The sequence below is a fragment of the Cynocephalus volans genome, chromosome 3, assembly GCF_027409185.1.
Source record: "Cynocephalus volans isolate mCynVol1 chromosome 3, mCynVol1.pri, whole genome shotgun sequence".
Lineage (NCBI taxonomy): Eukaryota > Metazoa > Chordata > Mammalia > Dermoptera > Cynocephalidae > Cynocephalus > Cynocephalus volans.
In genome coordinates, this window is record NC_084462.1 from 122,023,308 (window position 1) to 122,311,665 (window position 288,358).

Genomic DNA, 288,358 nt, shown 5'->3' on the forward strand with positions numbered 1-288,358 from the left:
TCTCAGACAAACAAAAACTGCGGGAATTCACTACCACACGACCACCCTTACAAGAAATCCTCAAGGGAGTACTGGGTTTGGTTCCTGAAAAATAACTACCACTGCCATAAAAACCCAAGAAAAATCAATACCCACTAGTATAATAAAAATGGCATTCATGAAGAGAAAACAAGCAAACAAAAACGCTATCTACAACCTAAGGAACCAACAAACACAGAAACCAAACAGTAAATCAGAAAGCAAGGAACAAAAGACACCTAAGACAACCAAACAACCAATAAAATGCTAGGAATAAATCAACACCTTTCAATAACAACTCTGAATGTAAAAGGCTTAAATTCCCCAATCAAAAGACACAGACTGGCTGACTGGATCAAAAAGGAGGACCGAACTATATGCTACCTACAAGAGACCCACCTCACCCATAAAGATTCACACAGACTAAGAGTGAAAGGATGGAAAAAGATTTACCATGCAAACAGAAAAGAAAAACGAGCTGGAGTAGCTATTCTTATATCTGACAAAATAGACTTTAAACTAAAAACCATAAAAAGAGACAATGAGGGACACTACTTAATGATAAAAGGACTGATCCATCAAGAAGACATAACAATCATAAATATGTACGCACCCAATGTTGGAGCAGCCAGATTTATAAAACAAACTCTATTAGACCTAAAGAAGGAAATAGACACTAATACCATAATAGCAGGGGACCTGAACACCCCACTGTCAATATTAGACAGATCATCTAGGCAAAGAATCAGTAGAGAAACACAAGATCTAAACAAGACTCTAGACCAATTGGAATTGGCAGATATCTACAGAACATTCCAGCCAACAACCTCAGAATATTCATTCTTCTCATCAGCACATGGATCATTCTCCAGGATAGATCACATATTAGGTCACAAGTCGAGTCTCAATAAATTCAAAAAAATTGGAATTATCCCATGTATCTTCTCAGACCACAATGGATTAAAACTATAAATTAATAACAAACGAAACTCTGGAAACTATACAAACACATTGAAATTAAACAGCATTCTACTTAATAACATATGGGTCCAAGAAGAAATCAAGCAGGAAATCAAAAAATTTATTGAAACTAATGAAAACAATGATACATCATACCAAAACCTGTGGGATACTGCAAAAGCAGTATTGAGGGGGAAATTTATTGCATTAAATGCTCACCTCAGAAGAATGGAAAGATGGCAAGTGAACAACCTAACACTTCACCTTAAAGAACTAGAAAAACAAGAACAATCCAAACCTAAAGTTAGCAGACGGAAAGAAATCATTAAGATCAGAGCAGAACTGAATGAAATTGAAAACCAAAAAACAATTCAAAAGATCAACGAATCAAAAAGTTGGTATTTTGAAAAGATAAATAAAATTGACAAACCATTAGCATGGCTAACAAAAAAAAGAAGAGAGAAGACTCAAATAACAAAAATTAGAAATGAAAAAGGCGATATTACAACTGATTCATCTGAAATACAAGGAATCATTCGAAACTACTATAAACAACGATACGCCAACAAATTTGAAAATCTGGAGGAAATGGATAAATTTCTGGACACACACAAGCTCCCAAAGAACCATGAAGACGTAGAAAATTTGAACAGACCAATAAGAATAAAGGAGATTGAAGCTGTTATCAGAAGGCTCCCAACAAAGAAAAGCCCAGGACCAGATGGATTCACAGCAGAATTTTACCAAACATTCAAAGAGGAATTGACACCGATTCTTTACACACTATTCCAAAAGATTGAAACGGACGCAAATCTCCCAAACTCATTCTATGAAGCAAGCATCATCCTGATACCAAAACCAGGTAAAGATATAACCAAAAAAGAAAACTACAGGCTGATATCCTTGATGAATATAGATGCAAAAATCCTCACTAAAATACTAGCAAACAGAATACAGCAACACATATGAAAAATTATTCATCACGATCAAGTGGGATTCATCCCAGGGATGCAAGGTTGGTTCAACATACGCAAATCAATAAATGTGATACACCATATTAATAAACTCAAACACAAGGACCATATGATCATCTCTATAGATGCTGAAAAAGCATTTGATAAAGTTCAGCACTCATTCATGACAAAGACCCTCTATAAGTTAGGTATAGAGGGAAAGTATCTCAACATAATTAAAGCCATATATGCCAAACCCACTGCCAATATCATCCTGAATGGGCAAAAGCTGAAAGCTTTTCCTTTAAGAACAGGAACTAGACAAGGATGCCCACTCTCACCACTCCTATTCACCATAGTGTTGGAAGTACTAGCCAGAGCAATCAGAGAAGAGAAGGAAATAAAGGGCATCCAGATTGGAAAAGATGAAGTCAAACTGTCCCTGTTTGCAGATGACATGATCCTATATATCGAACAGCCTAAAACCTCTACAAAAAAACTGTTGGAATTGATAAATGATTTCAGCACAGTAGCAGGATACAAAATTAACACACAAAAATCAGTAGCATTTCTTTTCTCCAATAGTGAACATACAGAATGAGAAATCAAGAAAGCCTGCCTATTTACAATAGCCACTAAAAAAATAAAATACTTAGGAATTGAGTTAACCAAGGAGGTGAAAAATCTCTATAATGAGAACTACAAACTACTGCTGAGAGAAATTAGAGAGGATACAAGAAGATGGAAAGATATTCCATGCTCTTGGATTGGAAGAATCAACATAGTGAAAATGTCCATACTACCCAAAGTGATATACAAATTCAATGCAATCCCCATCAAAATTCCAAAGACATTTTTCTCAGAAATGGAAAAAACTATCCAGACATTTATATGGAACGATAAAAGACCACGCATAGCCAAAGCAATGCTGAGCAAAAAAAATAAAGCTGGAGGCATAACACTTCCTAACTTTAAGCTATACTACAAAGCTATAATAACCAAAACAGTATCGTACTGGCATAAAAACAGACACACTGACCAATGGACTAGAATAGAGAATCCAGAAATCAATCCACACACTTACTACCATCTGATCTTTGACAAAGGCACCAAGCCTATTCACTGGGGAAGGGACTGCCTCTTCAGCAAATGGTGCTGGGATAACTGGATATCCATATGCAGGAGAATGAAACTAGATCCATACCTCTCACCATATACTAAAACCAACTCAAAATGGATTAAGGATTTAAATATACACCCTGAAACAATAAAACTTCTTAAAGAAAACATAGGAGAAACACTTCAGGAAATAGGACTGGGCACAGACTTCATGAATACGACCCCAAAAGCACGGGCAACCAAAGGAAAAATAAACAGATGGGATTATATCAAACTAAAAAGCTTCTGCACAGCAAAAGAAACAATTAACAGAGTTAAAAGATAACCAACAGAGTGGGAGAAAATATTTGCAAAATATACATGTGACAAAGGATTAATATCCAGAATATATAAGGAACTCAAACAACTTTACAAGAAGAAAACAAGCAACCCAATTAAAAAATGGGCAAAATAGCTAAGTAGGCATTTCCCTAAGGAAGATATACAGATGGCCAACAGACATATGAAAAAATGCTCAACATCACTCAGCATCCGGGAAATGCAAATCAAAACCACATTGAGATACCATCTAACCCCAGTTAGGATGGCTAAAATCCAAAAGACTCTGAATGATAAATGCTGGCGAGGTTGCGGAGAAAAAGGAACTCTCATACATTGTTGGTGGGACTTCAAAATGGTGCAGCCTCTATGGAAAATGGTATGGAGGTTCCTCAAACAATTACAGATAGATCTACCATACGACCCAGCTATGCCACTGTTGGGAATATACCCAGAGGAATGGAAATCATCAAGTCGAAAGTATACCTGTTCCCCAATGTTCATCGCAGCACTCTTTACAATAGCCAAGAGTTGGAACTAGCCCAAATGTCCATCATCAGATGAGTGGATACGGAAAATGTGGTACATCTACACAATGGAATACTACTCAGCTATAAAAACGAATGAAATACTGCCATTTGCAACAACATGGATGGACCTTGAGAGAATTATATTAAGTGAAACAAGTCAGGCACAGAAAGAGAAATACCACATGTTCTCACTTATTGGTGGGAGCTAAAAATTAATATATAAATTCACACACACACACACACACACACACACACACACACACACAAAAAAAAAAAAAAAAAAACCGGGGGGGAGGGGGAGAAGATATAACAACCACAATTACTTGAAGTTGATAGGACAAGCAAACAGAAAGGACATTGTTGGGGGGGAGGGGGAGGGAGAAGGGAGGGAGGTTTTGGTGATGGGGAGCAATAATCAGCCACAATGTATATCGACAAAATAAAATTTAAAAAAAAGCAACTTTCCTAGTAAGAACTCATGGGAATATACTGAGAAGTGTTAAACAATGAACAGTTGTTAAATTGCGATAGCAAACCAAGTGCCTGGGAGAAGTTGGGAAGGGCATCCAAAGCAGGAACTAAGAAATAAAAAGGTAGTAAAGTTGGGACAGCCAAGTCAGATTCTCATCAGGTATTCAAGTGCTTCTGGCCTGTGCTCTGTTCCAGTTACTACCTTTCAGCCTTTTGCCGGAAGAAATGCAGATGGTGTCGGTAAGAACATATTACCACCTGTGCAAACAATATCAGCCAAAATACTGTGAGGAGGATTATATAGCATTTTTAAAATAAGGAAACTTCCTTCAGGGCTTTAGAAATCATTTCTAATATAATATAATGTAGTAATGTTCGTATACTATGGCCTGGACAACAGGCAACAGATCATTATTTTCACTTTTTGATATGAACACTTGGTATGGATAGAATTGAATTGTCCAAGGTCTAGTCAGTCGTGGAGCTGGGTAAAGGAAAAAAAAACCTATTAATTCCCAAATGAGAGCTTTATCATGTAGCTGGGGCTTCAGTTTGAGAATCAGCAGTTCACATGTTAGAAATTAAAAGCACTATGACTATATTTGGAGGATAAATAAGATATTTTCTTCATACTGCCCAAACTACATGATAAATGAAGAATTCTAATTGTAAAGATAACTTATGAATTCATAGGAGTCCAGCCGAGCAATGTGGATAATGATAAAGAAATGAAAAGTAAAATAAAAAAATATTTTCCACATTTAAGTTTTAAATCCATATGGATTTATTTTGGTGCATGGTATGAAATGAGGTGTAATTTTCTTCCCAAATGGTCAACCAGTTGCCTTAGCACAATTTATTGAACAATTCTTCCTTTTATCACCAATTTAATGCTGCCTTTATCATATGTCATATTATTCTGAATTTTTCTTTTTTTTTTGAAACATAATTAATTAACCATATTTGTGGAGTACCTTAATTCTTTTCCTTACTCTCTCAGCCTATCTGTTGATTCCAGCAGCAGTATTTCAGTTCTGGTTCTTCTATCTGTATAAGTTTTAATTGTCTGGTGGCTCCCTTATTTATTTTTTTCATATTTTTGGCTAATCTATGCTATTTATTATTTCAAATGAATTCAGAATTACTTTCAAAGTTCAAAATATCATTTTTAGATTTTTGTGGTGGCATTAAACCAATACAGTAATTTGTGAAGACCTCATGTAATTAAAATATTTGGTCTTCCCACCAAGGAACACTAACTCTCTATTTAGTTGATTCTTTCTCTTATGTCCTTCAGTAAACTTTACAGACATTTTATTCATGTAGTTTTAGTACATTTATTGTTATGTTTATGCCTAGATACTTACTCTTTAAAAAAAATTATAAATGAAAGTTTGCCATTATATTTCTGATTGGACCATTTTGGTATAAAGGAAGGTATTGGTTTTTGTATAATTTTTTTTTTCAATTCAAATCCCTTTCAGAACTTTATTATAGTTCTAAATAGTTCTTTAGTGCCTGGGTTTTCTAGGTAGACAATCATATCTGCCAATAATGATGATATTCCAGAGATGTTTCTGCTTTATTTATTTATTTATTTATTTAAAAAGCTTGTCCTTGGGTTTTCTTTAAAAAAAAAAATTACTGTTTTTCTAATTCATTATTTTCTCTTTTTATTTTCATTATTTTACCCCTATTTCTTAAACTCTCCTCTTCTTGGCTTCTGTGGAACTCCATTCTCATTTTCCTCTCTGATTGCTCTTGTTCCTCCCACCTTCCAAAGGTAAGTGTGACACAGAATCTGTCATTGACCTCTACTCTGTATTTCCTGTTAGCCAGCTTTGGTAACAATCTCAGCATTTTCAAGATCTCAGAATCCACTTTATGATCATGAATAGCTGGCCTTGCTGAATAAGTTTTTTTTTTTAATTGTGTGATAAAATACACATAATATAAAATTTACCTCAACCATTTTGAAGTGTACAGTTCAATAAATAATAGAAATTTTATTATGTATTTGGTTATGATCAAGACTTCATCAAGGTGATTCAAAGTCCCTATTTTATAAAGGAGCTTTAATTGCTCTTATTTATTCCTAATCAATGGACAGGTCCTGTCAGTCTTACCTGTTGTGTCTCTATTTTCTCTGCTCCATTACCAAGGTCAGGTCTCAGGCTCAAGCTACCAAGACTCTTATTTGCCCTTCCTGCCTTTATTCTTTCTTCCACTCAATATTAATATCCCTCAAGCACCAGATTCTATCAAGACACTTTTCTGCTAAAGATTTTGAGTGGTTTCCGGTATCTCGCAGAAAAAGTACAAACACCTGGCATTCAAGGACTCATAATCTGGCTGTCCACTTCTCTCTTCCTACACTCTGCTGTAGCTCAGGTGACACACTGAAGGAAGTGGGCTGGGTAAGGGAGGGACACCTGGGACCAGCTGGAGAAAGAGGGGACAGGAGCTATCTAGCAACAGAGCAGGAATTTGGATCTTGCATTAGCAGATCCTTCACTTTTTTTTTCCTCCAGAGAAACCGCAAGTCTGGAGTTTTATGTGAAAATCTCCCAATTTAAAATTGTTGACTATGATTTAATGTTTCTGAAAAACATGTTTGTGGGCTGGATACAGTTAGTTGGTGACTTCTATTTTCTCTTAGCAGGGCTACTTTAGATTTTTTGTGCCTATGCCCCATGTAGTCTCTCATGCCTGGAAGTGGGACACCACCTCATAGTCTAAAGAAATGTTAAAATAAGTGCAGTAGGGGTTTGAGCAACCTCCACTGAAATAAAGTACTGCTTTTGAGGTTTCTCTTGGTTCTTGTGAAAAGGCCAATCAATGGATATGAAATTATCCACTAATTTTACCCACTTGTGCCTCAGGAAGCACCGTGAGGGTCTATCATGAGAAGCTTTGATGAGCTGGAATTTTATTTATCGATAGAAGTTTTGTTCTAAACACACACACACCCATATATATTTGGTTATTTTACAGGTCTAATTTGTCAAGATGTCCACTATTCCGAAGCACTTTGGACTGAAACACAAAGAAGAATCGTACGTGTTTAAAGAGCTTGAGAAGGTTCGCCAGGAGACTAGAAAGGATTTTCTCCGATTCAAGCAGAAGTTGGCCTCCACGCCGGCTGTAGATGAAGGCCCAGTCCATGGCCTCCAGGCCCCCCGCCTTGGGGGGAAGGAGTGCGTTTTCTCCTCTGGACCCCGAACGTCCAAAAGGTCCCCTCCGACTAAAGGCCCAGCGACCCTCCCTGCGGCCCTCGGGCAGGAGGCGCCCCCAGGCCTGGGAGAGGCGGTGGCTCCCGGGAAGACCCGGCCGTTTTGCCCCCAGGACTTTTACTTGCGGAGCTCTGCGTTCCTACGGCTGCGTCCCCAGAAGAGGCCACCGGTCATCGCCTCGGGGGTCGGCACGTCCAAACCTGTCGTCCTGCTGCCGCCGCCCGTGCCGCCGGCGAAGCCCAGAGCGCGCCGGGAGAGCCCGAGCCCCGCAGCCGCCGGGCGGGTCCTCGGCCCGGGCCGCAGGCGCCAAGCGAGCGGAGACGCAGACCCGCGCGCAGACGCCCGCAAGGCCAAGGAGAGGAAGGCCGGCTCCATCAGCGAGGACAGCGACGCGGAGGCGGCCAGCCGGCGGAGGAGGCTGAGGATCCGCACCCACTTCGTACGCCAGAGCTCGACCGTCGACGCGCGAAAACCGTCTGGCTCCGTCTCCAAAGCAGAGCGGGAGAGCGGCCCTCCGGGCGACACGCGACAGGCCGCACAACTGCCGGCCCTGCTGCCCGCCCGAGCCACCCCCAGGTCCATCGAGGACATCATCACTTCGCAGCAGTCCGAGGCCCAGCTGGCCTCCGACCAGACCTTCAGAGAGCTCATAGAGAGCGTCCTCGGCCAGAACTACGACATCAGCATGCAAGTAGGTGAACCAGAACGACAGTAAGAGTTCTTCTGGGTGAACGTAACTGTAAGATATGTCATATATAATGTTATATAATATTTCATTGTATGTGATTTGTTACAACACAAAACACTGTGGTGGTGTGCAGCTTTGCATTTTGTTTCGATTTTGAATATGAATTTTTGAATTTTTCCGTCGAGGGTGTGTATCCTCTTTTAAAAGTGAAAGAAATTGAGAAGTTATTCCAAAAATGGTTCAAAGAACATCAGCTGAAGACCTGAGTAATACTTCAACAAGTAGCCTTCCCTTTAAAATGCTTTGTGATATTAGGAGTGAGATAATAGAACAAGCATTTTATATGAAAAACTCGATAGTGAATTATGGTAAAAGTGAATTTATATTCTGCGAAGATCAGTCCATTACTATTAAGAAGATTAATTTATAAGAATCTATAATATTTTCAGTGAGAACCATTCTCTTGAAACTTTTTATAAAAACTTATTTTCTAAGCCTTCCTAGTTATAGGGACTCATAAGTGCTTCTTGTATGCCAAGCACAATGGTATATACTTTATGTCCATTTTTGTCCCAACAACAACCCCATCAGGCAGATAGATACCATAAAAGTCCTATTTTATGTAGGCTTTCTAGCTTTAAAGAGGTTAAAGGATTGGCCCAGTGTTTTGCAAGTAATGCATGGTGAGCTGGGGTTTCACACCAGGCAGTCTCACCCAGAGACTGAACTGGAATCTTGCCCTGGATGGTCCATTTGTTGACTATGCTATGTCCCCAGCAGGAAACAAAGCTAGTTAGGGTCATATTTTAGTTTAAGATATTTTGTCCATTATATAGAATTTGTTTTGGCAGAGACATTCAAAGCAAAAATAGTAACAAGGAAACTTGAGCCCTACACCTAAAGAAAGGAAGAAAAAAACCCAAACAAAACATTTTTTTTTTTCTTGAGAATGACAATGAGATTGACAGTAAGAGGGAAGAAGATTCTATTACTGTTCTTGGCTGAGGCTCCACATCTCTTGTTAGTACACAGAATACTGCTGCCACATTAAGTCTTTAAAATAGTTTTAGCCCCAGAATACACGCTTGGCTGTGATTTAAGGAATGTGATCATAAAGGGAAACAAAAACATGTATGAACAAGAGCCCCCAATGTCATCTTTGACCTAATGTTTGTGGGCAGGCACAAATGTTCTGAATTAAGACCCACCCCTCCCCATGGTTACTGAACAAGATCACTGTGACTGCTTGGGCTGTTTCAAAATGGCTATTTCTAATTAGATTTTCTGTGAATCTAATAGAAAAAGGAATCAGTGATGCCCATTCAAGAGCCTTAGCAAAGAGAAGAAAGGCCTTGGTGCCCTTGTGCGATGGGCCCCACACCCTATCCTATGGCATAGTCAAGTAATTTGACATGATGAGGGACCCATATTAGAAACTGGCTGAGAGGTCCTATACATTTGAGGAAAGTGATACTTCAGAGCAGGGGCCCATAAGAAAGAGTACACTTTAAAGAGCTCAAATGGAATTAGGGGTATATGAAGGGAGTATTAAGTGGATAATGAACATCAGGACAGTGAATTCTGTTCTTCTACCAGAAGTATTCATTAGTCTTGTGTATCCTTTTTTGGTTCTTTAGTTACCTGAACTGTTTTATGTAGGAGGGTGGCATGGATTATGGAGAATTAGAATCAGGATCCAGAGGCTCTAGCTGTGTGTTATAGGACTTGGACAGTGTCAGATGTCTCACTCTCATTCCTGCCTTCCATTATCTTGATTTTTTTTTTTAAAGCGGACTGGATTTTGTTCTTGGTTTTTAAATTTTGTTTCCTCCCACTCCCAACAATTCTATAAGATTGAGCTTGCATTATTTTGAGTAAAAATGGTTTCCAAAGTTTTATTAGAATGAAAAAGGAACAATGGGGAATTTGTAGAAATGGCATTGGGTGGTTAAGTGAGAGGTAGCAATAAAAACACAAGTGTAAAAGGGGTGTCTAAATTATGATTTTTAAAGTTCTTAAAAATATTAAAATAAGGACATTTGTTTTAAACATTTAAAGTTTATGTAAACCATATTCTCTCCAGGAAAAGCAATAGATATTTCACTTTAGAAATCTTAACTTGGAGCCACACAGCAGTCCCTAGAGGGAACACCAAAGGGCAAGACAGTCTTGGCAGGCTGTATGGTCTCTGTTTAAAGCTCGGGCAAAACCATTCCAGAACTTGACTGTCAATTGTAGGTCCTACATCTAAACCAGGGTTCCTCAACCTTGGCATACTTGAGTTTTCAGCCAGATAATTCTTCATTGTGTGTAGCTGTCCTACAAATTGCAGGATGTTTTGAAGCATCTCTGGCCTCTACCCACTAGATGCCAGTAGCACTTCCCAAGTCATGACAATAAAAAATGTCTCTAGATGTTGCCAAATGAGCCCTTGGGGAGAGGGGCAAAATCGCCCCACCCCGCCTCCATCAACATGAGAACCATTGACCTAAACAGTATGTATACACCATGGCAGGAGAGGTAGGGATGTTATAAATGTTTATTTTACTGAGGAGTTCAATATTATCACTCATGAAATACATTCTTATTATGAGGCCTGAGTTCAGAGACCACCTTCCAGGTACTAATTGAGGATGGAGGAGCCCGGCTGTCCTTGCTTCTGTCATGTGTAGTTGTTTTTGTTCATACAGCTCAAAAAGAAAATAGCTTAGCATGATCTAGGTAAGATAGAATACATGTTCCAAGGTCTCCTATAAGCAAATAATGTATAGTCCACATGAAAATGTTATATCATAAAACTTATGCCTATTTCTGCTTCAGGGAAGATGAAATAGATACACTTTTCCCTATTCCTCCTGCTAAATACAACTAAGTACAAACTCTGAACATTATATATATAAAAAAAAAAATGAGACGACTCCAAAAGGTGGATAACAGAAGACAGACCAGCTATGGATATTGGGACACAAGGAATTACATGGTGATGAGTTCTCTGCATTTTCTTTTTGCCTATTATCTCCCAGACTTGGAGCTAAAGAAGCTGGTAACCCTAGGAATGCCAGTTGGTACAGATAGAGAAAGCCTCCTCTCTTTAGCCAAAGGATCAGGAAAGGGGCAGACTAGCAAGACAGAAAACTTTTAAGCAATAACTGTGCAGCTCTAAACAAACACTGCAGAAAAACCTGTAGCCCCATCCCACTCCATCAGCCAAAGCTGGACTTCCAGTCTCAGCAGGCTGTAGCAAGGTGCCTCCTCACCTTCCCACTGGGGTGGTATCAGTGGAGAGTCCAGACTTGCAACACTATCCAGCAGTAAAGATGTCACTTTCTCCCCACTCCCTGTGGTATGGAGAATAGCAATGAGACATTCCTATTCCTTCCAACTGGGATAGTGTCAGCAGAAGCCTGTGTGGAGCCTGAACACCTTCTCCCACCCAGCAGTAACAAGGTGGTCTCCACTTCTGGTGCCAGTGGAGGTTGAGTGGAGAACCTGTTCTTCTACTCCTAGCTGGCAGTAATGAGGCAGTGCCTGCCCTCCCCGCATTGCCTCTGTTAAAGTAGTGTCAGAGGAAGCCAGCTAAAACAAAAAGTTTAAATAAAATCCAGACTCTCATACTACCCCAAAATATCCAGGTTTCAGTAGAAAATAACTTGTCACGCCAAGAACCAGAAACATCTCAACTTGGAAGAAGAAATGACAATCAGTAGATGCCAACATTGAAATGACAGAGATGTTAGAATTATCTGACAAACATCTTAAGGCAGCCCTCAAGAAAATGCTTCAATGAGCAATTATGAATATACATGAAATAAATGAAAAAATAGAAATCTTAGCAGAGAAGTAGAAAGTCTCGATAAATTAACAGATGATATAAAGAAAAACCAAAGGAAATTTTTACAGCTGAAAAATAAAATAACTGAAATAAAAATTCAGTAGATGGGCTCAACAGCTGAATGGAGAGGACAGGGGATAGAATCAGTTATATTGAAGAAAGAACAATATAACTTACCCATGCTGAACATCAGAAAGACAATAGGTTGAGGGAAAAAATGACAGAGCCTCAAGGAGCTATGGGACTATAACAAAATATGTAACCTTTATGTCATCACAATGTGTGATGGTCAAATCAGGGTAGTTAGCATATTCATCATTGCAAAAATTTATCATTCCATGTGATGAGAACATTTGAGCTTTTCTAGATATTTGAGAATATACAATAAATTATTGTTAACTATAGATGTCTAGCACTACTGTATACCACTAGAATTTATTTTTCCTATCTAGCTGTAATTTTGTTCATCAACCAACCTCTCACTATCCCTCTTCCCTTTTTCTTTCCTAGTCTCTAGTAACCATGACTCTACTTTCTCCTTCTGAAAGTTCAATGTCTTATTATTATCATTATATGCTTCCAAATATGAGTGAGGACATGCAGTATTTATTTTTCTGTGCCTGACTCATTTTACTTAACATAATGTCTTCCAGGCTCATCCATGTTGCCACAAATGACAGGACTTTATTCTTTTTCATGGATGAGTAGTATTTCATTTTATATATACCACATTTTCTTTATCTATTCATCTGTCGATGGGCACCTCGGATGATTCCATATGTTGGCTAAAAGACATACAAATTAGAAAAGAGGAATTCAAATTTTTCCTCTTGTAGATGACATGACCTTATACATAGAAAAACCTAAATAATTCACTAAAAACTCTTAGAACTGATAAACGAATTCAGTAAAGTCGTAGGACACAAAAATACAAAAATCTACACAACAACCAACTAGCTGAGAAAGAAATCAAGAAAACAAGCCCATTTACAATAGCTACCAAAAAATAAAGTACCTAGGAATAAATTTAACCAAGAAGGTGAGAGATCTGTACAGTGAAACCTACAAAACACTGATGAAAGAAATTTAAAAAAGACACAAAAAATAGAAAGACATTCCATGTTCATGGTTGAAAGAATTAATATTGTCAAAATGACCATACTACCAAAAGCAATCTATAGATTCATTGCAATTCTTATCTCAATACCAATGCCATTCTTCACAGAAATAGAAAAAAAAAAAAAGCCCTAAAATTTATATGGAACCACAAAAGACTTTGAATAGCCAAAGTAATCCTGAGCAAAAGGGACAAAGCTGGAGGCATTACACTACCTGTCTTCAAAATATACTACAAAGCTATGGTAATCAAATCAACATGCTACTGGCATAAAAACAGACACATGGATGAATGGAACAGGATAGAGAGCCTAGAAAGAAATCCACGTATCTATAGCCAACTGATCTTTGAAAAAGGCACAGAGAACATACCATGCGGAAAGGATAACTTCTTCAATAAATGGTGCTGGGAAAACTGGATATCCATATACAGAAAAAAGAAATTAGGACCCTCTCTCTCACCATATACCAAAATCAACTCAGAATGGATTAAAGACTTAAATGTGAGACCCAAAACTATAAAACTACTGGAAGAAAGCATAGGGGCAACACTCCAAGACATTGCTCTGGACAAATATTTTATAGAGAAGACTTCTAAAGCACAGGCAACAAAAGCAAAAATAGCCAAATGGGATTACATAAAACTAAAAAGCTTCTGCACAGCAAAGGAAATAATCAACAGAGCAAAGAGGCAACCATCAGAATGGGAGAAAATACTTGCATACAATTTATCTGACAAGGGATTAATATCCAGAGTGTACAAGGAACTTAAACAACTCAATAGCAAAACAAATAATCTGATTAAAAAATGGGCAAAGGAGTTGAATAGACATTTCTCAGAAGACATACAAACGGCCAGCAGGTATATGAAAAAATGCTCAGCATCACTAATCATCAGGGAAATGCAAGTCAAAACCACATTGAGATATCATCTCACCCCAGTTAGAATGGCTATTGCTAAAAAGACAAAAGCAATGAATGCTGGTGAGGATGTCCAGAAAAGAGAACTCATATGCTGTTGGTGGAAATGTAAATTAGTACAGCCATTATGGAAAACTGTATGGAGGTTCCTCAAAAGCTAAAAATTGAACATCATGTGATCCAGCAATCCCACTGCTGGATATTTATCCAAAGGAAAGGAAATCAGCACACCAAAAAAATGTCTGCACCCCCATGTTTATTGCAGTGCTATTCATAGTAGTTACACTTCTGAAAACTAAAGTCAAAGAAAAAATCTTGAAAGCAGTGAGAGAGAAATAACTTATTACTTATAGGGGAAAATAATTTGAACGATGGTAGACTTCTCATCAGAAATCATGGAGGTCAGAAGGAATTGGCACAACATTTTTTAAGTGCTGAAAGAAAATAACTGTCTACCCAGAATTCTATTTCCAGTGAAATTATTCCTCAGAAATGAAGAGAAAATCAAGACTTTCTCAGACAAAGGAAAACTAAGAGAATTTGTCACAAGCACTCCTACTCTAAAATGATGGCTAATGGAAGTTCTCTAAACAGAGAGGAAAAGATTATAAAAAAAGAATTTCTGGAGCACTAGGAAGGAAGAAAGAACACAATAAACAAAAATATGGCTAGATACAATAGACTTTCCTTCTCTTGAGTTTTCTAGATTATGTTTGATGGTTGATGCTAGAATTATGACACTGTCTGATGTGGTTCTAAATGTATGTAGAGGAAATTTTAAAGAAAATTATAGATAGGGGAGGATAAATGAACATAAAGGGAGGTAAGGTTTCTATGTGTCACTCTAATTGTAAAGTGACCATACCAGTAGACTGTGGTAAGTTATATATATAATAATATATATAATACATATAAGCTTTATATATATATATTACTTATCACAGTCTACTGTCTGTGTGTGTATATATGCGTATATATATAGAAAGAGCAATGACTAAAACTATACAAAGAAATTCCTTCAAAAAACACTACAGATAAATAAAAATAGAATTTAAAAATGTTAAGTAACCAATAGGAAGGTAGATAAAATAAACAGAGAACAAAAAGAAAACAAAAAATAAAATGTCAGACTTAAACCCTAACATATTAGTAGCTGTATTAAGTATAAATGGTCTAAATACACCAGTTGAAAGATAGCGATTGGCAGGTTGATTAAATATATGACCCAAACTGTACATTATATACAAGAAACTTATTTCCAATATGATGATATAGCCAGGTTGAAATTAAAGGATAAAAAATATATATCATGCACACATTAATCAAGAGAAAGCAGGAGTGGCTATATTAATATCAAGTAAAGTAGACTTCAGAACAAAGAAAATTACCAAAGATACCGAGGACTTTATAATATGATAAAAGGGTCAATTCACCAAGAAGACAAAGCAGTCCTACATATGTATGTACCAAATAGTGGAGCTACAAAATATGTGAAGTAAAAAGCTGAAAGGAGAAATAGACAAATCCAAAATTACCATTGAAGACTTGAGCACACCTCTTCCAACAACTGCTAGAAAAACTAAACCAAAAATCCCCAAGGATATAGAAGAACTCAACAACACCATCAGCTACCATATCTAATCTACATTTTTAGAATACTGCACCCAACAACAGCAGAATAGATATTCCTGTCAACTGCCCATGGATCATATACTAAGATGGGCCATATTCTGGTATACACAATGAACCTCAGTAAGAATTAAGTCATGCAGAGTATGTTCTTGGAGCATAATGGAATCAAACTAGAAATCAGTAACAGAATGATAATAGGAAAATTTCCAAACACTTGGAAACTAAACAGTACAATATAATTCTGAATAATCTGTGTGTCAAATAGGAAGTCTTAGGGAAATAAAAAAATACATTTAACTGAATTAAAATGAAAATACAGTAATGTGTCAAAATTTGTGGGCCACAGCTAAAGTAATGATGGGAGGGGGATTTTATAGCACTAAATGTATACATTTAGGAAAGAGGAAACATATCAGATCAATAATCTAAGTTCTCACCTGATGTTATAATGGCTGGGTTACTGAAATAAATAATATATCCAGCAAAGGACTGATGTCTGGAATTTATAAAGAACTCTGAAAATTCAACAGTGAAAAATAGAATTAGAAAATGAACAAAAGACACAAACAGACATTTTACCAAAGAGCATATAAGGATGGCAAATTAGCACATGAAAAGATGTTCAACATCATTCCCCATTAGGAAAATGCAAATTAAAACCACAATGAGATATCACTGCACACCTATCAGAATGCCTAAAATAAAAAATAGTGACAACACCAAATGCTAGCAAGGATGCTGAGTTACTGGGTCACTCATACAGTGTTGGTGGGAATATAAAATGGTACAGACATTCTGGAAAATAGTTTGGCAGTTTCTTAAAAAAGTAAGCATGCTACTGCCATGGTGACCCAGCAATCGTACTCCTGGACATTTATCACAGAGAAAGGAAAATTTATGTTCATGCAAAAATCCGAGACAAATGTTTATAGCAGCCTTATTCATGATAACCACAAACTGGAAACAACCCAGATGTCCTTCAAGGGGTAAATGGATATATTACTTAGCCATAAAAAGAAAAGAAATATCGATACCTGCAACAACTTGGATGCATCTCCAGAGAATTATGGTGAGGCAAAAAAGCCAATCTCTAAAAGTTAGATACTATATGATTCCATTTATACAATACTCTTGAAGTGACAAAATTACAGGAATGGAGAACAGAGTTGTGGGTGCCAAGAGTTAAGGGTGGTCTTGCTCTAGGGAAGGCTGGGAGGGAAGTGTGTGTGGCTTTAAAAGGGCAACATGAGAAACCCATGTGGTGATGGAAATGTATATCGCCTGTATCAGTGTTGATATCCTGGTTGTGCTATTGTATTATAGTTTTGCACGATATTACCATTGGAGAAAGCTGGGTAAAGTACACATGAGATCTCTCTGTATTATTTCTTACAAATGAATATGAATCTACAGTTGTCTCAAAATAACAACTTTAAAGATGTTAGATTCTTTATAAAAGCGTATGCTGCTTTTAACAAGTTATAAGAAGATACATAAAGAAATAATAATGTATTCTCTTCTAAGCCCTCCTTAACTCTCTATACTAACCAATACTTATTGTTTATCTTCTACACTTATCTCAATTCTTAGTACACATGTGTACACACATATATAGGGTATTTTTTCTTTATAACAATATGACCATACTATGCATATTATTCTGCAACTTACTTTTTGACACATATCAATGGACATACATCAATATGTATAAGTCATAATGTATTCTTTTAAAGAGTTGCATATTATTTCATAGTACTTAAACATTTTCTTGGCTCTGTGCCTTTAAAATTTCATCTTTTCCTACCTTAGGAATACATTTTTGCTCGTCAGAGATATAAACCAGAGAACCAACCATGATCTGGCCAGAGAAAAGCAATCTGTATCGTTTGAATGGCAGCAGTACAATTGGGAGGGACTAGTTTGGGCATATCTTTTCTATTCAGAATTACAAATTTATTACCCTTTTCTCTTAAACATTCCCTTTGAGCAGTGCTTTATTGTCCTGCTAGACATAACAGATTATGCTAGGACAAATGATGTAATGATTAAGAAGTTTCCTGATTATTGCCAAATCAATTTACAATTTTTTTATTCTGCCAAGTTTTAAAATCTCTCAGATAATGTTTGGATACTTTCAGTAAATACAAAATGCTTTTGTATTTAATTTTTGTTCATTTTTTTAAAAACGGAAAATAAGATATTTATATTAGTTCTTGAAGGAAAATTCCTATTCCTTTAGTGGTTTGATTGTAGCAATGATTTTGAACAAAGCTAGAAGTTCTTCCTTCAAAATAAACTTACTCTTTGTTGGATACAAGTGCAGTTTATTTTCCATGAAGATTTTTTTTTTTCAAAATTGGAGTATAGAGTTACTTTAAAAATTAAATGTTAATTTATTGTAGAATTCAGATGTATTTTTTTTTTTTTTTTCCTATTTCTTAGTACATATGCTACCCGGCAATGATTTTTTTCTTGTTGCTTGTTTGTATAATTTAGTCCTTTAATTTAGACTATAAAGGACAAAGGCCCAGGTGCATTTGAATCTTGAAAGTGATCCATTTTACACATATCAAGTTTTAAGCAAGATCTGCACATGTGAGAGAAAGTGAAGAATTTAAAAATGTTGTTAAAAATAATTGCTTTTTCTGAATATTTCAGGTGTAAGTATTCGGATATTTGGGATAAAAGCATCTCCCTCCCACCCCCGGTGGATTGTTATTTTAATACATAACTCAGCTTCAACTTTGATTTCCTAATGTAGACCTTTTTAGTGCTTTTAAATGTTAAGGACTGGTCCAAGGCCTTAGAATCTCCTTGAGTGGGAGGTGAGGTGGGACACTAGCTGGTAAGCTGCATAGTTATAAATCCAGCATTAATTGCCATCTTAACCTTGTACAGTGTTAGTTCACTTTAAGGGTAATGTTTATGATACCCTCAAGTTATGATTTTCGTTTATTTTGTGTAAAACTAAAGGAAAGAGCTTATACGATTTAAAACAGTTTTTTAGCATGTAAAGTTGATATTAGGGCTTAAAATAATATGGCCACCTTGACAGCAAATTGAATCAATTCATTATCCCAGTTAGGTTATACATTGACTTATTGTTCATGGGAGGCCATTTATTTTTTATTACTGAAAAGTACAGTATTTGATTGCGATTGAAGTCAGCCATTCTGTAGCTGTAATCAGCCTGAAGCTAGGCAGCTGTATTCTTTACAGTGTTTGTTTTAAAGCAGAATAGGTAAACATGTGGGTTTTAAGGATGGGTAGATAAACAGTTTTGACAGTAAAATAAAAATCTTGAGAACGAGCCAACCACAATCATGTTTAAGCATCTCTTATCCGAAATGAAAACAGTCTAATAGACTACAGCATGTTTTCTAGTTGTGTTGGATACATGTTTCATTTTAGGGGGAATATTCCTTTATAAATAGCTGGTTTTCTTAGTCCATTGCAGTTTGCCGAATCTTGGTCTCACCATAGTGGAGAGGGATGGCTTGAGAAAATTAGCCATGCTTATTACCTTTATGAATTTTTATGAGTACGGTAGGAAAAAGATTAAATTTTTTGTCTGCATTGAAACTAAAAATAATAATGTTCTCATTTAATACATTCTCTTTGACATACTTTATCTTTGTGTTCTCATTATATGGAAAAGAACTTTCAGAGTCCTTGTAATAAATTTCTCCATCGTGTTTCCTTACTCTCATTTTTTGATAAAATAGTGTGTAGAGCTGGAAGGTAACCTGATTAACTTATATCATAGATTAACAAAACTGAGACCCAATGAGGGAAAGTGACTTGCAATTCCATACAGCTAATAAGCATAGGTGGGACTAGAACTATTTAGTTCTTCTGACACCTAGTCCAGAATTGTTTTTATTTGTATTACATCACACTGATGGCACTTTCTTTTCTCTCTTTTCTTTCATCTTCTCTTCCTTTCTTACCTCACTTCCTCAAGTCCTAGAACCCAGGTATCCAAAATTATTTCTTATTGTGACTTCTCCTCTCTCAGATCTCTGCATAGTGGGAGGGCCCTTGCACTCTGCTGTGCTGGGATGGTCCCATCGCTTCTTGCTAGTAGCTTCTGAGCCCAGCACTCCTGGGCCTGGGGAAGATCACTAGAAACCAAGGATTTGCTCACAGAGCCCCATGGCATTGATAAAGATGGTGGATGTGGGACGGGACTCAAGCTAGGGACGTGGTATCATACGTTGTCATCAAAGCGAAAGGATGAAGGTGGGACAAGTTACAGACAGTTGTGACATTAGTATTTGTTTATATGGTCACTAATCAGCTACATAAAGTCAAAAACCTCTGATTCTGCCAATTTACATTGATGTTAATATGAATAGAAGATAAAATATTTATCTGCCATCTCTCATGTCAAATAGAAGAAGAGTAACAGACTGAACTATTTTTTTTTTTTTTTGTCTTTTTTTCGTGACCGGCACTCAGCCAGTGAGTGCACCAGCCATTCCTATATAGGATCCGAACCCGCAGCGGGAGCGTTGCCGTGCTCCCGAGTGCGCCACAGGCTCGGCCCCAGACTGAACTATTTTTACTTAATCTTACTAGCTTCATTATTTTTGAAACCTTTGAGCTATTCTCAAAATGAATACCCATAAGTACTTTGTATTCTTGGCCCAATGGGTATAGGTTACTAGTCCCCATCTTTTTTTGGAGGAGCTACTTTGACATACTCGAAACCTTAGTATCTGTGGTGAGTTAGGGCCTTGCTGAGAATTCCCAGCATGAGAGAATGGGATGTGTCAGTGGCCTTATGAGGAATTCCCAAAAGCCAGGAGGAAGAGCCAATGCTTTGTTTATTATTTAGGTAGGGCTACAGGATTGCCATGATCACATGATTAACTGTTAAATGGCATACTGGTCATCAAATTTATTTAGTCTTGGTAACAAGTAAAATTTCCTGCACCCTCTACCTCTTCCCCACCTTTTAAAGAGGTAGTCTATCTTCTCTTTAGACCTCACAGATAATACAATAAATAAATTTCCTGTCCTTTGCTTGGCTTTCTACAAATTTATTAGGCACACAGGAGTAGATTATAATAAAGCCAGACCTCATATTTCAGCTAGATTTTCCCTCAAGAACATCTCTAGTCTCAAGCTCTTCATCTCTTAATCATTGGAAATAGGGTTATGATGAAATGAAAGATTGAGACAGCTGAGACACTTTTCATTGTTCTGATTTCATTATACTGTTGAGACTTGCCTAGTTGTATAGTCTTTGACAATCAATTATTACTCTGGAAAGTGATTATTAAACAGTTTACTGAATTATGGCTTTTTATGCATGACTCTGTTCTGTTGCTCTTTAGGGTTAAGTGAAAAGCCTTATTACATATCCATTTACAATGGAATCTTTGAAAATACAAAATGGAATGCATAATTCATATAGGCTGTCAGTAGTACGAAGCCAAATCAGTTTAGCCAAATATCAAGTTACAGGAAAATAGGGAGTAAGTGGCAGTCCTAATCAAACTAGTACTGGGTAGCTAATGGGCCCAGATAATCAGAAAACCAAAAGTAATAGTGGCTTAGACAAAATGGAAGGTCATGTAAAAAGGTAATATACGACTGACATGGTGTTCCACGGGGTCAGGGATCCAGAGTTCTGCTATCTGATTGCTCCATGGACTATGGTCCTCGTTCCTAAACTCATTGCAAGGTCCATAATGGCTGCATCAGCTATTAAATCTGCATTCCAGCCAGCAGGAAGGTGTTAAGCAAGACAAGCATGTGCCTGAGGTTGCCCATCAATTCTGCTTATATTTAATTAGCCAGAATTTAGCTGCATGACTACATCTAGCTACAAAAGAGGATGAAAAATGAAGTCACTGTCCTGGGCAGCCATGTTCACATTCTATCACTATGAAAGAGGGTAGAAAAGATATTGGGGCAGTTTCTGTCGTGGTTTCTATGGGTGATGTACGTTCTGTAGAGACCCTCATGGATCTAAGAGTTACTCGTTCTTCCAACAAAGGTTTCTGGGATGGTGAAGACCAAGGATGGGCCGAGTTTTGGGGCTGATTTTGGACATTTAAGTTTGAGGTGCCTAGTATACTTCCAAGTGGAGATGTCTAATAAGCAACCAGTTGTAATTCTAGGGGTCAGGTAGGAGGTTAGTGAGAGAGGTGGGGAATCATCAGTGATCAGATGGTATTTGAATTCATGAAACTGGAAGAGATGACCAAGGGAATAAGTGTGGCTATGAAGGAGAAGAGACCTAAGGACTGAGAGCCCAGGGGCATGCCATTGTTTAGAGGTAGAGAGAAGAGGTGGAATAAAAGAAACAGAAGGAGAGCTTGGTATAGGAGGAAAACCAGGAGAATGTGTATGGTGTCTTAGAAACGAAGTGAAGGAAGTATTTCAAGACAAATGCAGTAACTGTGTCAAATACTGCTAACTCAAGTAAGATGAAGACTTAAGTCAGCTTTAACCATAGTGTTACAGCTCTAACACTTAACTGTACACACACACACCCCTACCCATCTTATAGGTTTTATTGCTCTTGTTAATGGGATGTCTTCTCTGCTTACATTTTCAAATTGCTTATTACCATATTGGTTTTAATATGCTGCTTGTGTACCCAGTAACCTTTCTGAACTCTTTAATTGTTCCAATAGTTTGCCTGTAGAATTTCTTGTTTAATAAAATTGGTGTTAAATGAAAATGGTGATAGTGGCCATTCTTGTTTTATTCTTGACTTTAAAACAAAGGCTTCTAGAATTTTACCAAGTATGTTATTTTTTACAGCTTCTTGATAGATATTCTTTATTAGCTTCACTTCTTTTTTCAGCTTCCTAATAATTTTTATCATGAATAAATGTTGAATTTTGTTGAATACTTTTTCTCTTTAATCTGTTCTGATATATTAGTCAATCTGAACTATCTTTGCATTCTGGGAAAAATGCTCTTGGTTATGTTACAGTACACTGATGATTTCTATTAGGGTTGTTGCATTTGTGTTCATAAATGAGTTTGGTATATCCTTTTTTTCTTATACTGCCTTTGTCCATATTTGATATCAGGGTTGTGCTAACCCCGTAAATTGAATGCTTGCTTTCTTTTTCTGTTCTCCAAAAACAGTTTGTATAAGAAAGGGATTATTTGTTCCTTGAAACTTTGATAATTTTCACCTGTAATGTTGCCTGGGCTGATGTCTTGGGTAAAGAGAGATTTTTAAAAAATTATTGTTATTTTAGTTTTTTTAATGATTATTAATTTTTCAGGCTTTCAACTCTTTCCCTCTCACCCTGGGCCGATTTTGTGACTCATGTATTTCTAGACAATTATTCTTTTTATCCAGTTTCCCTACATTTATTGTCATAAAGTTATTAATAGATTCTTATTCTGTGGCTTGGCTTTTTGATTTTAGAGCTGTGGACAGTGTCTCAGCACTAGAGGGTATGAATCTAAGTTTGCAAACACAGATGTGCAAGAACTCACTTTAGTCTTTATTTGAAGCTCCCATTTCATCAGGACCACAGAAACTTGGTCTCTGACAATTTGGGGTTCCCCTCCCCATTCTTGGGATATTTACAGAGTTTCTTAAGGTCACATGCCATGCTGAGCACCTTTGTTGAGACAACCATGGTCCCAGCATTGTCGGTCTACATAGGGGCCTTCCAGGGCTCCTTCAATTTCCCGTGCTCTCCCATCCGTGTTTGCCACTCCTGGGTACACAGAAGTCATTATGCTGTTCTCAAGCCATGCTGCGGCCTGGTAAAACTCTTGGGATTATATAATGCTCCATCTGCCTTGACACTCCACGTGGCCATTTCCTCTCTGGGATCTTGATGCTTCTTGGAGTCTCAATGGGAAGTGGTCCCAGGTTTGTCTTGTTCTCCATCCCCACAAACACATTTCCCTCTTGTTTCCTTTGGGCTTACCCCTGGGGGGCTGAGTGTGAGCCACTATCCCAGGGACCCAGCAGCTTCTATGTTTTCATCACCTCCCAGCCAACCTCCTCTGGCCTAGGAATTCAATTCTTTTCTAGCTGCAGAGGGAGGAAATATTACTCAAACAAATTCATCTTCTTTTCTCCCAAATCAATTGTCACTGTCCTATATGTACTTTCTATTCTACCAGGTTCCAAGGTGTTTGAAACCTGAAAGCCAGAAAGAGGCTATTTTATCACTTCATGTTCTGTGTCAGAGCCCTTTACCTTAGGCCATGGACCCACGATGGCTAGTCTGGGTAAAGGGAGAATATCAGGTGTGTGGGTTGGAGGAATACATCAGTGGATACTTCTCAACTACCTCTTTACCCTCTTCATTTGGCAGATGAGGAAACAGTCTTAGAGAAGTGGCTGATTTGCCAGGGCCACATATAGTTAGTGGTGGAGAAGAGACCAGACTCCAGATACCCAACTACTACTTCTGTATTCTTTGATGTTATATATCGCTGAACCATTATTTGGAACCCTTATGGAGTTTAGGTTCTACAACCCAATGTATATTTCAACTAGATTTTAAATACATTGTAACTGCTATCATGGGAGTCCCTTAGCAAATGAATAATGTTAGATGCTGAGTCTTCTGGATAATTAAGGGTTGAGTTCTTTAAGGTCAAATATGCCTTCTTTTATGCTTACTCTTTCAGTAAAAACAATTCCTAAGATCAGTTGTACTCTTTCTCCTCTGTTATAGCAGATGTGACTTGTTTTTCCTTGCATTCCCTTTACTTAGTGCAGGTGTGCCCCATTTTGGACATTGATTCTTTATGCTATGCTATAACATAGTGATGCCCCAAGGTCTTACTGGGCAAATGAAGTGTTTGCCCCACACCCCGTATTCAGCCGTGCTCTGAGTTCTTTTGTTTTCTTTTTATAATTTTTGTTTCCTACTTCCCCTTAGGCTGACAGCTGTCTCTGTTTTACAGTCAGTATTTCAGTGTGCTATGAGTAGCCCCTCTCCCACAGCTCTCTTCCTAATACTTTGTTTCTATTCTGCCATAGGCTTAGAAACTAGATAAATAAGCCTGGTAATATTGTTTGTAAAGTGAGAGTAAATAGCCTCTAAGGGAGGACCTCAAAAGCCTTCTTGTGGGAAAGTGTATGAGCTTCATTTGCACAGGTCTTTGCTGACATCTTTTTTGCCTGCTCTGTTGCCTTTTTCGCTTACATCCTGCTTCCTGTCTCTGCTAGATCCGTGAGGTTGTTGGATGTCTGCACAGTGAATAGGTAAGGAATAACTGCCTTTCTTTTTCTTTTTTTTTTCTTATTGATTCAGAGATACTGTATTAATATTTTTGCATTTGAATAAGCCATATCCTTAGCATAGAGATATTAACTAGATCCCTTGCAAATCAGAATAAAAAATAACAGCCATAGAACCACAGAGTACCTTTGGGCGATTTGATTATTTAAGATGCAAACTGTAACGCTGAACTTGTGGTTTTTGAACCACAGCTGTCAGTTTAAACAAAACTCCAACCCTAATTAAACTTTTGTTGGATAGGGTGCTAGTTTGAGAACTGGTTGGACAGCTTTTAAAACTTAATGACGCAGTTCTTCACCAGAAAACAAATAGAAGTATTAATACTTAGTACATATACTCTAAGGCTAACTTTTTTCACTGTTTGGAAAATGGAGAACAATTTTCTGCACACAGATTAATTGTAATGTTTATGAATTTTCTTCACTTAGTTGTTACATTGTAAAATTGAGGTGAAGCTATTTTCCCTATATTCTTCCCCTGTGCTCCCTTCCCTGGTCCTCTTTTCTTCTTTCTCTAATTCTTTCCTTCTCTCTCTCTCTCTATTTGTCAATACAATTTATAAGTTGCTCTTATTTCTTATCATTATCCATTTGAACATTTAAATAAGCATAGCTTTTTCAATTTTCACTCCTTGCTTAGAGGAAATTAAATATATAAAATGTGCGTGCGTGCATGCATGTGTGTATTTATCTGTGACTCATTTTTGGGTCATTTATGAAAATATTGGATTTTCCTTTCATAAGTATTTATCAGTTGCCTTCAAGGTGTCAAATCTATATGAGATATCCCATATATATATTTTAACATATAAAAATAAAAAGCATTTCTGCATGTAAGTTGTTTGGTATGACTCAAGTACAGATGCAGGGTTGAGGTCAAGCCAGGGTGGGGTGCAGAGCCTGTGGGGAGGTGAAGCAGGAGAGGCAGGCAGTGGTCAACCTGTGGCCATGGAACGGAGTTTAGGTTTGATTCTGATGGCACTGAGAGGCCGCTAAAGGGTTTGAAGCAGGGGAGAGACGTGACAAAATAAATGTTTTAGAAATTTTATTCTCCATGCAGTGCCAATGTGGACTGGTGGGAAGCAAGAGTTAGAAGCTAAAGACTTCATGTAAAAAGAAATGAAGAATGTCTCGAATTAAGGCAGGGGCAGTGTGGCTGGAGAGCAAGGAGACAAACAGACAACAGGAGATATTCAAGAGATAGACTCAGAATTTGGTGGTGGTGATGACAGTAAGTCGTTAGGTTGAACCATGTAAAATTGTCGTTTTTATAAGATAAAAAGTGACCAAATCAGCAATTTCATATGGTTCAGTTTAATTCATTACAGTATTGAGGAGTTATGGTGAGGACTGGATCAGAGAATAGTTTGCAGTGAGATTGGCTATGATAAAGAGAAAAGATATTGGAGTATAGCTGGAAGAGGTTACTTAAGGATTTTCTTTTAAAAGATATTTATATGCCGCCGAGAAAGACTTGCGGCAAGAATTGGAGGAGAGATTGAAGATAGAAGAAGAGGAAGTAGAGTTTTTTTTGGTTTTTTTTTTTTGGTTGTTATTTTCTTGCTTTATTTTTCGTTATATTTTAATTTTTATTTTGGTCAAGTAATACATAAATGTGGTTTAAAAAGTCATATGGTACTACTAGGCTTATGATAGCAGTTTCTTGTCAAACTTTTCCACACCTCTCATTCTTACTCCCCGCAGACAACTACTTCCAGGCTTTTAGCTATTTCATCTTATATATACTTTTATATTTCTAATCAAATTTTAATGCTGCTAGTTTCTGATCTCTGCCTCCCCCCCCCATATTTGACAGCACCTATTGGTTTCCCGTTATGGAATAGGACAATTTATTGCTTTTACTTCTTTCCACCCACTCCTTCCCCATGGTACATACACTTCCCTATCTTCCCAGTATAGTTGATCATAATTTTTGGTATTTGCATTTAAGTAGATATCACAGGCAAAATTTCCTTTTTCAAGTAACTACTTTTTCCTAAAGTTAATGATTGTAATCAATAACTTAGTTTTCTATGTGTACATCACTAATTTATACCTAAACTCTTTATACAAGTATAAATATCTTCTTACTACATTCAGACACATTAGGCAATCTCTCCTAATCTTTTTTTGAGACACTCCTCCTGGAGCCATTTGAGCTTCCGATATAATTAGGATTAATTGCTGTCTGGGCCTGCTACTTAATTAATTGCTCTGTGGCCCTGGCATTTACCTGCATCTGTTGATTGGATCCCATGTTGTCTTCTTTTTTGATTTACTAATTACCAAGAAAGGGGACATGAGAAGTTTTTTTTTTTTTTTTCATATCTTGTACCTCTGAAAATTTCATTGTTTTACCTCCCTTTAAATAGTAGTTTGGCTGATAGTAGAATTCTTAACTGGAAATAATTTTACTTAGAATTTTGGAAGTGTTCCATCTTCTAACATCTGTGGTTGCAGGCTAGAAATCCAATGATGTTCTCATTTCTGTTTCTTTTTAGTGACATTTTTCCTCCTCTCTTAAAACTTTTTTTACTCCAAGTTTTCTGAAATTTCACAATGATATGACTTGATGTGTTTCCTTTTTTCATTCATTTGTGATGGACCCTCAGTGGCTCTTTTATCCTAATAACTCATATCTTTCAATTCTGAGAAATTTCCTTTTATTATTTTCTGAAAAATATCTTGCCCTCTGTTTTCTTAATTCTCTCTTTCTGAAATTGCTGTTATTTAGATGTTGGTGTCTAGAATGATTCTCTTATTTTTGTATATTTCTCTCCTATTTTCCTCCTTTGTTTTCTCTTTTTTTCTGGGAGAATTTTCTCAATTTTAGCTTCTTACTTATTGAAGTATTCATTTCTGCTAGTATATTTTATTTAACACTTGCTGTCTTCTGCTTTGGTGTGGAAGAGATATAGGTTGGGTGAAGAAGGGGGATCTAGGGAGGTTGTTTTCAGTCTCCTCTTGCACCCTCCCTTTTGGAGATTGATGCCTCCAATTCCTAAATCTTTCTAAGTTTCTTTAGTATGACTTGTTTTGCTCCCGGGCTTTCAACTTTGTAAAATGTGGTTACATTTCATAGAGAGTTGTTGATAAAATAATAAGAAAATATTTACAAGACATTCTCTTGTCAACTTATCTATGTTTGTTGTTTTTTATGTGCACCTTTACTTATTTATTTATACACTGGCAACTTACTACATGCATTAAAATAGTAAGTCACAAGAATAAATAACTGTCACATAGAATACATTTTGAGATTCTTATTCTCCCTGAAGTCATGTCCAAAGTAAACTTACTTTAATATATTTGTTCCCAATTAGGAGAGTGTTTATTTAAAACAATACCTCCTTATACTTAAAGCTTGTCTAAGATAGTTGTTTCTATAGGTGCTTTTTAGAAATCCTCTTTTTATTGAGAAGATATTAAACATGGCTTTAAGAAAATAGAAATTGGAACAGATAGAATTGTCACTCAGAGGGTAAAGCAATTCAGGGATAAATAATTTTTCTCCTTTTTTATTTAGTCTTTTGATTTTAAGAGAAAATACAGAGTTGGTGTGATATTGTGAAATATATATTTGGTTTTCATCCTTGTTTCTTGACATACAACTCCTAAAATTCTTGAAATCTTCAAAATCATGTATCTTTTTGTATGCCAATGAGTTGAGTGAGGGCTGTTCCCAGCTAAGTAGCTTCAGGATGGGGGCTGGTCAGAGAAAGACCAAGGAAGTCCCATTTCCCAACCTCCGGAGAGGGGAGAGGCGCCAGTGGCCAATGATTTAATCAATTATGCCTGTGTAATGAAGTTTCCATAAAAACCCAAAAGGACTGGATTGGGGGTATTTCCAGATAGCTGAACACGTGGAGGTTCCCTGAATGTGGTGTGCTGGGGAGGGCACGTAAGCTGCTGTGCCCCTTTCCCCATACCTTGCCTTATGCATCTCTTCAATGGTATCCTTTGTAATATCCTTTATAGCAAACAGGTAGATGTAAGTAAGTGTTTCCCTGAGTTCTGTGAGCCACTCTAGCAAATTAGTCAAACCCAAGGAGGAAGTTATGGATACCTGGGGTTTGCAGTTGGCATGGAAGATAGGCTTAATCTTGTGGAGTGAGTCCTCAACCTGTGGGATCTGATACTATATCCAGGTAGATAGTGTCAGAATTGAATTGAATTAGAGGAATTCAATTTGTGTTTGCTGAGAAATTAATCTGCCTGCTTGCTGGTGGGGAGAAATCCTCACATATATGGTGTCAAAAGCCTGTTGTGAGAGTAGGGGAGAAACTGAGTTTGTGTTTTCCAACTCAGTTGATATCCGGACAGAATTCAAATTAGCTTAAATGCAGTTGCTCCTAGAAATATGGGTAAGTTAGATACTTGAGTCACTGAAAATTTTTGTTTTCTAATTCACAAGGAATAATGTTAGATTTTATAGTTGACTGTAACATACTAATATTAATCTGGAGGTTATGCTTTTCCACTTATCAACCTGTTCCTTAATTTCTAAATTCATACTAAGTGTGTGATTTCATTACCCTGTGAATGTGTTTGAGAATGTTGTGAGTGAGTTGTTTGGCTGCTCGCAGGGGGAGAGTTACAGTTACTGCCACTGGTAGCCCTGTCCCCTGGCCCCGCTGTTAAATTACTTGCTTGTCCAGTGTAGCAGGCCCAGAGGTTTTGACACAAAGACTGGAAAAGCAAGAATCATGGCCAAATACCACCCTTTAGTTTTAATACTGTAAAGATAAATATTTATGATAAAATGTAAATTGATAAATATATTTATTTAAATAGAGAAGCTGAATGATCCAGAAGAGCAGAAACAAAAGAACATAAAATTTTAAGTACAAAATGGACAGTTTCTCATATCAAGTCTTCTATTTTTACTTTAACTTTCTGCATTTTAAACCATTTCCAGCTGTTTTAAAATAAAACCTCATGTTTTAATTTCTATATTGTTACTTTGCTACCATGCTGTTAATGAGTCATGATATCTTGAATTTATGGGGTATGAACAGCCAAGCAGGTTTAGTCATTCCTTTCAGAGCTGCCTTTGTGTCAGTTTGAGGTAACCTTCCTTTCTCTTGAACTTTCTGCCATATCTGTAATGAAGGTATGTGATATCCCTGTTCTAGATTTTTATTTCCCTAACATCTCCTCCCAGGCTTATTCAGCATGACTCAGCAGCTGGAGGGGCCCCGAATACTTTGAACAGGAGCCAACAGAGAATAATGAAGACTGTGGATTCTCAAGAAATACAAAGACATTCCGAACATTAATCTGACACTACCACTACCCAATATTTCATTCATGGGTACTAATCAAGGATTTTGCTACAAAATTCATTTCTTTTTGTAGTCACAGTGAGTTGAACTATCTCTTTTAACTTCACTGTTTTTTTTTTTTTTTAAATCTATGAAGTTGGAATAGTAATAGCAACTACCATATAGGTTTGTTGTGAGAACTAAATGAAATAAAGTAAAGTGTTCACCTGTGCCTGCCATCTGTAAGTACTCAATAATTGTTAGCTCTCATAGCCCACAGTGCATTCTTTTGCTTATCTCTTGTTAAGTATCTAGCTTTTGGGGGCTGGGTTAGATTTGTTGGAAACAACTAAATGTCACTTAGAGTGAGGTCTTACAAATAAAATGGGTGAACACTTTGGAGTGAAACCACCTTGGTTCCATAATCCAGGTGTAGCAATGAAGAAGATAGATGTTTTTTTGTGTGTGGATGGCAAACTGTCTCTAAAAGCAATTTCAAAAGACTCCAAAAATTACAGAAGTAGGTATGGAGCATCTAAAATGGACTCCTTGAAAGTAGTTGGCAACTTTGGGGATGCAACAAAAACTAAGATATTGCCCTGCATTAATCCACCCATGAAACATCTTTGAGCAGCTGCTGTATGCCAGGCACTGTGGACTAGTCCCTGTCCTTATGATCTTATGGGAGAGAAAGGCTTTAAACTCTGAACAGTTTTGCAAGCTGCATCGTGTTGTTATAGCCTATGCTGTGGGTAGTTAACCTAGTAAAGGATGTCACTGTGTGTGTGTGTGTTTGCGTGTGCGAGTGTGTATTGATCAGAGTTTGATTTGAGAGGATTGCCCTGACTGTAGTGTGAGATCCCCCATATATGTTATACTGTAACTTAGCAAGAGCATTTATTTCTGGTATCCCAGACAGTCCTTGGGGTCTGTGGAGGGGTGAGGGCAGGAATGAGTGGGCAGGGCTCTGGTTCTTCCAGCATGCTCCACAGCCCTCACCTAACTGTAACATTCCCCATTGATCTGCTTTATACATGGGCCTCCAAGTATGAGTTTGTTTGACAAATGTGTCCTGCTGCCTAAAAAAAAAGGCTAAAATCAACTACATTGTATATTGATAAAATAAAATTAAATTAAAAAAAAAAGTGAAAGCCACTGATTTAAAATATAGTGCTAGTAGTCTTAATTCTCCATTGGCTATAACCACACATAGCAGTTTCCTGGCGCAATGCAGGCAGAGCGCCTGCTCAGGCCATTGGGGAGATTTCCTGCTTCTCTCAAGACAGTTGTTTTCTTGTCACACTGCTCTTGGGATGCCTTGTCAGTGGGCAGAGGCTCCCTTAGGAGAGAGGAGATAGGAAGTTAGAAAACATCCTCAAAACCTGTTTTCTTTCAATCTGCTAAATCCACTACCCCCTTTGTAATTTACTACCCATATCCTCTGAGGTGGGGGGCGAACTATTGCCCAGCCCTATCCTGGTGGTGTTTCCCATGGTTCAGGGCTCTCAGGATTCCAAAGTTACTCTGTGGGTTGGGGCCAGGGCTGCATTTTGACTTTTGTGGGCCCTAGGCACTTTTGCCTTTGGGGGCCCCTTCCACCATGAAAAATATAAAAAAATTGACAACTGTGTTGGTATAAAGATAAATATAATCCAGGCTGGATTCATTATTACATGTTCATTATTATTATATTTATTTTTTCTTCTGATTTTAAAATAAATTACAATTAAAACATTTTTGTGGATCTTTTTTTTTTTTTTTTTTTTTTTTTTTTTTTTAAAAGATGACCGGTAAGGGGATCTTAACCCTTGACTTGGTGTTGTCAGCACCACGCTCAGCCAGTGAGCGAACCGGCCATCCGTATATGGGATCCGAACCCGGGGCCTTGGAGTTATCAGCACCGCACTCTCCCGAGTGAGCCACGGGCCGGCCCTTTTTGTGGATCTTTAAACTATCACGGATCCTAGGCACTGTGCCTACTGAGTCTACTGGATACGTCAGCCCTGGATAGGGCAGAGGGATTGGGAGGAGAACTCTTCTTCATCTCGTAGCAGGACAGTGTTAAATTAATCAACTCTCTCATCGTTTACTTACAGCACCTTTATGCTCATTTTCTGGTACACTCCCCAACCCCCAGCATATACCTACTATGAGATAGACCTACTATGAATCAGTCCCAAGGAGATAAATCTGAGAGGTAGAATTGCCCCCTTTCTCAGAAGACCAAGGCTTTCTTAAGGGGTTCTTCTTTTCATGCCTAGATCTTTCTAGGATCTATGTTTTCCCAAGTGACTCTATACTCATGCAAATGAGACTTGGGAAGTCTGTCCCATCTAACTTTGCCCGACATACACAAATATATCTGAATCCCTTTTAGACTCAAGATGGGGTTCCCCTATATTTCAAAAACTTGAGGATTATTTTAATAATCTTTTCCTTTGATCTGTAAAAATATCCTTAAGGAGTGGGGAATGAGAATTAATAAAGACTATTCTTTTAAGCCATCTCCTTATTTCCACTGTCTGTGTCTTAAATTAGGCCCTCATCAGCTTTCTCCTGGATCCTTACGTCTTCAGAATGAACTTTCAATTCTTACCCCCAATAAAATTTATTCACCAGACACTGCTATTAATTTATTTTTTAACTAAAAACTTAACTAGATCCCTACTGACCACAGGATAGAGACCAACTCCAAACTATGGTTAGCATAGAGGAGTGTTAATAATTTGACCTTACTTGCCTCATTTTTTTTTTTTTTTTTTTTGCCTTTCACTGTCATTCAGTAGTTGTATCAGTCAGCTAATCCTGTATAACAAAATGACTCTCCAAACTCAGTGGCTTAATAACAATATTATTATAGCTCTCACATCTGTGGATTGACTGAAGTCAACCAATCTAGGCTGGTATTGCCCATGTGTCTGTGGATCATTTGGCTCATTCTTGAGTCAGTGGATCAGGTGAGGACTCTGATCTGGTGGGAGACTAGCTGGGTCAGCTCTGTTCCATGTGTCTCCCTTCTGGGACCTACATCTAGACCAGGCACATCCATGCATGTTTTCTTCCTGGAATCAATGGTTTGACCAGGCATGTGCTTCTCATAGTGACAGCAGAAGTTCAAGAGAGGAACATGCAAGACCTCTTGAGTCCTAGACTTGAAATTGGCCCATCCTTACTTCTGCCTCATTTTATTGGCTAAAGCAAGTCACATGGATGAATCCAGAGTCAGGAGGCAGGAGAATAAACTTTGCCTCTTGTTGGGAAAACTGCAAAGTCACATGGCAAAAGGTATGGATAGAGTGAGAGGTGAAGAATTGGGGCCATTAATGCAATTTACTACCCTAGACATCACTGGACTTTTAAATTTCAGGAACACACAATGTCTATTAATGAAAGGAACAATAAAGATTCATTCTGGGCTGTTGTGTCCTGAGGAAGCCCGGCAAGTCCTTTTTTGCTAAAAGACTGTTGCAATGCTTCCTGCTTCTTGGTCCTATGACTTCTTGGGTCCTCTCCCACTGATTCCTGACAGCTATTCAGTGCCTCCTACATGACTGTAGTCTGTTTGATTTTATAGTCTGAGTCAGTTTCTGATGCTCCCAATAAAGAACCTTGACTGAATTCTTTGATAACTTGAATAAGCTCACTGCTTCTGCCCAGAGATTAGTTTTCTTACTTCAGAAATTAGCAAGATGGGAGGAAGGGAATTAAAGGTGTAGGTAATGTGGTGTAAGTTTTCATAACTTCATATAAACCAAATGAATACATTGATTTCCCTTTTGAATTAGAATCTGGCTTTCAGCAAAACCATCTTAGAGAACCGAGTAAACAGATGCAACCATAAGGTTTATCACCATCCCTTGGAAGTGGAGCTAGGGGTAGGAAGTTGGGAAGCCAATGTGAAGATACCTTCCATCCTCAGCCTGCTTGACTGCAGTAAGCGTCATATGTGCACCTGCCCCAGGGGAACAGAAGGTTCCTGAAAACTGGCCCAAGGAGTCTGTCTCTACTTGGAATGCCCTTTGTATACACTGGACACATTTAGTTCCTACCTTTCTCTTAAGAACCATTTTAAGGAAGTGCTTCCTTCTACTCTAAATCTATTTAATCTGTCCCCTCCTCACTGCAATTCCTTGGTACAAATTTACTTTGTGCCTATTTTATGCCATGTGTTATTTTTATTTATCTATACATCAGTATATGCGTTCGTCTAGGCTGTGACTACCTAAGTGATCAGAATTGAGTCTTATTTGTCCTTCTGTTTTTAGTAGCATGGATCAAATGAATGCTGAATTTATTTTATAAGACCATAAACAATCTGGAGTCAAGATTATTTATCTTTTGCCTTTTTTATCTTTTGAATCATCTCACATAATTCTTTGGACTTAGTAGTCACTCTATAAATAAATATTTGTTGAATGATGTAAACAAAAATATGCTTACTCTTGGAGCTCTGAATTTTATTATTGAAGTATTTATTTATGTTATTAAATCATATGTGAGATTAGGAGGCTTAAGAGAATATTTTTATGGATTCTTCCAAAAATTTGTCATTTCTTCTCCAAGACCCATTTGAGAAAAGTTTAAGAAGAGGGAATTTAGTATAGAGAAGAGATAACTGAAGGCTGATTATTAATGCTTTTTTATAGATGATATTAATCACTAATTCTTCATCTTAACTAAGGAAGGTGTATACATTGTGTAGAATATAAACATAGGTTAGATGTTGTTATATATAGATTTGTGTTTCTGAGAGGACTTACAGAATTTCTTTTATTGGCTTTGTTTTAAAATAAGACAAAGAATCATGTTCTTGTGTGGGCTTATGGCAGGTCTTGTTTCTAGTAAGCTCTTTAAATCTCTGTGATTCCATAGTTTTCACAAATACTGTAGCAATGGTGCATACAATGTGCCTTTTAAAGTTGCTGACAAATGTAATGAAATGTTAGATGATAATATTTCATGATGTATGGGATAATTATGTGGGACCAAGGAGGATGCGTATTAAGTATCACCCAGTGTATATTGATAGCACAAATACTTTTTGTTTTGCTTAAGGATCTAGCACAAACTACTTCATTTTTTAATGGATTTTCCAAAGTAATATGTATCTTTTAAAAAGGCTAAGAATAATTGTGCAATAATAGGTAAAAAGGAAAAAAACACGTACCAAAAAATAAAAATTGTTATGGGATTTTGAGATCTTCGGTTCTCTAGGAAATGCCAGGAAAAATCTGAAGAGCTAGAATTTTACTTTTAGAGCCTTTTTTAGTTAGTGCAACAAATCACTCCAAAATTTGGCAGCTTAAAACAATGAACATTTATTATTTCACACAGTTTCTGTGAGTTGGGAGTCCAGGAGCAGCTTAGCTGTATAATTCTGGCTCTAGGTGTCTCACGTGGTCAGAATCTTCTCTGGGGCTGAAGGATCTGCTTCCAGGATGCCTCAGTAACAAGACTGGCAATTTGGTACTGGTTGTTAGCATGAAACCTCCAGTTCCTCACCATGTGGACCTGTCCACAGGACTGCTTGAGTGTCCTCATGACATGGCAGATGGCTTCCCCCAGAGCTAGTGATCTAAGAGAGAGTAAAGTGGAAGTTGTTATATGTTTTATGACATCGCCACATAGATATAGGAATTTCTGCTATATGTATTGACTACACAGGTCATCCATATTCACTGAGGAAGTGACTGGATACCATCTTGGACGATGGCTACTGGAGCGTTTTTGTAATAAGATTTGCAAGTGGTACTACAAATGTTTGTGTTGAAGATCAGAATAGGTTAGCTGTGCATTAGCTTGTTGATTTTTATTTTAGTTAGCATTTTTGAATGGTTTGACAGGAAAAAACATTTAGAAAATGAATTGAGTTTACTATTTGATTCAGGAACAGCAAAAAACAGAGAGTTTTTTAGGTTTAGTGTCATTTGAGAAAGCACAACAAATATGTTTTCATCCTTCCTCAGTTTGTGTCTTGAGAATTTTAGTTTTATAGAATCCTGTTGACTAAATAAACAAAAGAGGTATACAAACTTTCAAAATTTATCGATGCAGATGCACAGTTATTTTCAGGTGGTCCTATATTAAGATATTATGCTATGAAATAAGAACTATGTTCCCCCTTCCCTCCACCTCCCCACTCCAAGGACCCAACTCTTCCCCAAATTTATTTTTCAATGGCATAATTGGAGATGGTGCATTTTATGATATTTCTACTCTTATTCTCATCTCTCTGGATTCCTATGGAGCTTTGAGCCTGTACATGACAATTATGCTTGGCTAAATATACTGATCTGAATTTTGAAAATATTATTTCTACTCTTATTTTCATCTCTCTAATGAGATTGTAAACTTCTTGAGGGAAAGAATCTTGCCTTCCATTTGTCTTGGATTCCTAGCACTGAGATGCACAGTGCTGCTCACATAGCTCGTCATAACTCACTAAATAGTTGGTGCTTAATTCAAAAGACTATCATACCTGACTTAGATACTATAAATTAGATGCAGGCACATTAACTCCAATTTCTATATATGTTTCTGAAAGGAAAAGCCTAGATTTTGTGTTCTTTTCTCCAGTATGAATGTCAAGGAGTAAAGAATGTGCATTGCTCCAATATAGGCTTGATCAGGTTCTGGAAATATATTTCTGATTCCATCTGTGTTAGATGACCTGGTTTAAACGAGCTTCTCACGAATACCTCAATTTTTTATTTTTCTAAAAACAGTGTATTGTTCTGTGGTATAGAGAAGTGATACTATAAAAAGTGGGAATCTTACTTGAAACACAATAATTCTGTGTGTCTGGAATTATTGTATTTCTTGAACAGGCTTAAGAAATAGACTATATTCTGTTAGGACTTTGTGGAAAGGGTGCCATACATACTTAGTTACAGATAGTGCCTGTAGCAATTTTGATGTTTAAATTTATATGGCAGCCATTCAAGTTCTGTTTTTTTTTTTTTCCAAATCACATTTTTCAGAACTGACAGTTCTACTGAATACAGGGTCCAGCCATCCAGAACAGTCAAATAAAATGTTTAATTAAAAAAAAAAGTCAAAGGTAGCACAAACGAATGCAAAACAGCCCTGACACATTCTTGTGCTGATAATCAGGATTTTACAGGGCAGTGCCATCAGAGTTTTGCCTGTAGGAAGCAGAGAAAGTCAATGCAAATCACAGCAGTTTCTCAAGATAGTAACCCGTGTGGACAGGTATTTGTTTAGGGCCATAAAATGTCTTCTTTCCTTGTTTCTGAAATTTGAACTTCACAGTAAGTTATTTAAAGACAGTGCACCTTGAATAAATGCTAAAGAAACCGTCAAAGGGGATATGTTAGAAATGCTCTTTCGGCCTGTGTCATAATGGCTAGTGTCATTTGGGGAGAACCTGGACTGCATGATAACGAGTTGGTGGGGGGAGTTGCTCTCCTCCCTTTTCTTAATGATGACTGAAAACATACTGGGCCTGCCTCACAGGCAGAGAACACTGCTGCTTCTGTTGCTGGTCCATCTGCTTTAAGCAGTTTAGGGGAAAGACCATGTGCTCTGTTTGTTTTGAATACTACATGGCACCCTTTGGGGCTCAAAGCTGTGGTTTCAGTGTCTGTGAAATTTGGGCTTCCTTCAGATTTTGTTGATCTTTCAAGTTCCTTCCAGCTCTGACATTTTGTATTCTAAGTTTGATGCCACAGGTGGAAACTGCTTTGGGAAACACATAAAAAAATGTACCAGGATGGTGAGGCTGGGCTGCTCCCAGCGTTTTACATACACTTTCAATTATTTATGGTATTTTAAAAATTTGTTAAGCACTTTGCTAGACCCGGTGGAAGATGTAGAAATATACTGCTAGTTATAGTTTGTGACTCAGGAAGACAAGATAGATTTTAATGCATGTTAGACAAAATGCTAATTGTATTTCTTGAAAAAGTGCTCTTTGATTTTCTTCTTAGTATCAGATCCAAGATTTCTGATTCATGTCAATTTTTGTGTCTTGGTAAATTTTTGAAGTTTTCCTCACATTTCTTAAGGCACTGTAGTTTATATATTTTGTTGCTGTAGTGGTTTTGTCACTTTTCTCATTTTGTGAATCAGTATTCTTTCTGAATGGCCTTGTTTCTAATAATTTTCTGTTGATTATTTTGGGGTTTCTGGGCTTAAATAGTAATTACTCAAAGAACAGTAATGTGGTTAATTCATTTCTTCTTATATGTTTCATTTCTAGAGTTTCCAGTATAGTGTCAAATTATGATTGTTACAATAGGCATCCTCATTTTACTTTTTGTTTTAATGTGAATAATAATAGCTATTATTATGTATGACATTTTCTTTTTCATGTATTATCTCATTTAATTCTAACAACAAACATATGAGGTATGTACTATTTTTATCCCCACTTTACAAAACTGAGGCCCACAGAGATTGAATAACTTGCTCAAGACTACCCTCAAGAGACTGAGTCAAGATTTGAAACCAAAAGCGGAGCATATGTGTTCAACCACTTTATCATACTGTCTTTTGTGTGATTTTCACTTGAGACTACCATGAAGATGATTATGTTTTTTCATTTGACTTACAAATTAATGGATTTCCTAATGTTGAACTAAGTACATTTTTTAAACTCTCACCTGTTATCTCCACATGTGTGTTTGCTGCTAAAATTTAGGTTTAACAGTAACAAAATTATTATTGTCAATAAATCATTATTTTTTACATTACTTGTCTTTTAAAAATGTCAAACGTAAATTTTATTTCTCTGGCTTTATTAGACTACAGACAGAAAAAAATCCTTTTGTCATTGGACAATGTATTATAGTTACCAAGTATAAATTTTATTGCTATGCTAATTAAAAATGTCTAAGGAGCAAAGAAATGACATTTGTTGCATACCTAGTATTTCCAAGTGCTCATCACAGCCAATCACTTGTTTTTTTACACTGAGGTGAAATTCACATAACATAAAATTAACCATCTTCAAGTGCACAATGCAGTGGTATCAACATTCACGGTGCTGAGCAACCATCACCATCTAGTTCCAAAACCCTTTAATCACCCCAAAAGGATGCCCTATACACATTAAACAGTCACTCCCTTTTCCCGTCTCCCCAGCCCCTGGCAACAACTAGTCAGCCTTCTGTTTCTATGGATTTACATATTCTGGATGTTTCATATAAATGGAGTCATACAATATATGACCTTTGGTGACTGGTTTCTTTCACTTAGCATAATATTTTCAAGGTTCATCCACATTGTAGCACATATCAGTATTTCATTTTTTTTTTGGTTGAATGATATTCCATTGTATGGATGTACCACATTGTGTTTATCCATTCATCAATTGATGGACATTTGGATTGTTTCCACATTTTAGCTATTGTGAACAGTATTGCTATGAACATTGATGTACAGTTATTTGAATACCTGCTTTCAATTCTTTTAGGCATATTCTAAAAAATTGAATTGCTGGGTCATACAATAACTGTATGTTTAAATTTGGGGGAGGGACCACCAAACTTTTCCACAGTGGCTACATCATTTTACATTTTTACCAACAGTGTAAGAGGATTCCAATTTCTCCACATCCTTGCCAACTCTTGTCATTTTCTTTCTTTCTTTCTTTCTTTCTTAAATTATAGCCATCCTAGTAGGTGTGAAGTGGTGTCTCATTATGATTTTGTTTTGTGGTTCCCTAATTACTAAAGGTGTTGGACATTTTTCATGTGCATGTTGGCTTTTGTATATCTTGTTTGGAGAAATATCTATATCAATCCTTTGACCATTTTTTTTTTCCTATATAGAAATGCATCTTTATTGTGCATTTTCTTTCCTGTGATTCTTTCTCACTTTTACCAAATAAATCATAGGGTTTTCTAAAGTAGAGAGTGAGTGCTGCAACTTCTAGAATATTTTTTTTCATGTTAGTGTTAAGACTGTGCCAAAGGGCAAAATACTAGACAATTCTCTGTTGCATGGTGATAATAATGAGCGCAAGTGATTCTGAGAGGAAAAACTTGCTTTTGTGTGAGAAGTGCTTGTATGAGAAATGCTGAGGTCACTAACAATAAAGAATAATTAGTAAGAGGACTAAGCTCAGAGAGAGTAGGGTGCTAGGACAGTTACAACAGGTAGGAAGCGGGAGGGAGGGAAATTATTAAGCTGATAATCAGGGTACTTGCTTTGGAACCTTTTTCTGTGTTATCGCCAAAGAGTGCTACTAACTTCAAAGCCAGGAATCTGCCCATTTTTAATTTTGTTGTCTTTTTGTTGAGTTCTAAGAGTTCTTTATATTCAAGTGTACTTCAAAAAGTTCATGGAAAGATTTGTATTATCTTTTAATTATATTTTCTGCAAACTTTTCAAAGTATCCTTGTATTCTTAATATTAGATCCTTAACAGATAAATGATTTGCAAATATTTTCTTTCATTCTGTATGATGTGTTTTCACTTTCTAAATAGTGTCCTTTGATGAACAGAAATTTAAAATTTTGATGAAGTACAATTTATTTTTTCCTTTTTTGCTTATGCTTTTGTTGTCATTTCTAAGAATCTATTGCCAAATCCAAGGTCATGAAGATTTACTTTTATAGTGTATAGTTTATACTTCTTACACTTAGGTATTTGATCCATTTTGAGTTAAATTTTTGTATCACATTAAATAGGGGTCCAATTTTATTCTTTTGTGTGTTGATATCCAGTTGTCCCAGCACTACTTGAAGAGACTATTTGTTCCCCATTGAATGGTCTTGGAACCCTTATCAAAGATCAATTAACCACATAGTTTGATAGGTTTATTTCTGGATTCTCAATTTTGTTCCATTGATCTAGATGTTTATCTTTAGGCTGGTACCACACTGTTATGACTACTAGCTTGATAATAATTTTTGAAATAGGGAAATGTGACTCCTCTAATCTTATTTTTCTTTTTCAAGATTGTTTTGCCTATTCAGGGTCCCTTTCAATTCCATATGAATTTTAGAATCAGCTTTTCTATTTCTGCAAAAAATGCCCTTAGGATTTTGATAGGGATTGCATAGAATCTATGGATTGCTTTGGGGAGTCTTCTCATCTTGACAATATTAAGTCTTCCAATCCATGATTTTTCTTTCATTTAGGTCATCTTTAATTTCTCTCAGCAAGTGATTGGACAAGTCTGTGCCTCCTTGGTTAAATTTATTCCCAAGTTGAACTTTGAAAAGGAGAGAACAGAACTGAGGCTAACAGATGTGGGAAAGGTGGGGGAAGAGGGGATAGTGAGAAATTGGTAAAGGGCCACAAAAAATAATTACATTGTGTAATGCTGAATATACCAATTATCCTGATTTGAGCATCACATATTGCACACAGGTATTTATATTGTACCCCACAAATATGTGCAATTAGTTATGTTTCAATAAAAAAAAATTATTCCTAAGTATTTTATTCTGATTGATGCTATTGTATATGAAATTTTCTTAATTTCATTTTCAGAATGTTCATTGTTAGTGTATAGAAATACAACTGATTTTTATATATTTATCTTGTACCCTGCAACTTTGAAATTGTTTATTAGCTCTATTAATTTTTTGTTGTTGTTGCTTTTTGGTGTTCTTGATGATTTTTCTCTACATATGATCATATATTTGCAAATAAAGATAATTTTACTTCTTCCTGTCCAATTTGGATGCTCATGCTCTCCTTCCTTTCTTCTTTCCTTCCTTCCTTTCTCCTTTTCTTTTTCCCTTTCTCTCTTTAGCCTTATTGCTCTGAGTAGAACTTCCAGTACTGTGTTGAATAGAGATGGTGAAATCAAGCACCCTTGTCTTTTTCTTGTTATTAGGGAAAATGCTTTCACCATTGAGTATATTAGCTCTGCAGTTTTCATAAATGTTCTTTAAATCAGGTTGGGGAAGTTTCCTGCTATTCCTAGTTCTTCTTGTTTGTTTGTTTGTTTTTGTTTTTTGCAGCTGGCCCCATATGGGGATCTGCTATACCCAGTTTTTTTTAGTGTTTTTTTCCTTCAGATCATAAAAGGGTTTTGGATTTTCTTATATCCTTTTTCTGCATCAATAAAGGTGATCATATGTTGTCACTGTTTTTCCCTTCATTCTATTAATGTGGTATATTACATTGATGGACTTTTGTATGTTGAACCATCCTTGCATTCCTGGGCTAAAGCCCATTGGCTGTGTTTTATAATCATAATTTGCTGCTGGTTCAGTTTGCTAATATTTTGAGTTTGAGAAGGAGTGATATTAATTCTTCTTTAAAAGTTTAGTAGAATTCACGAGTGAAGCCATCTGGGTCCTGGGATTTTCTTTGTTGGGAGATTTTTGATTACTGATTAAATCTCTTTACTTGTTTTACGTACGATCAAATTTTCAGTTTCTTCTTGGATCAGTTTTAGATGTCTTTTTAAGTGTAATTCCTGACATTTGCATTGACTTTTGTGAGCCATTTAAAAATTATTTAGACTATTACTTATGTTTAAGTGGTTTCATTGCATATGACCCTTACTTATTTATTATACTTTAACTTCTATTTTTGAGCCCTTCATTGCCTCTTCAAATAATTTTTCTGGAAGGTTAATTGATGTTTCTTGAATTTTCTGAGCTGAGTATATCTGTGATCCTCACTGCAGAGGAGACATACGGAGCCAAGTGTGTAGGATGTCCCTGTTCTCTGCTTGGTGTGGGCTCATTGTCAAGAGGTTCTTTTTGTGGCTCCTGACCTCATGGAGTCACATACAAAAAGTGTTCCACAGCTCTTAGTTTCTGAGACAGATTTCACTATCTTCCTAATTGACTCCACAACTCCAGTGCTGCCTAGCTGAAACTTTCTCTGCATTTTCTGCCCCAGTTGAATATTGAGAGCTCTACCCACCAAGTAATCATTTGCATTTTGCATATCGGAATGTCAGAACACCTTTTGTGAGGCATGAACTTAGACAACTGGTATATCTCTAATTAAATATTTTACAGAGTGTGTAATTTCACTTTTTGCTTGCTGAGTTTTACTTTGAGTTTTGAAAGTTTTTTTTGCTGAATATTGAAGTTGATGTTGACAATTCTTTTTTTCAGTATAGGTACTTTAAATATGTTGCTTCATTGTCTTCTGGCTTGCACAGTTTTGACAAGAAATCTGTGGTATTACTTTGTGGTAATTAGCCTCTGATAATTCTTTGTTTCTTTGTACTTAATGTTTCTTTTTTCACTGGATGTTTATAAGAATTTTTATTACTGGTTTTCATTATGTTGATTATAATGTACTTAGTGCAGTGTTCTTTGTATGCTTCTACATTGGAATTCATTCAGCTTCTTGCATCAGGAGGTTTATAGTTGTCATGAAATTTGGAAAAATTTTGGCCATTTTTTGTGCAAATATTTCTGTTTCTCGTCACCACCCTTTCTGAGATTCCAATCAAATATTGGTTAGACTGAGTATTTGTTCATTTTATTTCAGTTTTATTTCCTTCTATGATTTATTTTGCATGGTTTCTATTGATATGTCTTTAAGTTAAATTGATATTTTCTTCTGCAGTGTCTTTTCTGCTTTTAATACCACTCAGTGAATTTTTATTTCAGATTATATATATTTTGCCTATAGATGTTCCATTTGATTCTTTTTTCAATCTCATATTTGTTCTTCATTATGTTACATTTTTATTTCACTTTGAACATTTATAATCTTTATATTAGAAGCTTAAGATCCTCATCCTCATCTGCTAATGCCAACATCTCTGTCATTTCTGGGTCTTTTTCTACTGATTTTTTGCCTGGATGTGTATCATATATTGTGTTGCTTCATATGACCAATAACTTTTTTTTTTTTTTTTTTTTTTGTGGCTGATCAGTATGGGGATCTGAACCCTTGACCTTGATGTTATAACACCTGACCACTAACTTTTAACTGGATGCTGGACATTGTGAATTTTACATTATAGAGTACTGGATTTTGTTGACTTCCTTTAAAAAATGTGGGAGTTTGTTATGATAGGCAGTTAAGTTACTTGAAGAGCAGCTTTACCTTTTCAAGCATAGTTTTAAAGCATTTTAAAGTCCAGAAAAGCCTTACCCTAGGGCTAATTTAGCATTACTACTAATGTATGATCTTTTGGGGGGTTATAATGAATATGCCATGTATTCAGCATGTCTGGTGGGAGATCTAATAACACCCGGCCTTGTGCGAGCTTTGGGAATTGTGGCTTATAGCTCCTTGGTAATTGTTTTCTTCCCTGGCAGTTTTTCTTTGTCTAGTCTCATGGGCTTCACCGTTGCATAGCAGATTAGCATTGAGCCAGAGACTCAAAGACCCTATCGAGGTTTCTGGAGCTCTTTATGCAGTGCCCTCATCTCTATGCCGTGCCTTACAAATTCCGGCATCTTTGTCTTCTCCTCCTCTGATTTCTGTCTCTTCAACTTAGTGAGATACCTGGGCTCTGGTTGGTTTCTCCCTTAATGTGCCACAGTCTGGAGACTGTGTCAGGCAGAAATCTGGGGTAATTGTGGCTCTTACCTTGTTTGCTTCCATTCTTTCAGTCGTTGCAGTTCTGCACTGCTTGTCATCCAGTTCTAAAAGAGTTGTTCTTATATTTTGTCCAGTTTTATAGCTATTTCTAATGAGAAGGCAGAAGTAGAAGCCAATGGCCTGAGTCCGATCCTTCTGATAAAGCAAAGAAAAAGTAGAAAAACAAGAGTTTTAAAGCACAATGGCTGTTCACATCTGGCTATTGACATCACTAAAAGGATAGAGGAGAAAAGGCCTTAAAAAGTTATGTAGTTAAATGTCAGGTTTAAGAATGATAAAGGTGACTTGAAGGGAGGCACAATAACTTGCTTATTGACGCCTGATCTGTGGCCTCACAATTTGCACAGAACCTGCGTCTCTTTATTCCTGGTTCAGTGTTAGTCATTGTAGTGTATGTCTTCTTGCCACTTCAGCTGGGTAGAGAGTGTATCATTGCAATTGGCGTTAATTGTAAAAATGACACTAACAGTTATACCCCGTGAAATTTTAAGTATATTCACATTCCTTCTTGCTCTTGGTTGGATTAAATTTTAGTTTGTATTTTACTTTACTTGTGTGGTGTTTTACAGTATCTGATTTAATAGCAATGTCTTATAGTATTTGATTTAATATCACCTAATTGTTTTATTATATCTAATGATATATATAGAGACCAAAAATTATAATTTAAAAAGCCATGAGTTAGAAAGAAAAAACAAAAATATTTTCATTGTGTCTTTTTTCTGTATTCCTCATTTATTGTATATTATAGACTAGCTTATATTTTCTTATATATTTCTCATTTACAGCATAATTGTCTAGCATTTTGTTATTTTGAATAATATGCCTCAGTGATTGTTAAAATTGGCACTACTTTAATTGTCTCCTTTTCCCCTCTTCAAGGATATTCCTTTAATTGGAAAAATGTACCTCAAAACACCTCAGATGCAAGCAGAAACATCTCAGACTCAAGCAGAGCAAGGATTACAGATAAATGTTGAGGAACCTCAAATGGTAAAGTCTTTAATAAAAATCCTTCTTGCCTATATCAAAGTAATAGTCTGCCTCCTGTTGCTCGAATGTTTATAGAGAGAGTTTTTAAAAAATTCCTTCTGATTTGTTTTAGAGGTGTGTTTAACTGTAAGTATATCTAATCCAACAGCACATTGGGAGTGCTGGCTGTTTTGGCTCAGTGCTTCTGGCTATCGTAGACCTCTGAGTTAAGGCACAAAACACTTTTCAGGAGGGAAAGATTTTAACAACTCTTCTGGTTTAGAGACATTTAGATCTAGAAGAAGGTAGTTGGAGAATTAATTAAAAGTTATTAGCTTCTAAGAAAGCATCACTCTAATTGTTAAAAGCATGAACAAGGGGAAAATTTTGTTGAAAAATATGGACAATTGGTGACAAAAGTTTGTTTCAGAAATGAAGCTTCTTTTTTTATCTATTATTGGCAAAATAATTGTGGGATTTAAAGTAATCTGGAACATATTCCCTGTGAATGGGAAATTTCTCCCATGTATGTACAGAAATTCACATTTACATAAAAAAGTGAAGGCATGAATGATCAGTTCCTTTACAAAGGATTCATAAAATCATACATTAAATAGTAAGCTCCTTAGGTTTCTGGGAATATGACCTTATATACATAAAAATTAAGATCATACTTCATTTTTAGGATAACATATCATGTTCAGAAAGCATATGGAGTCTTTTCTTTTCACACAAGCCATGGATCTTGTAGTGTCAGAGTTACCACAAATGGTAGAACTTCTAGAGTTTGAGATGCTTCAAGTTGCGACCATGTTTTTTTCCCCTTTGTATTCTCATCACCAGCCTCAGGACCCAGTATATGGTGACATTAGTAGCCACTTGTTAATGGTATGTGGATAAATCAATTGTGAAGTCTTACCACACATGCTATGGACTTAAGACTGACCTGTAGGGTAGCTGCCTCTAGGTGACACCATTTACAGATACATATCAAAGCTTCTGACCTTTAAGCCTCTAATTGGTACAGTAAACTGAAAGTACATGATCAGATAGGCTTAGCAAAATAGAAATCTTCATAAACAGAATAAGCTTAGTATTATTCACTGCATTCATGTAAAGTGTAATGAAGAAAACTATGAAAAAAGCTATTAGGTATGCAGCTTAGACATCTTGATTATTTTAAATAAAGATTTAAACAAAAATATTGACTTCTGTGGGAACCATTTCCTCAGCTTTGACATTTACTAGCAATCTCTGGACCTCTTCTGGCCATTGGGTTTTTTATGAGGAAATTTACTGCTGCTTTAGAGATAGAATACTTCTTAACTTGATACCTGGCCATGGTAGAAAGGCTCCCTCCTGGTTTCTTTCATTCCTGACACATTTTTTCGGGTGCCTACCCTGTGACAGATGGCAGAACCCTGTCTATCATCCTATCTGTCCCTTAGACTGCCCTAGAAGCTTCCCCTGGTAGTTACTGGGCTGAAGTTTGGCTGGGCAGCACTGGGCGGCCTGCTCCCATCCCAGAAGGGCCTGCTCTGACAAAGTGGTGCCCAGCACCCTACCCTCAGAACATGGTGGCCTCACTCGTGAGCATCCCAAGGCCACAGGCCAGAGCTCTCTTAGTTATTTGGTGAAACGTTCTTCTTTTTGAAGAGGATCTTTCCTAATGGAATACCTTTTCCTTTTAACTACCCACCATTTTGAATGTAACAGTTTTCGAGCTATCATAGTGAATGATTTCCTCATATACTCACCAAAAAAAAAAGCTGGAGTTTATTCATTCATTTCTTACCCTATTATGTGCCAGGCATTGTTCTGAACACAGGTGATGCAAAGATGGAAAAGACAGTTATTGCCCTGAAGGAACTCATTTAGGGAGTAGACTGATGAATAAATAGAGTACACTATTTAATGATTATTCTTATAGAGACTAATTACATAGTAGAGAAAAAAACTGAAATAGCTTTATTTATTTATTCATTTACTTATTCAAAAATAATTGCAGAGTGTTCATAATGCACTAAATGCTTGAAATATAAAAGGTAAGTTAGACATATTTCTTGTTTAAGGAGTTCTCAAATTTTAAAGTTTTGTAATACTCTAACTTTTTAGTCTCAGGATGACTTTACTCTCTTAAAAATTATTTTAAGGATCCAAAGGAATTTTTTTGTTTTTTTTTTGGGCAACTGGCCGGTACACAGATCTGAATCCTTGAGAATTTTTGTTTATGTGGATTATATCAACCAAATATTTACCCTATTAGAAATTAAAACAGGGGCCGAGCCCGTGGCACACTCAGGAGAGTGCGGCGCTGGGAGCGCGGCGGCGCTCCCGCCGTGGGTTCAGATCCTATATAGGAATGGCCGGTGCACTCACTGGCTGAGTACCGGTCACGAAATAGACAAAAAAAAAAAAAATTAAAACAGAAAAATTTGAAATATTTATTTATTTATTTAAAATAACAATAATAAGCCAGTTGCATATTAACATAAAGACTTTTTTTTAGGAAAATATGTTTTTCAAAACAAAAAAGTTTGAGAAGAGTAGGATTGCTGTATTTTTTTTTTTTTTTTTGCAAATCTAATGTCTGGTTTAATAGAGGGCTTGATTCTCATACCTGTGCTTCAGCATTCAGTGTGTTGTAAAATGTGCTTTTGGTCAAAGTATATTAAGTAAATCTGGTCTCATATAGATTGGAAAGGGAGTCATATTTTAATAGCTTTTTTTACATAATTATGAATGCTTTTTTTTTTTTTGTTAATGCACCAGAACTTCACATGTGGTAGTTTCTTAAAGATTAGTTGCAATGTGGAATCTGAAATCAGATGTATGAACTTATTGCATAATCATTACATTAAAATCCATTGATCTACCTTGCTCTTTGAATGAATCTTTTACCCTGCATCATTTGGTAATCTCATGTGTTAATCATTTGAAAAGAATTGGTTCACTGTTTTGCCCACACTGCTTTTCTGTCATCAGTGTAAATTTCAACACAGTGAAAAAGGTAAATAATTCTTAATATTATTATGGAGATAGTTTTGACATTTCAGACATCCTAAAAAGGTCTCAAAGACTGTCAGGAGTCTGTGGACCCCACTTTGAGAACCACTGGTCTATTGGATGAAGGGGAAAAACGGGTTAAGAGAGTACATTTGGGAATCAGGTTGCCTAGGTTCAAACAAAGCTTTGATATTTACTGAAAATATGACCTTGGGCAAGTTACATACCTTCTCTAAGCCTCAGTTTCTTTATCTGTAAAATGGGGTTTCAAACATTTCCTACTTCGTAGAGTTGTGGTAAATATTAAAATCAGATAAGATAATGCTCATATACGTTGGCTATAAAGATGATGATGATGATGATGATGATTTAGACAATTGTAATATGGTGTGACACATGCTAAAATAGAGGCAGGGCACAGGGGAGAGGTAGGATCAGGAAAGGCCTCTCTGGAGGAGGTGAGGCTGGGCAGAGTCCTGAAGAAGGTGAGTTGCAGCTGGAAGACTATGGTTGCCCTTTCTCAGGCTTTTCTTCCTCCGTTTTCCATTTTGATGAGTGGTACTGTCAGGTATTCACTCTCCCAAAACAGAACCCTGGCAAAATGTGTTGAGGAAGCCAGGAGTGGAAAACTTCCAAAGAAAGAGAATGATCAACGGTGCAAAAGCTATGGAACATAAAATGAATGAGTTTATCACAGGTAGACAGTATAGGAGAAGGGCCCATAACACATATTACCCCAGTGTATCTACTTTGCCATTTTATGAAAAGAGTTTTATTAACCTCTTTTTACCAATGAGGAAAATGAGGCCGAAAAAGTTTAAATAACTTGACCAAGATCAAATATCTATTAATTTACATATCCAGGATTTAAATTCATTCCCATCTGGTTACAAAAATCTTAATCTTTCCACTATACCACTGTAGCTTTACGAATACATGAGCTCAAGATTAAAATCTCATTTTACAAAATTAAATTTCTTGGTCCAAGCTATCCCTTCTTGCCTGGTAAAGAAATTTGTATAGTATTTGGCTCTGTTTGCCATCTTTTACCCTTTATTTTACTTATTAGCAAATGAAGTGTATCAAAGAACAAAATGAAATAATTGCATTTAAAAGTCATTCTATATAATTCAGACTTTTATGTAAACCAGACTAGTTTTGTCATTTGTTAATTTGAGGCAGTGAAGTTTTAACTGCCAGTGCTCCATAATCCCAAATAATCTTGGTTTAAAATTGGGTAATACCCAAATATGACTATAAAGATACTTTTCCTCAAGTCTTGGTGAGATACAAATGTAAGTCAGTGTGATGTTTTTAAGGAGCACAAAACAGGCACAGGAGTGATATTTTGTGAGAATTTTTCATTTGGATCCAGGATGGAGCTGGGTGTATATGGTGGACTTCCTGAGGCCTCTGGGTCAGCTCTTCCCCGAGCAACTGAAGTCAGGCGTCTGGAATAGCAACTGGCCATCAGGAAATCCCATTTCTCAGGCCTGAGGAACCTCTGGCAGTGCTGCAATGTTCCAGTGGACTGAAGGCCAACCTAAGAGCCGGTGGGCTAGTGGAAGGGAGAACCAGCAGTAGCTTTTTGTTGAATGTGCACCAGCCCTGACTGTGTGTGAGTGTGGGGTGGTGTCAGGATGAGACTGGAGTCTTGTGATTTCCTCAGAGTTTGTACATAACCAGGGTAGCTAGTTTTCTGAGGCAAGAGCAGAGGAAAAATAATTTGCCCGCCTTCACATTTTTTAAGTCAATTTGAGTGTCTCTTTCTAAATCTTCAAAGGAAACTTACTACCTCTGCTTAATTTCAAACAGATGTTTTCCTGTTCATTTTGTTGTCAGACAGACAGTGTTGCATAACTGAAAACACTGGAAGGACCAATAAAAAGAACATTCTTGGACGTTCGTTTTTTCCCGCAGAGTATGCTTCCTGAAGCTGCGTCGAGTGTTTTCCAGATTGAACAGGAGGATGTAATAGAACGGGAAGTCTCAGATGCAGACAGCGTTGCGTTTAAATCTCAGGAAATTTCACAAGTTCAGCCCACACAGGAATCAAGATGGGCATCTTTGAAAGGTGGACAGCCTGCAACCGATCCAGCTAAGCAGTCATCTTTAAAGGTAAACAAACATTTATGTTGGAAACCGAGTCACGAGAGTTGAGGGTGTGCGGGTGGGAAGGAGTAGCCCAGGCAGGGATTAAGGTATGGGGTGGGGGTTTCCCCTTGAAAAGGCGGCCTCAGAAGTGCAAATTACCCATGTAGAAAAAACGAACATGTGTTTTTTGAGGGCTTTTAGTCTCAACCCTAACTGCAGCTCTGGGGAGAGACGACTGATTTCAAGGAGGGAAGGAACCTCAGTACTTTCAGAAATTGACCAAGAGTCTTCCATTTACCATCTTGAGGGAGCCAGGAATTGTAGTCCAGGGACCAAGACTGGGTGAACTTTGTAGCTTTTATAACTTTGCCCCATTTAGGCTTATCCTAACTCCCGAGTCTTTTTCTATTGTGAGAATGTATCCAGATTCATTTTATTTATGTATCATTTTCATAATTTTTACCATATTTACATATCATTTATTTATTTAATACTTTGAGTCAGTCACTTTTTGACAAAGAAATTTATTTAAAAATAGGTATATTGTTACTAGGGTTAAAAATACTTGGTCCCTTTTCCCTGAACGTACCATCCTGCATACCATCTTGATTATCACCCAGGGATCCCTCTCCCTAACTGGTTCAGATGGATGCCTCTTCTTGGGTAAACAGCCTTACTAGCCAATTTCTCTCGTTCTGGGCCCCCCTCAGCTCACCAGTGGTTATGTTCCTACTATGCTTCACCGAAATCAACTGGTCATTACTGGCATTTCAGTTTTTGTCCAAGACTCCTAACTCTGAAACCTGGGATTTATCTGTGACCTTTCCCCCTTCTTGCCTTTTACATATAATCAGTCTCCAAGGCCTAGATTTTTCCCAAACATTTTTGCTTGTATATTTTTTCATCTCTTTTCCAGTTGCCCCCATTCTAGTCTGGGTCCTGGTGACCTTATATTTAGATTAGAGCAGTTATCTTATGGTTTTTCTTCATGTCTCAAACCCTACTCTCTTCAGTTCATCCTGCATGACACTAGCCCATTGATCTTCCAGGAATAATAGGTAATAAGGAAGATCCACAAGCAGTAGTTGACTAGAGAAAATCCACCAGTGCTTTCAGGGAGAAGGAACTTAACCTGTGTTTGGTAACTGACCCCATCAGCAATCACGCTGTCTTTCTGAAGCATGCACTCGGGGTATGAAGTGAAACTTGCCAAGGCTAAGTGAAGCCACTCACTCTTACCTACTGTATGTGAGTGCGCTATGTGAGCGCACCGGCCATCCCTATATAGGATCCAAAACCGCAGCCTCGGTGCTACCAGTGCCACACTCTCCCGAGTGAGCCACGGGGCCAGCCCCTTCCTGGGCATCTTTAAAGACTGTGTCATATTGATGAAAGGTGTTAGACCTGTGGGCACAGAGCTAGTGTTTTCATTTATTATTCTACCTCAACACTGGGACTTTGGAAATAAAACATGGGCATGAGAGGCAAATGGTTAGCTTCTAGGTGTGTCAAATAATGAAATGGGTTTTCTGGACAGTGGTTTAACCACCATGGCCTGTAGGACTTTAAATCCCTCCTTAGAAAAGTCCTGTAATGTTAATCCTTCTGGCTTGCTGTGGCTGCTATTAAATATTACGCAAAATTATTATTTTTTGTTTCAAAGTGTCAATCCTTTCCTAAGGTAACTAGAATTTGAGTGTTTACCATGTGCCAGCCCTTTTGCTGAATGTTTTAAATATATTATCTTACTTTTTCCTAATAACAGCACTGTTATTACTCTCATTTTTCAGTTGAAAAAACTGAGTCAGAGAGAAGATAAGTAACTTACCCAAGTACAAACATCTAGTTAAATTGTAGAAGCAGGACTTGACCTGAGGTTTTCTAATTCTGAAATCTTCATTCTTTACCATATTGCAACATTGCCCTTCATAACAGCAAACAGATGTGTGGTTAAGTACAAGAACACAGACTCTCAGCTGCAAAAATGACTAGGGATAGAGTGTTCATTGCAAAACCAGGAAGAATGGTTTGGCCAGAGAGACTTGGAGAATGGATTAAGAGGACTCAACTGAAACTAGAAGTGTTCCAAAGGGAGGAGAAGAGAAAGTCTAATAAGATTTTATGGGTTATTGTTGTGGGATATAGTGGGGCACAATATCAGAAATGCCATAAAAAATAGCACTGGAAGTATTCCTGTGACTCATCACAGCACACCAAGTCTTCACCCAAAATCTTCTATTTAATTATTTGTGTTAACATCTTAAGGTCAATTATTATTCATGAATTTTACCCTGTACATGGACATCTGAGGCCATAGCATCTCTGGCACAGGAATGAGGACCATTATACTCCAGCAAGCCAGGCCAGATTGGAGGGATGAGAGGACCTTTTCTGACACACCTAATAAATAGAACTAGCACAGAGTTGTGATAAAGGAGCAATGTGGACTTCAACTGCTCAGATATATGCCAGAAGGTCTCGTTCAGCAAAAAAAGTAGACAATTTGATCAATCTTTACCTTTCTAGCCATTTTTACTCTTGGAAGCTCATTAGTGTAATAAAGGTCATCAGTACTGTGGTCTAAGTCATGGCCACCACCAACAGCAAAAAGGTTAGATAGAAATAATAAAGACCTTGTGAAGAAATGACTGATGCAGTAAACTGTGATAAGATTGCTGAGCATTTTAGGAGGAAAAATGTCAGTAAAAGTCTGTAAAAAAATATGGATTTGATCATATTACCTAAGATTCTAAATGGAAGAAAGTTTAAGAGATATGGGCTGCCCTAAATCCTCCCAAGTTCTCATAAAACAATTATGAATGATCTCTTGCATTCAGAGTTTTAATAATATACAAAATATAAATGAAGAAATATATATCCATAGATATACATAAAAGTGGCATATGGCTATAACAATTATACACCAAGAAGGCTGAGATCCAGAATGGGTTGAGGCACGTGGATAATGCTAAGAACAAACACGTATTTTTTGTGTTAGTTTTGGAGCAAAGAGAGGGAAGAAAAAAGGAAGATAGCCCTGTCATTATGGATGAATAGTGTGATGACAACAGATGACAGAGCTGCCTTAATTTATTTTGAAAAAACGTTGAGGTTTTAAATAAACAGAAATATGACAAAGAGAAAAGGAAGCAGGTAAACTCGTACTTTGCTTCTCTTAAATCTGACAAGAAGAATGATCTTTAGTTTAGAAAGAAGAGAAGAAGAATTGATAAAAGAAACTTGAAGCCCCAGATTTGTAAAAGATTTTGAGTTAACCTAGGTGCCGGAGCCTGTTGACTTGGGTAGATAGGTTTAAGCCTGTTGTGCCTCTGTCAGCAGCAGCTTTTGAGGAGCTGCTGCAGTGGGAGAGGTGCTCGAAGCCTGGAGACTGGCAACTGCAACTCTAATTTTTATTTTTTTTAAGATTTAGAGTTGTGCTTTATGCAATTTACGCATTGATCTTGGACAAAAGTCTAGAATGATTAAATGATTTTATTAAAAGAATTGTGTTTGAGCGCTTGTAGGAGAAAGAAGTAATCATTGGAGCATGGGTTCCAAGCATTAGCATTCTTTTAAGCTTATAACTACCAGTCACGCCAAACTTTAAGAAACTAAGGGTAAGTTCTATTAAGATACCAATCAAGAAGAGTAGATTTATGGAGAGAAAAATCTTATATTTCTTCTTTAATAATTTTAAGGTAATAAATGAAAAATATTGTAAATAAATATGGTGCTAATATTTTATTGCTATGAAGGTATATACATGTTAAAATTTAGGAATGGATTTAGAGGAAAATATCAACTCACCTTTAAGATTTATATTCTGTTATAAAATATACATAAAAATCAGGAGTTTAAATGTGAGATGGATCATTAAGTACAAGAGAAAAACCTAACCCTCACATTACAATGTCCCTTAACAGCACTCTTTATATTTCTTTTCAAGGTGAAATCATCAAAATTCTTGCAAATCAAAGGAGAAGAAGTTAAACGAATACAAAAAAGTAAACTAGGAGTTCCGCCACAGAGACCAACAAAGTCTTTAAAACTCCCTCGGGATCAAAAACTACCTAAAAAGTAACTTTCTTAAATTTACAAATTTTACTGTCTGAAGAGAAGTTATTCAGTAGCACTGATACATGAAAATGCAAAGGAAAACTAAATATTTTAAGAATTCATATATGAGATCTGAGTTAAACTATCTCACAGGAAAAGTTGGTTACAGATTTTATAGTTAGGATGTATGTGTTCTATTCTGTGCTTCTTTCTGTTGGTGTTTTGACCAATGTACTTACTTTAATGATGTAACAATAGCTAGAATAAAAATAGCTCTTTGTGAAACTAAAGAAAATTAAACGTAAGCATGTTAGATTTTGTGTTTTTTGGTCACTGTAATGACTGATTTGGATTAACTGCTTATTATATTGGTTAATTTTTTATATAAAATAAAAAACAACCCCCCACAAATGTCCATAGGTCAATCAATTTTGTAATTTACATGGCTTTATTTTTCTCTGCTATCGTTCCATGTTTCATCCCACCACACATATTTTTAATGGAGTTTATGTCACAGAATGCAACCACAATTCTGAATAATAGTGTGGAAATGCAATTTAGATTATGACTTACCTTTTGCCATTCACCTTGTTGAAACTCTGGTTTTCTTCCTACTTTACCACTAGGTTTTTATGGGTTGGTTTATTCTAGATTATTCTTTATTTAACTGTTTATAGGGCTTTAAAGAAGCTTTAATTATTAGCTTTTGTTGTTGCTTAGGGCACTGAAAGGTGTGCTAGACACGGAAGACAGCCTTTTTATGGCCAGCCTAAACTTTGTAAATGGATATTACTCACAATTTAGTAGCTGAGAATAGACTCATAGGAAAAGAATTCCAAAGTTTATGAAACAGTCAAATTGGCACTTAAGTGACCCTGTACATGCCATTGCTTATCTGCATTGCTTTAAGCTCATTTAGTTAGAAAGATTATGTATTAAAACAAATAGTGACAGCAGACAACAAGTATTTTACCTTCAATAAATAGTTACTGTCATATTATCAATGAAGCAGAAACTTGATTTTTTTTTTTTTTGAAACTTTGCATTTAGTGCATTAAGCGAAGAAGAGTGGCCACACACAGAGGCAGTCTTTTCTTTTTTATGTCTTAGTATTTCAAAGAATGACAAATAGTCCTGTTTAAGGAGAATGTGCTATAAAAACACACAGCTTTTCTTGAGCATGCCAAAAATATTTGTAGATATTATAGAGACGTATAGTACTATTTTAATTCCTTAAAACCAAAATTAGAAATTTCCATTAGAGAGAAATAAGAATGGGGTGCAGAGGAATAAAAATCTGTTATTTGGAAAATTTATATAATGAAAGAGAATCTTGAAACAATGTTTCTGAAAGTCTTTTATTCACTGCTCCTTTTTCTTTAATCAATTTTTTAACTAACTTTTCTCACCAGGGACTAGCCCCCAAATTAAATTGTTTTCTTGGGAATTCAGCCATCTATTGCAGCATATTGTTATTTAGATCAATAACCAAGGGAGGTTCATTTGCTGATTAATGTTGTTAGATTATAATGGGAGCATAGGAATCCAGATTGGTTGGGATGCTTTTTTCTAGAAAAAAAAAAAATTAGTAATATAATCTCAAGGACATTCCACTAGCCAGGACCTGTCCCAGGCAGAGGGATGGTGTAGGTGTGCTTGACATCTAGAGCCCACCTTTTTCTCCTCTCTCTCTTTCTCTCTCTGTCTCTCTCGATCTCTCTCCCTCTTTTTAAGCCCCTTCTTAGGAGTGCCTGGGAGCCCTAGCTTCCTGGACACTCCTTTTCATTCCTCCAGTTTGGTCTCTTTGTCTCAGGCATTTCCAAATGCTTTAGATTTACCTCTCTTTTCCTCCCCCACATGAACACGTACAGATTGCATGTCCTGTTCTTGTTTGGCCCTATGCTGTTTTGGAAATGCCGTAAACCACTCTCTGTTAATAACTCAATAATGTACATATTATGCCTTGTAATGGGTTAGGTACTGTGCAAATTAGTAGCAACAATAAAAATAAAACCAGCATTTCTGGAGCGACTTCCACAGGCTGAGAATGATATATCTGTTATTTTTTATCAGTTCTTACAAAGGTGAGAGTTAGGGATTTTTATTCTCATTTTTTAGAAGACTTTCAGAGAAGCTGGTAATACAGTTTGCAAATGTTAGAACTGAGATTCTGATCCAGGCCTAGCCAGTTCCAAAGTCTATATTGTCAGTCCCAGACATTTGGAACAGTCAGTTACAGCCCAGCATGAACCCATTAGATAAAGGATCAAAATGCGTGGCAAAAGACTAGGGCAACATATGAAAAGAAACATTTGTAAAAAAGAAAAAAAAAGAGGTAAATTTTGCAGAGAAGTCTATCCTTGAGTTATTGTTTGAAGGGTGTTTAGACATGGACAAAAGGGCAGGCAGCATTCTGTATATAACCAAAGGAACTGACTGGCCTAGCCCTGTGATTTGTTCTGCAAACTGATGATGATAGTTAATATCTGCTTTGTGAGAGACACTGTTCTAAAAGCATTCAATCTTCTTTTTTTAAAGCAACTTTATCCAGGATGCACTCATGTTGTTATTTACAACTAAGCATGGTATAGAGAAATTAATTGATTTGCTTATGACCAAGTGAGTCTTTTAAACAGGATTTGAACCCAGGCAGTCTGACTCCAGAATCTACAGTCTGAACCATTATGCTAGAATTAAGACCAGATGCTAGGAGCCTTGAAACTTAGAGAAGGAAGTTAGACAGACGCAGTAAGCAACAGAACCATAAAGAAGGTCAGTCTGGTAGAATTTTGCAGAGGGGAAGAGGCAGAGGATGTAGTATTCAATCCAGCTGGCAAACCCTTGGCTGTGCAGGCTGAGTTGATGAGGCCCTTGACTAGGGTGTGCTGGCGGTAAGGATGGAGAAGGCGCACACCTGAGCAACCCTGTGCAGGCACTGGAGATGCAGGAGAAGGAGAGAGGAGTCAAAGATGTTTTATATCTTGAACATGAGGAATCTAGGTGAGGTAGTGATACTGGAGATGAGATTTGGGAGCTCTCAGCACAGAGAAAATACCTGAAACACTGAAAACAATTTTTCATATAGAAAGAGAAGTTCAAACCTTAGACGTTACACCCAGTTTGGAAGCTGGAGAAGGAAGATCCAGTGACTAGGTGAAATAGTGATGAATTTGAGAGGCAGATGGAAAGCCGGGATAGTGCAGGCTTAAAGAAAAGCTCATGGAGAAAGAGCAATTTAAATAAGAGTCATCAATATTGTCAGCTGTGGCTTGGAGGTCATAAGAGAACGTGACCTGAAGATCTAAAGTTCATTTCATTTGATTTGATGAAAAGAAGGTCATTTGGCTAATGTAAGAGTATTGCTTTAGTAAGGAGGTGGGAATGGAGTTTAGTAAGGAGGTGGGAATGGAGTAGTACTGGATAAGGGCCAATTACACTCAGGAGTCATTAATATACATTAATAGGAAAGAAATATGGCTTAGAGCCAGCAACGTTGTCTTTGGACTCCAGTAGTTGCTCACTAATTTTGTGACCTATCCACAATAAAAGACTGCTCCAAAAATAAGGATAGTAATACCTCCAATATAGGTTAATTGTGGGAGTTAGAATGTGTGTAAAGCATCCAGCACAGAGCCTGGCACATAATAGGTGCTCAGTAAGCATTTGTTGATAGGATGGTAAGTGGCATTGAGGAGTAAGAAAGCAGATCTTCATGCCCTCTTCCCTACCTCAGAAAGGCAGGAGAGAGGCAAGTTTCAGCAGAGTGGGAAGGGAAAGACCCAGAGTTCCATCCGTGCTAGTTAATGGATAATGTACTATATTGTTCCACTTTTGTAGGGACAGTAGCATTTGAGCAGAATAGCAAAGGAGTAATGTGTGATGGCTAGAAATGGTTGTCACTGGACTGAGTTACAGAATTCAGGGGAGATGAGATTAGAGATGGAATGATAATGAGTTTGCTTTTAGACCTGTTGATTCTGAGGTGTCTGTAACATATACAGGCTGAGATATTCAGCAGGCAGTCAGATATGAGTTTGAAGCTCTGGACAATGGCCTGAGATTGTGATGTTAAATTTGTTATAAACCATTATTATAGTTTTAAATCCGATCTCCTACATTTAGGTATCCTTTTTAGAGCCTGACTTACCTGTCAGTGTAAATGTATTTTATTATTTTAAGACCACAAAATAAGAGCAGCTCACTTTCTCTTCTCTGTTGCAGAATTCCAGAAGGCTGCTCCACCACTCTTCACCTTCATCATCTGTGCACCACCATCCCAGCCCAGGAGCTGCCTGTTGACCTGCACCTGGCTTCTCGAGTGTATCACACTGCCGACAAGCAAGGCCACGATACCCTGCTTGGAACAGTTGGAACATCTTTCTTAGATGGTTGCTTTACAAATGAAGAACAAAGAGATAGGTAAGAGTTTCACTGGTAGTTTTGTTTTAAACTAGATTTAAACTGTCAAAGAAATTCTGCGCTTGAGGTTTAGATTTTAAAGACTCGATTCTGTTCCATTGTTTTCCTACTACCTGCACAGTCTAGGTCAGTGTCTCCACTTCCTGACAGTATTAACGAGAACCATACATACCCTATCATAAGGTAACTTTAGTAGTCTAGTTCCCAAAGAGTGTTACATACACTATCTCATTTGTTCTTTCTCTCAGCCCTGGAATATAGATGTGGAAATTGAGGATCAAAAAAGTTAAGCAATTTAATTACATTTATACGATTTTTAAAAATGACAGATTTGATGCTCGAACCTAGTCCTTTTGAACTAGTGTTCACCATCATTGGGCATACTTGAGTTCAGGGGTCATGAACAAAAGTCATTGCCTCTTCGAGTTCATTCCTTTTCTCTTTGTCTCACTCTCCTTTGGAATTTACGTATTCTTTTGTGGAGAGTGTATGATTTACAGCATCCTCAAAAGAGAGAAGAAAAGGGAAGGAAGCTAACATTTATTTAGCAGTAACCATATTCCGAGCACTGTGCTGTGAGCTTTGCATGTATTCCCTGTTTAAATCTTTGATTGTAAGAGAGAAGTCATAATTTCCATTTTATTCATGAAGAAACTTAGGCTTCTTGATATTCGGTTACTTATTAAGAATCCAGGTTTGTCTAGCTCAGTTTTTTTCAACTTTTTAAAAACTTTCACACCCTTAAGGAGACTTTTAAGACTTTTTTTCACCCTCCTGATTAAATTTTAATACCCAAGATATACTGTATCTGTTTATGGTACTGTATGTATGTCTTTCAGTTTTAATTTATCAAGTCAATGTTTGCTAAAAAATTTTTGAAAAATTTATATGTGAAGAATTTTGAAAATTTCAAAACTGCTCCAATGTCTCTGGTAGAAAATAACAGTTCAGCCTGACATTCTTTGGAATGTTTTTTAAATGCATCAAGCTGGCAGTAGAAAGTAAAGAAATAAACTCCTAGTAGTCATGAAATTCTACTATTTTGAGTCATTTCCATTAGCAGTCTGCACACCCAGCATCATTTTGAGGACCTAACAGCTTCTATTATTCATGCAGAGTGTTAAAAATGCTGGTTTCTTTTCAATTCTAAAAATTTTCACTTCAAGTAGACCTCACTTGCTTTTTCCAAGAGAGTCAATAAATGTTCTATTTGATGATGATAATTCTTGGCAATTTGTTCCTAAGTACCAAATAAGAAGTTAATTTAAGTATTGAATATTTAATTCTCTAGCATCCATCTCTTGAGGATTACCTTGCTAAACATGGCTTAACCTTTTCAAAATATATCTGTCTGCTGAGCTTACAAGTTCGGAGAAATGTATAATTTTTTCTGCACTAATAAGTGTTCTCAAGAAAGGTAATTGTAAACACAGAATGCATACTCTTTGATTTGGTGGCTTTTTGCTTTTCCTGTGCAATGAAAAATTAACTCCAAAGCATAATAATACTTTCGTCTATATAGTTTTAATGTTTTCCTAATTCTGCTTGTGGTAATTGTTATTTGTGCATACACCAAGGATATTTTACTGGACCAGTAAGGGTATACGCTTAAGTTTATTTGAAATAGCAATGTACTGTTCAAACTTATGTCTATTTTACTAAACAGCAGTTTTGAAGAGAACTATAAAAATACTTCATATTGACCATATTTTTGCTTTTAAAAATGATTTGTATATTGTATAGAGAAGTTTATAGATAGAAATCTTGGTATGAGATTTTGGATTTGAGGTTTTAAAGTAAGAGAAATCATTAAAAGCGTTTAAACGCTCACTGTTGATAGTTTGGTGAACAGCCTTCTAGTCATCTCTTGTGTATGTACATGTTTAGGCTATATATGGCATTCTATAGCCTGAACTTTTTCACTCAAAGTTGTGTGTGAACATTTAAATTATCTCATGATAGTCACTAATCTAACCAAGTCTTTGTGACACAGTTTGTATACAATTTATGACACTGTTGATTTCCTTATAATCTTGCCAAACTACCAATTGTCAGTCTTTTTGATTTTTTTGTAAGTGGGTGAGGGAAAAACATCTTTTTATTATTTCTATTTATTTCTGGTAAGATTGAGCATATTTTTAGATATATCCTGCTATGTGTTGTTCTCCTCCTGAGAATTATCCACTCATATTCTGTGGAGTTATCATTCATCTCTTTCTTTTTAATTTATAAATGATCTTTTTATTTTAAAGACTTTAATTATTTGTCAAATATGTTGTGGAATTTTTTTTCAATTTGATTTTTTCCTTTCAGTTTTATTTATGGTTTTTAATGCTATACAGAAGTTTTAATTTAAAAAATTATATATTTATTTATTTTATTTTATTTTTTTCATTGTATATGTGTATGGGGTACAGTTTTGTTTCAATATATGCATATATTGTATAATGATCGAATCAGAGTAGTTGACATTATCGTTTCTTTGTGGTTATAACATTCAAGATTCTCTTTTCTGGCTATCCTGAAATACACAAAACAATATTGTTAGCTATTGTCACACTAGGGCACCAGGGCTTATTCTTCCTATCTAACTGTAACTTTGTAACTTTGTACCACTCTACCAACTTCTCCCTAGACACCTTCCCCTGGCCCTTTCCCTGCCTCTTGTAACCACTATTCTACTCTCTATTTCTCTCTCTCTCTTTTTTTTCCTCTTTTTAATTTGTTTTTCTTAATTGACCCATGATAACTGTATATATTTATGGAGTCCAGTATAATATTTGTGTACATTCATACTGTATGCAATGATCATGTTCTTGGTATATACATCACCTCCAACATTTTTTATTTCATTGTGTTAGGAATACTCAACATCATCTCAACTAGCTGTTAAAGATATACAGTACTTTGTTGTTAACTGTTTTCTCCCTGTATTACCATAGAACACTAGGTCCCATTCTTCCTTTCTCTCTACTATTTTGTATCCACTGACCACCCTTTCCCCATCCCCCTCCCCTCTTCCCCCCACCAATTTCTAGTAACCACTCTTCTACTCTCTACTTCTATGAGATCAACTTTTTTAGTTTTCACACATGAGTGAGAACATGTGGCATTTCTATTTTTGTGCCTGGCTTATTTCACTTAACATAATTTTCTCCATGTTCAACCATGTTGCTGCAAATGGCAGAATTTCATTTTTTTTAATGGCTAGGTAGTATTCCATTGTGTATGTATACCACATTTTCTTTATCTAATTATCTGTTGATGGACATTTAGGTTGGTTCTAACTCTTGGTTATTGTGAATAGAGCCATGATAAACAGGTATACCCAGTAGTGGGATTGCTGGATTGTATGGTAGTTCCTTTTTTAAAAAAATATTATTTTTTATAAGCTTATTTATTACAAATTGTGATTTTTCTTTATGCCCTTTACCCAACCTATCCCTCCCCAAACCTCCCCACCACATCTGCCTCTTCCCAATCCCTAGTATTCTGAAAGTTCAAGGAATTGTTTAGGTCCTTCCTTCCTTCCTTCCTTCCTCTCTCCCTCCCTCCCTCCCTTCCTCCCTCCCTCCTAGTTATAAGTGAGAACATGCAATATTTCTCTTTCCTTGTTTGGCTTATTTCACTTAACATAATTTTTTCCACACTCATCCATGTTGCTGCAAATGGCAAAATTTCATTCTTTTTTATGGCTGAGTAGTATTCCACTGTGTATACCTACCACATTTTTCTTATCCAGTCATCCATCAATGGACACTTAGGTTGGTTACATATTTTGGCTATTGCAAATAGAGCTGCAATGAACATGGGAGCTCAGGTATCCCTTCCACATGATGATTTCCATTCCTTGGGATATATACCCAGTAGTGGGATTGCTGGATCATATGGTAGCTCTATCTGTAATTGTTTCAGGAACCTCCATACTGTTTTCCATGGTGGCTGTATTAATGTACAGTCTCACCAACAGTGTAGAAGAGTTCCCTTTTCTCCACATCCTTGCCAGCATTTGTTGTTCTTGTTCTTTTAATAATGGCCATTCTAAGTGGGGTGAGATGATATCTTGTGGTTGTTTTAATTTGCATTTCCTTGATGAATAGTGATGTTGAGCATTTTTTCATATACCCGTTGGCCATATGTATGTCTTTTTTGGAAAAATGTCTATTCAGTTCCTTTGCCCATGTTTTAATTGGATTATTTGTTTTATTTTACTATTGAGTGGTTTGAGTTCTTTGTATATTGTGGACATTAATTCCTTGTCAGATGCATAATTTGCAAATATTTTCTCCCATTCTGCAGGTTGTCTTTTCACTGTTAATTGTTTCCTTTGCTGTGCAGAAGTTTTTTAGCTTGACATAATCTCATTTGTTAATGGGATTGCTTTTGTTCCCTGTGCTTCTGAAGTAGAATTTGTAAAGTCTTTGCCCAGACCAATGTCCTGAAGTGTTTTCACTATGTTTTCTTCTAGAAGTTCTATAGTTTCCAGTCTTACATTTAATTCTTTCATCCATTTTGAGTTGATTTTGATGTATGGCAAGAGGTGCAGGTCTAGTTTCATTCTTCTGCATGTGGATATCAATTTTCCCAGCACCATTTATTGAAGACACTGTCCTTTTCTCAGTGTGTGTTCTTGGCTCCTTTGTCAAAAATCAGTTGGCTGTAGGTAGTGGATTTATTTCTGAATTCTCTATTCTGTTCCACTGGTCTATGTATCTGTTTTTGTGTTTTGATTACTGTAGCTCTGTAGTACATTTTGCTGTTTTGATTACTATAGCTCTGTAGTACATTTTGAAGTCAGGGAGATCAGAAGTTTTAATTTTTATGTAGTAAAAACTAACAATTGTTTCCTTTAAGTGTTTTAGTCTTGGTGTCTTTCTTAGAAAGGCTATTTCCACACTTAAATTTAAATGTATTCTCTCGTATTTTCTTCTAGTAATTTTAGGCTTCTTTTGAAAAAAATTAAATCTTTGATCCATCTGTAATTTATTTTTGTGAGAAAAATAGCATTATTGTTTTTCCCCCAAACAACTAGCCAATTGCACAATATGATTTATTCAATAAATCCTTTTTTCCTCATTGATTTAAAATGCCAACTTTTCATACCTTAAATTCTGGCATTTAAGTTTGACTAAAGTTTTTGAGTCTTCTTGTGGACTTATGTTCTATTTTATCAATGTCTATGTAAAACTGCCTGTGTATTTTGTTTATCCACCATAAATAAAGAAAGAATAGTTTGCAAAAATGTTGTTCTACAAATATTGGGTGACCTCAAGCCAGGTACTCTTTATAGCCAGTTTCCTGGTGGTGAGAGTTGCTTATGTTTAGATACCGGACTTCACCTTCATCTCGGCTTCAAATTACAGAAGAAATTCCTAATCAATTTTTGAAAAATGTGGACAGACCATTAGTTCTATGCATTCCAACAGCTGCAACAAGTGGAAAACCAAAGGTTAGTGTCCGAATTAAATATTTAATTTCATTTTTTATTTTGTCACAAAAAATAATAAAGATATTTTAGCAAGTATGCAAAGAAATGCAAAAGAAGAAAAACAATTACTCAAAATCTTGCTATCCAGATATAATACTATTAACATCTTTAAATATAGGATTTTTCCATATGCAAATAAATAATATAGAACAAAACTGAGATAATGCTATATATATACTGTTTTGTAACCTGATTTTTAAAAACTCATTATTATGTAAACATCTTTTCAAGTCAAGAAATACAGATCTGAATAATCACTTAAATTAATTAGCAAATATTTCTTGTGTACTACTGTGTGGCAGGTATAGAGATAGCCATGAGGGCAGCATAATCCCTGCTGGCAGGGAACCCGGAGACTTGAAAAAAGAAAGGTGATGAATTAATTACTGCGAATGTAACGTGGAGATGTGCGGAGTGCTATGGAATCATGTAGGAAGAATCCCTGATTATCTGGGGAGGTTTGAGGAAATGATACTTAAATTGAAACTGAAGAATGGAAGATAGCCACAAGGAGGGGAAAGAATGTTTTAGATCCACAGACTAGCGGCATCAGCACCACCTGGGAACTTGTTAGAAATGCAGGTGATTTGTATGTACATTGGCATTTGAGAGTCCCTGCTGTGGGCAATTGGAACTCATCTGAGAATTGGGAAGAAGTCCAGAACAGGAAGAGTAGTGTTACAATTGCCCGCGCGCACGTGCGTGCGTGCGTGCGTGCGTGCGTGCGTGCGCGCGCGTGTGTGTGTGTGTGTGTGTGTGTGTGTGTGTGTGTGTGTGTGTCTGTGCTCGTGCGCACTTGGGGGAGGTATTCTTATTCACAGTGCATTACAAAAAACGATAGGGTTTTTGAGGAAGACTGACATGATCAGATTTGCTTTAAAATATCACAAACGTCTTGACCTTTCAGTAGTATTTGACACAGTTGACCACTAACCCTTTCTTAAATCACTTTTATTTCTTGCCTTGGGAACCACACTCTCTCTTGCTTCTCATCTCTTGACATCTCAGCATTAGAGTGCCCAGGGCTCATTCTGGGACCTCTGTTGTCCCCTACCTATACTCTCAAGGTGATCTCATTCAGGGTTGTGGCTTTAAATGCCATTTATATGCTGATGACTATCAATTACTAAGATAAATGCACAGGATGTTCATCATGTCACTTTTTATAACAACTAAAAACTGGAAGCAACTGAAACGTCCATCAGTGGAAGACTTTTTACGGTGCATCCAATAATGGGATGCATTGCAACCATGCTGAAGCATGAAGTAGAGCTCCGTATGCTGAAAGGAAGTAGAACTACATATAGAAACGTGTGATTATAGAAAACAAACTTTTTTGTGTGAAAGAAATTTAAGAGACTGTTAGCTGTGATCCTTCTGTTTTCATTGTAGATTATACACTAAATCTATAAAAAGTGAAACTCTACTCTCTTGGGTTTTTTGCTTTATTTATGTGATATATATTTACCCTTTCTTCCATTTTAATCTTTCTTAATTGTGTCCCTTGTGAACTGCATACACTCGAATATTTTTAAGCTAATCAGAAATTTGTTTTCTTATAATAGATTGGATCACCCCGTATTCATTTATTGTCATATCAGATGTACTTTGTATTATTGTTCTTATTTTAAATTCTCTCTCATTTTTTGCTTCTTTGCTATTTCCTGTAATCTGTCACATTTGCCAACATTTGTCTGTGTATTTTGTTTGTTTGTATTGTTATGTGATATCTAATGTTGTGAAATAGAAATCTGAAGCCAGGCTGTTTTTATTTGTAAGTAATCTGTTTTTCCTCCGTTTCTCTTAGATGCTTATAAAATTTTAAATTTTGCTTTAAATTAAACAATTTCACTAGCATATATTTGGGAGTGGGTTGCTTTCTAGTTATTTTTTCCTAATACATGGAAAGCCCTTCTGATATGCAAATATAGCTCTTCAGTTTAGGACTTTTTCTGTTTTATTTTAAATAACAATTTATTCTATTCATCCAGTGCATTTCTTCAGGAAAATCAATTAACCATATTTTTGATTTTCATTATCTACACTGAACATTTATCATATCTTTGCTTTCATTTATCTCTCAAACCTTTTTTCATCAGTGGTTTCATTTTCTGAAGGGTAAATTTTAAAAATTCCTTTCAGTTCCTATTTTCATACTGCTATGGCATTATTTTTCTTAATTCTGTTAATCTCTTAAGAAAAATCTGTGTTTTGTTTTATCTGAGCTTTTGTTACCTGTTTTATGAAAACACTTAAAAAATTTCCTTGAGAACACAAAGCAAAAACTTTCTGAAATATTTTTGTTTACTTTAATAAATCTTTTCAAAAGGATGTTCTTCATTTAGCTCTGTGAATGCTATATTTCTTTCTTACTACACATTGCAGGTGCTCTGCATAAAACTCACATTGGGTTTTTCAGTGTACTCACCTTTGAATGAAGGTAGGTCATTTCTGGCTACCCAAAGTTAATATCGGATAGATTTACTTGGTATTTCTTGACTGATCATTTTGGAGGCATTAGAATACTACTTTCAGCTCTTAAGTAGGAGAATCAGAGATGTAGGTTTATTCTGCTGGTTCAGTCATTCCGGAAAGGTGTTGGGAGTGGGATGGAGCACGATCTGAAAATTTTGCCTGTGCAGTTTTTCTCTGAGATTGTTAAAACCATTGCAATAAGGGTGACATTTTCCTATTGGTAAAGATTATAGGCTTTTTTCTGCATATTTTTAAAATGTGTATTATGTATACATATGTTTTACAAAAAAATGACACCATATGTTATTTTGACAGCTTATATTCCTTTGAGGGTGTATATATATACATATATAATATATATTTTATAAAACATAAATTTGTATATATATATATGTAAAAATACGTAAAGACAGGTATATGAATAATTATTTTGCCTCACTATCTCTGCTACTTATAGCTTACAAATCAACTATATAAGATGTGTTCCCATTTCAAAGATTTTATCCAAACCCTCCAGATAGGGTGGTGGTATCTGATAAGAAAACAGAAAATTATCTAACATAAAATGCATTGAGGTACACTGCATTTATTATATAATTTTGTGTTAACATCAACTCTATGTGATAGATAAAGTCATTTCATTTCCCAAATGAAAAAAATGCAGCATAGTGATTAAGTAACTAGTCCATATTCATATAGCTGGTAAAAGATAGGATTCAAATCCAGGTCCACCTGATTTTAAATGTGGTTTCTATTATATCTCGGTGCTTTGCAAATTAGTGAAAGATCCTCTCCTTTTTTCTCTTTATGCTTCCTGTTGAATCCTCATTCTCTTCCTGTTTTCAGGACCAATCCTGACCTAAACTAGGAAGAATCTGAGGAGCTCTAGCTGGATAATCTGGAAGAAGCATATTTTACTCACCCATGGTGGTTTGTATTTGATCCACTGTGACCTAATTTTGAAAGCAGGGCTTCTGCTTACATTTGGGTAGTGATTCTATCTTGCTATTTATTCTATCCTACTATTCTTAGGAATTCAAAATCCTGCTTCAGAGTCTAAGCCAGGGATGGGGACTTGTTAACTGTGGGAGACTTCCTTGATGTTAGTTCCTTAACTACTGAAAGCTTTGGAGTCTCTGAATACTCCCTGGTTTTGAGTTCTCCATCATTGCTGCCCCCACTAGAATGTGCTATCATCTCATGCTAAACCTCTTGATGCCAGCTGTAGTGCACCATCATCCGGGGTCTGTCACATTTCACTTATAACCTTGTGTTCTTCTTTTGCTCTTTATTTCCTTCCAACGTGGGCATCTGGAACTCACCTTCCCCACCCATCCCCCATTTCCCACATTGTCTGCCTCCCCTCAGTCCTCAGGTCTTATCCTGGCTCCACTCCCATCCCTTACTTGGCCTTGCTGCATAATCCAGGCATGACCTAAGGTATTATACCACAAAGCATAAGACTTAATCCCTGTTTGAGGTCTAGCTGGTGCTGTGTCACAGAAGTACATATGCCAGAGCTGTAAGAGATCTCAGCATTCCCCTAGCCTAAACCTTTCGAATTATGGGATAAGGAACTGAGGTAAAGTTTTGCACCTTAAATAATAGTTGGTGGCAGAGTTAGAGCTTGAGTCAATAGTCATCTTAATTAGATTTCTATATATCTGCTTTGAACAAATAGCCCTATCAGTCATTTCATTAAGCACCTTCAATGTTTGATGAGATATTGGACTTGTGTGTTTCTGTTTTTATATGAAAATACCAAAAAAGAAAGTATTTGAAAATTTGTCTATTTCTGTAACTGACAATATGTGAAAACTGAAATTTTTTTAAAGTAAAGCAATGTCATTCCACCAGATGTCACTGTCTGCATGTAGCAATGAAGTTACAATCATTAAAAACACTACAATTCCCCCCTCCCTAATCATATTTTGTAAAAAAAAAAAAAAAATTCTATGTAGTTATATACTTAACTACTCAGTAGACTCATTTTATCAAGACCATATTCCCTACTTTTTTTTTTAAAGCATACAAAGTATTCATATGCCTCTGCTGCAGATTTTAAAGAAAAAAATTATACAAGGCTAAAGAAAATTATTTATGGGTTGGCATGTCCAAGAAGATGAACAAGTAAGGTTTTTTTCCCAGACTAAAGATTCTGCTTGTTAAACAACATTCCCTATAAGTTAATGTTTTCTGCATTGTGGATTGCGACCCATTAAGTGGGTTGTAGAAATTAATTTAATGGTTTGCTATAAGCACCTTAAAAAAATGGTGTCTAGACTAAACACTCCATTGCATGTAAGTATTACTTTGGTGAAACTTTTGTGTGTGAACACTCTTAAAATTTCCCTGTACACATCTTCTGAGTTACCTAAAAGTGACTGTGAGCTCTGTCCTGTGAAGCCTCCCTCAGGCTTTTGGATACCAAGGAGCAAGATAAATTTGCTAAGGAAGAGTGAGTGAAGCTGTGGTGGGGGAACTTCTCTTAGTCATACCTGGAGGGGGGGCCCCGGAGGGAGAACCCTTCTTCAGGCTCACAGGATGTAGCTCACAGTCGCTTTTATGTAACTCACAGAAGATGTGTGCAGAGATATTATAAGAGTACTCATGGCTTGGAGCAAATGTTTTCCAAACCTCTTTGACAGCCACCTACAATAAGAAATACATTGTATATCTCTGGCCTCATGGAAGAGCCTTGTTGACTTGGAAGGAGGTTTAACTTTCACTCTGACAGAGGTAGGCTTGTTTCCTACATTCATCCCCCTCCATGATAATAACAATAATTATTATAATATCAACCACTTACTGAGCATGTACTGTGTGCCGAGCTGTTCACATTTACTTATTTTGGTGGCTGGCAGGCACGGGGGTCGAACCCAGACCTTGGTGTTATAAGTATCACGCTCTAACCAACTGAGCTAACTGGCCAGTCCTAGTTCTAAGCATTAGACTCTTGATGACCCAGTCACTGTTGCCGTTCATAGGTGGGGAAACTGAGACCTAGGAAGGAAAATTTAATGGCTTTTGATAATGTCCTAACACTTTAATGGCCACACACACAATACACACAGGGACATTAAATGTCCTACCCGACATAGCACAGTAAGTGGCCCAAATGGGGCTTAAATCCTGCTTTTAACCTTATTCCAAAGGCTCACTCTTCCCACTATATCAGTGATTTTAGACTTCTGAGGATAAAGTCCATCTGGAGTGTTTAATAAATATAGAAATTCTTCACTCTATCCCAAACCTACTGAATTAGAATCTCCAGAGGAGGGGCTGGGAAGCTGTAGATTTGACAAGTATCCCAGGATGTTCTTATGATCAGGCTGTTTTAGGATAGACTGCAGTAAATCAGTGGTTCTTGAACTTTAGAGTTCATCAGAACCACTGGCAGGGCTGGGCCCCACCCTCTGAGTTTTTGAGTTTTCATTAGGTCTGTGGTGGGGCTCAATAATTTCTATTTCTAACAAGTTCTTATGTGATGCTGATGACACTGGTTATGTGATGCTGATGACACTGGTTAAAGAACACACCCTGAGAATGGCTTTAGTATCTCATGCTGACCCATGATTCTCTGTTCTGCAGGGCAGGGTCTGGGGCTGGCTTTGGCTGTGAGACTTTGCTCACTCAGCCCAAATTCAACAATATTTATTCAATACCTACTACATTCAAATCCTTGAGGGATGAGAAATGAATAAGTACTACTTCCTCCCCCCATAATCTATTATGACAAAGATATATAGAATAGAAAGAAGTATATTCTATAATGAAAGAGCAGATAAATGCAGCTTGAGAACTAGGGAGGCAGAGATGAATTTTGGCTGCGCTGAGGGAGTGTGTAAAGGTCATCTGGAGGAGTTGAGGTCTGACTGCATTGCCCTTGTCATTTTCATTGCCACGTTGGGCTACTATGATTGTTCATCAGTTTTCCCGTCATCCCTACTGCCATTGTAGTAATTATAGCCAATGTAGGTTGGGCAGTGGGGGAAGGGGGGTGAAGGAAGTAGGGTTGGCAAGGTAGATGGTGCCTAGACTGTGGAGGACCCTGACTGCCAGCCTCAGGAGCTTGGGTGTATTGTGTGTGTGGCCATTAAAATGTTTGGAGAGAGGCAACTGATGACAACTCTGGCAGGAGTATGTAGCAAGGATTGGAGGAGAGAGAGCCTGGAGATAAGGGAACAGCAAGGTGATATCACAGGACTCAGATGAGAGAAGGGGCAATGGGCAGGTGAAACACCCTGGAGGGAGAATGACTGGGATAAGTGGTTACTGTTGGGAAAGAGCAAGAGGTTGCAGATGGAGAGATTTTCAGTCTGAACCACTGAGATGGTGGTTTCCGAAGGGGAGAACTCTAGAAAGGGTTGGTTCTGTTCTGTGGAAAGAAAGAAGGAAGCAGGGAAAATCTGGAGAAAAATTTTCATATAAGTGACTCTTCTTTGAAATACAGGAGCAGTTGCTAACCTTGGGCAGCCTTTCTGCTATGGTCCTCCGTTCGTGTCTCCCAAAGCTGTGCACTCTAGAAGGCCCAGTGACTTCTTCCGCTTTCCTTCCGACATTTCTGGCCAACATTTCTCTCACTTTAGTGTGCTTTTGGAATGTGAAAGGGCAAAAGACACTAAGATGTAAATGACTTTTACTACCCCACTTGGGTTTAAAGCCAGATCAAAATACAGCAGTGCCTCAAGGTAGCTTCTTAGGTCACCCCTCTCCTCACTACCAACCCCCTACCAAATTTACAAATTCTTACTGTTCTTAATGCATGTGCTCTATTGGCTCATTCTCTTTGTCCCTAAACCATACATACCCTGTTCTTTTGTTTTTCTGGATATAGGAGCCAGGATTTAGTTGCAGAAAACAGAAACATCTTTAGCTATTTTAAGCAAAAAAGGATTTAGAAATGGGAAATTGGTGCTTAAAAGTCAATGGAAGGGTTGGAAAAATGGGTGTTAAGCAGGGAGGGCTTCCAGAGATGACTCATACCGCATGTTTAACTGGTTGCAAAGGTAGCTACTCCTTCTGGTACAGGCAGAAAGGTGGGGAATCTGGAAGCCAACACTGGCAGCATACCAGCTTAGCTGAGATCCAGGGATCAAGTGGCCTCTACTGTCATAGCTTTTGACTCTGGAGCCACACTGTGTCTGTTTGATATGCTCACTGGCAGAAAAAAAAAAAAAAAAAAGACAACTCACAAAAGAAGTAACTGGAACACTGCTACAGAAGAACTTGACATTGTCATGACTGTGCTTGCCAAGTGAAACATCAGAACCTTGTGCCTTCTAACCTGTATGTGAGTGCATCTGGTTAGTGGATCCTAAATCACATCTGGAACACTGGCTGTAGGAGTGTTTTTACTGCCACATCCTTGACAGTTCAGGAAAGCACTAAAGAAGGATGGAATGGGTGTTGAGTGGCAGTGGTATTCACCTTGCTGGGAGTTGACCTTCAGCTTCTCTTTTAATTCAGATATCTGAGTAGGTGAGATAGGAAGCTTTTTTTGGTGACTCTGTTTTGGCAAAGCCTTATCTTCTCCAGCCTGACTCTTGGCGGGTCTACTTCTTAAGAGCTGGTATGATGCGATTTGAGGGTTTCAGCATATTATTAAGGAAATAAGGTCAGTTGGGTTTGTGTATGGTTAGTCTTCAGATTTGGTGACTCATAAGGTGATTGTCTGTTCACATAATAGTATATCAAAAAGTTAGAGGGCACAGTACCTGTAAATACTTCCTTGTGAAATTGATATTGCTGTAGTCTGTATAGGCCTACTTTATATTCATTTTATATTTATTTTACAGTAAGTGTTGCAGTACAAAAATGTGTTTTCAAGCAGTCTATAGACACATTTTTATGACACATTTTTGATTTATCTCATCTCTTTTGTTTAATTAAAGCTTTTTTTGATAAGTTTTGTAACTCTATATGAGTATATATTCTTGTGTATATGTAGCTTGTAGCCTAGAAGGGAAGATCTGATGCCAAAACAGTTTTCTGTTCACCCCACCAAGATATGAATCAAGAAGGGAAAACCATAATGTGAGAAAGCAATTTTGCTTAGGGTGATGCTTTGCCCCAGTCTGAAAAACAAAATCATTTTTTGTGAGCTTGGAGTGAGGAGCAGGTTAGAGATCAGAAGGTAGAGAACTTTTTTACCTGTTTCATAATCAGGCTTTCATAAGATGAATTTATTGTTCCAATATAGTGAAATAAAACCATCACAGAGGTTGCTATTAAAATGTATATGGCTCACTCTGGAGAGTGCAGTGCTTAGCACTGAGGCCGCGGGTTTGGATCCTCTATAGGGATGGCTGGTGCACTCACTGGCTGAGTGTGGTGCAGACAGCACTGTGCCGAGGGTTGCAATCCCTTTACCAGTCAAAAAAGAAAAAAAAATGTATTCAGAACCAAACATAAATTATTTTTGGATTATTTCTCATTTTGGATGCTCTGACTTCTACACAATCTCTGCTTAGTACAGATGTCAAATGACAGTCAATGTTTTTATGTTAGTAGAGGTATGATGAGAGCAAACGCCTTTTGCTTTATCAGTGACTTAAAAAGAAATTTATTGTTTTTATCACATTGTAGATTACTGTATGGAATTCCTGTTATGGGAAACAACCAAGAATATGCTGAGGTTCCTCCAGCACCCTCAGGGATACCACCTGAATTGGCACAAAGAACTAAACAGCGTGTTCACAAACCACACCTGCAACTCCTGGGAGAGGAGGTAAGAACTTTCTTTAATATTAGTTTTCTCTATCTCACAGGTTCTCAAAATTTTTGGTTTCAGCATCCTTTTTTGGCTCTCAAAAATTATTGAGTAGCTCAGTAATTGTTTATGTGAGTTGTATCTATTGATGTTTATAATGCTAGACATTAAAACTGAGAAAGTGCTAAAATATTTGTTAAAATAGCAGCAATAAAATCATATGTGCTCCTGTAATATGCATTTTTATGAAAAATAATTATATATTTTCTAACAAAAGTTACTGGATTATTTTAGAGATTTTTTGACGAAAGTTACCGGATTATTTTAAAGATTTTTTCATTTTTTTGCAAATCTTTGAAATGCCTGCCTTCATAGAAGACAGCTGGATTCTCATCTGTTTCTGCATTCAATTTTGTGGTAGTTTGATTTGGTGGAACTATATGGGAAAAATGCTGGCCTCACACAGATGTAGTTAAAAAAGGAAAATCATTTTAATAGGCTTTTTTTCCCCCCATAATTGTGGATATTCTCCTATAATACACCAAAACCTAACAAATGATAGTTTCTTGAAAGTTAGTTGTGAGATGTCCACTTCTGGGGAGGGTGGAGTAGAAGTACTTTTCCCTATTCTTCCTGCTAAATACAACTAAAAACCATGCACATTACAAACAAAAGAAGACTCTGAAAGTTGGAGAGAAGGAGGAACAGTAGCTAGGAACTTCAGGACCCAAGGAATGGCATAGTGGTGAGTTAGCTCCCTGGGTTTTCTATTTTGCTGCATATATTCTACACTTGACTTGAAAAAGCCGGTAGTCTGAAAACACTAACAGGTAAAGACAAAAAAAAAAAAAAAAGTCTCAACAAAAGCCTGCTATCTCTAGCCAAACAACCAGGAAAAGGGTCGCCTATCAAGACACAAAATTTTTAGACAAATACCTGCTCTACTATAGCAAATCTACACCTCAATGAGATATCACTACAGAGTGGTTAAAATAAAATAATGGTGACAACGCCAAATGCTAGTAAAGATGTGGAGAAACTGGTTCTCTCATATATTGTTGGTGGGAATGTAAAATTGTATAGCCCTCTGGAAACAGTTTGGCAGTTTAAAAAAATAACAAACCAAACATGCAACTTGCATACAACCCAGCAACTGCATGCTTGGGTATTTTTACTAGAGGAATGAAAATTTATGATCACGTCATAGCTTGTACCCAAATATTTATAGCGTTTTATTCATAAAAACCAAACTGTCAACACCCTGGATGTGCTTCAATGGGCTAAGAAAACTGTGGTACATCTATACCATGGAATCTACTCAGCAATAAAAAGGAATGAACTGTTGATACATGTGACAACAATGGTGAATATTCAAAGAATTATGCTGAAAAAGCCAATTCTAAATGATTACATATCGTATGATTTTCATCAAATGAAATAATATAATATTCATCAAATGACAAAATTATAGAAATGGAGAACAGCTTAGTGGTTTCCAGGGTTTTAGAAAGGGGGTTGGGGGTGAGTATGGCTTTAGAGGACAACATGAGGGATTCTGACGATGATGGAAATGTTCTGTATCTTGATTGTATTGATGTCACTATTTTATGACATTGATTATACTTTTGTAAGATATTAACTTTGGGGTAAACTGGGTAAAGGGTAGGTGGGATCTCTTTATTATTTCTTAAAACTGCATGTGAATCTGTAATTTTCTCAAAGTAAAAAGCTTAATATAAAAAATGTGGTCAGTAAAAAAAAGAAAAAACAAAAATCCAGTTTAGTTAAAAAGAGAATGTATTACATGATAATTTGTACAACTAAAAAAAAGTTTGTTGCCATTGAAATCTGAAACCATATTAATGACTTTTTAATACCTCACTACATTAAAATCTATTGGTTTATCTTGTCGTTTGTATGGATCTTTTACCCACGCATGATTTTGTAACATCTTGCATTTGGTCATTCAGAAAATACCGTTCATCAAGTTATGTAGTTCTTCAAATGCTGACACATTTCACTATATATACAATATCAATGTAACTTATTTTTAATATCGTCAGAAAAGTGTTTAGCATTGGGAACCTGGCAAGCTTATGATGATGGACACAAATTTTCTAAAATTCTAATTTTTCTCAAAAGCTCAATTTTTTTCATCGGCACAAATATTCTCAAGTGTTTTATTTGAGAAGACAGGTTTGCTTCATTCCTTTTCAAGAAAATGTTTGCCGCATACCCAAGTCTCAATAACCATGGTTGATGTTTGTCCTCTCAAATAAAAATGGTGGCTAGTGCAGTTCACAGCTCAAACAACAGCACACATGTTTTTCCTCAAAGCCACCGTTATACTTCATCGTAGCCACAGGTGCATTTTGTGTGTACTTCTCATTTAATCACACTGAATATTAAAAAGATGTGTACTTAAAGGTTGATATTTAATAAAGTTAACAATTTTTCCTGCTTTCTGGCAGGCATTTTAAAGGTGCTGCTGCCTTGATTCATGCAAAGGCACTGTCAGCTTATCATATATATGCATATATGTATACATACACATACACAGACAACTTTCATCATCAGTGCAAATGTAAGCACGGTAAAAAAAGCCAAATAACCTTCTGTAGGGTTTTAGACAATGTTTTGAAAACTGGTGTTCTGCCCTATGTCTCATTTATATGAAATTTAAGTTACCTCTGAAACTAGTTTGCATGTCTCTCTCCTTTAGTGATCAGAATATTCTGACCTTGGGTTGTCAGTATGAACATGAGTTATTGTACATTGTAATCCTTAACACTAAGTTAACTTAGGAGGCTTTATAGTTAGTAATTTAGTTTGCTACCTGGTCTGTACCCTCCTTTCAAGTTCTAACAGCCAACCGCCCTGCTGTTTCTAATCATTTTCCTAGAACACTTCTTAGAAAGCTCTGAGCATTTCTGGGGAAACCAATTTGCCATGATTCATCTTTCTTTACTAGTTTAATTTGGTAAATTCTCTCTCGAAGGTGCATCTGTACTTTTGCTTGAGAGCAAATTACTGTTGTGCAGTGATAGAGCTCTCCTCCCTTCCCACTTAGAGGCTTGTATCCTGCTTCTTTCTAGGGCAATAATTTTATTCTGGGTGCTTAAGCTACTGGAAGTCTATCTACTACATGAGGGGAACTACCGTATTGTATGGAACATATCATTTAAATACCTGAAATCCTCTTAATTTCTAGGCGATCTTTGGAAGAAGAGTTGTCAGCTGATTTGGGAAGAGTTTGTTCATCTTTTAGCAAGTATTTCCTGGCTCTGGGTCTGAACAGCATCAAGTGATGCAGTGTGCCCAGCAAAACAAAGGACAAGTGAGACTGAAAATTACTTTGAATTCCAGTGGTGGATAAATTACTTGGCAACTGCAAAATCTGCCTTTCTCTAAATACTCTATTAGGAGGCAGGAAACATGTGATCAGGTACATGGAGTGGTTGAGGGATGTCTCTGACTAGAAATAAAAGCATTCAAGATTCAGTGTTATCATACAATTGTGGATCTTTATTTTACTGGGTTTGGGTCCTCAAATATTTCTCTAGAAAGTCTGTAATGTCCTCACTCCAGGAGATGTCACTGTTAAGAGTTCATAGTTAATGCTAGAGTAATGCTTGCAAGTTGATGCTTTAAAATCATTTGAGCTCATTTTCTGGTGGTGAAAGACAAATCTTTTGGGGGGAAAATGTGTGGTCCAATTAAGTATTTTTAAAAGCCAATAAAACTTTAAAGAAAACGTAATTACCAATAATACCATGGATTCAAGCAGCTGTTATTTTAAAATCTTACCATATTTTCTTCAAGATCTTGTCATAAATGCCTGATTAATTTTTTTGCTAGCAGCTATTTAAAAAATTTATTTTATTATTTTATTATTACTATGATTGTTCTGTTGCTAGTTTAAGACTTAAAGAAAACTTGCAAAGACAGTATTGAGGTTTCTCTTGTGTCCCAGACCTTGTTTCCCAAATTATTAACATAGCAATAGTGGGTCATCAAAAGATATGTTCAAGTCCTAACCCACAGTACCTGTAAATGTTAACTGATGTAGAAATAGGGTCTTTGCAGATGTAATTAAGTTAAAGATCTTATGATGAAATCATCCTGGATGTAGGGTGGACCTTAAATCCAATATGACACACAGATATATAGGGGAAAAGGCCATGGGACAATGGAGGCAGAGATTGGAATGATGCAGCTGCAAGTGAAGGCATGCCAAGGACTGCTGGCAACCATTAGAAGCTAGGAAGAGGCAAGGAAAAATTCTTCCCTAGAGTCTGCAGAGGGAGGATGGTCCTCCCTACACTTAATTTCAGAACTGTGAGAGAATAAATTTCCATTGTTTTAAGCCATGCAGTGGTAATTTGTTACGGTAGTCCTAAGAAACCTATGCAACATCTTACAAATGTGGTACATTTGTTAAAATTAATGAACCAATGTTGATACATTATTAACTAAGGTCCATACTTTGTTCAGATTTCCTTAGTTTTAATATAATGTTCTTTTTCTGTTCCAGGATCCCATCAGGATCCCATATTACATTTAGTTGGTTATGTCTCCTTGGGCTCCTCTTGGCTGTGACAATTTCTTAGACATTTTTTGGTTTTTGATGATACTGACAGTTTAAGAGTACTGGTCAGGTATTTTGTAGAATGTCTCTCAATTGGGATTTGCCTGATGTATTTCTGATTGAATTGTGTTATGTGATTTTGGGAGGAAGACTACTGAGGTAAAGTGTCATTTTCATCATATCATATCGAGGGTTCATACTATCAACATGATTTATCAATGTTGATATTAACCTTGATCCCCTGACTAGGTAGGGTTTACCAGATTTCTTCATTGTGAAGTTTCTCTTCTTTCCACATTTCCATGTTGTACTCTTTAGAAGGAAGTCACTACACATAGCCACATGTAAGGAGTAGGGAGTTATACTCCAACTTCTTGAATCCACAAAAATTAATTAGAATTCTTCTGTAGAGGAAGTTTGTCTATTTCTCTCTTTTATTTGTTTACCATTATTACTTTATTATTTATTTATTTATTTGCTAGAATTGTTTGAGCCATTAGGATAACTCCTTCAGTTGCCTTCTGTGTCCCTTTTTACATACCCCATCCATCAGTAGGATTTTTTTTTTTTTTTAGCACTTTCTTAACTGTTAGCAGTACAAGATGTTCCAGGTTCATTTTTTGTATTTCCTGCCTTAGTCATAGAATTTGTTGCTTCTGCAAGGATCCCCAGTTTCCTTTACTGAAGAATGTAATCAGAAACCAAGATCTGGGCAATTAGGTATGCTTGTTGCTACTGGAGCATTGTTGCTTATAACCCCTATCAGCTGACAAAGCAAGGAAATATTTATGTGTATACTAACTTGTATAAATACACGTATCTGTAAGTATTTCTATATGTAAACATGTGTCTATATTTAGCTAAACATGAGTTTATACTGTTGTCTTCAATTCTAATTCATTACCAAATGGCTCAGTCCAACTTGTAACCTTGCTTATTTTATTTTTTTAACGATCATATTATTTTTCTTTATTAGCCTGTCAATATGGTGGATTACAGCAGTTGGTTTTTGTATGTTGAACCTGCCCTGATTACGTGGAATAAATTCTACTTGGTTGATACGTATAATTCTTTTTATACATTCTTGGATTCAAATTTTATTGAGGATTTTCATATCTATATTCATGAAAAATACTGGTCTGTAGTTTTCTTATAATGTCTTTTTCTGGTTTTGGAATGAAGATAGTGCTGGCCTCACAGAATGAGTTAGGAGAGTTCCCTCTGCTCCTATGATCTGGAAGAGACTTGAAGAACTAGTATGATTTCTTTTCTAAATGTTTGTAGTATTTACCAATAAAGCTACCTGCACCTGATGTTTTCTTGGTTTTGGAAGATTCTTAATTATTGATTAATTTTTAATACATGGAGGGCAATCAAAGTTATCTATTTCTCTTGTGTGAGTTTTGGTAGTTTGTGTGTTTCAAGGAATTGGTCCATTTCATCTAAATTATCAATGGTGGCTGTAGAGCTGTTCATAATATTCCTTTACTATGCATTAATGTCCATGGGATGAGTAGTGGTAGCCCATCTGTAATTTCTGATATTGGCAATTTGTGACTTCTCCCTTTTTCTATTCCCACATCAACAGTGACAAACTTGGCTCCCACCATCCTGCATCAATTTACTTATATTCAATTCCGGTATACATGTAAAGGAAAATCAGAATTGTTAATCCGTATTCCCGTGGGACACAACTTTATCAGCTAAAGTACAGTGCTGTATGTACAGGGTTTTTTTTTTGCCTTTAACTGTATGTAGTCCACTCATTTACAATGTTAGTAAGGCCAGTAACTTCCCTCCCGCCCTCTTTGGTAAGGTTGTTTCATACATTTGTAACACAGATTGTTTTGTTACATTCTGCATTCCATCCTGGGATTCCTCCTGACCTCCGAAATGATATTTTTTAAAAAAAAATTTGCGTTATGTTAAAATGTGCTCTTTGTATTGTAAAGTTCAGTGGGTTTTGACAAATGCATTATGTTATCTAGCCACAATTCCAGTATCATACAGAATAGTTTTACCTGCTTAAAAAATCCTGTCTGCCTGATTAATTTTTATTTGGAAAAACTTTAAGATACAAAGAAATACAGAAACCAAAATAGCAAATACCTGAAGACATGTTATCAAGAATTTGTAAATGTTAACATTTTGTTGTATTTGTTTCAGATTTTTTAAAATGAAAGAAATTTTAAAAATTATTAAGTTAAGTCCTTTTATACTTCTTCCTAATTCCATTTCTTTTCCTCCCTACTCAAGGGCAGTTGCTGTTAGAACTGTGGCCTTTCCTATTGATGAGTTTATACTTTACTAGATGTATGTGTGACCCTAAACAGTAAATAATATACTTTTGTGTGTTCTAAATACTTTTATATAAATGACACAATTTTGTATGCATCTTTCTAAAACTTGCTTATTCTGCTCTCAGTACTATGCTTCTAAGATCCAAACTAATTTTAAGATCATAATTTTTGTGTTCTAGGGACCTGATAGTGCTTAATTATATGAAGATGCCACATTTATTCATCTGTTTCTCTATTAATAGACATTTAGATTAGGCTTTGCTTTTTGCTATTTCTCATGATCTATAAATATCCTGCACCTATTTCTCCATGCATGTGTGTAGGAATTTACCTAAAGTATATAGCTGGAAATGCAATTGCTGGAGTACGTGGCATGTACATTTTTCTATTTTGCTAGAAATGGCCAATTTGCCTCAAGTGTGGTTCTGTGAATTCCCCACATCCTTAGCATCACTTGGTATTGCTGACTTTATGTTTTTGCTAATCTGATGGGTATGAAAATTTGTCTTTCCTAAACTTTCAGAGGTGTGGAGCTAATCAGGTCACTTTCTTAGCGACTGGAAGCAATTTTGACAAGAACTTGGGTTTTTACCCAAGGCACCATTTGTTACTGTTTCTAATAACCTTTTATGTTATTTTTGAAGATGTCTGCTTATCCAGGATTTACAAAGTTGTTTTGGAATCCAGCTGCACCCAAATTCTCTGTTCCAGAATCTGTCATGAGGGAAACTGTATATCCAAAGTATGAGGTAAAATACCGAATGAGTTTTCTCTATTGTTGTTGTTATTTAATAATTAAATTGTATAATTGACTGTGACATTAAATTTTACTGGAAAGTTGTTATGTAAATTATCAGTCAACTATTGCCATAATCAGGATTGATTGATAGTACAATAGAAATTATTTATACATGGAAATAATTGTTATATGTATGTATCATTATATGTGTATATATACCTATATACTCATAAAATTATTTTAGATATTCACAAAATGTATGGCTGTAATTTTATATAATATATACATATTTCTTAGAAATGTTACACATATCCATGTTACTTTAGCCAATCAAGAAAAATATTCCACTTTCTTTTTGAAAGGATATTTTATTTGATTGAGGATTCAAGATATAAAGCCACTTAGGTTGTTTAGAGGATCTTCATGGTATTTTCATTTGCTTTTAAAAGGGCATTTTTAGTTAAATTAATGTTAAAAAGAGTTTAACATACCCAGATACAATTGTTAATCTTGTTTCTTCTTCCCTTAAAGAATGTTTGCTTGCTTTCATTTTATGTTACACTGCTTATTTTAAAAACTAGAAAAATCAAGAGAAAAAACCCCAAATCATCTATTATTCTTCTCTCTTAGGCAATTACTGCCCATTTTGTGGTCCATTTTCTTTCATTTGTAATTCTTCTCCTCCTGTCTCTTTCTCTTCTTTTCTTCTTTTTCCTTATTTTCTTCTTCCCTCTTTTTTTCCTCCTTAAAATAATTCAGTGATGAGCATCATTGTACCTAAATTTTTAATGGCATTTAGTATTTGTGCAGTATTTTGGGCAGCTTACTAAAACACAGATGTCAGAAAAGTATAAAACAAAAAAGTTAAAGAAATCATGGGGAAAGCATAACAAGAGCAATAGCATAATAAAGGCAGAGGTAAGATTAATACAAAGAAATTCAGTCCATATACGCTGTTGCTTGAAATGTGGTCACGAATTTACCTCTCAGTTTCCCTGCAACCAAAGTGGGGATGGACTCATGTTTGTATTTAACCTATTGATACTACATGTTTAGAATGATAATGTTGAAATATCTTCACATTTCTTGGATTACTTGGTCATGGTACATTATTCTTAAATATTATTTTGAATTGTTAGGTCATATGTTTTTATTTTTAATATATACTCATGGGTGAAATATGTGTGTAGTGTATTGTTTCCTTTGTTGGAATTTGCTCTCAGAGGTATTTTTGCTTCTTAATTTGGATAGCATTTCATCTTGTTTATTATTCTGGAATTGATATAGCATAGGAATAATCTTATTGAAATTTGGAAGAATTCACTGTCTGAACTTACATGAACAATTTGGGAAGGTAATTGTTTGATAACTAAAAATTTTTCTTTTGTAATTTTTGGCTTATACATGTCTACTATATTTTATTAATTGGTAACATATTCTTACAGAAAGCCATCTATTCAGTTGAGGTTTATCACCTCTCCCAGGGTGATGGAGATGCAAAGGATTACTCAAAGCCTATTTCTCCAGAGCAATGAGAGGCCCAAAGGGGTTAATCCCAGGAGGAATTCCCTCAAGAGAGAAGGATCCCTAGGAATAGCCCCAAATCAGGTGTTCTCTCAGTTTTTATTGTCCAGGCAAGAAAGTTACAGAGAAGAACACAGGTGGTTAATCAGTCATAGTGTAAGCAATTTACTATCTAAGGAGTCAAAAAAACTAAGCAATGTGAAGTACAAAAAGGAACAATGAGATAATCGTCATGGCAACACTTAGTTCCGCAAGAAACTTAAAGGAACAGCTGAAGGCAAGATGTGGAACACCCCCCAACCATTAACCTTGAAGCTTTTAGCTCACATACTTTCCCATCATTAGGCTTAGCTGCACCAAGGATGACTGCCCTTAGAGCAGTCACTTTCGCTGTATTACAGTTTTTCTTTTATCTGCAACAGAGACTTTAGACCTGTGAAAGTTTTCTGTTTTTCCTAATCTTAGCATTTCTATGTGTAATTCCAAAAAGTTAAGCTGTTCCTTAAACACAGGGCTTTGGCCCTGCTAAAACTAAGGACTGTGTCCCTACTAAGCTACTACCTATGCTAAGGGCTTTGGCCCTTCTAAAAACTAAGGACTGTGGTCCTATTAAGCTACTACCTATGCTAAGGGCTTTGGCCCTTCTAAAAACTAAGGACTGTGGTCCTACTAAGCTAAAGATTAAGGCCCTGTGAAGTACATGTGCTTTATTAATGTTAGTATTTACTGTAAATTAAAGATGCCTAGCACTACTGTAGATATCATGGCCAGTCAGCCAGGAAAACAAATGAATTCAACCCATCGTCTTTGACAAAAAACTTTTAGATTAATTATTAATTCAATTTTTGCCCCTCTGAACTTTTGCTACATCTCTCTTTTAAAATTCTTTGGTTATTGTCTTACTTTCCATATAATGTTGACATTCTATTTGGGCATTTTTCTAATTTCTTGTGTTGAAAATTTTATTAATTCTTTGTCTTTTTCTTTTTAAGTAATGTAAGTAATTTACAAGTTTTTTGTGTGTGTAGGGCTTTGACCATATATCATAAAATTTTATTTATAGTATCTTCATTTATTTTCTAAATAATTTCTATTGTAGTTTTCATTTTCTTTTATTAAATTAAAAAACATTTTTAAAGTTTATTAAAATTATTATTTTTTTTTACATTCTATAATGTTGTTGCAGAGCAGTTGAGGGGACGGGGAGAGGGGAAAGGGGAAGGAAATAGGGTGGCAGAAGGAAGAAGGAAGAAGGGCAGGGTTGAGGCCTGTGGCATCGCCCTCATTCCTGCATGGGAGACAAGGGGGCTGCCAGTGGTGGCTTGGTCATTGCTGTGCTGGGTGCAGATGTTAGCCACACCCCCCCACCACCCCAGCTCAGGAGCCCAGGGCACTTCCTGTGGTAGCTCAGTGGTCATCACTGTGCTGTGCTGATTGTGGGTGTCAGGGGTGTGTGGCTGAGGCCCTTGAACCCTTACTGCCCTGGCTTGGGAGAGCCCAGGGTGCTTTCTGTGGTTTCTTGGTGGTCGTCACTGGGTTGGTTGCAGGTGTCAGGGGGTATAGTGGAGGTCCTCAGCCCCCCCACCTTGGGACTGGTTGTGGGTGTTGGGGGGCATTGGTGAGGCCCCCCAGCACTTCCCCCTCCCTGGCTTGGTAGCCCAGGGGATTTCCGGTCCTTCTAGGTTTTATAGGTGTTCTTTGGTGGTGTGAGAACTTTACAAGTTAATATCAAACTTTGTCTCTGGTCTGTGATTATTTTGTTTTTTCTTTCACTTCTGTGTTGGATTATTTGCTGTTCCTACCACTTAAACTCTGCACTGGGACTAATTTGTTGTCCTTTGTTTACTTCTAAAATGGGGGAACTTCCTATAGGGACCAGTACTTGAGCTGTGTGGTTTAGCTAAATTGTTGCTTTGCTGCTGATTCCCTGGGGAAGGCTTTTTGTGCAGATCAGGTATTAATGGTTGATTTTATAGGTATTTCCTGGTCTTGTGAGATCTGGTACACCTGGGTTGTGTAGAAACTCTGGTCTGGACCTGAGTGTTTTCAGCAAACTGCACCCCCTGCAGTTCTGTATTCCTCATCAGTCTCCTCTGAGTGGTCCTACACTGATTGGGGGGCAGATCAGCTGTCCTTGCTATGCCCCAGTGTTCTCCCAGTGGGCCTGTTGCCCCTACTGCCTGTGCTCCAGACACCTTGCATGGGATGGGCTGTGCACTGTTCCCTTGTGATGACTCACCAGCCTCTGAATGGCTCCTTTTTTTCAGTTGTTGTGGCTCCTTGCTCCTGTATAGGTCCATAGACACCCTATTAGTAGTATTGCTGGCCTGGGGAGCACCAAGGCCCTCTTTGCCCCTGCCGCCTCCAAGCAACTTCATCCAAAAGGTACAGCTGTGGCTTTTGCCAGCTGCCACTCCATGTGCTCAGCAGCTCCAGCCTTGAAGCAGCCAGGACTCAAAAGGGTCAGAGTGGTTCTTTCTTTCTCTCCTCCTGCCTTTGTGCACTCCGTAGGTCTCTCCTCCTGTTCCCCTGAGCTCTAGCAGCCCCAGCTTGGCTGTCATTGCTTTTTAATAGTTGTAAATTGGTTGATTAGTGGGAGAGAGTGATGCTGGAGGTCTATTCCACTATCTCCATGGCAAGTCTTCATTTTCTTTTTGATACGCCATTTATGTGAGAAAGTGTTTAAATTTTTTTTTTTAACTTATTGGAATTATTTTGTTTAAATTTTTTTCTTAATCCTTACTAAAGTAAAAAGTATATTCTTGAGAAAGCCAGTTTCTTGGAATTTTTTGATGTTTGCTTTGTAGTATCCTAGATATTCCAATATCTATATATTAGCTCAATGGTATTTTATATAGTTACCATTTTTACATTGTGGCAGGACTAAGCAGACACAGGTTTGGAATCAAACAGTCTTGAATATGAATCCCACTTACTTCTTGGGCAACCTTGTTTATACTTTTAATCTTTGAAATGTCAGTTTTGTTTTTGTTTTTGTATGTAAAGTGGGTGTTTTCAAGATTTAATGAGACTATATTGTATTGCCTGATAAATATAAGTGCTCAGTTAATAATAGATCTAGTGTCATTTCATTTTTATGGGGCATTTTCTTTCATTTGATCCACTAAAGACTTTGATTAATTGGGGGTTTTCAGTGAAGTTGTGTTTTGTCCATTTCTCCATGTGTTACTAACAGTTTTTACTATATGTTATTAGAAGCTATTTTATCTTTATTATGAATTTAGCAATGTTTTATCTTGATTTTGAATTTTGTCATATCGATTTTAAACTCCATGTGTCCTATTTAATGCTTGAATTCTACTCTAGTATATCCAGCCCTGTGTGTTCAGGAATATTTTTATTTTACTATTTTCTTTGTTTTTGTTTTGTTTTAGATGTGTCATATTAATAGCATATGGTTAATTTGGTCTTACTGGTATTATTTTATTTTGTGGTTTCTGTCTTTTAAAAATTTTCTTTCTGTTCTGTCTTTTGTTAAACCACCATTATTTTCTTTAGCAATATGTGTATTTTCAGAATGGCAAGGCCTATTAAAATCATGTAGGAAATTGGACAAGTAACAGATGAATGTTATCTTGCAGTAAAAATTCAAACAATAAAGATGTATATAGCATCAAAGACATTCCCCACCTTTAATGCTATCATTCCTCAGTTCCCCTCTCCTTAAGTTAACCATTGTTAAATGAATTTCGTGTGTCCATTCAGACATTTTCATTGTCATTTATGTAATACAAGTGTATGCAAATTAATTTTTACATATGTGAAAGCATAATTTATATTGTTCTGCCTCTTGACTTTTTCGTTTAAAACATACTTAAACATATATCTTTGCATACATATGTGTATTTTTCAATTTTGGATTCCTGATCAAAGTGTGTATGTGTTTCATATCTTGGAAGATTATTGTGTATATTTGCATTTTCTGGTTTTTTTAGTGCAGTCTAACTTTTTCATTTACTTAACAAAATAATACTTTTATGTTTTTTTGAAAAATATGCCATGAACTAAAAAGAGGTTAATATAAAGTACATAAAAAGATTGCCTTAATGCAAAAGATTGGTAAGTATTAATTTGCATAAGTAGTTGCGGCATCCATGGAAATGTGATGCTTACATCTCCTTCAAGAGAATCTGCTGAAGGAACATACTTGACTGCCAGCCTCCAGCTGCTGTCCTGTAGATCTATCATGGCATTCACTCCAAGAGCATGCCAGTGACTAGGCACAAGGTGGTTGCAAGAGCTGACCCACTCCTGCTTGCTGTGGGATTGCTTCAATGGGGACCTTCCATCTGCCTGGCTGAATCTTTCTCAGAACTGCTCTGTGGTCTGAAGCTCCTCCTACCCCATCCTCCTCTCTCATCCCCTTTCACAGATGTCAGACCTGCATCACGGTCTGAAGGTTCCACCTGACTACTCCAGCATCCTCTCTTTTTATTCTTTACTGGTGGCATCTGCTTCTACTTGAACTGACACATTTGGGGAGTTTGTAATATGAGTAAAATGTTTTTTAAACTACATGTTTGTGTATAAAGTATGATTTTACTTTTTCATGCTTATTTAAAAAAATTTAAAATGTATTTAAGCACTTCAGGAGTTAATCAGAATCTATATCCTTCTTCCCATAAAGGACAAAGGCTTTAAAATATTTCACTTTAACTTCTGCCTGCCATCTGCCACATTTAAGGCCATTAAATATTCTAATTCCTGATAGATTACAATTTTCACCATATGTATCAATAATTACTCAGATTTACCTATAAGTTTTACTGATTTATTTTCTTACTACTGTTTCTTCTATCTTACATCATTCCATTTCTTCTAATCATTTTTGTTTTACTTATATTTTTTGACAAATTCTTTCTGAAAAGGTCAGTGGGTGATAAATATATCCTTGTATTCATGAATATATTTTTATTTTGCACTGCCTTTTGCATTTCAATTTGACTTGGCATAAAATTTTATTTTTCTAATTATTTGTCAGGCAGCATCCATTGCTGGTAATAAGTAGTTAAGCACTGTAATTCTTATTTATCCCACTTGGCACTAAATGGGCTTGTTTACACTGAAGGCTTGCATCTTTTTACATTTCATTGGTTCATTCATTCATTCATTCATCAGATGAATACTTGCTGATCACCTTATATGTCCAAGCCACTGTTCCAGAGGCTGGAGATGCAGGAATAAAAAACCAAAGATGCTGCTTTCTTGGAACTTACATTTGAGTGTGAGGGACAGATACAATAAACGTGCAGTTGATTCTTGTTATTGTGGTAGTTATGCCACTGCAGGCACTGAATTAGAAAATACTGAACTGCTGCTCCTAGGGGCAGTACAGAGTTAGGGTCCTGTGAGCCTTTAGTTTTCATCAACTTATCAATACATAACTTCGTCTAATGAGTTTGTCTATTTAAAGACACCTTATTTAGTACATACTATTATCTCATAACCAATGAACTCATGGCCAACAGCACTGTAATTCATGCCTGAAAGCAGCCCATCCAACACATTCATTTTCTCTGTAAGGAACATTGCAGCCTTCTTTCACTTAGAAATACTAGCCAGAACTTCAGCACTATCCCTGGGGGCCATTTAAAGCAGCAAATTCATAAACAAAATGGACAAAAATGTGAAAAAAATGGCACTCAATAGATCATGAAAAGGACATTTGTTCAGAGTAGGAGAGCTGAAACAAGAAGACAGAATGTCAACCTCAGCTGGGTTTTGTCTATATCTTCCCTTAATTTTGTCAATTTTTGCTTTATATATTTTAAGACCATGTTATTAGATGCATACATATTTAGAATGGTTAAACCTTCCTTGTGAATTGAAACTTTTAATTATATGAACTTTATTTTAGTGAACAGTTTTACCTTAGAGTCTACCTTTGTCTGATATTAATATGAAGTTACTTTGAAAAGTTCTTGGAAAGATTCGTATATATTTTTTTAATTCCATTTTTCCACAAACTTTTTGAAGTATCCTTGTACATTGTTACCAGTTTTCCTTTGTTTAATATCTGTTCCCTTACACTTAACCTTTATGGCTTCTTATATTTTATATGTGTCTTTTATAAACAACATGTGATTAAATTAAAAAAATATATACATTTGGACATTAAAACTTTTTTCTAATTGGACCTGTTTAAAATTTATACCTACTTCTTATTTTGTTCTTATTTTCCTTACCTGTTGTATGCTTATTTTTCTCTTTCTTGTTTTCTTGCCAATTATTTGAATATATTGTGGTTTGTTATCTCCATTTTGTAAGTTATATATATTGTTTCTTATTCTTTAGTAGTTTCCCTAGAATATGCATCTTTAACTTAACAATATGTATTATAAATCAATACCTTTATACTCCTTCAGGAAAACACAGTGATTTTGGAACCTTTTAATTCCATTTACCTCTTCTTGACTTAATATGCTCTTACTTTGAGAGATCCTTAGTTTTTAAAACCCCAAAGACATTATTATCATTTAATGCAATATTTCTTAAATTTTAGCCATACATTTACCTCTTTTTTTGCTTTTCTTTTTTCCTAGCATTTCTAACTCTTCTGGAACCATTTTACCTTCTACCTATCCCATGTTTCAAAATGTCTTTATATTACTTTATTGTTGAGGGATATTTTGCCTGGGTATAATCTATTGGAAGATATTTTCTTTTAGCACACTAATGATGTTCTGTTATTTTCTGGTATCCACTATTGCTATTGAAAAGTGAGTATTAAGTGTGAATCCTTTGAGGATAATACATTTTCTGCTTCCCCTAAACATGGCTAGTTTTAAGTTTTTCTCTTTTCTTTTCTACAGTTTCACTATGATGTGTCTAGATTTCTTCTGATCTGTCTTCTAGTTCAAGTTCAGAAATCCTCTCTTCAGTTGTATCTAATATACTGTTAAACTTGCTTCCTGTATTTTTTAAGTTGGTTTTGTATTTTTCTTTTCAGTACTTCTGTTTTTTCCCCCAAATCTGTTATGTTCTGGTGTTTTGTTTCTTTGTATGCCTGTCTGTCTTTAAATGTTTATTATTTTATTTAAAACATTATTTTTAGGAAACATTGGAAACTTAGAATGCCAGTTCTTTCCTCTAGAAAAGATTTTTTGTCAGAACCTGAGGTCTTTACCATCCAGAGACAGCCTCAATCCCTTAATCTAGGGTTGAGGCCAAGTTTCTCTAATCTTCCTTATGACAGAGAGCCCAGGCTGAAAGTGTACATAAAGGTTAATTTACTTCCATTCACTCTTAACCTGTGGTATCCCTGTTTATATATAACTGGGATATATTATCAAGCTTGAGACCTCAAGCTTGGGTTTTGATTTCTGTCACCCATTTCCCAAGAAATTGCCAAGTCTGCAGCTCAGATTTTCAGCTGTTTTGGCAAACATTCTAAAAAGAAAAGCATCTTTGAATATTGGATTTATCTTTTCAGGTCCTTGTCTTTCCTTAGATTTTGGCCCATTATCTCTTTATCATTTTGTTAGCTCTTTGATGCTTTGAAGATTATGTTCTTCATATTCTGTGTACCTCTTCTAGTTGTCCTCAGCAGAATTACCTGCCCTGCCATAATCAGAAGCATAGTCATAATTGACTTTTAAGGTAAATTATTTCCATTTTCATCTGCACCCCAGCTTTTATTGTGTGTGCACTGATTTCAGCAATATCCCTGGAGTAGAGTAGGAGGAATTTTTCATTGGATATTGTGTAAACAACACTGTAATTGCCCTCTCAAGGCACATTAGTTTGAGCAATATTTTGGCAGCTTCCAGGGTTCTAACATATGAACCACATTCTCTTTTTCAAGTAAACAGCCATTGATTGTTAATAAGTTCTGCTGTTTTAAGGCTTTTGTCCTTGTTGTTAGAAGCATTCTTTTAAATATGTAACAGCCACTATTTTATTATATTTCAATATCTTGTGTAAGCATAAGAGGAAATAGTTCCAAAATTTCTTGTATATCATATAGCTTGTCTTTGAAGAATGATGATGAAAGTGACCAGGTATCTTTCTTCTGTGTCCTTACATTGTGCTGTAGCTACTTTCTAAAAATATAACATAAGAGAGTATTATTAGAAAAAATTCAGTGCTGATGATTTCTATCTTACCTGCCCATGGCCTTCTCCATCGTTAGTGATAATTACATGATACTTTTATAAACCAAGTTTTTGGTCAGTAAACTAAAAAAAATTTTTAAATATTAGTTGTTTGAGACCTAAAAATTTCAGTAAACAAATAAAGCAGCAGCATGATTCAATTAATCATGAGTACACCATGCTGTCAAATTTAGGTCTTCCAGTTGTTTCTGCATAGCCCAATCACTGATTACAAGATAGAGAAGTAGCATATTTAATAATAATTATAATTATTGCAGCAATGTGCTCTTACAACAATAAATATACATATACTTGTATAACTTAAGTGACAGGTAAAATTCAAAATATAAAGCATTTAAGGAAATTTTCACTCCAATTTACATTTAGGATGCTTGCTTGTATTTGAAAATGAATAGTTACATATTGATAGTAAATCCACATAATATGTCTTGTTCATAATACTGATGTTGATATGGTAAATAAATTAAGTGCTAATTTATGAGATCACAGGATCATTGACTGGCTCCTAAGATTAAGGATGCTAGAATTTTTGTGGAAGCACCCGTTTGGCTAAAGGCCAATGCTGAAGCCAAATTGTGGGTTTTGGCCAAATACTAGGGCAGTAGCTGGACTCCGAAGCATCTCTGATAAGTGTTTTCTAGATTTTACTCCTTCCGTATGTTTTCTGTTTTGATAATACTGTTGTACATAAAGTAACAGTGATTATAAGCTTTTAAAGGTGTTCTATAATATAATTTAAAACTGTTATCTTTTTATCACAGAGTGTTCAGACAAGCAGGATTTTAATTGAGAAAGTTTTAACTGGAAGCAGAGAATGTTTGATTACTTTAGATCATTATGGCACAAGCAGTTTTAGGGTATGTATAATTTTTGTTCAGGATTCTGGGTTATTTATTGTATCTGCCTACAGTTAAGAAACTATTTCTAGCAATTCCAGAGTGTTAGTGCCCTGGGACAAATCAAACCCCCATTCTAGTCGGTTAACTGCATTAAATAAGTCTCAGTGCCTCCTCCCTGGTCTTGCGTACAGTCAGGGAATACTTTTGGGGGGGCAGGGGAGGTGATGTTTTTTACTATGGATCACTTTTTGTTACTTTGTTGTAGAACTTATCAAATATTTGTTCTTATGTATGTTTGATCTTTTTATTCCTCACCAGCCTGGGGTCATGTCATTCATATTTACTGTTTTATCCACAGCACCTAGACATTGACTGTCACTTAAAATGTAACAGAATCAACAAATGACAGTTTTCTAGTTTGGATGTCATTTGCACTTTCTAGACTATTGTAGTAGCACTACTTACACCTACACATCAGTTATTCCCATTTTTAGTAGCTGCTTCTTTCAATCCATTCTGCTATATTCTTAAAACACGGGTGTGATTTTGTCACTCATTTCTTGACAAACTCCATCTGGCAAATAAATCTGGAGTGCTTAACTAAGCTTCATAACTTGGCCTCACCTGTGTTTCCTATGTTACCTCCCAGGATCCTTCTGCTTCCATGTAGCCTCCATGTACTTGACGTACACCAGCTCTGATGCTGCCTCTCAAAGCTGATTTATCCAGGTTCCTCCTCTTTCAGAATTGACCTCTCCTTTCCTGCATTCTCTTTGCCCCTGATTCATGCCATCTGTAGAGTCATTCCACAGTCACTTTGGATTATAGATATTTCTTTATCGCTGTTTGTACCATCATACCATTTGAGGGCATGGAACATGTAATTTTTTTGTGCTTTCCACTCTCGTATAGTAGTGCTTTTCAACTCTCTTAATATAGAAGCACCATTCTGGGTGCTATTATAAGTGGTAATATTTGTGTGGAGTAAGAGGTTAAGGTTGTTCATGATTAGAGGTGACTATCCAGGGGACAGTTGGGTGCCCCAGGTCCCACAAGTACAGACCCAGTTTTAAGGGGATTCATGGCTCAGCATATCTATTGCACATTCACACACACCTGTGCTACTTACTCCGGCTGGGAAGCTTTGCACCATAGCACCTTGTACGTACTTGGTAAGTGTTTGCTATATAAAGTTGAATTTTTAAAAATAAGATAATTTTCATTATAATACATTTTTCTAAATTAATTGTTTGATTTTAAGTTCTCCTTCTCTCAGTGAAGTTAGTGACTTCAGAATCAGTAAGAACCTATATTTTAATTAGTGTTTCTGCATTTCATTAATGTACCTAAACAATTATCATTAGCCAAATGTCATATGATATTTTAGTTTACCAAATAGTATCTGTGGTTAATATATATTTCTCATTTGATTATTTCACAGTCTTTCTTACTAAGAAAATCTGCATCATCTGAAAATATCCCAAAATGGACACAATCTCCACAATTAAAGGTATTTCTAGCAATAATAACCACCTTATGGCTTTTTATCAAAAGCACACATTTTATATTCTATTCTCTGTCCTGATTATATATTGAGTTATATATAGTTTCTTAACACAGGGGAGTATAGTAAGTCATGGAGGGTCAATATCTCTATTGTATTTTATTACATCTTAAAGCACATAACTAGTTTGTATGAAATTTTTATGTTTGGAATTTGGGCCTAATTTCATTCTAACGAAAAATATCTCAATAAAAAATTATTATTTATTAGCAAAGTGAAATGCAGATAACTTATTGACAATGGCTAAATAGGCAGGAAATGCTACATCAAAGGATTGGATATAATCTTTTTTATTAGTAATGAATATTATTAGAGTTTCAAGTATTAATGTATAATTATAAATTATGTTTACTAATGTTACAACATTAAATATTATTATTAAAATTAAGTTGATTCTCTAATGATTAGATAAAATAAATAATAGGCTGTGATTGTTACTTATGCTTATAAATATTGGATTGAAAGTTATTGTAGAGAATATTTGAATAGTATTGTATAGAAATTCAATGTTATTAAAGTGCTTTTGAAAATAGACTCACAATTTGATTTTATAGGATAAAGCATTTTAATAGTTTTTGCCTATTCTACAAATTTTTTTGCACTGAAATTAAAAGGAGAGCATGTACTTTATTTGGGTACATAGAGAGCATTTTCTTTTAATTAAAAATGTATAAAATCATAACTAATGCATATCTACTTTATAGTGTTGTTCATATGCATCTAATAAAATGTCATATGAGCACTCAAATTTTATACACTGCTTTAACTAACCCATTATTAACTTTATAAGTTGACTTTTGAGTACTCTTAAAAATACATGATTTAAAATTTTTTCAGTAGTGACCAAATTAATAATAATTATAACTGAATTAATTTTAAATGTATAGCAACTAAATCGGTTTTATGTTTTTTCTGCCTCTTTGCTTCCTTATTAAGAGAGTAAACTCTGCAGTTGACTTGAGGAAGAAGGAGACCATAGCTCCCCTAGAAATCAAGGATGACATACAAAGCAATATAAAAGAGATATTGTTCCAGAAAACAAAGGAACTGGAACGTCAGCTCACTAAGCAAAATAAAACTGAGAAACCCATCTCTGTGCAAGAAAATATAGATGCCATCTTGGATGACATTCATGAAAAACACGGTTTGAGAGATCTGCCTCTCTCTCTCATCGAAGCATCTAGAAAAGCCGGCATTAGTTACATTGTTTATCCTAGGAAAAAGAAGATAAAATGGAAAAAAGGATCGAAACTCCAGAAATTTACAGTCTTGTGCGAAGAGTTATCTAAGCCTCCAAAAATTCTTAAAAGGTCTTGTTTGAACAGTATTTTTTATAGTTTAAGAAACATATTGTGGTTTTGGCCTTCATTTTATAATTTCACCCAGTGAAGTTATTTTATTTGGTACTAAAAATATGCTAAACTCTTAGCTAACAGACAATTTCTTATTTTCTAATACATGAATATTTCATAGTATAAATATGTGAATGGTTTAAACTGTAATTTAAAGGGGGGGCCTGATTTAAGGACATGAAGTAGGACAAAACCAGTTTCATGATTAAATGAAATATCTCAGTGGAAAGAAAAAAAAAAACTAACAAGTTATTTCTTTGAGCTGATTTATCATCAGAAAACAACCCTTGGTCCAAACGAATACCACCCACTGAAAAATAAAAATACATTACTGGTACTTAACTGTTTTCAAATTTTAAATTATTGAATTGAGTAATAAATCAGATAGACCAAATTTTTTTTTGGTATGTTGTGAGCCCTTATTCAGAGATCAACAAATAGAAATAATGAATTTTTCTCTTTACCACCCAGAGATAATAGTAACTAACATATTTAAAAATATGGGGGGACCTGAAATAATTACAACTGACATTCTAGATATGTTCACGTTTAAGTGTTCAGGACATAACTTTCTTGTAACCAAAGTATTGTGCAAAATAGTTTCAAAAAAACTCTAGGCTTTGTTTCTCTTCAGGTATCTCCAAGTGACACAGAATTTGATAACTTATGCCCTTTTGAAAAGTAAAGATTTTCCTGGTGATAAGGAAATAAAAAATGTTTTGCTTAGTTTATAGTTTTAAAGACTTGCTGGTTTGCAAAAGAGTTAAGTATCTTTTGATGTGGTGACTTACTGTGCCCGAGAAGATGGGCATAACACTTTGTAAGTGTGAATGACAGAGCTGAACAGAGGCCAACCTTGGTGGAGAATGCTATTCAACGCCCAAGTTCGCTGCTTACTACTTATGCTTGAGTTTCCCTGGCAACGAATATAGTATCTGGAGGCTTTTTTGTTAGCTCATCTTTAGAAGACTTCTGGTAGATATTTCCAAGTTGAAAAATATTTCAGATCAGAACCAGAATTTGCTTATACATTTTTGATACATTTACCGATTTCAAAGTATAAATCTTCATCATCCTAGAAAAAAATACACACAGCACCATTTTGGCCATGACCTAAGTGACTTCTATCTAAGTAAAAGATATAAGCTGATAAAACACTACTTCTGTGGTATGTTGTACTGCTTACTGACCCTTTATCATATTGAGTATAAAGTTTCACCACTTAGAGATTTATTTACCTTTTAATAACTGAATTTAAAATTTGTAATTGCTGCCAACAGGCAAAGCAGGAGCCATAGGATGTGCATTTTGTGGAGGCAGTAAGACAAACTGTGGCAATATTTATCTAAGACAGTATATTAGCATGGCTTTTGTACCTTCGTTTTAAAAAAATCTTAATTTAAACTAATTTATCACTTAAATGTAGATAGGAAATAATTGTTGGTTCAAAACAAGCTTATGGAGCAACTTTAAAAATAATTTTATTCCTATAGTTTGAGACTTTTTCCACTAATCTTAACTTGGTAACTCAGAAATAGCCTTCTTACCATTTTATATCCAGCCTTGAAGTTTGTTTAATCACACCAGTTTATGGCTGGCTCCCTTAATGGTTGGAAGCAGACTGCGTATGTTCTCATATATGAAGTCAAATCTTGACTGTGGAAAGTAACCCCTGCAGATGGCCATCTGAGCTGATTAAAGACCCAGACTCACATATTTCTCCTCAGTCCCTTTGCTATAAGTTACTCCCATTGCTTCTCTCCTCACCTAGGTCATGGCAGAATGCCATGTGTCTGCCACAACTTTGCAGCTTCTCCATTTCTCTAGAAGTTTCCCTCTGCTTTGGTCTCTGAGCCCAGTGCTGACAGACAAGCCAATGAGGGACTACAGGAGACCTTCCTCAGCAGTTCACTGATGCAGCAGTGAGCCATTCCTACTGATGACTCCTGGCTGCCTAATGACCTTGTACCCATGACCTTCCCTCTTGCCTGGGCTTCTGCAAATTACTAGCTTTTTGAATCTCTGCCAATGTTCTGTCTTCCAGGATTGAGTAACATCCTTGATCTGAGATCCAGGCAAGTCCTTTTGCTAATGGCTCTCCTATCCCTACGAATGCATCTCCTTGTGCCCCTTTCTGGAATAATTAAACTTAATCTTGATTTCCCCTACCAAAACCTGGCTTGCCCCGCTCCTGAAAGTGAATCTATGTTCTCAGTCCTGGTTTTCTTGACCCATCTTGTTGCCACTACTTCCCCAAGAGAGGTAGAATTTATTTTCCCCCTAGCATGAGGTAATACATTTTCCTTAGTTGTTTTTACTCTTCCACTCTTCCATCAGCTTTCTCCAGTAGGAGCTCTAATCAGGCTTATTTTGACTTTTATTTATTACTCTGCTTCTTTAAGAGCTGGTAGCAGTTATGTTCCAGGAGCAAGAACTCTGGATCAGGAATCTGTGCATCTGTATTCCAGTCCTCATTCACTAGGTCTTTGGTGACTAGGCCAAACTATTTAATTTTTTTAGATATTTGTTTCCCTATCTGGAAGAGGAGGAGCTTATCCACATGATTTCTGAAGTAACTTCTAGCTCAAAGATCCCATGATTTAGGTAGTAAAATCATCCATACTTTTACACAAACAGAACATTTTGAGCAAAACATTTAAACTGTTTAAAATTTCTGTTTCCTCAAATAGTCTAATATCTCATCTCAAACTAATTATATTTACACGTGTTCAAACTCGAGGGCTTGGCTTTCTCAGACTGGCATGTGAACTAGCAGGTTAATTTATCCTGGTTCCTCCAAATGAAAAATCATGAACCCATATTCATGGCTATGAAAACATTGATCTAGACTTGCTATACAAGGAAGAAATGTTTTCCTTTTGGAGAAGAAGTAAACAGCAAATACTCTCTTCTGATCATGTTCCTTTTATTTGGAACTATTTAATTTCATTGATCTGGGACTATAATTTTTTTCTCATAAAGGTTCATCCACTCTCAGCATTTGCTTTTTCTATTCTTCAAGAATGTTGTCTAGTAAGATCTTGTTCTTTGTTTCCTTAAAAATATTTTATTTATTTTATTTGATAGTAAAAACAATACAGGCTGATTATAAAAATTTAGAAAATGCAGTAGTTCTACCATTCAAATTTAAGTCACAATTAATATATTTTTGAATGTTTACGTGGGAATACATTTTATAAAGCTGTATGTATATGATGTATGTATGTATAATGTGTGTTTGCATATCTACATAGAAAGCCTGGAATTATATACATTAAACTATTGCAGTGATTATTTCTTGGGTATGGGGGCAGGAAGTGGGTAGACAAAGGCTTTCAGTTTTTTACTTTTTGCACTTCTGTATTTGAATTTTTTTCCATTTACCAATCTACATCCCCTGACAATTTTGTTTTTAATTAAAGTAAATTTAAAACTTTATCAAGGATGAATACTCTAAGGGTCATAAAGAGGAATCATTTCTGCTTTTATAAAAACTTGCTGAAGATGTTCATGCTTTTGTCCTGTGTACCTTTTATAAGACCATATATTGCTTTTGTTGTTTAGGGTCTCAAAAGTTTCTCTCTCTGTCATAGCTCCTTCCTTCCTCCCTCTCTTCCCTAAACCAGACAGTAAAAAGTATGTCTTTCATTTAGTTTTTCTTTTCTCCCTTGTTTTTAAGAGCTTCAGGACTAAATTTTCTTGTTTAATCAGAGTAACCTTTTTAGCCCAGATTTTTGATTGGTCGGTTTCCCAAATCTGTTAAGTAGTTAAGTAACTCAGATTCATAATTTTCTAGTCTTTTCATCTCAGTTCAGTTCCTTAAACGTTTGCTGTCCTGCTTCAGTCGGCCCCACCCAGGAGTTGTTCAGGAGTTAGACAAGTATGAGTTCAAACACAGAATTAGACGATCCCCTCATTCAGTCTGGAGTTTCCTTCTCACCGTTGCCCCATGGCAATTTTTTCTAAGCAGTTTTTCTGTCTAGTGAAATTTCAGAGTATCTATTGCAATTAGGTACCTGCACTCAGCTGCTCCAAGATTGTAGCTTGTCCCTGGTACAAAACCACCAAAGGAAAAAAGAGTGGGAAACTTATCTCATGACACTATTCCAAGTTTTGCCTCCCATTCTACAGAGTGCCTGCCTTGTTTACTCTTCAGAATTCTCATGTAGCTATTTTCTGATTCCAGAGTTTATTGCTGTTATAGATGAAATGTGCTCTAGGGGGCTTATACCATCATAGCAGGATCAGAACTCTGTATGTTTTTAAAATGATATTTTTAATGGGAGAAAGTTGAACGGGTTTACAAGATGATGGGAATGATCTAGTAGAGAGGGAACAATTGATGATACAGAAAAATTGGGAGTTATTCAAAGAGGGAAGCCCCTGAGAAGGCAATATGGATGGGATACAGAACACCAGTGATATAATGGAACTTGCAGGGAAGGAGGATACTTCTGTCATTAACAGAGGGAAGAGGGGTAAGGGTGTAAGTGGTTCTGTATATTTGATTATAAGAAAATGAGGGAAGTGTTCAAGTCTGATAGCTTCTATATTTTCAATGAAGGTGGAACTCATTGAAGAGTTGTAGGGACTATAGCCTAATGCAATTACTCCTATTAAATCATGGCACATAGTAGGAACTCAGCAACAACTTGGCAAATGCATGAGTTCAGCCATTAATTTCTTCAATGTGTAAATTTGTTGAGCACCTACTACATACCAGATACTATTTTAGACAAGGAGCGGAGGGGCAGTGAACAAGATTGGCAACTTCCTGTCCTCATAGAACTTATATTCTAGTGGAAGAGAGTGACAGTGGAGTGATAAACAATGTTAAGGAAGTGATAAGTGTCATGAAGAAAAACAAAGCCGTGTAATGAGGGTTACTGTTTTGTATGGAGTGGTCAGAAGTCTCCATGAGATAGTGATATCTGAGCATTGAACTGAGTGGAATGAGAGAGTGAGGTGTCTGGGTATCTGAAGAAGAGGTAATGGCATGTGCAGAGGCCCTCAGATGGAGATGTGCTTGCTTTGTCTGAGGGACAGCATAGAAGTCAGCATGTCTGGGAAAGAGTGAGTGCAGCAAGTGGTAAGAAGAGAGGCTGACAAAGTGCCCAGGGACAATACCGTATAGTGCCTTGTAGGCCATCTTTAGTATTAAGTTTGAACTTATTCATAAGCGTGCCAGGAAATCATTGTAGACTTGAGAGTGGGGAAGTGATGTTTATGGGCTGTGGTAAGGATTTTGGATTCTTAAATATAAAAGGAAACATTGGGAGTTGGGAACAGTGAATTGATATGATCTAGTTTATGTTCCAGAAAGCTCGCTCTGGTTGCTGTGTGAAGAATAGATTGTAGTGGAAGCAGAGAGACCAGTTGAAGGCTGTTGAAATAATCCAGGTGAGAAATGGTTGCTTGGTCTGGGGTGATAGCAATCAAAGTGGTAAAAAATCATCAGATTCTAGATAGATTTTGGAAGTAGAGACAACAGGATTTGCTCATGCAGTGGATGTGGGATGTGAGGAAGAAATTAATTAAGGATGATTTAAAGGATTTTTACTGAAGCAACTGAAAATATATAGGTTTATTGAGATGGTTAAGACTGTTCAAGGAGCAGGTGATCATGGCAAGAATGGTTTTGGTTGCATAATGAAGATAAAAGTCTAATTGGACTGGATTTCAGTCTAGCTCTTCGGGTCACAAAGACATTGCAGCACAGTTGACATACTGCTAGGCAAGACAGTAAAGATATGTTGAGGGTACTTCAGAAAGTTCATGGAAAGATTATTATCTTTTCATTCTATTTTCCATGAACTTTTTGAAGTACCCTCATGTATTGTTTGTCCTGCCATGTAAATCTAAGATTCACCTGATTCTTCTAAATTAGCGGAAAGGAAAAGAAAGTATGTCAGGTCAACAGCTGCAAACCATGTGCCAGGCAGGAGGTGTGTTCATTGCTTCAGTAAATACACCACATCTGGAATTAAAGCTGAGATTTTTATCACAACCTGATCAAATTTGTGAGAACTTAATTATCTTCTACGCTACCTGGCTTTTGCACTGGCTGAACATGAAAGTAAAATAGAGATGTGGTAAGAATTGCCATTTGCATCTTTCAGCTCTTTGATGGTGCTACTGAGCTGTAATTTCCTCAGTGATCTAGTATTGCTTTTCATTTTCTATCTTGGTGGATGGTGGTATGGGGTGGGATGGGGGCATTACCAGAGATTTCTACTTGGACTTTACTACTATTATTTCCCCATGTCTACAGTTTATTCAGTTATTAAGTTTATTTACTCCACTACACATTCTGAAGCTAGGGAGATTATCACTAGATCCACTGTTAGATGGTCTCAGGCCAAGATTTTTTCTATCACTTGAGTTTCATAATTTCCTAATTTGATTGATAGACTCTAGTGGCATCTATAGTGGGTATCTGTTGATCAGCATAAGTTTAGAGCCAATGTTTAATAATCTTCAGAAGGCTTGATAATTTCCTTTCTCTTACTTTTGGAAGATATCAGGGAAAATTCACTATATATACCTTGGCCACATTGCAGGATCCTTCACCAGTGGGACATGGCCCCAGCCTTCTTGTCAAGTGAAGGGTTTGGACGGTGAACTGGCTTAGTCTGAGAGCTCTGTAGCTGGTTAGGCTTATGCCCAGAAGACCTAGAAGTTTTCTACCTATGTAAGTCAGAGAACACCTCTGGATGCTGTCCATCTCTCTCATCTTTGAAGACCCGTAGTTATTCAGTTATTGCCACAGATCTTTGTGAGTTAAAATTCTGTTACTACCATTCTGTCCCTGTGGTTTATTATGTTCATTGTGTCCACTAACAGTATTAGCTGGATCTTACTACTCCAGGATCCTATTATTCTAATTGAGATCAGTGAACAAATTCCTTTGTTCCTGTTTCCCCACTATCATTCTTTTCCAGCTCTGAGGTCAGCACCCACAAGGCTTCTCATGGGTATTGTGCCCCCTCATCTATGTAGTTTTTCCAGGGTTTAGGTCTTGAGTAAGCATGCTCTATGTTGCATATCAATTCCTATTTCCCTGACTCTATAGAAGTGATTCTCAAAGTGTAGTCCCCACATCAGTGTTACCTGGGAACTTGTTAGAAGTGCAAATTCTAGAACTCTACTCTAGGTCTACTGAATTAGAGGTTCTGTGGGGGTGCCCCAAATCGGTGTTTTAACAAGGCTCCAGGTGACTCTGATGCATGTTAAAGTTGGGGAACCATTCGCTTAGAGTATGCCAGGGTAGTTCTAGCCCAAGGCTGTGCTGACTAGGGCCATCAGCCACCAATCCAATGCCAGCTATGTGACAACTGGAGATATGTGGTAACTGAGGGACTGTAATGGTTATGGCTTCATGAGAGGGTTCAGAAGTTGCAGATGAGTGATTTTGGGAAGTGCTTAAATCAGGCCTGTTACAGCATACTAGGCAATGTCACAGGAAGGTCATTGGAAGATAATTATGCAGGGGAGGGTTAAGTGTCTTCTCACATGTTCACATCCCATATTTCAGTTTCCTATTCTTTCCCTAGTACCTTCATTACCCTGGTGCACAAGGTTTAAAGGGTTTGGACATTTAAATAGGTATTGCAACTACTCAGTGTTCTGAAACAAGTAGTCAACTGACTACACAATTTTTATAGTCATTATTGTTGTCCTGGTGATAGCTGCTGGATCTCCCAAGTCTTGCCTTCCACCTGAACATCATATCCTGCTAACTCTGGCAGTAATTTGAGAAATTTTGATACTACCAAATACCATGAATTACTTGTGTCCTGTTTCACCTTGGAAAGGAGGTTATCCTAGAATCCTTTATGTGTGTATGTTTTCTGAGTCCATCTCTGGTACCTATTATTTTATCAGTCAAGGCCCCAATAGTAAACAGCACTCTGAACTTAGGATAAATCTGGGAGAGTATAATAAAGGGGCAATTTACAAAGATGTCAGGGTATAAGGAAACCACAAATGATGCAATATCCTGGGACTAGAAATAGTAAAGCCATTTTCTACCCCTAAGTTTGAGAAGACAAAAAGGAGTGCTTACTAGAATCTGGAAGAAAAGAGTTGTATAGAAAGGGTTTCTTTGAAAGCAGTAGTGACATTTGGTTTAGTATCATAACCAGTTTGAGGCATTCTTTCAAGAGGGAGCCAGAGGAATAAATACCTTGACTTTCCTCTTCTCTTTCCCTCTTTTGGGGTTTCTAATTGGACACACTCGATGAGAAGACAGAGAATGAGGGATCTGTCTGAAGATGGACCAAGGGCAGAATGTCCATCAAACTGGAAAGGTATCTTGAGACCAAACAATGAAATAGGCTATTCCATGCAGTGAAGCAAAGAATTTTATTTACAGGGTAACTTAACATACAGGGTGATGAGTCGGCTGGATGACAACACAAAGGCATATGCCAAGCTTCTCCACACCATCTCCTGGCCGAGCTCAGGCTTATGTAAGTTTGTAAACAAGCTTAATGTAACTAGCTTCAAATATTGATGCAGGTGGCCAGGCTGGCTTATTGCCACACCAGGGTACTTAACTAGTCCTTCTTTACAGCCAGCAGGATGTTTATATATATATATATTATTCTAACTACCTAACCCCTAGTTACTATATAAATTTATGGGCAAAACTCTCAGAAGGACATAACAAGTGGAAAGGGCTCAAGATGGAATCAGTTGTGCTCATAGTCCCATAGAGATCCTATGAATTTCATCTTTACAGATCAGTCTCCCAGCTCAGAGTGCACGGTGGAGAAGGGTAAAGATGCATATGAAGGTGCAAATAAAATATATCTGGCACAGAAGGTCTTTCTAAAATGACATTTGATCAGAAATATGAATTAAGAAGAAGCTGGCCAGTTGGAAGTGCTGGAAAGTGCATTGGCCTTGAGGCTGGCTCACAGATGATATGGCTGGAGAACAGGGAATGAAGGGAGAGAGCAGTGGTATCAGGCATCTGTGCTAGGACCTCGTCATGTGGAGTCTGTATTCATAGACCCTGGTGAAAAACTTGATTTGCATTCCAGGTACTAGGGGCAGTTCTTGGAGGGGGTGACATAACTGATTTACACATAAAAACATGCTGTCTGCCATGTGGAAAATGGACTTGACAAAGGGTAAGAGTAGAGGCAGGGAATTCAAGTAGTTACTGTACCCTAGGCAGAATAGATGGTCGTGGCTTGTACTAGAATGTGGAGAGGAGTGGTGAGTGTAAGAAAGTAATGAAAGGGAAAGAAATTGACTATTCTTACCTTTATTCTCCTAGTGTTCACCACTATGTGTTTCTCCCAGTGCATACTCAGTAAATATTTATGAAACGATGGGGTTAAAATTTTTTTTCTTCCAACAGAATGTGTTTATCTTATCTCCTATGACTAGTACAGTACCAACCATACAGTAAATATTACTGAATGACAACTGTGTTGCAAATGGAGAATTTGAGGAGGATAAACCTAGACTTGAAGCATTTGAAAGTATATTAGATATTATCTAATTTGATATCCTACTAGAGAAGGGCGAAGTCTGAGATATTTATTTGGTAATCTGTTGCCTAGTCAACTCCTTTCTTCTTCCCACTTCCTCAAGTTCATGTCCTCTCCAGTCTCTAGGATGGCATTTCCTTTCTCACATCATGTTTACCTCAATTCTCCATTGTAATTCTTCTGGTGGGTTTTAGGGTGGGGGTGTAAATTCAACCTGAAATGGGAACATTGACCCCATTATTTCAGTACTCCAGGGAGGCTACATCTTTAAAATCAGTCTTTGCTTTCATAAACTCTGCAGAGATTTTTCATACAGTGTAGCAACTTTAATGAATATGAGAAGGACCTGGGTTGCATAAAATTAGCATGTAATTTTGTTTTGATAACAAAAAGATAGTAATTTTGTGTATGGCTGAGTTGATTTATTGATTAGAAAGATAATTATATTTCTGTAATTAAAAAATTCTTTTTAAAACTAGATCAATGTCTCATGGAATACTTCCTGGACAGAAGAAATACTTGCTCAAAGTTCCAGTATATGAACGTCAAATACAGTGTCCCAGCTTACCTTTGTGTTTAAATTTTGATAAATTTGCCCAACGTAAGGGGGGAATTCCAGAAAACGGAGATAAACGAGCATGGGCCCTTGATATGTTCATGAAGCATAAGCTTCAGAATACACCCCCAAAGGAGAAAGCTGTTAAAATACGTGTTCTTAAAGACCTGTCTGAAGGAGTAAAAGAACCACCAAAACTAGAATTAAATGATTCTGTGGAGTGTAGTCTTCCACCAGAGCTCATTAAACATTATGAATCTGAAGTGGAGATCTTGACTGAAGAAATAAGTGAGAAGAAATCTCCTGCATTTGCATATTGTAGGCGTGGAGCTATTTATAGGAAGCTGGGAAAGTTACAGAGCGCCATGAATGATCTACAGGAGGTAAGTTTTATTTAATCAAAATAACACTATTCACCATTTACACTTGCTTTTAATTATGTAGTAGTTTTTACTGGATTTTTTTTTTTTTTTGCTGCTATCTGGTGTGGATCTGAAACCTTGACCTTGGTGTTATAAGCACCAAGGATCTACGGAGTTGAGCTAACCAGTCAGCTCCATTTTACTGGAATTTTATACAATGAATATTTGTAGGATAGCATGTGGGATTGTGGAAATATAATTATTGGCATTTAAAAATAATTAATATTAAAACATTAGTTTTTGATTGGGAGGTTTTATTTTATACTATACACATATAAAGTCACTGGGATCAATAGTATTTGAAAAATTTATTTATAGAATATCTTCCTTTAACAAATCAACTCTAATTGAATTTATACATGTATTTTCCAGGCTATCCTCTTGGAGCCAATGCTTCTCAATGCCTATTGGCACCGGCATTTCATTTATCTTTTCCTAGACAAAATTAATGAAGCTTTGGATGACTTGAATTATATAAATAAACATGATAAAAATAATGCAGGTGGGTTGTCTGTGGAAATGGTTATATTACCTATATTTTTACCTCAGCTTTTGTCATTTATTGGTATTATGAAGGTACATAAATCAATAGATATAAGTCCTGAAAAAATGGTCGTGACTTTTCTCAGAGTTTTTTACTCTTGATATGGTAAACTCAGGGCTCATATAATGCTAAATTGTTTTCAAAAATTGTTTTCGTCATGGTTTGGGATGTTAATATCCTTGATATACATTACAGTACATTGGGTTCCTACTGCTCATTTCACAAGACTATGAACTAAAAATTTGAGTTATAGAAATGATTCAGTCTTTTCTTGATCACAGATCTCTGAATTAGAATTGCAGTGTTGCTAGGAATCTCGTTTGGATGAAATCTATGTACCATCTTCTAACCAACTTGAACCACTAGACATGGAACTTTCCAGGAATGTGAAAATGTCATACTCATTTTTGTATAAGCTTCAGAAGACATCCAAAAAAGAGAAAGCTGTTAGAATACGTGCCAGCACTTACAACATACCCTTAGAATATAACATAGCTTTATAAATGTTTTTGACCTGTCTTGATCTCTGTCTGCTAAAAGTCCATAAAACTTTGTGCCATCAAAACCTAACTTTGACTGTGATTATTAAAAGATTATGAAACTTTGGCCAACAGGAACTTGCATCCAGGAACAGAGTACTTTGCTCCTCCCTCAGAATGAATGGAGACCAGAAATCAGACGTTTATGCCCAAGAAAAGCAGGATTTTCTCCAGCACGTGTCCCAGATTGTTAAGGTGGTGACTGAAGATGAGATGGGGCACCTGGAGACAGGAGATACCATTGCCCGGCTCAGGGACGTCCTGGAGTACAATGCCATTGGAGGCAAGTACCAGTGGAGTTTGACAGTGCTAGTAGCATTCTGTGAGATGGTGGAGCCAAGGAAAAAGGATACTGATAGTGTCCATTGGGCCCTGACCATGGGCTGGTGTGTGGAACTGCTGCAAGCTTTCTTCCTGGTGTCCGACGACATCATGGATTCATCCCTCACCCATGGGGGGAAGATCTGCTGGTATTAGAAGCCAGGCATAGGTTTGAATGCCATCAATGATGCTATACTTCTGGAAGCATGTATCTATCACCTGCTGAAGTTCTACTGCCGGGAGCAACCCTGTTACCTGAACCTGATTGAGCTCTTCCTGCAGAGTTCCTGTCAGACTGAGATTGGGCAGACCCTGGACCTCATCACAGCCCCCCAGTGGATCTTGGCAGATTCACTAAAAAGAGGTACAAAGCTATTGTCAAGTACAAGACAGCTTTCTACTCCTTCTACCTTCCTGTAGCTACTGCCATGTATATGGCAGGCATTGATGGGGAGAAGGAAAATGCCAGTGCCAAGAAGATCCTGCTGGAGATGGGAGAGTTCTTTCAGATTCAGAATGATTACCTTGACCTCTGTGGGGATCCCAGTGTGACTGGCAAGATTGGCACTGACATCCAGGACAACAAATACAGTTAGCCGGTGGTTCGGTGTCTGCAATGGGCCACTGTGGAACAGTGCCAGATCCTGCAGGAGAGTTATGGGCAGAAGGAGGTTGAGAAGGTGGCCCAGGTAGAGGCGCTATATGAGGAGCTGGGTCTGCTGGCTGTGTTCTTGTGTATGAGGAAGACAGTTAAAACCACCTTATGGGGCTCATCAAGCAGTAAGCTGTGCCCCTGTCCCTGGCCATCTTCCTGCAGCTAGCACAGAAGAGATACAAGCGGAAAAAGTGACCTAGAGACTGCAAGGGCAGGGAGGGGAGGCACTCAATAAATTACTATGTAATCTTTAAAAAAAAAGATTATGAAATGTTGTAGATAGAGATACAAAAAGATAAAAGGTAATTTTTGTCACTTCCAATTAAAAGTAATTTTAACCACAAATGAGTATTTAGCCTTTGAGAATGAAAATGGCATTGTAAAAATAGGGAAAAAAATTAAATGAAATGATTAAGAAGGTATAAGAAAGAAAAATTATTTTAAGATTACTTTTTTGAAGGGAGAGGGATTAATATTTTAAAATTTTCATAGTCAGTGAAAGGACTATAGTGCTAAATTTTACCTTTTTAATCTTCTTTAGAGGCATATTTGTCAAAGGCCGAAATTTACAGGGGAAGAAAAGACATTACTTTGGCAATTCTAAACTACTCACAGGCAATTAAGTGCAAGCCCACAGATGCTGATATCTATTTCAGGAGGGGTGAGATGTATGAAATAGAAAACAAAGTACTGGCCATTGATGATTTTTCTAAAGTAAGCTCTATCATTTATAATGCTTTTCTATATTTTAGATTGTGATATTCTCATACTAATAGTGCAGCAAGTTTTATGTTTTATAATCAAAATTAATTTGTTATATGTTAGGAGCTAGAGCTTTCATTATTGGAATTGATATTAACACTGCATCAGTGACTTTTTAAAAAAAATTATTGGTGAATGAATGGATTCACATCAAAGAGAGTTGGGTGTGGGGGCATTGAGACCGCTCTGAGGGGGTCTTGACTTTTCCAGGCTCTTGAGCCTGACAAAGCGGTTAAAAGCTTCTTCTCTTCAAGCAACATATAAAGTTATTTTCCACTTCTGAACTCTTGGATAGCTGATTCTCTTCTGCAGGGAATCTGTCTGCTCTCTAAGAAGCTGTGTTCACTGGTTCATTCATTCATTCGCTCACAAATATTTATTAACTAAGGCACTGTATAATGTAGTGGATAAATGGTGGGGAATAAAATGGACTTGTTTTCTGCATACATGGAGCTTATAGTTTAAAGGACAGGTATTTAAAAGTAGATGTAAACATACTTGTACACAAATATATAATTACAAATTATGGTGAGTGCTGTGAAGGAAATAAAAATGGTGGGAGAGTAATTTATATTTGGTTGGGGGATGTCAAAGAATGCCCTAGAGGAAGTGAACTTTTCGGTGACCTGTACTTTGAGGCTAGAGTCAAGGTAAAATAGTTTTCTTATTGTAGCAGACTTGCAACCTGGATCTCCTTACTTTTAACTCTAAATTCTTAGTCCTTGGTACAATTGAAAATACAGAAGAAATTATTTAAATAATTTAAACTTTCACGTTCCCAGCTGCCCTGTTTCATAATCCATGATGGTTTAGCCACTTACTTGACATTCTTCTGCTTGAGGAGAATGTTATAAATTTTGTAAATTCTGTTCTAGAATGACCAAAAATCTTTTTGAAGACGTTGAAATTATCAGGCTATCTATTCTGTTCATTTTCTCCATCTGGCACCAATAGACTAAAAATAGATTAATGCACCACCTTAAGGTCAAACAAGTTAGTTTTTTTTTTTTTCTGTTTAAAAAATACTTGGCAACCTGCTTTGTGCTTCAATTCTTTTCTACTGCCAATAGGTGAATAGCTTTACAAACGTGATTTAGTCTGTTTACTGCCTTGACGTCAATATGAAATGCATGAACCATGCCAATAATAATTCATTTCTTTTCCCATTTTAGGGAGTAGATCAATCCATATTTGATTTGATTGAATCAGCCTTGATGTGGTTTAATATTTTTCATCTTTAATTAGGACAAAATGCTATGATAGATTCAATATAACTCCACTCTAGTTGAACAACTTACTTACAAATATTTTTCAGTAAAAATTTCAGTGGGTAAAAGTCTTGGCTTCTTGCATGTGCTGGCTTATTTTTCTCTGAGAAAGTATTCCCTCTCCAGAATTTGATGATGGATAGATTGCACATAAAGTTATGATCTTTAGATGCAAATCTGAAAATTTTGGTATTTTAAAGTCATCTGCTTTAATGCAATCTGAAGTTTAAAATGTGGTTATAGCCACTTAATTTGCTATGCGATTATATTCCTACTTATTTTTTCATTATGTGATATGTTTATGTACCTCCCTCTGCCCCTGTAGTGTATTTTTTATGATCCCAGAAGAACAGATGCTTTATTAAAACGTGGGATGTTTTACTATGAAAATGAAAACTGGATTGCAGCCATAAAGGATTTTACAGCCTTGTTAAATATAGATCACCAAAATTCTCAAGCAAGGTAAGAATTATTTTAGATGTGGGTTTTGAAATTATTATTATTATTTTGAAATGCATTTTCAGGAAGGAAAAATACTTGAAATAAAAATAACAAATCAATTTTCAGTGACACAAGTGAAAGAAAAATCCTTACCTACACCCTAACAGTAATAGTTAATTTAACAGGCATAAATGATAATTTAGAGTTGTTTCATTTGCATTTGCTAAATCCTAGTTACATTGTCAATTTCTAAAGCATTGCCCATTACCTGTATTTTTCTTCCTTGCATTTCTTTTTAATATCCTTTGTATTCATGGAGTACAGAGAACTGTTTATACAGATTTCTGTAATATATGATTGTAACTTGTATATTAAACTTTGTTCTTCCAGCCTTATTGTGCATAGTACAGTTTTCATTTTGTTGTTTTCCGTTTAACCCAAGTTTTGTTTTGACAAGGCATAAAATTATACATAGTTATGCCTACTCATCTTTTCACTTGCAGTTTTTAATTTTAAGCCATTTTTACAGTAAAATAAAGCATACATCCAGAATGTACAAAATAGAAATGTACAGCTTAATGACTTAATACAGTGTATATACCTGTATAAGCATCACCAGGTCAAGAAAACATTTCCAGCACTCTAGAAACCCCATTGTACCTTTGCCTCCCCCAGAAAGTAACCACTGTCGACTTTTATTTTAATCACTTCCTTTTAGTTGCATCACAGAAATGTGTCTAAATATTCCTAGTTTAGTTTTGCCTACTTTTCTGAACTTTATATAAATGGAATTGTATGGTAGTATTCTATCGTGTCTAGTTTTTTTGGGTGAATATTAAGTACTATTGCATATGTCCCTAGTTTTCTCACATTTTTTAGGGTATAGTATTTAGTTAAGGACTATGTTACAGTTTACTTATCCATTCTTCTGTTGATGGATGTTTGAATGTTTCTAGTTTTTGATGATTATGAATACTGTTTCCTTAAACATTCTTGTACATGTCTCTTAGTGCACACATGCACACATTTCTGTTGGATATACAATATCTGGCTCATAAGGTGTGCAAGAGTACAGTTTTAGGGCCAAACTGATTTTCCAAAGTGGTTGTACTACCAGCAGCATATGTGGGTTTCACACCAGCACAAAGTATTATTATATAACTTTCAAATTTTAGCCATCCTACCAGTATATAGTATTGGGTTTGAATTTTCATTTTCTTCATTACTAATATGATTGTGCATTTTTCATATGTTTATTAACCACTTGAATTTCCTCTTTTGTCTTTCATGTCTCTTGGGTTGTATGTCTTTTTTCTTATTAATTTCTACAAATTCTTGCATATTCTCGATGTGGGCCCTTTGTTGGTTATATTTATAGAGAATATTTTTTCCCATTCTTCATTGTCATTGCACTCTTTAAATATTGTCTTTTGGTAAACAGAGTTCTTAAATGTAATATGGTTTGATTTATCAACCTTTTTCTTTAAGGCTTGTGCTTTTCATGTAATGTAGGAAAGGTTTTTCCTATCCTGATATAATGTAGGTATTCTCCTATCTGATCTTCTAGAAGGTTCATTGTTTTGCATTTCAAATTTAGATGTACAATATATCTGAAATCAATTTTTCTATGTAGTGTGAAGTAGGGACCATATTTCCATATGCATATCAAATATTCCCGGAAACATTTAGTGGAAAGGGTGTCCCTTTATCACTGCTCTGCAGTGTTGCTTTGTAGGAAATAAATATCCACATAAGTGGATGTATTTCTGAGTCTCTTTTTCTAATTTTTGGTCTGTTTATCCATCTTTGCATCAATACTATACTGTGTTGAATACTGCAGTTTTATAATGAGTCTTGAAATTTAGTAGAACAAGTTCTTTGGTCTTTCAAAATTGTCAGAGCTTTCTTTGGCTTTTTGCATTTCCAAATACATAGTATTAGGTTGAACCTAACAGAATCAGCTTGTGAAGTTCCATGATAAACACCCCTTTGTATTTTGATTGGGATTAGAGTGAATGTGTAGACTGGTAGGAGGAAAGGTAACATTTTAACTATATGGAGTCTTTCCATCCATGCATATAGTACATCCTTCTGTTTCTTTAGGTCTTTATTCATTTTGCTCAATAATGATTATAATTTGTGTAAAGAAGCCTTATTCACATCTTTTGCTTGATTTATTCCTAGGAATCTGGTATTACCTAGTATTATGTTAGGTACTGTTTTAGTATAATTTTATTTTCAAGTTTTTGTTGCTGGTATATAGAAATAGAATTGATATATGTTCTTGATCATGTAATACGGTAATCTTGCTAAACTTCTGAAATCTAATAATTTATCTGTAGATTCTTTTGGCTTTGCTCCATATACAATCATATCATCTGTGAATAATACCAGTTTTAATTTCCAACCTTTATACCTTTTCCCCCTTCTTTACTTATTTTAATCTTGAACAGAAATGGTCATAGCAGGTGTCCTTGTCTTGTTCTCAGTCTCAGAGGGGAAAGACATCACCATTTAACTGTTTAGAATTGTGGTTAAACTTCTTTTGGCTAATACATGTGTGTTTTATTTTTTTTCACCTTTTATTTATAAACTTTATATTATTTTGTTTTAAACGTGTCTCTACGGCAAGAACAGAGGTAGATAATTACTTCTCTTGTGATTCAATACCTCTAACAGTGCAGTTTAGGAGTAAAACTCACACTGTGGACCGTCCCCTAATACTGTGGATCCACATCAAACATTGTGCCAATCATTTGCATCTGTGCTGAAAAGCCACCCCTGTCTTGTCACAGTGTTCTGTTCTTATATAGCTGGTTGTTTGGCTGCAAGTGGAGGATCTTACAGTTGTTTCTGCTACATCTTATCTTGTTGGATTCAGGTGAGAGACGCCTGATTTGGGCAATCAATCAGTCAGGAGAGACCCTCCCAAGGATCAACGAGACCACGGCTTCGGATGCAATTAGCAAGAGGTTTTATTGAACACACGGGTACCCGGGCGGCTCAGTCTCTCGGTAGACTGGCGCGCCGAGTAGAGTTTTTGAGCTTGTTTTATAGAAAAAAGCGCGGGTACAGAAGCGAGAAGCAAGGTAATTGGTCGGTTTAAACAAGGCCAGGGGTGGGATAGCAAAAAGCGCGGGTCATGTGGGAGTTCTTGAAACAGTTGAAGGGCGCCCTGGAAACTGCTGTTGATTTTTTTTTTTTTTTTACTAGGGTATTTTTCTGTGCCTTGCGGAATGGCGTTACTGCGGCTAGCTTGGAAAACACTTCTTTCATTCCCCCATTTCTCTTGTGGGAAGCTCTAATCTTAGAGCGAATTTAGAGGTTGTTTTCGTTGTCTAGGGTCTGATATTTTTGTCTAAGGACCAGAATTTTTACTGCACTTACCCTGTCATTGATGAACTGGACTAACCTATTGATGATGCAGGGCCCGAGGGTGAACAACAGAAGGAGGAGCAATAGGGGCCCGGCGATGGTTGATAGGAGGGTAGTGAACCAAGGGGAGCTATTGAACCACCCTTCATACCAGTTTTGGTTTTTCTGGCGCTCCAACTGTCTTTTATCTAGTCTCTCTTTGAGTTTTCTCATGGAGTCTCGCACCACACCTGAGTGGTCTACATAAAAACAGCACTCTTCTTTTAGGGCCGCGCAGAGGCCTCCTTCTTTTAGAAACAGTAGGTCAAGGCCTCTTCTATTTTGGAGTACTACCTCCGATAGGGAAGTCAGCGAGTCCTCTAGCTTGCTGATTGAGTCCTGGAGGACCCGGAGGTCAGTATCCATGGCGGTCTGGAGGCTGGCTAGGCCTTGTTGGAGGTCTATGGGCCCTTTAACTAGGGCGGATGCGCCAGTACCTATACCTGCTGCGACCCCCAACCCCAGAAGAACAGCTAGGGTAAGTGAGACAGGCTCTCTTTTAACCCTGGGGTGAGGATCGTCATAGGCCTGCAACAAGGTTTCTTCAGAATGGTAATAGATGCGAGGGACCAGCTGGATCAGGATACAGAAATCTTTAGACTGATTAAAAACTGAGGTGGAGAGGCAGGGGGTGAGGCCGGTGCTGCAGGCCCACCAGCTATGGTTGGTGGGGAGCAGGTATTGATGTTCCGTGGAGGAGTTGATGGGTAGGGTCTGATTGCAAAGATGCTGATGGGTAGAGGGCACCTTTCCTATGCACGACCCGTGTCCTGAGACCTCAGTGAGGGTAAGCTTTCCTTGGCTCCCCCAGCGGCACTGGGTATAGTTGGAGGTATAAGTGAAGGCCCCTCCTAAGGAGGCAACTCCTTCATAATAAGGGGGACCCAAGGCCAAACAGAGCCAGCAAGACTTCGTGGCGTCTGGGTCGGTAGCATTTAAGGCTAGGAAGGCCCCCCTCACAAGGCCAAAGAGTCTGTCGCCCGTGGTGGGAGACAGAGTGTTCAGGACAACACTTTCCTCCAGTACCGTGGGGACTTGGCTAGGAGCCGCCGAGGGTTGAGAGATGGGCGGCGCTTCCCTCGTTGGGGAAGGGGGGGTTTTGTTAGGGGGTCCTTGTTTCGCAAGGACGGAGTTGGGGCCCACTGTCTCAGCTGGCTTGCTGGTGATCTCTAACCGAATGGTCAACTGTACGCCTGGATATCCAGACACATAGAATCCCAATCCCCAGGTTTTTCCTATTATCCACTCTTTGGATTGCCGCCCTTGTTCTGTGAAATTTATTTTAAGGGGGTTACACCAGCCGGTTTTTTCACAGGTTGCCAGTAGGGCACCCCATGATCGCTCTGTGTCATTCCATTTTACAGTTATGAGGTCCCAGGAGGACGTAGGTTGCCAATAAACAGTCCCCGTGGTTTCACAACCCCATTTTTTACAATACAGGGATTCTAGCCCTCCACACCTTCTAGCTTCTGAACTGGACCGGTCATCCCGGGGACACACGTAGAAGGTGGAACTTGCCATTCTGGTCCTAGCCTTAGGGTAGCTGCATCCTATGGCTCCCCAGGTGATCTGTTTATAAGCACTCTCATAGTTTGAGTCAGGGGGTCTGACTCTCTTAGAGGTTGATACATCGGTTTCTGGGATATCCCAGGACTCAAGACCGGCCGCCAGGGCACATACATCAGGTGTAAGAATGGGCCACCAAGTCCAAGGGGGCTGGACTTTTTCTGTCTTCCAGACAACGTTCCCAGTTTGGGACAGTACCTGCCAGGTGAGGGTCACAGGCTGGTGAGGGTTTTCACTCCAACTCGTTCTGCCGCCGCCGAAAACGCAGCTTAAGAGGATGATCAGTCTTTTCCAGCTCCCAAGACTCATCTGGTGCCGAGGGTGGTGCAGGCTTGAGGTGAGAAGCATGGACCCAGGCAGCGATACCGTCGACTTTTACTGCGGTCGGGGTGGTCAGCAACACCAGGTACGGGCCTTTCCACCGAGGCTCAAGGCTGCTGGGTCGGTGGCGTCTGACAAGCACTCGGTCTCCGACCTGGAACGGGTGGGGGATTGTCACGGTGCCGGGCTTGTACACCTCCTTGATCTGGTCCCAGATCTGGGTCCTCACAACTTCTAAAGCCTTTAAATGAGTAAATAAGACAGGGAGAAAATTATCATCGGGACCCAATGTCCCTCCAGACTCGAGTATGGGGGGCGGTCCCCCATAGAGAATTTCATAAGGAGTTAGACCAAACCGGCCAGGGGTATTCCTGGCTCTGAGCAGCGCTAAGGGAAGGAGGGCCACCCAGTCTTTTCCACCGGTCTCTAAGGCTAATTTGGTTAAGGTCTCTTTGATTGTCCTGTTCATTCTTTCTACCTGACCTGAGCTCTGGGGTCTATAAGCACAGTGTAACTTCCAATTTATCCCCAGTTGAGTGGCCAGTCCCTGACTTATCTGAGCAACAAAGGCTGGGCCATTGTCTGACCCGAGTACCTTAGGGATCCCGAAGCGGGGTAGAATTTCCTCTAATATCTTTTTGCAGACGGTCAGGGCCGTTTCAGTTTTGGTAGGAAAAGCTTCTACCCATCCGGAAAAAGTGTCTATGAATACCAGCAGATACCTGTTTCCATACCGGCCAGGCTTTACCTCTGTGAAGTCTACCTCCCAGTACACGCCGGGTCGATCTCCTCGTTGTCTCTTTCCGATCTCTCGGTAGGTCGGGACCGCATTAGTCATGACACAAGCCTGACACCGACTGGTGACCTCGCGAACTACAGACTGGAGGTTCGGGATGAGGAGGCTGGTGCGGTTTACTAATTGGAGAAGCTTTTCTGGTCCTAAGTGTGTCAACTGATGCAACCGCTGAATAAATTCTTTCCCCCGGTCAGGGGTGAGCTCTCTTGGCTCGGCCTTAACCTGGGCGGGTTCGGTTAGCTCTTGAGGTTTTGTAGTTTCTGCCAGCACTCTGGTCGACAGGGCGGCTTGTTTTGCAGCCTCGTCGGCCCTCCGGTTCCCGGTGGCCACAGGGTCATTTCCCCTCTGGTGGCCGGGGCAGTGGATAATGGCGACCCGCTTAGGGAGGTGAATGGCCTCTAGCAGGGCCAAAATTTCTTCCTTGTTTTTAATGTCTTTTCCCGCAGAAGTGAGCAACCCCCTCTGTTTATATATTGCCCCATGAATGTGAGCAGTGGCAAAAGCATACCTGCTGTCGGTGTAGATGTTGATGTTTTTTCCTTCGGCCAGGCGTAATGCCTGCGTCAAAGCCACTAGTTCGGCCTTCTGGGCTGACGTACCTTCTGGCAGGCTGCTTGTCCACACCGTCCGCTTGCCATCTACGATGGCGGCCCCTGCTCTCCGTTTACCCTCCGCGATGAAACTGCTACCGTCCGTATACCAGGCTGGCACCCCGGGCAATGGCTGGTCCTTCAGGTCTCGTCGAGTTCCAGTTTCTTCGGCGAGGATCTCTGAGCACCTGTGTACTGGGGTGGCTTCCGACTCGACTGGTAGGAGGGTAGCTGGGTTCAGGACGGCAGGGGGTGCAAACGATATCCTTTCATTTAGCAGCAGGCTCTGGTAATGAGTCATCCTGGCATTGGTCATCCACCGGTCGGGGGGCTGCCGTACAATGCTTTCGAGGCTATGGGAAGCAATCACAGTCACATTCTGTCCCAAGGTTAACTTATCAGCGTCCTTGAGAAGGAGTGCCACGGCTGCAACCGCTTTCAGGCAGGTTGGCCACCCGCTAGCCACCGGATCCAATTTTTTTGATAGGTAAGCTACTGGCCGCCGCCAGGGTCCTAAAGTCTGAGTAAGCACTCCCCGGGCCACACCGGCCCTCTCATCTACGTATAGAGTAAATGGTTTGGTGAGGTCGGGGAGGGCCAAAGCGGGGGCTGACAGCAAGGCTTTTTTTATGTGGTCAAAAGCTTTCTGATGTTCCTCAGTCCAGGTAAAAGGGATGCTTTCCTTTGTTAAGGGATACAGGGGTGCGGCTAGGGAAGCAAACCCAGGGATCCAGAGCCTGCAGAATCCTGCAGTGCCCAGAAATTCACGGACCTGTCTGGGGGTCGTGGGAGCGGGGATCTTCATAACAGTAGCCTTTCGGGCCGGGGTCAGCCATCTTTTTCCCCCCTTGAGTAGGTACCCCAGATAGGTGACCTCTCTTTGGCAGAGCTGGGCCTTTTTAGCCGATACCCGGTACCCTAATTCACTCAATTCCTGTAGGAGCTTCTGTGTCCCTTCTTTGCAGTCTTTATATGTGGGGGCTGCCACCAAGAGGTCGTCTACATATTGGAGTAGCACTACCTGAGGGTTGAGGGCCCTAAAGGGGGCCAAATCTCGGTGGAGGGCCTCGTCGAAGAGAGTGGGAGAGTTCTTGAACCCTTGGGGCAGCCGTGTCCAGGTCAACTGACCTGTGTTACCTTTTTCTGGGTCTTTCCACTCGAACGCGAACAGCGGCTGGCTGCTGGGGTGTAGCTTGAGGCAGAAAAAGGCATCCTTGAGATCTAAGACTGAATACCAAGTGTGGCTGGGCGGAAGGGAACTCAGAAGGCTGTAAGGGTTTGGGACGGTGGGATGAATATCCTGTACCCTTTTATTAATTTCTCTCAGGTCTTGGACTGGCCGATAGTCATTGGTCCCTGGCTTTTTTACAGGTAGTAGAGGGGTATTCCAGGGCGATTGACAGGGCACCAAGACCCCTAGGTCTAAGAACCTCTGGATGTGGGGTCTGATACCTTCCCGGGCTTCCTTGCTCATTGGATATTGTCGAACAGCCACCGGTGAGGCACCTGATCTTAGTTCCACTACCACTGGTGGGACTTGATTGGCCAGTCCCATGCCTGCCCTCTCTGCCCATACAGTGGGAAAAAGTTGGAGCCAGGATGGGTCGATAGAGGAGGGACCTGGCTTTTCATGTAGCCGGTATTCTTCTTCTAGGTTCAGGGTCAGGCACAGTGTAGGGCGGTCTTCCCATGTTACTTGTGGGCCCTCAGCAGAAAACTGGATCTGGGCCTTTAGTTTGGTTAAGAGGTCCCTACCCAACAAAGGGGCGGGGCACTCGGGTATGACCAGAAAGGAGTGGGTCACCTGTTTATGTCCAGCTTTTAAAAGTCTCTTTGTGGTCCAGGGGTAGACTTTGCTCCCTGTTGCTCCTTGTACGACTGTCCGTCTGGACCCTACCCTTCCCAGGGGTTGGGTCAAAACTGAATGTTCAGCCCCGGTATCGACCAGGAACTCAATGGGAGTCCCCTCCACAGTCAGTGTTAGCCTGGGTTCGGGGAGGGGGTCCGAACCTTGACTCCCCTAGTCATCTAGGGACAGAACTTTGGCTTCTCTGACGTTTTTCTTTCGGGGACATTCTCTTGCCCAGTGACCCTTTTCTTTACAGTAGGCGCACTGGTCTTTGTCCAGAGGAGATCTTTTATCCCTAGGTGTCTTTCTTGCCTGGTTGCTCAGATTCCCTGTCTGCCTATCTCTAGAACCTTTTTCACTTACCACTGCGGCCAAAATCCTAGTCAAGTTTTTTTCTTGGCGCTTATCGCGCCGCCTTTCTCTCTCTTCTGCCTCCTTTTTTTGTCTTTCTTCTCTTTCTTCTTCTGTCTCCCTTTTGTGGTACACCTTTTCTGCCTCCCTCACTAAATCTTGCAAGGAATAATCTTGGAGCCCCTCTAGCCTCTGTAACTTTTTTTTAATATCTGGGGCTGACTGTCCGATGAAGGCCATGGCAACTGCAGCCTGCTGCCCCTCAGAAGAGGGCTCAAACGGAGTGTATCTCCTATAGGCCTCCATTAGGCGTTCTAAGAAAACCGAAGGGGGTTCTGCCGGTCCTTGTAAGACCTCTCTTACCTTAGCCAAATTGGTGGGGCGCCGAGCTGCCCCTTTGAGACCTGCCACTAGAGTCCGGCGGTAGACCAGGAGACGCTCCCTACCTGCGGCTGTGTTGTAGTCCCACTGAGGTCGATTGAGGGGGAAGGCCTCATTAATGAGGTTGTCGAGTTGAGTAGGGGCCCCGTTGTCCCCCAGGACATTCTTGCGGGCCTCAAGGAGAATCCTTTCTCGTTCCTCCGTGGTGAAGAGAATCTGTAGGAGCTGTTGGCAATCGTCCCAGGTGGGCTGATGAGAAAACATAAGAGACTCAAGGAGCCCCGTGAGTCCTGCTGGATTTTCAGAAAAAGAAGGATGATTAGATTTCCAATTATAAAGATCTGCTGAGGAGAAAGGCCAATATTGCAGAGGGACTAGGCCGTTGGGCTCGGCTGGGGGTCCTATGGCTCGGAGGGGTAAAATCACAGTGGAGTCAGGACCCGAGTCGTCTGCCGGACTGCGGGCACGGCGACTCCTGGTCCCCGCGGCTGGTCCCTCAGGATCGGAAATGTCGGGCGCCTGGCCCGGCGCCGGTCCGACCGCCTGAGGGGCCAGAGGAGGTGGCAGGGCCGCCGGATAGGGCGGGGGCTCAGAGAGAAGGAGCAAGTCGTCTGTTGCCGGGTAGATGGGGGGTCGGGGAGGAGCGGATGGCCTCTCTACAGTTGGTCCTCGGGTATTGTCTGGACTGGAGACGACAGCGACCTTGACGGAGGGCGGCATCCATGGTGGGGGACTCTGGGCGAGGTCTTGCCACACCACGATATATGGAACTTGGTCCGGGTGTCCCCCGATTTCCTGAAAGACAATCCGTTTAACTGCGGAAATGACAGAGACATTAAAAGTTCCTTCCGGCGGCCACCCGACACCGAACGTGGGCCACTCGGAGGAACAAAAGGTCCGCCATTTTCCCTTTCTGATTTCCACGGACAGATTGTGAGCCCTTGCTCTCACGTCCCTCCAGTGATCTAGAGTGAGGGAGAGAGGGGTAGAGTTATTTTGTCCCATTTCGAAGAGAGGGACCACGACACAGAGGCCTATCAGGAACAAAACAAAAAGAAACCAGAAACGGCGGCGAGATCGAGTAGCGTAGAGACAAAAGAAGGAGTCAGATGGCAGAGCGCGCCTCTCTAGACGCGGCAGTGGGATCAGAACATAATGATCCTCTCCTGAGGGGTCCACCAGGCGTCCCTGGTCCTCCCCTGATCCTGGGACGTCTCCCAGGATTACCGGGCGGTGAGCCCCCGAACACGTCTGTTCGCTACTCACACGTCGCTCACAGAGCGATCAGCCCGGAACAAACTGAAACCAAAATGCGCGCACTCAGAGGGACAGTCAGAGTTACGGAGTCAGACACAGAAACGAGACACGGAGCGATCGCTGGCCAGCTTACCTCCCGTTGGTGGGTCGGTGGTCCCTGGGTGGGGGTCTGATCCCGGACGAGCCCCCAAATGAGAGACGCCTGATTTGGGCAATCAATCAGTCAGGAGAGACCCTCCCAAGGATCAACGAGACCACGGCTTCGGATGCAATTAGCAAGAGGTTTTATTGAACACACGGGTACCCGGGCGGCTCAGTCTCTCGGTAGACTGGCGCGCCGAGTAGAGTTTTTGAGCTTGTTTTATAGAAAAAAGCGCGGGTACAGAAGCGAGAAGCAAGGTAATTGGTCGGTTTAAACAAGGCCAGGGGTGGGATAGCAAAAAGCGCGGGTCATGTGGGAGTTCTTGAAACAGTTGAAGGGCGCCCTGGAAACTGCTGTTGATTTTTTTTTTTTTTTTACTAGGGTATTTTTCTGTGCCTTGCGGAATGGCGTTACTGCGGCTAGCTTGGAAAACACTTCTTTCACAGGCTAATTATTCTACCCTGTCAAAACCCTTTTTAGATCCTCATTCCATCATGCACTGGCTTTAGCAAATTGCTGCTAAAATATTTGAAAAAAATAAAGTTGGGGACAAAGCCCTGAGGCATGTTGCTGGGAGCCTACCCTTGGGCACAATTATTCATCCAGCTCTAATTTCACCTGACTGCAATAGCATCCAGCCATATTTTTTCCATCTTGTCCACAACATACTAAGCTTGTCATTGTAAACTTGTCAAATGCTTTGGTGAAATCCAGACACACTGTCCAGGGCAGCCATTTCCCTTATTTTATATATATGTATATATATGTAAGTGGGAGCTAAGAGAGAAAGAAGGAAGGAAAGAAAGACCACAGTGGTGTGTTGGTCTTGCAGAGGGAGAGAATGTACCTAGGGATACAAAGTGGAGTGGGGAAAGGGAGATGGGGAGGAGGTTGGGGATAATTCAGTGGAAAATTGGGTGGATAATTGGGTGGGGGACATGGGGTATAATCACAATTTGTGGTAGTGGGTTTGCTGCCAGTATGGTTCTGGCCATCACATCTTGGGCACGAGTAGTGACAATTAGCTTTGTACACCATGAATATTCAAAACAACAACGGAAAAAAAGAAAATAGCACATAATGGAATTTTGTTCTTAAACCAGCATGACAATTTGCATTTTAATTGTAGCATTTAGTCCTTTTGTATTTAATCTGTATCTACCATCTTACTAAATGCTTTCTATTTTTCTGTCCTGTGTTCAATTTTTTCTCCTTCTTTGTTGGCTTTTAGGTTGTTTATTCATGTTTTATGATTTCATTTTTCTTATATTAGCTTGGAAATTATATGTTTTTCTACTGTTCTTTTAAGATTACCCTAGAGACTACTAAAGACATTCTTGATTTACCAAAATACGTTACTTGCTACTTTTGACCTATTCCCAGAGGAAAAAAATGCAAGAAACTTAGAACATTTTAACTTTTTATTGACCTCTAATGCTATTTTGTTTTGATTCTTTATATATGTTTTTAACTCACAGCTAAACGGTTATTAATATTATTTTATAGATTATTTATTTAGATTTATCCTTGTATTTACCTTTTGGTAGTTGCTTTTTTTTTTTTTTTTCTTTTCTACATCTTCTATCTAGAATAATTTTTCTTCTCTATTTCCCTTTATTTTAGGGCTAGTCTGCTGGTAACAAACCATTTCAATTTTTGTTTTTCTGAAAATATCTTCTTTAACTGAAAGATTTTTAAAATTTTAAAATTTTTTAATTAAAATTTAAAAATTTTTTTAATTAAAATGTTTTATTTTAACATTTACTTGTACATATTTGTGGGGTACTGTGTGTCATTTCAGTACAAGCATATACTGCACGATGATTCACTTAGGGTGGATAGCATAGTTGTTTTACCCATTAGTCTGGCCCTTCTCATCCCTCCTTCCTCATCTCCCGTCTTGGCCTCTGGTAACCATTATTCTACTCTCTACTTCTATGAGAACCATTTTTTTTTTTTTTTTAGATTCCACATATGAGTGAAATCATGCAGTATTTGTCTTTCTGTGCCTGACTTACTTCACTTAACATGATGGTTTCCAGTTCCATCCATGCTGCTGCAAATGATACAATATGATTTCTTTTTATAGCTGAATAGTATTCCATTGTGTATATATACAACAGTTTTTTATTCATTCATCTGTTGATGGGCATTTAGGTTGATTCCATCTCTTGGCTATTGTGAATAGTGTTGAGATGAACATTGGAGGGCAGGTGTCTTTTTGATATATTGATTTCAGTTCCTTTGGGTATATGTTCAGTAGTGGGATAGCTGGGTGGTAAGGCAGATGCATTTTTAGTTCTCTGAGGAACCTCCATGCTGTTTTCCACAATGGCTGTACCAATTTACATTCCTATCAGCAGGGTAGGAGAGTTCCGTATTCTCTGCACCCTCACTAGCAGTTATTATTTTTGGTATTGTTGATAATAGCCATTCTAACTGGATTCCAGAGTTCTAAAAAAGTTGATTCTGACAGTTTCTTTTGCCAGTTTATTTATTACTTTCATGGAAGGATGAAGATTTGAGGTTCCTACTCTACCGTTTTTGCTCTGCCCTAATCTCCCAACTCTTTTTTTAATCATTGGATTAACTTTAACTTAACGATAATTTTAGTGATAATAGGAATCTTCATCTTTTGAGTTTAATGAAAATGCCTTTGGGTTTTACCAAAAAATGTAATAGTTTTAATTTTTGAGCCATTTATTCTTTAATTATTTCAAGGGTGTATCCTTTTTCCTGTTTAAAATTTACTTATAAGGCTTTCCGATTTTGAAGGATAAATGCCTCTTGGTTATCATATATTTTTAGATGGAATGTTATTAAACTATACTCAATTTTCTTTATTTTTACTTTCTGTAAGATTTTCAATCTGTATTCATAGTGAGATTGGTCACTAGTTTTGCAGTCAGGATTTGGCTGCTTTCTCAAAATGAATTGTCTTCCGTCTTTTCTTAGAAACATGTTCTTTAGTGTTGAATATGTTTTGTTCTTTGAAAGTTTGAAATAACTCACCTCTAAAATTATCCCAGCTTGCAGCCATTTGCAAGGAGGGCAAAGTTTTTTGAAACCCTTTAAAAATTCTTCCCTATTTGTTGGTATGTTTTAGCTGTCTACTTCTTCTTGACTTATAGGGGAATTACTTGCAGAAAGAGATTAAGTTGGATGGAGAAGAATAAGAAGGTTAATTCAAGGTATTGTAGGATAGTGTTGTCTTATGGAGGGCTTCATATGCCATTTTAAAGAATTTAGCCTTATCCCATTAGCAATAGGGAGTCACTGAAAGAAAGTTTTTGAGAAAAGAGATCTTTATTATGTGATAATCAAATCTTATCACTCCAGAGTGAGGAATGGTATAAAATAGTAGCCCAGGTGTGAGCTGATGATTACCTGAGGTGTTGAGGTGGTGGAAATGAAAGAAGGAACAGATACAAAAGTCAGAGTGTCTGAGGAGTTAACATGACTTAATGGCATGCTACTGCTTTTGAAAGACCTCTATTACCAGTCTGCTAACATAGTGGTTGCACTCTTTTCTCCAAGTTACAGTTGCTTTCATAATACAATCTTCTTAAATACCTATTTATTCTCTTTTTGGACTTGTTTGAACTTTTTCAGAGCAAGTGACCAAGTGACTTCTTCCTTCTGTTTTTCTTTAATTGTTATCCTTATTTCATTTCTAAAAATTGATATTCTTCATAATCTTAGCTAATTGATAAAGAGTTGTTCAGGAATTGATATAGCTCAATGATAATTTCAAAATTGGAGTCAGAAGTTAATGAGAAAAGAATTTAATTCATTTATTTTGGTATATCTTCAGTGCCAGAGAAAAGTCCCATAACAACTTCTACTCCCTGTGGCCCATTTTCTGCAAAATAGGTTATTATTTTTTTGTATTTGTTTTTGTTTTAATTAATTAATTAATCATTATTACTTTTACATTCTAAGATATCGTGGAGCAGTTGGGGCGGAAGGAGAGAGAGCAAGGGGGGATAGGGTGGGAGGATGAGGAAGGAGGAGGGGGGCATGGTTGAGGCCCATGGCACCCCTCTCATTCTGGCAGAAGAGCCCAGGGGGCTTCTGGAAGCATCTCGGTTGTGGCTGGGCTGGATGCAGACATCAGGGGGACATAGCTGAGGGCCCTGGCCAACCCCACCCTGGCTGGGAAGCCTGGGGCACTTCCAGCAGCTGCTCAGTGGTCGTCGCTAGGCTGGATATGGACATTGAGGGCGCCTGGCAGAGGCCGTCAGCCCCTCCACCCTGGCTCTGGAGCCTGGGGTGCTTCTGACAACAGCCTGGTGGTTGTTGCTGGGCCAGCTGTGGATGTTGGGGGGTTTGGGCTGAGATCTTTGGCTCCACCACCAGCTCAGGAACCTGAGGGGCTTCCAACGGGGGCTCGGTCATTGCCCAACTGGATGTGGACATTGTTGGGGGGGCATAGCTGAAGCCCTCAGCCCTCTCCCTATCCTGGCTTGGGAGCCTGGGGGCCTCCAGTCTTTCTAGGTTGTAGGTGTTGTTTGGTGGTGTTAGACATTTACTGGTTAATATCAAAATTTTGTCTCTGACCTATGGGTGTTTTGTTTTTTCTTTCAGTTCTGTGTTGGATTATTTGCTATTCCTACCACATAAACTCTGCACTAGAGCTAATTTATTGTCCTTTGGTTACTTCTAAAAGGGAAGAACGTACTGTGGGAATCAGCACTTGAGCCCTGTGGTTGAGCTAAATTGCTGCTTTGCTGCTGGTTCTCTGGAGAAGGCTTTTTGTGCAGCTCAGGTTTTAATTGTTGACCTTCTAAGCACTTCTGGGTCTTGTGAAGTCTGGTACACCTGGGTTGTCTAGAAACTATGGTCTGGGCCTGAGTCTTTTCAGCAAACTGCATGCCCTGTAGTTCTATATTCCTGACCAGTCTCCTCTGAGTGGTCCTGTGCCGACTGGGGTGCAGGTCCCATGCCGTGCTGCACTATTCCCCCATCACCCACACTCTAAACCCTTCCCATAGGATGGGCCATGTGCTGGCCCCTTGCAATGACTCACTGGCCTTTGGTCAGATCTTTTTTTCAGTTGTCTGTGGCTCCTCACTCCTATGTGTGTCCATGGGAGCCCTGTTAGTGGTCTTGCTGGCCTGGGGACCACCAACGCCCTCTTTGCCCCTGTAGCCTCCAAGCAACTTCATATGAAGGGCACAGCTGCGGCTTTTGCCAGCTCTTGCTCTGTGAGCTCACCAGGGCCAGCCTTGAAGTGACCAGGACTTGAAATGGTGGGAGTGGTTCTTTCTTTCTTTCCTTGCAGCTTTTCCCACCTTCATGAACTCTGTAGGTCTCTCCTCCTCTTCCCCTGAGCTTTAGAGGTCCCAGCTTGGCTGTCGTTGCTTTTTAATAGTTGTAAATTGGTTGATTGTGGGAGACAGTGATCCTGGGAACCGTTTATTCTGCCATTTTGACTGATAGTCTCCATTTTGTTTTGCTAGAGAACAGTTTTGTTTTTCTAGAGAACAATTTTGTATAAATTAGTGCCTACCATGTTTTGGGTACTCAAAAATAATGAAAATAAATAAATATTATATATTTTTATTGATATACCCCCTGATAAATGTAAGAAATAAAATTAATAAGCATGTAATTAATAACAAATTATAATTCTTAAGCATACAATTATTTATACAATAAAGTGTACCTTATTTATAAAAATTTCGTATTCTTTTTGCTATTAACATCATGGCTAAACTTTCTTGAAAAGCAAGGAGAAACAATCACAAATTGTTTTTCAAATATAAAATTAGTCGCGTAAGTTTACCAAAAAGGTAAAATGCATATTTTGAAATGCATGTTAAAATGATTTTTCTTTTCTTTTTCTAGGACATACCGAGGGAGAGCATATTTTAAACGATGCTTGTATAAACAAGCAACCCAAGATTTTTCTGCTGCAGTTCACTTAGATCCTAATAACTGGTTAGCATGGTATTATCGAGCTTGCTTATTTAGAAAGAGTAACCCTATTAGAGCGCTACAGGATTATAGTGTTTCAGGTACTTTGCCTTCAACTGTGCATACATAGGAATCTGATCTGAGGTTCACCAGCTCAATTTCATAGAGAGGAATACTAATGTGGGATCACTAATGTAATATGTATATTATTATATACGAATATATACTTATACCCGTAAACATACTTATATAGGTATATGGTACATATATTCAAATATACAGTCATGTGCCACATAATGATTGTTCAGTCAGTGATGGGCCACATATATGATGGTGATCACATAAGATATTACCATATTTTTACTGTAGCTTTTCTGTGTATAGCTATTGGGAAAATATAGGAAAATGGTCAGGACCCCTCAGATGTTCAGAATCTTGCCCAGCATTTGCTGTGAATAGGTTGTGTGTGGGCGGAGTTCGTGCGCCTGCGCGGGGCCACCACTTTGGCTGGTGTTCTACTGCCTTGGGCGGCTGCCGCCACACCAAATAGCTGTGTTTTCCAACCTACGGCTTCCAAGAACCTGTTTGCCGGTTACCTAGCTCACAGACTTGTGTGTGAGGGGTCTTGTGACCCAGTCTGGCATATGAAGGGTTTGTGACCCAGTCTGTGAACAGGCTTGAGGGGTCTGTGAGCTCCAGACCCAGCCCTTGCTCGACAATTGGCCCAGTCGGTGCAGGATTACGGGCAGGTAAAAGAGTTCCACAATTGGCGATGTCGGCAGGATTCGACATTAGCCTAGCCCAAGTGTGACAGTAGATATGTTTAGTTACACAGATACTTAACATTGTGTTGCAATTGCCTGTAGTATTCAGTACAGTAACATACTGTACAGGTTTGTGGCGTAGGAGTAATAGACTATCCCATATTTTCTGGGTGTGTAGTAGGCTATACCATCTAGGTTTGTGCAAGTACACTCTGTGGTATTAGCCCAATGATGAAATCACCTGACACATTTCTTAAAATGTGTCCCTGTCATTAAGCAACGCATGACTGTAGCTATAAACTACAATGGTTTAGCTAGAAGTGTTCTGTCTTTTTAGTGTATGTGAGTGTGTGCTTGTGTGTGTGTGTGTGTGTGTGTGTGTGTGTAACGGTGGCAGGGGGAGACTGTCACATCAAAGAAATTTCTTTTTGTATATTGAGTTCTGAGGATTTTTCTGGAAACCCATGTCTATTTAGCAGTCAACTTGCTTAATTGGCAGTAAATTGTTCTGGTGAGCTGTGTTTACTCCATAGACTCAGTCCATGGATTTGTCAAATTCAGAGTTTTTAACCCTTATGTTAAAAATAGGCATTGAGAGTCCTCAATAGCTAGGATCGGCCATGTCTAACTTACCCTCAATGCATTACTGGTATGTGTATGTGCCCAGCACAATTGTGGATATAGATTAAATGCTCAATATGCAGGCTTCAATGGAATGAATGAGCCCATCCTGACTGACAAAAATCCAGCCAGAGCCCAGGACTTCAAACATAGCTATGTTCACCTGGGTGCAAAGTTCTAGAGTTTCATCATCCTACACAAGACAGTATCTGGAGATTAAGAGACAACTATACTCCCACAGGGAAGGAAATCTGAGATGATTGTTACTTGAATGTCTCTAAGTACATTTGCCTTCTGAGGTCACCCTTCCCATTAATATTAAATGAAATAACTCACATTCCATACTATGTGCCCTGTCCTCTACTTCCAAGGATTTTGGGAAAGAGGGCAGAGAATTCCTACTCAGTTCTCTGGTCTTTGCATCTGGTTTCTGCTCTCGGCTTGATTCTCCGTCTTTGTTCACCCACTTGCTTCTTGTGTCTACTGTTCTTTCTGCTTTGCTTTCTCCCGGGTCTTTCCTTCATTCCCCAGTTTAGCACCAACACAGGCATGTTGTGTGGAATACTCTGTTACTGAACATTTTAGGGTTCAGAGGATAAACTTAGCATGAACAACTTAAATTTGAAGACCAAACACCTCCATTTCTGGAAGCCTATCTGGCTCTGTCAGCCCTGTCCATCTGCCATCTGGCCGAACCCCTTTCTCCTTGGTCTTTCTCTAAAGACCTCTTTCTCATATTTCTCTCTTCTCCAAGTTTTGGACTCCTCGCCACCACTCCTTCCAGGCTATCACAATAATTCAAAATTCCTATTATTTAATTATTCAGATTACACAAGCTTGATTTGGCCTCAATCCTTTCCTATAGGCTAGCCTAAAAAGTTTTATTATCCACAACTGAAAAGAGCTCTCAAGATATTTTTCTAAGCTGATAATAATAATACTTGGGCTACGTGCCATGTATGGAGTATCTCAATCAATGTTCAGTATAATGCCATATAGTAGGTACCATTATCATCCACATTTTACTGATGAGAAAACCTAAGCTCAGAGAGGTTAAGTAACTCTCATATTTTTTTCCTTGAGAAGAATTTTTCCATTTTTTAAAGCAACCACCCAAACCACAGCCAACTTTTTCCTTGCTAGCCAATCATACTGTGAATTGGCAGTCAGATTGTCTTCAGGTATATTTAATCTGTGTGATCACTGCTGACACTGGGTACTTCCCCAAATTCAGTACCATAAATATTTGTGTCCTAGACTGTGAACATTATGCACATATTGGGCAAAACTTCCCTCCTAAGCCAGAACAGGCTTGAGAAGCTTAGAAGATACAAGTATGTGTCAAATTTTATGGAAACCTCATCTAATTCTCTAGCATGTTTTTGAAAGTGAAGGGGCAGTCAGTAAGTGAGGAACATAAGATGATGTCTAGATTGGTTACTGATGATGAGGGTCACACACCTGGAGTACTGAGAGGAGGTTCTTTTTGCCCTTGCTCCTGTTATTTGGGATGTGCATAATCAAGTTGTGTGCCTTAACTCCAAGTCCTGCCTGCCTTGGAGTAGCCCCTTTGCAGCTGCCCATCCTGGCAAGGGTAAACCTGACATCTGCCATCCATTCCAGTATGAAGTAGTACCTTGCCTGTTCCTCAGCTAGTAACAATGTCTTTGGGATAATACCAGGTCATCAAGGGCAATGGCACCCTTCTGACTGGAGTTAGATTCCCTGCCCATCTTTGCCATTGACTTGCATCATGACCATGGTCCATGTACCTAGTCCCTTTGGACATAATCTCCTCATTTGTAATGAGTGGACCATACTAGATTACCACCAGGATTTCTTCCAGCTCTAATCACCTTGTGAACCATAATAGCAACATTGTTACTAATAAACACATACATTTTTGTATACAGTACTATTTTTCCTCACCAAATTAAGTACATTCATCATAGATATGTTTTATTTTATGTAATGTTTAAAAAATAAAAATAAGCACTAGGAAGGTTATAGACTAAAATTTAAATAAGATATGGTTGTTCAGAACCTAAATAAGATATCAACTTTTATTTTCAAGCTCTAATAAATGATGGCTATGAGAATCTTTATTGTATTCTACATCGGGGCATACTCTATGCACATCTAAAGTTTTGGTTGCTGGCAATTTGTGACTTTGAAACTGTTATTTCCTTAGAAAGGTATGCTTTCCTTTTCATACTTACTGATGTCACTTTTGTATAAAATTAAGAAAACGCAAAATGAAAGGAAAAGGTTTTTCCCCTCATCATTGATAACCTAGTAAAAAATGAGATAATTATAAAGTTATCCTAGAATTAGAATACCATTTCGAAAAATAATGTTACTTCTAAATTAAGATCTGTTCTGAATATCTGTTTGCCTCAGGTGCTTTTGCAAATTTTAGAGATTGAATGTGTTTGAGAAGAGTTAAATCCATGGATAACAAATCAACTAGTTATTAAGCGGAGCTTGGGGATGCCCAGGCTAGAGCTGTTTAGAAGTTAACTTCATGGAAAACTGTCATCAAGTTTTAAAATAACGACAAAATATTCTTCCTTATATATTATTACTATGCACAACATACAAATCAGTGAAAGGAAACCCTTTATTTAGAACTTCTGACTTCATTTTGTTTAGTAAAGCAAAAGAAAAAAGCTAAAACCATTTAGACCATAGGTTCAGGATGAAACACAGATTGAAAGTTAAACACACTAGTCAGCCAAGTTGTAAATCATAGAAATTAATTAAATATTTCTCCTTCTTTTCTATGAAGCATTCATGAAAGTGGAGCAACTAATCATGCCAATTCCATGCCAACCAGCAGACTGTTTACTTAGCTTATCTAAGATGAACTTTGAACTTGACTTGGGAAAGTCATGGAGTGTGCCTCAATAATGACCACAGTGGTTTTCTTTCAGACATTTCTGAGCCAGGAAGGAAAAGAAAAAAAGGTTCAGTTGCAAAGAGTCAGAAAGCTGGCAGTAGAAGTGTTGGTGTCTGGGCAAAGGGTTAGGGCTTCCATCAGTTTGGGCTGTTAGATGTGTGTAGTTTCCTCACTTTGAAATAGAGGCATCAAATAAGGCAATTTCTAAGGTCATTTCTATAGTGAAAATTGTTTGATTCTAAGAGAGAAAAACATTTACTTGATATAGAAAAGCAGCTGCATTAATACCCAGGGGGATAGGGATTTTGTCCTCAAGCCAACAAACCCCAGAATATTACTGTTTCTTACTGTTTCTCACTGTTAGTCATGGCCTGTATAGCATAGCCTGAGGCAAAGACTTTTGAGTTGAGGAGAACTTTTGGGTTGAGGAGAACTAAGCTTGCAATTCAAGATAACTCAAGATTAAGTCAAGCAAGAATGAAGTAGTGCCAAGTTTTAGGAGACTTCAGGATTTCTATTCCTAGCACAGACTACGCAAATGTTAATTCCTTACCAATGATTTTATGAAGGTGTTTATAGTTTTCAATAGGAAGTAATTAACTAATTTTCTTTGCTTTAGTAAAGCATTTAAGAATACTCTGATGTATATTGACGTATTTATTTTATTAGGCTCATTCATGATTGTAGAAGATCTGGAATAATTAAAAATGTCTAATGAGATTTTGCTTCCTCATTACTTTAGAACTGTTATTTTGGCTTATATAAACATTGGCCTCATACATTTGCTGCAACTGGATAATTACACTGAAGCCATTTGGCATTTTTCCGAGGCTATTAGAATTGATCCTTTATATATTCAAAGCTATATTTGTCGAGCAGAAACCTATAATAAGGTATTTAAGGCTTGAGAACTTTGATTTTTTTAAAAAGTTTTAATTTTCTGGATATATGTTCAATATAATGTTTAATATATTAATGTATTTTTTAGCTAATTGTAGAGGTTAATGCTTTATAAGCAATAAATATTAAGAAGATATAGTTAACTGTAATAATACCTATGTTTTTTTTTATTACAAAAGCAGTATATATGTATGTATATTTATTGCAGGTAATATGTGTATGCAAATAGGAATAAATTGAAAAATATTTATAGTTTAATTCTCTAGAGTTAACTACTATTAACATTTTGGAGTCTATTAGTTCAATGTTTTGTGGGTTAGGGGTGTGTGTGGGTGGGTTCATAGAATGGGATCCATGCATAGAATAGAATCCTAAGGATTCATAAATTTTATTTAATTTTATAAATTATTTAAATTTAAAAATAAATGCAATTTCTTTTTTAAATGTAACAGTCCTCTCCCACTCCAACCAAATCTGACCTTACAGAGATAACCACCATTAATTCTTGTCTCTAACCTTCAAAACAGACATTGCTTTCCACCACTTCTCCACTAATTGCCCTGCACAAGACAGTGTCATTCTACACCAGGATTATTGCAATAGCCTCCTGGTCTTCTTACTTCTGCTCTTTACTACTTTCAATGGATTTTCAACATAGCAGCCACAATGATCCTGTCAAAACATGTCAGATTGTTTCACTTTTTTGCTCAGACCTTTTAATAGCCTCCTTTTGTGCTTAGAACAAAAACCAAATTCCACAAAAACCAAAGGCCTGCAAGAGCCTTCAGGACCTGGTTCTTCATCATCTCTCTGCCCTCATTTCCTGCAAGTCCTTTAGGTAGACTGGTTCCAGTCAGGAGAGGCTACATTATGCTGTGGTGAAAAAACAACTTCAATTGTCCTATTAAAACAATGAAGTTTTATTTCTTGCTCACACTACCCATCCATTGGGGGTTGCCTGGACACTCTGCTCTCCATTGTCTATATTTCAGGACCTAGTGTGACTAGGGTCCCATCAAAATTCCTACCTTTCTTTCCCAGGGGAAGTTTGCTCTTGACTCCTGTTGGGTAAGGAAAGGACATACTCATGACGTGTGGTTCATTTGCTTAACCTAACCCTGCTAATGAAGCTGAGGCCATTTGGGGAAGTTGGAGTTTCCCTTGAGCGCACGTAGCAACCAAAGCACCAGCATAACAGGGTGTGAGGACAAATATTCAAAGACTCTTTGTTCTGAGAGGCAAATATCTCTACACAGTAATGGTTGAATAAATTGTGGTGTATTCACTCTCTGGAATATTACAGGTCAATAAAAAGAATAAATAGAACTATGCCAGCTGAGTTGGAGGAATTTCCATGAGATATTTTTGAGTAAGAAAAGTATGATTCAGAAAAGAGTATAAAGTGTGTACAATAGGACTCCATGTAAATGAAACAGTTATAAATCAACCCTTGCATATGTGTGTAGAATACATACTCCTGCTGTTTGTGTTCAGCCTCCAGAGTGAATCTAATCTAAGGCTGTCTGTTAGAGGTTCAACCACAGGGAAGCTGGTAGACATCAGAGCGTGAGCCTCCACGTGTCCCAAACCAAGGTTTACTCAATGCATAGATATATAGGGTTGGTAGAACAGGTATGCAACATGGACACATGACTAGATGACCTATTGATTACACCAACCTGAGCAGGGTCAGCTTAAGGGCCGGAAGTTCCGTAGAAATTCTCAAATTCGTTTAAACAAATCTCAAATTTCCTCCTTTTGGTTTCCCTCTTTTGACTCCACCCACTATTTCCTCCAAACAGTTTGTACAGTTTCTACAAGTACTGCCTACTTCCACGTAAAGATTAGTTTTGTTCATTCTCTTCTTTCCATCATCCTGTCATTTTAGGAGGAGGAGTGGTTGGCTGTCCCTGGTTAATTGTGCTGGGGTCTATGTAATGCTCCTTTTGTATCTCCAAAGGCAGTTGACTTTTGTCCTCAAATTTGTACAAATTCAGATTGTTTCTGTGACTAGTTTTGAGGGAAGAATCAATGTTTACTTTTCATTATATATTGATGTTAAATGAGTCTCTTTTTTCCCATCATTCTTGTATTTTGTTTTCTTCATTAATTTACCTAATTTGGTGTGAGCTTAGTTTTCCTGCCTTATTTTTTAAGTAGAATTGACTTTTATTTTTTATTGTACCCTCCTTTGCACGCTAGTTTATTAAACACAGGTGAAGCTTGGTGAAGAAGGTAAAGGAAAATGAAAAGCTAAACAAAAAAGGAAAACACAGACATGCAAACTAGAATGTGTCATATAATCACATTTATGTAAAATTATATATGTGGGCTTATGTAATCATTCTTCCAAATTAATGATAAATGATTTTGAAAAACCAAAAGACTGCATCATGAATGTTTTTTTCACTCCTCTGTATTTGCTTTGATGATTCTTAAGAAAAATATGTGTATTAAGAGATGTCCCTGCAAAATTTATATAGTGAAGGGTGGGAGGGGAAGGGAAGCAATCTGTATTATTGGGAGCTAAATTTCTGTTTATCACTCAACAGTTGCATAAATTGAAGAAGGCTGTAAAAGAGTTATCTCGTGCTATTCACCTTCAGCCAGACGGAACCCAACTATATATAATAAGGTACAAGCACAGAAATTGAATTCTTGGGATAACTTACATTCTGAGCAAGCTGTTGGGATCTTTAGTTCCCTCTTGATCCTTCCAGCCTCCTCGTTTTCCATTTAATCTCCCAGCAATGACCATCTCCCCAACCAGCCAGCAAAAGGTAGAGGTCGTTATCATTTTTGTTTAACTTTAAAGTAGTTTATTACGTAAGATAACCAGATCTTTCTGTTTGCCTTACCCTTGCATCAAAACACAACTGTTTAGTCTTTAAATTCTTTGAGGTCTTTCTAGATTGCTAGTTTTATAGTTATCACGTATCTCATGAGAGGAGGGTATATTTTGAATAGTTGTTTTGATTGCTTCCACAGTGGTAACAAACATATATGTCTGCTAATCAGTGAGAAAACAAAGTGACACATTGCTTTGTACTTAAAATGTTGTAAAGCTTGCTATAAAGGAAGGCTTTGCAAGTTGTGAGTTATCACTACTAAAAATATAATCTCTAAGGATTTATAGGCTTGGGGAAAAGGAATGGAGCAATGCTTTCTGATAAGGACCTGCTTTGTCTTTTAACTCTTGAACAACATGTTAGCAATTTATGTAAATACTTCCCCCCTTTTATATCTCTTGAACTTTATCTTTTAACAGTTTCTCAGCAACAAAGTACAACATTTTAAATACAGATAACTGCAAAGAGAGATTTGAATAGTTTCCTTTCAGCATCACATTTCCTAAATTGTTTTCTCATCACCTCTCCGTGCTAATTGGTCTATTTAGACTGTATAACATGTCTATAATTTTCACATTGTTTTTATGCATACCTATGTAAATATGAATGAATGCATTGTAATTCTAAAATTTTAAGTAACTTGTTATAAGAAACTATTTTATGAAAATTATTTTTAAAAACTTAGACTCAAAAAGCTATTATTTCTTCCAGAGGACAATATCTTCTTATGCTGAAATGTTATGATCTAGCAAAGTTCACTATTTATCAAGTAGCAGAAATGAACAAAGGTAAATAATATAATTAATGCAAGATTGTACTTGTCTTAACTTAAGAAATACCTCTTTAAAATATTTATACTATTTGCAATAGCTATGTATAGATAGCAGGAGGGATTCACTTGAAAGTCAGAGTTAGATCTTTGAACTTCAGTTCCACATTGTACATAATCAATTAGTAAAATGATTCATAACATAGTGAATTTTGTGTTTGAGGTTATTATAGGAAATGCCAGGCTTACAATTTTACTTTTTTGTTTGTAATTGTAATGTCTTATTGTTTGCTGGTAGCAAGTATATTTTAGTATAATATTAATTTGTTAATTCATATTACAAAGAAATATCATTGAATTGCTTGACTTCCTTAAAATAATTATATTCTAAATCTTTGTTAGTTGGTGAAGGTATTGATAAACTCTCCTTTCCTTTTAGGTCTCATTAAATTGAGTCCTTTACAGCAAGCACTCATTTATTCATTTTGCGAAAACCATGACAAGGCCATTCAGGTCTTGGAAGGGATCTCTTGGAGTAGATCCGAGATAACAATGTATGCTGTATTAGCAAAAGCCCAAATGAAGGCCAAGAGAACCAAGGTGAAAAGTCCTCTGAGTAACATTTACTAAATCTACTAATGCAGTTTATATATTGTGCTTAGTGTAACACTTTATAAATATTTTTTTCACAAGACTATACTATTTATTTATTTATTCTTCTGTTAACATTAGTGTTATTTCTTCTCTTTTTTTTTCTCTTAAGATTAGGGCTGCTCTAAATATTCTTTTTCATGTCTTCTGTTAATATGTGGAGTAGTTTTCCAGGATATATTCCTAGGAGTAGATTTGCTGGTATGTAGAGAGTATGAATGTTTAAATTTTAAGACAATGACACATTTCTTCCAAAGGGTTGTACCAATTTATTGTCCACCTGCAGTGTATGAGGTCCCTGTTGGTCTGCATCCTTTATAATAATTGGAATTGTTAGACTTTATTTTTTGCCAGTTGGGTGGATGGTAGTCTTATTTCACATTTCTCATTTTGAGCATCAGGTTGAGCATATTTTTATGTTTATCAACCACTCATATTTCCCGTTACGTCAATTTTCTACGCACTTTTTTTGTTTGTCTTGTTCTCATTGATTTTAGGGATTTAAAAATAAATTCTGTATACTAATTTTTGGTTTTGTGCTATGTATCATCTCACAATTTGTTGCTTATCTTTCAAGTAGTTCTTATGGTGCCTTTTATAAACAGAGGTTAAAGTTTTTCTTTTTCCTTTGAAGACCTTTATCTTAAGCAGATTTTTTTAGTGTGAAATAGTGGTAAATTTTTAGTTTTCCCCATTAAAATGTTTCAGTATCATTTATTGAAATGTTCTCCTTAACCCAAAGATCTGCAGTGCTACATCGATCATATTATACATTTTTGCATATGTGTGGAACATGTGTGATTTTGGACTCTCTATTCTGTTCCTTTGGTCAGTTTTTCTATTCCTGGCCCAGTAGTACAATGTCTTGGTTACTGTAGCTTCACTGTACTTCTTGCTACCTGTCTGATAGAGCAAGTGCCCATGCCATGTTCTTCTCTGGGAGATTCCTGTTTATTCTTGAGCCTTTACTCTACCACATACAGTATGTTTTAAATTCAGCTTGTGAAATCCATGAACAACTCTCTTGGAATTTGATTTAAATTATACTGAATCATTAGATTATATTAGGGAGAACTGATAACTTTATGATATTGAACACTTCAGTTTGTGACCATGATGATTTAATAAACATTAGTTACTATTATTCATATTTTTTCTTAAGTATTTTTAGCTTCTTTATAAGTTTCATTCCATAAGCATTTAATCATGAATAACTATCATTAACTAAAAAACCAAAAAAACCTCTACTTTTGCCCCCTGACCTTTCCAGTTATTGACTTTTTCTCTTATTTCTGACACAATCAAATCTTGGACATTTTTCTATATTTATTATCTTCATTTCCTCACTTTTCATTCTGCCACTCACTACAATCTGGTTCTTATTCTCTTATGGTAGGCACATTGCAAGGTGCCCTCCCACCCCCAACAATCTGTGCCCTTGTATGACCTTGAGTGTGGGTGGAACCTGTGCCTTGCTCCTTAACCAACAGAATGCAGCAAAGGTCATAGATGTCACTTCCATGATTATGTTACATAAAGCCATACTGTGAACTGCCTGTGGAGGGGGTCTTCTGACAGGGAACTGCTGTGGTCTCCAGAACCTCAGGGCAACCTTCAGCCAACAGCCAGTAATAAGCCAGGGCCCTCAGTCATACAGCCACAAGGAAATGAAACCTACCAACAACGTGGATTAACTTGGAAGAAGATCCTCCCCCAACTGAGCTTGCAGATGAGAATGCAGCTGGTTGACACCTCGATTGCAGCCTGTGAGACCCTGAGCAGAGGACTCTGCTAAGCTGTGCCCAGACCCCAGAGCTGAGGAAAATGTGAGATAATAATGTGTGTTGTTTTAGGGCATTAAGTTTGTGGGGCTTTTTTGTTGTTGCAGCAGCAGTAGGAAACTAATGCAGATTTTAGTACTGGAAATGGAGTGCTGCTATAACAAATATCTGAAACTGTGGGAGCAGCTTTGGAACCAAGCAGTGGGCAGAGCTGTAAGAATTTTGAGGATCATGACAGAGAAAGCTTAAATCATCTCAGATGGTTAGTAGGTATCTGGTCTTTAAAGAAGCTGCTATTGAGGACTTAGAAGCAAGTGAGCAACATATGATTGGAAGGGAGATCTTTTTTATGTAATGGCAGTAAGCTTAGCAAAATTTTCTCCTGTAGTTATATGGAAAGCAAAACTAATACATCAAGAACCTGCATATACAGCTAAGATGAGTTCCAGGCAAAGCATTGACAGTGCTGCCTGGTTTCTTCTTGCTGTTTGTAGTAAAATGTAAGAGGAGAGAAATTGAGTTAAGAACTGTTAAAACAAAATAAACCAGAATTTGGTGATGTTGATAATTCTCAACTTCTCCACATGGCAAAAGATGATAAAATCAAGATATTCCCTGTCAGGAAAGTGTGTTCTAAAGAGAAGGATGAGGTGAGGCTGAACAACCTTTTGCCAAGATCTCAGAAATATCATAAGGTCAAAGTATTGTCACATTAGGTCCCTTTCAAAAGACTAAGGATATGCCTTACAAATCCTCTTAACCAAACCAGAGGACTTATAAAAGCATAAGGTCATTGTCTCTCAGGCATCTAGGCACGAGGCCAAAGAGGAGAAAGAATTTTCTTGAAAAAATTAGCTGATATGGCTTTTGTCTAATGGAATGAATCCTGTGAAATTCATAGAAGGTCCCCAAAGTTTTTGAGAAAATTATTTCTTTACAAACACTGCCCAGTTGGACTAAAAGAGAAAAAGCGAAAGCAAGTACAAAGTGAAAGGAAACTGTGAGACCTCAAAATTAGGCAGGCAGGAAGCAGATTAATAAAACACCTCAGCTGCAAATGTGCAACCTTTAGTAAGAAAGGAAGGATAATCCAGAGGGCAAGATCAGGAACCCACAGGACAGGACTAAGAGCCACAGAGAATTACTCTTATGCCTTGAAACCTAATCAAGAGACTCTGGATATTTGCCCAAATGGATTTCAAAACTGCCATGGACCAGCAACTCCTTTTTATCTTCCATCCTCCCCTCTTTAAACTGGAATGTCTGTGGATATTATCCTGTATTTGTCTCACCCTTGTATGTTGGTTGTTTGGGGGACAGATAACTTGTCTCTTTAATTTCACAAGTCCACAGATGGATAGAAATTGTGCCCAAAAGGTGGTTCTTAGTGGATTATGGACTTTGAGCTGGTGCAGTAATGAGATGAGATTTTCGGGAACCTTGGAATGAAGGATTGTATTTTGCATGTGGCAAGGATATTGAATCATGGGGGGACCATACTGGCAGACACACCTTAAAGTTACTCTCAGTGAATCATACTGTATTATCTCCTCCCCTTCCTTCAGTGTGGACATGACATGTGACTTTCTTCTAACCAGTAGAATATGGTGAAGTTGATGGGATGTCACTCTTACTTTTGTGTTGCATTATATAAGACTCCTTAGCAGACTGGAGAGAGAGATTCTCTCACATGCCTGGAAAAAGCAAACTGCTATGCAGAAGGTTCTGTGATGAACTGCAGGCAGCCTCTAGGACCTGAGGGCAGCCAACAGCCAGCAAAAAGCTGGGGCTGTCCATCTTCGAGTCTCAAGGAAGTGACTTCTGCCAACAGCATGAATGAACTTGGAAGCTGATTCTCCCCAGTCGAGTTTCCAGAGGAGGACACAGCTCAACTGACACCTGGATTGTGGCTTTGTGGGACCCAGAGCAGAGAACCCAGCTATGCCATGCCCAGTCTTCTGACCTATGGAAACTGAGAGAAGAAATGTGTACTACTTTAATGCTAAATCTGTGGTAATTTGATTTGCAACAATAGAAAATGAATATACCCCTCGTTTGAATGAAGTGCTCTATTTTCATCAATGACTTCCTTATTGCATATTCAGAGGTCATCTCTCAGTATATATCACTGCCTACTTTTCATCCACCTTTGAAGTTGTTGACCTCTCCATCCTTTTAGGAATACGCCTTTATTCTTGCTGTAACCTCCCCTCACTCCTGCTCCCTGTTGCTCCAGCTAGAAACCTGATGCTGGCTGCTCTGTTCCATCCAATTAGTAGTGGTCTCTTGGTTTGACTTTCTAAGTATCTCTCAAATCCACTTCCTTTCTCTGTTTCTATGGTCATTATCCCAGCTCAGAATCTTTTCTTTTTCTTCCTCGATTTACAGCATCAAGCTTTTATCCACACAGGAGCCCCAGTACTGTTTTCAAAATATAAACATGTCTTATCTGCAAGCCCGTCCAGATCTCCCTGAGGTGAAAGTAGTGAAGGAGAGAGTCATGGGGGAAGGAGGAGAAAGTGAGGGTGTGTTCATATTAATTTAAATGAGATGGGAGCCTTGAGTAGACTCAAGTCTTTATGGAATCAAGGAGACAGGGAAGATGCAGAGGTCCAAAAGAAGAAGGAAGTAGCAGATTATGCCCAGGTCAAGGAGAAGGACATGGGGTCAGGGACACAGCTTGAGGAGCTAGCTCTGCAAAGGACAAGAAAGGAAGCCATTCAAAGAAGGAGAGAAAAAAGGTGAAAATGCGTGAACATATAGATACACTGGAAAGTGAAAAAGACGGAAATTTTTCTATGGCAAGGTCATGTGCTGAGAGTGAGGACCAAAGGACGGATGTTGGAAACATGCTCAGAGTAAATGCTAAAGGCTAGCAGTAAAGGACACGGCATAACCAAGTTAAATCTCATTGTTTCTTTAGCAATTAATACAATTTAGAAAAAGGGAAAATGAATAACAAGTATTTATATTTATATGTAGATTAGTTAATTATTAAATGGTATTTCTATCTGGAAAATTGAATTTTTTTCATTAATGAGTTTCAATTATTTTGACTAAATAAATGGGTGATTTTTGATGGCAGTTTATTTTCTGGTGCCAGTGGAATCCCATTAGGAGCACAGCAGCGCAAAGTAAAGATTGATTAAGACTGTATAAGCTATCTCCTCTGGAGTGGAGACCTTTTCCTACCTAGTAGCTTCCCAATATTCTATTCAGGAAAATTTCTAGGAAATTGATAATAAATAAACTAGTCCATAAATATGTCTGACTTAAGACTACAAGAAAATAGCCTTTAGCATTTAGAAATCATAGGTCCATCGCTTCCTGGCCTTTTGGCTAAGATCAAGTGTAGAAATTATAGTTCCAAAACACTGGCTTGTAGGACAGGTGCCTGGGTGGGACTTGGTGAGATCAGATTCCTGAACTAGGTCCTCTTCCCGTGGTGTACTGACAAGATCTGTGACTGTACCAGGTCTGTGAGTCCCCTGGTGAAATGACAGTAAAGCTGTGTGCTCTGAGTTTCTTTTAACGTGTAAGGCTGTAATGTTAAATAAATATTGGAAAGAAACATTCTCCCCTCCTTTTTTTTAAATCATTATAGGAAGCTGTGAGAATGTTGAAGAAGGCATTGGATGTCTTTTCTCATTCCGATAAAGAACCAAATGCCACAGATGCTTCAGCTGACTGTCTGTATAACTTGGGTCTTTGTTACATGGAGGAAGGCAACTTACAAATGGTATTTTGTGTATTTGAGAGCATAGGCTGTGGTTTTAGAAACTGATTGCTCACATTTCTATTTTGAAGGCTACCTATACAATGAGTGACTAGTTCAAAGCTTCTTATAAAGCTTGGCTTATTATAGTCAGACTGTACCCTGCAAAACATTTATTTATTCAACACATTTGATGATTGTTTGTCAACAATATTCCGAAAACCGAAGTGTGTTTCCCACCAAACCAATAAGTCTAACTGTAGAAATTACTATAGTAAAATAATTTCATAGCATTAATATGAATTTTCTTATTAAATTGTATGTACTTCAAATTAAGTGCTTCAACGTAGTGTGAAATAAATGGAAAATGATTAGGCAACTCTTTTGGCTTCTCTTACTGGTGATTGAACATTTCAAATCAGATAGAAACTGGTTGTTAAGATGGCCAGATTCACTGAAAACCAGTTGATTCAATTACTATGTATTTATCCAGTCTTTGGTTATTTTATGTGGTTCTCCACTTCAAAGTTGTCACTGACAGAATAAATATATAAGATAATTGATTATCCAGTGGTTAACGTTGGATATTCCACAACTCCAACTCTGCACTACACACACACACACACACAGACACACACACACACACACTCTCTCTCACACTCTAACACACACATATTCTAATCCTTATATTCATGGACTCCAACTCTGCACTACACACACACACACACACACACACTCTCACACTAACACACACATATTATTCTAATCCTTATATTCATGGGGTGGACAGTGTCTTAAACTTGTATTTTCATAACATAGAGCTGGACTTGATTAGTTGTTCGATTAAGAAATGCCAGTAAATATATGAATTGAGACTCTTTTACATATATTTAGTCCTTTTGGACAACCAGAGCAAACTCATCTTTGCTTTGCAATGTTGATAAAAATTTTAGAGTTCTATTGTTCTGAAATTTCGTAACTATGTGTCTGCTATGTTTGTTGGGCCTTCATGGAAAATAAATATGCTGGTTGTTTTTCTTTGAAAAAATGAATGAAATCAGAAGAATAATGATTAAAATTATACCCTCCAAAATATAATCTAACAACATGAATTATGTAGACATTAGTCTGGGAATAAGGCCTTTATCTATAATAATAAACCTGACCTGTTTCTAAATATTACTTTTGTTTGCTCCACAAGGTTCATTGGGAGAAATGTGTTTAAAATGCTAAAAAATAAAGCAAAACTTTTCAATGATTGTTATATTCTGTAATTTATTAACATTTAAAATTTGTTTTTTACTAAATGGCTTGCATTTTAACAATATGCTCTTCTAGGCTTTTGATTCTTTTACAAAAGCAGTGAAAGCAAATCCTAATTTTGCTGATGGCTTTTATCAACGAGGGCTTTGTAAAGTAAAACTCAACAAAGATAACTCGATCCTGGATTTTAATCATGCAATTAATCTTGATCCAAAACATTACCAGGTATTAAATAAATGATTTCACTGATATGGAGGGTGTGTTAATTTGGTAAAACTATTAAATCCTTTATATGCCATTATGATTAATTAGCAATAATCAATTACTTATACATACTTTTCAACTAACTGTATTTTGATAATCCAGGTACCTGTATTTCCCTTTGAACTAAAAGTATTATTTCCGTCAGGGATATTACTTATGTAAATGTATTTGTGAATTGTGATATATGTAAATATTGTTAATATATTAATGTACCTATTAATAATTTTAATTGTATATACTATGTAATTAATTTTATTTATTTCTTGTTTTGCTATCACATTGATTCCTGTACTTTAATAAATTATAAAGACAACACAAAATTCAACAGGTCAAGCTTGATTGGATCCTAATTTTAAAGTCTGTGAAATTTGAATATGGACAAAATATTATATGATTTTAGGGAATTACTGTTACTTTTCTTAGATATACAATGGTAGTGTGGTTATGTAGGAGAATGTCTTTTTTCCACAGGAGATGCACAGTGAATGACTTGGGTGAAGTATTATGATGTCTACAACTTGCTTACAAATAGTTAAAAAAAAATAGATAAAACAAATATGGCAAAATGTGAATAATTATTAAATCCAGGTGGCAGGTATATGGCTATTCATTGTGCTGTTCTTTCAGCTATTCTGTATTTTGAAATTTTTTCTTTATTTGAAAAAAAAAAGAATGGAGAAAAAGACTATTTTAACACCATCTTTGTGAGACAGAGATTTGTTCAAAGTACTGTATATTTTGGTAGAATTGGTGCTTTTACTCAAGCATCCCTTCCTGCTTTCCTTCTCTCTTTCCCTGAACAGGCATATTTAAGCCGAGTAGCCTACTATGGTTTAAAAGGTAGATATTCCAAAGCAATCTTGAATTGTAATGAGGCCATCAAAATTTATCCTGAGGGTGTGCGTGCCTATCTCTACAGAGGAGTTCTGAAATATTGCAGCAAGGTGAGGCCACTTCCTCCAGCCTGGTTAACTGATGTTTGAGAGTGGGCAGACTCTGGATGCCAAGTGGAGACTCACTTCCTTATTTTCTTTGTGGTAGAAGAATCACTGTGGTGCAAAGGGAACTACAAAGAACACTATGCTCTCCCAGTGCACCAAAAGAGATTTCAATGAATAATTTTTCACAAATAGTGATATTTATCTTCGACATTTACATTTTAAGTAATATTTATGGTTTATTTTTATTAAGAAAATAGTATATATTCATTGTAGATAATTTGGAAAATACAGAAGGAAATAAAGAATTATTATCCCACCATCAAATAATAATTCCTGAGAGCATTTTGGTGTATTTGCATTTAATATTTTATTTTCCTGATGATATATGATATATCTTTTCCATTATTGGGATTATGCTACTTACATAATTTGTATTGTGCCCTGCTTTTTACACTTAATCTTTGAAGATATTTTTTTCTGACTATATAATATTTTACCATAACTTATTTTTAACCACAGTATTGTTGAATATTTGGGCTGTTTTAATTTTTTTACTATTTTAGTATATTGAGTAATACAGTTATACACAATTGGGAACAAAGTTGTTGCTTGAGTTTATGACTGGTTCTTAAACGAATTACTGGGTTAAAGGGTGTGAGCAGCACCATTAATACATCTCATACTGCACAGAATACTTTGTTTCTCCCTACTTTTCTTTCTTTTGTAGCTATTTCATATGAAATATTTTGCAAATAATACCTTAAAGCAAAGGTAAGACCTTGCATTATGTGTTAATTCCATGAAAATTACTATCTATAGAAATGGATGATATAAGGTACCAGAGAAGAATCAAAGAGGAAGCAAAAGGGAACGTGGATAGAAAACATGACGATTATGTGATATGACAGCATGAGTGACAGAGCAAGCAAGCTCTGGTGAATATTTGCTGGATGAATATGGGTTGCTTCTCTTTTACTAAGTATAATTTTCTCCTTGCCTTGGGAATAAAATAATTATTGGTAACATTGGTAATAAAATAATTATCTAAATTATTAAAGCTGTTGCTATGTTTAATTTTATGTTCAAGTAAGAGAAACTATAATAATAATTCCTACCAGGAGATCTTAACTCTGTGAAAGATTAGTTTGAATGTCTTAATTTCACAGATGATACACAGAATGGTTAAACAAATGTTCCAAAACTCTGATAGAATCAAGAATTTATTTTACAGTTGAATTTTGGTCCATTATGCCCAGTCCAGTCCATCCCTTCTCACCTAATTATTTTTTTTCTTTGTAGATTTATAAGCTAGCAATTAGAGATTTAACTACAGCTATCAACATGGACAGAAAGACTTATATAGCATTTTATAACAGAGCATTATGTTACACCAAGATAGGGGAACTTCAAATGGTAAGATGATCATTTTAGTAAATAGCACATTTAAAGCATTAATTAACAACATGCATTTAATAGCTTGTTGAATTCAACAAGCAATCAATAAACAACATTTAATAAACAACACATTAAAAGCTTTTGTAATCATGTTTAAAGTATTCATAAAGTATTTTCTTATTTCTGCTGTAATCTTAAAAAGTAATTCTTATGCAAATACACACACAAACTTGAAAAAGCAAAGAACCAGTTCAAAGAGTATTTAATTTCTTTGTTAGTGCCCACCAAATTTTCCTATACAATTTCTGCAATAAGTCAAATGAAAAATCAATTTTTTAATGCTCATAGAAGCATTTAAGGGCATGTATAAATTAAAATACATTACACAATTAGTTATCATTTACTCAAGTAAATGTTCCTACTGATTCACTGCACGAAGAATTTTAAAGCTGTGATCCCTTGCAATATTGTTGCTTCAAAATTTCAACATTAGCTGGAGCAGTTTGTGGAGGTATTTTAGGTAGTCCTCAGACCATACATGCAGCAGGAAGTTTGGAGTAATGGTTTCAAGCTCAGGGTACCAGTGTCCAGGACTTGCCTGTGTATTTTGAAGGCCTAACTATGGCTGCTGCAAACCTTTCTCTTCATTTGTCCTGATCCAGCGTTCGCCTATGCAAACTCTCATTTGTATTTTCTTATCTTGCCCCTTCTCTCTTCTCTCCCCTTGTGAGTTTGGTCCTTTTTTAATGAGGATTCTGCACTGGGGAGCAGCTGGCCTGTGCTTTCGTGGTGTTTGTCGCATCCTCTCTGTTATCCACTTGTCTCCCTCTCCTTGTTTCTGCCCACTTCCACAGTAAATAAAGCATTCCTTTAACATTCTGATTGGCAGCGTGTCTGCACATCCCAATCTCTGTGAATCTCAGACAGTTAAATCTGTTTAAAACATTTAGAAATTTACAAGATTTGTAAGAGAAGAAGAGAGAAACATTGTTCCTAGCTGAGAGAATGGCAACATTCCTGGTAACCAGACTATCAGATTTCCTTCAGAAATGTTGACAAATGAATAACTAATTTTTCACAAGAGAGTTGTTAAGATTCTAGGAGCTAATTAAGGGGTCATTTATCAGAGTGACCTGCACAGCAGGTATCTTTGATGACTCCCTCCCCACCCCCATTCCTGCCAGAAGGGTAACCCTGAAGAAGAAAACAATGAGCTGGATGGTAAGGGAACTCTCATTTTTTTGTTATTTCAGATATTTAAAAGAGCCTATGCCCTGTTAATAAATAAAACTACTAAAATAAAGTGAGACCCAATTAGAATAATAAAATTTTGGTCATTTTAGAGCTGCCAGGATCCCAAAGCATTTCATCCAATTCACGCATTTTGCAGATGAGGAAATGGAAATAGGAAAAGGTTAGAAAACTCATGCTAGTCACACAAGGAGTTAGAGACCTGTATTGGTGTGCACAGGTTTGTTTGCTTCTGTGTTAACAGTCTTTGGTGGCTTTGTAAAACCATCTGACCTCCAATATGTGGACTGGATGTCATTTAACAATGTCACCTCCTCCCTTTTGTCTGCTTCCACCTGTTTCTCAGCATTCCTGCCATCACTAGGCTGAGGAAAAACCATGTGTCTTTCTGCAGAAAATGCACTTAGGCATTCTCCCAGGATATGGTTTCATAAAAACTAAGCAAAGGTGAATTCTGGTTCTATCACTTTATGTTAATAAAAATAGTAACATTTACCACTTATTTAGGACTAGCATTTAGCATTCAGCTAAATGCTTTACCAGCATACAATCAAAATATGTTTAAGTGGACTTTTACAACAATATGGTGAATTTTTAACACCCCAACTTTGCAGAGGAGGAAATTAACACTTAGTGTTAAGTTAGTTACCCCAAACTGAGAAACTAGCAATAACAGCAGAGGCATGACACAAACTCAGGACAGACCAAGGTCCTCACCTCTCCTCTTAATCAAAACATCAATCCTCGCCCACCACCCTTTGCTTCTTTTGTGTCTTATTCAGCTGCTTAGGGAGTCTCTAAAAGCATCTTATAGGTTTTACACTCTGATTCTGTGAAAGAAAAAGTTAGGTAATAGGCAATTTATGGCTAACATTCTAGGTTTCTTTTCTTTTCTTTTCTTTTCTTTTCTTTTCTTTTTTACAAAAGTATTACTAATTATTTTTACAGCCCTGACAATGTTATTTATAATTATGCCACAGTGTTTTAGTCCGTTTGTGTTGCTATAACAGAAATACCTGAGACTGGGTAATTTATAAAGAAGAGAGGTTTATTTGGCTTACGATTCTGGGACAGCTGCATTTGGCATGGGCCTCAGGCTGCTTCTACTCATGGCGGAAAAGCGGCAGGGAGCCGGTGGGTACAAGCAGATCAAATGGCGAGAGAAGAAGCAAGAGGGAGAGAGAAGGTGCCGGGGTCTTTTTAAGCAACGAGCTCTTGCGGGAACTAATAGAGCGAGAACTCACTCATTAATCCCCCCTCCCCCAGGGAGAGCATTAATTCATTCATGAGGGATCCGCCCCCATGACTCAATCAGTTTCCAACACTGCCACATTGGGGATCAAATTTCCACATGAGTTTTGGAGGGGACAACACATCCAAACTCCATCACACAGTATACATATAGAATCTTTAATTGCACAATTTTTTTAGACACTTGACTTCCCATTGAGGAAACACTAAAGGAAGGCAAATGAGCAAAAAATAAAATACTATTTATTTGCCATTTTCAGCTAGAAGGTGCTACAAGCATGTAAGATTTGGCCCTTTTCTGATCAAACTGTATGGCTCTTTTGGACAAAATGTTCAGTAGAAAAATGATTTAAGAGATTCAGCTCCAACCCAAATTTAGGATGTTTCTAGTACTTGGTGCAATGTATTGACCAGTGAAACCTTGTTTATTCAGTGAATGAAATTTTTAAAAAGGTAAAAGTAATGGAGCAAGGTCTTTTGAGCAGATTAATTCTCAGCTTAAGACTGCTTTCTTTAAAAAACCAGTGAGTATTGTATACATATCAAAATATCTTGAAGTAATTTTCCTGTAAGTGCTTATTTGTAAGTTTTATTAAGATAAAACTTTATTTTTATTGATTCATGATTTATTCATTTGATAAAAATTTGTTGAATGCCTAGTGTGTGCAGCCACGATGCTGCTTACTGGGCTTGCAATGGTGAACAAAATGGAAAAACTCTACCCCCATTGAGCCTAAATTTTAGTAAAGAAAACAATAAAACATTAAAAAGAAATTAAATTTTAAACAGTAATCATCAGTGCTCTTCTTTAATGTCAACAGTCATTTGGTGAAACTACTGAGTGGGGGAAGGGTGTTGAATCTCTGCCTTTCAGCCCATACACAAATGAAAATGCATGTGGCGACTCATCAATAGCATGTGAAATGCCATCACTGTGGGCACCACTTATTAAAAAATAGCAGCATTCATAATATTTAGCTAAGGGGACCCTTTAAATGTAACAACTAATTATTTGGGTCATAAATTATAAGTCAAATGACAGAATTAACTATGAGGTCCTAGTCTGGGCATAAACAAATTTGTCCATAGCTAATGAAGTAAGGCTCTAAAGAGCTGAATATAGGTTGTAAGTGATTATTTTATTTATAGGCATTAACAGATTATGGAATTGTGCTTCTTCATGATGCTGGAGAAACTGTAACATTAAATACCTTTATTAATCGTGGACTCATCTACGTAGAACTAGAGCAGTACGGCTTTGCATTAGAGGTAAGCACTTTACACATCCTGATGTGTAAAAATGAACCCACTCAATTTTATACATTTACTTTTGAAAACTAGTGGACAAGTTTCTATTGCATCAACTGGCAGTATTAATGAGTGATAATTCAACTTTAGCAAGAATTTATTGAAATACTTGGAATGACTAATAGAGTTTTTGCAAAAGAATGTATTTTTACTTCATTTTGATTATACATAATAGCCAATACATAAAAAATTTCTGATTTGATCAAGACTTTCACCTTCCCCAAGGGAGTACACACAAAACTCAATTATTGGGCAAATAAAAGTGTTTCTTTCAAACAGGCCAGGAAATAGTTGCTCAGAATGGGCTACTGGGAACAGTTAGTGGGAAGAGGCATTCAGAATTGTAGTAGAAGAAAGCATACACAGTATATTGAAATACAGTTTAAAAATGTATTTCATTATAGAATAATGAAAATTTACCATTTATTTTTAACTTTTAAATTTTTATTGTCTATTTTATGGTAACTTTGGAATTAAGATTAAGAAACACAAGGCAAAAGTTAAATAGCAATTTGAGGTTTGCAATTAAGTAATAGCAGTTTTGTTTTTTTGTTTCTAAGCAACTGCAACGTGACAGTCTGCAGTGGAGTGTTTCCTATTCTTTTCACCTCCCAAAATGGCTTATATTATTTTTCTACTTTCTGCAGTCATCTTTTGAAATTCTGCCCAACAGAATTACTTACTTTCTAGGCAGTTTACAGTATGATGAAATGTAATCTCAACATTTAAAAAAAGCCTGAGTTCCTTTAGGCTTTTTGAAATATTGGAAATATCTTTGAGATAAACCATTAGGAATCACCTCAGATAGAGGGAGCTAAAAAAACCTCTTAGACAAGAAAGCTATAGAAAATCTGGGCAACAATGTTGTGTGGAGAAAGAGAAAAACAGAGGTGGGGAGCAAAGGACCACGGCTGTTGAAGAATTCAATGCAGGGCCTGTGTTATCCACTGAGTAAATATTCATTTAGTACTAAACAATTACATTAACTCTATTTACTGCAGAGTGGCTACATACCAGCTTCTCAACAATGCTGCACAATTTATAATTATAACTTACAGATGAGGAAACTGGTATTCAAAAGAGGTTAAATAAGGTCTTCCAACCAGTAGGTACGGGGGCAAGATCTGAACTCAGGTCTCACTTGATTCCAAATTCTATGTTCTTTCAGATGAGGCACTGACATTGAAGACATGGACATAGGTCAGAGTTCCAGTCCTTGATGGTTTATTGAAAATCATTCTTGACCCCTTTCTTTCCTCACACCCCACATCTAACCCATTAGCAAGTCCAGTCAGTTCTACCACTAAAGCATATTTTGAATTAAATCATTTCCCGTCATTGCCACTGCCATCCTGCTTTCAGCCAGTAAGTACTGGGGCAAGATTTGAACTCAGGTCTTGGAACTGAATTATCTCCTTCCTGTACTGCTGCTGCAGTGGCTTCCCAGCTGCCTTTCTGCTTCCACCCTTGCCCCTCTATGTGCTGTTCTGCACACAGTGGCCAGACAGACCTCTTAAGAGTATGAAGATCAAGTTGTTCCTCTGCTCAAAACCCTTCAATGGTTACTCGTCACACATAGAATAAAATCTGAACTCTTGGGCCAGCCCGTGGCTCACTTGGGAGAGTGTGGTGCTAACAACACCAAGTCAAGGGTTAAGATCCCTTTGCTGGTCATCTTTATATATATATATATATATATATAATCTGAACTCTTAACTATGACAGACCAAAATCCTGCTGAACTGACCTCAGTGTCACTCTTCTGTTCTTCACTCTAGACACTCCACTCTGGCCTTTTGCTATTCCTTGGAAGAAGCAGGCTTCCTTTTTGCCTCAGTGCCTTTACACAAGCTGTTTCCCATGCACACAGCACTTTTCCTACTGACCTGGTATGGTTTGTGACCTCCTTTCATTTAGGCTTCTGCTTATATGTGACCTCCTCAGTTAAAAGGAAATTAGATATAAATTAAAATTGAATATTAAAAAGTATTAAGAGAGTACAAAGTAAGTCCAGGAAGGGGAAACAGAGGAACAAAAACAGAGGAGAACAACAGAAAACAAATAATAACATAGTAGAACTAAATCCAACCTTACCAGTAGATGGAAATGATCTTATCATTAAATGGAAATGATCAAAATATACCAATAAAAATCATAAAAATATCATATTGAAAATTTTTAGGAAGCTCCAACTATATTCTGCCTATAAGAAAAAATATAGTGATATAGATAGGTAAAAGTAAAAGTCTGGAAAAAGATATACCACGCGAACACAAATTAAAAGTAAAAAAGTGAATTTTTCTCTATGTGAAGTAAAAAAGTTAATTAAAAAAATAAATACAGAAAAGATGCAGGCAGAGGAAGAAATAATGAAGGATATAAAACTGAGTAGTAAGCACGTGAGATGATGAACCAAGAGAAAGCAGAGTCTTAAAGCCTATCTAGGAAAAACATTTTTTGTGGGAAGGATAAACTGAGAGGTCAAGTAGCATGAGTGCTGAAAACGTGTTGGTTAATTGATAGTCGTGTGTCTCCGTAGGAGAACCTTGATCAGGAGGCATTTAGACTGAGATTGTTTGAAAAGTTAATGGTTAAGTTTGTTGAATTGAGAACATTTGAAAACCTACCATGATGATAGTAGAGGAATAAAAAATGTGAAATTCCACGAGGTTAAAGGTAGTGGAGAAGAGATGTTCAGACACCTAAAACTACCATTTAGGATTTTAATGCTTCATACAAATGCAAATGGATAATCAAGGAACAGACCCCTAAGAGAAGTAAAATGGAGACCAAAACAGGCCAATTGTCATTAGTATACAGGGATGATAGGAGAAGGCGAGGTTGTGGAGTGGTGGTGTAAGACAGCTAAATTCTATTCTATGTAGGAAGTGAATAGTTGTGCCATAAAGTTACATACAAAACAATACTCACGTTATTTAGAAATGTGAAGGTAAATAGCAGAGAAATAACAATAAGATGTAAAAATAATAGCCTTTGGAGAGTGGGATTCAGGGGTAAGAAGAAGTGAACAGGAGATCACTATTGAGCTTTGTCAGTTTTGTAGTTTTATTACCTCCCATATACTTTGATAAGAATAAAAATAAATAAATAAAAATGTCTTTAGAGGCAGTTTGCAAATCACAAGATAAAACTGATATTAAACAGCAAGAGTAATAAGTCGATGGAATTTGGGGATGGGAGACAGCGAGTGTTGACTGTGCTTTCAAGGAGGTTGACAGTGACAGGAACTAGGAACACATGGACATGTGAAGTTTTCAGGATAGAGGGGGTGTTGAGGGAAGGCATGTTAGGTTGGTTCAATGAGACAAGGACTAAAGATGGAGAAGACAGCAGGAATATGAAGGAGCAAGTTTCCAGAAGCGATGGGAAGGAATGAGTTCAAGAGCCCGGCCTCTGACACAGGGAGGAAGACAGTGTGGGTGAAGGTCAGAGGCAATGCGAGTGGAGTGATTTGCATTGCACACGAATGACTTTGTGTGGTTTGTTATTTATCCTTACATTAGAGAAAATGCAGAAAAGAAAAATCATAAAAACAGTGGCTAACTTATTCTAAATAAAGCTACTAGTCATCATTTATGCCTATTGCTAATAGTTAATGCCTAATTACCAGGTAGCATAATAATGATTATATAGAGAGAATCAGGGTGACTTTTATAAGTTTCATCAGATTACAAAACTAAATTTGGTATTCTCAGCTTTCTAAGTTTCATGGTCATTCCTTGAAAATTCCAAAACTAATGGGAATGTTTGTAATAAATTTCACTGATACTTGTAAGTTTGCCTCCATTTTAGCAAAAAGTCCTCCTAGAGAGGTACCTGGCAGCATGTTTGATTGGATTATGATTGATTACACAATAAAGTTCTTATTTCCTTCCAAATAGTTCCATTTAGTATCAAAATAATAAGAATTATTATTCATGAATGATTTTCATAATAATAATATGCTTCATGAATCTAAGTGGAGAGTCCACATTTACAGACTGACCTGTGACTAATACCTCCTCCTGCAGTAGGATCCCAGAGTGCTCAGCTTGACCCTACTACTCCTTCTTCCACCTCTAGTAATAGCAGAAAACTCATCTTACCCCCTCAGAGCCAGCCTCTTCCCTCTGATACAACCAGGCAGGGTTTGAGGAAGGAGAAACGAGGGGATGGGAGAGGGAAACTGTTGGTTATGGTTTGCTCCTCTCTCTCTAGTGGGGTAGTGCCCTTTGGGGCTGTAGAGCGCTGGTGCCTTTAGGAAAGGAGTCTGGAGGGATTTCCTTTTACCACCTGGGGGAGGTTATAGTACTCCCCACTATTTAGCTTGGTCAAGTGAGGTCACAACCAAAACTGCCCATTAAGATTCCTGCTAAAGCAATCCTCTGGGAAAAAGCAGGCCATTTTTATTCCTTCATAGTTTCTGGATCCTTACTTTCAGAAGGCCCCTTCCCTCATTGTAGAAATCATTAAAATCAATCTACATTGTATGTATATACTTGTGTATGTGTGTGTGAGTGTGTGTATATATATGGTGCATTGCAGTTGAAATGATATTTTGGTTTGTAGATATTTGTTTAAATATTTTATAATTTAAGTTTAGTGAGGTCCATATTTTGCTTCAGGTCGCAAATATTTTTGTAGGGCTTTGAAAAGCTTATGAGCTTCAGACACTGTCTCTGGTACCTAACAGAAGAGAGTGTTCTGAGCCTTGGTGGCAGGGTTTCTTGTAGACTTAGCACTCTTTTTTTTTTTTTTTTTTTTGGTCATTTTTGTGACCGGCCGCACTGCGCTCAGCCAGTGAGCACACTGGCCATCCTTATATAGGATCTGAACCCGCAGCAGGAGCACTGCTGCGCTTCCAGTGCCGCACTCTCCTGAGTGCACCACGGGGCCAGCCCTTAGACTTAGCACTCTTAATTCTTTTAAGCAGCCTCTTCCCCAGGACCATTTGGATCTCAGCTGACTTCCTTAACTTCAAATCTTGGAGTGGAGTTTCCATTCCTCCCTTTGAGGAGGACTTTTGGATCCCCAGTCAAAATGACACACTTCTCACCAGAAGTGTGGATTCCAAAGGTAGGAGCAGCCTTAGCTAATCCACACAAAAGCCTCAGTCATGCCCTTTCTCTGGTCTGGGTGCCTGTTTGTACTGTAGTCATATAACTCCAAAGGTCCTCTCCAGGTGAATTTCCTTTTCTGTCTAGACGGGGAAGTCTCTGGTGGTGTTCACTGGGAATAAACATTAAAAATAAAGTCAATGAGATATCTCATTACACATAGCAGGGAAAAGTTCCTCTTCTTGAAGTGGAGGTGGGTAGCACAAGATTCTGAGAATTCACAGTAATGGGAATTTTTTTTCTCTGCTCTATTATCTGTTCTCACTAGATGTGACCCTGTCAGGAAAAAAAAAAGTTTTAGGAAGATGTATATATTTTAATGCTTTTATTAATATTCATGATGGAATGAAAGTTGGAAGGAAGTTTAAGAAAGCACATAAGATAATATTGCAAAATTAACAAAAACTTATAACTTATTTTTTAGGATTTTAAAGAAGCTGCCCTGATAAGCCAGACTAACTTGAGCCTTTGTCAAGCAACTGCCATGTGTCACCACAGGTATGGAGTGCAATTGACATCAAGTGGAAGCAAATGGGACCATCAAACTTATCTAATTATAGCCTCATAAGTAAGCCAGGAGGGAATAGAAGAAGTTGGGGAAAATGTTGTGGATGTGATAGAGTACAAAAATGAGGAGAGACACAAAGAGTCCCTTGTAAAGACATGGGGACCACACCAAGTGTGTCATCAGCACTCTTCTGTCTTCCAATAAACTATTTTAGCTAAATAGCAAGTAACTACCTGCATGATGGCATTGGGGATATCCATCTCACTTTAAGCCCATACACTGGAAAACGATCTTGGCAATACATAGAAGAAAATTATTCATTGCTTGAAATATCTAAGCCTAAAATAAAGTCATTTATTTTGTTCATAAAATAGGACTAACTTTTAAAAAGTCCATTTCCTGGAAGAGAAGGTTATTTAAAAAACATATATTCTCCAAAAAATTTTGAATTAAAACCATAAATCTAAAACTAATTAAAACAATACCAGCAAATATCTACAAGATACAATAAATTCTACAAAAAATACAATACTTAAAAAATAATGACCTCTTTCTGGGATTATTATAAAAATAAGTAAGTTATAGAAGGAGAGAAGAGAATAGTTACATAAGGCTAAAATACAGAAGATGATGAATTTAAAATGCACTCAGATAATATTACAATATAGTACATAGACTTTGCTAGGCATAATGTTTACATTTCTACATACACATTTGACATCTGGAAATTAATTTTTGGTCATTCTGCTTTTAAAAATAGAGATTCAGTACATGAGGATTTTAATATGAATTTAAATGTATTTGGTTAAGTTATAGTTTACAACATTATTTTTCATAAGAGAAACAGTAGCAGTTAATTCGGAGGAGGAAATTATGATAGTTAATAAATCGTTTAGAATATGCTGTGTAAATATCCAGTTTAGAGAGTAAAATACAGTTTGAATTATTTAGGAAATTGACATTCTTTTCCCCCCTTTTAGAAAATAGATAGTGCAGCTACATTTTCCTAGAGAGTTAGATTTTTAATTTTATGAACAAAATGATATAATAACTGGAACTTCTAGAGATGCTTTTAGGTTAAAAAGCCTAAACTGGTCTCAGACCTTTCATTTTAAACAGACAGCAAAACAGAGTCACACCATTGTCTGTTTTGATCCAGCAACCTTTGTACAATTCATCTCTTTAAGTAATTGTCATTCTTAAAAAGGGATGGAATAATGATGACTGATGTGTTTGTTTTCGTGGGTGGGTGCAGACCAAAAATGTCTGAGGTCATTGCATTCTGTTAAAACTAAAAACAGACTCCAAAATTTCTCTCAACCTCATTGCTATGTTTAGCAACTATTAGAGTCAGTAAATTTCTCCATGTGTCAGTTCACAATCTCTTTTATGAAATGTAATCACTGGGTATATAGGGCAGAGCCTCCTTAAGCTGGTACTGCTTTGCAATTCCAAATAACCAACTTTCATCACCCGACTAGAATCTCTATTGTCCTTTAATAAAAGTAGAATTTAAATCAACAGTAAAGCCTTGACAACTCATAGTCTCAATTCCACCTGTTTTGAGTTTTTTAACAGTTTTACTGAATTCGACAGTAAGGAATGTTTGGTAATTGGTTATATTTATTTCAGGAAGAATATTTTTGTTTTTCAAGGTGAGCTATTACTTATTTATACCATAGCAGCATGTTTGTAACTATGGGGATTTACTTTTGGTGTCTTATAGTGGGGAAAGTAAAAATTTTCTCATTTGGAAAATTTTTAAAAAAGAAATAGATCTTTAAATTTTAGGGCTCTGATCTTTGAACTTGTGGGATTGCGGACTTTTCAAGTATCCTTTGTATATCTCGGTTCTCACTCTTGTGGTTGCTAGGAGACAACATTCCTTAGGCTGAATATCCTACTTGTGGCCCAATTTAGTCACCAAGAGTGTTATGGTAGAGCTAATTTTTAGAAGTCTTTGAGAAAGCCACCTTCATATTTTTAAAAATAATGTCATAGAGAGAGATTACTCAGAATTATGTATCTTATCTACTTTTTACTGCGGCACATTTATTTTACTATTCTATTTGCATAAAGTATTTTGGAATCTCTAACTCTGCAAGCCATGTTCTTTAGTTTTGGGAGGTATTTGTGATTTATTTGTACAACTCAGTAGGGCACATCTGGTCACGTCTGTGATTACTTTGGAAAATGCAGTGGGCCTTTGTGTCTGGCCTAGCAGGCAAGCTCAGCACACGATCCAGTGTTAGCAGCACACTATAATGAGAATCATCCAACTTCAGTAAGTGATAACGTTTCTCTAGATTTATACAAACATTTGATTTTAGTAAAATTCATTTAATATACTTTTATATTTGTGATAACTGATGTGTAATCATATACATCTCATTGAACATGTATCCTGATATAACATAGATATTCTGCCACATGTTCCCATTAGTTAACTGCCATCTGGTAACTTAACAAGAGCTTCAACCTATAGGACACTGTGATAGACACAACTTTAGAAAAATGAAATTGCAGTTTCTATAGTGGTTTCTACTTCATTTTTTTTCTTGTCTATTGGTGTGGTAGGCTGGAGAATCTCTGTCTTTAGCACTGTCACCTCTTTTGGATGGACTTGATTTTAGTTATTGTCAGCTTTGAGGAGCTTGCTAGGTGGTTTTCAAGATCCCTTTCTAGCTTTAAGGCTTAATGATTATTTACTTAGCTTGAACAGACTAGATGCTCATTAAATGTTAGTGCTGATAATTAGATAGGTATAGAAAAATATCTTCAATCATTGCCTTTTGGTAATTCACAAATTATACTACGTGGGGTGAGCTTCAATTGACTGCCTTGTTTTTGTTTATGTTTTTAATTGGTTAAGTTACACAAAGGGAGATATATCAGAACATATTAGAATATGTTCCCCAAAAGGATTTTTAATTTCCCTCTGGATAAGTGGGAAATGCAACTTGGGTATCAATATACTAGGAGCATTTCAATGATTTATGGGGAAAATATGAGAGAATGGGGATTGCCCTGGAAATCTCAGTTTACATGATCACCATACGCATGCATTGTCAGTAAATCGTTCAGTACTCATAGATAGAAATACTGAGCACAACAAAACCTATCAACTAAATGCATTTTATACAAAATGACTATAGTCTAATTATTCTTGAAAAAGAATTTGATATGCTACATTTTGAATTATTGCTTTAATACAATGAGAAGTCACCCGTAAGGCTGTGACCTACATTCAGTGAACTTTTAATTCTTAAATAGTGCCAATTATCAGGAAGGAGGAGCACAATTTCACTGTAAACAACTTGAGGGAAGTGATCCTGTGTGTTCTGAGTAACAGCCTACAGAGCGAACTCAGAAGATACAAACTGGCTCATATACATGAATGTTAACTTTTCCTTCCTGTAACGTCAGAGGCCAGGCTTTCCTAGTGGTTCACTGTTGATTCTTGTGTGACCCTCTAGCAGAACACTTGATGCACCACTTTTGGGCAGCATTTGCTAAAACATGGAGTAAGTGCCATGAGCAGTCCAATTCTTTTTCATGAACAAGCATTTAAAAACACTGAAGCACTTTGTGAGAAGCTGAATAGCTTTTCAGTTTCGAAATGAATTCTTTCTCAAATCCTCTGAACACATCAAGGAGAAAGTCTTAGCTAAGAGCTAGTCTTTAACAGCTTTCTAACTCTGTCATAGATGGTGCAGTCCTCGAGTTCAGTTTTCTGCAGACTATAGTATACAGCTCCAATTTTATTTATTTTTGGGGTTGCTTTCTACTTATGGCATGAGATTCTTATTCTTCTATTTATGGTATTGAAATTAAGTTGTCCTTTAAAATAAATTTAGTTAAGTAAAAATGTCAGTTAACAAAGGAAAATATTCAGTAAATGGTAGTGGAAGTGGAACACAGGGCAACTTTCACAAAGGAATGGGTGAAGTTTGGGAAACAGTATTTTAAGAGGTACTCTTGAGTAGTATCTAGGAGATGATAGTTTCTAGAACAGTGATCCTAGGCTCCTTGTAGTTTATAAAGGAAAAATGGGCAAAGTAGTGATACATCTTTTTAGATTTTGAAACCTGTTCGAGAAGTAATGAAAAGAATGGAAGGAAGGTAATAATCTTTATTAGGCAAGAGTCTCTGTGCTAGGTGTTCTTCACATGCTCTTATTTGATCCTCATAACAACCTGGAAGAGTCAGTATTAACTTAGATGTCTGGGCTCAGGTCTGAACTCCAAGCCTATCTTCTGACTATACTGTTGAGATATCAGCTCATTGGCTCTTGTGCACCAACCACAGGTACATTAGAGGTGCAGAATGTGCAGTAGAAGTGGCTGTGTGGAGAAGCATGGATTTTGGAGTAAGGCTCACCTGAGTTTGAATCTCAGATGTAGTCTGTGCAAATTTAATATGCTATTTACTATCCCTTTCCTATGTGCAGACTTTTCTGAAGCATGATTTTCTTTTCATCTATAAATGTGGATAATTATAACTAGCTTACAGAATTGCTGGAAGGATTAAATGAAATAGCATATATAAAGCATTTAGCACAATACCTGGTTTGTAAGCAGTTACTCAGTGTCAGCTTCCTCTTTTTTTCTTTTTTTTTTAAATCTTAGACTCTCTCTGAGTTAATTGAGACTAAATATAATTAATGCATAAGCATGTGAAATAAAGAAGTGACTTTGTATGCCCATGAACAAATATTTGATTCCTTCAACAGCCCTCACCACCACCACAAGAGGGTAATTGGGGAGGAGAGAGACAGAGTTATCATTTAGCCACATACATTCACAAGTTAATAAATGAAATGTATTTACTTCTTTCTCTCCCTTCTTTCTTGGTGTTCACAATGAAATGGGCTGTCTTTGCAGCATATCTGAAGGACTCCCGGGTGATGAGAATTCAGTTCCTTCCACTGTATAAGGAAATACTAAATACATATAAATAAATTTATTTTTAATCTAATTTCAATAGTGTATTTCATCAGTAATAGCATGTTTTTCTCAATTGATAATTGGTAGCTTTTCAAAACAGGTTTAAGAATGCCACTCACATTTTTATAATTGGATAAAAGAATTCCAGTATATCAGCCTTTCACATTCTGCTATGAAAAGGGCTCTAACTTCCCCTCTTTTCTTTTATCAAAATCTTCAAAGAACTATTTCAGACTTCTTTAGGTCATAGGAAATATGTACTTACTTTCTAAAATGGATAATAAAAATGAAAGATTTTTTTTATAAGGGTTAATGCAAATCTTTATGGAAAAGTCATATAAAGGAAAACACTGTATATATCTCCAGAAAGCACCAATTCACCAGCAGGCATCAATATTTTCATTTATTTTCTAGAATTAAAGAGTTTGAAGAAGCTGTCAACTTCTTTACCTGGACTCTTAAAATTAACCCATGTTTTCTGGATGCTTATGTTGGACGGGGAAATTCTTACATGGAATATGGTCACGATGAAGCCACCAAGCAAGCACAGAAGGACTTTGCTAAAGCGCTGCATTTTAATCCAATGTGTACAAAAGCCAGAATCAGTTTAGGCTATAATTTGCAGGTAATATTACATAACAGCATATTGAGCATTAAAAGCAGTTTTTGGATAGGCGAAAAGATGTATTTGGCCCTTTCTTACTGGTGATGGGGATAAATGTTATTTCCTTGGTTATGAACATTTTCCTTTCCCTTACTTTCAGTATCCAGAGTAGCAGTGGAGAGTGGCGTTTCAATTAGGGACAGGATGCCTGCCTGGCTGAGCCTTGGGACCTGGAATGCTAGCCAGATGAGGATCTTTTGAACCTAAGTTTCCTTAATGTCTGCACCATTCCCCACCTCAGCACCCCCCACAGCACACACACACACACTCACACACCTGTAAACAACTTTTAGTTTGCCTGATGAATTTCACGTGTAAGAACTTGGCTAATATTTGTTTCGCTGGCTTATACCTGGGCTCCATAGGTTTTATCCTATTAAATTAGTGAAAAGTTAAAGGGAATAAACAATGTATGAAAGGTTTGAATTGGACTCCAGTCATGCAATGGGTCAGACACTGTACAGGAACTTCTGAATTCAGTCATCCCCCAAATGGCAGTGAATTAGAACTTGCTGGGAAGACAAGAAGCCAGGCACTTGTCCTTCCAGTCAGATGAAAGGGTGCTGCTGTGTGTGTTGCCAAGCAGATCTCAGAGTGATTTCTGGGACACTCTGGCCTGATCCATGCACTGAAATTTCATAACTCACCAAGCTATTTGCACTAATAAAAGATACAGTGACATTCTTGGAATAAAGTGCTGAATGTGCTATAATTTCTATGAAAAGGAATTGAGTAAACTTAAATCTTTTTATCCCTTTTAATATTTAAAAATTTTAAATAATGGGCACAAAGTGTGTTCAAATTATTGTGATTTGCAGAAATTTCTGTTAATAATCTGCCATTAAAGTTGATGTTTTTTCATTTAAAGATAAGTGAGTTTGGCTGACCTAAGATTGGTAGTTAATGTGAGGTATTACCCAAGAACTTATTAATAAGGGAAATAAGATTGCCCCTGAGAGTTAAACATAAAATTAACCGTAATTGGATCACAATAGAAATTTGCAAAATCAATTTAAGGAGATGGAGTTACTTCCAAAGCAGCTAGAGCTGACTGCAATCCAATGAAAGCATCATCTTTCATTGCATTCAACAGGCGTTTACTGCACCCCTAATATAGGACAGGAATTAATCTAGGCCTAGGGATACAGCAATGAACAAAATATACTTGTTTCTTTGCATAGAGTTTACTGCCTAGTGTAGAGACAGGCATCAAACAATCATATGAATAAATATTTTATTATAATCATAGTAAGTGCACAAAAGGAAAAGGATGGATTTTAGCACAGCTTATAACAAGGAACCTAACTTTGAGAAGTAAGAGAGGGCTGTTTGAGAAATTAACATTTAAGTTGAGATGCGAAAGACTAGTAGTTAGTGAGGGATAATGTTTGGGGCTGGGATACAGCATTCCTGGCAGAGGGAACAGCCCATTAGAAAGTCTTGTAAGAAAGAGATAGAGGGCCCAAGTGGATGGAATGTTATGGGCAAGGGGGGAATGGTGTGAGATGAAGCTAGACAGTTAAACAAGGGCTGGAGCTGAAGGCCTTGTAGTCCAGTTAAAAATGTGAATAGCACTAATCGGAGAAGTGACATCAAATTTACATTTTATGAAGATCCCACTGAATATATAGAAACCTGAAAAAGGACTGAAAAGTACATCAGTATGAAGGGGATTGAATCAGGAAAGAAAGGACTGAAAAAGGAGAGTTAGGCCCATTCAAGTACCGTCGAGGGGAAAAAGTGACAGTTTGTTCAACCAGTACTTACAGATTGCCTTACTACTTGCCTAGCACTGGGGATATAGAAGTGAGCACGACAGATGTCATCAGGAACGGATGACAGATATAATCCTATTTTGGGGCTCTTTGCAGTTTACTATTCCAGTAATCTAATCCCAATTTCCCTAATTTCTTGTTTATTAAAAGAACTTGTGATGACAATGTGGACTTCCAAATAGTTTACCCAGACAGAGATTTGCTGGTCAAAAGACAGATTCTAGTTCCTTTCATAGTGATATTTCTTTTTAGTTTCATGTGAGAGTCACTGGGCTCAGCTTGGTTAAAGGGGGTTACTTTCTGAGATCCTGGCAAGTTTGGGTTTTTCAGCTCACGAGAGGAAAGGACAGGCCCTGGTCTGTGCTGAGTTATTAATTCTCTGCCTTCCTGTAGCGAGGTATTCAGTTGCCAGCTGCTCTTTTCTAGGGAATACTCTGACATTGTTGTATTAATAGTGCTCCTCTCCTGAGCTTTTTTCTTTCTTTTCCAGTTGGCACTAAGGTTGGTATAAACAGATGTTTAGTGGATTTACATGCATTTTCCGTGGAATATGTACAGTGATCCTAAAATTCCAGATGTTGGTACAATTTATCAAAGTATATTTTATGACATTAGTTTACTGATTTATTTATTCAACACATATTTATTTTATTATGAGTATTATGTACATATTGTGTGTAACTGGAGATTCAGTGCCAAGCAAATAAATACAATCCCTGCCCATGCGTGTGTGGAGCTCAATGCAAATATTTTGGCAATTTTCAGAAGTGTTGGTGTTTCACTGGTGGCCATGATTTTATGTTGTCCAAGATTGGTGTAAGAGATGACTCTGCAATTAAATTTATTTTGATAAATTGAAATTTCATCATAAATACTCAGAGGTAATTAGTTGATTGAATGCGCCCAGAGTATGACTTACTTTCTTGTTTAAAATACCTTGGATTTAGCACAAAATAAATATACCCTTACTAAAGGTTTTATTTGATTGAGTTAGAATCATAAATATTTGTCATGTTATGGACTATTTCATACTTCATGTAATCGGAAACTTATTTTAGGCCCAAGGAAAATTCCAAAAAGCTTGGAACCACTTTACCATTGCCATAGACATTGATCCGAAGAGCTACCTGGCCTATGAAGGAAGAGCTGTGATCTGTCTACAGATGGGTAATAATTTTGCTGCAATGCAGGATATCAATGCTGCCCTAAAGGTAAAATATCCACTTAGATTACATTATTATTAGCATAAATTAACGTTGTCAATGAATAGGTCCAAGTAAAAAGTTCTGTTACCTTTTTTTTTTTTTTTTAAATTTTATTTTGTTGATATACATTGTGGCTGATTATTGCTCCCCATCACCAAAACCTCCCTCCCTCCTCCCTCCCCCCTCCCCCCCCAACAATGTCCTTTCTGTTTGCTTGTCGTATCAACTTCAAGTAATTGTGGTTGTTATATCTTCTGTTACCTTTTTAAAGTGACTTGTGGAGAAAATAATGTTTTGGGTTTTTTCGCCCACGTGATTCCTAGGGTAAAGAATTATTATGGTTTGCCAATTTTATAACCTAAATGTATTTTAAAAATCCCTGATAAACTCTGATTCCTCTCAGTAAATGCAATTTTTAGTTTCATGGAATATCGGTATTATTTTGTACTACAAAATGGATGAACAACAAAAAGTAAGTAATGTTCTAGGTTTGAAGGAATTAAAGAAAGAACAACGTAAATCCCCAGATTCTTCCTGTAGTGAAATAACAAGTAAAAATCTCATGTTTTGAATTCAGTGCCAGAAACTCTTCTAGCTTTTGGATTTTGTTTCTATAGATTTGGTTAAATGTTGTAATGTTTGAGATGAGAAAAAGGAAAGAACGGAAAGATAATTGCTACTTAGGACAAAAAGGCATGTTAACTATTCAATTTAATTTCTTCTCCAGCTAAACATAGCTGAATAGATGAAATTTTTCCCCTGGTGTCTGTTCCTTGGAAAGGAACTGAGTAAAACACTAAGATTATTTGTTCTATTGCAACCATATCAACGAAGTGTTGACATTGAACCAACTTCATACTGAGTCCATTCTCAAAATGTTTGCTCTAATGGGGTTTTACCTGCACTATAAAATCACTAATTTCCCACAAGTAGATTTCATAATGTTCATTTCTGCAGACATGAAATCGGAGATAAATACTATTCCCAGATACTAAGTACTCATACTATTATATTGCAGATCAATACTACAGCAGAGTTCTTAACAAATCGTGGTGTGATTCATGAGTTTATGGGTCAACAACAGAATGCAATGAAAGACTATCAAGCAGCGATTTCTCTAAAGCCCAACTACTCGCTGGCTTATTTTAATGCAGGAAATATCTATTTTCACCACAGGCAGTTTTCCCAGGTAATGTGAGTTTTTCTTAACATTCTCTTTCCTACATTAAATCCTTTCTTTGTCATATATAGTTTCAAAATTTAATCCTTATATCAGGCTAATAACTCATTAGCTCTTTTTTTTTTAAAAATAATGTTCTCTTTCATAAGAATGTTTATAATTATCCATTAAATGTTTACACCTCTGTGGATTTATTCTCCTCATTATCATGAACCATTCAACACTTTTCCAGTGTACATTCCTTTGGACTTCTCCAAGTATGGGCACCTGTCTTGCTGTATCCACTGTCACCAGCTTCAAGCCTGGACTTGGTCGTCCTTCAAGACCTTCCTTACCATGTGATGATATAGCTCAATCTTAGCACACCTTTTTTAAATTTCAGTCACATGAGCACTTCACTGGGACAAAGGAAACTTGGATTTTAGTTTTGGTTTTGTGTGATCCCTTAATCTCATTGGACCTCAATTCATATGTCTGAAATAAAAGTGTTGGGTTATTAGATGATATTTTCTATTTTTACAATTTATTTTATTTGAATTGTGATGCATTTACATGATTCAGCCTCTTAACTTTTTAATTTTTGCTTTCATCTATGGTCATTTTTTTGTTGTGCTTTTCTTCAATTTATCTCATTCTTTGTCTTTTTGAGTTGGAAGCTTAATTCATTTATTGTCACTCTTTCATTTATATTGTGGTGAGTTATTAAGGTTACACCTTTTTCCCAAGTACTGTTTTCATAGTATCACACGTATTTTGGTCTGTATTTTTTTAAAATTCAGGTAAAATACACATAACATAAAATGTACCATCTTAACCATTTTTAAGTGTACAGCGCAGTAGTGTTAAATGCATTCTGTAATGTTATTATTATTAATGTTTTCCCAAGATTTTGCACCTGCAGTTTGTATTTCCCCTTTGACTTGAAAATAAATTAATAGGACATTTAATCAGATGGAAAGGCTTTTATGTTTTCTACATCCTGAAATTTATTGAGTTTTAATGTGATCTAATATGACAACATTTTTTTTGTAACATATCAAGGTCTTTCCACAGAAGAGTTTCTACTATCAGAATAAAGAGTTAAATCTGCATTTATGAAGCCTACCTTATTAATTATGTTTTTAATTAGTCCATATCCTTACATTTTTTCACTTGGTTTGTCTTGAACTAAGAAAAGTTTATTCAAGTATCCAGTTTTTAAGTGCATTCCTATATATTTCTCTTTATAGCTCTTGTAATGTCTGCTTCACGAAAATTGCTGCTACATTATTTCATGTATAGATATTCATACCTGTTACATATGCATTGTGAATTGTAACCTTCAGCATCACAGATGCCCTTCTTTGTTTTTTTTTTTAATGCTGTTTGGAACAAATTCTACTTTATCTGATAATGAAGATCATGACCTCTGATTTCTTTTGATTTGCTTTTGCCTGGTATTCCTTTGCCTTTCCATTTATTTTCAACATTTAGAATCCTTTGTTTTTAGTGTATCTCTTTTATACTGCACAGACTTAGCTTTTGCTTTGAGAGTCAACTTGAAAATATTTTTCTTTTAATAAATGAGTTAAACCCATTTACATTTTGGCATGATCAATATGTTTGCTCTCAGTTCTGTTATTTTATGTAATATAAAACATGTTTATATGTATTTTAAAAGAATTTCACTCTGTGATTTGTTTTCTTATTTTTTTCAGTTTCTGTGGTGTTTAGGAAGATTATAGTTTTGCTCCAGTGATTATTTATAAAAATGCCTTTAATACCCTCAGTTCCTTATTTCTTTTGTTTCTCTACAGTGAACAATAAAATTACTTTGCAACCTCCTCCTTTACTTCTCCCTCTCATGCACTATTCAATTTCAGTTAGTAGTACTCTCTTTTAAAAAAATATATATATATCCTTGTGTTTTTAAATATGCTTGAGCTTATTGTATCAGCTTGTTGTGTCAGCTGGCTTGTCCATTGTCTCTCTCTGTACTTCCATTTTATTGTATCTCATTGTTCCTACACTGATAAAGGATTTAATATTTATATATTACTTTGTTATGCTTATTGCTTATTTTAGTCTTAGCTCTCTAGGTAAGTGTATTTAATTCTCATCACCAGACTTTTGTCTGAAGTTTCCCTTCCCCTCCAGTCATTTCTTAGTTGTCTGAAATTAGTCCTCTAGTAGTGTCCTAAGGCAGGGTTCATGAGAACAGTATTTTTTGAATTTTTGCATATTCACAGCTATTTGCCTGTAGCCTTTAACCCTGAAGACAGCAGGTCTCCTTGACTCGTCTGTCCTTGAGCGTCATGTAAGTGTTGCTTCACTATTTTCTGGTGGTGTATGTTGGTGTCAAGAAACCTGATGCAAACCTGATTTTCATTCTCTTATAAGCAATTTGTTCTTTTTGTCAAGATAACCAAGGATATTTTTTAAAAGTAAAAAGTCTTACCAAAGTGTGCCATAGTGTTGACCATTAGGGGGTTAAATTTTTCAAGGACATAGTATGTGTTTTCAATATATAGATTTCAGAAAAGTTTTGTTGAATTCAGTTAAATTTTTTTTTCTGTTTTATTGTTTTGATTTTCTTTGCTGGAGTACCAATTATATATATATATATATATATTGAATATTCTTTGATTTTTATATACTAATTATTTTTTCTCAAAAACTTTTTTATTTTTTAATTTCTATTTCCTTTTTTTTCTTTTGCATTTGTCATGTCTCTCTCCTAAATTTTTACTTTGTTTTCTGAGATATCTGTTATCCTTTGTGCACCTCGTAATTCAGGTTTCTTTTTAATTTCACTTTTTAGTTCCATCTTATTTCCATGTCATTTCTTCCTAGTCACCTCTTTTCTGAGTTTCTTTATTTTTGATTTATTTTTTAACTGCAATCACTTCCTTAACAATTTTTTTCTAGCTCATTTTGAAACATTATAATTTTAATTTACATTGTAATAATACTTTTTTCTTATGAGTTTTTCTCATATTTTCAAAATTTAAGCTGCTCTTTTTTATCCTTGTTTTTACAATGAAGGCAGGAAAATTACTTTTATGTCTTTCATATTTAAATGAGATGATTCTTTCTCCCATACTAATAGCAGAGATTGAGAAATGGGGTGATGGGCCATGGTGACTTGCCAAGCTGGGCTCTCTCTGATGCTATAGTAAAGGACTTCACAATATGTCCTCTCCAGCCTAGCCTAGCTTGCTTTGGGAAGACTTCTACCACAAGCTCTGTTTTTCACAACCCTTCCCTTCTAAGATGATGTACTCATTTTTAAAAGTTGTTTTTACTGCTGGCATTTTGAGTTTTGTCACCTCTATATATTGCTCTCTGCCACCTAATATTGTCTTTATACTTCTTAATAAAATGATCTTCGGAGCAACTTTATGTGCCTTTATGTGCCGAGTTGCTGAGTTATGGTATTTTCCTGAGAATGTGCAGCAGATGTTCCTGATGCCACTTAGCTCTTCATTCATTCAATCTCCACATGTTTATGATATACCTGCCAAGTACTAGTCTTTAACAAAGGCCCTGAGAACACAGAGCTGACTAATACAAGAAAGGCTTCTTTTCTGATGTAGTTAACATTTTATCAGAGAAAAAAATAGAAAATAAAAAATGTAAGAAATAAGGAAGATACTAAGAGAGAGAAATGCCTAATACAGTCCTCATATAAGGATTATCATATGAGTATTAGCATATGTGTGGTACAGGAAGAGATTACCTGGGTAGAGAGTATAGGTGGAGAGTAACCTCATTAAATTTATAAGTTTTTGTTTTCTAAGTAATATATTTTGGAAGCTATAATACAGAGTTACATTGCTCAAAGTTAGTTGCACTATTGATGCTCTACTGAGCTCTTTTCTCTTAGCCAAGGTGGGCATTTGCTCCTACATGACTGAAGTCATGCTTTCGTGATATATAATTATGTACCCTTAATTGATTATTTATTGGTGAGTTAAAATGAAGCCTAAATTACTTTATGAAAAAAGTCTTGGCCCTCTCTGGAGTCATTCCCTTGCCTCAGTTCTGATGGCTGTGAGTGCAGCCTTCTCTTTGGGAGTGAATTCTCTTTAAGCTCTTCACAGAAGGATGTCAATTTTGTCTCCATCTCAAAGGATTCTTTAATTGCACTTAACAGTAGCATAGAATAGCTGCCATCCAGGAATGAGATGGTTTATACAATATTGATCTAATTGCCTCTTAAAAGTCAGAGGAAGCCAAGTTCATGAATATTGCCTGAAGGCTATGTTGCCTCTCCATTTATAGACACTGGAAAAAAATGATACGTCAGTAATAACTGATTGAGTCCTTACTATGTTCTGCATGTTGTTCTTAGTAATTTACATATTAGCTCACGTAATCCTTACATCAACAATGGAAGCGGAGTTTTATTTGTTACCTTTGTTTTACAGATAAGGAAACTGATGCAAATAGAGCAAAAGTAACTTACTCAAGTCAGAGGTAGGATTTGAACCCAGCAATCTGGCTCAATGGTCTGGGCTCCCAGCCACCCTGCAGTCAGTGGTCTGTGTCACCCATGGGGGAATAGAACTGACAGCAGATCCTTGGGAAACATGGAGGAAAATAGTTCAGTGGAAGAAGCTTAGAGAAAATGATCAGAGAGGCAAGAGAAAAACCAGGAAGGCACTGTTTTCTGACAGAATTTTCTGATAGAATATTAAGATGAACTTTAAGGGAAGGTGAGATCAAGATTGTCCATGACACAGAGATGTCATGGAGGAAAAGGACTAAAAAATGCCCACTAGGCTTGAGGACATCTGCGACCTTAGCAAGAGCAGAACCTGTGGAATAGGGGGAAATAGATAGAACCCATATTATGGTGGGATGGGAAAAAATTGAATGGAAAGTAACTGGAGAGAGCATACTGCATCAAGAAAAGTGACTTTCCTTTTAAAGTAAGTTTTAAAGTAGGAGGCAAATTTTCATCCATCATGGAGTTGGAGATGAAATTCCCAACTTGAGTAGGTAGAATGTCTAGTCAGCACCTCAAACTATTTGTGGTGAAAGGACAGTTTTTTAAAAAAAATTTCAACTTATTGTAGATGTTGAGCTCAGGCTAATGTTGGAATCACGTTCATGTTGCCAATTGTAAAGCTACACGACTACACCAGTTGTCGGGCTCTTTTACCTGCCGGTAATCCTGCCAACTGGGCCGATTGTCGAGCTAGGGCTGGGTCTGAAGCTCACAAACCCCTCAAGCCCGTTCACAGACTGGGTCACAAACCCTTCATATGCTAGGCTGGGTCCCCAGACCCCTTACATACAGGTCTACATGCTAGGTAACTGGCAAACAGGTCCTTGGAAGCCTCAGGCTGGAAAGCATGGCTGCACGCACTGTGTCCACCCGAGACAGTTGCCAGCCAAAACCACGGTGCCATGCATGCGCACCAACTGCAACCCCCCCCACACAGTTTGTTTACTGAACCACCCCCAACTGGCTCTGAGGCGAGATGGCCTGATTAAATTGTTCTATTTTCCCAACAGTAGATCAATCAGTACATTTTTAAAACACAATAAAAATGAATTACCAGAAATATGGTCATCTGCTGGGATTCACAGACATGTCAAAATGCTACAGAAGTTATTTATCTTTACTCTCAATTTCAGTACTTACCTCTGCAGACCTCTAGCAAACGGTTCTTGGACCAGGGCCCCATCCAGCACTGGTCTGCAGACCACATTTTGAGGGTCCCTTCCAGGTGGATGATGAGTTGTGAAGAATCTAGAGTCTTTGATCTTGACAAGCTGATTTTTTCCTTTCTACAAGGAATCCTTATAACTTTTTATGGTTTAGCTGAGTTTTTTATATGCTTTAGAAACTTATTTTGAAAATCCATTTTTCTTTTCAGCTCTTACTGTGTTTTTATATGATACTTTTCTAAAATGTTACTTTTCTGATTTGTATTTTATCTTCTTGCTGTGGCCTTCTTTTCTAATTTATAGTTTACCTTTTTTTTTTTTTTTTTTTTAGTTCTGTGTAGGGATATGAGATTTGGGTGGGCAGGTAGTGGGAACGTTTTACCCCAGCAAGAAGGAGCATTTTATCATTGACATTGTTTAGAATTGCTGACACATGGTGAAAAGAAAGAAGTAGACTAACTTTTGGTTGGTTTTATTATTGCTTTTAACATTTTCTATAGCTAATGCACCTCTGTATCTGGGATGAAATACTTCCACTGCCCAGTGCCACTGGCCTCAATTTTAAATTAAGAGTACAAGTGCTTCAAATTTCTGTATAGCTACCAACTAAAATATATTCAAATTATTTTGTCTTCACATTTTATAGGCCAGTGACTACTTCTCAAAGGCTTTAAAGTTTGATCCAGAAAATGAATATGCTGTCATGAATCGAGCTCTTGCAAATACAATATTAAAGAAATATGAAGAAGCAAAAGAAGACTTTGCATGTGTAATTGAAAGCTGTCCCTTTTGGGCTGCAGTATATTTTAACAGAGCATATTTCTACTGCTGTTTAAAGCAATACGAACTAGCTGAGGAAGACCTTAGTAAAGGTATGTTTTTGGTAATTATTTTGGTAAGATTACCGTGGTTGATGTTTTTGTTTTTAGACTATAAAAGAAGAAAATCATTGGTCTGTTTGTCTAGATAAACTTACATAAGAATTAATGTTTTAGATATCATGTCTTTAATGTCATCAATATAGATTCCTTTATGTAATGTTTTCACTTAAAGCTTTGGTAAACTGAGATATAGGGAATTATTAGTAAACCACACGCAAACAATGCCAACCTTTCAAAGAAAGTTTACCCAAGTTAGTTTTCTTAGAAAGATTCAATATTTTAAATTTAACTAAATAGTTATATTTGAAGAAAAATGTTTTCAAATAGGTAGTATCAAAGAAGTTCTTACACAATTTTTATTTTTAAAAAGTGAGACTAATTTTGAGTGCTAGAGTAAACATGTTGAATTTTTTTTCTTTTGTAGCCTTGTCTTTGAAGCCTAATGATGCTCTAGTACATAATCTTAGAGCAAAAGTTCGTGGTAAAATAGGACTGATTGAGGAAGCCATGGCGGACTATAACCAAGCACTTGATCTTGAAGAATATACCTCAGTTACATGATTACGTAATCCGTGGTTTCTGTAGTAGTTTGCACAACTGTTCTTCCTGAAACTGAACTATATTTGTTGTTTAAAAGGTTGCGCTGTCTTCATTATTATATTTACTATGCTTAGTCTTCTATTTAACACTAATGCATTTTAACAAAATGTTGTTGTTATACATTGATTACCAAACTTTTAGATCATTTTGTGCATATTCAGAATACCTCAATAATTGAATTCATTCATAGATGCAGAATTTAAATGGTGATTTCCTTAAGGAATATTAACACAAATATTTTCTCTAAAATAAAATAGTTTTCTTTGAAATAATACCATGTGATTGTAGAAAAAGTGTCATCAACCTTTTCATCAGTCCCCACTCATGATGTGTTCAACCGTAGCCAGATTAATAATAAATAAATATAGATAGAGCTGATGACTATAAGGAAATTGAAGTCAAGAACATTTCCTCTCTCCTCTAAACAATATGTATACTGCCCGAACTCTTCCTGGTACCCATGTTCTTCTAACAGATAAACTCTTCTACATGTTGCCTACCTTTCAGGACAGCACCTATAAAGATTATGAGCATCCTGTGTCCTTGAGATAGTCCTCTCTGCCTCTTTAATGCAGACTTAATAAATATGTATAAAATCTGAATACACTTATAATTAGTGCATCATAGCAGTTGATGGGTAAACACAAATTAAAACAGCTAAAAATTCTTTATAGAACTCCTCTGAGGAATCCTTGAATGAACCAGAGAACGCCTTCTCTTTACCTCACTGGTAATTACAAGGCTTCCTAACTTTTAATTCATTCAGATTTGCTTCACCCGGTTTATTTCCCTTCCTGGTTTCATTCTTCCAACTCTACCTTCACCTCCTCAGAGACCTGTTGTCACTGCGATCAGGCATTTTGGAAAGACTACTTCTAGCCACTCACCTTCCTTTTTTTTTTTTTTTTTTTTTTTTTGATGCACCAGATTTTCACAATAGAAAGTTGATTTTAATTTGTAAGCACTGTAGGGATGCTTCTCACTATTTCAGGATAATTTTCTGGGCATGATATATGGGTCCACATGAAGATCAGGTCATCCCTGGTGAGTTATTTCAGTTGGTGAATCAGACACATTTAAAAATCTGCTTCAGATCCTCTTGCTCTCAATTGTCTCCAGAACTTTTTGTCCCTTTTCCAGCCACAATCTCATGTGCCCACAGGCAGATGCTTACCTCTTGCCTGTGCCACACATTTCCTGCTGACTGACTGCCTTGGGGTTTCTCAGTTAACGCCCAGGTGTTAGATGCTGCGGGATTCTCTCAGTGCCTGCACATATGCACTGCTGCAGACGTGCAGGGGACCCCAGCCCTTGTCAAATGAACCTTTGACGATGGGAGAAAAGGAGTGTTCGATACATCCTTCTCTTGGTGGAGTGTCCTAAGATGCGCAGGTATGTACCTTCCTGGAGCATGATCCTGGACGATTAAGCCATCAGTTGCACTTCAGAAACCTCAAAGCACACCTCACGTTGGTGCTTCTGTATTCTCGCCCAGCTCCCTTTTTTCACCGCCCCTGCTTTCCTGGCATTGCATTTCTTGATAAAGTAGTAGCACAGAAGTGTTTGTCTCAGGTTCTGCTTTCTGGAAGAGACCAGGTTAAGACAATAATTTAATATTTTTTTTCTAATTGCACACAAATTCTTATAACGTGAGGCAGGATGTGATAATTGTTGGGGAATGATGCAAACCCCGGGTCATGAGAACATAATGGGGCAAATCATATCTAACTTATCAAAATGCTATATGTCCCCCGGCCCCTACCCTTCGTCACCCACAGTTGCTGTGCGCACCGACAGCGTCCTCCAGCAAGCGGCCGCTGTCCTCCACCCGAGGCACTTCTCTCAGGTCACACACAGGCCAGGCCCAAACTGTGGGGGAGTTAATGACCCTAGGAGCAACCCTCAGCTAGTGACAGACAGGAACCGGAGGATAAACTCCCTTGCTTCTTGAAGGCATAACCCCCGACTTCCCCAGCTGATCTTCAGCTGGCCACCATACGTCAACCTCTATAGCACACCCCGTGTGGGCTCTTCCCCTTCCCTGCCTCACCCTCCTCTCCCCTGCCAGGACCTTGCTAGGATCTGCTCCCCAGCAACCCACTTGCACAAATCCTTATCTGGGTTGGGAGAGAGAGAGACAGAGAGGGGGAGCGGAGAGGAAGTGAGAGGAAGGGAGAGCGAGGATGAGAGGTAGAGAGTGAGAGAGAACTATTTAGATGCTGTTTTTTCTAATTAGCTTTGTGTAGTTTTTGTCTCTTCAGCAGATGGACTGAGCCTACATACTTCCCACCCTCGTAGGACTTATTGATTAGGTTTTATTTATTCATGATAAGTACACACACACACACACACACACACACACACACAGCTTTTTACTGATGATTATCTCTGGGAGGTAAAATTGGTTGGGGAAAGGAGGAAGTGGGAGATTCTTACTTTGTTTTATTTATTTTTACAAATAACAAATGAAAAATAGTAGGATATAGATGACTTTTTTCAGTTTTATGCATTTCTGTAATTTACAGGGTTTTTTTTTGTTGTTGTTAACTGTTGTTTTTTCTCCACTAGAATATAAGCTCCATGAGGACAAGAACTTTGCCTTCTTTGTTTAGTGCTGTATCTCCTATGTTTATAGTACCTAATAACTAACAGATGGTCAAGAAATAGTCACTAAATAAAAAAACAAGTTGCAAATGCTGTGTATTATTGCACAGTTATTGTGATGAATTGTTTGCTTATCATTTGTCCTTATGAGTTCTTGCATGTCTCGCAAATGTCTTTGCAGCCAGTGTTCCTGATGTGATTTAGTTTCTGACAACTCAGTGCAATCCTGTGGGGTTGAATCAAGCAGTATCATGCAAGGCATCTTTCTGCTGGTGCTAAAATACTTCTACAGCACTGCTCCTTACTCTTTTGGAACCCCCTTCACATCTGTTATATCCGTGTTTAATGGCCGTCTTCCTCACTAGACTGGAAACTCTATGAGGGCCAGGATTATGTCTGTCCTGTATTATTAGTGTATTATTAGTGCTGTATTATTAGTGCTTATCACAATTCCTGGAGGAGATCAGCCTGCTGTAAAAATGACCCACCCTAAAGATTAATTAACAAGTAGGTAGCTGAGCATAGAACTCTGTTAAGGTGATGAGGGTGTAATATCTGAAATAGTGATCTATCAACGTCTCAAGCTAATCATGGCAATCTTTATAACTGGATGATGATATAACACAATGAAGTTGTAACCCAACCAAGTACAGTGCATAAGAGACCATAACCAATTTTTGATTACTACCCTTTCTTAAGAAAGGTTGTACTAATCAAGGGGGCGTGGAGTGTGGAACCTAGAATGGGGGGAGGGAATGGTCACAGTGTAAGCACTTACATGCGTGTTCCTGGCTCTGTCTGCTGAACATATCCTGTAAACATTTTGATCTTTTGACCTCTTATTAGTTGGTAAGTTCCCATAAAGTAAATGGAGCATACCATTGTCATAGCTTTAATCCACTAAACTGTTAAGGCAATTCAACTACTACTTTTTCTGATTCTATTTAATCCAAGAAATTTTCCAGTGATAATTTGGATTTCCATATGAACATGCAGAACTGTATATATAGTATAGTAAGATTCCATTTTACTGTAAAATAAAATTATACATATATTTTCTTTGAAAGTCTTAAGTGATTTTAATATGCCAGCCTTTAACAAAGAGTACCTGCAGAGCATGGGATTGATGGCGTAGGGTTTGTTAGTAGAAGTTATGTGGGAGGTTTGAGAGATCCTCAGTTAAATTTTTTTTTTTTACTTTTGACACTTTTGATTCTCTGGTTTATTTTTTTAAACATCGAACATGTCTTGGTTTTTAATGAGAAAAATATAAAATTATCCCTCCCCTCAAGTTAAATAGCTTATTTGAGGCAACATTTAAGACTATGAAAGATCCACATTGCCTTTTTCTGTGGGTGCTGGCAGTGGACGCTGAGTTAGAGCTGGCAGGGCAGGGGCCTGTTAGGGGTCTCACCTGCTAAGACATGTCTGCCCACAATCATCCCAGGTCCAAGACCATCTCTTAGGAAAACTTAGCCTTAAAAAAATCTTTTTCTTAAACACATAGGGTAACGATCATAGTCACTTAAATTTCCAAGGAAAACATAAAACTTGCTGTCTAAATCTGTGGGTCAGTTGAGGTCTTTTATCTTCCCAGAACTACAATTTTAATTTGTTTGCAAAAAGAGAAGATATTAGTTTGTATGTGCTCATGTGGTAGAGCTCTTACTTCTCTGAAAGTATAAAGATCTTCGAATTCTCCGTTAAACAGAAAAAAACCTAATCACTGAAAACTTTGTCTTAACATATCTATCAACCTTATGACACAAATTTTAATAGAGAAAGGAATCTTGACAGACCAGTGGTTTATGCTGATGATACTTGTAATTTTATAGGCATCACTTAAAAGTAATAAATCACTACATGAAAAAGTGTCATTTACATTCCAAATGTAAATATACTCCATAATCTTATCTCAATTGGTTAATATGTTAGACAATTTCATTTATTGCTACTATGTATATATTTTATCACATGACACTTTAAAGTACAATTTTTACTTAGCTGGTTCTAAGATCTGGAGGAAAGATTCCTAATTGTTTTGCATGAAACGTTTCTTTTTTTCTATAACCTTCCCATAGGAGACATATATAAATCTATAAATCAACTTAACATGACGTATTTAAAGACAGAAGAAGGAATCAGTAATTTAACTTAATATTTTATGGCATTCTGACTGTTGCACAGTAGTACTTTTGTTTTTTTAACTTGTTATAAAATCACCATATTCTGAATTTATTAGATTAGGAGACCATCATTTAGGTGTGTTTGCTTTATAATCCAGGAACAAATCTCTGTTTTGTGTTTGAAGACCAAAATAAGAATTTTAGTGTTTAAGTTAGGTGTTTTATTATACAAAAACTAGAACTCTTCTTTCCTTAAAAATGATAGAGCAATGATTTTATTAAAATCTTGGAGCCCTATTCAGAAAGTATAAAAATTCTAAAGTGGAGCTCTGTGCCTTTGAAATGTGGGAGACATCTCAACACAACGTTTCAGAGGGTAATTTACCCTGAATAATGTATGAGATGTGTAATAGCGCTGCAGCACACTCGTCTGCAGAGAATACTGGCTTCTCCAGCATTGCATCTTTAGCTTTCAGTTCCTGTGTGGTGTGTTTACTATATTGGGTCTTTGATGGTGAATAGACAAGCAGGTGGAAAAATGTTTGGGAATTTTAAGTCCATGGCAGTCCAGGAAACAGTTTAATACACTAGACTTCTCGTTGTAGCTTAGTTGTGAAAATCTGATTTTTGCATAGATCTTTCCACTAGGGTTTCTGAAACTGGGATGTCTTTACAATTAGGGGAATAAGTGAGTAGCCAAGGAGTATCAGTTTTACTTCAGGAGTGTTAGAGGGAGAGTTGGTGTGGTGTAGGGGGCGGGGAGGGGAGAGAGGGAGAGAGAAATTTTAATTAACTAGAAAGTAATTTAAAATACTTTTATGTAAAAGAATACAACTACGTCATGGCACAGAACGTTAAACACAGGAATCTCAATGGTAAAACAAGACTTTGGAGACATTTCTCTTTTTTGGGTGGCTGCTTTGGGATGTGGCACACACCCACAGGCTGCATTCCCTCACCACGAGAGGACATCTGCCACAGCCCCAAGTGGCGCTGTGCCCTGAGGCTCCCTCCGCAGCCTATTTTGCAGATAAGGAAACTTGAGTCCAGAGAGATAGTTGGCTCATGGAAGGCCCACATTTAAGGGTGGAGCCACAGTACAAACCCAGGCAACCTGAGAAATGCCAGTTCAGGGATACTTGGAAGTGAAAATCCCGATAAAGCAGAATAAAAAAGGCTGAAGCTCCTCTTTTCCAGTTTCCTTAGGATTCTAGAATCTAATGCATTCTTGGCTCACTAGATGTAGAGTAATTCATTCCTCAAAGTACTTTCAATGATACGTGTGTTTTTATTTAATATTTTAGTGTCATCTTCATGTCTACTTAGATCCATTCTATGCTATATAAAATATGGGGAAAGATAAAAACATTTAAGTGCTTACTAAGTGTCAAGACGTTTTTTTAATAATTTCTATGTGTTACAGTAATTAATCACCCCATGAAAATATTATGATTAATACCCCCATTTTATAGATGAGAAAGCTGAAAGGAAGAGAGGCTGGGTAATTTGCCTGAAGTCACGCATGTAGTAAGGGATAGAGCGGTTTGGCTTCTGGACCTCTGCTTTTTAGCAGGATCCTAAACCACACAGGAGGGAAGGCACGGAGGGCCCCGCCGTGCACCGAGCAGTCGCCTGTCGGTGGATTCCAGGCCTCGATGAGATCTGAGAAATTACATGTCTCCTTGAAGACCTCAGGAACTTCATGCTTTAATTTATCTTCTGTTTGGAATAACCTAGATCCAAAGTGGGCAATTCAATTTTGTTTTAAAACGAGGAAGATTATAGGATAAAACTCAACCTTAAAACCTAATAATTAACCTCGCTGATGGGTTATAGCACCTACTGAGCCAGAACTTTATTTTCTAGATACTAAGTCACTCTGAGATTTATCCCTGAAAGTTTATAAGTAAAAGAAAGGAATCTCTGAGGGGAAATGGCTAATGCTGACCTAGTGCTCTAAGCAGGATAAGGCTTTAAGAGTAATTTCTGCGATTAAGGTCTCCTGTGACCCACAAGCAATAAACGATAGACTCTTAAAAACGGCAATGGCTTATCGAATTCTTGGGCGTCAAGCGGAGCAGAACCGGCGCGATTTCTCTACACTTGTGGTGTCAAGGTCAGTCATATTCAGAGACCTCTGTTTTAAAGGGGAATTGTTTATGGCTATTGAAAAAGCCTTGTGGAACTGTCCATGAAACTTTATGAAATGTATGAGTTACTTAGGTATCAGCTTTCTGGATCTAATTTTCTTTCCAGAGCCTTCAGAACCAAACCCTTTCCTTCTGGCTGGTTTCATACCAGTAAATATTGAGCAATTTTACTCTCTTTTCTTTCTCTCTCCTACTTGTTTTTATTGCCTCTCTTCCCATCCTTTGTTGCTTTTCTTCCTCTCCTATTCTGAGACTATGCTCTAATACATCTAACACATCTAATTCAAAATAGGGTCTGTGGTACATCTGTGTCAGAACAGATGGGGATGCTTTTAAAAATACAAATAGCAGGCCTTATGTCAACTGTACTAAATCAGATCGTCTGGGGTGCAGCCCAGGAATCTGCAATTCCGAAAGCTCCCAGGGAGATTCCTACCCACACTGAAACAGAGAGGGTCTGGTCCAATGGTTTTCAAACTTAATTGTGGAGAGCTTGGGGCAACACAGAGTTCTAGTCCCGCCCCAGAGTTTCTGATTCAGTAGGTGCTGGTAGGAACTGGGAACTTGCATTTCTATGGAGTTCCTGGGCAATGCTGCTGCTGATGGTTCTGAAACTCCACTTTGAGAACTCTAGAGCTTGGAGAAGTTCTAGTCTAATCTTTGAAGTCCTGAAAAACTTTGAAATAAAATACGCCCCCAAAATGTTAAACATTAATCATTTCAGTTGTAGAAATAAAAACGTTGCAAAAACACCCAAATTTCTATCCATACTTCTGTGTGTGGTTCCTCACCCTCTTTCTCTGCAGGTTCAGCCCAGCTCATCCTTCAGAGGGTGGCCCCGCCTCCTCCAGGAGGCCATCCTTAGTTCCCTCAACTCTGAGTCATGGCTCTCCCCAGCCCCCCCCCCCTAGCTTTTGTCTTCTTCGAGGACACTGATGACTTTCTGCACGGGTGTATAGCTATTTGTGCTTGAGAGATGTTTCACCTTTCCCACCATACTGTAATCTCCTCAAACATGAGGTTTGGATATTTTCAGGAGGTGGCATTATGAAGATGGCAGAATAGACAGTCCCCAGCATCGCTCTGCCCTACAACGACTAATTTACAACCATTAAAAAGCAAAGAATGCCAGCCTGCGGTAGCTGGAGTTCAGGGGAAGAGGAGGAAAGACCTGCAGAGTTCTTGAAGGTGGGAGAAGCCCCGGGGAGAGGAAGAAGAAACTGCTCTGACCGTTTCAAGCCCAGAGCTGTGTCAAGCCACCTGTGAGAGGCAGGAAGAAGGTGCAGCACACAGAGCAGGAGCCAGCAAAAGCCACAGCTGAGCCCTTTGTGTGAAGTGGCCTGGACTCTGCAGGGGAGAAGAGGGCCTCAGAGTGCACCATACCAGCCCCCAGGCCAGCAAGACCACTGACAGGGTTTCCATAGACCAGGTCAAGAGCAAGGGGCAGCTCCCAACTGAAGAAACCAATCAGAGGCTGGTGAGTCATGGTGAGGGACCCACACACGGCCCACCCCACGGGAAGTGTTTAGAGTGAAGGGGGTGGAGGGGGGGAGGCTGGCCCACTGGGAGAACATTGGGGTACAGAGTGGGCAGCTGATCGGCCTTCTGATAGGCAAAGGCCCACTCACTGCAGATGGCTCAGGGTGATAGAACTCCAAGTGGCACATTTTCTTGGGAAGACTCAGTCCTGGGCCAGAATTTCCACACAGCCCAGGTGTATCTGACCCCACACAATCTGGAAGTGATTATAAAAGGCCAACAATTAAAATCCAGTCTGCCCCAAAAGCCTTTCCCAGAGAATCAGCAGCAAAGCAGCAATTTAGTGCAATCACAGAGCTTGAGTGCTGGTCCCCACAGAAAATTCCCCAATCTTGGAATTGACCAAAACCACAACTAGAGACAAAGCTCTGATATTAACCAGTAAAGATCTTTTGCCACCAAAGAACACCTATAAAACCCAGAAGAGTTAGCAGACTCCTCAAATGCCGAGGCATCGACAAAAAAACATGAAGATCAAGAGAGAAATATAACACCAACAAATAAAGCACCAGCAGTGGACCGAGAGGAACAGCAGATTTATGAACTATCTGACAGAGAAGTCAGAATAACCCTCTTAAGGATGCTCGGGAAGTCACAAGAAAATACAGATAGAAAATTAAATATCTGGAAAACAATTCAGGAGCAGAATGAGAAACCTGACAAAGAATTTTATTAATTAAAAAAAATAGAATTCTAGAAATAAAGAATACATTATCCAAACTAAAAAACAATATAAAGCTATAACAGCAGACTTAATCAAACAAAGGAAAGAATGAGCTAAAAGATAAAACATCTCTCAGTGGATTTCTTGGTAGAAACACTAGAGTCCAGAAGAGAATGGGGTGATATATTCAGAGTGCTGAAGGAAAAAGACTGTCAGCCAGGAATTCTGCATCTCGCAAAACTAATCTTCAGATATGAAGGAAAAATAAAGTCTTTCCCAGACAAACAAAAGCCAAGGGAATTCATCAACACAAGACTTGCATTACAAGAAATACTAAAGGGAGTTCTTTGGTCTGAAAAAAGACGATAAAGACCAGCAAGAAGACATTTGAAAGTTCATAATTTAGTAGTAAAGTAAATTCACAGACAATTTTAGAATACTCCAATGTCAGAAGGTGGTGAAGAAACTGCTTACGTCCTTAGTATGAAGACTAAAAGACAAACCTGACAAGACAATAACATATACAACAACCATATAAAAGAGAGGCAATATTAAAAGATATGATTTAAAACAACAAATTGTCAAAAAGAGGGGGGAGGGTAGTGGTGGAAGGTGACGCCAAAGCAGAGAATTGGCTTTGGTTTTCTCTTTTCTCTTGGATATCAAAGTTAAGTTATTAATCTAAAATAATCTATTATAACTATAACATGTTTTTTTGTAAGCCTCATGGTAACCATAATACAAAAACTTATGAGACATACCAGAAATAAATAGAAATCAAAATACAATGCTAGAAAAAAACACTTAATCACAAGAGAAGACAGTAAGATTGGAAAAGGATAAAAAGGATGAACAAAACAACCAGAAAAAAGGAACAAAGTGGCAGTAACAAGTTCCTATACACTGATAGTAACTCTAAATGTAAATGAAATAATGTCTTAATTAAAAGACACAGAGTGACTCAATGGATCATAAAATAAGAACCAACAATATGCAGCCCACAATAAACTCTCTTCACCTATAAAGACACAAGTCATCGGAAAGTGAAGGGATGGGAAAAGATATTTCATGCAAATGGAAACCAAAAAAGAGCAGGAGTAGCTATATTTATATCAGATAAAATAGACTTCAAGCCAAGGAAAGTAGAAAAAGACAAGGAAGATCATTAAATAGTGATAAAGGGATCAATTCCTCAGGAGACTATAACAATTCTAAATATATATGCACCGGACTCTGTTATATAAAGCTATTACTATTAGACCTAATGGGAGAGATAGACTCCAACACAATAATAGTTGTGGATGTTAATACCTCACTTTCACCAAACTACAGACCATCCAGACAGAAAATTAACCAAGAAACATCAGAATGAATCTCTAGGCCTATTGGACCTAACGGACACATATAGAACATTTCATCCAACAGCTGCAGAATTCATATTCTTCTCAGCAGCACATGGAACATTCTCTAGAATAGACCATATGTTTGGTCACAAGACAAGTCTCAAAAAATTTTTAAAAATTGAAATATCAGCTATCTTTTCTGACCACAATAGAATAAATATAGAAATCAATAACAAAAGGGACCCTAGAAACTGTACAAATACATGGAAATTAAGCAACATGCTCTTAAACAATGAATGGGTCAAAGAAAAAAATCAAAAAGGGAACTAAAAATTCCTGGAGACAAATGAAAGTGAAAACACAGCATACCAGAACCTATGTGATATAGCAAAAGCAGTTCTAAGAGAGAAGTTTATAGCAATAAATGCCTACATCAGAAAAGAAGAAAGACTTCAAATAAACAACCTAACATTGCACCTCAAGGAGCTGAAAAACCAATAACAAAACAAACCAAAAATTTGTAGAAGGAGAGAAGTATCAAAGATCAGAGCAGAAAGAAATGATTTAGAGATTAAAAAAACAAATGAAAGATGATGAAACAAGGAGTTGGTTTGCAAAAAAGATAAAATCAGTAAAGCTTTACTTAGACTAATGAAGAAAAAAAGAAAGAAGACTCAAATAAAATCAGGAATTGGTAAAGGGACATGAAAAACAATTACATTGTATACTGTTGAATATACTAATTATCCTGATTAGAACATCACATATTACACACAGTTTTTGATATTCAACTCTGTACCCCACAGATATGTACAATCAACTATGTTACAATAAAAAAAAGAAAAAGGAAACATTATAACTGATACCACAGAAATACAAAGGATCATAAGGGACTACTATGAATGACCATATCTGAACAAACTGGAAAACCTAGAAGAAATGTATAAATTCCTGGACACATACAACTTACCAAGGTTGAACCATAAAGAACTAGAAAACCTAAACAGACCAATAACAAGTAATGAGATTGAGGCAGTAATAAAAAGTCTCCCAACAAAGAAAACCCCAGGAACAAATGTCTCCATTGCTGAATTATACCAAACATTCAAAGAACTAATACCAATTCTTCTCAAACTCTTCCAAAAAATTGAAGAGGAGGGAATACTTCCAAACTCACTCCACGAAGCCATCATTAACCTCATACCAAAACTGGAAAAAGACACAATAAGAAAAGAAAGCTACAGACCAATATCCCTATGAACATCAATGCAAAGATCCTCAATAAAACATTGGTGAAAAAAATTGAAGAGGGCACAAATAAATGGAAAGATAGCCCATGTTTATGGGTTGGAAGAATTAACATCATCAAACGTTTTACCCAAAGCAATCTACACATTCAATGCAATCCCTATCAAAATACCAATGACATTCTTCATAGAATAGAAAAAACAATCTCAAAATTTGTATAGAACCACAAAATATGGCCATATAGCTAAAGCAATCTTGAACAAAAAAGAACATAAATGGAGGCATCACACTTCCTGACTTCAAAATATACCATAAAGCTAGAGTAAACAAGACAGCATAGTACCAGCATAAAAATGGACAAATAGACCAATGGAACAGAATAGGGATCCCAGAAATAAAACCATGCTCTTACAGCCACCTGATTTTCAACAAAGGTGCCAAGAAAGGGGAAAGGACAGTTTCTTCAATAAATGGTGCTTGGAAAACTGGGTATTTACATGCAGAAGATTGAAACTAGACCCCATCTCTCACCATACACAAAAATCAACTCCAAAGAGATTAAAGACCTAAATTTAAGACCCCAAACTATGAAACTACTATAAGAAAACACAGGAAACACTACACAAAATAGGAGTGGGAAATGCTCTTTTTGAGTAATACTACAAAGGCACAGACAACTAAAACAAAAAAGACAAATGGTACTACATCAAACTGAAAAGCTTCTGCACCGCAAGGGACACTATTAACAAAGTGAAAAGACAACTTATGGAATGGAAGAAAGTGTTTGCAAGTACATATCAGACAAGGACTAATATCCAGAATACATAAGGAACTCAAACAACTCAAGAGCAAAAACAAAACAAAACAAAAACAAAAAACAAAACAAAACCCAATTAAAAAATGGGCAAAGGACCTGAACAGACGTTTCTCAAAAGAAGACATGCAAATGGCTAAGAAGTACATGAAAAAAATGCTCAAAATCACTAATCGTCAGGGAAATGCAAATTAAAACCACAATGAGATATCCTCTCATTTCAGTTAGAATAGCTCTTATGAACAAGACAGAAAATGACAAATGCTGGAGAGGATGGGAGAAAAGCGAACTCTCCCACATTGTTGGTGGGAATGTAGTTTGGTACAGCCATTGTGGAAAACACTACGGAGGTTCCTCAGAGAACTAAAAATAGATCTGCCTTATGACCCAGCTATCCCACTACTGGGTATGTACCCAAAGGAAATGAAATCAGTATATCAAAAAGACACCTGCACGCCCATGATCATTGCAACACCATTCACAACAGCCAAGAGAGGGAACCAACCTAAAAGTTTGGCAATGAATAAATGGATAAAACAAACTGTGGTGTATATACACAATGGACTACTATTCAGCTATAAAAAGAAATAATATCATTTGAAGCAATGAAGATGGAACTGGGAGCCATCATGTTAAGTGAAGTAAGTCAGGCACAGAGAGACAAATACTGCACGATCTCACTCATATGTGGAATACAAAAAAAGGGGGGGGTTCTTATAGAAGTAGAGAGTAGAATAATGGTTACCAGAGGCTGGAAGAGGAGGTGGGGTGGGAGGGAGGACAAGCGGTAGACTAACAGGTGCACAAAACCATGCTATCTATCCTAAGTGAATCTGTGCGGTATATGCATGTATTGAAACAATGCACTGTACTCCACTAATGTGTACAGTAAATGTTAAAAAACATATATGTTTTCAAATCCACCCACACACAAATACACGAGTTTTGTGCTTTTGAATTCTGTTATGTGTATAGAGTAGTGCTAGGCCCTTTGTTGACACTCAGCAGACGTTTGGTTAATGAATGAGTGCTTCAGTGGGTGAAGGATGAATTTAATTCTTTTAAATTAGAGCTAGACTATTCTGGCTTCATATTTTCCACTTGAAGGTTCTGTCTTCACAGTGAGGATGGTCACTCTTTTCTCTCACTTAGCTGAAAAAGTAGGTAGTGTTTGGGATGAGCCTTTTTATAGAAAAACTGATTAAAATTCAAAGAACACCCCAGTAAGGTGTTGAGGCCCTTTGCTGGTTTCCTAGAAATATTCTTCTACTCTCTTGTGTACTGGGAATAGCAGCTCGTTCCTCACCTAAGAGCACATTAGAAATGAAGAATTTCAAGCCCCATCTTGACCTCCTGAAAGAGAATCTGCAGGAGACTTGCATGTGCATTCAAGTTTGAGAAGTCCTGCTCTATTCAGAAGAGTTTCCTTTTGACTGAGAGAAAGTATTTAAAAATAGTGGCAAGTCAGTGCTGGAATTTTTTGATGATTATAAGTTTGCAAGAAACCTTTTTTTATAAGATACCCTTGTGGTATCTGGGAGTTCTGCTGGGGGCTTGTAACCATCATCAAAGGTTCATATTAAATGAGCACCATACTGTGCTAGACGTTATTAAAGAAATGCAATTAATCTGAGCTTTACTACAAAACCAGACATCATTGATGTGGGTAAACAGATATTAAGACCTAATTAAACATATGAAGCATATAATGCAGCATCAATACAACATGAGTGGATTTGTTTTTGAAAACTTTTGTTACTATTTATCCCCTGTAATCTATATTTCTTTGATTTCAGAGTTTTCTAACCAAAATATTTTTAGCTATTTGGCTACAAAAATTTGGTATTTAGTAGAAACCTCGGTTGATAATATAAAGATTGATATTCCTGAGTACCTTTCCAATATGTTTCAATTTGTAATGAAAAAGAATAAATATCCTTTGATATGGAAAGTTAGTTATGCTATGTGGTATCCAAATAGAAACATCTTCTCTTTGACTTTCGTTTATAGTATAACTCATGTATAAACGGAGCAGGCATCAAAGGCATAATTAACAGTTTTAGGTAAATTGTCAAAAATGAGAGAAAGTGTTTATATGCTTTGTATTAACATGTTTACTCATAATTTAGGGCTCAGAGTAAATCATTATTATACAAACATAAAGACATTCATTTAAGCTTACTTGAGATTATTGTGCTTACAATATTGATCCTTCCTGTTCCCTGGTGAATGGATTATGCAATGTTTAATGAGTGAGGCTTACATGGGATATGAACTTTCTTGGTTAATAAGATCTCTTTCCTTTCATGACAGTTGCGATTCTTATAAGATGTTCCTTAGAAAGGTTGGAGTGGTTGCTTTGAAGCCATGTTCAGTTCTGGGGTGAATGTATTGCCAAGCCTATTGAAGGAGTTTGGGAACTTTATATGTCTTGATCATTACTGTATTCTTTTTCATTTCTCTAGTAGGTTTTATATGACATAATTTAGCCAAAGAAGAACAGTGTCATTAAAAAGCTATTTAGGATATGGATGGTATTACTGGCTGTAAACATTCTGCTCTCCTAAGCCTGGGAGTCTTAAAATAAGTGAATATAGCAGTTAATTATAAGAATATCTTGTTTCCATTTTACATAATATTATAGGATTTGGGTGAATTATATCCTTCCTGTTGAAGATTTTACTTTTAAATAGACTATGTACTAGTTGAACCATTGCTGTTAAACTTCTAGCACATAATAATTAATCTATTATTCATAATGTTGTTTCACTAATAAATAAATAATTATTATTCATAATAATTTTGTTTCATTTTATCATATTGCTACTATTTAACAATATGATAAAATGACCATGTTCATTATAAGCAGAAATAAAATAATACCCACCTCTTCCTAATGCAGGTATTAAAACCTATTGAAGCACTTTTCTAAGTTACATGAAGATTAGCATTGTAGACAGTCAAGGCTCATAAGCTTTATTTCCCCTTGGGGAATTTCACTTTCTTTCTTTTCTTTCTTTCCTCAACATAAAAACCAGGCATTCCTGAATTAATAGTGGAGTGCAAGCTCATTGTAGGCACTGGATGCATGTTTGTTGAAATTAGTATAGGGGAAAAAAATTCAGTCCTTCAAAAAAGAAATAGATTTTAAAATGTGAACTTGGATTTCAGTAATTCACAACCCAAAGTCACTGTTAGTAGCCAGGAGAATATAGAAAGTAGTTATGCATGTTTTGTGTCAGTAACAATCAAATGACATGCATTTTAGTATTGTATTAATGTGCTTTAATGTGCAGAATAATAAACTTCTACATAAATTCATCGAGTTCTTTGATCTCACTCTATGATAGTTTTCTGAATTGAAGCAAATTAAAAGTAAAATAACGTTTCCAGAGGTGAAATAACTCAAAAGACTAGGGCACTTTATTTTTTTTCTAAAGTGCATATCTGGACTTAGGTTTAGAATTGCATGTCTGGAAAAACTATTCATAATCTGCTTTTCTCCCCTTTTCTTTTCTTTTTGCACGTATTTATTTTGGCCAGCTGGCGAGACAGATCTTTTTCAGGAGCCCAGCCTTCCAGTCTGAGTGTGATTCTCTAAAACCAATCTTTGGATCAAATTCCTGTCTTACTCGCTCCAGTGTCTGAACAGTGTTGATGCCACAAGGGCATGGTGACCTAGTTGTCTGTCCCAAATGGCTGGTGGTTTGCCAAGTGAGGAGCTTAGCTAGGTAGCCACACACTGCACACCTTACCAGGGGCAGGAGGTTGGGTAGAATCCTTGGGCAATCTGCCTCACCTTTTTATCTCCCATGTCAGTTGTATAATATGAAAGTAGACACAGAGGTCTCCTGATAAAATAAATGGCCCCTTACTCCCTTCCTAGCTTGGTTTTCCCTTCGTCTGTCTCCTGGCCAGTACATCTGATGGGCTCACACAAAGCTTGGTCCGAGGAGGCTGCTGGCAAGTTACCTTTGCTCTGGAAATATTCCATGCCTTTGATTCCGGGAGGAAACTGCAACATTTGGTCCCATTCTAGATGGAATTGTTCTAATAGGGTTTTACAGTGTTGAACTAAGTTTAGGCCCTAAGCATCATAGTCAGCCTGATAAATGATTTTCCTTCTCCAAGATTCTGGAATTCCAGTCCTAGGCATTCCCTGAGAAAGACCACATGGGATGCATTGCTGGGAGCCAATTTCTCTTGGGGTTGGAGGGGCTGAAGGAGGGGATGTTCAGTTCTCTATCAGCTGTATCATTGGCACACAACCCACAGGAGGCATAAAGGGTTTTGTACCTCACATCCCCATAACCTCGAATATGGGGGCTCTTGCTGATGTGGTCATAAAACACAGACATTCTGCATTTAAAACCTTTGAGCACCTCTCTGTTTTTCCTTCCTTGCCCATTGTCATCTACAGACTAAATGATCACTTTTAGTTTTCCCTGCTTGAGATAGACGAGGCATCACAGTGTGGCGCAAAGGCAACCAGTCTGGGTGTCAGAACTCAGTTTTCTAGTCCCATCACTATCAGCTGTGTGGCCTCAGCTAACTGCTGTGAACCTATTTTCTCATCTGCAGGATACGCCTTCAAGTCCCTTCTGGCCTTAAGATCTATGGATTTGGTGGGAATAGTATTACCTGCTCAGCCTACCTGACTGGGTTGTTGTGGGAATGAAAGGGGATCATATTTATGAAACTAGTCTGTAAACCCTCTGCAGAAGATTAAGGAATATGATACTATTAATCCCCTCTGAAGAATCAAAATAGCTTGCAATTTACTTTTAATCTTCAAGACTGTGTGTATGTCTTTTGTGTTTAGATCTTTAATGATGTGTACCATAATGCAAGGCAAATGAACAGACTAATCTCTCCCTCACTAGATGTTACTCCAAGTGTCATTCTAAAGCAGTGGGCTGGAGGGAGGAACTATTGCTTTATTTTTGGAAACAGAGGTAAAATTAATCCCAGGTACACAGCGTTCTGGGCTTTTCTTCTAAGTTCTGAGAAGCAGTTTACTGTTTCACACCAGAGATTGCTTAAACAGAGCTGGGGACTTAATATCTTTTGGGGAGGAGGGTGCAGGAGTCCAGAACAACCCACAGCCCAGAAACTGAGTAAGTAGTGAGGCACAGTGAGTGGTGACTACAGGAGAGACACACTCAGAGCCCAGAGGGCAATAACTGTATCCTTTGTACCTGAATGTCACTGTTGAGCGACAGCAGCATTGTATTAGGTCCTCTATCCAGTTGTGGTTCAAAGAATATCTCCCATTGTTCCCATTCACAGAGTGATACAGAAGCTAAAATGCCCCCAATGTTTTACATACATCACCTTGTCTATCTAGTGTCTCTCTATCCATCCATCCTTCTATCTTTCTATAATTGGATACAGCTGAGAGTAGTATAGAACAAATGAGAGTACTCTTCAGAGATACTGAATTGTTCTCTAATTTCGCATACTCATTAATCATTTTCACAGCTAGACTGTATGCTCCCTGAGGGCGGGAGCCATGTCCTAGGCTTTTTTCATATTCCCTCCCTACCCTAACAGTGTTGGACCCGGTCCTTGGCCCATCATCGGTGCTTGGTCACTCCTATTGATGGAGAGGTGGACACTCAGATAGAAAAGAAGGGGCACTGAGGGAGAAACCCCACATTCTCCTGCATCCGTGAATTTTGAGCTAGCGGTTAAAGCTGAGGTTTAAGCACTGTCCTCACAACTGTTAGGGAAACTTGGGGAGGTGGGGCAGGGTGGTGCAAAGTGCTCTGGGCGGAGGATCCCAATTGCCCACACTTTGCCCACTGCTCCATGTGATGGATTCTAGACCACCTTGTGATTACCAACCTGTTAGGAGGGGCTGTTGAAAAATGACTTTAAAAAATGGGCTTCTGGAGAGTGGGGCAGATCAAATGAAGTGGACCAGCCATGTTTATAATGGTACTGAAATTTAATTTCAGTGCTGACCTTTTATTTGACATTTTAGATAATGCTATGGATGTGCTCAGCTATTTATTCTTAACATATTTTCCATCTTTTGGGGACACTAATCTACTTAAATTCAAAGTCAATAAAAGAATAAGGTAAATTTTTTGGTTTTTTAAAAAATCACCTTTTGAAGAAAGAGTTCATTCATAACAGCAACAAAGTATGCAATGCATATAAGTTAACTCAAGAGATGTTCAAGACCACAAAAAAGTGCAAAACTTTGTGAAGAGGGAAAAAATATTGGAAAGAAAAATCATACTCTGAGTTGGGAAGAGCTCATATTATATAGGTACTAATTATTCCAAATTAATATATGATGTCAAAAATTCTATTAAAAATCTCAATGGGTTACATTTTTTAGAACTTGACAACAGAATTCTAATTTGTCTGGAAGAATAAATTGATGAGACTGGAAAAAGCTTAAAAGCCTGAAAACACCAAAAGCTGATGAGGCTGTGCAGTGATTGAAACTCTGCTTGTAAAAAACTAAATGTACAACCACTCTGAGCCGCTGGATGGTACCTAACATAAACGTGAAGATGTATCCTTCAACCCAGCGATTTTATTTATAAGTTGAGGAACTCCTACACATGTATACAGAGAGACAAGAATGTTCACAGCCAAAGAAACCACACGGAACTTCATTTATAAGGTTATGGATAAAAAATTTAAATGATACATTCCACTTATACAATGGAATATTATGAAGCAATGATAGCGAAGGAACTAGAGCTACATGTGTCAATTGTATAAACTTCACAAACATAATATTCAAAAATGACAACAAAAAAATAGAAGACATAAGATTATTTACACTGAGATATTTATTAAAAGTTTTTAAAAATGGTAAGCAATTGAATATACCATTTAGGAATATATACATATATAGTCATAGTATAAATAAACTCAAGAGAATGATAAATGTCAAGGTCAGTGACAGGACAGTGGTCAGCTCTTTTTTATTGAAGGAGGTAATTGGGGTCAGGTACAGGAAGGCATCAACTGTATGTTTCACTAATGCTAACAAGGCTTAAGCTGGGTGGTAGGTATAGGGTATTTATTTTACTATTCTCTATGCCTTTTAATATGGTTGAAACATTTCATAGTATATTTAAAAATGTTAAAGGATAAATGTGTGAGACTATCACAATTTCTATTTGAGCAGAACAAAACAAAACAAGTTTGAAGACATCACTATACCATAGCAGATATTATAGAATGTTATAAAACTAAAATAAAGGGCATACTATTGGTTGAGGAATGGAATAAATAATTAAAAGAAAAAACAGAAAATCCTCAATCTGATCCACTTAATCTATAAAAATTTGGTAGTAATTAAAGGGGTGAAACAATGAAAAAGGAGGGAATTTTTGCTAAATAGTGTTGGGACAACTGAATAGCTATTTGCAAAACACATAGGGAAAAACCAGTACTTTATCACTCCATACCAAAATAAATTCCAAATGGATCAAAGAAATTTGAGTGCCAAATCTATAAGAATAGTATGCAAAATTTTGATAAATGTTTATATAATTTTGAGTGTGCTAGATTTTTTTAAACTTGACACCAAATCAAGAAATGAGAAAAAAGTTGAAAAGTAGGAAGATTTGACCATGTACAAATTTAAACTTGCCCACATCAAAAACAGTATAAAACTGGTAAAATAAAACAAATATTTTTTTAAAAATTGCACTATATATATACATATATATAGACACACACACATATATATACATATATATGTATATATACATATATAAACAGTTAGGAATAAAAAACACCAAATATATGAATTTTATGGGCAAAGGACATAACTCAAGAAAAGAAATTACATGCATAATATGTATTATAAAATATTCAATATCATTGATTAAAGACAAATTGAAGCAAATTAAACCACACCTTTTGCCTAGAAAATAAGGGAATAATAAAATATAATCATAATAGCCAGTGTGTGAGAAAATGACCATTTTCATTCATTGTAGGAGGGATATTGGTCTAGAATTTTTGAAAGATTTGTCAATACTCATCAAAGACCTTTAAAAATGACTACCCTTTGACATAGAAATTAAACATCTATAAATTTGTCCTAAGAAAATGATTATAAATTTAACCAAATATTGAGAGATTAGCATGCTCACCTAAGTTCTGCTTTCAAAATTGAAAAATCGAAAAAGCAATCTAAATACACACAAGCATACAGGTGAAATAAATTATGGTAAATTTATACAATAAAATATTATTTCTCTGTCAAAAGTACATTACCTTTGAATGATAGGATTAAGGTTTATTTTTCTTCACTTTGCTTATGTATGTATTTTTCTAAAATAATATTTTACTAAAATAGAGATGTATTTTCTACATTTTTGAAAAGAGAAAAAACCTCACGTTTAATTTTTAGTTCTCTTTTTTAATTTGAAAACTATAAAGCTACTATGAAATGAAAAGGAGATATTCATGAGCTGCCATGGAAGCATTTTCAACAAATAAGAGATTACTAGTTCTAGTACAACTAACTAACAGGTGTTGGCTAGATTTCACATAGTCGTGGCCATTGCTGCCATTTCACAGTCTTAAAATGTGTGAAATACAGTATATAGCTTCAAAATAAGACTCGCAATGTCCGAGTGCTATTATTATCACTTTTTACATAATCAACAAGGAAAATACTCCTATAGAAAAAGATATTTTCACCAGTTTTCAGGAAGGAGGCTGTGCATGAATGACTTTGTAAGTTTTTTGAGAATATTAAGAACATATGCTGGGACTGTGGGCCGTGAAAGAAGGATCCCCCCCACATCTGAGTTGAGGGGAGATTGTGAGGCAGCCAGAAAGGCTTCCTGGAGGGAGCCCCTTGTTGGTAAAAGTGGGTGAAGTCGATTTTATTCTGCCCTGCCCCTCCCTCCAGCGGGCAGACCTTCCTAGTTACGACTGATGTAGGCTGCTATTTACATGAGCTCTCACTCCCTGAGCACACAACAAAGTTGGTAGCCTGAGAGAGTATTCCGGGCAGTAGAAAGGATCATGTTTGGGATTAAAAACTGGACGATCTGCTTGTTCATGGTACTGAATATTATCATTCATGGGAATTGCTATAAAGTTTAATCTTGAACTTGGCGCTGTAGAGAAGAGTTTTCTTGGCTATTAAACAAAGATTAACCTTCATGCAGTAACCATCTTATCAAATCACTCTTCTGCTGAGGAATCTCTGATGATTTCCCATTACTTTATAGCCTGAAAGCCTCCTTGAACTGGCACACTTGGCCCTCCATTTCCTGACGATCCCACTTTTGGACCACATTTCCCACTATTCCCTATTCATCATTGCCCAGTCAAATGGACCTGTCTACGATTTTTTTTATGGTATGTCCAATCTCTCCTTCCTCCATACTATTACTCACACTGTTTCTCCTTGAGATACTTCTGCAGCACGTTTGGATGCACTAATTTTACCTCAAACCTAAGCTCTTACACAAAGTCTTATCTAATTCTCCCAATCTGGAGATCACCTCTCTTCTCCACCTGAACCAATGCAGACTTTATCTGTGATTATATGTATTATGGATACTTGTGCATTATCATCAGTGATTAAGGTCAGCTTTTAGATGACAGGGCCTATGTTTAATTTATCTTTGTTTTACAAAGCACTTAACCCAGTTCCTTGAAATGTAAACATTGGTTGAATGAATGAATAAATGAATGAATGAAATGCCTGACCATGACCCTAGCCACCAAATCTCTGAGTTCATCTACTTCTAATTTGCATCTCCTGGGCCACACTGGAGGAAGGTAACAGCTGATGGTCCTGTCAACATCATAGCACATTCTTTTGGCTCCTGCCTCAATCACTGCTGTGGGGCTTCAGCATCGCACAGTAAGTTCTGGTGGCCTCATTTCATGGGGCTTTATGAGCAAACCCTGGTGGCTATGAGCAGCTGCCATCTGTTCCTCTCAAGCTCTTCCTTCCTTTGGTGACATCTCTATTGCAGATTAAAGCCACTTGGGGGACTTCGCTAGGGCTCACCCCTCCAATGAGTCTCCTTTATTGATCTCCTCAATGGGCCTGACTCCATGGTGAGTAGTAAGGGCTCCCAGGAAGTCAGGACAGAGGAAGTGAGGGACTGGACCACTGCTCTTCTCCACCCCATCAGTTACGGTATCCCACCTTCTGGCCTCTCTCATTTATCCCTTCATTCTCCATGGATTTTTGTTATGAGATCTTTGCTCACAGTGAAGAATCTTAAAAACAAAAAAAGATGTCGGTGTCATCCATTGAACTAACCCTATAGCATTTTACAGACAACCAAAGTATTCTATGATAAGCATTTTCATTTGAAAACCTCCCATAAGGGAGGCTTACTATAGACTATGCAAAGCATTGGAGGCTTCTAACTGATGAAGACTCTGGAATCCTCATGATCAATCTCCTTTGCAGTTTGAGCCCATTGTTTTGTGTCCTTCCTGCACCAGATAGGAGCCACCCTTTGGCACATCTGGAAACTGTGGCTACAGGGCAGCCCCATGACTTCACTGAAGTTAATCTAGAATGTGTCTCTCCTGCATCCCTGTTGAACAAGTGAAATATCACTCAGGGGCAGAGGAGTGCCTGCCTCGGGGACAGGGCAGGTTGGGGACTGCGGAAGGGATCCACCTCTGCAGCTGGGTCAGCACAGAAAGGCTTTGTTTCTCTTCCCTGGCCAGGTGAGTGGATGCCTTACCGCTTTGTACTTCAGTTCCTTTGAGCTGCTGCCCTCTCTCCTACCCTGGCAAGTGTATGAGTTTGGCAGGAAGGTTGGCAAGCATTTCACAAGATGGTAAAGGTTAAGGTACAGTGGAGGTTGTTTAGTGCAGAATTGTAAATATTTGTTAAAAGGTTTGCAGAGCTGCTTCTTTTGATACCTCTAATCCGTGACAGAAATAACTTCAAAGCCAGGCCTTCTCTGACTTGGTCCTCCACCAACGGGAAAGATTGGCTACTGCTAAAATATGTTTTTACTCACAGCCAGGCAGCCTGCCTTAGCAGGCGTCCTGGAGGATGAATCATAATTTAATTGTCTCTGGGCACCTGTACATCTGCTTAGGAACATCGACAGGGCAGAGGCTGAGCTGCATGAATAAATGTGAAGGAGCCTTTAGTTTACACCGTTCCGTGCTGTCAGCAGCGGAACGAGAAGTGAGGTTTGTGTCTGTTCAAGAAGATGGGCTGAGCCAGCTGCCTGCCCACAGAACACGGAGCTTCCCCGCTGTGCTGCCTGGAGTGGAGGGAGAGCGACACTTCTCCACACTCCGGGGCTTCTCTAGAGATTTCAGAGTCGGGATTTCCAAATCGTCCCATGAGCCCTGGGCATCTGAGGAGTTCTTGGGTGGAGGAGAGGAGAGAGAACTGGAAGCTATTTTACAGTAGCAGGTGGGCTTAAGAAATTTTGGTAGTTTAAAAAAAATTTTTAGACTCCTGTGAACAATTACTGTTAAACCCAGTTTCTTCATGTTCTTCTACCTCCAAAGTACACTCTTATTTTCATCTCATGGGGTTTCATTTGTTCCCCAAACCAATGAAGTACAGAGAAAAGTGAATGCACTCATGTTGCCATCTATGGGGAGAAAGTGCATTATATGAATTTTACTATGTCTGACTAATAGCACTAAAAAAAGTGAACAGAGACATTTTTTTACATCTAGCACCTATGTAGTCAATAACAGCTATTCTTCTAACATGGTTGAGGTGGCAACAAAAACTAAGAATCCATGAGATATTTTTAAGAAATCAATTTTATGATCCAGTAATAATTCAGCCATTCAGCAATTTATTCACAAAATATTAGAGTCACTAGTATGTACAAGCAAATGTGCTGGTGATATGGGACCAGACAGTCTCTAGACTGATGTGGCTTACCGTCTAGCAGATGAATTGGAATAGAGAAGAATGGAAAAAAACTTATAATGTTAAGGCTTTTAGTTGAAAAGACTGGATTCTTTGTCCTTTAATCAAGAAACACATCTACTGAGAAAACGTATTTCAGGGACAAGCTGAAGTTAGATACCCCAGTTATGTTATTACATATATATATTGCTGTGTAACAAATCATCCCAAAACTTAGTGGCTTATAACAAATTTTTTTGTTATCTCTCATGGGCCTAAGGGTTGACAGGGCTCAGCTGGACAGTTCTCACTCAGGATCTTTCACACACTTGCATTCAGGTGGTGGCTGCAGCTGGTGTCATCTGAAGGCTCTATCGGGCTCACTGACGTGGCTAGCATTTGATGCTTGCTGTTGGCTGGGGGCACAGGTCAGGCTGTCAACCAGGGTGTCCCCAGGAATCCTGGGCTTCTCACAATGTGGTGAGTGTTTGAGACACCCAGGTAGAAACATCACAGAGTCTTGTGACTTCCAGCTTTGAAAATCTCACAGCATCTCACTTTTCTCACAACGCAATAACAGGCCAGCCCAGATGGAAGGGGGAAGAGGCTACACAAGGATGTGGGTTCCAAGAGATGTAGTTCACTGGGGGTGGGGTGGGGTAGATATCTTAGGATCTTTGGAGACACACAAATCCTGCACATAGCTGGGATAATGGCTGTGGAGAGGGGTGTGAGTGATTGAGACAGGATTCAGATTTGGAAGATGTGGCAGAAGGAAGACTTTTTTGGGGTTTTTTTTGTTTTTTTTTTTTTGGTGGGGGGTGAACTCTCACACTTATTCCACGGAAGAAAGACTGAGCCAACAATAGAGATCATAGGAGGCAGGAGACAAATGAGGAAAATGTGAAATCAGGAGTGTCAGTATAGGGAAGTGTTTCATCAAGATGGGTGCTATCAGATTTAAATGTCTCAGAGAGTTTGAGAAGAAAGAGATCTGAGAAACATATTGGTGACCTAACAAAAAGGAGATTGATGAGTCAAAGCACAGTATAATCAATATGTGCTAGGAATTTGAGTTTAGAGAATGTCATCAGCTAGACTGCTCCAAAAAACTTTGTGAATGAAATGAAGTTTTGTCTTGTCTTTGAAGGTTATATCTGGGAAATATATACTGGAAAATATATTCTAGTTGTGCTTTTGGGCTGGTGGCACAGAGCAGCCATTTGTTCATCAAACCCGTGTCTTCCTTTTTCTGGATACTCCCCTGAACTGCACTAGATTTTATGACTGAGGTCTGATATGTGCCCATAACAACCTTCCACGTGTGATTCTCCATGTTTTCTCTTCTTCTTGGAGTGAACCTGGAAGCCATAGGTTAAGGATGGTGGAGCCACAGGATGCGAGGATCCTGAATCCCTGAGTCATCACTTGGAGGAGAGCCACCTGCCAAGTAGGAATACCTGTTTTGGATTTTAAGTGAGTGAGAAATAAACTTGTTTTGTATTAAGCCACTGACATTTTATTTATCAGTTATAGCAACTTGTATTATTTAGAAGCGAAACACTTGTTTGAAGGGCAAGAAACAGATTGATGAGTCTAGAGAGGAGGGCTGGACATGGGAATAATAAGAGAAAGGTTGGAAAAGTGGGTGGTGGTCAGATTATGGAGAACTTCAGTTCCAAGGGGAAGTTCTTTAACATTTTCTGACATTATATCTTACATTTGTATTTTCACATTTGAAAGACATTTCACACTCATTTATTTTTTTCCTTATGATAGCCCTATGCAGTAGATGGTAATATCACATTTCTCAAATGATGAAATTTAGGCTCAAAGCAAGTAAATGATCAAATTAAGGTCATAAAATGTATTAGGACAGAGCTAAGATTTGAAGCCTGGTTGACTGATTCCAAGGCCAACACTTTCTCCACTATCACATACCTGACTCGAATGGCCAATTGAAAGTCAGAAAGTATAATGAAAAGATTGTGTTCAAGGCAGAGTCTAAGGATTACTATTTCTGTAGCAGCTTTTAGCATGAATTAGCAGAGCAGTGTTTCTAATTAGTGAGCTTCTGAGGTAAGCAAGGAGCAAGGTGCTGAGAAGCTTGAATTCAGATGGTGGAAGACAAGAAGGAAAGGAAGGGTCAAAGTAAAGTTCTATGAAGGAAAAATTCACAGGACCTGGACCCTGGGTGTGAAAGACAGGGGCAAGGCAGGATTAGACATTACCTATTGTTCTGGCTTAAGTCTGTCTCAGCATGCTTGGGAAATGGCAGGGAAGGCCTCGGAAGACATAATTTGTGTGGGATTTCAATTTTTCTAGGGAAGAGGGTGCCTGTGTTCATTTGGTGATGCAAGAGACATGTTTATTCCATTCCCAGGGCCTTGGTCTGGATCTGAGACAGGTGGAGATATGAACAGGAGGCAAAAGCAGATGAAGATGTTTTTTATGAAAGACTTTGTGAACTGTGGGGCACAAGTCAGACTGTTTGGGGGCTCAAGGAACACAGAGTGACATGGCGCTAGAATGAGAGACCCTCTTGCCTATTTGTTATTAGACCAGCAAGGCTCTGACCCTATGAGTCCTGAAGTGGATGTGCAGTTGTTGGCACTTGGTGCATTTTGCACATTTGGGAGCCTGGGGACAGCATAGGGGCAAAAAATGGCATTTGGGAATGGCATCCTCTCAGAAGGTGCCAGTAGTGGGGCAGAGCCTGAGCTCCTGAAGAGTAAGCAGGCAAGGACCTCTCATCTGCATAGGTGAGACACTTTCAGGGAGTCTCAGAAACACCTGGTTGGGCTGAGGGGAGGGCCTTGTGGCAGGTGGGGACAATGGGTGAGCAAGATCAGAATGACTGCTATTGACGCAGTTATTTATCTCTAAAGGTTGGTGAGCCCTGGAGAAATTTTGGGTCCCACTGAGACGTACACTGAAACTATTAATGTATAATTTAATGAAGAGACACCTTCCATACACGAGATAGGATCATTTAAGGATTGAGACCTGAACAACAAAAATGAGCTTGTTCATACAAATGTAACTTGATCCTAACCCTTCTTAAGCTTCTTATTATACCTTCTTACTTGATGGGACTTGGTCTGGCAGCGTCCTTGGTGTTTAAGAGGTTATATTTTCAGAAAATAAGGATTCTTTTTTTTTTTTTTACTTGAATGTTTCAAAATGCTTTCATGGCTTTTGAAGAAAGCTACTTGATTAAAGTGTTTGTAGTTTACATTAAATCCCTTTCTTCTTTCCAAAGAATTCAAGGTTCTGGCACAAACTAAAAGGGTTAAATGACACCTGGCCCTTTCATTGTGTCATTGTGAATATTGTGAGCAAAGTCCAAAACATGAGTCTTCATGTGGATATGTGGCAATTGCCCCACCCCCGCCCCTGTCCCCCGGGCCCCTCCCCATACACCTCACTGTGTAAATATGCTTCTCACTTATCAGGTACTGTGTGGTGATGAAGCAAATTGGTGGTTTTGACACCCCTCCGTTAGTAAGGAGGGAGAAAACCCGTAGAGACTAAACTTTTGCTCATTAATCTGTTCATTGCACCACCCTGCTCTTACCAAAACCACTGACTACAAGCCTCCTGGTAATGGTTCTCCATTTGTCGGCTGCTTCTCGTGCTTTGGGGATGCAAGCAGAAAGAGCCGGCCGCTTACACAACAGAGCCCTCTACACACTGAGTTAAGATGAGACCATCCTAAGCCACACGACTATTTTCCCTGCCTTGAGTATCATTACTGCAGGCTTCTGCCTCGCTCTTTAGTTATCCTCCTTAAATAAATAGCTCCCCAGGGACAGGGGAGCAGAGCCGCACCTTTGGGCCCCCTCCCAGCAGCACAGCTTAGTTGGTAGATTTCTCCACTAGAGCGAGTCTATTTACTGAAAAGAGATTGCCAGACTTCTATGAACACGAGCCAGAGGAAGCCGCTGCTGTTCCCTGTTCTCCGCCCAGCTATTATCCACATTGTTTCAAGCTTTCTGGAGGACAGAGACTGGGAGGTCAGGGCTGCCACTTTTTCTGCAGTAGCTGTTGCTGGCAGTCTGGGTGCTGCTGATTCCCTTCTTTGCAGCAGGAGAGCCAGGGTTATTTTTAGGTGAGAAAGCAAAGCAAACTGAGATGCTGAAATAGGTTGGCAGAGCATGTTACACAGACCCAGTCCAACAACAACCTAATCATAATTTAATTTCTGCTCACTTGTTTTATCCGTTGCGTAATATGCTTTCAGGCATATGTTAGCACAAAGAATTTATTCATTTGTGAAGTATTCATAGGGTGCCTATGACGTGCCAGGCACTGTACGAGACAGTGAGGATATGGCACTGAACCCAAACAGACAAAAATCACTGCTCTTATGAAGCTTACATTCTGGTGGAAAAAGACAGAAAAAAAATAGTATACTAGGTGAAAATGATGCAGTTAAACATAAAATTACAGGGTTTCACATATTTTATAAATCTATTTTGAAATCGCTAACAATGGCATATCATTTTACAGCTTATAAATACTTTTTTGCATATCAAGTTAAATCATAGAGGCAATTTTATATGTTTCAACTTCAACATCACCTCATCTTGTCATTTCAATGGCTCTGTGAGGTGGGTATTATTCTTTATCCTGTTTACAAATGGTGAAACTAAGGCTCAGAGTGGGTTGTGTAAGCCCAACGTTGCCGACTCACCTCAAGCTCAGACACTCTGACAGAGCAACGAGGAAAGCAAAACCTCAAATTGTGGACCCAAAGAGTTGCATAGTTTTGAAATAATACTGGTAAAAACTTAGACCCTCAAGGTTAATAGTTGGTCTGGCAGTTTTTACGTGGAGGGGGATTCAAGGAGATTCATAATGCTACTACTGTCACTTCTCCTGAATCCCTTGACTTTCCTCTTAAAGTGACACATACTCAAGAAACCCCTGGGGGTGGAATGTGATACACGTTCTGTGAAACCAGCACCACGCTTTCTTGGCTTGTAGTGAGATGTGGTGAAAAGACCACATGTTTAGAGTTTCCATACCTGAATATGAGTTGAATCTGTGACTTGGGTTAGAGAATACAATTACTGGGGGAGTGTCTGGAGTATGCTGGGTTCTATGAACTCTAGAAACTAAACCCAAAGCTCCTTTCAGAGGCAAAGTCTTGCATTGAGGAGAAAATGCTGAGAGTAGAATCTAAATTAAAAATAGGAATAATAATGGCAGCAGAATGAGAAATTTTGATGAAAATGGGAGAGGAGAGCAGAGTAGAAACACCTCAGAAAGTTCCAGGCCATATATTTACCTCTTTAAAAATACCAGATGAGGGAATTCCAGAGCTATGGACCTAGACAAGCTATCCAGACTCACCCTTCCCTCCTAAAAGTAGAATAAAACTCACTTGTGTAAAAAATGAGCAATAGAAAAGGATTGTGGGTGACTCACATACAAATGTTATTCAAAAAAGCAAAATAAGAAATAGAATAATATCCCTACTCAATGAAAGATCCTACTCAGTGAATGTGCCCACAAAACAGATGACAATTATAACAAGATATTTCAAAATAAGTTAAAAGAAGTTAAGAAATTGACAAAAACTATGAAAGAACAACAGAAATCAGAATTGGAAAAAACTCAGAAATGAGATAATTGAAGGAAAAAACCATTTAAATGACAACAGAATTCATAAAAGAAGTAAAAACAAAAAAATCCAGAAGTGATAAAACTAGGAAGAAAATAAAAGCAAAGTAACATGATAAATATTGTTTTAAGAGAAAACAACGGGGGAAAAGGAAAAAAATTTAAAATCAATAAAAAACGAAGGAGAGAAAAAGTATTTGAGAGAAAGTAAAAGATACAAAGATAAGCAAAGAAGATCCAATATACATATTATAAGAATCCTCAAAGAAGAAAACCAAATAAATGAAGCACAACAAATACTAAAATCTGTAATTCAAGGAAACATTCCTAAAATAAAAGATAATTGTAAGCCTTGTATTAAAAAGGAAAATGTTTGGAAAAACTGATCCCAAAACAGACATACTCTAGTAAACATACTGGACTTGAGAGAGAGAAAAAATTAATCCTCTGGGCATTCAGGCTAAAAGGTAATTCATGTGTTAGGGAAAGGAAATAAAAATTTCGTCAGACCATTCGAGAACAATGTATAAGCCAGAAAACAATGAAATAACATTAATTAAGATACTTAAGGAAGGCAAACATAAGCTAAGCAGTTTATATGTACTCAAAATTACTTCCAAATATTAAGAGTTCAGACACGCTGTCACGACCATGACAAAACTTAGGAAGCATTGATTCTGTACGTTCTTCCTGAGGAATCCACAAGAGAATATGCTTTATACAACCACAATAGCTGGAGAGGCGTTCACGTAAGGGTTGGTGGACCACAGTGGAGGACATGTTCCACTAAAAGGAGGAAACAAACCCAGGAGGAGGAAGGACAGGATCTAGAAAACATGGGATCCAACACAAAAAGTGTAAAACCAAGAATCTGACAGATTCCTCCATGTGGAAAACTGTCTTTAATAGAAGCATTTTACAAAGGTGTTGGAGGGTGTGGGAAATTTAGTCAGATGTTCAAAGTAAACTAAGCAGGGCCGACCCCGTGGCGCACTCAGGAGAGGGCGGCGCTGGGAGCACAGCAGTGCTCCTGCCGCGGGGATGGCCGGTGCACTCACTGGGCGGCCGGTCACAAAAAATGACAACAAAAAGAAAAAAAAAAAAAAAAAAACCCAAAGTAAACTAAGCAAATTAAAAATGAAGACAATTATTAATTCCAGAGTAAACAAAAAGTTGTCCAAGAAATTAAATATAATCATAGTATATTACTTGACTTACTAATGAATAATATTTATATAGTTGTAATATGGAAACAGTAAATACAGATAAGGTCCATCCAAAGAATAAGATAAATTATATTTGTAGAATAATGAAGGGGAAGAGATGGTATAATTGAACGAATATTCTAATCCACCATAGCAAGGTCAATAGCTAATGCATCAAGTAGTAGGATTATATTATACATATTATTCAGAATTATGGAGGCAAATATGGAGAAGAAACAGTAAAAGAGTTTAAAGATATTGTTTTGGGGGGAAAAAGATGAAGAAGATAAAGGGGACAAGGGATTGTTGTTTTGATTATAAGCCTTTTAGTCCAATTTGACGTTTTAACCAATTTGCACGTAATCTTTGGTTACAAATTAAAAAGAAAAAAAGAAGAAAAGAAACAAACCCAAAGCCTCCCCTGATCCTTGACTTTCAGACCAAGCCGATTGGCTGCCCATCACGTGCCCTGCTGGGCCTCACCCTGGCTGGTGACCAGCCATCTCCACAGGGACTCTGTCTTTGACTCCTGGTCCTTTGCCTGTGTTTAAGCAAGAACCACTGATTCACAGAATGTGAAGGCTGGAAACGTCCATTAGAGATCACCCTTCGTACTTCCTCTTGACTTACTGATGAGGAATGCAGGGCTGATGGTGGGTGAGTAGCTGGTCCAAAGTTCACTGCTCTTTAGTTTCAGTGTCTGAACTGGGTCTTGGGTCTCGTCCATGTGATTGGTGTTCTTTCTACTGCTACGAAGTGCTCCATCCGGTAAGTTTATTCTGTCCCAAGTAAACGACTCCCTCCATGCTACTGTTTCTCTCAGTGTCCTGCTTTTCCAGCTCTCCTCTTACCCATGCTCTGATCTGAGCTTTTTGGAACTGCCTTTGGGGTGAGTTTGGCTTGTGGGACTTACCCTGCCCTTTGCTTCCCTCTGCTGGTGAAAGTTGCTCTTTGCTGTTCACCCTTCCGGTTCTGGCCCCACCGTGACTAAAATGTTATTTTTGGCACTATCTCTCAGTGAAGACAATCCTTTGCTTCAACACGTCATTGGGCCCTGATCTGTGCCAATCCATGTTGGCTAGTCCTGCCCGTTACCTGGGAGCATGTTAGAGATACTGACTCTGGGGTCCTACTTTATATTTATCGAATGAGAATCTACATTTTAACTAGATCCCAAGTGATTTGTATACACATAAAAGTTTGAGAAACATTGCCCTAGGTCAACTACACTTCAGGAAAGAATTGAGATCAATCCTATCTACTTGGTAATTATCTCTGGTCACTCTAATATCTGTTCCAGTCCTGTCACCAAATAATGATGAACTCTGGCTCAGGTGCTTTTTTTCTGCTTCATTTCTGTCAGGATGGCTGCCTACAATAACAGAGAGCAGGAAGTTATAAACATGGAATCCTAAATTTTAAAAATCCACTAAACTAAAAAGTGGAGGTGGTGGAAAAGGCAGAGCACAGAAATTGTGTTAAGATACTTTAATCTTTCTGCATATTTTCCCTTTTGCCTCCCACAGCTAATAGACATGTCATATTTTGGCTTTGAAGATAGGCTAAAATTACTCTACAAGTTTTTTAAGGGTCTATTTTGTTGATAATTCATAAAATATTTATATATAACTTTACTGGATATTTGGGAGACGTAAGTCTGGGGGGGTTTCAGAATGCTAGAAATACAACCTGTTACCCCGTGTTCTGCACAACTCATTCATTCTCGGTCTTTTGACGAGCAAAAGTTTACTGAGCACCCACCACAAATCAGGCAGCGTTTGGTGCTGAGAATTTCCGGCAGTATGATTCTTGCTTCATTGATCTTCCAGTCTAATGCGTAAGAAAGACACTCAAGAAATTTAATAACCACCATATAAAGTGCCAAAAGAGAAAGTGATGGAAGTTTGGGTTGGCTTCTATGAAAAAGTGACATTTAAACCGGGACTTAACGGATATTGGAGTCGGTGAGGTGTAAGGGGGGGAAGAGCGTTTTAGGCAGAGAAGCTCCTGAGAAAACAGGTGCCAAGTGGAACCCCAGGAAGGCGAGTGTGGCTGGAGCCACGAGACGGAGACGGCCTATGAGGGCTGGCGAGGCCATGTGGCGCAGGGCTTAGCAGCACCTGGAACTTAGGTGGTGACTGATCATAAGGACAATGGGAGCCACTGAAGAGTCCAGTGCAGTGGAATGACGTGATGTGATATTATCACTTGCACTAAACGTGCTGTTGTCATGCAGGTGGAAGCCAGCACTGAATCTCTGGGCCACAGGACCAGTCTTTGAGGGGAATGTGGGCTCTGAGCTTTCGGGATGCCTCGTTCCTCTCTTGTTCTTTCCTTCTCCTCATCGTGGTAACCTCTCCCAAGGAGCTACACTGCTCAGGCCCAGGTTCATGGACAGACCCTATCCCCTGTACCCAGTGAGGGTGGAAAGACACCCCCTTCTCCTCCTTCACCACTCTCTGTCAGCCCAGGACCACAGACGATAGCTACTTGTGTTCTAGCTATTTCCCTAAAGGAGGTGCCTGCTATGCCCAGCCAGCCTCTTGTCCAAAACTTTAGTAAATGGATTTGATATCATCTGAAGCTTCTCCTATGTAGTATATTTTGACTCCACATCAAATGACGCTCATTCTTTCAAAACAAGTCTCTTGTGTATAAAGGTTCAGGATAGCTTTCTCGAAGGCTTAAAGCAGAGACAGGTGCCAGTGTATGCCTGGATAACATTACAGGAAAGGGAAGTTCTAAGAGGGAGTTCTACTTTGACAAGAAGAATCTAAAAAGTATATTTTGCTCAGAAAAAATTTTAGTTCAGGAGAACGAAATCACACTATTCCAGAAGAAGTAAATGAGTTGTTTAGAAACTCTGAAAATGCACTGGTAGGCATGTCTGATTCTATAGTTTACAGCAGAGTAGAAGAAAGATGACATTAATGTATTATTAGAAATGCAATTTGCTTTTAAAACACAGACTGTGAGGAAGAGGAGTCAAAGTAAACTTGATATACATCAGAAAGATTTTACTCTAAGTTTTGTTTCCTTTGGGTCTATATTTTGTTATTATTGAAAAATTGTTTATTTAAATACATTCAAGTTTTCTTAACTTATGTAACTCTTCATTTTACATAATTAGTACTAACATAGTAATACTTAACATCTGTCTTTATCACAAGCCCCACAGGCAGCCATGCCCAGGCTGCAGTGGGCCAAACTGACTGGCCACCTGAGCCACCATGTCTGCAGCCACATCCCAAGAAGCCTGGGAGGACCAGTCTCAGAATGCAAAGCAAAGTGGGTGTGTGGTTTCTAAAAGAACTTTCTCCAGACTCACATTTAGTACTGCCCTGGCCACATCACTAGCTATTGCTTGGGGTTGAAGCCAAGAATCTGATTTTGCAATTTCAGTCTGCTACCAATATTTCAAAGGATGCTGTAAAATTCTCAGGCCTGGCTGATTGTGTATTGATTTATACATTTCTATTTGTGCCTACGGAAGCCCATGCCATGAAACTTGCTGGGGGCTTCAGGAGTGAAATCACGCGCTGAGCAACAAATGAGTGTCCAGGCTCTTCTAGAACTTTCTGTGAGCTGTCGATAGAGCAGATGAAGTATGAGAATGATTTATCCCTCAGCTGAAGGCCATTCAAGTCACTTTCTAGAAAACAACAACAACGACGACGACAAGTGTCGCTTTCCAGGGAGCTGTCATTTCTCTTCACATTTCCTTTTTACCCACCAGTCTTTCTTGAACCAGACCTCCTACCACTGCATGTGGGAGCAAGAGCACAAGGCCACATTCTGAGGAACAAACAGTATTTAACAGGTGAACTGGTAGAAGGGGACCAGGGTTCGAGTGCCATCAGACACAGTGGGCATTTCTAGTGAAGCAGAAATATTTTCTCTGCAGGCAGATATCTAAGGGCTCTCACACTTTCACTTCTCGGAAAAGATAATAAATATGATAAAATATGTGATTTTCTTTAGATGTTCTGTATGCTTTTTCCTGTGAGATTTCCCTTTGTGCCTTTTTTGTTTCTGCAGTTTTGTGTTTCTGTGTGCAAGAGAGAAATGTGATTAGTGACAAAGGTAAGCCGGGTGGGAGGCCTTTGCATTTGCTGGAAACGGTCACTTTGGTGCAGGAAGGTGCTTATTGTCAGGGCAGGGGGTTTGCAGAATGGATAAAATTGGGTGAGGCTAAAAAGAAAACCAGGGACAAAGACAGTGGCTATATTGAGTATGTTTAAAATGTCCTATTTTCTGCAGAGGCCCATATGACAAAGAAACCTCTGAGAGCCATATTCACAGGCTCCTTAAAAGCCGAGGACTGGAAGAAACCTGCAGAATTTATGGCCTATTTCTCACTCTATCCTTGCCCTGGTTGGGCGTAGGAACTTCAGTCTACTCTGGTGAAGAATGAACTGGGAGGATGAGAATCATTTACAATGAAAGGTTTACATTTGAAGCGACTGAATAAACGTAATTAAGTGGAAATAAAGGCTCAAGAGCTAAATAGCATCAGTTTTGGAAAAATAAAAAAATGTAAGTTTTCACACATCCCAGTCTCAATACATGATCTATGAAATTTATGTCTACTTAGTCACTAAACAGAACAGAGAGCAGCATCTCACCATAGTTCTTCCCAAGAACATTTCTATGTGTGGAACTTAAACCATCCTGGTGAGTTTACCAAACAAAATCATCTCTAAAGGTAACCAGTATTTATCTCCAGAAATGTAAAGTCTAGCAGGTGCTCACTGGCTGTTCCTTTGCTACAAAAAAGAAAAAAAGAAAAAGTTCTTCATTTGGCACTGGCCTGTTTTGTAATGTCAAAATCTGATATTTGTTAAATGTATACAACATGCCTGGTTCTATGTAACTCTGGGGTACAGCTATAAATATGCTATAGTTCTGCCCACGAAGAGCTGACATTCTAGTCAGAAAAATAAGGTATATACATATTGAATAATGATTAAGGGATATGCCAGGGTATAATGGAATTATCATTGTGGTACAACTGAATAATAACAGCATTTATTGAACACCTACTATGTACCAGCCTCTGTACTAATCACTCTATATGTCTATCAACTCATTGACCCTGACAACAATCCTGTGGGGTAGAGGTAATCATTATCTCCATTTTGCAGAAGAGGAGATGGAGATGGGAGGTTAACAACATCCTCAGACTCTAGGAGACTGCTAATTCAAACCTGGCAGTCTGGTTTCAGTATCTGAGCTCCGATCTCTGAGATTTACCGCCTCCCAGAGTTAGAAGAAGGGAGGAGAACATGAGCCACTGTCACCTGGATGGTTTCTTGGAAGAAGCATGGTTTGAGCTTGGTCCAGAAATATGAGTAGGCGGCTTGAAGTGGAGGCTGGGCAGGCTTTCCAGGTAGGGCAACAGCATGAACACAGGAGGGCTCCAGGCAGGACAGGTGGAGGGGCACTAAGGAGACACACCCCCCTGGAGGCCACCATGTTCCCATGGAAAGAGAAAGGTTTCTGGGGTTATACCCATCTTAATTCAAGTTTCAGCTCTGTCACTTACTCACTTGGTCAACTTCCTTGAGCCTCAGTTTCATCTACATATTGGAAGGAAGCCAATCTCCTCATCACAGGGGTGTGAGTAGTGGAGGTATTATTATTCACATGGTCTCTAGCATAGAAACTGCCACATAGTTGGTGCCTAATAAAAGCAAGCTATTGTATTGTTTTAAGGGCTGTGTTAGGAGAAGTGGGAACTCATACAGGACAGGGGGATGGGACCAGATTATGGAACATCTTATAAATCATGCAGCAGAGTTTAGACATGACATGGTAGCCACCTGGGAGTGAAAAAACACACTTTAGGCCAGTGTATTACAGATAGGGTTATGACTCATTAATGGACAGTAATCAATATAGTGGGTAGCCACTTTTTTTTTTTTAATGAAATAGAGCTAGAATTGAAATTTCACTGTGCATCAGGGATAATAGTACTGTTTCACGATTCTCTTGATTCAGTTGTGTATATCTTTGTATGTGTATTTCATGTACACGTGTGCAGAATCACTACATAAAAGCCATTTCTTACTATGGGTTGAGGTAAAAAAGCTTTAAAAACCACTGCTTTAGATGGTGTTCTGATTCCAGATGTCGTTAACAACTGACAGCTTGCCGACAAGACCCAGGGCAATTTTGAAATGAATGACATTGCAGTAAGTGTAGATTTTAAACCACCACAGAGTGAGACTGTGTAGGAAGTTTATCTTGGCTTTATCCTGTGGGGCTGCAGAGGCACAAAACAGTGCCCCATGCCAAATGACATAAGGGAAGAGGAATTCCTTTGGAAGAGACACTCTGTTGTTTCTGACTTCCAGAAGCTGTGGAGGGACACTTGTTCTAGACCCGACTAACAACTTTTGTAAGTCTTCTGGAAAATGTGTTAGTTCAACTTCCTAAAGAAAATAAACAAACATGTAGGAAATATTCATTATTATAGAAACATTATTTTGAATTTTGCTAAATGAAAGGTACCTTCCCCAAACTGTCTTTTTTCTCACATCAGCTGTATCTTCTAATCTAATCATTTGATATGTTGGGTCTGTAGAATTTCCTCATTCTTAGGAGACGAGAGCTGGTTCTTCTTAAATTGTCGCCAATGACAACCATAAGAAAAGAAAAGAAAAGCTGAAGTGTAGGAAATTGGAGGGGGAATGTAAAAGATCCTTAATATGACCAGATAACCATGTCAACCTGAAAATAATCCTGCCCTAAATTGTTACATGAGTGAGGTTCTTCTTTGCTTTCTACCAGACAGAATATCATCCTGTTCTCTCAGCCCACAGTATCCTCTAAGTCTTCTTTCTCACTCCATATGGAAGCAGTTGGGCACAATTTACATCTGACCTCTCTAATTGCAGTGACTTTGACCCAGCTTCTTACAGGTGCATCCAAAATTATGTTTTTATTCCTAAAGATTGTCCTCTAATCTAATCTTGCCCTCCAGGATGACAGTGCCATTTTATCCCTCTAGTTTCATATTCTTGCCTTCATGCTCTGCTTGTCCTTTGTAAACCATTGCTCTTTCCTGTAGCACTGTGATTTGAGAAATTGCCCCTATGCACTCTGTCTTTGTTTCAAAACATGTTCTTCCTCAAGCTCTCTAGTAATTATTTTGATCTTGGATCTTTCTGAAAGGCCATGAATTCCTATATTTCCCAAGCCCCACTTCCACCTACAAAAATGATTCTGTTCTCTCTTTGCTCTAGGCCAGGAAATTGTCTCTTGACAGTGTGTTTCCCCCCACCCCTGCAATTAAAATCTATGTAAAGCATCTCTCTGCTTCTGTAAAATCTTCCTACTTCCTGAATGCTAAATCTTCTTTCCTCTTCTTCTGAAATATTTTCCATTACTGAAGAAATGTACACGGAATTCTCAAGACCCCAACTACACTCAACAATGGCAGGAGAGAAAAGGACAATAGGACATGAGATGCTAAATTCAGTAGTGACCTGGGCCCCAAGAAGTCTGAACATTTTCAACTACTCTAGTTAGTGATTTGATACTAACCACATTAAGTTTCTTGATTATGAAATCATTTTGTGAGAGTGGTATTAGGTGAAACATCCCTTGGTGAAGAGTACTGATCTTCCAATTTCTCCAAACATTGATTTTTGCACATTCAAAATATTTTTTAAATTAATAAATTTTATTTTTTAGAGCACTTTTAGGTTCACAGCAAAATCGAGTGGAAAGTACAAAGAGCTTTACATATATGAGTACACCTTCCCCTTCTCCCCCCCCACAACTTCCCTTATTATCAACGTCCTGCATAAGAGTGGGACCTTTGTTACAATCTATGAACTTACACTGACACATCATTATCACCTAAAGACCATAGTTTACATTAAGGCCCACTCTTGGGTTGAACATTCTATGGGTTTTGACAAATTTATAATAACATGTATCCACCTTTGTAGAATTGTACATATTAGTATTCATTGCCCTAAAGATCCTCTGAGCTCCATCCTTCCTCTTACTCCCACCGCCAACCTGGCAACAACTAATCCTTTTGCTGTCTTCATAGTTTTGCCTTTTCCAGAGTTACATAGTTGGAAACATATAGCCCTTCAGATGGGCCCCTTTCACTTAGTAATATGCATTTGAGTTCCCTTCTTGTCTTTTCATGGCTTGATGGCTCATTTCTTTAATAATATTGCAGTGTTTGGATGTACACAGTCTATTTATTCATTCACCTACTGAAGAATATCTTGGTTGCTTCTAAGTTTTGGCAATTCTGTTATACACATCCATATGCAGGATTTTGTGTGGGCATAAGTTTTCAGTTCACTTTGATAGATACCAAGGAGCATGATTGCTAGATTGTATGGCTAGAGTGTGTTTAGTTTTGTAAGACAACCCACCGAACTGTCTTTTCAAGTAGTTGTATCATTTTGCATTCCACCAACAATTAAGAGAGTTCCTGTCGTTCTACACCCTTGTCAGCATTTGGTGTTATCAATGTTCTGGATTTTGACCATTCTAACAGGTGTATAGTGGTACCTCACTTTTCTTTTAATTTGTAATTCCTTAATGACAAATGATGTTAAACATTTTTTCGTATGCTTACTTACCATCTATTTATATTCTCTGGTAAAGTGTCTGTTAAGGTCTTTTGCTCATTTTAAAATCAGGTTGTTCACTTACTGTTGAGTTTTAGGAGTTCTCTGTATATTTTGGATAACAGTACTTTATTAGATGTGTCTTTTGCACATATTTTCTCTCAGTCTGTGGCTTGTCTTCTCTTGACAGTGTCTTTTGCAGAGCAGAGGTTTCAATTTTAATAAAGTACAGCTTATCAATTATTTCTTTCATGGATTGTGCTTTTGGTGTTGTATCTAAAAAGGTATCTTCATATCGAAATCATCTAGGTTTTCTCCTATGTTATCTTCTAAGAGCTTGATAGTTTTGCATTTTATATTTAGGTTTATGATCCATTTTGAGTTGATTTTTGGGAAGGGTGTAAGTCTATGTCTATATTTATTTATTTTTTCTTTTGCATGTGCATGTCCAGTTGTTCCCAGCACAATTTGTTGAAGAAATTACCGTTGCTTCATTTTATTGCCTTTACTCTTTTGTTGAAGATAAGTTGACTAGCTGATCTTCATGTAGGTCAATTTCTTGTCTTTATGGATCTTTTCCTCAGTTGTATGTGTGTCTATTTTTCTGCTATTTATTTGGGTCTATTTCTTGGCTTTCCATTCTATTTCATTGGTCTACTTGCCTATTATAATTAAGTCTTAAGTTAATTCGGGCAGTGTCAGTCTTGACTTTTTTCTCCTTCACTATTGGGTTATCTATTCTTAGTATTTTGCCTTTCCATATAAACTGCATAATCAGTATATCAATATTCACAAACCAATTTGCTAACATTTTGATTGGGATTGTGTTGAATCTATAGATCAAGTTGGAAGAACTGACATCTTGACAATATTGAGTCTTCCTACACACAAACATGGAATATCTCTCTGTTTATTTGATTTGTCTTTGGTATCTTTTATCAGAGTTTTGTAGTTTTCTTCACGTAGATCATGTACATATTTTGTTAGATTTATATCTAAGTATTTTATTTTGGGGGGTGCTAATGTAAATGGTAATGCGTTTCTAATTTCAAATTCCACTTGTTTATTGCTGGTATAGAGAAAAGTGATTGACTTTTGTATATTAACCTTGTATCCTACAATTTTGCTTTGGTTACTTATTGGTTCTAGGTGTTTTTTGTCAACTCATTCAGATTTTCTGCATAGACAATCCTATCATCTGTAAACAAAGACAGTTTACTTCTTCCTTCCCAATATGTATACCTTTTATTTCCTTCCCTTGTTTTATTGCATTATTCAGGACTTTCAGTATGATGTTAAAAAGCAGTGGTGAGAGGAGACATATTTGCTTGTTCCTGATCTTGATGGGAACGCTTTGAGTTTCTCACCATTAGGTGTGATGATTTCTGTAGATTTTTTGTAGATGTTCTTTATCAAGTTGAGGAAGTTCCCCTTTATTACTAGTTTGTTGAGGGTTTTAATCATAAATTGGTGTTTGATTTTGTCAAACACTCTTTCTGTATCAATTAATGTGACGTGATTTTTTTTTTTTAGACTTTTGATGTGATGGAATATATTAAATGATTTTTGAATGTTGAACCAGCCTTGCATATCTGGGATAAATTTCACTCGGTTGTGGTGTAGAATTCTTTTAATACATTGTTGGATTTGATTTGCTAATATCTTGTTGAAGATTTTTGTGCCTTTGTTTATGAGAGATTTTGGCCTGTAGTTTTCTTTTCTTGTAATGTCTTTGTCTAGTTTTGGTATTAGGGCAATACTAGCCTTATAGAATGAGTTAGGAAGTATCCCCTCTGCTTCTATCTTCTGGGAGAAATTATAGAAAATTAGTATAATTCCCTCCTTAAATATTTGATAGAATTCACCAGTGAACACATGTGGGCCTGATGCTTTCTAGGCTAAAAGGTTATTAATTATCAATTCAATATCTTTAATAGATACAGGCCTATTCAGATTGTCTATTTCTTCTTGTGTGAGTTTTGGCAGATTGCATCCTTCAAGGAATTGACCCATTTCATCTAGGTTATCAAATTTGTGGACATAGAGTTGTTCATAGTATCCCTTTATTATCTTTTTAATGTCCATGGGATTTGTAATAATGTCCCCTCTTTAATTTTCTGATGTTAGTAATTTGTGTGTTCTTTCTCTTTTTTCTTAGTTAGCTTGGCTAGAGGCTTACTGTGTTTATTGATCTTTTCAAAGAACCAGCTTTTGATTTAATTGGTTTTCTCTATTGATTTCCTGTTTTTGATTTCATTGATTTCTGCTATAATTACTATTGTTTCTTTTTCTCTGCTTACTTTGGATTTAATTTGTTCTTCTTTTTCTAGTTTCCTAAGGTAGAAGCTTAGACTATTGATTTTAGATATTTTTTCTTTTCTAATATAAGCATTCAATGCTATAAATTTCCCTCTACATAATGCTTTTGCTGCATCTCTCAAATTTTGTTAAGTTGTATTTTCAATTTTATTGAGTTCAAAATATTTTAAATTTCTCTTGAGATTTCTTTTTTGACCCATGTATAATTTAGAAGTATGTTGTTTAATCTCAAAGTATCTTGGATTTTCCAGCTATCTTTTTGTTATAGATTTCTAGTTTAATTCCATTGTGGTCTGAAAGCAGATATTTATGATTTCTATTCTTGTAATTTTGTTAAGGTGTGTTTTATTGCCCAGAATGTGGTTTACCTTGGTGAATGTTCCATGTCAGCTTGAGAAGAATGTGTATTCTGCTGTTTTGAATGAAGTAGTCTATAGATATTAATGATGCTGTTGGGTTCAGCTATGCCCTTACTGATTTTCTGCTTGCTGGACCTGTCCACTTCTAAAAGAGGGCTGTTACAGTCTCCAGCTATCACAGTGAATTAATCTATTTCTCCTTGCAGTGCTATCAGTTTTTGCCTCATCTACTTTGTAGCTCTGTTATTTGGTGCATAGACATTAAAGGTTGTTATGACTTCTTGGAGTAGCGACCCCTTTATCATTACATAATGCCCCTCTTTATCCCTCATAACTTTCTTTGCTGTGAAGTCTGCTTTGTCTGAAATTAATATAGATACTACCACTTTCTTTTGGTTAGTATTATCATGGTATATCTGTCTCCATCCCTTTACTTTTAACCTATGCTCACATGTGTCATTATATTTAAAGTGGGTTTTAACATATAGTTGGGTCTTATTTTTTGATCCACTTTGACAAAAATTTTTAATCGATGCATTAAGCCACTAATGTTTAAGGTGATTATTGATAAATTTTGATTGATACCCACCATATATGTTACTGTTTTCTATTTCTTTGCCCTTGTTCTTTGTTCTTATTTTTGTCTTCCATGCTTTTTCTACCTCATTTCTTTTTTTTCACTTTTAAGGTGTGCACTTTTATTGAACTGTCCTCAAGTCAGTGTACAGGTAAACCCTGGCTGCCTCCACACCTCAACCCACTCCCAGGGACACCAAAAGTCTTCATACATCTCCCGTTTGGGGACAAAAAGGGGGGCACAGTAGCTGATCATTTAAAATAAAACAAAATTAAAAAGTATTAAGGTAAAGATTTAAAAATTTTTCATTACATAATTTACACAAAAGCGATGCTGTCATCTCCCCTGTGTGGACTCAGGCAAGGACTGGGCCATTCTCCCTAGAGAGAAGTGGCATGGCTTTTGGGAGGGCAAGGGACTTCCTGTAACAACGCATCTCATGATATTTGGAATGACTATTAAAAAAAGAGCAATACATAATCAAAGTCCTCAGTCACATTGTAGAATTTTGGGGATGCTCACTCTAACCAGCTGCTGTCACCTTCACCATTACAGTTTTTAAATTCTGAATCAAGCCAAAACAAACAAAAAAGTGAAAACAAAGCCATGCCAATCTCATCTTGTTTTCTGTGCAAATTAGTTTTTGTCAAGAAAGAGTGAAATGCAACTAAATAACGGTCCACCTAGAAGCATTTGCTGTGGATGGTGAAGGGCCCGACTCATCATACTCCTGTTTGCTGATCCACCGGGGACTGTCCTCATGTTGTTTTAATTGGACATTTTAGATGATTCCATTTTCTCTCATTTCTTAGCATATCAATCAATTTTTTTTTTACTTCATTTTTTGCCCTAGGGTTTGCAGTGTATGGGGGGTCTTCAAAAAGTTCATGGAAAGATTCATGTTATCTTTCAATTCCATTTCTAATAAACTTTTTGAAGTACCATTGTACATTAACAACTAATCCATGTTCACTTTCAAAAAACACTATAGCACTTCACAGGTATTGTGAGTACTTTGTAATAACAAAATATTCCTAATTCCTCCCTCCTGACTCTTATCATCACTGCCTTTCACTTATACATAAGTGTGCATAGCACATATGTGCATATATATATATGTATACTTATATTCACATACATATTCACACACAAGCATAAGCATATATGATCAAATACATTGTTGTTATTATTATTTTAAACAAACTGTTACCTGTTAGGTCAATTAAGAGCAAGTAAAATAAAAGTTTTTATTTTGTCTTCATTTCTTCATTATCCATTGTTGTTTCCTTCTTTATATAGATATCAGTTTGTGACCTATATCATTTTTCCTTTCTCTGAAGAACTTCTCTTAACATTTGTTGCTAGACTGGTCTATTGGCAACAAATTCATTCAATTTTTGGTTCTCTGAGGGAGACTTTATTTCTCCTTCGCTTTTCAATTTTGCAGGGTACAAAATTCTAGGTTGATGTTTTGCTATTTATTTATTTATTTTCTCTCTCAACCCTTTAAATATTTCACTCCACTTTCTTGCTAGGATGGTTTCTGGGGAAAAGTCAGATATGATTCTCATCTTAGTTTCTATATAGGTAAGGTTTAAAATTTTTTTTCCCTCTAGTTTCTTTCAAGATTTCTAATTTATCTTTAATTCTTCTGAAGTTTAAATATAATAAGCCTAATTGTAGTTTTAGGGGACATTTATTCTGTTTGGTATTTTCTGAGATTCTTGGATCTGTGATTTGGATTCTTATACTAATTTGGGGAAAATTTTGGTCACTGTTGTTTCAAATTTTTTTTTTTTTCTGTTTCTTCCTGTCGTTTTCTTCTGGTATTCTCATTATTCATAGTTACACCTTTGTAGTTGTCCCATAATTCTTGGATTCTTGGATAGTGTGTTCTGTTTTTTTTTTTTTTTTTTTTTTTTGTCGGTCTTTTTACTCTTTGCTTTTTAGTTTTGGAAGTTTCTATTTTTACCTTCTCAAGCTCAGCGATTCTTTCCTCAGCTGTGTCTAGTCTACTAATGAGTTCATGAAAGGCATTTTTTCATTTCATTGACAGTGGTTTTTATCTCTAGGATTTCTCTTTGATACTTTCTTAAAATTTCCATCTCTCTACTTACATTATCCACTTGTTCTTGCCTGTTGTCTACTTTTTCCATTAAAGCCCTTAGCACATTAATCATAGTTTTAAAAAATTCCTTGTCTCATAATTCCAACATTCCCACCATACCTGACTCTAGTTCTGATGCTTATAAAGTCTCCCCAAACTAAGTTTTTTGCCTTTTAATATGGCTTGTAACTTTTTGCTGAAAGCCAGACATGATGTAGTGTGTTGAAGGAATTGTAGTAAATAAGCCCTTAGTAATGTCATGGTAGGGTGTGAGCAAAGGGGAAGCTTTCTATAATCCTACAATTAGGTCTCAGTCTTTCAGTGAACCTGTGCCTCTGGACTGTGAACTTCCCCAGAGATCCTCAGAGTCTGCCCACCTCCTGCCTAGGATGCCCTCTGCCTTATGTGGGACAAGATGACTAGAGTGTGCTGAAGCTGGGTATTTCTTTTCCCACACAGTAGAGAGTGCTGAAGCTGGGTATTTCTTTTCCTCCAGGGTAAAATGGTTTCTCCTAAGGTAGAACTTGTTAAGAAGAGTGAAATTCTCTGGCATATTTCTTTTTAATATTTAATTTAATTAATTTTTTTAACTCGAACATTTATTTGTACATATTTGTAGGGTACAGTATGTTGTTTCAATGCATGCATACACTGCACAATGATTCACTTATGGTAGATAGCACAATTTGGTGCCCATTCGTCCACCACTTTTCCTTCCTCCATCCACCTGCCTCTGGTTCTATGAGAACCACTGGCTTTTTAAGACTCCTCATAGGAGTGATATCATGTGGTATTTGTCTTTTTGTGCCTGACTTACTTCATTTAACACGATGGTTTCCAGTTCCATCCATGTTGCTGCAAATGATAAGATATTTTTTTAAATAGCTGAGTAATATTCCATTGTGTTTATATATTACAGTTTTTAAAAATCCATTCATCATTTGATAGACATTTAGGTTGGTACCATCTCTTGGCTATTGTGAATAGTGCTGTGGTGAACATGGGAGTGTGGGTGTCTTTTTGATGTATTGATTTCATTTCCTTTTGGTAGTGGGGTAGCTGGGTGGTAGTGATAGATCTACTTTTTATTTCTCTGAGGAAACTTTGTACTGTTTTTCACAGTGGCTGTACCAATTTAAACACCCATCAGCACTGTAGGAGAGTTCCTTTTTCTCCACATTCTTGCCAGCATTTCTTATTTTTTGTCTTGTTGATAATAGCCATTCTAACTGGAATGAGCTGATCTCTCATTGTGGTTTTAATTTGCATTTCTCTGATGATTAGTGAGGTTGATCATTTTTTCATGTGCCTGTTGGCCATTTGTATGTCTTCTTCTGAGAAATGTCTGTACAGGTCCTTTGCCCATTTTGATATTGGGTTACTTGTTTTTTTGTTGTTGAGTCATTTAAGTTCATTATTATTATTATCATCATCATCATCATCATCATCATCATCATCATCTGGATATTAGCCCCTTGTCTGATGTGTAGTTAGCAAACACTTTCTCCCATTCTATAAGGTTGTCTCTTCACTTAGTTGATAGTGTCTCTTGCTGTGCAGAAGCTTTTCAGTTTGATACAGTCTCATTTATACATTTTTTGCTTAAGCTGCCTGTGCCTTCATAGTCTAGCTCAAAAGAGCACTGCTCAATCCCATTTCGTGTAGTATTTCCCCTATGTTTTCTTCTAGTAGTTTCACAGTTTTTGGTTTTATATTTAGGTTGATTCTTGTGTATGGCAAGAGATAGGGGTCTAGTTTCAATCGTCTGCATGTGGACATTTCAGTTTTCCCAGCATCATTTGTTAAAGAAGTTGTCCTTTCTTCATTGTATATTTTTGGCACTTTTCTTGAAAATCAGTTGGATGTAAGTGTGTGGGTTTATTTCAGAGCCCTTTATTCTATTCCATTGGTCATTTTGTCTGTTTTTATGCCAGTACCATGCTTTTTTGGTTACTATAGATTTATAGTAAATTTTGAAGTCAGCAAGGGTGATGCCTCCAACTTTGTTCTTTTTGTTCAAGGTTGCTTTTGCTATATGGGTTCCACACAAATTTTAAGATCATGTTTTTCTATTTCTGTGAAGAATGTCATTGGTATTTTGATAGGGATTGTGTTGAACGTGCAGATTTCTTTGGATAATAAGGACATTTTGATAATATTACTTCTTCCAACCCATGAACATGGGATGTCTTTCCATTTATTTGTGTCCTCTTCAATTTTATTCACCAGTGTTTTATAGTTTTGTTTATAGAGATCTTTCACCTCCTTCATTAAATTTACTCCTAGGTATTTCTTTCTTTCTTTCTTCTTCCTCTTCTTCTTCTTTTTTTTTTTTTTGGTGGCTATTGTGAATGGGATTACTTTCCTGATTTCTTCTTCAGCTATTTCATTATTGGTGTATAGGAAGGCTATGGACTTTTGTGTTGATTTTATATCCTGCCACTTTACTGAATTCACTTATTATTCATTTATTATTCCAATAATTCTTTTGGTGGTGTATTTAGCGTTTTCTATGTATAAGATCATGTCATCTGCAAATAGGGACAGTGCGAATTCCTCCTTTCCAATTGGATGCACTTTATTGCTTTCTCTTGCCTTATTGCACAGGCTAGAATATCTAGTACTGTGCTTAATAGGAATGGGGAAAGTGGGCATCCTTGTGTCTTGTTCCAGATCTTAGAAGAACAGCCTCCAACTTTTGTCCATTCGGTATGATATAAGCTGTGGGTTTGCAGTATATGGCTTTTATTGTGTTGGGCTACATTGCTTCTATACTTAATTTCTTGAGTGTTTTTATCATGAAGGGGGTGTGTTGGATTTTATCAAATGCTTTTTCTGCATCTATGGCATGATCATATGATCTTTTCCTTCATTCTGTTGATGTGATGTATCATGTTTATTGATTTTCATATGTTGAAACATTCTTGCATCCCTTGGATGAATCCCACTTGACCGTGGTGTATGATCTGTTTAATGTGTTACTTCTAAGCTCCTTACATGCCAGAATGAAAACTGGAAGTCCATTCAAAATGTTTTGACTCCTTATTTGAAGATGATAACAAAACAATATACAGATTCCTCCAGTCTGTATATTTTCATAAAAGGACTACAATCTATTAGGAGAACATACTGTAGAGTTAGAAAAAACTTAGAATGAAACTACCCTCATTCTCCTCTACTACTGTGATTTTATGCAGGAAAAATGCAAGGGTCTAATTTCCTTCAGAGATTTTCCTCACTCTCACCACGGCTAGTGCTGGAATCCTTCTATCTGGATGTGTTACTGGCACATTGTCACTTGTTGAGTGTCCTCTGGGGGCTTGGCAGTGTGCTGTCACTCTGCATACATTTATCCCAACAAACTTGGAAGGTAGAGATTGTATTTGTCAACATTTTCCTAGTGGGGTGAGGCTCAGAAAGGTTAAATGGACTCTCTAATGCCAACAGCTAATAAGTCAAGGAGTTGAAATATAAGCTGGATGCCTTTATCTACAAGGCCAGGACCTTTCTCATTATTTATAGATAATTTACCACCTTTATATTTTCAGGATTTAAAGTCTGCCCTGTCCAGTATCATAGCCACCAGGACATGTGGCTATTGAGCACTTGAAATGTGGCTAGTTCAAATTGAGCTGTGGATTTGAAAGACTTAGGAAGTAAAATTGAATGTAATATATTTTATTAATAAGTTTAAAAATATCAACTAACTGTTGAAATGATAATAGTTTAGGTGTATTGAATTAAAATTACTTTTACTAGTTTTTTTTTTTTTTTTAGTTTTTCAATGTATCTACCAGAAAATTTAAAATTACATTTGTAGGTTGCATTTTATTTCTGTCCAACAGACATACCTCAATAGAATGTGAGAAAACTGATGAATTTGATTGTCTTATGTGTCCCCTAATTAACAAAGGTGACTTTGTTAAGTAGGGCTATGCCCCAGGCTGGTGAACATGGCACAGGCTGCTCTCCCTGCACCCGTACGTGAAGTTCGCTCTCTGCTTAGGGTGTCTGAGCCTTTTAATGGTACCTGCCAGAGGTTCATCCCCTCAGCTCAAGGTCAGAGGGATGTTTTGGCTCGCACACAGATGCCCCACTTTCTGGGCTGGCTGTGTACCAGGCTGTCTGTCTGCTGCTGTGTTGTACTGTCTCTCAGCCACCAAAGTCAGTGTTACCTTGTTCCTGTGCAGTCCTTATGAGACAGTCTGTGGGAAGCTTTCAGCACTAAAAGACTTGGCTAAAGGCCCATGAATCTTTAGAAATAGTGCCAGAAACCCTGTGGTGAGCAGTGTGGTTCTGGTGAAATGAAAATATCTTGTATACATAGACATCTCACCCACCCTACCCTGCATCCCAACACCTTCTTGGCTTTACTTACAGATAATATCATATGTTCTTGTTCTCTTAATGTATTTTGAGTAAACTGTTCAGATGCTCAATCAAACCCTGTATTTTTTTTTTTTTTTTAAATCCTGGGTTCTGAGTTCCTTTGAATGAAGGGTCAAGCAGAGAAAGAAAAAAAAAAAAAAAGAGTTATTTTACTTACCAGATTGTTGTCTGGGTCAAATCTATTTTTTAAAATTTAAACCATAAAATTTTCATCATATGGACTTAATTCATTCTATTACATTCATTCATTCCTTTTTCATTCATTAATATAGCAGCATCTGGGCAGTAGGCATTGCAGGATACCAAATAATGCATGCTCCCTCCCCTCAAAGTACACTTGCAAAAAACATCTACAAATGGACACAATATGAAGTTAAATATGAATTTGCATTTAGGGGGTAGCAATAGAGTGCTTTTGGGAGTTTAGAGGGAAAAAAATCTTTGCTTCAGGATGACCAGGGAAAACTTCCAAAAAGGTGGTATAATTCAGACTGAACTTTGAGGGATCAAAGGAGGGTATACACACATGTTCTCACTTGTTTGTGGGAGCTAAAAATAAATCAGTAAATAAATATACGAACAAATAAAGGGTGTTGGGGTAAGAAGACACAACATTCACAATTCCTTGAACTTGTTAAGACAAGTGAACAGATATGATGTAGTGGGGCGGGGAGGAGAAGGGAGGAAGGAACGGGTAAAGGGACACAAAAATCAACTCCAATGTATATTGAGAAGTTAAAATAAAAAAAAATAATAAAAAAGGAGGGTCTACAAAAAAAGAAAGAGGATGTTTGGATAATGGTAAGGGGCTGATAGTTGGGCAAGAGTTTGGGAGGAGTGGGGGCTGAGGTCAGGAAGTTAGAAGGAAATTAGATAGAATATAATTCTTCAACGCTAGGCTGAGGAATGTCTGTCTATTTCTCTCCCTACTTTTCTCCACAAACGATTTTAGGAGAAACAAAAAGTAAATTTATTTCAAGAAATGTATGCAATAAAATAATAAAATATAAGTAAAACTACCAGACTAGGGCAAATACAGATTAACATAGGAAGAAAAGAACAGATGACACAGCTGTGGAAAAACTCTGTTTATGAGCTTCCTTGTGGCCAAAGAGCACAGGAAGGTAAGACTGATATTATAAGTTATACCATCCATGAGGAAAAACAGTGCTATGGAAGAAACAAAAGTTTTTCCTAACATCAAATTTAAAAGAAATCTCTAACATGGACTGAATAATGTGCAGAAAATTTTGTAACCACACAGATTTATTTTAATGCCCTTTTATGAAATCAGAGAAAATACTCTGTGCATTGGTGCTTTCTAAGTGTAATTTGCATACAATCACCTGAGATCTCATTTAAATGCAGATCCTGAATCAATAGGTGTGGGGTGGGCCTCATATCCTGCATTTCTAACAAGATCACCATGATGGTTTGAATGCCTTCTTCTCCTCTGGAGAATGCAGAGTACAAGAGGCTGTCTTGGAAGAGAATGGCCTCATCAGACACCAAACCTGCCTGGACCTTGATGTTAGACTTGCCAGCCTCCGAAATTGTGAGCCAGTAAATTTCTGTACTTTATAAATTACCCAGTCTCAGGTATTCTATTTCAGTAGCACAGAATGGACTAAGACAGTCCCACTGATGCTGCTGTTGGTCTGCAGAGTAGACTTTGAGTAGCAAGGGTCAGTTACTAGGAAAGTCTATTAAAGCAGGGAATCACAAAAATGATGGAGATGATATTTATCTTATTGTAACTAATAGTGCAGCATTTAGCAATCTTTTGATGTAGAGCCAGGGCTTTTTTATTACAATGTACTCTGAAGTATGCTTCTAAATTTCTACATTTAAAAAACTTTTCTGGTTTTCTACAGTTGTTTAATATACATTTCGTATGACAGCAAATTTTAATACCTAATTTACTGCGTGTATCCATAGCAATCAATCGAATTTTCACAAAAACAACTAATCTCTTTTTACATGAGTTTTGATTACTTTTGTAATATTTAACCGAATTGTAACATTATAATGACAAAATTAAGTAGCATAAATAGATTTGAGCAAAACCACAATTGAATCTTGGCCAGCGGATAACTGGGGATGCAGAAATGCCTGTATTTGTTAGCTGCTAGCATTCAGCTAGCCATGGGCTTTCTTCAGTGCATTTTCATAGGGAACATCTGTTAACTAGCAAGATGAATAAGTGGAGATTGGCTAGTCCTCCAAGAGGGGAGAGGCCAAGAACACAGCTTTCAGAGAAAATTAGTGCTGTATAAAATTCTGGATGGGTAGCATATCCTCCAACGTTATTCTTTAAATGTCTTATTTTGACTTTTGGTGAGAACTGGATAGCAGCTAATGCCATACTGTGTGCAAGGCCTTTGAGGAAGCACAATCCTGGGAATCTCCTGGGAATCTTCCTTATTCAGAGTAGGGTTCAGTGACTGGTAGCTGCAGACTGTATCGTTTTGGAAGGCCTGGCGCATCTGGAATGAGACTGGAACGAGACAGTTCATGGTGATGTTAAATTCATAGAACTTCTGGTCTTCACCAATGGGTAAGTCTCACTAAGGGTCAGCCTAAGCTTCCATGCCTAACCAGTGACAGACAAGTGACAGAATGGAACAGAATACTTTTGGCACATATGATGCAAAGGATCAATGCCTACAGGTTATGAAGAACTCCTACATAGAGGTGAAAAGAAAACAAACCCAATTGCCAAAAGGCCAAAGGATCTGAACAGGAAATTTACTCAAGAGGTTCTCAGGGAATGTATATGAGAATGAACTATTGGATTAATGAAAAATTTAAAAGACTTGTAATATCTAATGTCAGCAAGGATGTGTGTCATCAGGCACACATACAGTATTGTGGTGACATAAATTAATTGTCTTTTTGAAGGATTGTCTCACAAAAAATATGTCTCAGCTCTCTCCGGGGTATTAGCACTGCTTTACGGGCCAGGAATATAACAGTAAAAAACCAAATTCTTCTTCTCATAAAGCTTACGTTTTAGTGGAAAGAGATAGACCATAAGCAAATATATCCTGGGTCAATAAAAGCTGAGAATAAAATAAGGCAAAGGGACAAAAATGACAGAGGTGGCTTGGGTGTTATTTTATATGGGATGGTCAGGGATGGCCTCAGATAAGGTGGCACTTGACTATTTGCATCTGTTAGAAGGAAGATTTACATCTATATGTATAGGAATTGAAAGAGCTTCAAGACTTATCGTTAATTGAAAACAGCAAGTTGCAGAAATATGTCTTGGGTATGATCCCTTTATGTTAAAGAGTTGTGTGTGTGTGTATTTAAGTAAATAAATCCACCTAATATGCTGATGCAATATGATAAATACGTAGACAGTTGTGTCACGTGCGCATGCTCACCATCCCCACCACCCCCAGACAAACTCCTAACTCTGGTGTCTCTGGGGCTAAGTCTGATTGCACATGTGCTGGTAGGAAGGAGGGGATAATATAATGTACTACCTGGATAATTGTTTTTAAAAAAGAAGGCAAAATAAAATACTGGAAAGGCACAATAACATTTGGAAAAAATTATGGAAATAGAAGATGACAGTGATAAAATATATTAGAACATTTTGTTTTTAAACTAAGCAATTGGTGGCTATGATCTTAAAGAAAAATATCAGTAGGTTTAAAAAAGGAGAGAGAGAAGCCAGGCAAATGGTGGCTTGGTGTCTACAGGACAGCACAGCTGGGAGCCCTCGCTCACACTCAGGCACCCCCACCCACCTGTGTGAGGCCCTGGGCCACTTAGCCACTCTGTGCCTGCTGCCTCATCTGTAAAACAGAGAAAACTGTTTCTCAGAGAAGTTGTGAGCCATAAGAGGGTTGATCCATACACGGGGCTCAGGACACTGCTTGGCACGTAGTTAACCACATAATAACTGTCAACTATGAAAAGGGTCCTCAGTTCCTCTGAATTAGGGGCTCCTATGACTGCACACATAGCAGGCAGCCGACCAGCAGAAGCTGGGACCTCTTGACTTGCTTTTTAGCATCTCAGCACTTCTCAAATATTTGTAAAAGTTGAAAAATATACATTCTGTAATCTGAGTACGGATGACTGACCAATGTGTGGTGTAGAGGTCAGGACACCAGTGTGGGCCACGATGAAGTCAGACTCCAATACTTACTGGCTGTCACCTTTGTTAGGTGAAAAATAAGCAGGAATCCAGGCTCCCCTGGGTGCTGTTTGCACTTACGGAGAGAGGAAAACAAAAGGCAGTCCTCTTTGCTTTGCTGACATTTGCCTTAATAAGCGGTACCATTGGTCTTCAGCAAGTCAAGGGGTTTAGTTGTTTTTCCAGATTTCTAGGAAATGCAAGTTTGCACATCTCAAAGCGAGTAATCAACTTTAAAATAAATTGCTAGACACTTAAAAATTTCCAGTAAGCAACTTTCAAACTCTGCCCATTGTACTCCTTTCATTGCATGTGACAGGAGTGAGTGGCACATTTAATTTTGTTGAAGACAAACATTAAGGGATCCGGCCTGAATGTCTGTTGAAGGAGAGGAAACCAAGAAAGTCCCAATATTCCACTGGACACCCCTTTTCTTACTGCTTCCCTAATACAGCATCCCTCTTTTCCTTCCAGAATAATGTTTCCAAGTAAGCCAAAGCATAGAATGAATCATCCCAGGGCAGGTGACACTGCCAGGGTCACCACGCATTAAGAGCTTTGGGGCAAAGCCAGGTACACTCACAGGACACCTAGTCATCACCCCAGTCCTGACCTACCAAATCCCCTCATGAGTAGGTGGGTTCTCACGCACCACTTGTCAAGCCAAACTCAGCAGGCTTTTTTTTACCCTCTAATCTTTCTCTTCTTTTCTGTCTTCTTTCTGCTGACTTTCCCTCCCTTTTTTTCATTCAGTCTTGTTTCCATTCTCTGCCCCCTGTTTGGTGCATTTCCTGTAATATTTTTCATCTTGTTTCCTGTGTGACACACTCACCAATTTCGTGTCCACAGAAGTTGGACATTTTTTACATTTATTTTAAGATCATGGTGTGTATTCAAAACAGACATATCTACAGGTTTTAACTTAGATGAAGATGAAGAAAGTTGTCATGTACCAAGCTAGAGCAGACTTAGCAGACTGCCATTTCCTATGAAATCATATTGGCCATTCTTTTAAAATGTTTCATAGCATCTTTGAGAAATAACATCTTTGAGGAATAAACTGTAATTTATTGGAAAACATTAATTTTAGTAAATACTTAAGTAGTCTCATGATAAAGGGACCAAGTAATATCTGTCTCTGTCCCTGAGTGTTTAAGAATTTAAGCATAAAAACAGTAGCAATGTTCCCAGTGGATGGTGGCTCCCTGGTTAAAATGATTTGAAAGATTCAGGAGAGTTTCTTTGGAGGCATCTTGGCTAATGACTGTGGTGACAGATGCTTATATATTCTGCTCTTGACACTTACACTTGCACATGAGGCATAGTGGTTAGGTTATTGAAGAAGAGCAAAAAAAAAGCTGTGGCTTTATGAAACTCATTTATTCTCTTCACTGGGATTGCTTCATTGTTTGTCAACTCAAAATATTAGTGAGGATTTAGGGAAATAATCTTGCTCTCTAATTAGATGAAATTGGAGGCTTATTGCTGCAACCATAAATGATCTTTGAGGTGTTACTAATTTGACTAAATCTCAGTTGCCTTATTTGTGCAGCAGGTTCATGATACTATTCAGAGAAGAAGGGTTGGGGAGAATGGGGGATGATTAAGAAAATTGGTTTTGCTCACAATCTAATGATAACATTTGAGGGTAATGCAAAAACAATAGCAACTCTGAAAGTCAAGATGGGTCATCCAGCATTAAACTATTACTCAGCTCAGTTGCCAAGAGTTGGATCATTACGTGCTCAGCTACATAAGGAAGAAATAAATTACTAATTTGTGTTGTTAAGACTAATGTTCATGTCTATGATGTACAGGTTCCCGCCCTGTCATCCCAGATTGTCTCTCTGCAGGGAGCAGTGGTAGGAAAGAGGCAAAAATAATCTCCATGTGGTTTTACCACTTCTCTGGCATCAATAATGAAGCTACAAGGACCTGCTATTCTTTATCTCCATCCATTCTGTGCCTCAATTGGTTTTCTTAGCTTTCGTTTAATGAAATTGGTCACCCAGAGAAGTATTATGAAGGAAATGAGGATGTGTATTCTTAAATCTGTCTCTTTATATAACATCCCCAGTATTTATTTTCCCATAGGGATGCTGACTTTCTTAGGGAGGGGCATCTTTTAAAATAATTAAAATAACAAATTTTAAAATAATTAACTGGGAAGCCGTTAGGCTGAGATGGCCCAGAGCCCTGGGTTCCTTTATAACAAACCCAAAACGAACTCAATATAAACAGTAAAATAAAACTTAAGCTTAACCAATCAGAAATTACCAACTAACGTCCAACTAGAGATGTTCCAGTTTAATCAATCAAATATTTTCTTTGTCTTGCTTCTGTAAACACCTGATAAAAGTTCTCCCCTCTGCCCTCTCAGTGGACTGCTTGCAGTTTGGTGCTGCCCGATTCATGAATTGCTGTCTGCTCAAAAAACTGGTTAAAATTTTAATATGTCTAAGTTTATTTTTTTAACACATCACTCTATTATTAGGGGAATTGAATGGAATGAAAAACACAAAGTGATTTGTACTTTTATAGAAAGTAATGAAGACCAGAACGTATGAGGATGCTGCACAGATCAAAGACTCCTCACTTTTCTCTGACAGGCCAGGCAAGCTCACTTAAGGGCATTGACAGGTGAGTATGGGCCAACACTCACGGCCCATTTAATCAGCGCCCAGTCCAGTGGTCAATTCTGGGGCAGCCGCAGAGGGGCTCTATCAAGGCTCTAAGAGCACAAGAGGCCTCTGGCTTTGTAGCAGTGAAACTGGCAGCAATTGTAGGAGCAGACTTGTGTCTGCTGATAACCATGGCTTGGTCCTTGAAATTAATTCTGAAGCCTCTAGCCTCCAGGTAACTCCCGAATACCAAACTTATCAATGCAATTATGATACTTTATGTATGCCTTCTTTATTTTATTTTATTATTATTTTTATTTATTTATTTATTTTTTTTTGTCGTTTTTTCGTGACCGGCACTCAGCCAGTGAGTGCACCGGTCAGTCCTATATAGGATCCGAACCCGCGGCGGAGCGTCGCCGCGCTCCCAGCGCAGCACTCTACCAAGTGCGCCATGGGCTCGGCCCTTATTTTATTTTTTTAAAAAGAGTTTCCTTGGGCTGAGCCCGGGGCGCACTCGGGAGAGTGCAGCGCTGGGAGCGTAGCGACGCTCCGCTGCAGGTTCAGATCCTATATAGGAATGGCCGGTGCACTCATAGGCTGAGTGCCGGTCACGAAAAAGACAAAAAAAAAAAAAAAAAAAAAAAAAGAGTTTCCTAAAAAGAAACATTTTATGTAGTGGTTTTAAAAGAATTTATTTTTTAATAAAAGTGTTGACTGTGTCATGTGCTGGATAATAACAAAACTTTACCTACATTTTGAGGAAGATCATGGATGATTAAACTTATGAAAAAAGGGCCACTTACCTGTTAACTGCCCAGATAGTGGCATCGGATCTTGGAGGGGACAAAAACAGGGCATAAGAAGGCATGTCTTGCTGATTGGATCCTATTTGAATGACCTAAATGTCAAAGGTAACATGATTACGCACCTGCTAAAAAATGAGGAAGATTGAATTCCAGGATATATTGTTAAATTTTTAAAAAAGCAACATGCTAAAACTGTATATAATAGGCTGCCTTTTGTGTATGGCCTTGGCAGAAAATGAAAATATGTATTTGACTTGTTTGTATTTTTCCCAAAGAAACCCTGGAAGGATAAATACTAAACTAATAAAAGTGGAGGAAGGGAGTGGGTGGGGATGGGGGATCCATGACTTCTCAGAATATACCTTTATATTGCTTCCATTTTGAACCATGTAAACACATTACTTGTTCAAGAAAAAAAAATTGAAAGACAAAAACACAATTAGATGTTGTTGTGGAAAACTTAAGCACAGATGAAATATTTGCAGAAAATGTAAAGTGTGATATTTGAACATAGCACAACATTGCGATGTAGTAGAGAGGTCAGTGGCCTGAGAAACAGGACATCTAGGTTCAAGCCCCAGTTTTGCCACAAAGTACTTTTGCATCATTTAACACTGGATTGGTCGTTGGGCTTAATGTGTGATGCCATTTATATTTATAATTTAATAAGAAGAGGCTGCCTGGAGCATTCTGTTGAGAAGGATTTTAAGACCACATCCAGGTGCAGTAAAAAGATTGCTTTAATTAGCGATTTCTGGCATGGCTGAGTGATAGTAATAAATAATAATATGAGATTCAAGCATGCTGTCTCTAAAATTTAATAGCCTTGTGGAAAGGTCTTGTGGTTTAACGTGGACGTCCCTTTCCTAAACAAAGAATTTGCGTAAGTTCTTCAAATTGTTGCAAGATTAGCTGAAGTGTGAAGTTTACTGCTTGTTTTACACACAGACACTTGTTCCACATGTAGATACGTTTGCTTGTGTGCTGTAATCTGTAGCCAATAGTTGTAACTTCTGTATTTTACCCACCAATAAAAATGGGACAACCTTTGCATGAGGAGTCCATCTCCCATTTCCAACTTTCCCGTAAAATCTTTCCAGCTTGTAATAGGCTTCAGACCACTTCCCAACTTTGTTGAGTTGTGTTTCCCAGGTTGATCCTCATGTACGGCTTTCAATAAACTTTCATAAATAACTTCTGCCTTGACAACCTTAATTTTGGTCGTCAGTAGCATGCATGCTTTCTGTTTTTCCTTCCTGTGATTCTTTTTACTCATCTACAAGATTAGGGCCTTAGACCAGATGATCTTTAAGTCTTCTAGTTCTGAAATGTCAATAATAAGAGCATATTCCAAAAAGATAGACTGAGGGACGGAGCTACCACAGGGCAGAGCATGGTCCTTTGTAGTCCTGTGGTTAGAGGCGGGAAGACTGGCTGGAGTAACTGTGAGACGAGCCAAGTGTCAGACAAGTTCCATCCCTCGTGGGTGAACAGGCACCCAAACCAGGTGGGAACGGTCTGGCCTTCGCTACTCCCCAGCCATTCGGTTGGAAGGTAGGTAGAGCAGCAACGCAACATTTCTCAGAGAATTTGCTGGAAGTAATTTTTGGAATATGGCAGCCTTGATAGCTTCCATTTCTGGTACAACATTATAACAACTAAAGGAAACCTACTGGAGGAAACTTGGAAGAGTGTCTGAGGCAGCCAGTCTCCTGTGGTGCTAGAGAAGACTGAGTGACGGATAGAAATGAAGAGGGCTCTTATCCTCTCAAAGCCTACGATGAAGTGACAGATTTTTGTGGCTTCTTCAGGGCCCAGCTAGTAGAAGCCTGTAGATCTTAAAAGAGAGCTGCCCTGTCCACTTGCCAGGTGTGGTTCCTGACGAGCCACTGACCCTACTGTCCCCTGAAGTTTGACAGCCGTAGTCTAAAGCCAGGAGCCTGCCCAGGAATCCAAGTTTGCATGAGGAAGGGGGCTGACTCCCCACGGTCTGAGCAGGATGTCAGGTAAAAAAGTTCTCCAAAGCCTGAGAGGGCTTGCTGGTGCTGTGGGAACCTTCAGTGTCCTGCAGATGAGCCATTTCCGAGCTCTTGATGCCAGGAGTCTGCAAAGGGAAAGATACCTGGAGACCTGACCCAGAGCCCACTGAGATGGCAGTTCCCTTCTTCTCTCTGCAACCTGGAACCTCTTGTGCTCTGGAGCTGCTGGCAAAGCAGAGCCTAGCCTCCTAGGCCCTGCTTCTCAAGTGGGGACCCCTGTCTTCTTGTATCCCAGCCCTGCAAAAGCTTCTAGGCTACACTGTCTAATATGGTAGTCCCTGGTCATACGTGGCCAAAATAAATTAATTTAAATAAAATAAAAAGAGAATTCCAGTTCCTCAGTTTCACTAGCCACATTTCAAGTGCTCAACAGCCATTTGGGGCTAGTGGCTACTGAATTGGATTGCACAGATGTCCATCACCACAGAATGTCCTGTTGGATGGTGCTGCTCTAGAATATGTACCTGGAAGGTGCCATGGACAGATGGGTCCACAGGAGAGAATATTCCATCTGGAGAAACATGAGAAAGAGCCCCTGGTATCTATCCTACTCCAAAGCTTCCCAGATGGCAACAATCCTTTCAGCCTCATTCAAATCCTCAAAGGAGGAAAACCAGAGTTTCCCTCCAGCCTCCAGCAATGCCTTCCAGGACGTTGCCTGTCCAAGTCTGATCTGTGGACCAGTGCTGGTCTGTGAACTATGTGTACAGAAATTGAGAACAGGCATTTCGAAACTTACAGAAACTTGACATTGCTGTGATATCCAAACATGGGATCAGGGGATCTGTCTCAGTGAAGAGGATCTGGACCAATTCAGGGGTCAGAAACTCGTGGTAGATTCCATATGTAAAAGAGATGAACTAGTCATGCCCAGCCGAACCAAGTTTTGCTGGGTGATATTTTAAAGTTAGTTGGTAAATTCAAATACAAAAGTGTATAAAATTGGAAATCCACTACCTTCATTACAATAACATTAATTTAACTGTAACTTTATAGTATAAATTATTGTGATTTGCTACTGACAAGGATAGATGGATAAGGGTCCCTTTATTGGATATGGATAAAAGATGAATAGGTATAAAAACTGAATTTTGAAAATGTGTATCATTTGCTTCATTTTCTATAAAGGTTGAGAATGAATATTCTGAATTTGCTGAAATGCCTTTAAAATCTCTTTTTCCATTCCTGTCAACATACCTCTAATAAGACTTGTTTCTCCACTATTGATATTATTAAAAGAAAACATAGAAACTATAGATATTTATTATCTAAATGGATATTTAGAGTATCGTTGTTGCCAATTCAACGGGATTTCCATGAGTTAATAAGCAAAAAAAGTTCCTTTGTAACATTAAAAACTTTAAATCTTGATATGTATGGTGTTTGTTCAAAGTATCTATAGAGCACGACATAGAAACCACTATTTCATTCATAACTTTTTATTTTAATCACAGAATTGGTAAAAGCGGCAAGCCTAATAAGGATTCTCAATTTTACTAATCTCCTGTACACATTTTCAAAGAATGATATGTACAGTTTTATGATTCCTTCATTTTTTCCTATGTTATGTTTGTTCAGATTTATGTATTGAAATTTACTTTTATGTCTATTGAATCTAATAACGAAAGATTTGGGCTTATATTTTGTATCCTTGCTTTTTTATTTCATTTTTCTAGTAATTCATTTATATTATATCTTACAAAAGATTGTCTGCAAAAGATTGGAAGTTAAAAAAATAAGATCATTGATTTGCAGGTGGTTTGAACAGCACTGTCCTATGTCATCTTGTTCCCCTTCTTTCCTGGGAGCAGCCCACATGAGACAGGCTGAGGGAGGCTGGCCTGCGTCCTCAAAATCGGGAGTGGGGGCTGCCACTTTAAGATGGAGATTTGCTGAGCTTGAACCATTGTGAAAGAATGTTCTCAGGGCAATTCCTACTTAAGCAAAACCTTGGGTTCAGAGGAGGACATGGCAGGGAGGCGAGTGATGAAGCAAAATATTCAGGTGGTAGGGCATAATTATATAACTTAGAGATTTTGACAGAGTAATACAGATTCAATTGTCAGCAAAATTAACAAACATAGCTGAACTTCCTAATTAATGGAGGTGGACGCAGAGGGGTAGTGAAGGCAAGGGAATGGTAAAATGTGACCAAGTCAGCAAACATAAGGAAACAGAAGAGGTAACAACAATAAAGAATAAGAAATAGTAGACCTAAGATCAGATGAAAGGGGCAAGGTATGTGTATCTCTCTGTTCATGTAAGATGTGAAAGGGCTAATTCATTACTCAAAAGACAGAAAACTTAAGATTAAGTTAAAAAACATTGCACCAGATGTTGTTTATAGGAAATTCACACACTTCCATGTGGCCAAGAAAGGTTGGAAAGTTCTTGTAGATGCGTGAGTCATGTAGTATGGACTTCATGCAGCTGTTTATTATCAAATTTTATGAGGGATGTTGTCCAGCTGTGATGTTAGAGGAAAATGTAAACTGGACTTGGGGTTCATGATGAAGGAAATTAACAAAGAGGTGGACAAAAAGACATCACTATCTTTTTGTGATTTTCACTGGGGACATTATCCTGCTAGAAGTGAGGAAGCAGGAGAGATGGAAGGTGAATCAGTCCCTCTGGGAGTTGTCTTTCTCATCCAGGAGGCAGGTCCTGACCAACTGGAAGGAACCTGTGGTAGCAGCGGGCTGGTAGACAACTTCCCGGGAGCACTAATCCAGGCTGCTGTTCTCTTTACTAAAACACATGTCCTGGCAAGCCCATTAGCAGGGCAGGGCTGCCTTGGGAAGCACCTATCTGACTTTTCTACTGCACTAGATCCCTCCCTGTGGGGGCGGAAAAAGGCAGTTGGGGCCCAGATTGAATCCCTCCAGATCCAACAGTAATTCGATTTGCATTGCCCGTCAATGTTCAGTCCACACATCTACGGATGGTGCCTGTACATTTGAACATCCCTTCCTTCTTCTGATGCTTCCCCAGCTTCCAAATGTCCTTGGGAGATTACAATATAGACTAGAATAAGAAGTGAAAAATTTGGATGAATATTTTAGTCACTATATAATATAAATCTGGAATAAGTCAAGCTACGAGATTTGAGTAAACCTGATGTGCATAGAGTATTTTTTTAGGATGCAAATGTAGAGGAAAAACACACACTTGATGTTAGAAGCAGTATGCTTATTTTCTGTCAGCCTTTTCCTTGTACCTAGTTCTGTGATAGGCACATAAATATTCAATACATGGTGTTAAATTAATGTCACTTAAGAAAGTGAGTTATATCCACAAACTTGAATCATAATAGAAATATAATTCAAAGTCGTGTGGTCTGATCTATACATAAAAACTAAAATTATAAGCCTGAGCTAAAACCTGAAACGAGGTATGCCAAATTAGAATCATATAAGCAAACTGGATTATTTTGTTTTTCTTTTCTTTCTTTCTTTCTTTTCTATTTTTTTTTTTTTTTTTGCAGTGCTTGAAGATGTGAGTGGAAGGCTGTGCTGTTGACAAACTTAGAACCTAAAATGACTGAGATGTTTTGCATGAACTTTTGTTTTTTCTCCTCAAGTCCAGGATACACTGACTTACAGTCTGGAGTCCCAGTCAGTTAGTGATGACAGGTCTTCATGCTAAACACAGGCAGAGAGTGAGAACTAATTTCCCTATTACTGAAACAACTGAACATTTTCTGAGTTTGCCAGTATTAGGCTGTGGGCAAGAAACTGTATGCTTTGAATGTTATCATAGGTATTATGTGAGTGTAAGAAGTACTCTCTTCCTTTCTAATAGGGTAACTTTGTCCCACACATGTGCTTGGAAGCGTTACCCTAGCCCGGATTATCTCCCACTTTATTCTCAAGATATAATGAAAAGGAAAGGTCTTCCAGCTCAAAGCCTCAATCACCTATAGTGGAGGCTGATGTGGCCTTTGAACTGGCAGTGGCAGAACAGTAACATCAGGGGACTGAAGGCAATTATGACACTTTGCTATGTTACTTCTTTTTCAAGAAGACACCAAGAATAGAATGTAAGATGGTTCTTATAAATTTTCATTATTTACTTGTGGTGTCAGGCAAACATCTGGATATTTGGGGCTTGTTTTGTCGGTGTGCATGCATTTATACCCAGGGACCTGGAAGAACGAAATACTACATGTGTATTTCTCCTCTCATGCTATCCTACTATCCGTGAATCTGCCAGATGATAAGCCTAAAGTATGTAAAACTTTACTTCAGGTTCACTTTGGAGAGTTCTAAACACTGATCAATACTGGTGCTGTGTTGGAACTTAGTAATTCTCAGGAAATTTTGGGTCCTTCCCAGAACCTGCCATCTCTTTTTACCACCCTTAGCTAAGTCCATCACACTTTGTGCTGTAATCATGGGCAGTCTCCCAGCTGGGAGGACTCTCCTGACACCATTCATTGCTTTTGTCTGTATTCTTCCCTAATCATAGATTTGGCTGTAAAATAACATATTGCCATTAGGTGTCACTGTCTAACATACAATGTACTCAATGAAAATGATTTCAATTTATTTTAAAAACCACCCAATTGATACTGTAGGACATTAAATATGTAGATATTGAAAACATTTTTTCCTTGCAGATAGGAAATTCGGATAGAATAATTGGGAAATCTTCAGTCAGAATTTTTAAGTAAATAAAATTTCAAAGTTTATTTTATTTGCTGGAGAGATAGCAAAGAAAATCCAAACCTTTCAGGCTGGCATTCAGAGTTTTCTCTGGCTTATTTCAAAACCTACATTTCCAAAATTATGTCTCGTGCTATCTGTCTTTAAGTACCCCACACATCTTAGTCGAATTGTGCTACTATCCCATCCTTGGCTATTCATACATTTTTCCATGCCATGCCATTCACTAGGAGTGTCCTTCCTTCATCCCTTAATTTCAGCTGTTTAAAACCTACTTACTCTTACAGACAAGCTCAGATACTAAGTCCTCTAAACGTTCCTTAACCTCAGATGGAAGCACTTATCCTTATTTCTGGATCTCTATGCCATTTTATCATGCATTTTTGTGCAGCATTTAGTAAACACTAGCTCAAATAATATTTATTCCTGTTTTATCATGAAAGCACCGACTGTGATATAAACATTACTAAGCCTAAAACAGTGCTTACATGCTAGTAAATGTTAGTGATGTCACTTAAATGAATCAATTAATAATTAAAAACATGGGTACAGAAAGATTTGATGCTAGTTGATTTTTGAAGCGTTGTTAATTCACTGGGTACTGGAAACCGGGCTTACAATGATAATTAAAGAATAATGATAAATGACAGTGTATCAATATATGAAGAAATGCATCCTTCACAGGGCTGTAGGAAGCTAATCAGTACAATTGATTTATTGGTCATGATAATTGATGACACTAGAAAATAAACAGCTCGTTGATGCTTTTGCATCTCTATTTAGAGCTTCTTGCTTTTTAGCCATGCTCTTGTGCATAAGTAAGAATATAGTTAGAAAGACAATTTACCCGGTTTGTAGTCAATTCATGAAAAGTTTTCTCATAATTCACCATATTGGTGATGAAATAATAAGAGGCAGAGGATGCTTAGAGGGGAGGATGGAAACTGTCAAGGTATAAATTAAGGACACCCAAGTTTGAACTCATCCTTTAGCAGCTCAGTCTGTCAAAGAGAGTTGAAGATCAAACTCTTTTTTCCTGTCACGGTTGGCCTTTGTGATCATTACTGATGACCTTATTTGCCACTCTACTCATTACTTGTGTGGAAGGGGCTATTTAAATTACAGCCCTCAGAAAAGTTCCATCCCAAAGGTTGTCAGGTTGTCCCAGCAAGCAGAGATTTTACAAATCCTGACAGCCCTAAATGCTCCAGAGCTAACTGCCCATACTAGTTGAGATTTGTTGCCTAACATCTGGCACAGTATTGAGTGAACTGAATATTATATTATTATTATTTTAATTTTAAAAGTTACAAGAAACCATATATAGAAATCAGAGCAGATATACATTTTGTTTGATGAAATTACCCAGGGCAGACTACAATTTAACTAATTAATCATACCTTTCACATTATTTTAATCTTCTTTTTTATGCTCCTATATCTTAAAGATGTTCCTAAAAATAAACTAAAACAATCTTTAAAAACCTAAAATACATATGGAGATTTCTAATGTGTAATAATGACCAACAGGTGACCTCCGATTCACCCTCTAACCTTCCTGTTGAGATATTAAAGAAAGTACATGGAGTTGCTGAGGCGTAGTGTCAAGGAAAATACAGAAATAATTTTCTTATTTGGCAACATCTAGGTGAATTTCCTCTAACTATCCTGTAGATGATCAAAAACCTTATATTACCATGAAAAAGTAGTAGAAAGGGGACATAGAAAGGGGATAAATCTCGGTCAAATAAATAAATGGGATAGAAGAGAGAGCTTCATTACTATAGAAATTTAATTAGTGATGTGAAAGGAATGATGGCAACAGAAAATCACTGTTAGGCAAACACTGCAATAATAATTGCAGCAGACAAGAATCATTGATGTGTGCTAAAATTAGTGAGTGAGAGTATGATGAAAAGCAGGACATTTGCATAGTTTTAAAGGATCTCTCCAGGAGATAGTCATTAATTACAAAGTGGGAAATAGTAACTTTATAGAGGAATAATTTAGCAGGCACCCTGTAACCAAGTGATCAAGATTAACATCATCGGTGATAAGACATCGACATTATGTACCTCCTGACACGATGCACTGAAAAGGCCACCACGTCATTTCTTTGGCATTCTTGCCAAAATTGCATATCCTCAATCTAATCATGAGAAAACATTAGACAAACCCAAATGGAGGGATACCTACAAAATGACTGGCAGCATTCCCCCAAAAAGAAAGAGAGAGAGAGTCTCAGGTACACATAAAAAGATCTGTATAGGATCAGATTATCCAGGAATTAAAGCAGTTTATAGCAGCGGATCTGACACTAGGACTTGGTCTCTTAGAGCCTCCCAGATAAGCAGCTAGAGGGGCTGTGCTTGTCCATATTCAGTCAGAGGCCTGAGCGGGGCTTGCTGGCTGCCCCAGCCACAGCTGGGAACCCCAAGGAGGAACAAAAGGAGGCCTGCCCCTGCTGCTGGGCCGTCACCAGACCTGCTTAAAATTCTCCTTGTCCAAAGTCGTGTAAATAAGGGGGGAAAACCCACTATAGAGAACCTTTTAATAAGTGCCATATAACATAAAAGAAAGGACCACTGCTAAAACGTACTGTTTAAAAATGTGTGTGAAAGTTCGTCATGGTAAAAGAAGAAATTTTAGAATGCATCTGCATTGAGTTATTAAAGACATTATTTAAAAAGATATCTATGAAAGAGTATTTAAAAGGGGAGTTGATAAAGATCAAAAAGGAACTGCTAATTTTAAGAAAAAGAGGCATAGAAATGAAAACTTCATTGTAGAATTAAAATCCACACTGGGGATATTTAATGCAGAATGTTTTACATACTGCAGTGGAAAAAAAGAAAATTATCAGAAAGAAAATGATAGACTTAGAGGATAGAAAATGAAACTATGAATAATTGGCACCCTTGAGAATGAGACTAAATGAAAAGAGTGGAAACTATAATTAAGTGTATAATCGAAGACATATAAAAAGAGATTCTGGAGCTAAAAAAAACATTCAAGACTATAGATAGAGGAAAATGCTCTAGGAAAAATGAATAAAATGAAGATCCTTAGGCATATACTGGTGAAAATTTGAATTTTGATTATAAAAACAATTTAATGTTTTCAGGCAAGAAAAATAAACAGTTTACTTGTAAAGGCACAAAAATTAGATTGGCCCTATAGGACCACAGTGAGAACATTAATGCCAGACATATGTGTAGGGTGAAGCCCACGTAATTGTTATGAATTGATACTCAAATGAAATATAAGAATAAAAAGTAAAAGAGAAGACAATGAAAAATCATTCGTTGATGTTTTAGGTGCATATTCCCAGGTTGTAGTGGCAAAGATTGGGAAGTAAAAGGATATTAAAATAAGACTTATACTGTTATTGAACTTTATAATTAGAAATGCAAAGTCCAAATATGATTTTGGAAAAACTTGATTGTATCCATTAAAAACTAGCTTTATGTTGTCCAAATCACTGAATAAAATGAAAACATAGATGTGACTCAACTCATTAGACATATGTATTTATGAGGGCTCTTCAAAAAAAGTACATGGACAGATTTGTATTATCTTTTAATTTCATTTTCCACAAACTTTACCCTTGTATAAGACTGAAAGTCAATTTAGCAAAATGCTAATAGTGACTCCCTCTAGTTACTGAGGGAGACCATGGTTGATTTTTATATTCTTCTTTATGTTTTTGTATTTTATAACAGGAAAAAGATATTAAAGGTGCAAATCAATCAAGGTAAAAGCAAGTAATGTTTTCTGTTACTGAAGGAAAAAAGCAGAATCAGGCTACTGTTCAAATACTCAGCTAGGTTTGTTTTCTTTTTGCATCTGTGAAAGATTCTGGACATCCGATAGGAACAAGGCAAGAAAATCTTTGAACCCATTTCAAGGTTCTAATAATATTGACCATACTTCAAGTTTGTCCCTTTTTTATGAAGCCATAAAATCTTTAGGGCCATTAGAGCTGCCTTATGAAATCCTAAAAGACGTATCATTCTCTACCTTTACAAAGTGAGGCCCGTTATCTTGAATACAGTATCATTAGCGTTTAGTCTCCTAACTCTGCACAGGATTGCAAGGGTGATATGCGATAGATTCAAGTAAAGATAGACTGTAACAGCAGGAGGTTTAATTTCAAACTTAAATTTATTCTCCTTGATTATATTAAGTGAAACGAGTCAGGCACAGAAAGAGAAATACCACATGTTCTCACTTATTGGTGGGAGCTAAAAATTAATATATAAATTCACACACACACATACACACATACACACACAAACCGGGGGGGGGGGGAAGAAGATATAACAACCACAATTATTTGAAGTTGATACAACAAACAAACAGAAAGGACATGGTTGGGGGGGAGGGGGGAGGGAGAAGGGAGGGAGGTTTTGGTGATGGGGAGCATTAATCAGCTACAATGTATATCGACAAAATAAAATTAAAAAAAAAAAAAAATTTATTCTCCTTGTGAGCTGAGCTGTACCACAATATGTCCCCCAAATGTTTTTAATCGAGAGCAGTTAGACCTAAATGGTTGAAACAGACAATAACAATCACAGCAGCTACTACAAAACAGCCAAGAGGCCTCTTTGGTGTCTGTCCCCTAAGCCCACACTCTAGTATCTGCTGTCTGGATTTCACCACACAGTGGATGAGAAGCGGAAAAGAAAGACAACCCAAGTAAAAGTACACTAAAGTCAGAGAAAAGAACAGTTTTTTGCAAAGCCAATTGAAAAACTGGTAGAGGGGGTTATAGTGCTCATGCCAGACTGAGATTTGGCAACGTAGGGAGTCTAGATCTGACCACTTTGCTTATTTTGAACCAAATGAAGACATAGCTTAGACTTCCTAGCTAAACACAGTTTAATTTTCACATACTTCCCACTTGCTTTGCTTTAAGAACAACTTCCAACCTCAGGCTCCCCGATCCTGCCTCCCCCCACCACTACCCCACCACTAAACACAGCATCGTGGACAAACAGAAGCAGCACTTCCAGTGGGCTTCGGGCAACACAGATGAAAGGGGAAGAATCTGAAGCTACATCTGGTGGAGAATTCTGAAAGATGGCAACTTCCTTTTCCTTCTCTCCAAACTCCAATCGATTTGCCTTTCCTGAGGCATATGGTTGGTGCAACTGATGGATAGCTGAATCTAAGTGCGGCCTTGCTTGTGCTGTGTGGGAATTGTGGTGAGGAGAGTTTATGGGCTGGGGAAGAACTTGGGAAGCAGCACTAGAGACTCCTGGGGTGAAGATCTGGAGGCAGACGTTCTTGGCAAGAGCTTGGCCCGTGGCATGCAGCCTACTTTTTCTGCTTGTTTTTTAAACATGATTTGGGTATGTTTTCTCATGGGAAATTAGTTAATGTATGAACATCCTAAATTTCTTACAGATCTAATAAATTAACATTACAGATACATAATGCTTAAAATTATAAAAATGTAAATTTGTCTTGATAATTCTGACAAACATTTTTATAGCAGTAATTATGTTTTTTATCACGTCAGTTTGCATATAATTTCTCAAATCCTTCGAATTTGGAATTTTACAAATTATGTTAATCAAACGATAATCAATAGATCTTCAGATAAATTTTTAGTATTGATGCTGAAATTACTAAGCATAATTTCAAGTTCATACCTTTTTGCATTTGATTTTGATTTACTATGTAGTGGCTGTATTTTGGGGATACTCATGCTAATGAATGTTTTATTTTTTCCACTTTATGAAGGTGGAAAGGGGTGTGTGTATCCAAAGAAAGTTGCGCTACAACTTTTATGAGTTTTGTTAGACTGGCAAAATTCTTAATTATGGTACATTTGAGGTTTTCTATCTCCTAGTTTGCTATGAGAAATAGCAGTTATTGTTTTAGTTAGAAGTTATACTTACTATGGGTGCCTGAGATTATAAGTGGAGCCATAGTGAGAAGAAATACAACTAGGTTTGTGCTTTTATTTTTCAAGGAGATAGAAGAGTGATTTTATCCTAAATTAAAGTGTCAGTTTGTTCCAGAATACAAGAGAGCATAGTGAAGGACAAAGTCTGACTACGTATAACAAGTTATAGAGGGTTTGAGGAAAGTGAATTTTATTTGATTTGAATTATAATGACTGAATCTGAAAAGAAGCTGTGAAATATATTAGAATTTTGGTAAAGTTTGTTCAATTTTGATGGGTTTATTCATGAGGTAACTTAAGGATCAAAAAAGGGCTTGGGAAACTTTCACTGATACATATATTAATGAAAAACTAGAATTTAACTTTCTATTAAAATGATAAATTAATCTTAGAACTTTTCGTAAGGCATATAAAATGTTATTTTGCACCTTCTGTGAAATTTGTTTAGATAGCAGAGACTCCATATCTCACCAGAATAATTTTCTCTGCTTTGTGTTGATTTTTATAATGTCCTTAATTATTTTATGAAAAAGCAAAAATATAGAACAAGGCTTCCTTGGTTGTGAAAGAGCTACAGCTAATCACAATCATGTTACCTTGTCTGATCTTATTTTAAAATATTTTATTCACTTTGATTAAATAGATAACCAAGTACAATTCCTCAGAATCCATGACGCCCTCTATCTTAATGAAGTAACTAAATCTTCTCCAATATCTCTTCGGATTTTGACTTCCCAAATTCAGACCTTAAAATTAGGAAAAAAAAAAATCAGTACATCTTTTCCACCTGAAATTAACTTTGTGAGTTGCCAGAGAGCTCCTGGAAAATCACAAAGATTTCACCTTGAGAAGAGAAATGCTAAAAATAAATGTTCTGTGTGCTCCATATTTCACTATTAGCTTGACACTCGTGTAAGAATTATATGGGAAGAATTGTCAAATCAGAAGACATGCTCAATCTTTCCTCATTAAGTTTGCATAGGTAAAATGTTATTAATATAAATATTTCAGAAACTGTACATTTTATGGGAAGGCTCTTGAGAATTATCAGTACTCCCATTAGTCTTATCCTCAGGGAAAACATTGATAGAACCCTTATAAAGAAGTTATGTACTGTACCCCAATAGAGAATATTATTTTCCTTCATTCTGATACTATTGGTCCCTGTAATAAATTGACTACAGTCATTGCTTCATTATTAAACAAGTTTCAACTTCCCTTAGATATTTGCCTGAAGGTTCTTCTATAAGCTACTTACTGGTGTAATGTATTTTTAACAAAGAAAGACAGTTTTAGAGACTCATGGATGGACTGTGCCAGGTACAGAAACTGTTAATACTTCAGAAAATAGACACTTGTGTATATATACTTCTGAGCTATCCTTCCTTAGACAACCTTTAGGTTTTACCAGTGGACTGAGCTAGGAATTCTAGGACTCGTTTCAGTCCTGAAGCAGCTTTACTTCATGAAGTCAGAAGACAGACTGGCTCCAAATCCAATGGAACAAGAATGGATTACATAGTGATAAAAAAAAAAAAAAAAAAAAAAAAAAGCTAAGGGCTGACCCCGTGGCGCACTCAGGACAGTGCGGCGCTGGGAGCGCAGCAGTGCTCCCGCCGGTTCGGAGTCTATATAAGGCTGGCAGGTGCACTCACTGGCTGGGCGTGGTGCGGCCAGTCACAAAAACGACAAAAAAAAAAAAAAAAGGCTAAGAAAAAATAAATGATATTTATGAAATATTGTTGGAATTATTTTTAATGTTCAATATTTAATAGGTGTAGGAAGAAGCTCTTCTCTTTTATTCTTAAGCTATCACTAGCTCTCAATTTAGTAGACTTTGCTTTTTAAGCTGAAATAAAATATCTTAATGGTATCTGATTCTCACTGACCCTTCAGAATTTTGGAAACACTTCTTCTGAGTGTTCTTCCTTCAGCAGCCACGAAACTACTTGCAAAGGTTCAGTAGGAAGCTGTCCTCCTTTTTACCAGAATACAAGTGGACAAATTGATTGTGAAACTGAGTCCATACCTGGAGTCATATCTGAGAATAAATCTCATTTAGTCAGGTATAACAAGCTCAGCATTAAGAAACAAGGTTTGACCTTATGTAAGGAGCCTATGCTATCTGCTATATGTTCCTTCTCAGAAAATTACTTGTTAAAAGACTCTAATCAAAGAAGAAATGAACCATATAAGAAACTAAAATAGGGAAGATGAAGAAGAGAGAAAATAGTAAGAATCAGTTTAAATTATTTATTAAATAGGAAATGATAGGTTGTCCAGACATGTAAAATGGAGGTAAGAGGTAAATTGGGACTTCTGAAATGAAAGTAACCTACTAAATTCTAATAATAGCCTAGAACAAAAAGTACTAAAATGTAGCAAACTATCTTAGCAAAGGCAAGAGTTGAGTTGGAGGGGACAAAGTAAAAGCATTCCAGAGGTCTCATGGGCCAGGGGGAGAGCACATGAAGTGGCCTGAAATATCATCTTATCGGGATAAGGGAGAAAGAGAGGGAAAATAGAATATGTTTGTAGGTATTGTGTTTCAAACATCAGTAGAAAGAAATGCATCTGATTATGAGAGCAGGCCAATGGAAGGTATTCTTTAAAGGAAAATATGAAAGAAGTTTCAAATTAATAAGGGAAAAAGTATAGTGAATAACAATTTGATTTTACCAGGGAAAAAAGAAAAGGATAAAAAAAGTTGACAATTGTAATGAAAATTTGTAATAAGCTTAAGGAAAGTTGGATCAACTATATCAGTCATTTTACTAAATATAAATGCACTGTATTCTATTATTAAAAGGGAGACTAACAGATTGGGTTAAAAATCAAAACTTAGCCATAAGATTCTTATAAGAAACATCCTTAAAACAAAATCAGTGGTTGAATATCAGAGAATAAATAAAGAAAGGCCAGACAAACGCAAACATAAAGGAGCCAAACTGGTATACTAATAACAAAAAAAGGTAGAATTTAATGTTAAAGGCACTAAACCTAGAAGATTGGAAATTTATGATAAAAGGCACAATTTATGAGAAAGATATAGCTATCAAAACCTTTTATACACCGAGTAATACAAGAGAGGAGTAAATACATAAAAACCATTTGAAATTCAAGTAGAAGATGAAAACACAAACACTGTTTTGGTGGAGGACTTCGATATGCTCATTTCAGAAATAAGAACACAGAGAAAGAATTAATAAGCATCCTTGTTTCAGAGAAAATACTCTTTCATCTATGCAGCAATTGTAAAAAATTGACCTGGTATTTGGTTACAAAGAAGGTATTTAAAAATTCAAAACAGTAGAGACTTATCAGACATCTTCATAGTTACATTCTCTGATTTTAATCCTACAAAATTAGAAAAAAATTTTGTTATCCAATAAAATCTAAGCAATGTGGAAATCAAAAATTATATTCATAGATAATTTCACTGATTGAAATGAAAGTCAAGGAGAGAGAATCAAGATGGTGGAACAGACGGTCCCCAGTGTCACTCTCTCCCATGATCAACAAATTGACAACTACCAAAGAGGAAAGACTGCCAAGCTGGGGCCACTAAAGCTCAGGGGAAGAGGAGGAGAGACCTATGGAGTTCCTGAAGGTAGAAGAAGCCACAATGAGAGAAAGAAAAAAACCACTCTGACCATTTTGAGCCCCAGCCATTTCAAGCCTGGCCTTGGTGAACACACAGGGCAAGAGCTGGCAAACACCGCTGCTCTGCCCTTTGTGTGAAGTTGCTTGGAGACTGCAGGGGAGAGGAGGCCCTTGGTGGCCTCCAGGCCAGCAAGACCACTGGCAGGATTCCTATAGACCTGCATAGGAGTGAGGGGCCAAAGATAATGGAAAAAAGGAGCCAAAAAGGCCAGTGAATCATTGCATGGGACTGGTATATGGCCAGCTCTCTGGGAAGTTCTTGGAGTGAAGGGGGGGGCAGGGGATGAGGGAAACTGACCCACTGGGAACATTAGGGCATAGCAAGGATGGCAGATCTGCCTCCCAATCAGCACAGGACCACTCAGTGGAGACTAGTCAGGAATATAGAACTATAGGGGGTGCAATTTGTTGAAAAGACTCAGGCCCAGACCAGAGTTTCCACACAACCCAAGTGTATCAGACTTCACAAGACCTGGAAGTGCCTAAAAGGTCAACAATTAAAACCTGAGCTGCACAAAAACCTTCCCCAGAGAATCAGCAGCAAAACAGCAATTTAGCTCAACCACAGGACTCAAGTGCTGGTCCCCATAAGATGTTCCCCCATTTTAGAAGTAAGCAAAGGACAACAAATTAGTTCCAGTGCAGAGTTTTTGTGGTGGGAACAGCAAATAATCCAACACAGAACTGAAAGAAAAGACAAAAAATCCACAGATCAGAGACAAAGTTCTGTTTTTAACCAGTAAAGGTCTAACACCACCTATAAAACCTAGAAGAGCCAGAAGTACCCTGGGCTCCGGAGAGGGGATCAGGAGGCCAAGGGCCTCAGCCACATACCCCCAACATCAAAATCCAGCCTAGCAAGGGCTGAGCCAATGCCAGAAGCCCCCCAGGCTCCCTAGCTGAGGTGAGGGGGTATCGAGGGCCTCAGCCTTGTCCTTCCAGTGTCCGCATCCAGAGCAGTGATGAGTGAGTTGCCACTGAAAGCCACCCAATGCCCTGAGCTGGGATGGGGGTGCCCACAGGCCTCAGTCACACCCCCTTGCCCTCTACTACCAGGCCCGTGAAGGGGCTGCCTGTGGGCTGGCCCTGCCCCCCCACCTCCTCCTCCGTCCCCCTCCTTCCTCCTCCTCCCTTCCACTGCTCCACAACATCTTAGAATGTAAAAAAATAATAATTATAAATTAATTTTAACAAAAGAAAATCAAAAGATAGCAATTTAATAGAGATTAACTCATTCCTAAATCTAATTGAATACAGTAGAAGTTGTACTTCATTACTGAAGACCAAATAATAAATAATAATTAAACAAAAGCATACAATATTGGTTTAGGTACAGTGAAAGAGATCAGTAGAACAGAATGGAAAGTCTGACGACAAACACAAATATGCCATATATAATTGTACACATAAGAATTTAGTAAAATAACAGCAATGTTTTGCAGCCATCGTGATAGGATAAATTATTCAACAACTTGGTGGGGGAGCAGCCAGTTATCTACTTGGAAGCAAAAAAGCTTTCAAAATTTGTACTGTACATCAAAACAATTTCTTGAGAAATCAAAGACTCAAATGTACTGAGAGAAATGATATAAATCTTAAAAAAGATATAAGTGAATATTTATAAAAATACTGGGCCATGGAAAGACTTTCTAAGCAGGACTTTGAATATAGAAATAAAAATGGCTAACAAGTTTAATAGATTTCAACTCCTAAACATTTAAACTTTCATACTTCTAAACTCCATGAATAAAAGTGAGAGGTAGATAGCAGACTAGAAAAAAGTAATAGCTGGAGAGCTGATAGGCAAGGGCTCAAATTCTTTAATATATAGTTACATTTAGGAACCAATAAAAGAAAGACAATAACTAGGCATGGGAGGTGAACAAGTGATTCGCAAAAGTAGAAATGGAAATAGTAAACATATAAAACTATATAGCCTCACTAATGATCAAATAAATATGTATTTCAAAGAAATGTAGATATATGTACGTACACACACACGTACCCACACACACATATGGTAGTTCCCCTTATCCACAAGGGATACATTCCAGGACCCCCAGTGGATGCCTGAAACTGTGGGTTGCACTGAACACTATACATACTAGGTTTTTTGCTGTACATACATATCTATGATAAAGTTTAATTTATAAGTTAGGCACAGTAGTAGAGTAACAACAACAATAATAAAATAGAACAATTGCAATGATACACTGTAATGCAAGTTATGTAAATGGGGTCTATCTCTTGCTATCTCAAAATGCCCTAATATTCTTGGACCTCAGTTAACCTTGGGTAGCTGAAACCATGGAAAGGGAAACCGAGGATAAGCAGGGAGTACTGCATACATACACAAAACAATAGTTGGACATCATTTTTTACCTATTAAATTTCCAAAAATTAAAATTATGTTAATACTCAATGTTGATGTTTGGAAGAAAGTGTTTTCATATTCTGCTGTTGGGAATGTATGATATTTCTAGGGTATAATTGAGAAATACATTGCTTTTGGAATATTTCATTTAGAAAATAACTTCTAAGATATTCATAATAGAACTTTTAGTAATATCAAATAATTGGAAATAATCCAAATTTCTATTGATAGTGGATGAGTTAGATAAATGATGAAATAGACATACATTAAAATAAACATGTAGCTATTTACAATAGTGTTGTGGGATGATATTTAGTAGCATGGACCAACATTCATAATATATGGTTAGGTGAAAAATAATAACACAAGAAGGCATGAATTAATTTTTGAAAAAAATATTAAATTTTTAGAAAGAAGACTATAAGAGTAATTGTGAAAACATAAATAATGATTTTCTCTGAGTCATGATATTTGCAGGTAATTTTTAATTTTCTTTATTTTATTAATGGGTATTATTAAATAGAGCTATAGAAACATTGATTTTTCATAAAATAAAGCCATTTATAAGAAGATAACAATATCTTCAGATTCTTTTATTCCTCTATATGCATATATACATACACTCATATGCAAGTGTGTGTATATATACGTATATATAAACTCAACTTAATTTCATTATCTTCTATTTAAAAAAGATATTTATCTTTTCGAATATAAGACCTGAAATCTGATATCTCTGTGTTTTTTTTTTTTGTTTTATTTTGTTTTGTTTCATTTTATAAAGCAGAGTTAGATTTTGGGAGAAAAACATATGTGTCTGATCTAGACTTTTGCCAACAATTTTGGAATGTGCATGTGTGTGTGTGTATATGTTTTGCAAGTCCAATTTTTAAATTGCTTAGCTGGATATGGTGTATTTTATTAATGATGTGTCAGACAGTCAAAGTTTAATTTTAAATTCATTAAGAAATTTATTCCTGAGATACTTAAAAGCTAACACCAGGGTCCAGAAAACCTGCACAGAAACTTTTAGAAGTTTTCTTTAATATTCCAAAGAAAGAAAATTTCAAATTATTTAACTTCTCATTAAAAGTCATTTTCTAAAGGTCAAAAATATGCAAATATGAAATATGAAAACAACCCTCTCTTCTCCAAGTTACTCTGTGATGTTCCAATGCAGCCATTTGCCTGTTCTTAGGGTCAGTCCTAGACGGACCTGTGAGTGAACAAGGACATGGTAAGAATGTGTTGTATTTTGTAAGGTTGTTCTTAACGCCACGTGTTCCTAAGTGGAGAGTGACTTGGAAGGATTTTAACTCACCAAAATCCATGAGTGAGAACCTGTTAGAATCAAGAAGCCTCCTCCTTCTTGGGACACTTGACCCTAAATCCATCAACTACACCCAAAGTCCGGTGAGGCAACCCGAGGCCACCCAGCCCACCCCATCTACCAGCACCATTACCATAATCTAGGAAGTATTTTGGGAATGTCCTTCTTATCCACTATTTGCACTAAAACTTTAAAGAAGATTTGAATCTATGGAACCTTGGCGGGATAGGCTTTATTCACAGGACTTTGCCATGTTCTCCTTGAATTTCTAAAACCAACATCTATTTTTCAAACTAACCCTGAATAACATTTAGACACAGAGAATTGACACTGATGCTTTTACTGCATAGTGCCCCTGCCCCCAACCCCACCGTACACACAGCATTTTGTTAGTTACTTTTCTTTTCTCTTCATGCTGTTGTTGAATCACAAGGCCCTTTCACAGGTTGAATGATTTGCTCCTTTTCCATCAAAAACCTTGCTTTTGTTGAACAAGTTAGTCCAAATTTGAGCATGCTAGTCTCCATCGTCTCATCACTTCCAATTAAAAAAATACTACACATGCCCACACAAATACACACACAGACACCCCTATACATGCATCCTTTCATTTCTGTTGCATTTTCATGCCTCTTCTTACGGTTTAAGAAATCCCTTTCACTACTCATGTGAATATGACAGTGGTAATAATGTTCTTAAATGCTTCAACATTAACAGTATACTTAGAAATGCACCTTAGGCCAATGAATAATGCAGTGTTCTATAGTAAAACGAACGTGCATGACCGTTTCTTAAGGGCAGGCTAGGCTGACATGCTTTTGCTTCTTCCATACAAACAAAAAGTTTTAAAATAAAAAGTTCTCAAGTAGGGGAGGTTCTGTAACCAATGACAATAATATTTTGCACTCCTTTTTTTTCATTTTTAGTTGATAACTTCTTAAATATATTTTAAAAATGTATCCATCTTGATGAGTGATGCTTATTACAGTCTGAAAGTTAATAAGTACTTTTTACTTATTGACTAATGAATGATTGATAGAGTGAACCAATGAATGAAATAACGATTCATTCACACTAAAACTTTAAAGACTCTTTGTTGAGAAATCTGTATTTTAAGGGAGATCGATATATATCACAAAGACGAGAATGGGCAGTGGCAGATATTTTGCAACATTTCTGTGGAAGGACCATCTGTGAATCCTTGATTACAAAAAGGCTGGCATATGCCTAACCTCCCTACACCCTGCAATTTTTTCTCTATTTTGGAGCTCCAGAATACTTGTCAGATGTGTGTGGGTGTCTTCAAATGTTCATTAGCTACGTATATCCCTATGACTTGGGGAAGACAATGAATGGCCCCTTCCTGATCTTGAGAGGAAAATCACTAGTTGCATGCAGAGAAGCCTCCATGTTCATAGATCTTTGGTTCTGGGAACCAAAACCATGTACAGCTATGCAGAACTTTATTATTTGGCTGTAGTCATTGAAATAATTTTCCTATTTGACTGACCTCATTAAAATGATTTTTAATATACCAGGAGACTCTTGCCCAGGGAGAGAAAGTTGGAAATAACTTTATTGTTTGTTTCATAAACTTTTCCAAAGTCCTTTGATCCGAACACTAGACTACTTAATTTACCCTCATATAATAAATACCCCTTTTCAGAATAATAGCATCAAATCACTTTATTTTTCAACATTCACTTTGAAACTCCTGCTTTTCTGTATTTACCAATCCTAAGTTTTTATATCAAAAACTTGGTCTATCCTAAGCAAGCTCCCCTTTCTCATAAAAACCTTTCTAATCGGGTGCCTCAAACCTTATAAATGTCTGTCTTTGCTCTCCTCCCCCTGGAATGCTACTAAGAATCTTTCAAGATAGTGATTTTCCTTCTACAGTAAGCAATAAACTCAACTCTGCTTTTTTAACAGGTTATTTTGGTGGCATTTTTAGGAAGCCAGTATTTGACAAACTAGAGGAAAGAAATTATAGGTTCTGAGTGGCTTATTGAAGTTATTCAAATAAAGCCCTTTACTTTTTAAAAAGAATTCTTAGATTGTTTAATTATGTGATGCTGGTGTGCTGGAGTTGGCTTATATTGGCTCACACTGGCTTGGAGAGCCAAGTGTTAATTATTAGTTATATTGCAACCTGGTTATGAAACCATTGGTAGCTTGAAATTTGCTGTGGTAGGAGTATTAAGCAACATAGAACTTGACAAATACTACAAATGAGGGATTTTTACTCAGCTGGGGTACCAGCATACCACTGGTTTTTTGCTGGGTTAATTTCACATGGGATCTTCAAGGGATCCATTGCTTATATTGGGAAATAAGGATGAAACACACCCCCTCTTTTGTGATAAATGAAAGCCTTAAAACCCCATTATTATCACAGATGCATTTATATTTTTCCAGTACAAAAAATTGTTATGGAGAATGATACATGCACCAAGGGGAGAATTTGCTAAATCTCACATCTCTGTGTGGAAGATATTTTCTTAATTTCATTATTTTTAGGGTACTATTGATAACATTTTAACTGGGATAAACTGAATGAATAAAAAAGTCCTACATTTAGGGGCTTCAAGTTACTTAATCCATTGTAGAAAATCGACTTTGAAGGAGCAAATATGCAAGGGAACACCCAAGTGGGAAGGAAACAGTGAACATGTGTGCCAGTCAGTCCCATTTCAGGGAACGGGCTTCACCCTCTGGCTCAGATCTTCAGGTCTTCACCTTGGCTTCCTGAGTCACTCCCTCTGCTCCTGACTTCTGGGATACACTACTGCTGGTCTTGGCTCTTCTTGTGGGGCAAGAAGCTCAGCTGAAATAAATTGAAGCTTAACAAAAAAGTTCTACTAATATTAATTAGAAAAGCAAAACACAGCAAATTAAGAAAATACAAAACCATGGTGATCCAGTGCACACAATTCTTAATCTTTGCTTTCCTCTTTGCCACATTTTCCTTCACCTTCTTCCTATATCTTCATTGCTTTGAGGTGGGGAAAGGGATGGAGTGGGAATTGGTTAGATTCTCTCCCCTTCTTGAATGCTGTCTGGTGATTAAGTGGATGGGTTAGTCCTGGACTGTATTTGTCCCTTCTCTGGAAGCATACGGATTAAAGAAATAGGAGACAACATCCAAGAGAGCTAGGTAACTCTGTCTGTCTTATTTTCTTTTTGTTGTAAGGTGTTAAATTGTTGGAACGAGATCAACGTTAAACCCTGGGGGAATTTGATTGATAAAAGTCTTAAAATTCAAACATAGGTACTGTGCCTATACCTCTCCTTGAGTTTGGCAACAGAATAGAGAAACTTCTCTTTCACTGTGTAAGTGAAAAAACAAAAACAATAGCAACAACAACAACAACAGCAAAAAACCAGATGTTGAGATCCCAGGGTAGGAGCTCATTTCTAGTGCTGTTCTTCTTGATAATGGACTTTGTTTTTCCAACTGAGAAAGAGACTGTGAGATAAGAAAGCAGGGTACACTTGGTACTGATTAGTAGAATTTTATAAAATTACAGAACATAAATGGACATTGGGGTAAAGAACACCAGCCCCTCCAAACTTATAGAAAAGGGAACAGAAGGAGAAGGTCGGAGCCACATCATTTATGTCACATTGTTAGTTGCAGAATTAGGGCCAGATAGAACAAGTGACTAGAAGTTACAGACTCCAAAGTTATTTTGGTTTTCGGAAGAAATGACTCATGTGATATTGGTATATAAGTATACATGTAAGTATATACCTTAAAGCTCTTTTCCATTTCCCTTTTCCTGTCTCTCTGTCTTCACTCTTCCTCTTTTTTCTGTTCCTTTTTTATCTTTAAATTGTGTGCAAGTCTCACAAAGAAAAGAAACAATCTTTAGAAAGGAACAAAATCAGTTTTTGTCCCTTATTGCCCCAGGATAATTTGTGAACAATTGACAGTCAATGTTAGATTCAATTCAAACATGAATTTTCATATATAGAAATCCCATGTATAGAAATCCATCTAAATAATAAATAAGGGTAATGGGAGAATGTTATTTCTTTTCAACAGATTTTCAAAACTGGCTTCCAACAGGTGACGCTCACCATATATCGATTTCTCAGATTCTGGAAAGGCACAGAACACTGAATTAACTTATAGCTCCCTGTCCTGTGGTCTTAGGAAGTATTTAACCACATTTTTTTTTTCTGAGTAAACTCTGTCTGGAAATTACTTTTGGAATTAGCCACATTACCTCTTTCTGGTCACTAGGGTGTCATTCAGTCTCCTTTAGTGTTCTTAGTGGCTGGAAAAAATTAATGAAGTTGAGAATCTGGCTATAATTTGTTAAAAAGAAGACAACTCCATATTGAAAAGATTTCTGAAAAGTAATTTGTTCTTAGGTTTGCTCATTCATTCACCAAACATCTGTTGAGTACCTACTATAGGGTAGGCTCTTTATTAGGCACTGGGGGAGCAAGATAAGCAAAGTAGTCCCTGACTCCAAAAAAAGTCAGTGTAGCGAGAGAATAGCAAGTGATAAATATAGCGTGACATTGCCTTGAAGAAGGCATGCACAGGGTCACCTAAGTAGATCGGCTGCAGTGGTGGTAGCGGTGATGGCGGTTTTGGGTGGTGGAGGCGGATGTGGAGGCAGAGGTGGTGGGCTGTGGTGGGTGGTGGTGATGGTTGGGGTGGGGAATCACAGAAAGTTTCTTGAAGAAGGTAGTTGCTGCATTGTGTTCTGAAGGATAAACAGGAATTAGCCAAATAAAAGAGGAAAATGTTTCCTATTCTTGCCCCTTGGCGCCCCAAACATATATACAGGGGACTTCAAAAAGTTCACAGAAGAATAGAATTAAAGGTAATATGAATCTTCCCATGAACTTTTTGAAGTACCTTGTACAATGTATTTTAGGCCAAAATTCTAATTTACCTAACATGAGACTAATTCTGAGAGCTTGTGCAAGTTGTCATCTTAGAGCTGGGCTTGGTCCCCCTGATGTGGGATGTGCACATCACACATGCTCCTGCACAGCTCCCTATTCCATGGGAGAATGTATTACATGCCACGAGTTTTGGCCTCGTGTCAGAGTTTGATTCAAAGCAATACCTTCTCCATCACCTTTGCTCTAGCAAGAAGTATGCCATGCATCATCAGACCGCCTGGTAACACTGACACTTTTATATATCCCTAAGAAATAATTTCTGTAGCTGAAAGGCCAAAAAGTTTGTAGAGCAGGATTTTGAAGAAATAAGCAAAATAAAGACAACCTGTTAAATTCTCCAGTGTTGACACACTTTTCACAAAATGGCATTCTGGGGACTAAGGTCATTGAGGTGAGAAAAATGATGCATGAGGTTGTCACATAAATCTCATCTGTGTCCTATAACTTTTTATCGGCTCCAGGTCAGGAGGACTTTGAAATGCCTGGTCAACAGGAATGGGGCAGTCGGAATATTCCTCAAGAGATCCTTAGTAGAAATGTAGACTTTTTATATCTTTCCTACCATAGAGACTAAGGAACCATGAGGTCATCCTTGATACCCTGGCACATGATGGACACTGCCGAACTCACCTACACATCGACTTCTGATCTCCTGAGTGGCTGTTTTCATTTTACTTCTCACCAATGTGTTCTTTTCACTAACAGCTATTATTCTCTTCAGCAGTCTTCCTAGGCCTCAAAAGCTATATCTATGTGTTTTATCTTCCACAAAATTGATTAGTGGCAGAAGACACTAGGTAGAAGACACTATCTATTTATAGTACTTGAATTGAAATAATAATCAGGCAGGTTGTGGTAGGGTGCTCTGTAATATTGATAGCTATTATTTTAGTGAGCACTTATTTTGTTCCAGTTTTGTACTAGTTGTCATCTTTTAAAGAAGAATTTTATGCTTATAACACACCTACCAGGTGGGTATTATTGTAATTTCACAAGTGAACATACACGTTTGTAAAGATAAAAGGATTGTCAAAGATCATGTGCTAGAAAGTATGAAGAGGAGGATTTGAATTCAGAGCCAATGTTCTTTCTGCCACATTAAATCAATTTTAATTTTTCGTGGGTATATGTGACTTAGAAATTTTCTAATCAGCCTTCACTGCACTTGAACTATGGATGCTCTCTAAACGTCAAGCAGATAAATTGGACCTTATTAAGACATTTAGATATATGACATTAGGATGGAAAGTTTGAAAACAGTAATGCAGATGACCCGTACTGGAGAGAAGGAAAATTTCACAGAGAAATAGAACTTGAACTAAAACCTTAAAGATATATGGGAGATATAAAATAGGAGAGGATATTTTAGGAAGAGGGATATAGTTTGAGGAAATGTCACAGATGAGGATATCCCTAAAGAGTGTTGCTAATCTGATTTTTCAGTGATTGTACTTTAAAACCTGGCAGGATCAGGATGGGAAGCCAGGGCTGGACAGCTAGTGAGGACTTACTGGCAAGCAAGGAAATGTCATGGATACTGAGGTTGTACTTAACCTTCTGCTGGGGGGTGAGCTCTGGAAGAAATCATTTTCTCTCACTTCAGAAAGAAAAAGAATCAGAGAATCCCTTTGTTATGAGTGGATTTCAATTGAAAGTCCCCAAATCTATACCTGCAAGAACGACAATGGCAATCAGTGCTTTGCAAGGTGAAGCTCTGTGCACTATGTCAGAGGACCGAGACATAAACAAGTTTATAACTCTTATCACCCCCTCTTGCCTTTAGAAAAGCATCTGGTGCACCAAGGTTCTTCGACCAGAAATCCTTCGAAGCATGAAGTTAAAAAATGAAAACGTAATAGGTTTGACATTGGTATGGTCTCTATGAGAAATGAGAAATCAGCTAATGATTTCCACATCTTTTACAAGGTTCTAATACAATTTTCACTTTAAACTTTCTTTAGAAATAATGTGTTTTTATTTGTTTTCAAGTCCAGGACACGGAAGGAACAAAGATGGTTTGATGTAGTATGGCAGTTTGGAAATAGGTAAGTCAGAGGAAAGTGAGTAAGATTGACAATGCATAGGCCTGAAGTTGTTCAGTGTGTGTCAAGAAATTCTGTAACATTGCATGCTTCGCAGGAAACTATGTCAATGCAACAGGAAGCACAAGGCCAGTACTCAGCAGGTAGGCTGCAGTTCCACATACTGGGTGGCACCAATTTCTGGTTGGTGAGGCATCTGTTCCAATTAGGCAGGGCCCAGGCTTTGCCTTCTGTTAAATATTTTGAATATCCATGCTGCAAACAGGGCCAGCTATATTATTTGTGGGTCCCAGTGCAGAATGAAAATGTGGGGCTCCTTGCTCAGAAAGCAGGAAAACATTGCCTTACAGATAGTAAGATATGAAGCTTTTGCTTATTTCTGTGGTCTCTATCTCTACTTATGGTATTTTTTACTTTACTGCTTAACGTAGTTATGTATTTAGATAGATTAAAATTGGATAATTAAATAAAAGAATTAAGAATTTCAAAATGGGGACAGCAGAGCATTAAGCCGAGTGCAGGGGCTGCTGAGTGTGGGGCTCTGTACACAGGTCACACACCTGTGAAGCCAGCTCCGTCTGGAAAGCACAAGAGTCTTGAACTTTAGCAGTATCAAGATGAGCCCTTGGTGAGAGCAATTCTTTCAGGATAAGAAAGAAAGCAAGAAAAACCAAAAAACCAGAGACTTGTATATGCCTGTCCTTTATAAAAATTTATTTATTTATTTATTTATTATTGGAATGCAGTTGATTGTACATATCTGTGGGGTGCAGCACTGAATATCAATACCTGTGTGCAATATGTGATGTTCAAATCAGGATTATTAGTATATTCAACATTATACAATGCAATTGATTTTTTTGGCCCTTTACCAATTCCTCCCTTTCCCCACTCCTTTTTCCCTTTCCTCACCTCTGGCAACCTCAGTTCTGTTCTCTTTTTTGGAAAGTTCAACATATTATTGTGATTGTTGTATTACTCACACATTCATTCATTCATTTATTTTTAGCTCCCACTTATAAGTGAGGACATGCTGTATTTCTGTGTTTGGCTTATTTCACTTAACATAATTTTCTCTAAGTTCATCCATGCTGCTGCAAATGGCAGTATTTCATTCTTTTTTATAGCAGAGGTATAAATATACCACATTTTCCTTATTCAGTCATCTGATGACAGACATTTAGGTTGGTTCCAACTCTGGCTATCGTAATTTTATTGCAATAAACATAAGGTACAGGTTTCCTTTTGACATGATGATTTCCATTCCTTTGGATATATACCTAGCAGTGGGATGGCTGGATCATATGGCAGTCCTATCTGTAGTTGTCTAAGGAACCTCCATACCATTTTTCATAATGGCTGCACCAATTTACAGTCCCAGCAACTGAGCAGGAGTAGGAGGGTTCCCTTTTTTCTGTAACTTCACCAGCATTTGTTACTCTCCATCTTTTTGATAGTAGCTATTTAACTGGGGTGAGATGATATCTCAGTGTTATTTTGATTTGCATTTCCCTGACGCTGAGTGATGCTGAACATTTTTTCATGTGTCTTTGGCCATTTGTACATCTTCCTTTGAGAAATGCCTATTTAGCTCCTTTTCCCATCTTTTAATATGGTTACTTGATTTTTTTTATTGTTAAATTGTTTGAGTTCCTTGTAAATTCTGGATATTAACCCTTTGTCAGATACACAGTCTGCAAATATTTTCTCCCTCTCTAGGTTGTCTTTTCCTTCTGTTAATTATTTCTTTTGCTGTTCAGAAGCTTTTTAGTTTGGTATAATCCCATTTGTTTATTTTTCCTTTTGTTGCCTGTGCTATTGGGGTCATATTCATAAATTCTTTGCCCAGTTTTACTTCTTGAAGTGTTTCCCCTATGTTTTCTTTTAGGGGTTTTATAGTTTCAGACATATATTTATGTCTTTAAGCCATTTTGAATTGATTTTCATATATGGTGAGAGGTATGTGTTTAGTTTCATTCTTCTACATATGGATGTCCAGTTTTCTCGGCACCATTTATTGAAGAGGCAGTCTTTTCCCTAATATATGTTCTTGGCTCCTTTGCTGAAAGGTAGCCCATTTACAAAAGTCTCCAAAAAAGTGAAGTACCTGGGAATAAAGTTAACCAAGGATGTGAAAGATCTCTAAAACAAGAACTACTAAACACTGTTGAAAGAAATTAAAGATGACACAAAAAGATGGAAAGACATTCCATGCTCTTGAATTGGAAGAATTAATATTGGGAAAATGTCCATCATACCCAAAGCAATCTACAGATTCAACACGACCCCCATCAAAACACAAATGACATTCTTCACAGAAATAGAAAAAACAATTGTAACATTCTCATAGAACAACAAAAGATCCCAAATAGACAAAGCAATCCTGAGCAAATAAATAAAGAAAGAAAGAAAGAAAGAAAGACGGATGCATAACACTACCTAACTTCAAATTATGCTACAAAGCTATAGTAACCAAAACAGCATGGTACTGGCATAAAAACAGACACATAGACCAATGAAAAAGAATAGAGAACTCAGAAATCAACTTACATACTTATAGGACTTGTATATCCTATAATGGAAGACAGGCATGAGAACCAGGTTACTGTACTGGGAGTGTAAGGCCCGCAACAGACAGACAAGGAACATCTGCATATCAGCAAGGCATGTACTAGAGTTTCTTCTAGATTCCTTGAGGAGGATCTTGGAGGAGCACAGGGGATGGAGACAGTCCCATTAGGTGAATTCCCATGTGGTTTAACTGACCTGCCTACAAACTGCTAAGGTGTGAACTGATGCCAACCCAGAAAGAATTTGACAGGGTGAGGGGCAGAATTTCAAACTCTGTTTTCTTCCCTGTTTGGTCAGTATTTTTACTCAATGTCTTAGGAGGGCATTTAGGAAGGAACAGAACTGTGAAGGAGATGGAATCCACTGAATGACAAAAATGAATGAAAAAGCCTTGGGTCTTCATTCAGCCTTCCCAGTTTAAGAGATGGAACTTAACATGGAAAACAGTCATTTAAACAAAGCACAGAAATAGGAGGTTGAAAATGTGGATTTGTAGTTGCACGTGTAATAAAGACTTAGAGGCTTTATTATAATTACAGCAAAAACAATATGAATCAGCTGCATGAAGTAGCTGAAATAAAATAGCTAATTTGCTATTGAGCTACATGAATAGAAGTATAGTGTCTAGGACGAGGACGGCGATAATGAAATTCAGCTCCGGACTCTTCAGACCACACCTGTGGTGTTGTATTTAATTCTTTAAAAAGTGTTGTAAATAAACAAGTCTATGATTATTGGAACCGAGCAGGAAGAGGGTAGAGATTTAAAACAATGCAATTTTAATAGCGGTAGAAAAATGGGATTATTTCATTTTGAAGAAAGGAAAACTTGGTGAAGAAGAAGGGGTTTCTACATATCTGAAGAGCTGTCCTGCTGAAATACTAGAATAATTTAACTGACGCATGAAACTAGACTCAATGGTGGCTACTAGAAGAAGATAAATTTCAGCTCAATGTTAGGGGGAACTCTGAAACGCAAGGGCTTTTTAAAGAAAAAACGAGCCGCTTTGGGAAGTAGTGAGTTCCCTGTTGCTAGAGCATGGGTGTGGTGTTACCAAAAATGGTTGAGTTGTGAAGTCAGACAACTGGGGTTCACATTCAGGCCTTGACACTTACTGGTGTAACTTGGTAATCTGCTTAATATCACCCAGCTTCAGTTTCTGATGGAGGAGGATGTCTAACTTTACTGGAGAGTGTTTGGAGTAATTAGGAAAAATCTATATAAATTCCTTGATACATGCTCAAATACTGTGTTCATAAAATATAGAATGTGCATTGCAGGAAGTATGTAATCATTGGAGACAAGTACATAGATACATTTCTTGTCAAAGAAGCTTACCTTGCTTAGATCTCAAGATATCTATCTGCAAATCTTTACAAAGTAGGAACTTGCTGAACAGTTTTTAATCTGACTTTTCCCTTAATTTCTTAAACTGCCAAAGCCATGATCATAAGAACTTGCCTACATAAATAAAACAAAAAATTGGAAAAGTAAATAAAATTTCACTGATTGCAAGCCTAAACTAAAATATCTAAATTCTCATCTTATCCTCTGATCCCCTGTTCTCTGAAGCAAATTTTAAAAACCAGGGTGTTTTCTGGGCTGGGACAGATAAATCATTAAAGGATTACAGAGATCAGTACTCTACACCCAGCCAAGTGGGATAACATAAAATCCATTTTATAGCTGGAAAAACTGAGGTTATATCAGTGGTAAAATGTATCTGAGCTCCTTCCGTGTGTCAAGTGCTCTGCTGGGTGCTTTGCATTCTTTTATGCAGTCCTTGCAACAACCCCAATTGAAGTAAGGATTGTCACCTTTATTCATAAGTGAGGTACTGAGCTCCATGAGGAATGAGACCATGCCTCTTTTATTCATACAGTTACTTCCAGGGTCTAGCATAATGCCTGGCATATTAGGCACAGAAGAAATACTTGTTGAATTAATGGACAGACGAATGAACAAATGAAAACACAGAATCTCAGAAAGAACAAGCAAACTGACTGAAGTCATAAAGCTTCATAAGTGGTGGAGGTCGATCCAGGTTCAGATCACCGAGCAGCCCTCCTCAAAGAATTGCCCGATGCACCTGTTATGAGCCCTGGTCTCCAGGCACTGAATAAGGTGCTGCGACTGGTAATACGTATCTTCACACTGAAAGACCATTGAATATCTGGTAACTGACATTAGGTAAATTTGAGAAAATATTTTTTACAGATTTTTATCCTGTATTGATACAGTATTGATTATTTTTATTTGCATTTTAGGAAGCTTGTTTCACACAAGCTGGGTCCATTATTTTTATTATCTTAGATACTATTAGTCTTTTTTTCCTCTGATTATGAAAACAATACATGAGAGACAAATTGGAATTACGTAGACTTGGATTTGAATTCTACCATATATCCACTAAGTGATCTTGGGAGAGTTACATAATGGGGATAATACTTCCTACATAGGTTATTTCCCCCTCCTTTTGATCAGAACTAAGTGAGATAATATGTGTCATTTTTCTTGACGTAGTGTCATGTTCATTATATGCATTCAACACTTATTAAACCATTAATAATAAATTCTAACAATATATACTCATTGTAAAAAAACTTGAAAAATGCAAAAGTATTGAAAAGAAAGTAATAAAACACTTATAATCTCATTCTCAAAGATTACTACAGTTAGTAATTTGTTGTATTTTCTTCTTTCTTCCCCCGTGTACATTTTTAAGTAGTCGAGGTAGTACTGCATATATAATTTTGTGAGCTGCTCTTTTTATTTATTTTTTTTATCTCAGCAAGGGACTAATTTGATTAAGAGACAAAAGCTGGAAAAAGTCAGGGGTGCCTTCCATACTAGAGTATTTTGATGCTATATTCATAGACCCTAAATGGGTACTTCTTTGTCTTTTAAATTACTTTTCTGCTCAAGGAATGATGAAGTTGAAGTGTTATTCCCCAGGACATCTGGAAGGCAGTAATCATTCTGCTCTCTAATTGAAGAATAAATGTCCAGTTTTACTCCGTGCTTTTTCCAGGCCTGTGCTAATCAGGATGCTGGGTCTTTGGGCTTTTCAGATAATTAGGGATGGACGTTTTGCTCTGGTTCTTCAATAACCTTCCCTTTTTCTTTTCAATGTCTTCTCATTAGTAATCAAAAGAGAAATTGCATCAAAGAAGCCATATATACATTAACATGGCTCAAATACCATGAATTTGTGAATTACTCAAGGACCGGGAGTAGTTAACTTGGAAACCAGGTGTAGTTTTAAAGATGGAAGTGGAATTGCCTTTATCAAGGGACACACTCAGGTGCAAGAGACCAGTGGTGAAAATGTCACGTGGTTGTTTTCTTCCTGGCCTCCTGTGTTTCTTAAGAGTGATGGAAGCAGGATTCAGCTAAGGTCAGGGACTGTGGGGGGTTGATGAGCTGGTGCTCTGGCTCTCACTTGGTCTGGGGAAGGCACTGTCTTGTTAAAGTTAGTCTTACTATTCTCAGGAGAGAGGGTGTGAGAAAAATGGAGTTAGTTTAGTCAGGCCCTCTCGCCTCATATCCGGCTGGGTACGATTCAGCACATCCATCGTAGACAAGTTATGTAAGAGCGGCGTAACTGCGTACGTGCCCCATGTCCCCCTTGGCTTGTTGCTGCTATCGTGTACTTTCAGTATGGAAGACAGTGGCTCTGAACCGCTGACCTGCGGAGCTCCCGTCTGGAATAAAACATGTCTATCCTGTTATCGGCTGCCAGAATCTTCTTTCTACTACCTGACTCAGGACCTGCACAGGATGGGGCAGAGGGGTCTGTGATCCAGCCCAACAGAGGGCAATAGAGATCGAAAGGCAGTCATCAAATTCTCAGAGCAAAGATACTATGAACTACAACCTGCAAAGATAAAGCAAAAGCAGATGTGAGGAGGAGCTAGGAAGCATTGGCCATAGGTATTTTTGTGTATCCTAATTGTGCTAAGAGCTTTATTCCTGGCTGGAGTAGATTCTAAAATTGTCTTCATTACCATCATTTTCGTCATAGTTATCATCATCATCATCATCATATCTGATACATATGAGTGAGCATGGAAGAAGGGCTACTTGATTTTTCTGTCAAGCTGGTGGGTGTAGTATATTGTGGGTTGAATTGTGTCTCCCCCAAAATGTGTTCACGCCTACCCCTGTGGTACCTGTGAATGTGACCTTATTTTGAAATAAAGTGTTTGCAGATATAATCAGGTTAAGATGAGATCATACTGGATTGAGGGAATCCCTAAATCCAATACTGGTGTCCCTATAAGAAGGCCATGTGAGGGTACAGAGAGACACACAAGGAAGAAAGCCAGGTAAAGATGGAAGCAAAGACTGGAGTGAGGCAGCTGAAGACCAAGGAACAGCAGGATTGCAGGCAACCACCAGGAGCTAGGAAGTGGCAAGAAAGTTTTCTTCCCTAGTTCCTTCAGAGGCAGCATGGCCCTGCTAACATCTTGATTTTGGACATCTAGTCTCCAGACTGTGAGAGAACAGATTTCTGTTGTTTTAAGCCACCAAGATCACAGTTATTTGTCATGGCAGCCCTAGGAAAGTAATAAATAGCATATATGAGGTTGACCTCCACTAAGAGCCCTTTTTTGGGAGGACTAGAGTTCTATTCTGTCCTCAGACTGAGTTTATACTGCTGCTTATCCATTACTGCCTCCCACTAAAGAAAACGCAGAGGTTTGAATTTGCAAACAACTTTCCGGGCGTGGAAGCCTGTTTAGTTCATCTTTTTTAAAAATAAAATTTTCCATCTTATTCTTAGTTGCTGAGTCAGAATGTCTGCTTTAGAAATGTACTTCTAAGCCTTGGATTTGATTTGGCAAAGAGTATATATGAAAAGTTAGCAGATATTATTTAATTGTCTCTCTAACCAAAGAAATGATGAACAGGACCAAAGATTACTTTTTTTTTTTTTTTTTTGTATTTATACCGAAAGACTTGCCCTACAGGAATATGCTGTCCGCCACTCAGAGGCCTTCTGGGTGTTGCAAATTTTGTAAAAAAAAATTCAAGGCATGTAGGAGAGAAAAGTTTTATATCACCTCGAACAATAGTGAGTGGCAATGGAACACCTGTCAAAAGAACCAGGCTTTCATTCCAGCAGCAACAGCAGCATCACTGAAACTTTCAAGGTGTGATGAATTATTATCCACCATCTGTTTTACAAAATGTTAATTCTTCTTGAACCAAAATTACAGTCCAGCAAATGAGCTCTTAGCAAAGAAACAAGTCATCATTCATCTGAGGCTACAGAGAGAACTCGAGCCGGAAATTATTAGCACAAATGATTTGCCAGAAACAGTGGAATCTCATTAAAGACTAGGGAAAATGGTGAATTAGATAATGAGAAGCAAAATAAGTAGTCAGCTATAGGAAGAGGGAAAAATAGTATCTCCAGAGGTTAAACTAGAGGATGGTTCTTATTTTGTTCTATCCTTTAAGAAACAATTACTGAGCATCTCTATGAAAGTTTTCATGCGGCATCTGTCCAGGGTTGCTGAGAGTGGTGCCCCAGATTTGTGAAATGTAGCTGTCCTGGGTTTTTTTTATCCCTGTGTTTGTAATAAGATCACTGTGCAGAGGACATATATCTGTTTTTTCTTTTAGGTCTTCTTGAACTCTGTGTACCATTGTTCTTTTATGAATACATAACAAACATAAAAGGAAATGAAAAGAAAAGTTGTCTAGGGACTGAACTATAATAATTTCTCCCTCAAAATTAGCATTAAATTTCTGAAAACCTTTGGGGTAGGAAAAGTTTTAGTTAGGGAACTAAAGATTATATACGAGAATATATAGGAAAGGGTTTCAAGTACAACTCTGAAAGCCCTTAATAAATGCAAACCTACACTTAAGTGTGTATCCACCTTGTGTCTATGTTTATATCTTTACTATGGCTGTATTCTTATGTGTAACTACCTATGCCTACATATTTACAGTCATTGAAACAATAGCACATCAAAAGGACTAGAAATTATACTTTACATATCTAAAATTAAAAAAAGCACAAATCCAATGCAGTTATTCCAATTTCTTAAATCTTCAGATGACTTTCTGCGATGGTGTTTGCTGATGTTGCTGATAATTTTTGTGGTAAACAAAGAGAAATAGATTTCCCAGGGAAAGAAGTCCTCCAAGCCTTGGGTCTCCAGGTTCTTAGGTTTTCTTCATTCTATTCTGAACCTGAAGTCATGAGATAGTTTCTTGAGGTTTACAAGCTCTTATTTAGGTTCATTTGAATGGCACTGCCTGGAGGCTCAAGAATATAGTTATAATATATAATTTAATCATAGGACATTTGAGGGAATTAAAAAAAGGTCAAAGAAGAAAAAAGGTCATTTATAATCATATCATCCCAAAGCAGCTATTATTAAAATTTTGGTACATGTCCTTTCAAATATATATTTAAAAAATTTCCAGACATTATTTTAATAGCATCGTGAGGTTAAAGCAACAGAAGTTAAGCTTCATGGACTTGTGCTCCCTGCAGCCTGATGTAAGAGCCCGAGCCCTCCTGGAATACCATGCCATGTTATTTTGGGCATGTCCAGGGTGGCTCCTTTGAGCTCTTAAACAAGCATGTCTTCCTCCCTCCAAGTCTACTCTGCAGAACCACTCGAATGACAGCTCTTCAGCCACCTTGTCATTTTCATCTTCCTTGAGAACACCATGTCTGTGCCAAAGGAACTGTTTTCAAGTCCTCCCTAAATTGCAAAACTTTGAGCTACCAAAATGGACTGAATGCCCTGTAGTTTTTACCGTGGCAGAGCCATACTGTGTTCCATACCTCATCTGTGTGTTTCTATCCTGGACCTCCAAGCAGAGGTTCTTGGCCCTAAACCCTGATAGTGTTCCACAAAAACATTTCCTTTTCCCAAAACATCTGCTCATTTCTTAGGGTTTAAGCACAAATGCATGGGACTGAGGAACAAGCACTGTACTGTTTTTTGCACCTTTGTTTCTGCCCCTCCATGCCTAGCAGGGCATTTTTCTCTCTGCATGTTAACATGTGCAAACAGATGCCTCTACTGGCCCCACCAATACAATCAGAGGTGCTGTATTGTACCTACGCTGAAGCTGAGATTTCCATGATATGTTTGTTTTAGTTAAGACTCTTTTTTTCTTTACAGTGGGAAGAGAATTCACTCAAATGACTTTAAGTAAAAAAATAAAAATGATACCAGGGTTTTCTCTTTCTATTCAGTTCTCTGGTTCTCTTCAAGTAGTAGGCATGATGGCCATGGTTAGCCGAAGAGTCTCACCCTAAAAGCAATTTCAGAAAGATGAGAGATTTTTTCCATGAGCCCTGACAAAAGTACCAGAGAAAATTCTGATTGCACGGGTTTAGGTCATGTGCTTAGCCAGAGGATGGACTATGTTGATTGCCTATAGCTATGTTGGCTACAGAATTATAGCTGTGTTGCCTCTCCACCCAAAAGCCTGGAGACAGGCAGAGGTCAAACACAGGCCCATTCGGAAGTATTCAAGGACTAAAGAAAATTATTAGAATCAGAGAGGGGAAGGATTGATTTCAGAAAAGATACTAGACAGACGATACACAAATGTCCACCATAATATACTTATTTTGTTGTGATCATAGAATACAAGCTCCCTGCAGGCAGTGTTTTGGCTGCTTTGTTCACTCTGTGTCCTCAGTGCCATATATTTTTAAAAACATTTTTTACTCAAGACTCTATCATGAACATTTCCCCATATAATTAAATACTTTTTCATAACATGATTTTAATGGCTCTACAGCATTCTATTGTTTGCAGTCTTCTTTTTATTGCACTGTTTTCTACCCACCGTGCAAGCAACTGTATTTTTACTGATGTTCATCCTTTAATAATAGATATTTCTCTTCTGATCAGTTCTACCCAAGCAAAAGAAAACATGCAATGTACATTGAGTGATTTGTTTTGAAGGTCTCTTTTCACCTCCTTATAGCATTGTTTTGAATCATTTAAACCTCACCCAAAGGCCCTGCTTTAGTTTACGTAGTTTTTATGTACTAGTTCATTCTGTCTCCATTCCTAAGATGTAAAATAAGGGTGATAATAATTCTCACTTTGTAGGGCTGGTATCAGTATGAATGAGTATGCAATATTGCTTGGTATATACTAAGGGCTTGATAAGTATCAGCTTAAATAATCATTTTATTTACAAGTAGATGTTATATTTTAGTATGAGGGCACTGGACTCAATAAATGGGAGGAGGCCAGCACTCTGAAAACAGAATCTGCAGGATATCGAAGATGAACTGCAGCCTTTTGCAACAACAGTTAATTTATATGGAAAATTTGATTTGCTTCAATGTGTTCTGCAAAACATTGGCTCTTGTTTTCTTGATGATGAGCTCTTCTGTATCCTGACTTCTGTATTTGTGTTTCTTTACAGAGGCCCACTCTCTCTCTTTCAGTCACACTAGTCTTTCTAGTGGTGGGAGGGACATTTGAAAATCCTTTCTCGAGTCCTTGTTGGAAATGGATTCCCTATTGTGTGGCATCATAAGGGTTCCTGGGTAAGACCATCACACCTAACAGCTGGAGCTGATGAGCCCTACATTCTCAGCAGTGCGTGTTCCATATCATTTGACCTTCTAAAGCACTGCATAATAGTAATAGGAGGCCGTCCCTGCCTGTGCATTTGGCAGGAGGCAGAACCAGCCTGGAAGTCAATGATCCAGACTTTTATCTCATCTCACCAGCTAGTCACAAGACAAAGCATCAGACACTAGGAGTGATGGATCCCATATGCATACAGTAGTGGAAAAGATAGAGACAGTTTCATATGTCTTCAGTGAAAAATTTGTAGGAGTGGAAGGAATACTGCAGGTCCTCTTCTCTCAAAGGTGAGCTCCTCAAGGGTAGGGTCCTGTCTGACATGATTTCATACCTCCAGTGCCTATTTAAATGAAACCCAATGCCTCTTGTTGGATCTGTGGCAGGGGACTTTCCTGATATCACTGAAATACCTTCTCAGCTGGCAGGGTAGGTGGACTCACTTAGGAGCCAGAGTGGGAAAAGCTCTGTGTGGTTAAATAGAGTGGCAGAGTGAGAAACCAGGTCTGTCTGACCACGAAGCCCATGTCTGAGAGGCATGTGATGGAGAGTCGGAATGTGGGTTCTGGAGCCGGACTGCCAGAGCTCAAATCCTGGCGGGGTCACTCACTAGCTGTGTGAACTTAGGCCAGTCACTTAATCTCTCTGTGTCTCTATTCCTAAGATGTAAAATGAGGATGACAACAATACTTGCTACATAGGGCTGTTATCAGCTTAAATGAGTTTACAGTGTTGCCTAGCATGTACTAAATGTTCAATAAATATCAGCTAAAATAACTATTATTATTATTGCTATGCTGCCTTTTTCTAAGAGAGGGTTTTAAATTTTAGTGTGAGGGTACTGGGCTCAATAAATGAGAAGGGGCTAGCACCCCGAAGACAGAATCTACAGGATATCAAAGATTGAACCACTGCTTTAGTACTTCTTAGCATGTTTCCTTCCATTATGTTTGGATCTCGCTCTGGCTCAGTTGGAGCCATTGCCTAGAAAGAGACATAATGAACTGAAATTCTACGTGGGCAACGGTTTCAACACTGAACAGTGTAACTGTCCATAGAAAGTAATAAAAATTCATGGAAAATTTCATCTTAAGAGTGGAACTGATCCAACAAAGGGAAAAGCACAGCTATGATACTAATTTGCTAACTTTTTTTGAGTTTCTGTTTTCCAGCACTGAATGTTTTAATCCATTAAGATTTTCATTTTATAAAATAATAAATTATATATTTTTTATACAGAGAGGCTCACAGAATCTAATAGGTCAAATGTATTTTTTCCCCCTAAATAATAGCTGGATAAGCATTAAAGTGAAAATGTTCTTTTCTTTTACACTAGGGAGAAATTTATATTTATTGCATTTCCTGACAAAATTAGTTTTGTGGAAACTCAGTGGTGAATCAAGAGACACACGGTGTTGATCATTTCTTTTAGTGTTTGCAACTGTTGCGTGGGTGTGGTTGGGAATTAGGAGGATGTGGGGGCAGTGAGAGAATTTATGTTTTGCTCATTTTATTTCTTTCATTAGAAAAACATTTTTAGAAATGCACAGATATTCAGATATTTTTTTACTTTTCAAAGACATGAAAGGTAATCTTTATATCTACAAAAAATAATGTTGGGAAAAAATTATAGCCAGATGTTGCTTTTTAAAATGAATCTTAAAAATGCCTTTTAGATACTGAGAATTATTATATTGTGGATGATTTTGCCTGTCAGCAAACTCGAAGCTCTGAGTTAAACTGTACATTTACTTCTTTTCATTTTCAGCTGATATACTATACTATAGTATATATATATATTTACTGTAATCAGCACATACAGTGCACAGTCTGACAAATTTTGACATATGTACGCACTCATGAAACTGTCATCATAATCAGGATAGGGAATATATATATCGTGACCACCCCAATTTGCTCATACCCTTTGTAAACCTTTCCTCCTAAGTGTCCCTGATTCCCTACCCTGCCCCAGGCAACAACTCATCTGTTTTCTTTTACTATATATTAGTTTGCATTTTATAAGATTGCAAATATAATCACGCAATATGTACTCTTCCACGTGGCTTCTTTCACTCAGCATAAGTATGTTAAGATTTACCTATACTGTTCTTTTGATCAATAGTTCATTCCTTTCTGTACCTGAGTGGTTTTCTATTGCACAGGTATTACTACAACTAACTGTTCACCTTTTGATGGACGTTTGAGTTGTTTCCAGTTTTTGGCTATTACAGATAAAGCTTTGTTAAAAAGAAAAATCTTAGACAAGTTAGATTTCAAGGAATTTAACCGAGCAAAGAATGATTTGTGAATTGGGCAGCCCTCAGAACCAGAACAGATTCTAAGAATTCTACCTGCAGCATGGTCAGGTGGCATTTGAAGGACAGAAAACAGAAGTGCGGTACAGAGACAACTTAACTGTTAACAGCCCAGTGTTTTGTCTTATTTGAGTCGGCTGGCCACCTGCGATTGACTGTAGCTAAGCTGCTGTAATCGACAGACTCAGCTATTTGTTATAAGAGTATGTTCCTAAGTTATTCTTTCAGCTAGTTTACATACTAACTTAGGCTGCAGTTTGTTTTCTAAGGACTTGAGTACAGAGGCATCCTCAGGTCAAGTTAAGGTTAGTTTAACAGCTTCTGTGAACATTTGTGTACAAGTCTCTGTATGGACAAATACTTTTTCTTTTTTAGTCTTACATAAATACCTGGAAGTACTTATGTAAGATTTATGGCTAGATCAAATGGTAGGCATACATTTAACATTTTAGGAAACTGTCAAAAAGTTTTTAAAGATGTTTGTACCATTTTACATTTTCACCTACAGGTGATGAAGTTCCATTTGCTCCATATCCTCACTGACACTTGATATGGTCAGTCTTTTTAATTTTAGCCATTCAAATAGGTGTGTAGTGGATTCTCATCATGGTTTTAGTTTGCATATTCCTAATGCTTAATGATGCTGAATTTTATTTTTGTTTTTTAATAGAAATTTTTATTTTAGAGCAGTTTTAGATTTAGAGAAAATTTGTGAAGACAGGACAGAGTTCCCATACGCCCCATTAAAAACATCTTATGTCAGTATGGTACACTTATTAAAATTAATGAATTGATATTGATACATTGTCATTAAGTAAAGTCTGTACTTTATCCAGATTTCCCTAGTTTTTACCTAATGTCCTTTGTAGTTCCAGGATCCCACCCAAGATACCACATTACATTGTTTCTTTAGGCTGCTCTGACTATGATGCTTTCAGAATTTCCTTTTTTTGATGACCTTGACAGTTTTGAGGAGTACTGGTCTGGTATTTTGCAGAATGTTCCTCAACTGGGATTTTCCTGATGTTTTTTTCATAATTAGGTTGATGTTGTGTGATTTTGGGAGGAAGGCAACTGAAGTAAAGCACTGTTTTCATCACATCATATCAAAGGTTCGTACTGTCAACATACCTCATTACTGTCGATGTTAACTTTGATCTCCTGGCTGAGGTAGTGTTTGCCAGGTTTCTTCATTGTAAAGTTTCTCTTTTTTCACAATGTACTTTTTGGAAGGAAGTCACTATGACAGCCACATGTAAAATGTGGGGAGTTATGCTCTACCTCCTTGGGGTGGAGGATCTGCATAAGTTATTTGGAATTCTTCTGCATGGGAATTTGTCTATTCTCCCCAATTTATCTATTTATTCAATCATTTATTTATATTAGTACAGATTCATGGGTGGTCATGGATATTTATTTTATACTTTCAGTTATGGCCTAATATTACTTTATTAATTTTGTTGATTGAATTGTTTCAGCTTTGCTCCAGCTCTGTTGCTCAGAGTTCTATTGAGAACTCTTTCAGTTGGCTCTTGAATTCCTTTGACATATGCTCATCATTGTGGAGTTTTTTTTGAGCACCTCCTTACCTTCTGGCACTACAAGATGCTCCAGGCTCATCTTGTGTGTTTCCTACCCCAGTCCTAGAATCAGCCATCTATCCCAGGAGCTGTTCCTTTTATTGGAGGATAGTATTTAAAGATCTGGGCACTACATATAGTCCTTGCTACTGAGCCTTCTCAGCTGTCAGAACAAGGAGATGTGTATTCTAACCTATACATATTCACGTTTCTAAAAGTACTTCTATATATAACCAACTATATATTAAGCTAGACATGAGTTCATACAGATGCTTCCAACTCTGATCTAGTATCACAAATCTTTCTAGCTTCTTCTTCTTGCTTATGTGTAACTTCCCACTCCCACCATCTGCAACCTATTTAATTAACTGTTTAATTCCAACATACGTGTACAGTGTTTTCAAAATTGTTAACCCACACTCCAATGGGAAACAACTTTTATCAACTGGACTGCAATGCTTATGTGCAGTTCCTATTGTTCAGACTCCATTCATTTCCAAAGCTTCTTAGGTTAGCTCCTTATTCCCTCACCCACTTCTGCGAGGTTCTTTCTTACATTTGTAATACATTGAGATTCTTTTTCATATTCCACATTCTCTACTGGGATTCTCTGACATCCTAAATGATTTTTTAAAAATTTACATACACTGAAGGTTTTTGTTCTGTAAAATTCTGTGGGTTTTAAAAAATGATTAATGTCCTGTATTCATCATTATAGTATTGTACAGAAAAGTTTTTACCATCCTAAAAAATCCTCTATGCTTCACCTATTCAAACCCTGCTCCACCCTCGAGTACCTGGCAACTATTGATGTGTTTGCCATTTCCATAGTGCTACATTTTCCAGGTTGTGTTATAATTGGGATCAGACAATACAGAGCTTTTAAAAACTGGCTTCTTTCACTTAGCAATATGCATTTAATATTTGTCTTTGTGTGTGTGTGTGTGTGTGTGTGTGTGTGTGTGTGTGGCTTGAAAGCTCATTTCATTTTATCACTAAATAACATGCTATCGTATGCATGGACCACAGTTTATCTATTTAACCTATTGAAGGGCACCTTGCTTGTTTCCAGTTTTTGATGATTATGAATAAAGCTGCCATAAAAATTCACAAGCAGTTTTTGTGTGGAAATAGTTTTCAAATAAGTTGGGAAAATACCTACAAGTGTGATGGCTAGTTCATATGGTAAGACCATGTTTAGTTTTGTAAGAAACTGACAAAATGTCTTCCAAAAAGGCTGTACCATTTTGCATTCCAACCAGCAATGAAGGAGTGTTCCTGTCGCTTCACATTCTACCATCCTAGTCAGTCCTTACTATTATCAGTTTTTGGTTTTAGCCATTCTAGTAGGTGTTTAGTGGTATCATATTGTTGTTTTAATTTGCAATTCTCTAAAGACAATGCTGTTGAGAACATTTTCATATACGTATTTGACATCTGTGTAGTTTCTTCGGGAAGGTATTTGTTCAGAACTTTTGCCCATGCTTTCATTGGGTTTTCATATTGCTGATTTTGAAAAGTCCTTTGTTTAATTTAGATACAAATCCTTAATCATATACATGTGTTACAAATATTTTCTCCTTGTCTATAGATTATCTTTTCATTCTCTAAAGAATGTTTTTCCCTGAGAAGTTTTTAATTTTAATAAAGTCTTTTCTTTTAATTTTGTGGATCATATGCTACTGGTCTTGTGTTTAAAAACTCATCACCAAACCTAATGTAATGTAGAGTTCTCCCATGTTTTCTTTGAGATGTTTTATACTTTTACATTTTACATTTAGGTATATGATACATTTTGAGTTAATTTTTGTGTAAGGTGCAAGATCTATGTCTAGGTTCTTCTTTTTCTTTTCCTTTTTTTTTTTTTTTTGGTGTAGGGACATCCAACTGTTCTGGCACCATTTATTGAAAAGACTGTTTTTTTTTCTATATTTAATGAATTGCCTTTGCTTCTTTGTCCAAGTTCAGTTGACTATATTTGTGTGGATCTATTTTGGTCTCTTTATTCTAGTCCTTTGTTCTATATATCCTTCCATCATGACCATGCTGTCTTGATTATTGTATCTTTATAAAAAGTCTTGAAATTGGGTAGTTTTAGTTCTCCAGCATTGTTTCTCTCCTTTAGCATTGTGTTGGCTATTCTAGGTCTTTTGCCTTTACATATCTAAAATCAGCTTGTTGACATCTATAAAATAGCTTATTGCTATTTTGATTGTCATCATACTAACTCTTTAGATCAAGTGGGAAAAATTGACATTTTAACTAACAATATTGAGTGTTCAAATCCATAAACATGGAACATTGCTCCATTTATCTAGATCCTCTTTCATTCTTCTAAATCACTGTTTTATGGTTTTCTGCATATAGGTCCTGTACATGTTTTGTTTTGTTAGATTTATACATAAATACTTTATATTGGGGGTGCTATTGTAAGTGATATTGTGTTTTTAATTTCAAATTCCCATTGCTTATTTCTGGCATATATATATATATGCTTTTCTATATATATATATAGAAAAGCAATGAACATTAATCTTGTATCCTGTGACCTTGCTATACTTGCTCATTAGTTACAGAAGATTTTTTGTCAGTTCTTTGAGATTTTCTATGTAGACATTTACATCATCTGTGAATAGACACAATTTTATTTCTTTCCAATCTATACACCTTTTTATTTTATTTCACTAACTAGTAAAGTATGATGTTGAATTGGAGTGGTGAGAGAGGAATCTTCACCTTATCTCCAGACTTGGGGGGCAAGTGATAAGTATTTAATTTGCCATTAAATATTATGTTAATGTAGGTATTATTGTAGATGTTCTTTAACAAGTTGAGAAAGTCCCCCTTTATTCCTAGTTTGTTGAATTAATTGATTTATTTATCATGAATGACTATTAGATTTTGTCAAATGTTTTTCCTGTGTCAATTGGCATAAGTTTCCTTCTGTAGCCTATTGATGTGGTAGAATCTATTGATTGATTTTCAAGTGATGAATTATCCTTGCCTACTTGAAATAAATCCCAGTTGGTTATAGTGTATAATTCTTTTCATACATTTCAGATCTGATAATGTTTTGTTGAGGTTTTTTACATCTATATTTATGAGAGATATTAGTCTGCAGTTTTCATTGTTTATATCTAATGCTGGCCTCAGAATGATTTAAGAAGTGTTCCCTCTGCTTTTATTTTCTTGAAGAGATGAGTGTCATCTCTGAGTGTGGTTCTGATGCTTGTTTTATTTCTTCAGACTTTTTTCTTTTTTTGGCCTTTTGGTGTGTGCCTTGTAATTTTTTGCTGAAAGCTATACATGTTGTTTTAGATAATAGGAACCAAGGTAAATAGGCCTGTACTGAGGATTTATTTTAATACGGCTTAGAGTTGGGTCATGTTTGCTGTAGCTGTAGGTGTGAGCTCCTTTCAGTTCCTCTAGAGCCCTTGCTTTTGTCTTCCCCTTGACATTGGGTTTCCCTAAGTACTACTCCTCAGAAAAAGTCTGTGTCTTGTAGCTCTTTTAGCTGTAATCTCTTATTATCATACTGAAGCCCCACGGGTGTGTGATAAGGAGTGGAGGAAAGAAGAAATTCTATAATCTTCCAAATAAATGCCAGTCTTTTAGTGGGCGTGTGTCTATGGACTGAGACCTTCCCAAGAGTTTCTTTTGTATGGCTTCTTTCCTTTCCTCTACCCACATAGGTGAGACAAAAGGGCTAGTGGGAGCTGGAGTGCTGGAGCTTTAACACAAGCACTGATGAAGTCTTTTCCTCTGGAGAGTAGGCCTTTGTGATACAGAAGGAGTCTCTGTTCATATTTCACAAGGATTAATCTTTCCTCCTCCTGCCAGAGACACAAGGGGATCTTTCCAATTCTTTGAAATTACCATTTAAGTGTTCATACAAGTGTGTGGCTCTGGTGGCTTCTGCTACAAATAGGCAGATTTTGGCTGTGACTCTCTGGATTTGCCTGTTTCTTCAGATTTGGGAGTAGTGGAGTGTTCTACAAATTCAGTTCTTTCATGGACCAACGAAATCATTGGTTTCCTGTTTATTCAGCTTTTTCTTATTATATGGATAGGGTGAGGAATTCCAAGCTTTTTACATATCAAAGCTGAAGCTAGAAGTCCACTTTTTAAGATTTATTTTCCTCTAAGTGTTGTTTCTTGATATTTTACCCATTCTTTCTCTCCTCACCTCTAATTCTCTATCAAACCTCCATGAGAATTTTTCTATCTTTGTTTTTATTATCTAGTAGTTTTATAGTTTTTCTTAATTACATCTTTGATTTATCTTGAATTTTTTTGGTGGGAGAAGTGAAATAGCAATTCATTTTTTTGCTTTTGTCCACCGTTTTTTGAACCACCTGTCTTTTCTCTACTGATATGAAATGCTGCTCTTTTTTACATGTTAATAAAAATATAATTGATCTACTTCACAGATTTGTTCCATTGGTCTGTCAGTTTACTCCTATGTGAGTACAATTTTTTTATATAAGTTTCATAGCTTGATAAGTTACTAAAAACATGGTATTTTTTATAGTAATGTATTGATTATATAGATTATTTTAAGGATAATTTGTGTTTAATATTTATTTTGCCTGTCCAGGAACAGGAATACCTTTTTATTTATCCATCTTGTGTCTCTCAGTAGATTTTAAAAAGTTTTCCTCACATAGATCCAGCACACTTATGTCTATTTTAACTATTTTATCTTTTCTTTATATTTTCTTACCAGTTGTTATTTGCATATAGGAAAGCAATTAATTTGGGGAAATTAATATTGCAACCACATGTTTAACTGAATTATCTCACTGTGTCTAATAACCTTTTATTTGTCTTTGTTGGGTTTATGGTTATAAAACCATATCATTTTCAAATAGTAATAATTTTGCCTTTTCCTTTCTAGTTTTTGCCTCATTTATTTCTCTTGCCTAATGACAATAGTCAGTATTTTTAGGGTAATATTAACTAATAGTATACATTTGATTGTAATAGACTTTTTTTCACCGTAATTATCTCATTATCTTAGACTACAAAGTCCTTGGGATAAGGACTATTATTCCTAGAGCCAAATATAGGCATAAAATAGGTCATCAATAAACAGTTGTTGCATGGTTCAGGCAGAGGAAGGTAGACTAGACTGAGCTGAAGTCAGTAGACAGGTATCCTACTCAGGTAAATTAGCATAGATAAAGTGAGGATCTTTGAATATCACAGGGATAGCAAAAGTATCTCTTCATCAGACACATGAAAGTCTGGTGTGAGTGCCATTGCTAGCACCTGTGATTCTTGGCCACTCTTGGGTTCTTTAAGAGCTGTATTCTTCAAGCCTGTCGCAGGTCAGTTGGAGTAAGGGAAACACCTGCTCAAGGCCCATCTTTCACACATGACTGCCCTAGAAATAGTGCTTTCATTTTTTAAAGATAGTGTATACAGAGGAAAAGCAGCAGAGGAGAAGTAGAAGTGCTTTGTGGATTCTTTACAGCCTTCTTGCAGCACAGTCTCAGAATGTCCTCCCCAAAGCAGTAGGAACCTTACCTGGATCCTGGATGGGAGTCCAACAGCGGACTTGTGTAAGGGGTAGGGAGATGGAAGGAAGCAGCGTGGCTTTCCTCTGCATAAGCATCAGAGCTCTTCAGAGAATTTGAGGAGGTAAACACATGTCAAAGGCAGCTCTATGAGCACTATTAGTGAGGCCTGCGTGGAACGCGGTCAGGGTAACAGAGCATCCACAGTGGGCAGCACGAAAAAGACAGCTGCTGGTTGAGAGGGGACCAGAGAGGGAATAGAACTTGCAGTAAATAAACCAGACACCTGTGTTCTTAGGCTCTGAGCATGGGCCAAAGTGGTCATGGTTTAATGGGCTCTCAAAAACATGGGCAGGCCTGAGACCCAAGGGCCTTGGCTTGTGGCCTGATGGACAAATGTCTCTGGCTTGGTACTAGCTCCCGTATCCTAAATATGGTAGCTCAAGAATAGTGCTCTCCTTTTCAACTCTATTCCAATAAGTCCTTTACCATTCATCTTTATTTCAGAGCAGATTGCTTTTAACTTTTCCATTAGAAAAATGAATATTATGATGAATTTCATTTTTCCATTGGAATTAATTGGCCATAGGCAATAATAATAAGCACTATATTTAGTATAAAAAAATGTACAGGAGTGTTGTTCACAAACTGCTGTGGGCAGGCAGAGGTCATGGCTCATTTGAGGAACCTAGGCTTCTGACCAGCCGTGCTGCTTGAGGCAGGCTCAGTGCCCAGGAACTGGTTCCAAAATGGGGTGTGCACATTTGTTCTTTCATTAATCCACTCAGTCATTCTTGAAGTCGTTTTTGAGTGTATACAATATAGCAGGTATGTCACGTGCACAGGACTGTAGATTCAAAGATGAACAGACCATCCTCCAGGTTGGTATGGATAATGTACTACTTTCCTGTCTTTATTCAGAACGTATTTCCTGTATGGAAATAATGAGTTAAAAATGGAACCTCTTCTTAGGTAAAAGCATATGAGCCTAATTTTACATACAGTTTTGGGGGATGCACAGCCCCCTGATGCATGTCTGTGGAGCCTGTCAGATTGAGACATCCCACCAGGAACGCAACAGGCCTCAGGGTTGATGTCAGAAGAGAGTGAGTGTCATCCATCAGGACAGTGAATGCCATGTCTCTGACCAAGACCTTCTTTGACATCTCATTTAGTTTTATAACCCATCTTTCTCTTTTAATTTGAACTCTTCAGTATTTCTCTTTATAGGGTAGAATAAAAATATCACTGACCAGGTGAGAGATTGGTTGAGGATGGAGACCAAGCCTTTGCAGTATTGTCAGTTGGCCGTGTAGGTCCCCACAGCAGCATTCTGTCCCTAGCCCAAGAGAGCTGGATGACATTTTGGTTGGATCAATCCACTGTATTGCCCAGGATCACATGACTTGTTAATGGCATAGGACACAGAATTCCTGATTCCCAGATCTGTGCCTTTACCACTGGCTTAGACCTTATTTTAGACCCTGATTCTGTTTCCAGTTCTATCTTTCGGCCACATAGGTCTAATGGACACTTTCTCTGAAGGCAGCTAAGAATTTGTTTACGGGAGTTAATTTGTTAGAGACAAAGTATGGGATTAGTGAAGTGTTTTTCTGAATAAAAAGACTGTTAAATATGCACCCACCCATCACATACACAATTTTAAAGGCAAAAAGAAAAAAAAAATCAAAAGAAGCACTTTATCTTACTTAAGATATAAAAACAAAGCTTTTTTTGATTCCCAGATGTATACATTTTTTTGTGGAGGAGAAAGACAGTTTTCTGGACAGAACTTTCCTTTTCATAATTTGTGAACAGTAGGACACTACTGTTGCACAAATAGAATTTAAAAATGCAGAAGTTAGGATTTGAAATGCTGACAAACTCACAACCTCAGGGGCCAAATGGCACCACAATGCATTCTCACATGTTTTAACTTCCAAAGGCCCTAGAGACTGCTTTCATTGCATATTTTATGGAGCCATCTGTCTTTTTACCAGAGCTGGTATATGTTCAAAACTTTAAACAAATTTTTTCTCTGTGTCAAAGTTCCAAAATTTTACCCACTGTAGCGGCCAGTACTAACTTCACGGGGTTCACAAAGGAGAAAAGAGTCTTAGCACGGTGCTGAGGTCTGCTGCATCTGCTGCTATGGCCACCGCTCTAGGTAGATATTTCTCTTAGATGTGTTTTCCTACCTTGGCCAAGAATGTTCAGTGCCATAAATCATCTTAGTTGACACATTCTTTTTTAGGGATCTTCCTTTGGATTTGCTGACAAAATGTCACTTAAAATTCTTTATATTTAAAGTGAGACTCCATAAAGTGAAAGCCTTCCTTCAAATCTGTATTTTACTGCCTGGAAATAAGAATGAGGAGCAAGATATGAAGGAACAGTGCTTTGCTTGGGGTAAAACACTATGGCAACCATGTGAAAGAAGTAGTTTAAGCTTCCATAAAGCTTAAATATAACCACCGATCCAGACTTATACAATGCAAGTTCAAGAATATTTGAATATAAAGTACACAGGGCTGGATATAGGGAAAGCATTCAAGACAGTCAATTATTATCTACTGGTACTACTACTCCTACTGCTACTACTACTTTAAAAACCAGATTATAAAAATTATCAGTCACAATTTATACCCATCATAATATAAATACTTCTGAGACTATTTTCAGATTTATTGTGAAAGATGCCTCAATTTCCTTAAGAATATAGGTCATCCTAGTAAGAATGCAAGATTAAAGGAACTCATAATTTTAAGTAAAGCTACCAGCAACATTTTTGCAAGTGTTTTTGGAGCATGTTACCAGTGCCTCTTGGGAGGATTGGATTCAGGGTTAAGAGTAAGTGTACTTGTTTCTCGGAAGTTGATCTAAAGATTTAGGTTTGGAATAGAGAATAATCTAGGTGCTGTTGGTGTTTTTAGATGAGGGTGATGGTGGTGATGGGCAGTAGAGATAGAGCCCTGGAATGAATGGCAAAATCTTCTCAAAAGTTTAGGTTAGTGGTTCTCAAATTTGTGTGCAAAAGAATCAGTTGGTGTACTTGTTAAAAATGTACATTTTCAGAAGCTAGCCCCTAGGGATTTTGATTAAGAAGGTAGAGAGGGGGGACAGGAAGCTGCACTATCAAGAACCATCTGGTTCTGATCAGCTGCTCCATGTTCCACACTGTGAAATTGTGAAGAGCCCATCCTGGCTTAAACTTGTATCCTAATGCTTCAAGATTCCATTCTCAATAATAATAATTTATAAAACACACTCATTTTGTATTGCTGGATAGCAGTAGTATTCTTCCCAAATCGTGATATGTGAACACATTTAGTTTAAACGTAAGCGAAACGATACATGAATTATACTTAAAAAATTCAAATGGTACAACTACAGCATGACGATTTACATTACAATAAACATTTTAGTGCTGTGCAAATACAGAAGATATTTTTACTAAAATTTTTTGGTATATAGAAAACTACCCCCCCTTCCTTAAAATGATTAATTACCAAAATAAAGTTCATTAGTATCCAAATGTTCACAATTCTCAGGTTATTTATGGGTTATAACCAATAATCCTACTTCATATCATCAACTCCTCTACTACATTAGTCTATTACTAACAACCTCAAAATCAACATACTTCCAATAAAGCTTAAGAGCACAATGCTTTTGATTCATAATAGGCTGACAGAAACTTAAATGCAGTTTTTACATGGAAGTCACATAATATATTGAAAACAAAAAGTACAAGTTGATGGTACATTGCCTATCCTATTACCCCAGGCCCCAGAGATGATAAATACCTTCCCTTCACACTTAGGCAGATATGGTTCAGATGCGACCTCAGAATCCTTCTCAGCTGAGGCAATCACAACCAAGCTGTCAGAGTTGGCATGGGAGTGAAGTTGTATTTGCCATCCCGGCCCCACTCTGACCATTTTGGTCAGAATACATCTCTCTCTCTCTCTTTCCCCCATTCCCTCCTTCCCTTCCTCACCCTCTGCCCCTTAGAAACAAGTGGTCCATATAACTCATATTGAGGTAAAGTCTTGGCAGAAGATTCTATTTTGCCATGAGTTAAATCAAGTCAAGAGCAGCACTTCTTTGCTCTTAAAAGGAAGCATGAGACCCCATATTTTTTCTTAGAGATCCTCCCAGTAGTGGTGCATTTGTTCATAAACATACAACAGATAGTTTATATCTATTCACCGTTAAGAGGACAGTGATTTCAACCCACATATTTAAATTCATCAGAGTACTGAGAAATCAAGGAGCCTACATTTCTCTTTGAAGTTCCAATTTAAAATAAACCAACAAACAAAACACCCTAAATTATTTTAGGGAAGCATTTACTATTTTTTATGCTTAGCCAAAATTTATTTTGTCTACTTTTCTATAAAATTTGTATTTTAAATTGTGATGTTTGTATCATAGTTTAGATTATAAAATAAAATAATCTCATTTTAGGAAACTTAGAATACTTAGAAAATTATATAAAGGAAAATTAAAACCACCTATAAAATCACTACTTAAGGATAACCACTTTCAATACTTTGGTATATTTTCATTTATTCTATTACCTATGTATCTTCATGTGAATGTGTTTTTTTATTTTCCCACACTATCTAGCTCATTTGGGGCATACAGATTGTATCTTGCTTTTAAAACATGTAATATTTCATGAATACTTAATTTAAAATTAGAGCTTGAAATATAATTACCTTTTCAAAACATGTTTTTATGTGTCTTCGTCTGGCTCCTCTGAGCAGATGCCAAGGTAGAATTAAACCTGCACGGATTTTATTAGAAGTGCCTGTGTGAGAGAAATAGGAAGGGAAGCAGCTATGGCTGGGAGCCATCATGCCACCATTTAAATCTGACCAGGAATGGGTCTGCCTTAGGATGTTGTCTCCTGGGTCATTAGCTGGAAGCAGGTCTTGGGAAGTGTGGTCTTGGTGGAAATGCAACATTGGATTTTAATATGCAACAGACAGGTGGGCCAGTGATATTTCCTGTAGTTGGAGGTTTCCTAGGCCTATTCCTATGGTCCCCATGTACAGGATGCATGATAGTTGATCATATCGATTAGTTACTTAACATATTCTTACACCTTCCTCCTCTTCAATTTTTCATCTTCATGAATATCATATGGAGTTTGAGGCTAAAATTATTAGACTATGTTATTAAATTAAAAAAAACCCCTTCTTTCAAGTTTGTGTTTTTTACATTAGCAATTAGTATAGAATTAGAAATAATAAAGAGCATTACCAGCATAAATAAACCAAAATAAACTAAAAAGAAAATCCTTTTCCTAAGAACCAGTAGAATTCAGTTTTTTACAGAAGAGGCATTTTAGCATCCCTTTCTGTCCTTTGAGATGGGCCAGTCATAGACGTGAACAAAATTAAAGCAAGGGGAACATGTTTGAATCTGACCATTTAGTGACATGACGAAGCAGTGGGGTATGATGGGAAAAAATTGTACAAATATATGTTTTTCCCATAACACTTTCACATTACTTATTAGAGACTTGGAACCAGAAAATCTAAATTAAAGATCACAATACGGCTATGAGCTTTAGACAAGCCACATTAATCTCTTTGTACTTCAGTTTCCTAATATGTAAAATATGACAAAAATCTGCTCTATGAAGGAAAATTTTTATGATAATAAAAATTATGCAATGTGAGTATTAATATGTGACATACCAAGGTATAGGATGGTATTCTTACGTATGCATAATTTAAAAGAGAATCATCTATTATAGTTAACTAAGTATCTTTTGATATTTGATTTTATGTTAGTAGCAACAGCCCAGGGGGATAGAACTGTCTTTACTGAAACAGAATTTTCTCTAAAATTGATTTTGAACCAAGGAAACTTGGAACTGATTTAATCATGCTGCAATCTTCTCCTGCTAGTTGACCACCAAGAGCTTCTACCTTTCACTCATCGGTGAAGCTCTCTATCGGGTAGGAAGGCTGCCTTCCATCTCCAGCTGTGGGTTGGCATCATCATTTTAATGAGGCCCAATTTCAATTTCTCCCACCTCTGTGCTGCACGATGTTTCACAGCAGAGATATGTGCTTTCTATTGTAGCATAATTCTCTGGGTCCCGTCCATGATAAAATGTGGACTCTATGTTGAAAATATAATTCCATATTCATCTCTCTCCTGCAGGGAGAAAGTTTTAATCACTTCATGTGAAGGTGTGAACAGCATGAATAGACGACAGATCTACAACAATTTGCACACGCATTGGGAAATGAATTCTTTTGTTAAATTTAGTTATTTAATTTGCCGACTGGAAAGTTTTACTCCTGTCAGGGAAGTAGGTCTCACTCATTGTATCTATGAGGGTATTTCAAAAAGCTCACGGAAAAATTTGTATTATCTTTTAATTTTACTTTTCCACGAACTTTTTGAAGTACCCTCATATATCCAAAGTGCTAATCTGCAGAATAAAGAGGTGTAGAGCAGGGGAGCTGGCGGGGGGTGTGGCGGGTGGTTACTATCCTGTTAAAGGGATTACAGAATTGTCCTGTGCATTATTAACCATGCATAACAAATTTAGTTGATAAAGGCCAGCCCTGTGAATATTTAACTTTCACAGTGTTTGCTTTACTGATAGTAGGTCACTTTCGTATATGAAATATAGCCTATTGCTTGTTATTAATTAGACCTGAGTTGACCTTCAGAATTTAATATTCTTTCAGCAATGACATGTGTCATTTACTACATGGTAACATACATTCAAAATGTGACAACATTAGGATTTAAAATATCATAGGCTTGGAAAGAATTTTGATGTGGTATCTAACTCATTCAACTGTCTATGGCAAATCTTTTACATGCTAGATACTGAAGGACATTCAGTGAACTATCAGAGGCCTTCTATCCTATTATGTACTTGGGCTCCACTTTCAGGAAATAACAGAACTGCGTAAGAATACAAAGCAGTGCTGGTTGACAGACATTGATTCCTTTTCAGGTTCAGAGCAGAGGAAGAGCAATGCAGTTAGGGGGCAAAGACCTCTGACCTTCCTAGTAGAGAATGAAACAGTTGGAATGGCTGTGCAGAGAAAGGGAGGGTTTGCATAGGCAGAGGGCTTGGTTAGCCAGGAACAGCAGGAAGCCAGACAACATCTGCTGGTGAACCTCAGGTCTCGCCAGCCAGCACGCAGGTTAGTAGGTCAGCCTGCCTCCCAGCTGCGTCAGGCCATTCCTGACTGGCGTGAGGTTGAAAGTCCTGACTGCTCTTTCAGAAATGTTGTTGGCTGGCTGAGGCAGGTGGACACCTTTGGGAGGGATATATGGCTTCTTTGATCTAGTGATTTTTCAAAGGCCTCTGTGATATGAACACAGGCTTATCTTCGGTGACTGTCCTTAAAGCACCCCATGTTTTAATCAAACACGCTGCTTCCTGTTCCTTTCGGCTCAAGTTTATGAACTAATATGCGAGTACAGGTGGAGAAAGATAAGCTAGAAAGGGAACTCGAGGCCAGTACATGACGCTGTGTCCCAACATGCTTAAAAGTTAAGACTTCAATTATTAAAGTGTTAGGAAAACATCATTGGGTTGGGCTTTTAATCAGGGAAGTGACATGATTGGATTTGCCTTTTGAACAGATGACTGACTTCAGTGACAATATCTTAGCTTGTAAAGCACCAGAGTTCTGGGGTCAGACTGTCTGGGTTTGGATTTCTTCTCTAATCTTATTAGCACTGACCTTTACTTCTCTAAGCCTCAGTGACCTCATCTGTAGTATGGGGATAAAACCGTTACTTGTCTTATAAGTTTATTGGGAGGATTAAATGAGACCGTGCACAGAATGTGCTTTTTCCAGTGCCTGGCACAGAGAGGGAGGCATTGAGTCACATCGGCTGCTACGGCTCTTATTCTTCTTTCCCTAGCAGTATGAAACATGGATGACTCTGCTGGCAGCTCGAAGGAGGGACCCAGAGGCCAAAAGACCAGATAGGAATCCACTTATGGCAATATTTTAGGGGTCATTGATAAACTGAATTAAGACAATAGTAAAAGGATTGAGATGAGCAAACGAAGTTATCACCATGACGGGCATAAAATCAGCAGGATTTGGTGCCTGAGTATACTTGGGGGATGAAGAAGAGGGTGACATCATGGATAGTTCTAAGGTTTCTAGCTGTGGTTGTGATACCAGCAGGTTGTGATACTATTGACCAAGACGCAGAACAGAGTGGAGCAGAAGCTGCTGGTGTCCCACTCCCAATGCCTGAGGGCTTTCTCTGGTGGCAGGGGCAAAGGAGATGGGAAGTGCTAGGGGATGAATGTCCTGGCAACAGCCCTCAGCGTTTGACAGGAGGTGGTGGGTAAATACCTCAGCACCTTTGTACCACAAGTGGGATTATTCTGAGGTTTGTATTCTACTCCCAGAGTTCCCCAGTGGGACTCAGCTCTAGGTTCCCATGGGGGTAACTTGTTGGATAACTAAGCTTTTTTGGCTGCTTTCCGTTCCTGGTCTCACTGCTCCAATCCCCTAGTAGTCTCTCCTGGATCACCTTCCAAATAAACTATTTGCACTGGATTCCTTGTCCCAGTATTTGCCTCTGGAAGAAATGTAACTATAAGTAGGGAAAGAGAAAGGAACAGGAGGAGCAAGAAAATAATTTTTGTCTTAGACATTTTGAGGGGGAGATGCCTTTGGGACATTCAAGTAGAAATGGTCTGGAATGCACTGGAAGTAAGAAATGCAATGGTATTAAACTGAAATTTAATAAATATTTGGGCTCTGATATTCTAGAGTTGATGAATAAACTGCAAAACAACAACAACAAAAAAGTGATAGCTGAGATCTTAGAAGAAGATGTTCCCTCAAGGATAGCTTGTGATGTAGGAAATTTGAAAAAACTAATGAAAGGCACTAAATGATGTGGTTAGAAAGGTGAGAACAGAGCAGGAGGGTGAGTTTTTCAGGATGGAGAGCCTGGTTTTTCTTATTAGGGTATAACTCCTTTTAGGGTAGATTATGTTTCATCTTTGTAATGGCCAAGGTGTCTCACACACAATAAGAATAAGTAAATGTTTTTTGAATGAATCACTGTGAAGATATAGGAGAAGCTGAGATGGTGAAATTAAGGGGTGAAGAGTAAGTTGACAACTTTTCCTATCCCATACAATCTTTTCTGTGCTCTGATTGGATAGTTCTCTGACTATGTTTGCTACAAAATGACTTATTATTGTAAAGAAATGGGCCCTACCATGTTCCCTTCATGAGCAGTGTGTATTTTATAGACCATTTCCAATACAATTAATATCAGTTAATTTTGGCATGGGGTAAAAGAAAAGAAAAAGGGGTAGAGTCTTGAAGGAAGTGGCAGGAGAAAAGTCAAGGAGCCCCAAGCTACATACCTCCAATCCTTGCTCACTTTCTTCTGCCACTAACTTCTCCAAAATTCGCCTTCACTACTGTATTACTGCTCCCTGGGTTGTATTACTTTCCCTAGGAATGGAAAGCTGTAACATGATGTCATCGTGAGATCATTACTTTCTGGATCTGGGTTTTGATGTCACTTCATTTTCTCCCTCTCTGTAGTTTGAGACAGTGTAGAGCAGACAGATCTTTCACTTCCTCACTTATACAAGCTCTTCCACATCATGGAGTATTTCTAATACGTAGTCAATGACTTATTTATTTTAGGTATACCTAGATGCAATAAAATTCCTGTGCTTTTGGGGTCATATTTATAAAGTCTTTGCCCATTCCTGTGTCCTGAAGTGTTTCCACTGTTTTATTTTAGTAGTTTTATAGTTTTAAGTCTTTAATCCATTTCGAGTTGATTTTGGTATATGGTAAGAGGTAGTGTCTAATTTTATTCTTCTGAGCATGGATGTCCAGTTTTCCCTGAACCATTTATTTAAGAGGCAGTCTTTTCCCCAGTGTATGATCTTGGTGCCTTTGTTGAAGATCAGTTGGCTGTAAGTCTGTGGGTTGATTTCTGGGTTCTTTATTCTATCGGTCTGAGTGTCTGTTTTTATGCCAGTACAATGCTGTTTTGGTTACTATCACTTTGTAGTATAGTTTGAAGTCAGGCAGTGTTATGCCTCCAGCTTTATTTATTTTTCTTGCTCAGGATTACTTTGGCTGTTTGAGGTCTTTTGTTGTTGCATTTGAATGTTAGGATTGTTTTTCCTATTTCTGAGAAGAATGTCATTGATATTTTGATGAGGATTATATTGAATCTGTACATTGCTTTGGGTAGAATGAACATTTTCACAATGCTAATTCTTCCAATCCAAGAGCATGGAATGTCTTTAATTTGTTTTAACAGTGAACTGTAGTTCTCATTGTAGAGATCTTTCACCTCCTTGATTAAGTTTATTCCTAGGTATTTTCTTTTCTTGGTAACTATTGTAAATGGGCTAGCTTTCTTGATTTCTTTTTCTGCTATTTATTGCTTGAGTATAAAAATATTACTGATTTTTGCATGTTCATTTTGTATCCTGCAACTTTACTGAAATTGTTTATCCACTCTATGCATTTTTCTGCAGAGTCTTTAGGCTTTTCTATATATAGTATGATGTCATCTGCAAACAGGGACAATTCGACTTCATCTTTTCCAATCCAGATACCCTTTATTTCTTTCTCTTTCCTGATTGCTCTGGCTAGTACATCCAATGCTATGTTAAATAGGAGTGGTGATAGTGGGCACCCTTGTCTTGTTCCCATCTTAGAACTTTTCCCCATTCAGGATGATTTTGGCAGTGGGTTCATCATTTATGACTTTTATCATGTTGAGATACTTTCCTTCTATATCTAATTTGCTGACAGGAAGTGATGGCGAATTTTGTCAAATGCTTTTTCTGCATCTATTGAGATAATCATATGGTTTTGTCCTTGATTTTGTGATATGGTGTATCACATTTTGACTTGTGTATGTTGAACCATCTTTGTATCCCTGGGATGAATCCTACTTGATCATGGTGTATAATTTTTTTATGTGTTGTTGTATTCTATTTGCTAATATTTTATTGAGGATTTTTGCATCTATGTTCATCAAAAAAGATATTGGCTCATAGTTTTCTTTTTTTGACATATCTTTGTCTAGTTTTGGTTTCAGGGTGATCTGGCTTCATAGAATGAGTTTGGGTGAATGGCCTCTGTTTCAATTTTTTGGAATAGTCTGAAGAGAATTGGTATTAATTCCTCTTTATTGGTTTTGTAGAATTCAGCAGTAAAGTCATCTAGTCCTTGGCTTTTCTTTGTTGGGAGACTGCTGATTACTGCTTCAATCTCATTACTTATAATTGATCTGTTCACGTTATCTATTTCTTCTTCATTCAGTCTTGGTAGTTTGTATGTGTCCAGAAATTTATCCATTTCCTTTAGGTTTTCAAATTTGTTGACACATAGTTGTTTATAATAGTCTCTAATGATTCTTTGTAGTTTTGTGGTATCTGTTGTAATGTCTCCTTTTTCATTTCTAATTTTTGTTATTTGGGTCTTCTCTCTTTTTTTTTAGTTATCATAGCTAATGGTTTGTCTATTTTGTTTATCATCTTGAAAAAACAACTTTTTGTTTCATTGATCTTTTATGTCTTTTTGGGGGGTTTCTATTTTATTTAGTTCTGCTCTGATCTTAATTATTTCTTCCTGTCTACTCATTTTGGGATTGGATTTTTCTTGTTTTTCTAGTTCTTTGAGGGATACTGTTAGGTTGTTTATTTGAAATCTTTCTATTTTTTTATGCAAGTGTTCAGTGCAATAAACTTCCCTCTTAGTACTGCTTTTGCTATATCCCACAGGTTTTGGTATGATGTGTCTTTATTTTCTTTAGTTTCAAGAACTTTTTTGATTTCCTTTTTAATTTCTTCATGGACCCTTATGTCATTCAGGAGCATGTTGTTTAATTTCCATGTGTTTATATAGCTTGC

At 37.4% G+C, this 288,358-nt stretch overlaps 1 protein-coding gene and 1 pseudogene across 1 annotated transcript; both read left to right on the forward strand.

Annotated features, from left to right (window-relative positions):
• Window positions 1-7,378: 7,378 nt before the first annotated feature.
• TTC6 (tetratricopeptide repeat domain 6) lies at window positions 7,379-171,775 on the forward strand. The gene is made up of 31 exons (XM_063090125.1): window positions 7,379-8,293; window positions 45,681-45,791; window positions 50,697-50,894; window positions 54,817-54,947; window positions 59,148-59,345; window positions 73,897-74,038; window positions 81,553-81,657; window positions 92,068-92,163; window positions 93,587-93,655; window positions 94,646-95,019; window positions 105,044-105,503; window positions 105,915-106,044; window positions 108,143-108,315; window positions 109,957-110,093; window positions 126,590-126,759; window positions 130,118-130,238; window positions 131,685-131,835; window positions 134,395-134,477; window positions 135,403-135,479; window positions 135,900-136,060; window positions 141,497-141,631; window positions 142,946-143,095; window positions 143,938-144,078; window positions 145,375-145,488; window positions 149,122-149,241; window positions 154,822-154,895; window positions 160,266-160,476; window positions 163,349-163,501; window positions 164,514-164,684; window positions 170,980-171,205; window positions 171,639-171,775. The coding sequence occupies exons 1-31, from the start codon at window positions 7,379-7,381 to the stop codon at window positions 171,773-171,775; spliced, it is 5,634 nt and encodes a 1,877-aa protein (XP_062946195.1).
• On the forward strand, window positions 106,713-107,796 carry LOC134373897 (farnesyl pyrophosphate synthase-like; annotated as a pseudogene).
• Window positions 171,776-288,358: the final 116,583 nt, after the last annotated feature.

Coding starts and splice junctions, on each gene's coding strand:
- TTC6 (XM_063090125.1), top strand. CDS start 7,379: ATGTCCACTATTCCGAAGCACTTTGGACTGAAACACAAAGAAGAATCG. Junction 54,948..59,147: donor GATCAAAAACTACCTAAAAA/GTAACTTTCTTA, acceptor TCTCTGTTGCAG/AATTCCAGAAGGCTGCTCCA. Junction 81,658..92,067: donor CTGTATATCCAAAGTATGAG/GTAAAATACCGA, acceptor TTTTTATCACAG/AGTGTTCAGACAAGCAGGAT.